At 46.7% G+C, this 284220-nt stretch overlaps 6 protein-coding genes and 1 long non-coding RNA gene across 20 annotated transcripts; 5 read left to right on the forward strand and 2 right to left on the reverse strand.

Moving 5' to 3' along the window:
* Positions 1-18708: 18708 nt before the first annotated feature.
* Positions 18709-27141, forward strand: TAC4 (tachykinin precursor 4). The gene is made up of 6 exons (XM_032617476.1): positions 18709-18810; positions 19094-19232; positions 22683-22772; positions 24849-24878; positions 25761-25820; positions 27050-27141. The coding sequence occupies exons 1-6, from the start codon at positions 18709-18711 to the stop codon at positions 27139-27141; spliced, it is 513 nt and encodes a 170-aa protein (XP_032473367.1).
* Positions 27142-28705: 1564 nt separating this feature from the next.
* KAT7 (lysine acetyltransferase 7) lies at positions 28706-62410 on the reverse strand. 3 transcript variants are annotated; one of them, XM_032616847.1, is made up of 15 exons: positions 62242-62405; positions 59428-59523; positions 57002-57178; positions 55545-55784; positions 50827-50909; positions 47567-47656; positions 46070-46168; positions 43287-43397; positions 41498-41689; positions 38974-39063; positions 38538-38678; positions 37345-37438; positions 35371-35517; positions 34204-34310; positions 28706-33576 (listed from the first exon to the last, which is right to left on the reverse strand). In XM_032616847.1, exons 4-15 carry the CDS (start codon positions 55654-55656, stop codon positions 33475-33477), a joined length of 1368 nt encoding a protein of 455 aa, XP_032472738.1. In that variant the 5' UTR covers positions 55657-55784; positions 57002-57178; positions 59428-59523; positions 62242-62405; the 3' UTR covers positions 28706-33474. The 3 variants fall into 3 exon arrangements, with proteins under 3 accessions (XP_032472738.1, XP_032472736.1, XP_032472737.1); XM_032616845.1 differs by having other exon boundaries at positions 28707-33576; positions 59428-59575; positions 62242-62409; XM_032616846.1 differs by lacking the exon at positions 47567-47656 and having other exon boundaries at positions 28707-33576; positions 59428-59575; positions 62242-62410.
* An 88-nt stretch (positions 62411-62498) lies between these two features.
* LOC116745802 lies at positions 62499-75154 on the forward strand. 2 transcript variants are annotated; one of them, XR_004347557.1, is made up of 3 exons: positions 62499-63620; positions 63795-63889; positions 64152-64197. It is a non-coding gene; the product is annotated as an uncharacterized LOC116745802 (long non-coding RNA). The 2 variants fall into 2 exon arrangements; XR_004347556.1 differs by lacking the exon at positions 64152-64197 and adding an exon at positions 75096-75154 and having other exon boundaries at positions 62509-63620.
* A 9864-nt stretch (positions 75155-85018) lies between these two features.
* Positions 85019-127441, forward strand: FAM117A (family with sequence similarity 117 member A). Of its 3 annotated transcripts, none has more exons than XM_032616575.1 (8): positions 85019-85260; positions 109626-109795; positions 118218-118313; positions 119580-119690; positions 120111-120245; positions 121647-121848; positions 123235-123385; positions 126207-127441. In XM_032616575.1, exons 1-8 carry the CDS (start codon positions 85065-85067, stop codon positions 126505-126507), a joined length of 1362 nt encoding a protein of 453 aa, XP_032472466.1. In that variant the 5' UTR covers positions 85019-85064; the 3' UTR covers positions 126508-127441. The 3 variants fall into 3 exon arrangements, with proteins under 3 accessions (XP_032472466.1, XP_032472467.1, XP_032472468.1); XM_032616577.1 differs by lacking the exon at positions 85019-85260 and adding an exon at positions 85381-85487; XM_032616576.1 differs by lacking the exon at positions 118218-118313 and having other exon boundaries at positions 85062-85260.
* Positions 127442-129606: 2165 nt separating this feature from the next.
* On the forward strand, positions 129607-142284 carry SLC35B1 (solute carrier family 35 member B1). 2 transcript variants are annotated; one of them, XM_032617066.1, is made up of 10 exons: positions 129607-130058; positions 130740-130843; positions 131428-131558; positions 131853-131883; positions 132475-132632; positions 134208-134334; positions 135047-135153; positions 135321-135474; positions 136181-137807; positions 139930-142284. In XM_032617066.1, exons 1-9 carry the CDS (start codon positions 129856-129858, stop codon positions 136231-136233), a joined length of 1068 nt encoding a protein of 355 aa, XP_032472957.1. In that variant the 5' UTR covers positions 129607-129855; the 3' UTR covers positions 136234-137807; positions 139930-142284. The 2 variants fall into 2 exon arrangements, with proteins under 2 accessions (XP_032472957.1, XP_032472956.1); XM_032617065.1 differs by lacking the exon at positions 136181-137807 and having other exon boundaries at positions 129765-130058.
* Positions 142285-152145: 9861 nt separating this feature from the next.
* SPOP (speckle type BTB/POZ protein) lies at positions 152146-219655 on the forward strand. 7 transcript variants are annotated; one of them, XM_032616733.1, is made up of 12 exons: positions 152160-152331; positions 189245-189293; positions 191334-191360; positions 199263-199405; positions 200034-200155; positions 202066-202217; positions 202341-202468; positions 209272-209449; positions 212292-212347; positions 212849-212971; positions 216996-217138; positions 218403-219655. In XM_032616733.1, exons 4-12 carry the CDS (start codon positions 199328-199330, stop codon positions 218545-218547), a joined length of 1125 nt encoding a protein of 374 aa, XP_032472624.1. In that variant the 5' UTR covers positions 152160-152331; positions 189245-189293; positions 191334-191360; positions 199263-199327; the 3' UTR covers positions 218548-219655. The 7 variants fall into 7 exon arrangements, with proteins under 7 accessions (XP_032472629.1, XP_032472626.1, XP_032472624.1 ...); XM_032616732.1 differs by lacking the exon at positions 191334-191360; XM_032616737.1 differs by lacking the exons at positions 189245-189293; positions 191334-191360 and adding an exon at positions 162790-162939 and having other exon boundaries at positions 152175-152331; positions 218403-219653.
* A 16185-nt stretch (positions 219656-235840) lies between these two features.
* Positions 235841-240394, reverse strand: NXPH3 (neurexophilin 3). 2 transcript variants are annotated; one of them, XM_032615028.1, is made up of 3 exons: positions 239973-240172; positions 238820-238993; positions 235870-237599 (listed from the first exon to the last, which is right to left on the reverse strand). In XM_032615028.1, the coding sequence occupies exons 1-3, from the start codon at positions 240024-240026 to the stop codon at positions 236895-236897; spliced, it is 933 nt and encodes a 310-aa protein (XP_032470919.1). In that variant the 5' UTR covers positions 240027-240172; the 3' UTR covers positions 235870-236894. The 2 variants fall into 2 exon arrangements, with proteins under 2 accessions (XP_032470920.1, XP_032470919.1); XM_032615029.1 differs by lacking the exon at positions 238820-238993 and having other exon boundaries at positions 235841-237599; positions 239973-240394.
* Between the last annotated feature and the right edge of the window lie 43826 nt (positions 240395-284220).

Consider the following 284220-nt stretch of genomic DNA (forward strand, 5'->3'; position numbering starts at 1 on the left):
CTTTCTTTCCTTTCATTTATTCAAAGAATTGCGTAGCTGTCTTTAGCCTTCGGTAAGTACTGTGGATCTTGTGGTTCTGGCCGGCTGGGAACTGTGTCCTTATTTTACTGTGTGGGCCCATCTCTCTGGGTATCCAGTGTGTCCCATCACTCCCATCAAACTGAGGGGCTCCCCGGGCCACGGCTGCTCCTCCGCCTTCAGGTGGGGGCTCCACAGAACCAGTGCTGCAACGTCTCCCTCCCCAGCCACCCCGGGGATCCATCCCCCCCTGCAGCAGAGGTGTGCTAGGACAAGTCCATCTGGGGAGAGCACACCCACCCCAGCCCGAATCTCCGGTTTCTAAAGGCAAAGAAGACCCTCCCTCACTCCTCCACGCTTCTCCCCCGCCAAGGACCTCAGTCTGGGGGCCCTGCCAAGTTGGCAGCTGGGGGAGAGGCTGAGACCCAGGCAGCAGGAGGAGAAGCTTCACAGGTGAGGGGCTGAGGCCCGGAGAGGCAGGGGCCGGTGAGGCTGCCAGGGCAGAGGCTGGAGCCAGCGCCCGGGCCTGGGAGCCGCCTCCCTGACCAATGGGACCCAGACACTGGCGCTGGACAATCACTTGTCATCGCACTCCCACCCGGGGCCTCAGGACGGTGAGGGGAGAAAGAGGCCAGGAGGCACTTCTCCAGTCCTCCTCTGACCCAGGCCTCAGAGACGGGGCCGCCACGTCCTGCGTCCCGACCCTGGCTCTGAGGACCCCTTCCTGCCGGCAAAGGGAGAAAAGAGTGTCCCCAGGGTGCCTCTGGAATTGGGGAGTGGTCCTGACACTTGATCCCCAAAGGGTGGCTGAGCAGGGAAGGGAGAAGGAAGCGGACAGGGAGGGAGGACGGAGGAGGGAGGGAGGAGGTGATGCTGCTGACGCTGATGAGGAGAAAGCCTGGGCGTCACGCCGCCCACACAGCCGCACACGCGTGCACACACGCGTGCACGCAGACCCGCACCTGTCTGTTCCCTCCTGATCTTGCTCACGTTTATATATAAACCTGTGTACATAGATCCTCCCACATCAGAGGCCCAAGTCAATTCACACACACACGTCACGCATACTCAGGACTCGCGCTGACACAACCCTCTCGCTCATTCACGTTTGAAATGACCTCACAGGACTGCAGGCACTCACGAGCCACAGCCTCTCACACCCCCGCTCCCAGGCACACAGCGTGTGCACGCACACGCACAGTCACTCGTGCTCGTGTACACACTCTCACACACGCACCCGGAATCACACACTCCCTCACAGCCCTGCACACACACACACACACACAGAGTCACGCATGCTTGGGCTGCCAATTCAGAGGGGGTGTCCCCGCAGCCTCTTGAGATCCTGATCACCTGAGCATCCCTGAGGCATGGCCTCTCCTGGGTCCTGTCCAGAAATGCCCCAAATCGGGGTCCCTGCTGAAGCCCCTTGACTCATGAGCTCACAGCCACCTGGTGGGCACCCATCTTTGCCTAGAACCTAGAACTGGCCAGAACTACCCAGGCCTGAGGGACATGAGGCCCCAGCCAGGGCCATGTGTCCTGCCTGGCCCCCACTGTCCAGAACCTGGACTCCCACAGGGCCCCGAGCCCCCAGTCCAGCCAGCTTGCCTCCCCCTGAGGAGGGGTCCTGGATCGGGCACGTGGCATCCCTGTGCCTCAGTGTCCTCATCTGTAGAAAGATGGGGTCACCTCATTCCACGCCCCTGTCAGGGGTCACGAGGCTTCCACGTGACCAGGAAAGGGCACTGTCAGCTGGAAAACAGGGAGTCCAACCTAGGGGTTAGTCACGTCTTTCTTAGTACCACCCCTCCTCATGGCATCCTTGCGAAACAGGCCCAGGGAGGCCCCGGGGCTAGTCCAGAACTGCAGCGTCAAGGGAGGGCTCTGTCAGCCCTGGGGGGTCTATCCACACCAAGACCACTCACTGCCCAAGCCTTGCCCCTCAAGGCCCGTCTCTCCAAGAGGACCTGGGTCTGTGGCACCAGGTGCCCTGGGGGTAACAGTGAGAGGAGTGTGAGCCTCTTCTCTGATGGGGATGAAGCCCTTACACCTGATGGGCAGATGCTGCTAGAGATACCTGGGCCCCGGCAGGGGTCGAGGTGCAGCCCAAGCCCCAGTGCCTTGGAGGGGAGGGGATCAGTAGGGTTCTTAATCCCCTTTCCCGTATTAGGCCATGGAGAGGCTCCTAGCAAGCCCCGCCCTCTCCCGGGAAAGAGAATGGCCATGGCACTGCCTGCCATAGGGCGGCAAAGGGGGCTCGCTGGGTGGGAGGTCAGCCTGGCCAGGAAAACCAGATGCGGGAAGGGCCTGAAAGAAGTCCAGGGAGGGGCAGGAGTCACGGGGGCTGTGCTGGGAGCTGAGGGCACGAACCAGGGAGGAGGCGGACAGCCTGGAGCTGGCCCAGCTCACAGCCCTGCGGGCTTGCACTGGGGCAGTCTCCACCAGGGAGGGGGTGGGGCCCGAGCCCCATGTTCTGGGTGGGAGGGGCACGGATAAGGACAACGTTCAGTGTGGCGAGGGGATGCAGATCCCACGAGAAATAAGGGAGAAAGAAAAGGAGATGGACGGAGACAGAGCTTGGTAGAGATGGAGAGAAGGTATGGCAATAAAGACCGAGAAGTCAAGTCTCCAGTCGGAGTGAGAGCACACAGGAGGAGACAGAGAAGGGGAGGCTGCGGGGCAGACAGCCTGCGTCCATGAGAACTGCAGCCTGGGGCCCAGACTAGAGCTGGTCCCTGATCTAGACAGAGGATCAGAGACACAGAGAGCCAGAGAACCAGGAAGAGAGGGAAAGAGAGAGATGGAGAAAGAGAGAGAAAGTAGAGAGATAGAGGCAAGACAGAGAGCCTGAGCCGGATCAACAGCAGGGAAGGGAGCGAGGGTGAGAGGCAGCGTGAGTCAGGCTCTAATTACGGGCGGGCAGAAGCAGAGGGCAGCCTGTTTGAAGTCTGTGGTGAGAAGCATCAAAGGGAGAGAAGGGGGAGGCCAGCAGGCGAGGGGAGACACAGGAGGGGCCACCCTCTGCCACGGCCCACCTGGACCTCCCAGGCTCCACCCTTCTCTGCCCCAGCTGCCAGCTCCCCTCCACCCAGCTTCCCGGGACTGGCCAGAGGTCTGGCCACCTGGTCACCGGCCTGGAGCTCAGGCTGCCACAAATCCCTGCTGCCTTCTCAGCATCGCCAGGGGCAGGGCAGGCTTCTGGCCTCAGGGACTGCCTGGCTTGGGGAGGGGCAGGCTTCCCTTCTAGTTCCTGCAGCTACCCCCTTTCCTGTCTCCCCAGAAATATGTCCTGGCATCTCCCAGCCCCCACTTTTGGGATCCTGAGGTGGGCTCCGAACTGCTCCAGCTTCAGCATCCCAGCACCAGTCCCCATGATTGGTCTTTCCTTGGATCCGGAGAGTTCCAGCTCTCAAGACTCCCAACTCCCAGCCAGGCCATTGTGACCTCTTTTGGCTGCAAGAGGATGTCCCAAGATGAATTCTTCTGGCCACCCCTTGTCTCAGGTCAGCAAATCAGCTGTGCTGCAACCACCATAGGTCACCTTCTGCAATGAATGTATTTTTCTGCCCTTCCTCTTCTGCCCTTTTCAGAGTTCTACAGCCCTCTAGGCCAGAAAGTCCTGCTGGTAGTCTCACCCAAATCCTTCATGCTGCCTCTTATTTCAAATAGAGGCCAGCAGGTCTCTGTACGAGAGCCCTAGAAACACTTAAAGGTCCTTGGCTATAGCCCATCTCCTTGGTCTCGAACCTTCTCATTCTCTGGGGGCCTCACCTACATCCCTCTGGTGTGTCCTTCCAACTGCTGCTCCTTGAACCCGTTCTAACCAGCTGGACCAGACTGCAGGGAGGGGGTGGGGGCTCAGACATGAGAGATGGCATGTGGCAGAGAAGTCAGGTCGACCTGAATAGGAATCCTGACTTTACGACCTCCTTGGTGGGTAATACCAGGCACATTCTTTAATCACACTGGGCCTCAGTTTCCTTAACTGTAAAATGGGAGAAATACTCCCTGCCTTGAAAGGATACTGTGAGAATTAAACATGATGATGTATGTAAAGTGCCTGGCATCCAGAAGCTTCTCAATGTGTGAGGCTCCTATAATTGTCATGGAAGCCAGGCCATCCAGAGTCCCCAAGGGAAGATTTTCCCCAAGAGGAGGGCAAAAGAGAATCCTCTTGAAGCCAAGAATAGGCCTGATACCTGGGAAGGGACAGAGAAATGATTCCACAGCCCACTCCCCCATCCCCCACCAAGCATACCCCCTCCTGGCATTTAACCTCCATGTGTCTTGTTACAGCTTCCGTTTGCCTCCTCTCATTCGGGAAAGCAGGTCAGTGTCCACCTTCTGTAGTCAGGGCAGCACTGCCGCTATCAAGTTCATGTCAGCATCCCACCACCTGGCAGATGCCAGGCTAATCTCTGTGATCCTGGGCTCCTCCAGTGCTGACTAAGCGTCAGAGAAACCTGAAGGAACAGCCCTAGACCCTCAGGAAGTCCAGTCACTGTCCCTGACCCTAGAGAAGGAGTGGGCCCACCAGAGAGCTACAGGAGAATCACAGCACACTGACTGCACTCTGTAAGTGTCGAGAGGAGATGCCATCCTGCCCAGCACGGGAGGGAGAAAGATGATGACAGGCTGTGAGGAAAGCAGGAACTGGACTCCCAGGATGAGCCGTACCTATGCGTATGACTGACACGTTATATGCAAAGCTCAGACCCTCAGACTTCACAGGGGAGAGCCAAAATCCACCCCTGAGTGTGATATAAATCAGGTTGCAACCAACGAGCTTCTTCTAGATTTTTCTATAACATGGTTTCTCTCCATCAGTTCAGATGAATTGAGGGCTGACCAAAACCAAGATACTTGTGAAAAATTCATTCCCTGTGTATAGCCTGTCTTTCAAAGGCTCCTCCAAGCTCCCAAATCTCTACCACAAATCCGCTCACACACCTATCTACCCAATTTCCCATCTCTACCCTCCCATACATCCATCTATCCATCTGTCCATCCATCCATCTGTTTATCCATCCTTCCATGCATCCATCCATTCACTTACTCTTCCATCCATCTATCCGTCCAACATCCTCCACACACCTAATAATCCATCCGTTCAATCATTCACTCATATATCCATTTATCTAAATACCCACCCACCCACCCATCCTAACGCCACCCACTCACCCATCCACACATTCCACCTGCTCACTTATCCGTCCATCCATTCACCTGCCAGCTGACACATGCATCCCCCACCCAACTCACCTGTGCATTCACCCTCTTCTATATATTCATCCACCCCCTCAGCACTATATTTCCATCTTCATATGTTTATCATCTCTTATACGGAAGGCACGGAGCCAGACCCCTAACCTCCATGCCCTTTCCCAGTCATTGGGAAAGCCCAGCTTCCTTCTTGGCATGCTTGGCGGCTTCCCTTCAGTGAAAGGAATGGGGTTGGTGCCTCATTGCCTCCACTGAAGACCAAACAAAAGGAGACAGGAGGGAACTAAACCTCAGAATAATATTTTGGTAGAGCATCCATAAATACCTGCAAAAGCACAGGATGGATGCAAGGACTGTGCATGCCATGGGGCCCTGATTGCTTCAGGGTGGGGTGTGACTCAAGGCGGGGCCAGGTCATCTCACCCAGCTCCCACTGGCCTATCTCCATTCCATAGTTTCCTGAAACAGCAGACTCTTCGAGGGTGGCAGGGACAGGGTACTGAGGAGGCAGAGGCCCAGCCGTGGGGATTAGGAGGGGTCCAAAGGGTCTCCCTTGACACTTACAGAGCAAGACCCTGGGCTCCGTCCTGGCTCTGTTGCTCACCAGTTGTGTGATTTTGAGTAAATCCTTTAACTTCTCAGAGCCTTGATCTAAACACCTCTGAAATAGGAAACATAGTAATACCTGCCCCACCTGTTGAGAAAATCCACGGGAGTAAACGTGAAAGAACTTTGAAAATCACTTCTGGTTTTCCACAATACAAGGAAATGGCTAGACTTAAAGCCTCAATGTCAGCAGGCACGACTAACAGACTAGTCAGTCTCCCGATGGAGAAGCCACAGAAACACGAGACCCAATGGCATTCCCAAGTCTCCTGCATCGAGCTCCTTTGACCCCACACAGAAACAGCTTTGCCTCGCTAGGGTGGGCCAAGCCCTCACCAGAGGGGCGCCCACTGCCTTCTCTCTCTTGCTTTCAGTGCTCACTGGCCGGATCATGCCTTCCCCCAGGAATGCAAGGGGAAGGAATGGGAGGTCGGAGCTGCAGTCAACTGTGGGGGAGGGGTGCAAGGGCCAGGAATGAGAGGTTCAAAGACAGAGGGGTGCCGACACACATGTAGGCCTGCCGAGCACGTGCTGAGTGACAGAGAAGTAGAAACCCAGGGGAGACATGGCCCCGCCAGCAGTGTGTGTACCTCAGGACCCATTTCTCATGGGGGCACCAAGGTGTGGGGGCAGGGGACACACACACACACACACACACACACACACACACACACACACAGACACACACACCCTCTGGGGCTGGAGAGGCTGCGGTGAGGGCACCGCCCCTGGGCTCAGAGGCGTCGGTGCCAGCCGGGTGGGCTGGCATGAGGTGGGGAGAGCGCGGCGCGGGCAGCTAATCCCCCCAGCGTCTCCCAGACGCCCACAGAGACCAGGGTGAGCTCTTTGTCTGAATGAAGAGACGACAGAGGGGCGGCGGGCAGGCGGGCAGGCTCCTCTCTCTCTCCCCTGCCTCACGCCCGGGGGCAGGTAGAAGCCTGCCGTCTGTGGGGATGGTCGGAGGGAGTGGGGGTGAGAGGATTAGGAGAGAGACAGGCGCTTACGACTTGTAGGGTTCCCTCCCTCAAGCCCAGAGGGCCTGTGGCTTTGGGGTAGGAGTCCCCAGCAGGGCAGAGGGGCATGACCCTCAGTGGGAGCAGGACTCTGCAGTGGGAAGCTGGTGGGTGACTGACTGGTAGCCCCGCTGCACATTCACACACCCAGTCACACCCAGAAAAACAATACACACACACACACACACACACACAGAGCCTGAGTCCTAAACTCTGCATCCACACATGCGTTTACTCCCAGGCTTACACACGGAGACCAACATCCAGGGGGATAATTACACAGCCCCACAGGATCAGAGCTGGACAGTTTCAAACAGCCCTAGTCCCTCATCTACCACCATACTCCTAGGCTGCCCCACAGAAACGTCATGACGGGGTCACATGCCGTCCTAGTCACCTACAGTGGAGCAATGCCATAGCCACCGGTGGGTCATCTCATACCCGTGTGCCACCAGAGCCCAGCCATGCAGTCACCCACACCACACGGGTCCCAGCCCACCGGCCCCAGCACACAGTGAGTGCCCACCACCCCGAAACCCGTGGCAATGAGGCGAACACCTGTGTGTCTTCCGCACGCCCAGCATCACTCGGCACCAGGAGGCTGCCTCTCTGTGCGCCTCTCTTTCCCTCCTGCACAGTATCCCTGCCCCCTCCTCACCTTCTCTAAACACTGACGCCCAAACATGTCAGTCTCCTTAGAAAGAATGGAAAGGCCACCACCTTCCTGTCCCTGGAACTCTGCCCCCTGCCCACCTCCCTGATTAAGAACAGGCCCCCAGACTCCCAAGCCCAGCTAAGCCCTGTGCCACAGACACTCTAGGCCTCAGCTGGGCCTGGGCTCACCGGGGCAGGCAGCAGGTCTTCTCCCAGGCCTGCCCTCCAATGCCTGTAGGAGCCTTTAAACCTACAGACACATCCTGAGCGTGGCATTCAGAACTGAGTGGTCCTGACTGGCGTTAACACTCCCCCGACCCCAGCCCTAAAGATGGACACGGCCACATTTGCCCCTTCTCCCCCCTGACCCCACTCCCTGCCCGAAGCCTGTCTGCCCTGCAGCCCAGGAGCCCAGCATTGGCAAGCTGAGTCCGGCTGTGGCCAGTGCCTCCAACGATGAAAGACCTCTGGCTCCTCCAGAAACCAGGGCTAAATATACCCCTTGCCAGCTTTCTTGTGCCTAACTGGAACCAGCTGGGCAAGACCCACCCTTCCGCCTGCAGGACAGGCCATCGGCCATCAGACCAGGGACAGGCAGATTGACGGGCTGCTGCCCGGAGCTGCGCCGGATAGAGTGTTGGGATCCAAGGAGTGGAGCCTGGAAGTAGATGAAGAACAAAGCCCTGTCTCTCAGCATCCCGCCCCCAAACCACCATCGGAAAACATCAGGGTGCTCCCCGAGCCTGGCACACGAAAAATGGGTTCCTTCCAGGCCTCAGCTTTTCTATTTGTAAAATAGCACGGACCCCGTAGTGTCGTTGTACACAGTAAATGAATTAATACAGGTAAGGTGCTGGGTCGGCACCTGGCACAGTAGGCACTTAATAAATGGTTATAAACACTCTGGGCACCCCTCTGGGACAACACACCGTCCTGGAGGTGCTCTGGCCGCACCTTCTTGGACACACACAGATGCAGGCCCAGGGCTAACTGCCTCAAATCAGCAGCGCTACAGGGAGGGGGCAGAGGGATGGGCCCAGGGGGGCAGATCAGTGAGGGGCCCAGGGAGGGGTCAGATGAGCCAAGGACACGCCCCCACCGGGCCCTGCCCCGGGCCTGGCCACGTCCCCGTTCCCCTCCCCCTGCCAGGACTCCGCCCCGGGCTGTGGTCTGTGCCGTGGCTGCAGCTCCCACGCTGAGGCCCAGTTTAGCGGCTCCAGCCCTCGGCCCCAGGACAGCCCACTCTCCGGCCCAGTCCAGAGGCCTGAAATAGGAAGGAAGAGGGGGCTAAAAATAGCCCTAATTACAGAGGGGCCCAAGGGGGTGGGGGGCGGCGGCTCCTCTCTGGCTCCTGGGCACTGCCACAGCCGGCCCAGGATCCTGCTCCGGCCCTGGGGAAGGGACCCCACCCTGGGCCTCCTGTCCCAGCCCACAGCAGGCCTCCCAGTGGGACAGGTGGTGAGGGGGGGGCGGGGGGGATGGGCCAGTCGGGGAGTTTAGCCCAAGTTAGGGCCAACGTGGGCCCTTCCCCTGACTCCAGGGCTGTGACAGACCACCCGCTCTGCTCCCCATACATGAGGATCACTCAGCAGCTGCCATGGAGGGCATTGCCCTCACTCAGCCTACCTTTCCCTAGTCCTGGCCCCTGCCTCTTCCAGGAAGCCTCCCTTGAATACCTTCACCTGGCTCTGGCTCTATACCAGTAGGGGCTCCCAGAAAGCTACAGCTCTGTGTCCCCCTTTCAATAGGCTTCTGGGGCAGGGTTGTGTTTCCCACTATCCTGGGGGCTCCCCAGAAGGCAGAGAGGGGCTGCCTCTTCTACATTTCAGCCTTATTAGAAAAGACAGAGCATGAATATACATAGAGAGACCAAAAGGAAGAGGAGAACCTGGTTAGTGTAAAGATGCCTCAACTCTGAGAAGACCCAGAGGCTAAGATAATAGCAGGCACTTCCCTGGGTAAGGATCATTCTGTGTCAGGTTTGAAAGAAACAAACCAAGAGACACCAAAGGGACAGTAACGGGCCTTAGCATTGGAGAAAGTGCTCAAGGGCCTCACCTGCTCTGGGGACTCTCGCACCATCCATTTCCACCCACTCCAAGAGCCCCAAGTTTGGGGAACCTGCAAAGCTGGGGTTCAAGTTCCCTCCCACTACACATTTGATGTCCCACCCTGGGTGACTGACTTCATTCCTTTGGGTTTCACTCGCCTCATGTGCACAGCCCACACTACGCAGGACCTCACGGGTTTGAGGTAGGAATGCTGTGATGTGTGCGAACAGCCTTCCCGAGGTAGACGTTACCCTGAGGGGCATTAGAGCCTCTCCAGCTCCGGACCCCCACCCTGGCCCTGCCCATATTTTGCTGCATCTGTTTTCCTCCATGTTTAAAGTCCCAGGAAGGCGCTGGGCAGGGTGTGGATGTTGTGAAGGGTTAAGGGTGTTTAATCGCCCTGGGCTGGGGGCAGGGGGGAGCGGGTACGCTCATCTAGGATGGGACACGTGGTGCACTGGTGCCATCTGGTGGCTACAAGTAGCAATGCTAGTTACTGGGTTGAGAGAAGAGAGGGAGGAGGGACAGGAGGGCAGAAAAGTGGGTGTAAAAGGAAAGGAGGGACACAGAGACAGGCATCAGGGAGAGAGAGGGGAGGAGGGACTGAGATGGAAGGAGAGAAGATGGGGCCAGGGGCCCACAGCAAGAGGGGCGATGCCAAGGACTGTGCCTCTCAGATGTTGCCGCAGGCTCCGGCAGCCCAAGAAGATTTGCAGTCTCTCAGAGGCTCCCAGGGGCCACAGGGCCCCAGCTCCAACCCCAGCACCCGAGTCTGATCCATGAGACCTGAAAGTCAGGAGGCTGAGAAACAGCAGGTCAAACGAGTTGTTCCTCCACAGGGACCCCCAGTTCTAAGGCCCAGCCTCATGAGCCTTCAGCTGTTGGCCCCCAGACACCAGGGATGGGGTGAAAGGTCCCTTGCTCCGTGGCCAACTTGGTCCCTGGAAAAGGTTGGCCACAGCTCTCCCAAGGACGCATGTGAAAGCAAACACGCTTCTGTACATGTGGCCCACTGCAAGAGCCCAGCACACATCCTCCAGGCCCCGTGGACACCCATGACACGCACCTGTGTTATGCAGATGGCTTGGCCCTGGTGGGGTGCTTGTGGGCCCCCACCTCACCCTCTTCCTCGCTTCCTCTCAGGGCTGGGAGGCAGAGGGCAAACTTGTTTACCACTTCTGCTCCGGGCAGTGGTGATGAGCTCAGACTGGCTCAATGCCCTCCAAGCGCAGGGCCAGGCCTGAGTCATGGGGGTCAGATGACTGCGGAGGCTAAACGGGTCCAATCCTGCAGCCCCCAGGAGCTGCTGGAAGCCCCACCCTACCCCCGACGGTGGGCTGCCCTTCCAAAGCAATCAGGCACTCCCAGGCAAACAGGATGGGTGGATACTGAGGTTCAGGCCCCAACCGGCCCCTCCCCTGACCAGAGGACAACAGGGCAGATGGCCCCTTCCATCTCTGCCCAGCCAGGCCCAATCCTCTGAGCACCCATCCAGGAACAGTGCCTGCCCTCTGGGGCATCCTGGTTCAGGCCAACGCCCTCCCGGAAGGCCAAGCAACTCCCAAACACATCTCAGAAATAAATGGAATGTTGCAGAAATGGTCGTGCTGGAGAATATGTTACTTCTTCCTGGACCTCAGTCTGCTCCACTGTGAAATGAGAGGAGAGGGATCAATGTCGCCCAGGGGCATTTCCCAACTGACCTCAGCCTTGGCCTGCAGTACCTGTTCCTGGGCCTCCAGCTAATGACAGAGCCCTCAGCAATGTCCCCCAACAGACCTGCAGGCCTTGGGATTACCTGCCCGTAGGAGGGACCCACAGCCTGACCTCCCTGGACAGCAGAGTAACCAAGGTCCGCTCCAGGTACTTGGCACTCACCTTCATGATGTATTTTTGTCTTGTAAAATCCGTTCTAGTACTGTGGGATATTTGAGTTCCATTGAAAATAAATTCCTAATGGTTTTAAATACCTCCCTATTGTTTGGAGTTCCACCAAAACTACAATTTCCATGGAATCCCTCCCAAAGGTCCCAGCTCACAGGAGGTGCGCTCCACTATTGACCCAGAACATTTCCCCAGGGGCGCACATGGCCTTTCTCTGCTGCCTGGGTTTGGATGTGTTTGGCCTCATCTCCCCAAGGACCACTGGTCTCCTTGGTCAAGACTGGAGCCCTTCACTCTCGGCACCCCTCACCTTCCAGCTCCCCACCCTACACCACACAGGTGTGGCACAGACTTGGACACACAGGCAGGTTCCATCCAGTTCACGTCTCTCGACTCACTGGGTAGCCCTAGAAAGGCCAGCGCCCCACTGTGGGCATCGCTACAGTGCCCATCTGTACAAAGAACGAATTGGAAAAGATGACCCCTGAGGCCTCTGAACCCTGAACTCTAGGGTTTATAACTCACCAATAAAGGCCTCTGTTTTTATTGCAAACTGAATGAGACCTGGGAAAAGAATAAGTTTGAGGGTTCCCTCCCCCTGCCCCCCAGCCCCAAGTTGGCGCTGACTCTTTCCCATTGCTCCTTTGGCACTGCCCACTTCCTCCCGGTGACCCTCTGTCTTCACTGATCTCCACACTCCACCCACTGCCACCCTGCCCCTGGCGGCCTCCTGCTTCAAGCCCTGACAGTGCCCCGGCCCTCCCCCATCCGCTCCTCTGATCTCCAACCCTGACAGCCCCTAGCCCCAGCTTGGCATGGTATCTTTCAGTCTGCTGTCTGCCAAGCCTGGGCATCGCCCGCTCTCCATGCCTGGGCACCAGGATTTGGCTTTTGCCTCCCCAAACCTTCAGGCCTCAACACTATCCTCGCCCCCCCACCCCCTGGGCACCAGAGACTTGCTGGCTCCTGCCAAAGTCAGCATGGTCATCCCCCTGCCTCGGGGCCAACCTACACCTCCAGCAGCACTGCCTGGCCTGGTCACTGTCACCCCTTTGGGTCCTCAAACAAATCTCTCCCAGGGTGATGACTCCACTTACTCTTGGGTAAGAGACGAGGACAGCTTCACTGTATCATCAGCAGCAACATCAAAGGCTCCTCACGTGTCCCGGAGGCGGCAGGGCTGGGACCACAGTGGGAAGTCCCCAGGTGGCCCACTGGCTGTTGGGCTTCAGGGCCCTCTTGGCAGGACTCTTAACAGGAAAACCAAAAGCAGACCCTGAGCCTATGGGCCCAAAACGCTGGTGGGAGCTCGCCTACCTCAGGCCAGGCCAGGCTCTGCCCCCAACTCTTTCACTGCAGGACTTGCTCTGCATTTCATACTGTTGACCCTTCCCTCTTTCTTATAACCCCTCTCCCCATATTTTTCTATTTCTCTTCTAATCTTCCTTTTTCAAAATGTGTTAATTATATCAGGAACATAAAAACGTATACATAATACTACAGCAAACCTGAACGCTCATTACCTAGTTTTTTTGTTTGTTTGGCCGCGTGGCTTGTGGGATCTTAGTTCCCTGACCAGGGATTAAACCCGGCCCTCGGCAGTGAGAGTGCAGAGTCCTAACCACTGGACTGCCAGGGAATTCCCTCACTACCTAGTTTAAGGAGGAATCATTACAGAGAAAATTGAAGCCACCTGTGTTCTCTCCCCAACCTCCTCCCCATGTATATTTTCACTACATGTGTATATATCCATTTATAATATGGATATATGTTTTTCATGTTTTTCAATTCTACATAGATGGACTCATACTCTAGGAATCCTGCCGCAACTTGCTTTTATTAGCTCAACATTCTATGAGTTTTATCCACGTTGATAGACACACTCTAATTCATTCGTTTTCACTGCTGTGTAGTATTCCACTGCCACAATGGACTTATCCATTTTCCTGTTAACGGACATTTATATTATTTCTCATCTTGTTTTAGATTGTAAAGGTATATTCTTATCGTAAAATATTCAAATCATATAGGGTACTGAATAGATGATGGACACCTCCCTCTACTTCCTTGTCCATCTCAAAAGTTAGCATCACAACCACCTATGTGTATTCTGCCAGCCCTTTTTCTAGGCGTTAACATACACGTGTTTGAGGTGAGGAGGATTTGGGAGCCCACGAAGGGAAAAAAACAGAATCCCACATAACATCTTTGTTCTAAAACCTTCAGTGGCTCACCAGTGTCTGCCGGATAAAAGCCACACTCCCTAGCCTGGCATTCAAGGCCTCATCTCTTTGTTCTCCAGTCCCCAGGCAGCCTGTACAGAGTCTCACTGAACTCAGCAATCCTCTGAGAGCCCAGGTGTTCCAGACCACGGTCAGGGAGAGCAGGACAGGAGTCAATGCTGAGTCTCGTGCCCCGCCCCCACCAAGTTACCCCACCCGTGGGTACCATCTCCATCCATCTCTGAGTGGCCGGCTCTGGCGTCCTCCCTGACTTGAGAAACAAACTATTCTTCAGACAGTGGGGTCTGGAGGCACCACTTGGTGGACAAAGGACGGTGCATTATAACTATACTTTCAATTAGTCGTGTACTTTTCTGCCACACTCGCTAACCAAGATCCAGGAAGCAAAGGCTGATTGGAGTCACGAGCTTCACCTCTCCCACTAATGGGGTCAGACTATGGCGGCTTCTATTGAACAGAAGCTCTGGGAGACACAGGCACACAGGCGAGACTTCACCGCCACACATGAGGCAAGGGCCGGGCAGAACCCACATCCCCTTAACAAGGGGGTGCTCCACAGGCCTCCCTCAGCACCCAGGCCTGAAGCTGCTGAACCCTAACTTTAAGGTTGGGTTCACTGAACCTTGTCTGAGAGACCTGGCTGCAGGGAGCTCCTAGTCTGACGGGAGAGACCCAGTTCCTGTCCTTAGGAAACTCTTCACCTGATAACAAAATATCAGGGAATAACAAAAATGACTTTTCTTAATCTGGCTTTCCTGTAAAATAGGGATGAGTGTTATTAATTATATTATTAATAGCAATAATAATTGCTACCATTTACTAAGACCTACAATGTGCCTGAGGCCGCATGAAGTTCTTTTATGCATTATCTCATTTAAACGTCTCAACAACCTTTTTAAGAAAGTATATTATTATCCCTATCTCATGGTGAAAATCAGAAAGGTTAGGTGCCTGAGGTCACACACTGGTAAGTGGTGGGGTCAGAATTCGAACCCAGAGTCTTATCCTTAGACATTACACTTTGCTTCTACTCTTGACTTAAATCCTTCTTATGGACAAACAAGCCCCCACCATGCACGTTTGTCTTTCCTTATAGAATCTAACTGCAAAAAGGAGGTAGGTAGGTGGGGGCCAGGGCCCTGGGAAGAAAGGTGATGGAGAAGGAAGGGAGATGGCGTGAGAACATCCTAGGGCCATAGGCCTGGGCCAAGATGCACCTTTGGTGGGGGGAAAGGGGTCTGATGAAGAGGGCAAGGACAGGGACTGTTTGGAATCATCCTCAGGACTCTGAGAATTTCTGAAACTGGGCTACCTATATCTTCAGGCCCTCCCAGAGATACTTGGGATATTATTAAGAGGCTGGAAGTGCTGAAAGCAAGGCAGGCTTGGGCCAAATTGTCTGCCATACCTACACAACCTGTGGGCACAGAGGATTATGGCTCCATTTGCTCCATCTGCAATCCGTGTGTAGAGACCCACTTTTCCAACCCAAAGTGTTCTGTCTAGGACAAGTGTCTGAAGTGTACCCACACTGTAAATGTGGGTAAAGGGGGTCCAGGATTCTTCTTCTCTCCCCAGATACCCCCGTCATGGCACTTTCCACACTGCTAAAAGTGTTATAATGCTTGTCTGTTTCTTTCATCTGTGTTCTGGGGCAACTCCCGTGTTGTAAGGTCTCAGCAAATCCAGAATCAATGAATGAATGCATGAATGTAACCTCAAAGATTCGCAGTAGAATTAAGTCATTGCCACCGAAAGGGTCCTAGCACAGGGTGCAAAGACTATTGCCCCAGTTACACACTCCGAGCTACTTTTACCCACCACCCTGCCCCCTCCGTTGGAAGGACCGCACTGCCCACCCGAAGGAGGCTCACCTCCTCTGGGCGCCCAGCCTCCCCTTTACCTCCCGTCCTCTATCCAAGGGGCAGGCCGTGAGACCGGACCCAGCTCTTGCCCCTCCCGGGTCAGCCAACTCCGAGCTCTAGGAAGGGGCGCGCAGAGGCGGGGAGGGTGGGGTAGATGGGGCTTCAGAAGGAGCCTCCACAAGGGGGCGATGGACGGGCGCGGGGAAGACGGACGCAGGGTCCGTGCGGCGTCACCTGGGGCGGAGAAACCCAGAAGACCAGCGCCCCCGGCTCCCCTTCCCGCCCCGGCCCGCCCCGCCCTTCCCCGGCTCGCGTTTGCGTTCTCAGTCGTGGGGAAAGACTGATCAGGCTCCCGACTCTGCTACTTCACAGCTGGACGCCTCGTCCGAGGCACCCAGCCTCCCCGAGCCGGCCGGTAATGTGGGGCCAGTCATCCCACCTCCTTTGGACGCAGTCGGCGCTCAGGAAACGTCAGCTTCCCGCCCTCATCCCGCCCTCGGCTTGTGTTTCCCTTTTCCCCGCTCTCCTCCCTCCTGCACCCTTTCTCCTCTCGGCTCCGCAATCTTAGCCAAACCGCAGCCTTTAGCAATCGTGCGCGCCCACCCGGCGCCCGGGCAGCCTCGCCGCGGCCGCGACTCACCCTGCGGCCCGCCCGCCGCCCGCGCCCCAGCCCCGCGCGCCGTCCGCTCCCGCGGCCTTGTCACCGCTCGGCTGCTGCGTCCCGACCCCCCGCCGGGCCTCGAGGACCGGGCGAGGCAGGATCCGCCGGCCAGGGCCGAGCCCGGGTGGCCGAGGGCACAGGGCGGGGCGGCGGGCTCGGCAGCCTGGCCCGCGAGCGCCGGCCCGACCTCAGCCCAAGGGCAAAGCTGCAAATAGCCGCGGTTTCCAGCCCGTGCCCGGCCTCCCTCCGGGCCTTCCGGGCCTTTGGGATTTTCTCTCCCTTCTTCCCGCCGCCCTCTCCTCTGCCCCGTGGCCCCGCCCCCTCCCCGCTGTGCACCCCCCACACTTGTCCCGCGCAGCTGGGGCCAGGAGACCAGCGCTGAGGTCCAGGGTTCCAGAGGTCGAATAATCACAACACATAAGTTCGGGTTAATTGCGCACATACTATGTGCCAGGCACTCTGCTGAGCTCTTTAAGGGTGGGCATTTATGAAACCTTTACCACCACCAGATAAGGGGTGGCTCCAACTTCCAGATGGAGAAACTGAGGCTAATAGAGGGTCCTTGGCTCCTAGGGTCACCTGGTTTGGATCTGCAGAATGGGAAGGCATCACCCCTATCCAGAGGGCCATGCTCTTACTCTGCCTCCACCCATATGCTGCTTGCCCTTGTGGGAAGGTGGGAAGCAGCTGACTGGGGACCTGGGATGCTAGTCCGCCACAAATTCTCAGTGTAACCTAGAGCAAGCCCAACCTGCTGGCTTGTGAAACCCAGTGTCAGTTTCCACATCTGTAAAGTGAAGGGGCCCTTCATCCCTTGTTAACAAGGAAGAACTTGTTAACAACAGTGGAAAAACAAAGTGGATTGTGAGCTATTAAGTGCCCTGCCCTTGGGAAAGTTCAGCCAGGGGCTGTGTAGATTCAGACCCACAGACTAGAGTTGGCTGTGTCAAAAGGGCTGAGCTGGGGAACCTGCATTTTAGCAAATGCAGGGATTCTGAAACCATCAGGTCGGGATTCACCAAAGAGATTCCTGGAAGGGGGTGGACGTGGTGTGTATGAAGCTGTCCTCCCCCAAACCTCCACACTTGTCCTCATTCATCTCTGCCTTCACTGGCCTGGACTCAAGGGTAATTGCACGTTTCTTAAGGACCCACTGTGTGCTAAGCACACATATATAACAGCCCCGCTCTCAGAGCATTCGTGACATAATACGGCAGCCTAGCAGGGCTGTCCTCAGCCCAGCTGGCCCCTCTGGGAGAAATGGAGCCAGGCACCTTCTTGCAGGGGGTGAAGCCTCTTGCCAGGCTGTGTGGCGCAGTGAGCAGAGTGAGGGCAGGTTTCCACCTTCACTCCCCCCGTCGGCAGCCTCCTCTGTGCAGGACACAACCTGCACAGCCTCTGACCACAGCCTGTGCAGAGCTGCAAGAGATATGAGTAGGAGGTATTGGGAAAGCCTAGGAAAGGAGCCAACTAATTCTTGCTGGAGTCCGAAAAGAGAGAAACTCTACTGGGGGTGATCATTAAGCAGACCTTTAAGGATGAGTGGGAGTTCACCAGGTAGAAAAGGAAGTCTAGGCAGAGGCAACAGCTGAGGCCAAAGCATAGAAGCAGGGAAACTTGTCCTGTCTGGGAGCAGGTGGTGAAGCTGTCTGGGGGCAGGAAATGGGCAGACTAGGAAGGGGGGTGACGGCGCGGCCTTCTCCTGCCCCCACCTCTGTGCCAGCACAGAGCAAACTGAACACAGCTTATCTGCCAACCAGAGGTCTCCTTTCCTAGAGACTGTGAGATGCTGTAGGACAGGGACAGGGACAGTGTCTTATTCATCTTCTGTGGCCCAGTGCCTCACCCAAGTGTCAATAATAGTAATAGGAATGATAGTTAATGGGTATTAAATATTTACCATCATGTACTGTGCTAAGTGCTCCACATGCATTTTTCCATTTCATCCTCAACTTTGGAAATAAGTGCTATTAATAATCTCATTTTACTGATGAGGATTCCAAGGTTTAGAAAGGTTAAGTAACATGCCTAAGGTCACATAGCTATTTAGTGGGGGAGCTAGGAATGGAATTCAGGGCTCTCTGACCACAGGACCCTTGTTCTACACTAACAGATGGACAGATGGATGGAGCAGTGGGGAGACACTGGAAGGTTGCAAGCAGGGAGAGATAGGTCAGGTTAGGGCTTTGAAAAGATCCCAGCAGTGGGAAGATATCTTAGAGCTGACGACACTTGAGCAGGAGGTCATTTTTCTGGCAAATCCCAATTCCTGCCTGTGAGGAGCCTTATTTCTTTACGTATTGTCTTACCTCTTAGGGCAGGACATGTGCAACCATGTTCACATGAGGACTACTGATGGCGGGGAATGCCGAGGAAGGGGTGCAGTGGCTGGAAGGGGAGACTAGTGGTAGAATACTAAGTTCTGGGGAGAGGCCTGTCTTACAGGGTAAGGGAGAAGCCAGGCAGTTCCCCCTTCCCATTTCGAAGATGACGCTGCCTGCTCGGGGCTTCCAGTCGGGAAGCCGGAAGCACCAGGCCCCACGCACTGCTCCATTGTACACCTGCCTCCCGAGGGGAATGCAGCCGACGGTGAGGCGGTGTTGCAAGAGATCAACTGCTGGGGGGGCGGCAGTGGAGGAGACCTGGTCCCTTCTCTGGGCAGCTCGTGGTATCATTGGCTTTTCCAGCTGGTGGGGGCGGGGGGCAGTCACAGGAAATGGCCCCGGGGGTCAGATAAGCTGAAGGAAGAAGCCAGTAGCTGGGAGGACAGAACAGGTGGAGTTTCCCCCACCTGCCGAGAGGAGCCAGAGAGAGAGGACGGAGCCTGCTAGCGGCGGTCTGTGGACTGAGAGGGGCTCCCCGAGGGTCCCAGGACAGAGCAGTGCTCACCTTGCTGCTCTGCCTCATCCTGCCTCTCCTGACGGGGCTGTCTGCTTGCGCTGTGGCAGGTGACAAGGAATTAGCACTTGATGCTGAAGCTGGGTCCTGGGGGACCGTGACCCTGGAGGTAGGTACCTTTGGGGAGAAGCAGGGGATGATACATGGTGGAGGGGGCAGAAGATCCCCTTTATGGCTGCCAGGAGAGCAGGTTGTACACTGCAAGGCAGGGTGTCTGCCTCCCCTCCCTGGGCAGGGTCAAGGTCATGGCCCCTGGCCTGGCAGACCTCCAAAGAGTTGCATGCATATGGAAGCAACAGTGTGTGTGTGTGTGTGTGTGTGTGTGTGTGTGTGTGTGTGTGTGCGCGCGCGTGCATGCTCTCACACTTCATTTAACAAACACTTATTTAACATATACTATGTTCCTGGCGCTGTCCTAAATGCTTCATAAATATTAACCCCTGTAATCCTCATATCAGTCGGTGGGGAAGGTACCATTACTATCCCCGTTTCACAGATAAGGAAACTGAGGCACAGAAAGGTCAAGCAGTTTGTCCAAGGTTATGCAGCTTCAAAAGCACAACTGTACAGGGACTTCCCTGGTGGCGCAGTGGTTAAGAATCCGCCTGCCAATGCAGGGGACACAGGTTCGAACCCTGGTCCGGGAAGATCCCACATGCTTAGTGGAGCCACTAAGCCCATGCGCCGCAACTACTGAGTCTGCGTTCTAGAGCCCGTGAGCCACCTCCTGAGCCTGTGTGCCACAACTACTGAAGCCCATGCGCCTAGATCCCGTGCTCCACAACAAGATAAGCCACCGCAATGAGAAGCCCACGCACCGCAACGAAGTATAGCCCCCGCTCACCGCAACTAGAGAAAGCCACACCCAGCAACAAAGACCCAACGCAGCCAAAAATAAATAAGTAAATTATTATTTTTAAAAAGTCACAACTGTACACCTTGCCCAAGGTCTGATTCTGTGTATTTGTGCCTCAGAGGACATTGTCCAGCATTTCCTTTCAAGGGGGTCAACTTGGGGCGGGATCACTGTTTTGTCTCACATGCAGAAACTCTTATTTCCTGACAAGTACTGGTTTGACTGCCAGTCTCTCCTACTAAACTGACCTGAGTTCTGTCACTGGGAATAAATCTCAAAGTTAGAGACACAGCATCTGCGCCCCACCCTGTCTGGTCAGGGAGACAAAGATCCTGACCTTGGGGAGTTCCAATCAGACAGGGGAGCAAGGCCAGTGGATCAGAGACAAACTGGCCCGGTGCTCAGGGAAGGCCTCCAGGAGGGCAGATGGGACTGGGTGGGGCCTGGCTCCTCCAAGTCCTGGGATGGTGAACATACTGGGGCCACAGGACGAGCCATCGAATAACAGCCATTCCTGGTGGGTTTCCTTCATGGCAGGTTTCCTTCCTGGTTTGTCTGAATGTGGAAGTGTGTGCCATTGAGAAGACAGCAGGCTGGAGAGACCCAGGTTCAAGTCTCACCTTCTCCACTGACTCTGTGCGAACTGGGGAAGGTCACATCAGTTTCCTCACTTGTAAAATGGGGGCAGTGGGGAGAGGATGATCCCCAAGGTTTTTTTTTTTTCCAGCTTTGACATGGAGTCTGTGCCCAGGCCCAGGGAAGCTGTGTGATGGTGGCCTCTCTACATGGCCACATGGGAAACATCATCATCAACTTCAACTGGTACTGCTGGGCACCTGCAAACACCTCACCTGGTTCTGATGCTTCTTCTCTGCTCACTCTCATTTAACATCCCTCTGCTTCCCGAGACACAGGGCTTGGGATACAGGAACCATTAATCCAACCATTAATCCAAGGTGACGGGAGGAACGGTGCCTCTGTCAGGGATGATCCGACCGCCTCCCTAGCTCTCAGGTCTCCCCGCCTGCAGTTAGCCCTGGAGCTGGGGATTTGGGCTAAATGGATAAGGAGGGCTTCCAGTGAGGGCAAGAGTCCTTCCTGAGTGAAAGATGCCTCCTAAAGGCCCCCCAGAAACCCAGTGGGTGGGAGAAAGGTGAGTCTTATTTAATTCATAAAAAGCCATTCTCTCCAGCCTGCATCTGAAGACTGCCTTTTACCAAGGCAAAGTGCTTTCCATACGATTTTCAGAAATGGGTCCAAAGACACTTTTCCGGTTCCTGGCCAGGCTAGGCGACTCCAGGCCGAGACAGCGGCCCCAGCCATTGATGTCCTGGGGAGGAGACAGATTGGAAGTGACTGAATTCGTCCAAAGCTTAGAAAACAATTCACTCCTGATCCCAAAAGTTGGGACGAACTGTGAGAGGCGAAGGGGTCTCCACCGCACCCCAGCCAGGTCCCTGCTGGTCCCCGAAGCTCCAGTTCTGTCCCTGGGGAAACTGGGAATGGAAGAGCAAGTCCCTGACCCAACCCCAGCTGCCAGCCTCCTGGCAGGTGGCTTGTGTTACTCTAGGGCTCTGTTCACCTGTCTCAGCCTTCCTGGAAAAGGAGACCCCATCCTCTTCCCTATTCCCAGACTATCAGAGAAAGGACCTTTCATTCAGCATCCTGTATCCCACACATGCTGAGCTCCTGTGTGTACCAGGCACTGTGCCAGGTACTGGGGATATAGAGATGTGAAGACGGTCTAAAGAACGTCACCCACTGTCATTCTCTCCACTAGTAAGCATCTCTCCCTCTCAGCAGAACTAAGCAGGGCCTTCATCAGAGGCTGCAGTTAAGGCCAGAGAAGGAGAGGACTTCGGCCAAGGTCACAAAGGTTAACGGAGGAATGAGAACTTAAATCTATAGTCCTTAGTCCAGAACTTTCACCCCATCAGCTCAAGGATGAAAATGTCTTTGCCCAGGGGAGTGGCCTCCACCCCAAGCCACATGCCATTATCCTCACAGGGATGCCCAGGTTCTAGGGCAGGATAAATCCAGGACAAGGGTGGTAGTGCCGGGGGAAGAGAGGAAAACAGGAGTTAGAGAGGGGGTTGGAGGGGAAGCAGTCTCATCTCGCCAACTGGGTGCCCACCCCAAGTTCATCAGCTGCCCCCTCCTTGTCTATATTGGAGACATTTCCCAAGATGGAGCAGAACCTGTACTCTGGAGTCAGACTTCCTGAGTGGCTCTACTGGCTCTACCACTTCCTGTGTGACCTTGAACAAGTCACTTAACCTCCCAAAGTCTGTTTCCCTACCTGTAAAACAGGGATAAATCAGCCCCTACTTCATATGGTTGTTGCGAAGAGTAAATGAGATTATGACCGGAGTGTTTGAGCTTTAAGCCAGATGACATGGGTTTGAGTTCTGGCTTCATCTCACATCCTTGCTGGTAATTGCTCTGTGCTTCAGTGTTGCCATCTGTAAAATGGTGACAGTAATAGTACTTACTTCATGTGGTTTTGGTGAGGATTAAGTGAATTAATATATGCAAGTGCTTAGGAACATGGTAAAATGTTAGCTATTAATTATTATTATTATTTACAGTATTGTGTAAAATGTGCAAAGGAGCTCAGTGGCAGCACAGAGCCCGTGTTATTGAGATTGTTATTGCTCAGGCTGTCTCCTTGCCCCAACTCTAAGGAACTCTCTGCTTCTTCGGGAAGATGTTGTGCCCAGCATTCAGCTCCAGCTCTGGGAAGTGAAGAGGGGCAAAGTGAGCCAGTTCTTTGGACTGATGGGGAAGCAGGTGGGAGGTGAGTGACAGAAGTGGGCGGGTGCCCAGCGAGGAGGGCTTCTGGGTGGGTTCTGTTACACCAAGCAGAGACCCTAGCTTACAGCAGCTCTTACTCCAGTCCAGTAGGGGGCGCTCATGTGATGGGATGGGATAGAGTGTCCATGTCAATTATCATCCAAACCAGGATACTTCAGAGAGTGGTAATTATGCCAGGCAACAGGTGCAAACCAGGGCTGTCTCCAGCATCCGGGGAGTGCAGTCACCCTAAGGGTGGGGACAAATGCATTGCATCCTGCTGGCGCCCTTCCTTCAATACAATGGATGACTGGAGAGAGGTGGTGGTGCTCAAGATCAGCCTCTAGATGTGAGTAAAGGCATGGGCTAAGCTTTCTAGTTGATTCTCTTTGGCTCAAATAGAATTATTAAAATGAACCTATGTTCCCTGAGGGCACGCTTGACCCGTGATTCATGTCCTGGGGGGACAAGGAGAGAACAGTCTGAACAGAGAGCCGTTTTCTTTTTCTTATTGCCAATATTGTATATTTTTTAAAGTAGTGTTGGTGAGGATATGAAAGAACTGGCACTTTGGGCTTCCCTGGTGGCACAGTGGTTAAGAATCCACCTGCCAATGCAGGAGACACGGGTTCGAGTCCTGGCCCGGGAAGATCCCACATGCCACGGAGCAGCTAAGCCCGTGCACCACAACTACTGAGCCTGTGCTCTAGAGCCCGTGTGCCACAGCTACTGAAGCCCGTGCGCCTAGAACCCGTGCTCCGCAACGAAAAGCCACCGCAATGAGAAGCCCGCACACTGCAACGAAGAGTAGCCCCCGCTCGCCGCAAGTACAGAAAGCCTGCGCACAGCGACAAAGGCCCAATGCAGCCAAAACTAAATAAATAAATTTATATTTAAAAAAATATATATATATATAGGGCACATCCATACCCTTTATGGCCATTAAAATGGATGAGGCAGATCTGTGGAAAGATAAAGATCTCCAAGATACTGGTTAAGTGGAAAAAGCAAATTATATAACAATATGTAAGATAGGAGTTTACCTGTTTAAAAGAAACACTACATACTTACACAGATATATATATGAAAACATAGGGAGAGTTCCAGAAGGATAAATATCAAACTGTCTACAGTGTTTACGCCTAGGATAGGAAGTGGAGGTGAGGGAGAGAGTTAAGAGGGACTTTTACTACACTATCCTCTACATTACCATTTTATAGTGGGCATTTATTCAGAGACTGCTTTTTTATTCTTTTTTTTTGTTGTTGCGGGGGGCATGCCACATGGCATGGGATCGACCAGGGATCAAGCCCGTGCCCGCTGCAGTGGAAGCACAAGAGTCTTAACTACTGGACCACCAGGGAAGTCCCCAGAGACTGCTTTTGTAACTTAAAAAATGCGTATAAAAATAGAGAAAACCTTCCCAGTACCTCCACAAAAAAAAAAAAAAAAAAAAAAAAAAAATAGAGGAAATCAACTTGTGAGCAAACACTTTTGGCCTCAGTTTCCTCCTCTACAAAATGAGTTTTGGACTGGGCCGTTTCAGAGCTCTCTTCCAAATCCAGCTTCCCCATGAGGAAGCAGGGGAAGGGATTATATGAGAAATATTTACTGAGGAACTCCCTGGCAGTCCAGTGGTTAGGACTCCGTGCTTCCACTGCAGGGGGCACAGGTTCGATCCCTGGTCAGGGAACTAAGATCCCGCATGCTGCGTGGCATGGCCAAAAAAAAAAAAAAAAAATTATTGAACACTGTGCTCACATGTGATTAAATCTCACAATATCCCCTTTACCACCAGCAGGGAAGCTAAAGCTCAGATAGGCTAAATACCTTCCCAAGGATGCCCAGCTGGTGCCAGGAGCAATGACTCCAAAGTATGCGCACTTCCTACTACCCCACACTGCCTCCTACCCAGAGTGTACCTTGTGCGGCCCAGCCACACCAGGACAACAGGGGGTGACTGGAGTTCCATTGAAGACCCACCGAAGGTGCGGGATCCCAAAGAGCCATGAGCCCTTTCACCTCACTGGGCCCCCAGGGAAGCGGTGCAGCCCTCATTCCTTCTCTCTCTTTCCCCCAGGAATACCTCACATCCAGCCAGAGAGAAGAGGTAAGTGTTGTCCAGACCTTCCCCCAGCATGCTCCCTAGGGAGAACCGAGTTGTCCAGGGAGGTGGGAGAGCTGCTCTGGCCAGGGCGCACCAGGCTGGCATTGTGGAGGACTGGGGCAGCATGGTTTGGCCGCATGCTAGGCTCCCTGGTTGTTTCCTTAGAGAGGCGGTCTGTGCATACCTGGGGAGTAGCTGCAGGGATATGGAAAATACGGGGATGAACCTAGTTCTGCCAAAGGTCCAAAATTACCTTGGGTCTTACTAAAGCCTGGAGTTGGAGAAACTAATCAATCCAGAAGGACCTTAAAAGTGAAAAGCTGTCCTTTTGGTGAAAAGGGAAAAACAATATCAAAAGAAAACAAACCAACCTTTACCCACCACCCTTCAGTGCTCTCAGGAGCAAACCTAACGCCCTAGACTCACCACATCCTCCCGGGAGCCCTCACTGACAGGACTCCTAGCTCCTCTCTTTCCCTGCCTGCCTGCCTGCCTTACCCAGAGCTTGTCTCCATAGCCTGGGCACGGTGCCCTCCTTGGCACACTGCCTTGTACTGTTCTGCTGAGTCACATGGCTGGTGTCCCCAGAGCAGGAACTACCCCACAGGCAGGTAGAGGTCTGCCATCTCCTCTGTCCCCACAGTTTCTATTAGAGGTGCCCACAAGGTGTTTGTGGAAGGAAGGGGAGAAGGGAGGGAGAATGGAGGAGAAAGAGGAAGGAATCAGTGAATGCATCCGTGAATGAATGAACCTCAGCTCCTAGACTGATTGAGAAGAGACTCCATTCATGAGGCCGCAGCTCTGGCCCTGTCTTTCTTGGTTCCCAAGACAGCCTTCCTCTACTGCACTCTCTTTTTCTTCTCTATCTCCTCTCTTCACCACCAGGGTATCAGCGAGGACCAGTAGTCCAGGGCCACCTGGGCAGGGGAGGACCATCTACAGAAGGTAGAGGAGAGCTTCTACTGGATTGCAAGGGCATAATGAGAAAGTGACCAGACACATTTCTGCCAGTCTCCACAGTGGGGGCCAGGCAGCTGGCCAGACAGAAAGGTTCCCCACAAGCTATTAGGCAGAGGCCCCACGGAAGAGAGCAGTCGAGGTGCAGGGAGATCATGATCCCTTTGATGATCCAGGCCTGTAACAGCCGTAGCCCTGAAGCTGCACCCTCTCTACCCCCAACACACCCAGGCACCCCCCTCTCAGGGCCAGCTGAAGCTAGAGTAATGTGTGGTTTTTCAGACCCTGGAACATCCCCCATATTCCCTTACTAATCGTTGTTAGAAAGTCTTAAGGTATTTCCTATCTTCAACGATTATAAATAAAGGCAAATGGCCCTGGGAGGGGTAACACCCTAAGTAGTTATCAGCTAACGCCTTCTGGCAGGGGCCACAACCCCAAAGGGGTTCAAGGGGACGTTCAATAAATGAACACGCATCAAAGTAGATAAGTGAATCGAGCTGGGGAAGGATCCATAGCTCAAGCCAGTCAGCTCAAGAGGAAGGGCAGGGGGTGTCGCAGCTGATCAAAGACGCCAAGCTCAAGTCTGCTTTCCTAATCCTGTCCTCTCCCCCCAGAGCCGCAGACCTGTGGACTGCTCTCTAGCTTCCCTGATACCTGCTCCTTCCAACATAGGCTCTTGGGAATAAAGATGGGAAAGTCCTCTATATTCCCCCAAGAGTTTTTCCTAAGTGTCTGAGCCATTCCACTTGAAGGGCCATGGAAGTCAACCCAATGCCAATGTGGAAATGAATGTCCCTCCATGCAGAGTGTCGGCAGGAGCCTTAGAAATCATTTTTCAGGGATGGAAATAATTTGCCCAAAGTCACACACTGAACTGATAACAGAGCCAGGACTAAACACTGTGTGTCCTGCTCCCTAGGCCAGGGCACTTCCCGTGGCCCCAGGAGGGCCTTTGGAATTTTGAGTGGTGGATTACCACTCCCTTTCTTTAGAGGATTAGTGAGGGTTGGCTCCTCCATGCTCTGGAGGCGTTTATGGTTGAAAAATGGAAGCTGTGCCAGATGAACCTGTAATTTGCCTTAGATATCTGCAGCTGGAGAAACGCGAGTTAGGGACGTGGAGGGCCTTGGGTGGATGACTAGGGAAGGGCTCCGAGGGTGGAGGAGGCAGACCAGTCTCCCCTAACCGCCGGCTACGTGCAGCACTCTTCCCAGGCCGAGAGGATGAGGACCACTGGTCAGAGAGAGAGCCCCCGCCACGTGCTTCCCAGAGGACGAAAAACCCCTTTCTCCCTACCTGGACGTGACAGCCAACCAGCCAGCCTCCGTGTCTCCTGGGCTCATCGCCAGCATGTCCCTACCACCAGGCCCTCACTGAAATCACTGGGGCTCCTCCCAGGACTCTCGGTCTCAAGCAGCAGTCGTGCGTAAGTGCACTGCTGTCACCACTGTGAACTAGTGACCCTGCCCGCACCCCCCCTCACTTGGACCTCACTGCACAGCAGGATGAGTCTCCCCCACTCCCCTATCTCCTGTGCCCAGAACACAGCAGGAGCTCAATAAACCAATGAACAGTGGATGGCTTCTTCTCTGGTGCAGGGCAGAGGGCAGGGATGGCCTGGGCTCTGCACCCTGCCCAGGGGCCTGGCATGTCAGCATTTGGGAGACCTTTTTGCAGGGTTGTTAAGGGAAATACTGAACAGTTGTGCTCCCCACCCGAGGTGGGAAAACAGACTTGGGACACAGGTAAAGGTGACAAGCCCCTGCCTGAAAGCTGGCACCCCCTCCCTACCCACCATCATAACCTCAAGGGGCAGAAGTGGGTCCCAGGTCCTTCATCAGTTCTTGTGTATGAGGCGGCCCGTCAACTGACTGCTCTGCTTTGGGGACACAGGCATCTAGTCATGCTCCCAGCACTGGGAAGAGCTCTAGAGGAAGGAAACAGGTCCCACCTCAGGGAGCGGCCACCACCCCCCCTTCTGACGGGGAGACCATTGTCCTGCCCCAGTGGCTCATAGGCAGGCGGGACACAAAGGACCCTAGGATGCTTAGAAAGAGCTAGAATGAAATCCTAGGGGCCAAACCTAGGTGAACAAAGGACTGAGCTGGGAGTTGTGTGGGTTCGGCGGTAAAGGGCGATTCATTAATTCACTGGGCTACGTAACATTCAGCTTCTGTGTCCCTCTTTCCAAAAAGAAAATGGGTTAGGGGCTTGGGGGGGCGCCTGATTCTTTGGGGGTGGGGTCGTTAGGCTGTTTAAAAGGAGGGGAAGAAGGCATTGGTGGAGAGGCCAGGCCCTTCATCTGGGTGCCAGGGAAGGTTTTAGTGACAGCAGAGGCCCTGAGAGGCCAGACGGTGCCTGCACAACCAGTTAAGATTCTTCTGTTTGACCTGTAGTGAAAGTCTCCATCTCAAGACTGACTGTTCATCGTGAGGCGTCTCTCTTCCTCATTCTCACCCCTTACCCGTGCCCAGAGAGAAATGTGGGAGTAGGGGGCGGTGCAAGCCGCCTCCTGACTGTAGGCCTCCCAGGGTCCAGCACCCCCCGCCAAAAAAAGTCCAGCTCACACTCCAAAGGAAAATTAGCTCTTACTGGAAGGAGCGGCACACACATCCAGAGACGGGAGAAACTGTTGGTGGCCATCTCTGGAGGTGATCTACCGCACCTTTTTTGTGAGATAAGGGTATAGGTTCCTAAAAACTTTGGAACTGATTAAACATAAGGTGAGTGGTTTCCAGAAACAAATACGCAGTTGAGAAAGACCGACTTCTTGGAATGGACATGACTTATCAAGGATAAAGGTGTTTACATCTCACATAGAACATCTGGGAGGAGCAATGGAGCCAAAGTTGTGCAACAGCACAGGTTATTTTCTCCACTCTTGGGCACAAACAAACTCCCAAACCCCAGAATGGTAGCAGCGTGACCTGCATCTACACGTATTGCACAAGACGGAAGAGACAAACTGATATTCCAGCAAGGGGCATTTTTCGCCACTGGGCAGCCTTTTTTTTTTCTTCTTAGTGACATTCATTGGCATTTTGTTGAAGATACCACAAAGGATGTGGGCAATTAAACTGCCCCCATCAGCAGGAGACAGTCTGGAAGAGACAGTCATACAAATTTATAGCAGAAAGTGCTGGAGCAAACCCAGAGGAGGTCCAATTCTACAATTCCATGATATCAACGAATAGCAAAAAGTAGTTTCTAGAATTCCTAGCATACATCATATATATTTAGCAAGAGTTTTCACCTTATTCTCTGAACATGCAAAACCCTGTATAGCACTGTGTATGTACGCACACCTGTGAGGATCCGAACGTTGAGCCAGTGAGCCAGGCCTCCTCCCTGTCATCACTGTACCTCACTTAACGGGACCTGTCATCTTACACAAACTAGTCATGGGCTGGGAGTGAAGGCAGGTAGGTGGGGTTCCTGCCTTTTCACCGGAGCTTTCTCAAACCAGGGTTTCTTATTTACTAACCCCAGTTCAGAAATGGACTTCAAAGGCTCAATTTCCTGAACTGTAGACAAATGTGTGCATATTTGCATTTATGTACATTTTTTAAAAAAGACTCGATGCTTTGATTAGATTCTCAAAAGGTCAGAAGGAAAGTAAAAAGGGTGAGGATCACTGAGAGCCACACTGCTCGATCCTAGCACTTTTCATACAAACTACACTTCTTCAATGTTTGGCGTATCAATTGCTCTTCAGAGGAAAAGGCAGCCATGTTCACGACTAGTTACTAATAGACATTCAAAAAGCTGCTTTTCACTGGTTTCATATTCCAGAAGGAATGTGTGCTATAAGCAAGCTGTGGTACTTTTCTATACTGGCTTCCCATGAACTCCATTAGAGGCCATTCCTAACCCCAGCGAGGCAACCTGCCCAGAACCACAGGGACAAACCAAAGCTGAGGACATGTCAAAAGCATCATCTTCCCTATAGAGGGCACACCATATTCCTAAAAGTTACTTACTATGACTCACTGTTCCCCCTGTGAGAAATGGGAAAGCGGGCACAGAGGCATCAGATGACTCACAGTAGTGCTGTCAGAAGCACGGGATTTGGAATCAGAGGAGCGAGGCTCTCATTCTGTTTCTATAACCCAGCAGCAAGACCTCTGAGCCTCAAATTTTCTCATGTGGAAAAGGGCTACAATACTCACCTTACAGCGGTGGCGTTGTAAGGACTGAAGGAAACCATGTAAGTAAAGGGACAGACAGTGCTTGCTAAACAGTTTATTCCTAAATCGGAAGCAGAGCCAGAATGAAGCACATCTTTGTTTCCTGGCTTAGGTCTCTGGCCTCCAAATGCTGCCTATAGGAGCAACTAAAATCAATTCTTTCATCTTAAAGTTTTCACCAGTGTTGTCATCCTTCTGGCAGCGGAAGCCACTAGAAGCATGGGGGTCTACAGTTGAAGCAAGGAAATCTAACTAGAAGGGAGATGATAAATCATTAAGGAATCAAAAAAGCCAAGAAAGCAAATGATATAGGTTCTCAAGCTGGACAGACCAAAATATTTGTCTTTGACGCTTCCTGCGTCACCCTGTGCTCTAGGTTTCCTTCTGCAAAAGCGGTGTGAATTTCCATTGCGCTGAGCTAACGTGAGGGTCAAACAAGGCAGTGTGAAGGTACCCAGCAGAGTGCCGAGCAGACAGGAAGCAACCAGCTCGCGCTAGGGCTCTTCCTCCCTCCAGAAATAGAGTAGGTGCTTCCACTTAGAGAGTTTCAGGAGCTAGATCCAGGAATGACTCCAGACTTTTGCTCTTCTAATGAAGGGGCCTAAGCAGCTGAGCTTCTTTTGTGCAGGTAAAAAGGAGTCAGCGGGGACAGGCTGACTCAAAGCAGCCAAGGACCTGAACTGTCTGTTCCCATACCTGTAAGGATTTAAACCAGAGAAATCTTCCTTTGATTTCTAGGTGAGGAAAAGGGGGCGGCAATCAGTGCAGGCTTGGGACCGCACTGTGCACAAAACTTCAAGTGCCTTGACCTCTCAGCATCCACTCTCGTGGTCCATATTAACTACCTAAATTTTTTCAAAATGTGAGAGAGAGAATTTCCCTTTGATGTGAATACCTATAACAGGGAGATCTGGGCACACATCTTTCTAAGATGTGTAAGAAGGGTCTTTTTATAAGCTTGAGCTTCTCTCCATCCCATCTCCCACCCCCAGTCAAGTGACACACTGGACTCTAACCTTACCAAGGAGGACGCTTAGTTTGTCTGCCAGGAGAGGTTCTCACCATGCTGGCCACAGTGGGCAAAATCACCCCAGCAAATACAATTTCCACCCTCCTCCTCTCCACCATATAGCGAAGTGCCCGGCCACCCTTTTCCTGCTCTAGGTAAATGCTACAGGAAAATGCAGCTACTTTCAGAAATCATCTCAACCTGAGACAGACAATGATTAGAGGTGGCACTGCTCACTACTGGCAAATAAGCCTGGAGACAAGAAGGGACCCACCTTTTCCCACCTCCCACAGCTATCGATTGTACCCCACATATCCTAACTTCCTGCTGGGTTTTCTGTCCTTGAACTTAATGAACTTAATGGAAGAATGGATAATACAGATTACTTATTGCTATGCATGCCTATTATCTGGAACCAGAGTGTGGCAGGGAGAGTCACTATCAACTAAACAAGCTCAGAGTAAGCACTCCCTCCATAGATACCCTGCATCACAGAGGAAGAAACAACCTTCCCCAGCCACAAACCATGTCCCTCAACAGTCAGTTTACTGCTAGGAAAATAAATCCCAAGCGCATTACCTGTTAGCAGCAGGTCAGTGGCACCATTTTCTACTCAAATGAGATCTCCTAGGTGAAACAGACTTGAGCAGAGAACATGCTTTATTGAGGAGTAGATATAGAACAGCACATTCTACCACGTGTGGGGAAGGGTTAGCTTCTGTAAAAGGCCTTTACCCCTTAAGAAAAGCCCCAGTGAAGTTGCTTTTGGATGAATTTTAACAGTGACACTGACACTGGCAGGGAGCTGCCACTGAACATGCTTAAAATTAGCTCCCCCCCAACCCACAGTGAGTATAAGCCGCGTACAAAGACGACAAGAGAAAGGCACAAACGACCAGAGTTGGGATTGTGGTGAGGGCTCCACATGAAGACAGCGGTGTTGTAGAGACCAAGTTGGAAAGGGTGACATGTCATACATCAAAAGCTGCCCCAAGATAGCAGGTTATAATGGGCTAGAGAGAAATTAGAGGGAGCATCTCTTCCTTCACTTAAACAACACCAAAAATAGGAGACCAGAGAATGGGGGGATGGTGGTAAATCCCAAAAAGGAAATGGAGGAGGAGTTCTTGGAAGGGCATAAGCACTTCAGTCTTAGAGGGAGGGTGAGGCACTGTTGAAAAGGGAAGCAGACCTTGGCAGGGGTGGCCATTCTGCCTTGCTGAGTCATGGGCTGAGACACGGAAGTCATTTTCAATCACTTCTCCAAGGATGTTCAGACAAAAGCAGTGTAACTTATGTGGAAGTACAGGTACGCTATATCAGACTGGTACTGGTGAAAAGGTTTCTGCAGTATAATTAACCAGTTAACATGCAGCATGAAAGGGAGAACTGGAAAGTATTTTGGCACCTGCAAACATAAAGACGGGCAGGGAGTAAAGAGAAGAAAACATTTACCACTGGGCACTTTCTGGTGAGGCAAAAAGTAGTATTCCATTCCCTTCCACCAAGACGTTGCCCACTGCCCACAGGTAAACTCAAATCCAAATACAGAATCACCACTTCTCCATTCTTTTCTCCATCTCACTCAGATAATGTGCTGTAACCAAGACTAATCCCTGCGAGTCTTCAAAAGTATTTGGCTCGGGGCTTCCCTGGTGGCGCAGTGGTTGAGAGTCCGCCCGCCGATGCAGGGGACGCGGGTTCGTGCCCCGGTCCGGGAAGATCCCACATGTGGCGGAGCGCTAGGCCCGTGAGCCATGGCTGCTAAGCCTGCGCCTCTGGAGCTTGTGCTCCGCAACGGGAGAGGCCACAACAGTGAGAGGCCCGCGTACCGCAAAAAAAAAAAAAAAAAAAAGTATTTGGCTCTTGTCAGCCTGATACTGATCAAAAACAGGTCTTTCAGTAAAAATGGAGGAAAAAACTTAAAGTGAGATGAAATCCAAAGGGAAGGGACCCCTCCCAGCACACACACACACTCAGAAGTGTTACCTCTTCCCTGCCCCTCCAAGAACACAGGTAAGGAGTAACTGGGAATGTCCTGGTGGCAGTAACCGTAGTTGGTGGTCTGGTGACTGGGCGGCAAGAAGAAGCACTATTACAAAGTTTAGAAGACACGACACAACCTCATGGGGCCAGAGGAGAGAACCAGTGACTGGACAGGTACAGTACCAAAACAGAACACCTTGGGTCAGTGCTACGAGGGATCTGCACTCAAGTCTAATACAGATCCCATCCAGGCAACCTCACTGAGGCCGAAACAACAGTTCCTCAGAACCAGCGTCTGCAGTGTACACGAAGGTCGGAGCCAGGACAGTCCTGAGGGGGATGGCCTTCCCAAAGGATACCGTACTTGCCAATCACAAGAGCAACAGAAATGACAGACAGATCCCTAGGGTACGGATTCCTACTGCTGGGGTTCGCTGGCTCGGAGTAACCGGTCACTTTAAGTGCCCTTGGGAGGGGTCCATTTTAAACAGCTTGGATCCATGGTTTTATTGGAGTTGGATCTTTTGGCCTCTTTGGCTATCCACTCATCAATCAGGTCCTGAGAGAGAACAATGGGAAAAATTATTATATACGTTCAACTAAAACATGTTTGTAAGTGGATTCCAAAATGATTATTAGCAAAGAAGAAATGGCCAAAGATTTAATAATGTACTAAGGTGTGAGACAGGTATATAAAAAAAAATTATCTTTTGATTTACCTAGTGCTCTCCTACCTAATCCATTTCTTCTTACTATGCCTTCGGTAAGACCTGAAAATCATTATTCATATTCCATCAGTAAACATTATAAGTCAACTTAAAAAATTTTTAAATTGGCATGAGTTGAGATGGCATTTGTTAAAGGAATTTAAAACCACTTCCACAGGCCCTGGAGTTTATGAAGATTCTCCTCCACAGATGGGCACTCTTCATCCGATCTAAGAAAATCATCAAAGGATAGAAGTACGACTGTGCGACGTAAAGCTGCTTAACTGGAGCTGCTTACACGTCTGCCATCAAATCTGAGACAGGAACTTAAGATAAGCCTAACGGTGAGACCAAGTAAAGGATGCGTAGAGTCAGACTCCTTTAAGGCAAGGTTACCTGTAAGGTGTGAGGGCCCCACTTTGCTCTGCTAGGCCTCAAGGGACATTAAGCAATGAGCAAGAGGCTGAGAATAACTTTACCTGTCTCTTCAAAACTAGGTGTTTTCCTTTCCAATATTTGAGCATCTGAAGGGCTTGCAGAGTGCTGACAATGTCCACAGGATTCACAGCTGTCTCCTGGCTAATTTCTGAAACAGAAGAGCTACTGAGAACTTGGCCAAAATGTAGACACCACCCCCGCCCTGCCCCACCAAGGCCCCCTTTGCCTTGGAGGAAATCTAGATGCAGACTCCAAATGTTTGGAATCTTCACTACTTGACCCAAGCTGTTCAGAAGAAATTTACGAAGCATTCATTTGACCAGTTAAAATAACTACAGAAGATGGATATTACAGCAGGAAACCACTTGGCCCCTATAGAAATCAAGGTCAAAGACAGACCAAACTAAATTCTCCCATCCTCACAAATACTCAGGGATGTTAGAAGTTCCTGTGTGTGCCAAAAGACTTGAAGTTTTTCTTCTTTCTTGACTTTTGTGGAGAATTAAAGTGTCAGCAACCTGAGATTTGAGACGCAATAACGAATGTCTGAATAAAACCTATCTATAAAACACATCTTCAGACTTCCCTGGTGGGGCAGTGGTTAGGAATCATCCTGCCAAGGCAGGGGACACGGGTTCGAGCCCTGGTCCGGGAAGATCCCACATGCGGCAGAGCAACTAAGCCCGTGTGCCACAACTACTGAGCCTACACTCTGGGGCCCGCGAGCCACAACTACTGAAGCCCGTGCTGTGCTCCGCAACGGGAGAAGCCACTGCAATTAGAGGCCGCGCACCACAATGAAGAGTAAGCCCCCGCTCACCTCAACTAGAGGGAGCCTGTGTGCAGCAACGAAGACCCAACACAGCCAAAAATAAGTAAATAAATAAAGTTCAAAACTCAAAAAAAAAAAATTAAAAAAACAAAAAACCCCACCACATTTTCTCTGTAAGAAACCAAATCATATAACCAGTCCCAAGAAACCAAACCATATAATCAGTCCCAAGGGCCAAACACTCTGGAATCCTTAGGTACCTTTAGTGAGTGGTCCACATTAGTGGGCCTTCTGCTCTCATATTCAGATGAAATACGGAATGGGGTTATTTTCTTTGCAGGTTACAAAGCATGAACAGGGCCAAATAGAAAAGTCAGAATATTCAGTGGAACTAACATCTTGAGTAACAACCATTTTCTAAGAGTCAAAAACCAACCTTTGATAGAAATCTCTTTGCCTTGGAAATTATGCAGGTAACGAAGAAGCACTTCTTTCCAGTAACTGCGGTAGCTTATGAGCCCCAGATCTGAGAGTGGACGCTCTGGGGAGCCAACTTTTTCTTCCACTTTGGAAAGCAAATAACCTGCCAGGGAACAATACAGACACTGTATCTCATCCTAGTAAGAACAATGTACCAACAAGGAAAAAGATTTAAGGAGCAGAGTCTGCTTTGCAATATCAATTATAAAACAGGTGTTACCTATTCAAAGATACACAATCCCCTCAACCCTTAGTGGATTATGCCATTTCCTGATTCATCTCTTACCAGATGGCTTAAAAAAAAAAAAGGGGGGGGGGCTTCCCTGGTGGCGCAGTGGTTGAGAGTCCACCTGCCGATGCAGGGGACACGGGTTTGTGCCCCGGTCCGGGAAGATTCCACATGCCACGGAGCGGCTGGGCCCGTGAGCCATGGCCGCTGAGCCTGTGCGTCCAGAGCCTGTGCTCCGCAACGGGAGAGGCCACAACAGTGAGAGGACCACGTACCGCAAAAAAAAAAAAAGGATCACAAAGCTGTTTCTAAGAATTCTAATTTGACTAAAATATGTCATGTTACAGTGAATATCGAATAAACACGATTGAATCTCATTATTTACAGTAGTTATATTCTACAAAGTCACAGTGAACACTGAATTAGCGAATATTAAACCACTGCTCTTAGGGGAGATACAGGGTTAGGTTCCTGTAGGCTGCTGGTCACATTTTTATCAACCAATCAATACATAACCTCGTTTTATGTGCTTCTGTTTAAAAACACCTATTTAATACATATCATTGATTCATTAACAGTGAACTAACAGCCAACAGCACAATAATGTATGCGTGAATAAAACCTATCTATAAAACACACTTTCTCTGTAAGGCACATCACAGCCTTCCCAGACAGTACTTCAGCATTACACTTAGGGACCATTTAAAATCAGCAACAGTGAATTCCCTGGCAGTCCAGTAGTTGGGACCCCACGCTTTCACTGCCAAGGGCCCAGGTTCAATCCCTTGTCGGGGAACTAACATCCCATAAGCTGTGTGGCGCAGCCAAAAAAAAAAAGAAAAGAAAATCAATAACAAAAAGCACAAAAATATGGGGACTTCCCTGGTGGTCCAGCGGTTAAGACTCCACGTTCCCAATGCAGGGGGCCCAGGTTTGATTCCTGGTCAGGGAACTAGATTCCGCATGCATGCTGCAACTAAAGGTCCGCACGCCACAACGAAGATCTCGCACGAGGCAATGAAGATCCTGCACAACTAAGACCTGGCGCAGCCACATAAATAAAGATTTTTAAAAAGGCACAAAAATAGGAATGACATGGCACTAATAGACCATGAAAAGGACACTGGCTTAAACACAGAGAGCCGAAACAAGGCACCTTGTTTAACTTCATCTGGGAATGCATGGTGACTTTTTTTTTTTTTTGCTGCCATGGGCATGTTGGTTGATTTTGGGCTTATGAATAAATTTTAATGAGTAGGCAAATTCCCAAATACAGAATCCATGATTAATAAGACGACTGCCTCTAGACAAAAGCTTACAAAACTAAAATTCCTAACACCCAAAAAAAAAAAAAAAAAAAAAAAAAAAAAATCCTAACACCCAAGAACAAATTTGAAGCCTTATGCAGGTATGTGCTGTCGGTAAGTCTCAAACTGGGGTAATCCTAAAGAGCTTACTTTACTATCCTCTATATCTCCCACCGTTAGGTACCAACTCAGGGTCCTGTATTCATTTGAGTGTTCAATGTGTATCAGGCCAACTGACAATGTTCAGATTTCTTCCACTTACTCATTCACTTAATGCCAGTGTAATTCCACTACATGCCAGGAACTGTACAGACAGATCACAGGACAAAAAGACAAACAACAATATTCACATGGTCCCTGCTTGTGGAACTTACGACTTTCCTGTCTCACTTACTGAAATCAATGAGCATCTTGCCATAGCCCTGTCTCATGTACTGAGGCATGGTAAGGATACAGGACACATTGTAGTTGAGGAATGAATTCTTTTCCTAAAATCAAGAGCAAACAGATGAGTGGGTCATGAGAATTTGGAACCAAAGGTATCAGCAGTCCCACAGATACAAAACAAGGTTGCCTGCAAAATATATGCTAGCTAGTCCTGAGGGGTGGCTGTCAGGCTCACAGCTGGTACATCCACACCCTTTATGATGATCCCAGGGTTTCCCTAGCTCTAAGATTTCCAGTCTCATCTTAAGGGGGCTGACTCTGGGTTCCTTACAGGCACAGAGCAAGGCAAGGAGGTTTAGAACGCTGAGTCAGTCTAGAGCAGCCCTCTTTAAAAGCAGTATTTCAAAAGAGTGTTGCCTACTGGAGAAGGGAGGGAATCCAAACAGTAAGTCCCCATTCTGGAAGGGGGTCAAAACACAATTAAATCACATACTGCACGATTCCATTTATGTGAAATGTCCAGAACAGGCAAACTTATAGAGACAGTGGGGCTGGGAGGGAATGAGCGGAAATGAGGAGTGACTACTTATGGGTATGGGGTTTCGTACTGGGGTAACAAAAACTGCTTGTGGTGACTGCCAGGCGGTTGCACAGCTCCGTGACCATACCAGAAACCACTGCACCATACACTTTAAAGGAGTGAACTGTACGGTAGGGGAATTACATTTCAATAAAGTTGTTACATTAAAAAGTCATAAGCAAAATCTGGCCTTGAGTCTTTAAAGGCACAGTGGCGTTATCAACTGAAGGAGCCCAGCTAGAAAACCAGGCAAAAGGAACATATTCCTGGTTTGAAGCTAATAACACAGAGAAGAGCAAAGCCAGGACAGCTGGTTGACTTGACTACAAGATGTGGGCTTGTGGGTTAGTAGGCAGGGCCCTGGCCATTAATTAATGGGCAGCTTCAATCCACAAGTCCAGAAATGAATGAATCAGAAGCTTTTAATAAAGAATTGTACATTTTCATTAAATAATCTTTGATATGTGGATTTCTACCCCACCCCCCACCACCCTTTAAGAGAAGGGCTGTCATCATTGCCCAGGGAACTGCCTCTTTCCATCAGTGATCTGAGTCACCATATGCCAACATCAATCACCCTGCTCTGGTCATCAGCTTCTTAATCTCCAGATCCTGCTGACCTTGGAAAAATATCCAATCAGGTGACAACCAGTGTTGTCTGCTTCTGTCATAACATAGAACAGGAAGGGTTCCACATCATAATATAATGTCTTGTGGTCCAGAAAAAGCTTGGCCAACAGGCACAGGTTTTGGCAGTAGATCTGGAAGTAGAGAAACAACGTTTATGTGTGGGCCAGTGATTCTTATACTTATCAGATAAAGGCCTAAAATTTAAAGATCATACCATTATTGTTAATGAAGCAGAAATTGTGTATTTTGGCCAATAGAAGAGTTCTATCTTCTTTACAAGGTGAGATGGAGATAAAACAAATTTCTGAAACCTGTGAATGTACAACACTTTCACCCCTTTTTCTGATGTCAGCACATAAAACAAATTTCTGAAACCTGTGAATGTACAACACTTTCACCCTTTTTTCTGATGTCCGCACTTTTTACCTTGTTTTTCTTGCCATCCACTTCAAACACAGAGATTGAACCTTTGCGATATATCTCATCTCCGGGTGGGTGTTTCCACACACACTTAGCCTGCAAGAGAATGGAATTCACATCAGAGAAACAAACCTTCCCAGTAAGAATGCTGCTCAAAAGGGAAAAGAAATCACAGGTCAAATTTAGTTAGCTGAGATGGACAGGTGGACAAACCTGAGAACATACAGCAAAACAGATTTTCTTTTTAGTGAAACGAATAAAGGTTTCTAAAGTCACTGCAATATATTTATGGTATTTTTATAGCAGTTTGGAACAGGTTTTCTGGATTATATTCTGGCACTGTTCCAACCCAGGAGATTAAAATCATCTACCACGTAAAAGCAAGATAAATTTTAAAAAATACCCCTAGCTTCTTATAAAATGCCTTGTGCCAACAGGAAATTCTTAAGCAGCTTATTTCCAGCAGCTGAGAGTTGCTAGGTAAAGGTACTCTCACCTTTACCAGAAACTTCTCATTACCACCTAAACCATTATGGTCTTCTTTTTTTCAGATTAGAAAACAGACCCAGTGATAAAAACCATGCCCCCCTCTCCAAGTGTTCCATTTGTTGTACTGTAATGAAATAGGAGCATGTCCTTCTGTGGCTTAAAAAAAAAAAAAAAAAAAAGGCAAGGAAGCCTGGTTGAGCAGCAGAAAGCAGGGGGAGCGGAGGAGGGAGGAAGACAGGACAACGGACACTGACTTGGCCACAAGGGGGCACAAAGTACTACTTTCCTCACCTTCAATTGCTAATAGATTTAATGCAGCCGGGAAGCCACTGCTGTAAATGGGTGAATTTTTAAAAGGTTTTATGTAAAATACTTTTTAAAATATCATTTAAAAGGCATATTTATATGGAATATTTTTTTATTAAATTTTATTGTGACTCTTTCGGTCAACTCAAGAATCATGCTCCAATTTGTCACATGTAAGGCCACATATGCAGTAACTGGTCTTGTTTCAAGAAAGCTCCACCTGTAGTTTGTTCCTATCTCCACCTCTCTATTCATGTTGGCTTTTCCCAACAATAAGCAAATGAACAACAATTATCTGTTCAGAAACAGAAGCCAAACTGTTGGCCAAATGGCCAAAGAAAGCCCATTTCTGTGATTATGCCTAAAGCAATAGGAATCTTCAGAGGTGTGAATTAAAATAGGTTTTTATTTCATGAAATTCAATTTTTGTAACTCATATAACACAGTAGAGAACCTCAAATATTCAGAATGTTTACTTGATCCTCAGATTTATCTAGGCCCTTTGTTTTCTCCCCCTACTACTATTTCTTGCCTTTTAGCTACTTCATTGGTTAGTGCCACTAAATAAACAGAAACAAAAAGGGCATAAATAGTAAGCAGTTCATATCAGTAAAAATACCAGTCTTTCACATAGCAAACCCTAAATGAGGTTATCTCCATGGTCTTCAATCATGGAGTCTAGTCCTCACTCATCACCCACCTGCCCTCCCTCCCCCTCCCCCCTCCCCCCTCCCCACATCCTTCCCCACCCAGTCTAGTGGGAGCCTAGTGGGCTGGAGTCTAGAGGGCTTAATTAGCAGTGGCAGTTCTGGGCCACTACGTACTCCAGAGTTGGGAACACCAAAAAGCAGTTATCACCAAACTGGGGAGAAGAGTCTTATGACAGAAATCATAGGAAGTCTGGGTTATAGATTCTCAGCATGTGGAAATCCTGGGAAATAAAGACGGAAGGGGAAGGGAAAAGAGACACCCTAAAAGGCCTTAGAGCCACAATTATGTTGTGACTATGGAAATAAAAAAAAAGATAGGTTTCACCACCTGACAGACTAATCTCCACCCCTGACCCTTCCCCATCCCTGCTCCATGGCAGAAACTCCCTTTAAGACAAGCCTTTTCATTCCATAACTAAGGAAAGAAAAATGGCTTAAAACTGCAAAATACCTAGTGAGCACATTTGTCAACAATAAAATCAGATTCAAGTGTTTATTCCTATTTTCACAGGAATAAGACCGTTCAGAAACCAGAAAACACTAAGCAACTCAAGGGAGGGGCTGACCTAAGGACCCATTCCGTTAATTTCGTAATTTGTCTTTCTTAAGCAAGTGTTCATTTAACACACATTTATGGGGCATTAACTGCCCATGCTAGCTGCTAGGGATACAAAAGGTGAGTCACGTCCCATTTCTGTCTAATGAAGGTCTATCTGATGAAGTCCATTTATTTTCATCTAGTTGAGACATAGAAAAACTGTGGGCAGAGGTAATTCACATCCCAAGGGAGAAACAGACAAGAGCAGGCAGCAAGAAAAAAGACAGGGAGATGAGTATGACAGGATGTGGTTAAGGGCCACCCAGGCTTGCCACAGGCTGTATATCCCGACTCTGAAATGTGGCTTTCAATTTCCTGTGCCTTTGTCCCATTTCTGTGGACCACTTAGAGGTGCTTAGATAGATGTCTAAATCTAGAGATCCCACAGCTTATCACCACCATGGTCATGGACCCCCAAACAACTTACCATGTGTCGGCGGAGTATTGTTTGGCTCTTCATGTATTTTAAACAGAATTCACACATGTAAAGACGTCCCAGTCGTGCATATTCCTCAGGATAGGGAGAATGGTACCACGTATCAAGCTCATAGCGACCAAAAGCAATTGTTTTAATCATGTTGCTCCCCTCTGTGATTTGGCCTTGCAGCCTTAACTTCTCCTATTGTAGACAAGAAATTAAGTCAAAGGAGGATTAGAATTGATCATTTCTGTTGTTGTTAAGCTGTGTGCACGCCACCATGCTAGGCTATGAGAAAAAAAAAAATCAGATTTAGCTTCTATCTCACGAGAAACTTGCACTGAAGAGAACTACAGGAGCACAGATAACCAGAACTAGGAAGCTTACAGAAAATGTAACTATCTGCACTGCCCAGAGCACAGACCTCAATAGTGGCTTTTCTCTGCTCCCTGCCACACTCTGGGCCTCATCTCCTGAACAAGTCCTTGGTAAAATTTTATTTTTACCAGCCAGAACCAAACTGAATGATAAAAGGCAAATCTATCACAAATACTCCCTACACCTTTACGAAACATTCTACAACTAAAGATTCTCTAGAATGTGCTTTACATATCTGCAGCTTTTATAAAGCTGCGAGGATCTTCATGACATACAGCCATGGCAGCCATCCTCTCAACTTAGGTCCTTTAAAAAATATTTTTGAAAGAGGGATGATGCTTTAATTCTGGAACCTAAAGCTAGAAAGTATTTTTGGATGCCTGTGCCCACTCAGCGGCTATGAGTTTGCTACAGAAATAATTTTGAATAACCAGGTAAAGAGTTGTGAAAAGCTGACCTAGGAAATGCTCTGTTCCAGGGTAGGAGAGAGAAAACCAACAGCAGCAACCCAGCCTAGCCAAGGGCAGCTATCAAACCCTGCCTCCCACAAAACTTTCAACAAGTCTTTTCGAGAATTTTTAAATAAAGTATTCAATATAATTTTTTTAAAGAGGAAGATGAAATTCACTTTACAAGCTAAATTTCCTTGAAGACATTCAATTCATTAAATCCGAGGTAAACTCAATCACAATTCTTTTTTTTGGCAGCACCGTGCATCATGCGGGATCTTAGTTCCCAGACCAGGGATCAAACCCATGCCCCCTCCAGTGGAAGCACAGAGTCTTAACCACTGGACCACCATGCAAGACCCCTCAATCACAATTTTCTTAAAGCAAAACTGTTGAAAATTCTGCCTAGGGAATCAAAACTAAATGGTAACTATAAATAAAAATCAGAAGAGGAAACCATCTTAATACATGAAACTAGGCTGTGTCAAAGAATAATTTTCAAATATCTGACAACAACTGTGTCCATTATTCCTCTTCACCGTTCTCTTTATTCTTTTATAACTGTAATGAAGGGCTGAGGCAACCCTGCAAAGAGGAGTTCCTGTTTAGGTTAAGAGGACAACAGAGAGGGGTTATCTCCCAGTCTAGAGGTTCTCGGAATTGCAAATGACCCACCTGACACAAAGGGATACCTGTTGTTTTACCCAGCTAACCACCGCCACAAAACAGGTCCTTCCAGGAGTTGAGGTGGGGAGGAAAAACTTTAAGGGACGAGGGAAAGGAGGAGGGGTAATTAATTTTAAATATGAATGGGAAGGAAGTAAGTCTCAAATAAGGATGGCTGGGGGAAGGGGAAAGAGTCAACCAGCAAGGTATATTTAATCCCCATCAAACTGACTGCTAATCATTTTTCTTGGCAGTTCCAAGTGCCCCTCACAAGTGGTCCTCAGCTTGGAGGTTTTACTACTCACCAGATCCTCTGAAGCCCGGGCTTGTGCTCTTCGGAAAAGATCCAAGTCATACTCGCTAGTCAGGTTTTCCAAAAGAGGTTCCCGAGTGTTCCCATAGGTCTGCCTGTGTTCCTAGGAAAATAACCAGAGCGTGATACTCTCTGCTTCTAAGAACTTAATCTATTGCATTTCAATGGATGCCAACCAGGGGGCCAAGAACAACCATAAGCTATTTATTTAGTGCCTACTATTTGCTAGGCATTATACTAGGCACTAGGGATTGAGTACAAAATAAACTATCAGACAGGTTAATTCCAGAAGACACCCACTACCCACCCTAGTGAACCTGGAAAGGAAATGCTCTTATAATCTCTCCAAAAGTGAGTTTCATTCTTTGGAACTCTATGCTTCCATTTCTTTCTCTGAAAATGTACGTGACAATACAAAGAAATAAAATATAACAAACCCAAAGGCACTACTAGTTCCTAGAATCCTAAAATCTGGAAGGAACCTTGGTGGATACTCCCCATTTAAAAACAAAACCAAATAAAAACTAGAATCTCTATGCTTTCGAGTCTAAGATTTTAGACTGAATAAAATCTGCAGGTAGGAAGGGGCAGTTGAACTAAGCAGTCTTTTGTAAACTCTTTCACTTGAACTGCTGCGGCACCCACCACTGCACGATCCACCAAAGGTACCGTAATGCTCCTACTTTAGAACTCCAGCCCAAGTGCACTGGAAAAAAGGCTGGCCTCTGAGAAATGTTTTACTCAATATTAAGCAAGAACAAGGGACAGAAAAGACATAGAAAATTAGAATCATAGAAATAATCCAGTTTTAAATAAGTAACAAATCTTACCATGGCAGTCACTACACAAATTTCCTTTCACAAGAAAGAAATTCCACAGGGGAAACTTCGCTTTTAACCTTTGATTCTAGCCCTTCCCACTCCGTCCTAGACTCCACCTCCTACCCAGAGAACAGAAGATAATGGTTGTTAAGAGGAGCAGATGGCTCATCCCAGGAAGAACTCAGTAGACTTCGCTCATATATTATCATATGAAGAAACCACTCACCAGCATCTATTAAAATTTCTTCCGCTTAATCTAAAATTAAAATTTCTTCCGCTTAGTCTGGGCCCATCTGATGGATATCTTTTTTAATTTGGGCTGTTATCTAATACTTGGGTTTTAAGTATAAGTTATTTCTTCTAGTCTCATGAATTTTTTTTTAAAAAGCTTTAAAAAATCCTATCCAGCATTTTTACCAGGAAGGTTCAGTCCAAATAACCTAGCCCAAACTAGTGGAAAGCAAATGTAAGGTAAATTTCAGGAAGTTTTACTTCAGACACTCTCTCTACCTGTATGATTCTGGGAAAATTACCTCTCTAAATCTCAGTTTCCCATCTATAAAACAGGTGAAATACCATCCATCTTTGTAACAAAGGTTATGGGAGCAACATAACCACAGTGCCTACCTAGCACATAAGCACTCAATACATGGTATTAACGTATTATTACATCTCTACCCAACTTGTAGATAAAAACACTGAACAAGGCAGAGGGGAAGCATACAACTTCCCCCCCACAGCACATTTCTCGAGCCTTCCCCCTCTCTACAAACCCAGCACAGTCTGGAGCAGGTGTTTAGCTACAAACTCACCCCACAGCCTCCACACATCTCAAATTGGACCATCTCCATTTACTCGTAAGGGTATCATTTTTAAGACAGTGATGACTACCACACTGTCTTAAAAATGATACCCTTATGAGTAAATGGAGATGGTAGTAAATGGTAGTAAATTTGCTACAAAAGCAAATACATAGTTGGGCATATTTCTGTCTTAATGAAGCCATGCTAAGTATTCACAAACCATACTTTTAATAATCTATTCTAATGACTAAGTAAACAAAGAGTCCAACTCCATGAAAAAATAAAAATACACATCAGAAGAAGATGCCAAAACATTAACAGTGGTTTATATCTGGGAGGGTGATTTTTTTTTTAATTTTTCTTTTCTATTGTTGGTATTTTCAAAGTAAATGCTATGAAGATATTTATAATAAATCTTTACTTAAAAATTAATATTTTGTGCAAAAAAATTTTGGAAGAATTTTTAATAAAACGGGGAAATCAGCTTAAGATAAGTAAATGAAAACACAGAATTAAAAGCTGTACTTATAATATCCAAACTATGTAAATAAGGCGTTGTAAAAAGCTAGAAAGTTTTATCTCAAAATGCTAGCTTATTTTTAGGTAGTAGGATTAGTGTTTTATTTCTGAATACTTTCCTTAATTTTTCTATATTTTTTTCTATATTTCTTTCTTTATTTTTTATTACAAACGTGCACTACTTTTAAAACTAGAAAAATAAATTAAAACACTACAAAAAGACCTATTATACAATGTATCACCCAATGAATACCTTTTATCATGTAGGTATTTTATTCTTCCATTAAAGGAAATGCACTACTGCTTAGCTTGAATACTCTTCCTTACACAGACATCTCCAACATCATGGTATTTGTTCGAGTGGGTAAATTTAACCCTTTAAACCTAAAGTGAGGTTTACAAACTAAAGGATTCAATTTTTTTTCATCTAAATTCTAACAGTATTTTGTTTTTCGAGGACTCCCAGTTCCATTCTTATTGGGGAATTATATAGAGTGAACTCTGACTGCCAGAGTCCTGTTACTTACAGAGCATACCAAATGGCAAATGTGAAAAGCATAATCTTAGTAACCAAAAGGAATCAAATGTGATAGCAAGAGTCCATGGTAATTAAATATTTAACTTTTTCTCACCATATATTTCTCTTTCTGTTCTTTGCTCAGCCCAGAATTTCTTTTCTTCCTGAGTTCAGCAACCTTTTCCTTATATCGCAACTGCCTCTCTGTTGGTGCCTAAAAAGAAGGAGAAAATTGAGAAGTTAGCTAGAAAACTCATTATGTAATTAAGTTTCTAAATGAAAGTAACATACACCAAAGAAGGGGTGGGGGTGCGGGGGTGGGACGCCAGATGCATTACGGGCGCCCTGTGAATAATGCGGTAATTTTAAAACTCTAAATGGGGTTCCCTCATCACCTAGAACACTACCCTGTCAGTTAATACGAGCTCAGGAAATGTATAATACTTTAATATTGATCCAAACAGAATATAAACTAAGGATGGAAGCAACGGGAATAAAAGATCATTTCAATTCAATAGGCATTTACTGAATGCTTACAGTTTTCCAAGTACTGATACGAAAATGAATAAAAATTTAAAAACTGATTTAGAACCCAAGATAGACAATGAAGACAAGTGTAGAGTGCTTTTACCTGCCAAGCACTGGGAACAGGTACTTTACATGCATAATTTAGCTGACTACACTGCCAGGTAGGTATTATTCAAGGAAATAAAGTTTAGGGAGGTTAGCTGACCTGCCCAAGACCACACAGCTAGAGTAACAGAATCGCCGTATTCAAATCCAGATCTGTTTGGCTCCAAAGTCAAACTTCTCCCTCATCACCGTGCCTCCTCTGCTATCCACTTATAATCTAACCACAGAAACAGACATCCATATCATGAGCTATGTGTATATAATATGTGCCAAAGGCTAAACTTACAATCTGAGAACATTGCAAATAGGAATACATGAGGAAGAAATTCATTAATGGTAGAAGATTTGGGAAGAATTCCTACAACAGCTAAGAGTTGCACAAGGCCTTGAAGGAGAAACACAATCTATTCTTGGTATAAGTATAGAGTTCTAGGGAGAAAAACAGCAAGAGAAAGACCAAAGGCATTCAGGGGGAACAAGGAATTAAATGTAATCAATGGGCATGAATGTTCAGAGAGGCAGAAAGATTAGAGCGAAGCACCATCTTGGAATCCAACAGAAAAGAAAAGTAGAAGAAAACTGACATAAACAACAAGCGTCAAATGCTAAGGAAGTTACTGGTGACATTGGAAACATACCACCAGAGCAGAGGGGCCTGGAAGTAAATTATAATGGGTTAGAAAATGGATGCAAATAAGGAAATAGAGCAGCAAGTATAATCTTTCAAATAATCAAGATCACCTATTATTACTAATATTATTATTACCATTATTATTATTATTCTAGGTAGCACGATTCCTTCTTTTATGAGGTAGAAGTTTGGAAAAAGTACGATTCTAAGTTTATGACCGAAGACCAGTTATCCAGACACAGCATAGAAAACGAGGCATGGATATACCTAAAGACCATGACAGGGCAGAGGAGATCCAAGACTTGGCTCTCCAACTGTAAATGGCCAGAGCTTTAACAAGGCCCATACCTGGTGCCTGGTTGCATGCCTGTTGTTGTCATCTTGCCTGTGGGACAGCATCCTTTCTTCTATCTGCTTATCCCGGCTCTGTGCTCTCACCTGCAACCATCAACAACGTCAATCAATCCACCTGCCTCTAAGACTATGTTTACTTAAAGTGCAAGAATACAATAGTAACCCCTTGAGTTTACACTGTACTTTCACTTTCAAAGGATCTTCACATTTAGTATCACAATCTCTATAAGAAATAGATAAGGCAAGCTTCACATTCTGTTTTCTCAGCCATTATCTGAGAATCAGAGAAGTGAAATAATTACAGCTAGGTGGTGGTAAAGCTAAGATTTTAAGTAAGTCTGATGACTCTGAGCCTCTGTACTCATTCCATTGTGCAACAGTATGTGTGAGGAAGTGCAAGAACAGCGTAAAGAAGTACAAAGAAAAGGTTAGCTACTTGGGATCAAGTCTATAGAGAAACTTAACTCTGTAGTTATGACCTTAGACAAATCACATTAGCTCTCCAAGTCTCAAATTCATCTTCTGGGCAGTGAGGACTCATATCCAACTCCCTATTCTACATCAACACTAAAACTCAGCACGGTCAAAACAGAGTGACTGACACTCTCCCACAAATCTGCTCCACCCCAAATCTTCCCGGTAGCAATAAATAGCAACACTTTCTAAACAACTGATCAGGTCAAAAACTTGAACGCCACGCTTGATTGTTCTCTTTCTCTCCCACCTCACAATGAATTCATCAGCAACTCTATCAGGCTGCCCCCCTCCAAAACATATCCTGAGTCCAACGAATTCTGACCATCTCCACTGACAATGACACTAAACCAGGCCACCATCTACTGCCTAAGCCTCAGACACAGCCTATCTACCCTGTGTCAACTCTTGCCCCCTCCAGTCCACTCTCCACATACCAGCAAGCTGTGATTTTTAAACAGTGTTTATGATACTACACCACACCTCTGTTAAAGCCCTTCGAATGCCTCCCACGGCCGTCAGAACAAAAACATACTCCTTTTGCCAAGGCCTACAGGTCCTTCATGATATGGATCCTGCTTCTTCATTTCCCATCACATTCCAGCCACACTGGCCTACTTTCCACCCTTCAAATGCAACCGTTTATCCCTGGCTCACGGCCTTTGTGTTTGCCCATACTTCTCCTCAGGACCTAGACACAACTAACTGCCTCTTTGCCGTCACCCACGGCTCAGATAAAATGTCTTTCTCCACAGTCCAAGGAAAAGCACGGCCATACCCTGTCACCCCCAAAACAGTCACTCTGTTTAACCTTTTCATTTCTCACAACATTACCACTACACGAAACTCTTAATTGCTTACTAATTTTATATGTTGATTTTGCCTTCCCCCATGAAAATGTAAACTCATTGAATTCAGTCTTTTGACTGAATATAAAATGGTAATATCACTGATTGCAATCATTTACTGGAAAACTCAGAGTAATTCTGTACATGCAAGTACTTTAAAAACTCTGGGTTTTTAGTAAATGTGAGGAATTAGCCTAATCTTTCCATTTGGGATTCTAAATGTAATAAAAATATGTATCTCTCAGAAATTCTCCTGATCCTCACAAGCACATGGTCCAGTAGTAAAGATGGATTATGCTGAGCCTGATTCCCCTTGTGAAAAAGAGCACAAAAGAGGAAAGTACAGGAAATGCGTTCCTTTTTTCAGAATTTTCTTCCCCACACTGAAAATTTTCTTTTTCTTTTTCTTTTTTTTTTTTTGCAGTACGTGGGCCTCTCACTGTTGTGGCCTCTCCCATTGCGGAGCACAGGCTCCGGACGTGCAGGCTTAGCGGCTATGGCTCATGGGCCCAGCCACTCCAGGGCATGTGGGATCCTCCCGGACCGGGGCACAAACCCGTGTCCCCTGCATCGGCAGGCTGCGCCACCAGGGAAGCCCTCTTTTTCTTTTTTAAAAATAAATTGCTTAAGGCAACATGTTCATACTGCTATCAGGCAACAATTTAAAAAGTTATACCTTAAGAAGACTTTTATGTAAAACCATCCATAGTATCAGATCGTTATATTTAAAGACAAGTGGTAACGGACAACTCTCAAAAACCAGAGTTCACAGTTATTTTCAGAGAAAGAAGCACCTCATGACTTGTCAGCTTCTGATGCAGATGTTGGAAGAGCTGTTCCTGTTTTGATCTGGTCTCACGCTAATGGGAAGATAATGGGAAGACCTACCACTTCTACAGAGAGCAGAAGAAACTGCCTTGCTTATATTAGAGATCTGGGATGAGGGAAGGTAAGAGTAAGTATCCACAACCTCAAAATCCACGTGAGCACTGAAAGTATACTACTCTGCTGAAAGACTAAACACAACACAGAACGAAACTTTCCCTCCTGTGGTCTACTTGTAAATAAGAGAACATATTTCTGAATCAGGGAGAATTAATGTTAGCTGGGGAATCTCATTTTTCTCAGGAGGAAACTGGCCCAAACAGGCATAAACCTGTTATCCTGGCCTTCTTAGCAAAATAACAACTACAAAAATGACAATTAATACTTTGGTCTAACCAACTTGGGTAACCTGTCCAAATACTACCTGAGCAATGCATTTAATTAGTAACATTTTCAACTCCTGCTTGCCCATAATTAGTTTCTTGGTTCCTCCTTGGTAGCAACAACCCATAGAGAAACATACAAAATAGGATCTTAGGCTCTACTCCTAAATCCATTATTCCAAACCCCAAAGGTTATTTAGAACTATATTTTTCAAGAATGTAAGACAAGAATTAGCCAAGAGTAGGTGTGATTGAGAGTAACAAAAAGAAAAGTATTTCACAGAAACAGACAAAGAAAGAGGAAAAGAATTTTGAAAAACTTTTAAAAAGCAAAATGTCCTCATAGATTTATAAGAAGAGAAACTAATGCATAAATATTGAGATCACATATTTATGCAAATTATTCCTTAGTGGAAAAGGTCCCTAGCAATCTTTGAAGATAATTTTCAACAGAAAATATCAAAGCACTTGGAGGATGATGTCCCAAATATTCCATAGATAATCACATTGTTAATTTCTCTCAAAACACTCACTACGTAGAATAATTCATTTGTCTGTTTTTTTGTTTTAAACACAGTTGTTTTTTATAATGTTTCCTCCTCTAGAATGTAAGAACATGGACCTTGCCCATTTTGTTCACACTGTATCCCCGTTGTTTAGCCAAGTACCTGGCAAATGGTAAGCACTCAATAAGTATATGTTGAATAAATGACAATACAGTTACCTTGCATTCATCAGCTGAGAGATTATGATAGAGAGGGCATCCTGATATAGAGAAATGTCTCTCATGTTTTCCTGTAAGGTGTCCTGTTAAAGGAGGAAAAAACTTAATCTCAAGATGAAAGATTTAAGCTTGTAAAGTCATATTTTTCTCTACCTTTTTTTACGGTATCATTTTATCACGTACATGTCTGATTACAGATTAAATCCATCAAAGGTAAGTGCTGTTAGGGTCATAACTTGCACCCACAATAATTTTTTTTCTTCCACAGGTTGGATCTAGCAATCTTTGAACACACTTGCATATATTCAGTATAAATTATAGCTCCTTCTTTTCTGATAATTCTTTCTCAAATTCCAAAATGTCATTAAGCCCATAAACTTATTTAAAAGGCACAAAGTTGGGCTTCCCTGGTGGCGCAGTGGTTAAGAATCCGCCTGCCAATGCAGAGGACGCGGGTTCGAGCCCTGGTCCGGGAAGATCCCACATGCCGCAGAGCAATTGAGCCTGTGTGCCACAACTACAGAGTGTGTGCTCTACAACCCGCAAGCCACAACTACTGAAGCCCGTGCGCCTAGAGCCTGTGCTCCGCAACAAGAGAAGCCACTGCAATGAGAAGCTCGCATACCACAAGGAAGAGTAGCCCCTGCTCACCGCAACTAGAGAAAGCCTGCGCACAGCAACGAAGACCCAATGCAGCCAAAAATAAATAAAATAAACGAATTTAAATACGTAAATAAGAATAAAAAGCACAAAGTTACAAGCAAGAATATTTTCTTTTGGTGGAATTTAACTTTCCTATGCTAAACTGATCAAGTCATATGTATAGTAAGTACTTTCCTTTCTGTTATGCAATGTTATCCAACCTGAATTGAACTTTTTTTTTTTTTGGCTGTGTTGGGTCTTCGTTGCTGCGCGTGGGCTTTCTCTACTTGCGGTGAGCAGGAGCTACTCTTCATTGCGGTGCACGGGCTTCTCACTGCAGTGGCTTCTCTTGCTGTGGAAAATGGGCTCTAGGCACGTGGGCTTCAGTAGTTGTGGCATGTGGGCTCAGTAGCTGTGACTCTCAGGCTCTAGAGTGCAGGCTCAGTAGTTGTGGCACACAGGCTTAGATGCTCTGCAGCATGTGGGATACTCCTGGACCAGGGCTCGAACCTGTGTCCCCTGCATTGGCAGGTGGATTCTCAACCACTGTGCCATCAGGGAAGTCCTTTTTTTAAAATAAATTTATTTATTTATTTTTGGCTGCGTTGGGTCTTCATTGCTGCGCACAGGCTTTCTATAGTTGTGGCAAGTGAGGGCTACTCTTCGTTGCGGTGCACAGGCTTCTCATTGCGGGTGGCTTCTCTTGTTGTGGAGCACAGGCTCTAGGTGCGCGGGCTTCAACAGTTGCGGCACACAGGCTCAGTAGTTGTGACTCGCGGGCTCTAGAGCACAGGCTCAGTAGATGTGGCACATGGGCTTAGCTGCTCCGCAGCATGTGGGATCTTCCTGGACCAGGGCTTGAACCTGTGTCCCCTGCATTGGCAGGCGGATTCTTAAGCTCTTCGCCACCAGGGAAGCCCCTGAACTTCTTTCAAAAATCAAAAGAAACTTATGAAAAATGGAGAAGGAAGTGGCCTTTTCTATCATATAAGGAAACATACCTTGATAACTTTGGACCAGATTAAATATATTCATTCTTTTGGAGGGGTGGCTGGTTTTGTTTAAAGATTTAGCCTTCTTCTATAATCAAACTTTTATATTATTCATTCATTCATTTATTTATAAAATACATAATCAAACTTTTAATCAGGAAGTTTGCACAAGGCCCTCTTAAGAAGGGAAGATGAAGATATTAGGAAAAACAATACAGAAAGCTCATTTTATCTAAAGGGGTATCTCTTCATTTTTCTATTTCTCATGGGGTTTGTGAAAATACACAGAGAATTGATTATCTCACTTTTATATGTCCCTTCAATCAAAAGGTTCATCAAACACCTAAGATTGAGAGGGATGATGAGCCAAGGCTAATGAGATAAGAAGATAAGTTAGTTAAGCTAAATTGCAAATCTACAAAAACCTTTATCTTTCTTGGGGTAAAGGAGACATTTAAAAGGGATTTAAAAATTATACAAGATTTACAGAGTAAGCTTTAAAGGGTAAAAACAGGGAATTCCCTGGTTGCCCAGTGGTCGGGGCTCTGTGCTCTCACTGCCAAGGGCCTGGGTTTGATCCCTGGTCGGGGAACTAAGATCCCACAAGCCTTGCAGCGCAGCCAAAAAATAAATAAATAAAGGGTAAAAACAGTCCAAGTACTGGGGGAGAGGGGAATTAATATATGATATGCAGGAGGCCATTTCTCCAGGACTATATTATTTAAAACGTAATCTTAGAGATCCACACATTTATCTTAGACACAAAATACTACCCTCACTGATCAAACACTATGTACAAAATGTAAAGTATCACTGCTATGGCAAGCTTTTTAGATACTATGCATCTGTAACTTCTGAATAAATTATTCAAGTTTGTTTTATTTTATAATATGTAAACTACAACCAATATGTCTATATTAAAAGTTTAAAAATGATAGCTGTTCTATTGACCTAGCAATTCCACTGCTATGAATTTATCCAACAGATTTTCTAGAGACACCAAAATACATACATATAAGGCTATCAATTACAGTACTGTTCAAAATAGCTTTAAGAAAAAAAAAGTTAAAAAATGAGAAACAATATAAATGTCAATCAATACAGGGCAATTTAAATAATTTCTGAACTTTCAATATAATGGAATTCTCTATATCCTTTAAACAGATGGACCTCTGAGTGCCAATAAATATCTAAGATGTCAAACCATTGTATATTTTCCTTTTTCTAAATAACAAAAAAAGAAATACATGTACATATACACGTGTGCTATATATGTATAGAAACTTAGCAGCATTCATAAAAAACTACCAATAGTAGTTTTATATCTAGGGCATGGTTCTGGGGATATGAGTGAAGGAGAACTTTTACTTAGCACTCAAGACCTCCTGTAGGGTTTTAGTTTTTCAAAAGCACATCCTACTTTTATACCAAAATTACCAACAAAAAAATAATTAACGACACTTTTGCCTAAGATGAAGAGTGGAACAGGATCCAGAATAATATTGGAAGCTCCGGTTCATACTTTTCAATCTTCGCCAATACATTAAAACCAAAAGTCAAGTAAACTTTCCTGTGATGCAACAGATTTTTATTTACCCTCTGGTCCACCACATTAAGGGTGCTGAGTCCAGGACATAAATAACACAGAATTAGTCCCCCACTCTAACCTCATTCTGGTCTGTCTCCTCCTCCCCATTCTGGTCTATCTGCTCCAGGCATATTGGCCCCTAAAGTATTCCTCAAAGGGACTTCCCTGGAGGTCCAGTGGTTAAGACTCCGTGCTCCCAGTGCAGAGGGCACGGGTTGATCCCTAGGTCAGGGAACTAAGACCCTGCATGCTGCACGGCGCAGCACCCCCAACCCTCCCAAAAAAATACTCCTCAAAGTGGTTAAACATTCTCCTGACCCAGACCCTGTGCACTTGCTGTTCCCTCTACCATAATGCTTATCCCCCAGATACTCAAATGGTTCACTCTCTCACTTATCTCAGGTTTCTGCTCAAATATCAGCATATCAGAGTGGCTTTCCCAACTCACACACGCTTGTGTGTACGTGCGGTATCCTACCCTTCACAGCATACATCTCCAGTTGATGTATTACACATCTGTTTTGCCTTCCCCAGTTAGACTATAAGCTACATGAGGGTAGGGAATTTGACATGTTCACAACTCCACCCCCAGAATTTAAAACAGTCAATAAGTATTGAATGACTGATTACACATAGTACATAAAATAAAAGTAACAATCTAAGGATGCGTGGATAGCAACAAGCAGAGCTGAGGAAATTTCCTTCTCCTGCTGTGTGGCAACGAGATCCTCTTACCGTCTGAAAGCATATTAGCTATCTCTTGTACTAGTGTTTATATACTGTCTATTCTTAGTTTTTCATTATTTATCTCAAGGAAATTAATTTAGGCCTGAAACAACTACCTTGAGTAACAACTGGTATAGTGTTCAGGGGAACTTTTGCTTTACTTATGCATTTTAAAGGCTTGAAATTACCTAAGAAACTGCTGGTAAGATCAGGAAAAGATCCAAATAAATAAAATACTAGGGAAAATGTACTGGTGGTCTGCAAAGCAGCAACTTACTCTGTTCTACTTTTTTTCTGAACCTGGTGGCCACATCCAATGGCTAAATTTTTAAAATTTATTTATTTATTTTTGGCTGTGTTGGGTCTTTGTTGTGATGTGCGGGCTTCTCATTGCGATGGCTTCTCTTGTTGCGGAGCATGGGCTCTATGCATGCAGGCTTTGGCAGTTGCGGCTTGCGGGCTCTAGAGCGCAGGCTCAGTAGTTGTGGCGCACGGGCTTAGGTGCTCCGCGGCACATGGGATCTTACCGGACCAGGGCTGCAACCCATGTCCCCTGCAATGGCGGGAGGATTCTTAACCACTGCGCCACCAGGGAAGTCCCAGAGATGCTTTTATTCAAGCAGGCAATTCAGAGTTATTCTGAGGAGTGATCACTGAAGAGCCTAAGAAGCTAAGTCACAATGGAACACTAAACATTTCTGGGTGATCCTAATTCCAGAGGGAGAGAGAACCACATATCACAGGGTGTCATGAGGCTTGGGCACACTTACCTAGGGAGTTACAGCCTGGTGTAGGACACTTCATATTGAAATTGTAGCTTTCATGGAAGCGGCGGCGCTTGGGGCGATGAGAGAGATCACTGCCTGAGTCCTTCAAGGACATGTCCTTGGCAATGCTCTCATCGTGAGAAACGTTGGGGCTGGAGATGTCTATATCAGACTCAGAAGAAGGGGCATTTCCAGTTGGCGTTCGCGGTGGAGACTCATCGTGATCAGCTGTATTTTTAGTTTCTAAAGTAAAAGCAATTGGTAGAACTCATGAATGGGGTTTATTTTATTTAGAGGGTTATTATATTCAGAAGAGCTTATGGGCTTTCCAAGACCCTCTTTCTACGATTTAACCAGTAACTTTTAGCCACTTATCTGCCATAAAACTAAATAGAAAATGAAGCGAAACTAATAACATCATTCCTCTTTTGCAACTTTAAATCCTGACTAAAATTCCATTTGGAGTTTACCTAATGCATTTTACTTATCTGTGTTTCTCCCAAGCCCCAAATCATGGGTAATCAAAACTGGATGGGGATAAATCTTTAAAAAACATTACCACCCCACTCTCCTTCCAGGAGATACACAGGATGGAAGATAAATGAAAATGGTTCTTTCTGGATGACACTGAACAGACTTGGTGTGAGACTGTGAATGGACCTAACTCTAAATTAGGGGTTGCAAACCAAATGCCTACCGGGGCTGAGCAAGGCCAAATCGAGAGCTGACTGTCCCTCTCAAGGGGACAACTACTACTCAGTTCCAGCCAATTATTACTGTGGTGAATGGCCACCTAATGTTCCTAGAGCTTTCCATTTTTTAAAAGAAACTAGTAACTCAGGTTTTTACATGAAATCTTTGTTTTTACAAATACTGGCAACAAAACTTTTTTTGAAAAGTAAATACGGTTCCATCAAACCAGCTGACCAGACTTCCCTGGTGGTCTAGTGGTTAAGACTCTGCGCTTCCACTGCAGGGGCCGCCGGTTCCATCCCTGGTTGGGGAGGTTACACATGCCGTGGGGTGTTGGCAGGCTAAAAGCCTAAAGCCTTTCATCTAAGGCCTCTGATTTGGGCTGCTGAATCACAACCTCAATACCTTACCATTCCCCATTACTGATGGGTCACTCCTCTTCAGAAATTCAGAGATAAATGGACTGACAAGCATGGCTGTAAGAAAATGTGCTTTAAGCCTTCCGCGTCTGTGGGTAAGAGGTACCCAGTGCCTTTTGCCTACTGCAGGTCCAATCAAATATATTCCAGCTACTCTGGACCTCAAGAGCACTAGAGTACCAAACTTGACCTCAGCAAGACACAAAAAAGGAATCAGACACACCAGCATTCACCTAGCTGAATTTTGTATTGGGCATCTATCTATCTGCAGTGGCTCCAAGCCTCCCTTAAGAGGAAACTGACTAGACCCTCTCTGCAATGGGTCCAAATCATACCATACCCACTCACCTCTATCTGAAAAGTCAACCACTTGCTCAGTTTCTGAGCCGGATGAACGAGTCTGCCGAAGAGGGTATTTTTTCGGAGTCACTGGGGTAGGCTGCTGCTGACTACGGGTCACTCTCCTGGTAGAATAAGCAGGCTCCTCAGTGCCAAAAGACTGCAAATTTCGAACAGGACTGGAATCTGATCCCGATTTTTAAAAACAATAAAACAATTAAAGAAAAAAGAAGGAAATCTGTTTTATTTCCCAGTGGTATGACTTATTAGCACGTAGGCCCTCCTCTTCATATTTCACAAAATCCAACAAATCCTCAAAATATCCATTCTATTGAACTAAATACAAGCAAAATAGATCAGGTATAGAGATGCAATACAGCAAGGAATTAATAGTTTAGGCTCTGGAATCAAGACTGAACGTGATTCAATTCCACTTCACCATACTAACTAGCTGTGGCATCTCGGGCAAGTTAATCTCGCCAAGCCTGTTTCCTGATCTATAAAAAATGGGGCAAAACTAGTAGCATATTCCTCATACATTTTGTGTGAGAATAAGTGGAATAATTCATGTAAGGCACCTAACATGATCCCTAGGTAGCTAAATCTAGTGCTTTATAAATATTAGCTACGTCCTCTCTTTCTTCCTTTACTCTAACCCACCAGATAACAGATGCTCTACTACTAAAGGTATATCAATATACGAATATTTCCTTTCCTTAAGGATCTCTTTTTTTTCTTCCTGATTACCCTATCTGATACCCTAAAGCAAAATAATATTAGATTCGTAAAGGGCAAGGCAAGACTACAACTTTTAAAATTCTTTTGGATAGAGAAGTCTATTCTGAAGCACCCAGTAGCCTTTTCTCATCTCTACTCTGATGACACTCAAAAAAGGAATAAAAGAAATTCAGAGCTAAAGTTAAAGCATATTTTAATCAACAAAAAATCCTAACATGTGTATCTTACAGATTCTTCAAAGAAGAAAACTGAAATTCTCCAACTCTTGTGTAAAAGTTAGCACACAGCTAGGTTTTCAGTTTGCATACGTCCAGGGGGCTCCATTCACAATGTACTGATAGTCTACATTTTGCTTTAGAGAGGGTCATCTTACATGGACCACGCTGTGAACGGTGCCCCATGGAGTTGTGCGACTCAGTGGTCATAAAGTAGAACTAGAAAGAGACCCAGAGCTCATGTAATTCCTAGCTATTTTGAATATTTACAACTTTCAGGTGTCCAGGGCATGACCAATTATACTTTCTAAGAACACTTATGCCCATTCCTTTGCATATACTGTACTCTCTACCTATAATAACACTTTCCCATCTTTCAACTTGTAAATTCCTACTAGGTCCCGTAAGATTTCCATATCTGGGCTTCCACGGTACTCTATACAAACCTCTCTCAGAGCCCGTTCCACAATGCATTACCATACCAGTTTACATCCCGAACTAAACTGTGAGCTCCTTGAGGGCAGGAAGTATGATTTTTCTATCATGGTATTCCAGTACATAGCATAGTACCTGAATTATAGTAGCCATTTATCAATATTCCCATTATGCCAAAAGATAAAACTTAAAAGTTGAGAAATCAAGAGACAACATCTATACTTCAGCTCAAATATTAGATTCAAAAATAAAGTAAGGAACAGTTGCTGAGAATGTTCCCACTTTCTTGCTTGAAAGAAGAGATGTTTTTCTCTCATTTTGCAACATGCTTATACAAAGCACTAACCAAATCAACACTGTTTAAGCGCTCTAAGTATATTATATTTTCCCTCTTAACTTATTACCGCCTGTTGATCATCAGCTTTCTGTATTCATTACAACTTTCTTTCTTCCCCAGCGAACCCCAGAGCAGAGCCAAGAGGGTTTAGGGGTACCCTCCAAATCTAAGCCCAGATAGCTAATTGCACTAGAGAACCTTCCGACACCAAGATTCTCTGTTCTTTACTACCAAAGCAAAATTCTGGGTATTTACAGTTGATAGTTAGGTCAACTATTTATATTTATTACCTGTACCTGACCCTATTACAGAATTAAACGTGGCTTTAAAAGTATTGGGCCTCCTATAATAACAAGTTCAAGAGACTATTTTAAGTCCCTAGGCCTAAACCATTCTAACGAAAGTGAAAAGACAGCATTCTCATTTTACTGATAGGGAAACTGTAATCTATAAAAAATTAAATGACTCAGGACATACATGTGTCACACACCTATTAAACCAGACATAGTTCCTTTGGGTCTACAAATTGGACAGTACCCCCAACAGAACCATTTTTAAAAACCTGATACTTCGCAGTCATTTACTCTGCATTTTACCAGATTCTGTCATCAACATCAAGACATGGGACCAGTTTCCACAGTAACTAGCACCATAATGTGATGTCCAGTCAGCTGTGAGGTGTGGTCAGGAAGAAGGAAGCCGCCTTTTACCTTGGGAACTCTGGCTTAGTCGGGCTGAGGAGCGGGTGACTCGGGCAGATCGCCGGGATGTGCCATCACTCTCTGAACTGTCTGTGTGCTCGAGATCTGTAGAAAAATCGGAATCTTCGGTTCCATCTGAACTACTGCCTGCATTCCTCTGTAACACCATAGATCCAAACATTAGCACAGAAACATTTACTCTGTGGGTTTGAATTAACACTGGGAAAAAAACGAACTGTGATACTGAAAACACCAAGTTCAAACCTAAGAAAGGATTCCACAGACAACTTTCCTTTCTTTAGAGCATTTAAATGAAACAACCTACAAATAATGCACCCTTATTAAATAAACACAGAAAGAGAATTCTTACTGTATTATCGTTAATTCTGAAACAAGTCCATCTGGAGGTCAGTACCACAAACTGGAAAGTATTCTACTCAAAACAGATTGGTTGACATAACCATGTACTTACAGAAAGTCCAGGGTAATGAGAAAAATGTTAGTACTAGACCCCACTGAAATTCAGAGTAGCTTTTGTACAAAGTCTCCATGAACAGCTATTACATTTTTAAAAACTACACACTAATTCAAAATGTCATGGTCCACAACTCTGATCCCAAAAGAACTTAAGGAGAAAAAGAGTAACATTCTTCTTTCTTATCTACTTTTGAAGTTTCTCCACATGAATGGCAAAAGTGCTTTAAGAAAGGGGGGAAGGGAGCGGCTTGCACATGAAGACTCATAGGTATGCAAAAACAAAAGGTTTTTAAAAATCATCTTTTAGGGCTTCCCTGGTGGCGCAGTGGTTGAGAGTCTGCCTGCCGATGCAGGGGACACGGGTTCGTGCTCCGGTCCGGGAAGATCCCACATGCCGCGGAGCGGCTGGGCCCGTGAGCCATGGCCGCTGAGGCTGCACGTCTGGAGCCTGTGCTCCGCAACGGGAGAGGCCACAACAGTGAGAGGCCCGCGTACCGCAAAAAAAAAAAAAAAAAAAAAAAAAATCATCTTTTAAATTAATAATTATTTGTCAATTGTTAGCCTCCTGAGGCATGATTAACCATAAAGATAACTTTTATCAACTGAGCATTAACACTATACCTTTTACTAAACCAGAAAGAGAAATGTATTTGCTAAAAAGCAAAAGAACACCAAAGTTTCAAATTACAAGTCCCCAATTCTTTATTCAAAACCCTCAGGACCAGCTGTATTTAGAATTCATAACTTTTTAGAATTTTGGAAAGGGAATAATTTGCATATATGCTGCAAATAACACCCTTTCTGCAGCAAAATATGTAAACAATCACACTAAATGAGACACACGAAAACTCAGGACAGTTTAGGACAGGTTTTGTTACCAAATAAGTTACTAGAAAATTTACATTTTCAAGAGCTCTTTGTATTTGGGAATTGAAGAAAGGGGACTGTGGGCCTATTCCAAGGCACCAGTACTATTCCTGCATTTGGTAAGCCTTAACATAAATACCACCTGTCAATGTACGTCATTTTAGGAGACATTAAAAAGTGTAAATATTTGAAAGCTTCTGTGAAGAGAAACATTTCTTCAGAAGTGAACAATACCACCCAATTTTCCAAATATTTCAAGTCTAATCTGCCCAGATAATGAGTGGAGGCCCCAGATAGGGTCACAGAAAATTGATAGGATAAAAGGGGGAATCTTAAAGGTCATCTAGTCCAATTATCCAGATATTTGAATCCCTGATCATCTCTGACCATCCCTTCCTGGCTTGACTGTAGAACTCAGTTCTTCTCTCTGGCTTTCACCAATCTACTTCTCATCTTATTCCAGAACAGACTTAATTGCTCTCCCACTTCCCTGACACTAAGCTTTGTACATTACTGCCAAATAGAGAATTTACTAGATCCTTCTACAGTTATTTATATGTCTGTTTTCCCCATCAGACTCTGATTTCCTTAAGCCAGGGTTCACGTCTAATTAATTTCTGAATCCCCAGCAATCAGCATGTAGCAAGTAGTCAATAAGCATTTGTTGAACTGAATTAGATTTGTTCTATAGTCCTGGCTCTGCCATTGCCTAATTGAGTAGCTTGGGGCACTCCAATAAGCCTCTGTTTAGCTGAGAAAAGAAGGGATGGGAGTGTCCTTAGGTGATCTCATAAGTCCCATCTAATTCTACAAAATTTCTGATTTTACGAACTGCATTTTCTAGGCGCTGTCCAACTAAGGAAACAATAATAATTACAGCTTAGGAGCAACAGGCCAGAGTGGGCGCTGGTTCTCCACCACCCAGTCCTCCGCTTTGTTGTGTCCCCCGCGGGGAAAGGAAGGATGCTCCAAAACCCCGCCTCTCCTCCTATGAGCATCTCCAGACGGAAGAGAGGGGAATTCGTGTCACCCAATCGCGGCCCCGCTAAACCGCGCCCCCACAGGACAGACTGCCAAGCCCAGCCAATCAAGAGAAAAGGGATCGTTCTCTACCGCCAGTAGGAGAGCGGTGGGGCCGGGCCCAGACACCGCCCCCACACGCGGGGAGGTGACCGTTGAGCCCAAATAGGCGGTGTCACCAGCCAATCAATATGCTTCTAGACGTTTCAGCGACCAATTAACGAGAAGAACGCCTCCGAGCCAGGCAAGCAGAGGGCGGGAATAGTTGCAAGCATAGGCCGAGGCCAGGGTCGGGCCCACATTTTTCTGTTGGGTATGGACAGAAGAGAGGATTGCTGAGCTAGATTCCGGGGAGCGGGAAGTTGGAATCCAACCACTGTGAGGCGTGGCCAACTGCGTCACGTTGCTCAAAAGACTGTCCTTAGAAACCCGCCATCCCTCCTGTCCCGTTCCTCTCACCTTCCTTCGCGGCATTGCCGGCGGCTGCGGCCCGACGGTTCCGATTCGGGCAGCGGCGGCAGCAGCAGTAGGAACGGTGGCTCCGGCGGGCTCCGTGGCGGCCTCTGTAGCAGTCCCAATCCTGCGTACGATCCCAAGTGCCTCCTGCTTCACAGCGTCTACAGCCTTCTGCGCAGGCGCCGCGGGCTGAGGCGCTTTTTCCTCTATTTCCGGCTGGGGTTCGCGTCACCTGACGTTATGGGTCAGAGAGGATGCTGGGAGGTTCGTTCCTCCGGTGAGGCTACTGAGCGCCATTTTGGACTTGGTCAGGAAGTGACACCGATGGTGGAAACTGGGGTGAGCCGTGTTTAGTTAGGGGAATGGCACCCTTTGTAGGCGTGGGTAGCCATTCCTGTTTGGGGCAGAAGCCCGACAGTTGAAGTTAACGGTTCTCATCTTTACCTTGGGCAACATTTCCCTTCCCGGTCGTTTTAATTTCCGAAGTCGGAGAAGGAAAGCCCCAGAATCCATCAGGTTGCTGAGGTTTAACCCCTTCGTCGCCGAATTGGCTAAAGGACGTTTCCGTTTATGACATAAACTCAAAGTTGGGAAGGGCTATTTTGCAGAAGAAACTATATTTTAACAACCATCCTGTGTCTCAAAGTGGTGAGAATGGGGGCTTGTGAAAGGAACGAAAGGGTAGCGTCTATCATCGGGAAGTTTCTTGTCTGGTAGAGGAGACATTGTCCTTGCCCTTAGCGAACAGCAAGTAAGTTAATCCGTTCACTCGCGAAAGGAGACAGAACCATTCTCCAGAAGCTGTAACTCCAAAGAATTACCAATTTAGTTCTGTGGTGAGCACATTCTGTGTGGGTTTGAGAGCCTTGGGTGGCCCGCAGGGTGAGAGTGCGTGTGTTTTGTGTGCGCCATATCAGCCGGAGAAGCATTGAACCCGTTAGCCCAAGTGACCTCTCGAAATGCAGATGCTTGAGCCAGGAGTTGGGGGAAGGGGGAGGAGGAAGGAATATTTTTAGTAAAGCTGGAGCTCAGAAAGGCGTTGATTTTTAAATAATAGTGAGAGCGCCTTGAAAGGAGAAGTTTTGGAAGATGTAAGGCTAGAAGAGTCGTAAGAAAAGGCTGGGAAGTGGACAGCAGGCATTGAGGATTTAGCCTCGCTGGAAGAAAAGCCTTGAGAAGACCAAGGCTTGGCCCAGAGCTCATGGGTGGAATCCAGCCCAGCTCAGTCATTAAGTTAGCATCGTGGACCCCCGTTTCACCTGAGGCTAGCTAAGATGGAGATTTCCCCCTGGAGCTGAGCGAAGGAACAAAGCCGCAGAAGGTAAACAACTGATTAATGCGCTGAACAGAGGACTCTGAAGAATTGAAGTTCCAGACCCTTGGTTAGTACTCTCCTTGGAGATATCCTGGGCTGGTGTTAACACAGGAAGCTTTTAGTATTTAGTGTTTAGCTTTTAGTGTTTACTATAAATACCTTTGAATAATTTACTTAGGTTGAATTGTACATAAGAGCTTGTTTGGAAAGGGCTCATGTTTCTTCTTTTGTATCCCCTCAGGACTTAAGCATTTAATTTCACACTATTACTGTTATTTTGCACTTACTGGAGTGTTCCTGAGGTTACTCTTGGATGTTGTGGCTCCCCGACTATTGGTAAGGAGCTCTAATGTTAAGAGCATATCTCATTTCTTTTATACCATCCTTAATATTACCCAGAGCTGGGCTTCCCTGGTGGCACAGTGGTTAAGAACCCACCTGCCAATTCAGGGGACACAGGTTCGGGCCCTGTTCCGGGAGGATCCCGTATGCCGCGGAGCAACTAAGCCCGTGCGCAACTACTGAGCCTGTGCTCTAGAGCCCGCAAGCCACAAGTACTGAGCCCACACGCCATAACTACTGAAACCCATGCGCCTAGAGCCTGTGCTCCACAGCAAGGGAAGGCACCGCAATGAGAAGCCTGCACACCGCAGCGAAGAGTAGCCGCGTCTTCCTGCAACTAGAGAAAAGCCTGCGCGCAGCAACGAAGACCCAACGCATCCAAAAATAATAAATAAATAGTACCCAGACCATGCTCTATGTACAGTAAATTCTTGCTAGTCAATCAGAATATGTTTACTGTTTCACAGTCTCTGAATGTGTAGCACTCAAGGATGGTGAAGTATCCCTCCCTAGAAATTAGTGTTTTAGAATAAAATCCTGACTTAGCCATTCAAAATACAAACACCAGCATTACAGATGTTCAACATTAGTTAATCCCTTACACTGAATTTTCAAACACTGCAGGTAGCATTAAAAGAGTTTACAGTTTCCTTTAGACATGGTTCTTGTCCTGGGAACGTGTACCCTCTGGCAGAAAGATGAAAAAACTAACACCAAGAAGGTAGAAATGTGATCGTAAGAAAGGTGTGTACTAAAGATGAAAGTCAAACAGCTAGGTGTCTGTGTGTATATATATATATATATATATATACATATATATATATATATTTTTTTTTTTTTTTTGGCTGCATTGGGTCTTCGTTGCAGTGCGTGGGCTTCTCATTGTGGTGGCTTCTCGTTGCAGAGCACAGTCTCTAGGAGCATGGGCTTCAGTAGTTGCAGCACGTGGGCTCAGTAGTTCAGTAGTTGTGGCGCAGGGGCTCAGTTTCTCCCTGGCATGTGGGATCTTCCTGGACCAGGGATCAAACCTGTGTCCCCTGCATTGGCAGGCGGATTCTTAACCACTGCGCCACCAGGGAAGTCCCTTTTTTTTTTTAGCTAGGTATATTTAGAATGGGGAAGGGGAAATCCTAAAAGCTTTTTGCTCTCTTCCTTTCTTTTTTTGAACCAAACATAATCTTTACTTTGAGTTTTATTTTCATCATGATACAGTTATTGCTCAAAGCAGGAACTGATGTTCGTTTCAAAGCCTTTTACTAGTTGCCCCCTGCCCATACTCGTAGGCCAGACTTCACATGGGTAGCTCCACTGCTCTTTCTGCTTTTATGCTTTCACACAGGCTTTTCTTCCTGCCTTGATGCATCTCGCAACCTTCTTTAATATTTACTTTCTTCAGAAGGTCTTTCCTGATTTATTCTTCCTAAGGTATTAGGGCATAGTGATTTATGTTACTTTGCACTTACTGCTTTATGTGTACTTTTCCTTATACAGTTTGGTAGATGTTCTGTTTCCCTCTCTCCTTCCCTAAAAAGTAAGAGGAACATAACTCCTCTTTGTTTTACTCATCAGGTCTTCTAGCGTCCAGTACAGGGTTTGATGTCAGATCTGGATTTGAATTTTAGCTCTATCGCTTTCTGTCTGCATTGCTCTTGGACAAGTTATAAAATTTACCTGTGCTTGAGTTTTCTCATCTGTGAAGTGGAGATGCGCATAGCCGCTTCACAGGGTTGTTATAAGGATTAAAGGAAATGATGTTATAGAGAGCTTAGCACAGTTCCTGACAGAGTAAGTGCTCCTACTCTGGCAATAAATGGCTGTTGTTACTGATATTTATTATTCCAGTTACCCTAGTTATGGCAGTAACATCTTAATGTTTGTGAATATAGCTTTATATGGTCTCGATGATTACCCAGGCATTATATGTCAGGCATTGAGTCAAAGCAAGATGGATAAAACATCGTGTTTCCCCAGGCCAGTAAGCTTGTTGTTCCAAAACACTATAAGAGTATTAATGGAAAAATAGAAAGATGAGCAAGGTTCAGAAGTGCTGCAGAGGAGGAAGTGGACGGTTTTATCAGGAGAGTTTAGGAAAGGATGCATAGAGGAGGTGAAACGCGTAGAACTTCATAGGACGAATAAGTTTGCCAGCGGACAAGGAGAGTAAGGGCTTTCTATGCAGAGGGAACAGCATGTGCAAAAAGCACAGAGGTGTGGAGCAGTACGGTGTGTGGGTGACTAAGGGCCTGACTGGATTTGGAGTGGTTGACATAAGAAGAGGCATGAATGGTTTTGGGAACCAGTTCATGCAGAACCTTGAATGCCCTGCTGAGGAGCCTGGGCTGGAGGTGAGGGGGAATCTCTGAAGGACTTTAATCAGAGGAGTCCCACGATTAGGCTTGAACTTTAGAGATCTCTTTCTGAAAGCTGTGAGGGGGACTGATCAGAGTGGCAGGGAGACCAGTCAGAATGCTTCCATAATAATACCCTTACCCAGAGCTGAGGAGGAACCAAACAGGGCAGGGGTAGCGGGGGTAATCTTTTGTGTATGTTCTTATGAAGTTTCTTTCTCATACCTGTATCTTGTCTCCTCAGTTACATTTGAAGCTCCCTAAAAGATCCTTCAATTTCCTTTCAAATGCTCCCCTTGCCAGTAAAATGGTGGGTACCATATTTCAAATACAAAGTATAGTTGTCCATTGTCTGCTTCAAAGGCCTGGGAGTTCCTGGAGGTTGGGAGCCTTGCCTGGCTGGCCACATTGTCTCCAGCTTCTCCCTTGCTGGCATCTAAAAGGGCTCAGTAAATGGTGTGGCCACTGCCAGGTGTTGGCTCAGTTAGGAAAGACTTGCACAGAACCAGCCACCCTCTCACCTCTAAGCCTCTTTTTGACCAGGAGGGGTTAGGGATAGCAGTTTCCTCTGTGTGCAGATAACTGTCCTGTAAGGTGGGAGAGCATGCCTTGACCTTTTAAAGACAATGCTAGTGTAGCCAGGCCAATCTCGCAACTTCTGAGTAAAAGTATTGGCCTAGTCTCTGTCCCTCTGCAAGAATCTCAGAATTTGCTGATGTGACCATAATTCATATTAAAATCTTTTCATTCACAGCTGCCTTAAAAATAGAGTCAGCAGAAATAAATAAACAAATAAGTAAATACTTTTTTTTAATTGAAAAAAATAGAGTCAGTGAGGTCATTAGTGGTCCCTCCTTTCTTATTCTTGCTGGAGATGGCCTAAAACTTCTCTTACCTTCTTGGTCACTTGTTAATTTGGTTCTTGGATCACCTTATCCACCACCCACCCCAGCCCCACCCTGGGGGAAGGTATTGGACAGATCCCAGCAGGCTCAGTCACTGTTGCCCACCTCTGTAGCTGGGGTTATAAATAACGGCCAAAACTAAATAGTCAAATAACTGCATTTTGAAAATTGCTAAAAGTAAAAAAAAAAAAAAATCACTCTGATCCTGATTCAGTAGCAGTTCTTCTCCCACTCCTGCCCTTCATCTCCCCCTTTCTTCCACTTATCTACCTCCCTTTCCCCATCCAAGCTCCCTAGGGAAGCCAATCTGAGCACAAAGCCCTCATACAATGAAGACATCCTTTTCCTTATTTGACAGGGCCAGAGCCTCCAGGGCTGTAGTTATAGTTACGCAATGTTGTTATGGCAGCAGAGGCCTCAGGGCAACATATGTTCCTGGGTGGTAATTGGGTTTGCTTTAACAGACTGTCTCTCCCTGGGTTCTCCATGCCCAAATTCACTTATCAAGGAAACCAGGGAATTGCTGTTATGGCTGGGCCTTCTTTTTTTATTTTTAATTCTAGCAAAACCAAATTCTTTATTCCCCAGGATAGAATGTACTCAGTGATCATGGGTTGAGACTTTTTAGACTGCAGACATTTTCATTTATTCATTCAACTTATTGAACATCTGATAAGTGCTAGGCATTGGGTAGGAGCTGAGTGCACACTGTGAATAAACACACATGGTCTTTTCCTCCTCCAGCTGACGATTTAGGACAAGTGTGTATAGGAGGGGGCTGGGGGAGTATGACGTTCACCGGCACCAACCTCCTCCACCTCTTCAAAAGTTACTAACACAGTATAATAACACTAAATAAATGTCTGAAAAAATAAAAGACATCCTTAATCTCACTGGTGCCATAGAGCTATTTTTATTTTTTGCATATTGCCTTCCAATTTTTCTCCACATGTGTACATTTTATTACATGTACACGTTTTGTATAAATGCACTCATTGTTTACATGAAATTTCATATTTTTTACACATTCTCAATATTTCCCATGTTTCTCTGTAGTCCTCATAATTGTAATTGTAATTGCCGTGTGCCATTGCAATGTGGCTCTGTGACATAATGTGCCCTCACTCCCCTATTTGGGATTATTGAGCGTCTTTTAAGTCAAATAATGCTGCAGTGAGAGTCTGCATGCATCTGTAGCTCTCCTGTTTTTATTTCTGCCTCTTATACGTTGCTTTATTTCTTTCCCCAAAGACTTGCCCAAATTTAAAGTGTCACCATCATTGTGGGAGGATACCAATTTTAAGATGTTCCCAGAACTGAGTGTTACCACTTAATAAAATCTTGCAAGTTTAGTAAAAAAATGAAAACTGCACCTCAAATGTGCTTTTCATTTTATTTCTAGTTAGGATAGACTTCAGTCTTCCATGTGATTCTTTACTAGTCCTGTTTCCTCTTCCATGAAATCCTATGTATTACTCATTTCTCTACTGAGGTCTTGATGATTTTCTTTGAAGTTTGTGTGAAAGATGCTTTGTCTGAGCCATATTCAGTTATGGAATCAGTGTTACTAAGAAAGCAGAAGATTTGCTTCATAATGATTTCTCTAGTTGTTTCTCCTCACTCTTTCTCTCTGGCTTCCCTATTACCTCTAGTGGTAAACTCTTTGTCAAGTATGCATGCTATTAAGAAGGAGAATGATATTATGAACAGAATGTGTAGATGACATGGATGAAAGCAGTGGGGAGGCAGGTTATGTCTTACCTCAGCAAGAACTGAGGGGCCGCTTTAAAAGCTGTAGTCACTCTTGCCCACTATAGAAACTTTGAAGATGGTCGTGTTGACACTATTTTCCTGATGACCTAGGAGAAACTGAGTACTAGGAAAAAAATTCGCAAACCAGTCAACTTCAGGAGGATGAAAAATGACCCTGCCTTCTGCCGTTTGTAAACTGAGGGTCACTTCATTTGTTGGAAGATGCTTTCCCAGGAACTGGGGCCAGGAATGGTTCTCTCTGAGTCACTTACACATGCTCAGTCAATCTCCCTTGTGACTAATTGTACCCAAATGTGAATCAACTGCCAGGGTGAGGGATGCGAGCTACAACTAGGAAAATAATTTCTCTATTTAAGGTAAATCAGCACATAACATGGTCCAAACTCACAACCCTGCTCTTCTTAGTCCTGCTGTAACCAACTGCGATTACTGACCCAACCCAATCTCAGGAGTTAAGGATGATTTTCTTACTAGTCTGGAAATTACTTGAGGATGAGTGGGCATCTGGTCATTTTTTTTACCTGCCTAGCCTTGCCAGTAGATGTCACTACACCAGACCACATTCTCCAAAGATAGGCCTGGAAGGACAGAGAGGGCTTCAGAAAGGCCAAGTCCAACCATCATGACGCTATCCTCCCATGGCTTCCATTAATAACTCCAGACTATCAGGGATATGTATATACATGTTTCCAGACAGTACTAAGGCCTGAACTCAGAAGGCCAAGACCTCAGGTTCTGGGCAGAGTCAGAGTTCTTATCCAGAGGCCTTCTCCAGATTGGGTGGGGCACACAGCTGCTGTAGGAAGGGTGGCAGGGTGAGAAGACCATTTAAATGGGGGGGGGGTACACATGATAGACTTATCGAGGAAAAAGAGCCATAGGCTTGGGGCTGTTCCAAATGTCACTGTGGGGCTGATACCTCAGGCAAAGCACTCCACCCACCCTCCACCCCTGCCCCTCTGTCCATACTGACAGTGTCCATCCCTTGCCTGAGGGCTGCCAGGCTGGGGCCGGTTCATCAGCTTTGGGCCTCCCCAGGGCCAGCCAGACATAGCCACACCATGCCAGGAAACTGAGAAAGTTCCTAACAGTTCAGACTATCATTACTGTTCCCCTTCAAGACAAGTATAAGCAGCATTAATAATCTGGGAAAAAAAACTCTTCTGTAAAGACTTTGGTTCCATGATCTTCTGTAGGATAAAGACTGAAATTCTTACCTGGCTGCAATGACCGCATGATCTGCCCTTTGGTTAATTCTCCAGCCCATCCCACACAACCTCATTCTCTGGGCTTTAACCTCATTGGCCTTCCTGCGGTTCTCAGGAGTCCCCTGGTTCCTTCCACCTCAGGATCTTTGCACATACTCTTGACTCTGTCTGGAATGTTCTTTCCTCATTCTCTTCTTCACCTCTTTCCACTAATCCTTCAGCTCTAAGGTCAAATGTCATTTCCTCAGGAAACTATTTCCCGAAGCTTCCAGACTAGACCAAAGCCCTTATTTCTATACGGCTACAGCACCCGGCGTTTTTCTTCATAACGTTTGTCTCAGTTTATAATTATATATCTATTTATGTGACTGTTTGGATTCTTTGCTTCTGTCCTCCCAACACATACCCAGACTAGGTTTCATGAGAGCAGTGTCCATTTTACTTACCATTGCATTCTCAGCACCCAGCACAGTACATAATGCTTAAGAGGTACTCAGTAACTATTGGATGTATGAAACAATGGCAATAATAATGATAAATGAAGGAAGTTAGACAACATAGCATTACTCTCATACACACATTCATGTAGCATTTGTATATGAAATATCCTGTCTAATTCTGGTCACTCAACTCCTAAGAAGACGTATCAGAGTCCAAAGAAAGTTATCTAAATTGGTCAAGGGGAAAATGGAGGTTACCATATGAGGCAAAATTTTAAAGATTGTGGAAAGATGGAAGCTGAGACTATGATCCATGCACATGAAAATATAAAGGGGATAGATGCAGATTTATTTACCAAATCCGAAAAGTCAGCGCGAAGGAAAATCTTTCAAAAACTAGACTGTGGACTCCCCAGAGAAGAGACTGTGTGTTATCTCTATATTCCCAGCACCTAGCACGATGCCTGGCACATAGTAGGAGCTCAAGAAATGTATGTTGAACTATTTTGTTGTTGAAGCTTAAAAGAGGTAGACTTGGGTCTGGGGATAAAGTAGAATACAATTTTCACTTGGGAAATCCCAGAGGCAGAAAAGTATGAATAGGGTCAAGAAGGGTTCCTTTACATGTATGGACAATAGCTATACAATAGACTATTTCAGGGACATTAGGGCTATTCAGGCCCATCCCTTGACCTCTTGAGACCATCCTTATGAAGGGCAATTACCATACACTCTCACAAAATGCATCTTCTCTCCACCAACAGGGACAAAACTCTAAACTATAAAAAGCATTGATCTCACCCTGCCTCTCGCATTGTTATCTCCAGTGCCCTCCAGACTCTTGGGCACATGCCCTATTGGTTCCCTGGGCATATTCTACTCAGGTTTTCACCAAAGAAGGGAAAATCCCAGAAGGTGGTGCCCTTCAATCAGAAGTAAAAATGGCTGCATCTCTCAGGGCAACCAGAGCCTGGGGCTGGTATTCCTCAGCCCACAGCAGGGAGGCCAATAGCCCTGGTTCCAAGAATCCCTGCAACCAGCCTCCCTGGCATTTAGCCTTCAATCCCTGGCACTTACCCCCCACCCCCCACCCCGGCCCCTTAAGCAGGGACATTTCAAATAATTTTTCTTAGAGCCATGGAGGGTTCAAAAGAATTCTTGTACATTAAAAAAATAAATCCTCCAAAAACAACAATTGAGCTGCTCATCCTCACTTATTTCATCCCTCTCCCAGCAGTGTGTGGCTTAAAGTAAAGGTTGAGGATTTGGTTGTATGTTCATTTCCCAGCCAGCTCTGCTGGTCTCATCCTACCTGGTACCAGAGCGGTAAGGGCTGTATCATCTCTCAAAGATGGGCCCGAAGGCACAGGCATCAGGAAAATACTTAGACTCTTGTCAATGGTGTGCTGATGCAAAATGGAAACTAGTCCCAGGGGCTTCCCCTGTCTGACATTCCCCCCCACCCCCTTCCAGCAGCCTATAAATCACTAAGGATTAAATACTGTCTGGGGGACCCTTCTCTCCCACTCTTATTTCTGGGGCTCCCTGCCAGGCAGAAGGCTGCAAACTAAGCAGGGAGAAAAAAAGAGAACGGGCAGCAGGCAGGGGTGCCCATCATTTATCAACCAAATGCAGCGGTCAGTGGCTCTTTCCAGCAGCTCTCTGGCAGGCTGGGCAGGCAGTACAGCCAGTGTTTTGTGTCAAAATGGAGAGCACAGTCCGGCATTTCCTAACCCCTTATTTGGCTGTCCCACCCCGGACGTAGGGAGTCAAGGGGTGAGCCCCTTTCTTTTTTTTGGTTTTGGTGGGTTCAGAATTAAACCACACTTTTGGTCCTGGATAGAGTCTGACTTCCTTCCCACCCTTTTCTGCCAAGTCTTCCCTAGGGCCTCCTCTTGTAGCTCCTCTTTTGACCCCAAGAAGAGCTTTCTCACTTTACTTGGCACCTTACAGAAGTTTCTTAAGAGTCCAAGTTCCAGAGCTCTGGCAGTCTTTCTTAAAGGGCAGCACCACTGTTCTACCTCCTTTGATCGTCTCTGGTTTCTCCTAAATGGAAATCCCCCAGCTTCCCCATCTCTCTCCTTCCCCAAGGTAGGAAGCTTGGAGAAAGGAAGTGCATTTAGTCCGTGCTTTTTTCAAGCAGGAGTTCCAAAAAATGTTCAACTCCCTCACCAAGAACATTTGGAACCTGCCAGACTCACCTCCATAATTTCTGAGCACTGCTTCTCTGCACTATAAACAAAGTCAGAGTTTTAGAGAGTTTAGGGCTAGGGGAGGGGACAGGGAGGCAGGGAAGTGGGTTATAGGATCTGGTCTGTATTCCTAACTCTGACCTTCAACTTCTGGATAAGGGTGGACCTCTAGGTCTGCATCCCTCTGACCTAGTCCACTGAACCCCCCAGTAGTGGTTATACACAGTCTTTGAAAGCAGATGAACCTGTCTTCTCTAGCTAGATAACCTCCAATACATTTCCTAACCTTCCTGAGCCTCAGTTTTCTCACCTGTGAATTGGGGATAGTTACACCAACTGGATAGGATATAATAACTAAGACTGAGGGTTAAATGATATTATGTGTGCAAATTACTTAGCCTATAGGAAGCTCCCAGAAAGCAGAAGTATTCTTTTATGTTGTGTAGTTGGGGCATATGGTCTATAGCATCCTAATTATATGACCTTCTTTCCGGGGCCCTGATGTTAGTGTCTCCACAGGTGGCACAAGCTTCTTGGGCATTCTGAGGAATGCAGGCCCACCACAGATTCAGAGATCCCAGGAAGAATTTTGGGGGAAGAATTCAAAATTGGGTGTATATGGCCAAAAAATCAACAGGGTTGAGATCTAGACCCTGACTTGACATTCTGGGCAAACACCCAGTAGGTCAGAGAATTGGATGGAGCTTCTGGGTGGGACTTCCAAGGAAGGTGCCAACTTGTATGATACTATCAGAGTGGCATGGAAGAAGTAAGACCAAGCTGCTTCCTACCCCAGCAGAATACACGCTACTTTGTAGATTACCAGGCTTTGCCCAAGTTGAATAGAAGCAGGGGTCACAGAGGCCACTGGTGGAATGTACTGGAACATTCCAGGCCCTTCTGCTGCATAACAACGCAACTCCTCGAGGCTTTGAGCCATCAGGGTCTTCCAGGAAGAATTGGATACAAGGTCCTCACCCTCCACCATGCATAGCAAGAAATCACCTGCTCTGAAAGGAGCATTATTCTAAGTGCCTCCAACTTACTAAGTGGGAGGAGTGTTAATCCAGCCCTTTGGGACTTTTTCACTAGAGAGACTTGGCTGCCAAGGCCATTTTGTTGAGCCAGAACCTTCTTGTGGAATAGTTGTGCTGGGTACAGGATATCCACAGGAAAAGCCAGGACTGATCAATCAGGGCTGAAGAGTTGGATGGGATGTAGCCAGGCTTCATTTTTTTCAGTCAGAAACAGATTTACAATGAAGCTAATGAAACTTAAGAGTCAGATCCCCTCGCTTACACAGAACCCTTCCAAGTCCTTCTCCCTAATTCTATAATTATTTTACTATTTAACTTAAAGAGGAACCCCCAAATTATATAAGTATTAGACCTCACAGACCCTGGAGCCTTCCCTACTTTTAGTCTGCAGGGCTTTTATTTATTTTTTTTATAGTGTTGCTTTATTTATTATTTATATATTTGGCTGCTCTGGGTCTTAGTTGTGGCACGTGGGATCTTTTAGTTGTGGCATGCGGGATCTAGTTCCCTGACCAGGGATCGAACCTGGGCCCCGAGCATTGGGCGCATGGAGTCTTAACCACTGGACCACCAGGGAGGTTCCTGCAGGGCTTTTAGCTTCAGCCTTCAGGAGTGATCAGAAACATTAGTTTGAAAAACAACCAACATTGCCTCAACATCGCCGGACGCAGTGGCTTGCACTAGTAGCTGACAAGAAATAACAGAGCAAATGGGTCCCTTTGCTCAGAACTGGGGAGAAAGGACAAACATATATAAAATGACTGAAGAGGAATTATGAAGCTACCCATAAGGTAGCACAAAATAATGGGCTAAAAACCAAATACTTAAGTCCTGGGGGCATCATTAGTGCCTCACAGGGCCAGCTGAGTAATGCTAGAAGGCCCTGAGGTCTGACTGGAAGTTGAAGCTGGTGATGAAGATGGTGGAATTGCAGGGAGGGAGGGGGAATATCATATCCAAGTTTCAGAAGATAAAACTGAGGATGCATCTGTGGTGATATTTTACAGTTGTCTATTACAAAAGCCCTTTAGATAATATTCTTGGCTCTGAAAACAAATTCTGTGCCTATGCCCTAGGACTGAAGGAAATTAAACTAGAGACCAACTTTCACATCACTTGTCCCTTCTGTTATATTTATAATATATTTGAACTGGATTTCATGGTACTTGATTCCTGATTTGGCGCATGGTGTGAGGGGAAGGGAGAAGGATTAGGTGTGGAATTAGATGAAGAATGTTTAGGGTATTGTAGCTTATTTGCTCCAGGGGTCATTGAATTTTTTTTTTTTTTTTTTCAGTACGCGGGCCTCTCACTGTTGTGGCCTCTCCCGTTGAGGAACACAGGCTCCGGACGCGCAGGCTCAGCCGCCATGGCTCACGGGCCCAGCCGCTCCGCGGCATGTGGGATCTTCCCGGACCGGGGCACGAACCCCGTGTCCCCTGCATCGGCAGGCGGACTCTCAACCACTGCACCACCAGGGAAGCCCGGGTCATTGTATTTTTGAGGCTGACCTGGAGAAGGTAAATGGGGACAATAGCAAAGGAGAGAGATCTAAAGGGGGTGAAACGAATAGGCCTTTTGGTTTATATACAGTCTCCTGGGAATGTATGCAACCAACATCTCCTCTCCAGAAACTTTACTCTCTGTGGGGCCTGGGAGTGTGTAGGGGATGCAAACTCTTCCCACCGAAGTACTGCTCTAGAAACCAGATGGTCCCTCAAGGTACCCATAATCACATGACACAGCAGAACTAGTTTATTTTAATTCACTTTTTGTGACGCACCATCTGCATGCTGGTCACAGTGCTAGGTGTAGTAATTAGCCTGAGGACAGAGACACGCCTGTTCTCCTCAGGAAGCTTACATATTATATATAGTGCTAGGTGTAGTAATTAGCCTGAGGACAAAGACACACCTGTTCTCCTCAGGAAGCTTACATATTATAGTGCTAGGTGTAGTAATTAGCCTGAGGACAAAGACACACCTGTTCTCCTCAGGAAACTTACATATTATAGTGAGGAGGACATTTTTTAAAAATGAAGAATGCTAACCTGGGTATTTCATAGGTCAAAGAACCAAATCTTATGTCTTTCACAGTGAACTTTTATGGATATCATGGGGGTAGGTATATCTTTTTCATTAGATGTTCCCTTAAAAGATTAGCAGGGGGCTTCCCTGGTGGCGCAGTGGTTGAGAGTCCGCCTGCCGATGCAGGGGACACGGGTTCGTGCCCCGGTCCGGGAAGATCCCACATGCCGCGGAGCGGCTGGGCCCGTGAGCCATAGCCGCTGAGCCTGCGCGTCCGGAGCCTGTGCTCCGCAACGGGAGAGGCCACAACATTGAGAGGCCCGCGTAACGCAAAAAAAAAAAAAAAAAAAAAAAAAGATTAGCAGGGTCTGACATACATCATAAATCTCTCATCCATAAACATATCTAAATCCTTTTTTTAAACAGCTTGATTGAGGCATAAATTATATACCATAAAATTCACTTGTTATACATGTATAATTCTATGATTTTATTAAATTTATAGAGTTGTGCAACCATCACCACATTCCAGTTTTAGATCATTTCCATCACCCCAAAAAGTTCCATTGTGCCTGTTTGCAGGTCATCCCTGCTTCTGCTCCTAGCCCTAGGCAGCCACTGATCTGCTTTCTGTCTATAAATCTGCCTTTTCCGGATAGTTCATATAAATGGGATCATACGATATGTAGTCTTTTGCATCTGGCTTCTTTTACTTAGCATAATGGTTTTTTTTTTCTTTTTTTTTTTTTAAATTTGATTGGCTTTTTTTTTTTTTGCGGCATGCGGGCCTCTCACTGTTGTGGCTACTCCTGTTGCGGAGCACAGGCTCCGGACGCGCAGGCTCAGCGGCCATGGCTCACGGGCCTAGCCGCTCCGTGGCACGTGGGATCCTCCCGGACCGGGGCACGAACCCACGTCCCCTGCCTTGGCAGGTGGACTCTCAACCACTGCACCACCAGGGAAGCCCAGCATAATGTTTTTTAAGGTCCATCCACATTGTAGCGTGTATCAGTAGTTTATTCCTTTTTATTGCTGAATAGTGTGTCATATAAATTCTTTTGGAAGTTATTTATTTATGTTTTGAGGCAACACTGACCAGGATGCAGGAGCCCTGGTCTCCTGTCCTGCCTCTGATTTGCCAAGTGGCCTCTGGCAATTCATTCCCTTGTCTCGGCGCCCACTTCTCCATTTGTAAGATGAAGGGACTGGATCATATACAGTCTCTAATGTCTCTTCCAGTTCTTCCAAAAAGATCTACTTTGTATTTTTCACGGAGCGCCACTAGGTCCTGTATTCCAAAATTTTGATGTCTCTGATCCCACATTTACCCTTTACCTATTTTAAAACATCCAACAAATCCTTTATTGTTAAAGATGAGGAAGTTTCAGTTTTAAAAGGCTGCAGCTTAACAGGAAAATTTGATTCCCACCGAGAGGAAAAGAAGAGTTAAGGAGTGAACATCACCCAGTCTGAAAGAAGGAGAATGAACAAGTGAGATAACTAAGCAGAGGATAGAAAGTAGGGGGCTGCAACAAGGGACAAAGTGTGTCAGAGTACCGAAGGTCAAAATCCAGGCCACGGTTACCTCGGGAGTAATGGGGCAGGGATGCAGGGAGAGGGAGGCCACCAGAGTGGGAGAGAGGTTGAGGGCTAGGCCCCCCTCCCTACTCTGTTCCCATAACCTCATTCGTTCCCTCAATACTCCTTCCCATTCCCTCTCAGGCTGCTCTGCTCCTTTAGCTCTGACCCCATTTCCTCAGGATCTCATTCCCTGAGGAACTGGGCCTGACATTTCAGACAGAGGCTGAGGGAAGGAGGTAGGTCAGAAAGAGACACTGTGTGTCTGTGTCATTTTATTTTTCATTTTTATCACTTTGGAACCCAGGGGCCAAAGACGTAAGTACTCAGACATTTACCAGGAAGTTCAGAGATAGTCCCCCAGGTACCAAGGAATGTCAAGACTTCTCTAGTCCCTGCTGAACAAGTGCTACTGAGTATCAGATTCTGAAGGGTAAAAATGGTGATTTAGAATTTCCATTCTTGTTGGTTATTATGGCATAAATGCACAGGGTGAGGGTCAAGGTGCCCTGGAAGTAGGGCCGGACAGCGCCTTCGGAACTGGAAAGCTTCTCTTGGCTATGACAACCCCAGCCTTCTCTTAATTCAGTAGCCAGCAGGATAAGGCCTCCCTGTGGATCCTCTGATCTTCCAGAATTCTCCATAGCCTTTCATCCTTCGTAGTCCCTCAGACTTCTGCAGCTTTGAAGACCCCAGGCCTTATAGGGACTGTTTGGGGAGGGACTGTATCTCTGACTCACACTTGTAGGAAAAATAACTCCAATTCCTTGAGTCTTCATTTATTTGTGACATGTATGGACATCCCAAGATCAGGCTGGAATCAAGGGACTAAGCATTTGCTGTTGGAACCCTCTAAGGCAAGTAATTCTCCCATAGATGAAAAACAATTTATTGATATACTTGGTGTAGGTAATCCTCCACTTTTGATGTTTTTGAGTGCCTGCCTCTGACCTCCCTGAAAGCAGGACCCAGCTCATGTCTCAATCAGAACAGCATCTAGACCACTTCTGCTTACAGGCTTCAAGGCCTGCTGGGCTGTGAACTCCAGAATAGGAAGTATGTCTCCGAACATTATTGTCATTCCTTAGTGCCTAGCTCTATGTCTGGCACGTTGTGGCCATTTCAATAAATTTGTGACAAGTGAATTAATTCGTGACAATTATGTTGATAAAGATGATAGGGGGACAGTGACAAAGGTTTTCTTGCAAGCTAGAAGATGCTTTGTAAGGCAAGACATCTCCCCTTAGCAGCATGCAGCCTTCTCAAAGCCATGGCCTTTTTAATTGGAGGAAACAGACAGGGGTTAATCTTCAGATGAGGACTTTATCCTCCCATCATGCCCATGCCAGGAGAAGCTATCAGTGATAGAGAAGGGAATAAGAGACAGCTGGTTGGGCATGATACCTGGGTAAGGAGAGGACAGGGATCTCCTCTACATGCCTGCCTTTGCAATCCTCCAGCTAGGTCAACTTAGCGTCTTTTGCCAGCTTATCAAGAAGGACCACGACTCTCTGGATTCAGAAGATCCAATTCTTCAGCTGTGCCACCTCCACCAACTCTTCTTCCACTGTCCAGGCTCTCTACTCCTGGTACTTCGGCTTTAGAATAAAATTTAAACTCCATATCCTTGAGACTACCCACATTACCCTTCTCTCCAAGGGAAGAATGCCTCTATCCATAATATGCCATTTTATCTTTTTTTTAAAATTAATTAATTAATTAATATTTGGCTGCATTGGGTCTTCGTTGCTGCGCGTGGGCTTTTTCTATTTGCGGAGAGCAGGGGCTACTCTTTATTGCAGTGTGCGGGCTTTTCATTGCGGTGGCTTCTCTTGTGGAGCACGGGTTCTAGGCGCGTTGGCTTCAATAGTTGCGGCACACAGGCTCAGTAGTCGTGGCTCGTGGGCGCTAGAGCACAGGCTCAGTAGTTGTGGTGCACGGGCTTAGTTGCTCCGTGGCATGTGCGATCTTCCCGGACTGGGGCTTGAACCCATGTCCCCTGAGTTGGCAGGCGGACTCTGTTTTTTTTTTACTTACTTATTTATTATTTATTTATTTTTGGCTGAGTTGGGTCTTTGTTGCTGTGTGCGGGCTTTCTCTAGTTGTGGCGAGTGGGGGCTACTCTTTGTTGCAGTGAGTGGGCTTCTCACTGTAGTGGCTTCTCTTGTTGCGGAGCACGGGCTCTAGGCGTGCGGGCTTCAGTAGTTGTGGCTCAGGGGCTCAGTAGTTGTGGCACACAGGCTTAGTTGCTCCGCGGCATGTGGGATCTTCCTGGACCAGGGCTCGAACCCATGTCCCCTGCATTGGCAGGCAGATTCTTAACCACTGCACCACCAGGGAAGCCCTGCAGGCGGATTCTTAATCACTGTGCCACCAGGGAAGTCCCACCATTTTATCTTTAGAACAGCTCTGTGAGGTTGATGAAGCACAGTTGATTCTGGCATAGAGAAAGGAAGCCATTTGTCCAAAGTATTTCAAGATTCCTCACTCTAGGGCTTTTACCTCTAACACACACTGTATGGCCCAACCAATAAAAATCACACATCATCTTCTAAGACTGCCTGAGAATTTACATGTTGGGTCCTAAAATGCACAAAGTTGTCAGGTAAGAACAGATTTCAAGAGACTAGCTGGCTCACACTTTGGCTCTCAGGCAGGTTGGTGGTCTAGAAGTTGAGTGTTTGTTGGGAAAATACTTGAATCTGAAGTCAAAAGACCTAGGATGTTAGTCCTGGGTCTGCCTTTTACTAAGTGGAAAATCTTGGGTAAGTCATCTAGCCTCTGTGACTTAGCCTTCTGTAAAATAAGGACAATAATATCTGCATTTTCTACCTATTGTACATGTAATATTCTACCTATTCTTTGAATTTTATTTATTTTTTTATACAGCAGGTTCTTATTAGTCATCAATTTTATACACATCAGTGTATACATGTCAATCCCAATTGCCCAATTCATCACAGCACCACCTCCACACCCCCGCGGCTTTCCCCCCTTGGTGTCCATACGTTTGTTCTCTACATCTGTGTCTCAATTTCTGCCCTGCAAACCAGTTCATCTGTACCATTTTTCTAGGTTCCACATATATGCGTCAATATATGATATTTGTTTTTCTCTTTCTGAATTACTTCACTTTGTATGACAGTCTCTAGATCCATCCATGTCTCAACAAATGACCCAGTTTCATTCCTTTTTATGGCTGAGTAATATTCCATTGTATATATGTACCACATCTTCTTTATCCATTTGTCTGTTGATGGGCATTTAGGTTGCTTCCGTGACCTGGCTATTGTAAATAGTGCTGCAATGACCATTGGGGTGCATGTGTCTTTTTGAATTGTGGTTTTCTTTGGGTATATGCCCAGTAGTGGGATTGGTGGATCATATGGTAATTCTATTTTTAGTTTTTTTTTTTTTTTTTTTTTCATATTTTTAGTTTTTTAAGGAACCTCCATACTGTTCTCCATAGTGGCTGTATCAGTTTACATTCCCACCAACAGTGCAAGAGGGTTCCCTTTCTCCACACGCTCTCCAGCATTTGTTGTTTGTAGATTTTCTGATGAAGCCCATTCTAACTGGTGTGAGGTGATACCTCATTGTAGTTTTGATTTGCATTTCTCTAATAATTAGTGATGTTGAGCAGCTTTTCATGTGCTTCTTGGCCATCTGTATTCTTCTTTGGAGAAATGTCTATTTAGGTCTCCTGCCCATTTTTGGATTGGATTGTTTATTTTTTTAATATTGAGCTGCACGAGCTGTTTATATATTTTGGAGATTAATCCTGTGTCCGTTGATTCATTTGCAAATATTTTCTCCCATTCTGAGGGTTGTCTTTTCGTCTTGTTTATGGTTTCCTTTGCTGTGCAAAAGCTTTGAAGTTTCATTAGGTCCCATTTGTTTATTTTTGTTTTTATATCCATTACTCTAGGAGGTGGATCAAAAAAGATCTTGCTGTGACTTATGTCATAGAGTGTTCTTCCTATGTTTTCCTCTAAGAGTTTTATAGTGTCTGGTCTTACATTTAGGTCTCTAATCCATTTTGAGTTTATTTTTGTGTATGGTGTTAGGGAGTGTTCTAATTTCATTCTTTAACATGTAGCTGTCCAGTTTTCCCAGCACCACTTATTGAAGAGACTGTCTTTTCTCCATTGTATATCCTTGCCTCCTTTGTCATAGATTAGTTGACCATGGGTGCGTGGGTTTACCTCTGGTCTTTCTATCCTGTTCCATTGATCTATGTTTCTGTTTTTGTGCCAGTACCATATTGTCTCGATTACTGTAGCTTTGTAGTATAGTCTGAAGTCAGGGAGTCTGATTCCTCTAGCTCTGTTTTTTTCCCTCAAGACTGCTTTGGCTATTCAGGGTCTTTTGTGTCTCCATACAAATTTTAAGATTTTTTGTTCTAGTTCCGTAAAAAATGCCATTGTTAATTTGATAGGGATTGCATTGAATCTGTAGATTGCTTTGGGTAGTATAGTCATTTTCACAATATTGATTCTTCCACTCCAAGAACATGGTATATCTCTCCATCTGTTGGTATCATCTTTAATTTCTTTCATCAGTGTCTTATAGTTTTCTGCATACAGGTCTTTTGTCTCCCTAGGTAGGTTTATTCCTAGGTATTTTATTCTTTTTGTTGCAGTGGTAAATGGGAGTGTTTCCTTAATTTCTCTTTCAGATTTTTCATCATTAGTGTATAGGAATGCAAGAGATTTCTGTGCATTAATTTTGTATCCTGCAACTTTACCAAATTCATTGATTAGCTCTAGTAGTTTTCTAGTGGCATCTTTAGGATTCTCTATGTATAGTATCATGTCATCTGCAAACAGTGACAGTTTTACTTCTTCTTTTCCAATTTGTATTCCTTTTATTTCTTTTTCTTCTCTGACTGCCGTGGCTAGGACTTCCAAAAGTATGTTGAATAATAGCGGTGAGAGTGGACATCCTTGTCTTGTTCCTGATCTTAGAGGAAATGCTTTCAGTTTTTCACCATTGAGAATGATGTTTGCTGTGGGTTTGTCGTATATGGCCTTTATGATATTGAGGTAGTTTCCCTCTATGCCCACTTTCTGGAGAGTTTTTATCATAAATGGGTGTTGAATTTTGTCAAAAGCTTTCTCTGCATCTGTTGAGATGATCATATGGTTTTTCTTCTTCAGTTTGTTAATATGGGTTATCACATTGATTGATTTGCGTATATTGAAGAATATTTGAATCCCTGGGATAAATCCCACTTGATCAAGGTGTATGATCCTTTTAATGTGTTGTTGGATTCTGTTTGCTAGTATTTTGTTGAGGATTTTTGCATTTATATTCATCAGTGATATTGGTCTGTAATTTTCTTTTTTTGTAGTATCTTTGTCTGGTAATATTCTACCTATTACATGCCTATTGTGAAAATTAAATGAGATGATGTACGTGAAAGCTGTGAAGTACTAGATAAGAGTTAATTTTAACATCTCAGCCAAATTGCATCTTTGGAGACTCTTTATGTAAAATATACATAGTAATCCTTCTATGTTCATAAGAAAGTTTTAAAAGAATAGAGATTAGTATTTCATCTCTGGAGTCAGGCTGCCTGAGTAACCTTGGGCAGTAAGTAATCTTGCTTCAGTCTGAAGACTCAATGAAGAGGAGATAATACCCATCTCATAGGTATCATGATGAGAATCAAATGAGATAATGTATGCAGGATGCTTAATATATACCTGGCATGGAGAAAGGAACTCACTGAATGTTATCAGCTACTATTACTGATTTTATTAATGAAGATGTGAGGCAGGGTGGTGCAATAAGATCTGATAGAGATCTGAGATAGGAATCAAAAAGATTTACCTTTTGGGGCCTCAGTTTCTCTACTTGCACCATAATAAGAATCCATGGTTTTCTTTTTCCAGATTGTCATGGGGATTAAAAAAAAAAAAAAGTATATGAAGACTTTGCACTAATTGGAATTGAGGAATGTTATAAATTGCAAGATATTTTTTTAAAAACTGAGTTAAGTTTATAAAGACTGAATTTTCATCAGTTCATCAACTTTTGTTCATTCCTACCTGCCTTTGGTAAAGTTGTCCTCTTCATGGAAAAGGAGTACAGCATCTCCCTGTCAGTAAAAAAGATTTCAAATGTCAGACCTCGAAGTAAATTTTTCAAATCTTCAAGGATATACTCTTTGCAAAGAAAACCTTTCTTTAGGACGTTCCATTGCCTCAATTTGTTCTCTGTACATAGGCTGATTTTAATATTCATCCAGTTCATGAATTTCCACTTTGGGTATTTTCTGCTTTCAATATTTAATCCCAAGAATGACCTCTCCTTGCCTTGCAGCACGCTCCCAGATTACCTCCTTTTCTCTGATTAGTTAGTATGGCTTCAGGGAATACCTTCATTTTAACGTTAAGCCGGGCAAAAACAGAAATAGAAAGATAAATCTGTAGCAAGATCAAAATAGATATCATGGCTAAATATAAACCTGGAGGGAATTATCTAATTATTTGGATGGTCCCTTATCACAGACAATCCAGGGTGATGCCTTTCACTTTTTCCATATAAGAGAACAAAATGGTTAATGAATACCACGAGTAACAATTTTTTCTTTTGAAGAGTAATAATTTTAAACAGTAACTTAAACCTTCTTTTCTTCCCCAAATCTCGTCATGTATATTATAGTATATGATTTTCACAACTGCGTGCATTCTTTTTGGGGACCGTCCAGTCTCATTTTGACTTGTAGGTCAGAGAGCATTGAACTGGGAAGACCAGGACTTGCTTATGGGGTCACTGTGCAAATTTGGTCAACTTTCTCAGTCACTTTGTTCCTTCCACTCTGCTGAGCTAGAGTTGGAATGGACGACTCTGCTCCTTTTCACTCTCAATTTAATTTACAGGCTAGCAGCTGCTTTTTTTTTAGGTTGGACCAACACCAAGTAAGGACTTGGAAATGTGAAGAAAGACAAATGTGGTGTCACTTGAGGCACAGTAGCCATTAAGTTCACGGATATAATGCAAATCGCATGCAAATGTTATGAAAACTTGGCATTAATTTGTAGAAACTTACTTTGGAGCTTGCAAGCAGCGTTGAGATCCTATGAGGATTCAAAACTAATGTTTTTAGGTTAAACCAAAAGTAAGGCTTTTTGAAGTTATTGGTTTCTCCATACTTGCCGGGACTCAACTGCTGAAAGTTTGACACTCCTCCCTGCCCCCCATAATGATTTCACTACGGCTTGATTCCATTTTACACCCGGTCCCGCCCCCGCTTAGCCTGACGTCACTTGATATTGTATTTGCATACTACCTGGGACTGGGTGTAACGCTCCCCTTTTCTGCGTCTTCTCATTGGCGGCGCCGGAAAACCAGCCCTCTTCCGGACGGACCAATCAGCGGACCCTCGGACGTGGGACAGCAGGCAGGGGTGGGGTGGAGGTGGCGTCTTAGGTTGGATCGCTAGGCATATCGACCAATCGTCCTCTGGTGTGGGAAGATCAAGCCGAGGATTGGTTGGGAGGAGGGGTCTGGGGATCCGTAGGCCAATGAGGGCTCTGGGCTGAGGGGGGCTGGTCTCCACCTCCTAGGGCAGATAAGCAGCCGCAGCGGGGGTTGGGGGGCTGTGTGGGGCTCGCTGTGGGGCCGAGGCAGGCCGGCAGTCAGGCGGGCGGGCGATGGCGGGGGCCGCAGTGGGCGGCAGAGGCGGAGGTGCCTGGGGGCCGGGGCGCGGAGGGGCAGGGGGGCTCCGGCGGGGCTGCTCTCCCCCAGCCCCCGCCGGCTCCCCCCGGGCTGGGCTGCAGCCGCTCAGGGCCACCGTCCCCTTCCAGCTGCAGCAGCCGCACCAGCGCCGGGACGGGGGTGGCCGCGCAGGTGAGTCGGGCCTGGAGTGGGTGCGGGGGGGTGAGCGGAGCCGTTGGGGGAGGGGGGGCGCGTGACTGGGGGGAGGGGTATGGGGAGAAGGTGAGGGGAAGTGGATGGGGCGAAGGAAGAGCAAGGGGGTCGCGCAAAGTCTGCGAGGACGGAAGGAGCAAAAGCAAGGAGTCGTGAACGCGGAGTGCACCGCCGGGACAGAGTGTGCAAGGAGTCGGGGCCGAGAGGTGAGGGAAGGAACCTGGCAGATGGAGGCTGGCTTTGGGGGCGTAACCGAAAAGTGGGCAGAGGTGTCGTGTGGGGGTGAGTGGAAGATGCAGGGGTGGCAGCGAGATGTGAGGAAAGAATGAGTTGCGCGTGATGGGGGCGCCCTGTGCAGGGTTTGAGCTGGAGCGAGGAGCCGGTGGGCGCTGGATGTCTGCACGGGAAGGGGGAGGGGCATGGAGGAGAGCCCCGTGGAGCTATGTGTTAGTTCTCCAACTTGAGTTTGGCACCAGCATCCCGTTCTGCAGCTCTAGAGTTCCTTCTCCCACCACTTCACGTGGGCTTCCCTTTCTGCCACCTCCTGGAGCTGATTTCTTCTGAGCCGTTGGAATAACTTAGTTTAACGGCCTTTTTACTACCGGACAAACGCTCCGCTCCTATTCCCTACATTCCTCTTGGTGGCCCAGAAGTTGTATGTTCCAGATCACTGACCTGCTTAATATGGCTTCCAACCATTGCGTGTGTGTGTGTGTGTGTGTGTGTGTGTGTGTGTGTGTGTGTGTGTGTGTGTGTGTAGAACCTGAGTAGTTTGCCCCTGCCTTTCCCTCCTCCCCCCATCAAGGCTGTTTTGTCCTGGGCATGTCAGTCAACGTGGCAGTGGGGTGAGGGCTACATTCAAGTACATTGTGGCAAATACCCACACTTTCTGAACAGCACCAAAAAGATGTCTTAATAGCAGCTTAATAATGTGGTTGATATGGGGAAACTAGGGGAGAGCAAGCTTAATCTTGCTTTCACACTCAAAGTTGTAATGGATCCCCTGCAAATGCAGGCAGTTAGGAATGGGAAAAGGAACCTACTTGCATGAGGAGGTTGGCAAGAAGTTGAAAGTGAGACTTGCATTTGATTCACACCAAATGTGAAAAGATCACTGCACACTTCCAAAGCCTCAGGGTCTACCAAACGTACAAAAGTCGTGGTCCCTGCCATCTGATGGTTAATGACATTCTCTAAAGCAGAGTTTCTTGAGCTTTTTGTGATTACTAAACTTAGTTTCAGCACACCCCCTCCTGAAAGTATAGCTGCTACGGTGCCTTCCTAGGTAGGAATGGGATTAAGAGGGTCTCTGAAGTAGAAAATCCAAGTCTGTCTGGACTTCATTGTAAATGTTAGCATTGCATCTTGGAACGCAGAAACTTGGTCAAATCTGGTAGCAAGATGGTAACCAACTAGTAAAAGTATACCTAGAATCTGTAGAGCAGGGTAATGCCCAGATAAACTCATGCTTTTCATGAACTGCTGTAAAGCAAACCAGAAGACTACAAACCTGTTGGTTTTGTTTGTGCTTCCTTGGAGTCCAGGGAAGTTAGTAGAACAGCAAGCACCTGAACCTTAGTTGCTTTTAGTAGAAATCAACAGAAAGCCTGCCTGTGTATTAGTTGGAAATCTATTAGCAGTCATATTTTAACAGCAGTTATTTTGTGTCTACTATAGAACTAATATTTAAAGGACAAACACTGGTGGACGCTGTGGAAAGAAGAGCGTAACTTTGGATGACTGGGTTCTTCACATGGCCTGTTCCTTTTTTAGCGCCAGGGAACCCAAGATACTAGTAAAAACATAGGAAGCTAGAGCTCTGCACGATTTGTTGGGTGATTTAAGGCAGATTGGGTGATCTCTTGCTTATGGATTGGGCTGATGGATTGTTTCTCCACTTATTAGTATCCCAGAGGCCCTAATAAGGCACTTACCTGGTCTGTAGTGGGATTATCTATAGTTCTCAGTGAGGCAGGAGAGAGGAAAGACAGGAGGAGGAAAGAGTGGCCTGAGCCTGTGGAGTTCTTTGTGGCCAGACATTAAGGAAATGTTCCTGGCCTTTGGTTTGTTAACTTTTACCTTTATGTGTGCTCAGATTGTTTCCATTCCTCGGCCTTGAGAAGTAGCAGAAGTGGTTTCCTTTGGGCCCGTAGGATATATGTGATAGAAGTAAAAGCCTTGCAGTCATAAACCCTTAAGAGAATGGCTTTGCGTGCCAGAGTTACCTGGGTGTCGAATCCAGGTTCTACCTTTTACTAGCTGGGTGGCTTGGAGGAAGTTAAGTAACTTCTGTGCCTCAGTATCCTCATCTGTAAAGTGTGAATAATAATGTCTACATCATAAGAATCAAATGAGTCAGTAACTATAAAGTGCTTAGAACAGTGCCTGGCAAGCAGAAGGTACTCTGAAGTGTTTGCTGCTGCTTATATTGTTGTTATTCTCTCCACCCAGCCAAGGTGAGAGCACTGTTGGCCAGAGCCCATTGCCTTTTCAGGCTTCAAAGAGCAAACCCATATTGGTCTGAAACCAGTACTGCAGGTTTCAGAATTTCAGGGCCTCCCCTTGCACTTTTATTCGCTCATCTTTTAAAATGAGCTTTCTAAACAGGGCTCTGAAACCCAACTGTTTAAAAAAGCATGTGAGCTGAGACGGAGTTTTAGAAACAATTAAGTGTCGTCACTTTCTGTTTCCCATCTCAAAGTGACGTAGTGCTCAGGGCTGTGCAGTTATCTCTCCACCACACACCCTGTTGTGTTCTTGACTAGGTATATTAGATGTTGTTTAAAAAAAAAAAAAAGAGTTATGGTGTAAAGAGCAGGATTTACCTTCTGTGGCCATTTATCTGTAAGGGATGTCTTCATAAAGTGAGGAATGGCTTCATTTTTACAAGCCTGGGCGAGGGGTGTGGAAGGTAGAAGAGAGTGGAGAGAAAAATGAAGGTCAACTCTAAGATGCTAAGAGCTACTAGTGGGTAACAGAAACCCAGGATAAATTTCTTACTGCAGTTTCCCCTTTAATTAAATTCTCGTTTATGTCTTTAGTCACTTGGAGGCTGCTGACTTTTATATTCTTCCAGGACCACTGATGATGGACAAAACGGGGCTAGGAGGTGAATTGTTCTGGGTTCCAGTCTTACCTATTCTGTTTAGTGTCTCCATATCCACGTCCAGAAGCGAATGTTCAATACAGCTTTGCAAATTCTTCTCTAGTGGACCAGCCCCACTGGCCAGCTGGGTGCTGGGGGAGTCCAGTGCCTCCTCTGCCCACCAGACTCTTCTTAAACCGGGGTTTGGCATTATGGCCTGCAGACCAAATCCAAGCCTCTGTCTGTTTTCGTAAATACAGGTTTATTGGAACACGTGGAGCCCTGCTCCTTCATTTAGGTATCGACTGTGGCTGCTTTTGCACTGACAGAATTTGAGTAGCTGTGCACAATGACAGAGTTGAGTAGTTGCGATAGAGATGGAATAGCCCCCAAAACCTGAAATATTTACTACGTGACACTTTTCAGAAAAAAATTGGCCTACTCGTTGTCTTCAGCGATGTTCCTGACCAATATTCCTATTAAAAAGATGAGTTTCAAATGTGTGTTGTATACACCTCTGCAGAAAATCCTAAGGGGGTAAAGAAAACTAAGAAGCCTGTGTCCGCACTCATATTTTAGGGAAAAAGAAAGGGGGATCATCAGCTTCCAGTCAGTTCTCAATCTTTATAGAAGATCAGCACATGTGAATCCATGCTGCCCACCCCCACCCTTGTCAGGTGACATGTGTTCGGTAGATATAAACTAGTTTGGATTTACATAAAAGCTTAACTGTTAGGCAAATTTGCATCTCCTCCCCTCTTACCCTCCTTCCAAATCTAACAACCCACAACTGCAGTGAACATATTTCAAAATCAGTTGGAAATTACTTTAGGCTTATCTCCTGTTTTGGATTTTTCTCCTTGCCTTTTATTTTTCTGAACAGATCATTGAGAGCTGGTGGTAGTCATGGCTGCCCTCAGATACTGACTTCCTCACAGGGACATAGGAAGGGTTTATTTCAAATGTCCATTAGGTTCTCCAGGATGGTTGTCTCAATGAATGTAAGGCAGCATTGTTATTAAATGCTATTGGTAATTATTAAACTCCTTTCCTTGCAGTGCTCTTGTAAACTTAGTCCTTAGGGGATGGGTGTTTAGAGAGGTATGGCACCACATAAAGGAGGTTGCTTATTAGAAGCTCTGAGACGAAGCCCTCATCAAACCATGGTCCTTGGATTGAAACAGCCTGGAGATTAGAATAGAGTGTAACTTTTCTATGCCACGGAGCCATCTTGCTATAATGAAGCTTGGGCTGCAGTTAAAATCCTTTAAGAGCTACAATTGTGCTTTGAAAACCTGTGACTGAGGCAGCTTCTGTTTGGGAGGCGTGAAACATCAGGCACTTCCCAGCCTGACACTGCTAGCTTGCTTTTGACAGCTTTGCTAGCACTAGGCACATGGTCAGCAAAATGCACTGCTGAAATATCTGACTCTTAAATGTTATCACCAATGCTGGCATCGTGAAACTGGGGGCTAAGGTGCCTAACTACTTTATCTTTTTGGTGCCCAGAGGAGGGTGCGTCCATGTGTTCTCCAGTATTTTGGACAGTAAGGGATTATACATACGGAAGCTCTCCACTTAGGTCACATAGAGCGAGGGTTTTTTAAACCATTTGAGGTCAAATGGAGAAGGGCTGAGAGCAACAGTGGGGTGTGGCGGTAAGAGGGCATTGTTCTCTCTGGTTCCAGATATAGATTGTCCTCTAGAAAATTTGAGGCAGGATTGATTGCAAAATTTTCATAGTTGTGGTGGCAATATGAGCGTTGCCAAAGTGGTTGGTGGGCTTTAATAGCCAGAGAACACTTTACCTTCATTTTCTGCTAGTTTATAATGAATGGTGTGATGGGCACCAAGGCCACACTATTCCTTGGCTCTTTTTTTTTTTTTTAATCTATTTATTTTATTTGTTTTAGTTTTGGCTGTGTTGGGTCTTCGTTGCTGCGCGCAGGCATTTCTCTAGTTGTGGCGAGCTACTCTTCGTTGCAGTGTGTGGGCTTTTCATTGCGGTGGCTTCTCGTTGTGGAGCATGGGCTCAGTAGTTGTGGCTCACAAGCTCTAGAGCACAGGCTCAGTTGTTGTGGCGCACGGGCTTAGTTGCTCCGTGGCATGTGGATCTTCCCGGGCCAGGGCTCGAACCCATGTCCCCTGCATTGGCAGGTGGATTCTTAACCACTGCGCCACCAGGGAATCTTAATGGAGCATCATCCTCTGGATTCTTACGGCTCTCACGTAGAGCCTTGGTGCCAAAGGATTCAGACTTTAGGGTGTGACATATTCTGGGGGCAGGTCTGGTTTCTGAGTTCTTATTGACACTATCATATATATCAAATGCTATATGACAGTAGCTCAAATGCTCTACTAGACTTACCTGGGCTTACTCTTACTCCACAGGCAGCTTGGAGCCCTTTGAAAGGGCTGGAAGGGAAAACCTTGTGTTTCCTTCCCGTTTCAGAGTGAAGGTGGGTGACCACTAGCAAGTTAGTTTAGTGAGACTGGACTGTCTCTTCGTGAGTTAGTAAGTTTTATCCCCCTCTGAGATGGATAGAAGAGGGAGCAGGGAAGAGTGGAAGCAAAGCAAAGTTGAGTGGGGAATCTGGTCAACTTTCCACCTCTACCTGAGTTGAGTCTTCACAGAGGGCTCCATTATTTGTTTTGCTGGTTTATGAATTAACCAAACATTAGCCAAATCTAGTCACATTGTTGGGTCCAAAACAAATCCTGATCTCAGAGAGAAAAGTGTTTTTGGATTGTATTTGAAGCTGTAAATTATCTGTTTCCAGTTCCTCTCCAGTTGTGTGGAGCTTGTGAAGGGGCTCTTGTTCTTGGGAACAGCTGTCTGGTGGGAAGCTCTGCACAGCTGGCTGCTCTCACCCAGGATTCAAGCTCATGGTCCTCAGTGAACCTCCTCTTCCTGGCACTTTGTTTTCTCCTCCACGCTTTTCCTCAGGGTCGCTACAAAGCTGAATGCCCAGCTTGGAGTCATTTAAATGTTTATTCTTAGGCCCTGAGTATGCCTCAATCGAATTTTACTGTGTGGGAGCACCACAGCCAATCAAGGGTGGCTTCAACGAACTTAAAAGAATGCTATCAAAGTATTTCATAATAGAAAAACTTACAACTCCAGCCCCTGGGGAACCTGGAACTGAAGTCTGGACTGTGTGCAGACACTTAACCTGCCCTGCTCTTGAGCCCCAGACAGCTGACACCAGGGGTGGCGAGTGCCTTGGGCTCAGCTCTGCCTGCACGTTCTAAAAGGGGGGAGGTTGGGGGAGGCCTGGGAAGACTCCTCCGGGGGCTTTGGTCGACCTGAAGCGGCAGGCTTCAGGGGTGGGGGAGTTTTCTCAGAGCCCGCCTGAATGTGGCTTCTTAGAGTTGGGCAGTATTTGGCAGGCAGAGTGATAAGTTTGGGGTGCCTCTTCTCTGACCCTGTACTCCCTATCTTGCAAATGGTGGGTGGCTTTTCCGGGGGGAGCTTTGTTAATGAGTGTAGGTCTAGATTACCACCTGCTCTGCCGCTTGCATCCCTCATCATCTGATCCTAAATGAAAACATGCAGGAGAGCATGGAGGTCTAACCTCCTCAAGAGGCAAGGGTAGGATTAAACATACAACTCTAAAAGCAAATTACCAACCTGTGCACCAATGAATAAAAGATAAATTCAAGCTGGAGGAGGTATAGAGTGAAGGAATATTCAGTGTTAGTTAGGGTTAATTAGAGAATTACTGAGATGTCTCTAGTAGGCTTTTTTTTTAATTGGCCAGTATATTATTCTCCCTACCATTAAATTAAATTTTTACTCTCTCCCTTCCCTTTTGAAAGTGGCACTGGTGTGTCCTTGTTTGGTCAGCTGTGTACTTTAACTTTCTCAGATCTCTTTAGTCCCTTCTGCCCCATGCTGGAAATTGTGTGCCTGCCTTTTTAAAAGGTAGGCACCTCATGTTTCAAGTTCAAGTGCAATGGAACTCACCCTGCAGCTTGAACAGATTTGAGTGTTTTTGCAGAGGGAGGGCCAGGGCAGATGGGGATTGTTGTGCTCAATAAATGCTTGTTGGATGGAGTTGCTGGAAAGGCAGCAGGGGTGGGGAGAGTGAACCACACTTCCCCAGGCTCATTTGAAATGGTTTTTTCCACTTCTGGCCCCCACACTCTGTGCCCCCTTTATAATACCCCTCTTTAGCTACTTACAAGGCCCCCCCACCCTGCCCGAAGTGTTAGTGTTCTCTCTTCAAATCACTGGTCTCCCATTCATCCTGGTCATTGGGCTCGAAGCCCAGCTGGTGGCGAAGACGTGGCATTTCCATGGATGTCTTCGCTAGGCCTGTAGGTTCTGTTCGCCGCACACTTAAAGCCAGAGGGTGAACTTGGGCCGTTAGTTACCAGGTTGATCCATGGAAACAGCCAATGTTTAGGATTTTGTTGTGATTTTGTAAAAGAGCCAGAAGACCTGGCTTTAGGCTTATATGTGGATATGGGTGAGAGGCCAAGGAGACAGATGAATGCGGGATGTTCTTTCACTCCAGGTAGATTTGCACCAAATTCCTAGTAGTGCTATAATGTATAGCAAAGGAAAACAGGAAAACAAAATCTGAATTAGCAGCTTTTCTAGGCCAGGGTGCAGAATTGCCTATTGGCTTTAGGGTGGTTTTAGAGGTATGATCAGGCAGGAAGCCCCCCTTCCCAAGCCAGACACCATCCTTTATATGAAACACTGCTGATTCCTCTTCTCTTTTCCCCACCAAATGGGGGAAATGCTGGAAAGAGATGCTCACTGTCATTCCCCAAGCCCTGATACCTACACTGTCATCCATGGAGCCTGTGTTCCCCTGCCAACCACAGGCCTGGTGGCTTAGTCAAAATGGTTTTATAAACCTGCTCAGCTGTGGGTAACTTTGAACAGAATGAAAATGTGATTGCAAGGAAAGAAAGGCAGCTTCTCTTCCCTCCTCCCCCCTTCTCTTCCCAACCTGCCACACTGCCTTACCTTTAAGAGTTTTCTGTGCTCTATGTATGTTTGATCGCCCACACGGCTTTGAGAGAACTGCGGCTGATAACACATGCACTCCCTGCCCTACACCTGCAAGCTGGCTGAGAACCTGACGCCCAGCCCCTATTTGGGGATTGTCTTTGTAACTCATGCCCATCAGATATGACACACAAATTGGAGTTGAGGGTGGAGTGGATAGCATTTGGCATGACAGAGGGGATGCAACCAGAGAGCTTTCACAATATCATGTCGTCTGGATTTCGAAGTTGGGGAGAGGAGGCCCACGTGAGGCCATCCATGTGGTATGTGCACATCTTAATGCTGAAGGCAGCCCCTGGACTCTTTCTCATTAGAACCGTAATCCTGGGGAGTTTTGTGTTCACAGGAGAAGTCTAAAGCAGCTGCTTCTGTGGAAAGGAAGAGTCTGTGGATCCCAACCCTGGAAGGCCCCAAAATTCATCTGCATTTTTCAGGGAAGCTGAGAGTATGGATAGTGTTAGTTTTGACAACGCGCTCTGCATGTTTAGCTCTTTGTTGCTCGCAGTCGGTACCCTGGAACGTTTCTCATTCAGCCTTGCCACAGTCCTGCAGGTGCAGGTGGCATTTGCTTGTTTTTGCAGATAAGGAAACTGAGGCCCCGAGAGGAAGTGACTTGCCCAAGACCGTGTGACTAATAACGCCCTTTTGCTCCTGATCCAGGGCTCTTCCCACATACATGTGCAGAGTCTGTGGGGAATTGCCCCTCAGGCTGACATCCTCTGCGGCCTGCCCAGCACACACCGGCCTGTTTCCCTTCTGCTTATGCACCTGTATCCCAGGAGCAAAGCTTCATTTGTTCAACTGACCAGAAGAGAACTGGAGAGGAAAATGGGCTGCAGAGAAGTCTGTTTGTTCCTTCAGCACCCCATAAGTAACTATCCACTTGGTTCAGCTGATTGGAGGGTGATGGTTATTACATTATATGTGTGATGTGGTGACAGCTTTTAAGTGTTTCCAACTGGTTGTAGATATGCAATTTCCACGTGGAATGAGAAGCTAACCAGGGACAGCTAGGGCCCAGGAGGCAGGGTTTTCCTGCCTCGGTGGGGTCATGGTCATGGTTACTGAGCTCGGGGCCATGTCAGGGAGATACTCTTAAGATGGAGCTTACAGGAAAGGGTGTTTTTCTTCTGTGTGACTATGTGGAACCCCCCAAAAGCACTCAGGAGTAAATGTGGGTGGTGCATTTCTGTGGTGGGGGGGGGCTAGGTGCAGGTGGCATTGTGTCATAGGTGACACTTTAGTCCTCCATGTAGGGGACGGCTGGTCCAGACCTCCCCCACCCCTGCCATACTCTGCCTGGGCGTGTCTCCCTCTCCTAGCTTTAGGTTAACTGGGAGTGGAGTCGTTGTGATACGTGATAGTGCCTTTATGAGACAAGTGTGTGCCCACTAAGGGGACCAGAAGGGACTTGAACTCAGGAGAAAGTTCCAACTAGGGACGTGGTGTCATGGAGAAGTGCCTGACCTGCTTCATAGAGAGGGTTATGGGCAGCTTTTACCTCCTTATTTCTCTTACAAAACCAGATTTCGTGTAGAATTCTTGAATATTCTAATAACCATATGCTTATGTGGAACCTTCCTTTCCCAGTTATTTCCCAACTGCATAAGGTAAAGCCCCATTATAACAAATATTATAAAAATGATTCTACATAATAAAGCTATTTCCATGCTTCATCTAAATGCTTTTATTGTTGTTTTTTGTGGTTTTTCTCGTTCAGAGGAAAAGAGTGACCAACTACCTTATGTAACAAGTACTTTTCCTGGTCCCTATCCGTGTACTCGTTCATCTCTAAATCAGAACACTCGAGGGCTTGCTGTTTGCATTGGAGGCAGGGAGCGGGGAGCAGGGCTGTGGACCCATCACCAAGTAGCACGGCCCCCTTACTTTCTTTTCACCTCGAACCTCCCACCCTCCTGTCCCTCCTGATTGTTTACAGACAGACCACCACACAAACCCCAACAAAGGACAGTATGTGTATGTATCTGGATGTAAGCGTCTGTGTGTGTGTCTTGAGTGTGAATGTGTGGGTGCTGGGTGTGAATGTAGGGGAGAGCATGTGTATGAGTGTGTATGTGAGGAAAAGTGCATGTGAAAGAAAGCAAACGATAAAGCAAACGGGTCAAATGTTTAAGAATAGGCAAATCTGGGTAGAGGGCATATGGGTGTTCTGGGTACTGGTCTTATTCTTACATCTATATGTTTGAACTTATTTCCAAATAAAAAGTTTTAAAAAATGAATATATGCTAGACTAATTTGACTGTACCAGGAGTTCTTTAAAGTTTCTTCTATCATCCTTATAACATCTCTTATTCTCCCCATTTAACAGAAAGAACAACCGAAGCCCAGAGAAGTTAAGTGACTCGTCTTGAGTTCATGTAGCACACTGAGGCGGAGGCAGGATTTGGGCCCAGGTATTGACTGTTATAGTAGGAGACTGCAGCTTGTCCCTGCTGCTCGAGCTGGACAAGGTTGGCATCAGATTCTGAGAACCATTGGGCACCTGCGGCCGTGTATCTGAGCCCAGTCCGTGCCCCACATTGACCCGGCAGCGGGGTTAGCAGGGTTGCAGCAGGCTGCTGATCCACACTGAGCATGTTCAGGATGTCCAGGTACCTTCTAGGGAAACCTGCTTCCTCATTCTGAGAAAAACTCTCACTCTGCTCTTCACTCAACTCTCTTCATTTTCTTAAAATACATGAAATCGGAAGGCTCTCATGTGCCAGAGCCATAGAGTAGTACTACTTCGCATTTTTCTGGTAGAGATCCAAGGGGAAAAGGAGTTGAGTTTTGTCTAGGAAGCAGTGTCAGGTTATGGGCCAGGCCAGACAGCTTTTTTGCCTGTGTACCAGTCGGTCTGTTGTGCCCACCGCCTTGTGAATGTACAGGAGCCTGCGGAGTTACAACTTCATACACAAAGGGAGGGCTTCACTCTTTGTCAATGAAAACTTTCCACTAACCGCAGGGCCCCAGAAGGGGTGGATCTGGTAATCACCGCTAAGCAGAGTTAGAGGTTCAGACACTACTGTTTGTTCCCAGCCCCTATTCTCTCCCTCCAAACTGCATGCTCTGCATCTATCTGTGCTCCTTGAAGGCAATAGAATTATTCCTGACATTTTTGCTTACTGACATTTCCCACCAGCTTCCAGAATTGGGGTAAGTGAATGAGTCTGACTCTACTTCTTAACATAGAAAAAACAGTTTTTGGAGAATCTTTACTATGTGTCCTTTATCTAAAATGCCTCCCTGCAGCCGCCCTAGAATGTGAGACTGTGGTTAAGTTAGCATCAAAGGATTTTTTCATGGATTCCAGCCAGTTCTGTGAAATAGACCCATGAGCATTTACTATATTATTATACCAGTTTATACAGTTAGATTGTTTGTCCTTAGGCAGTTATCAAACTATAGAGGCTGTCTCCAGTATTCTCGTGGCTCTGTCCCACTCCAAAATCAGCGCCCGGTGGATGGCATCCGGAATCCGGACAGGTTGCAGGAGGATGAGAACTTACTGGGTTGTCTGCAGTGTAGAGGTCTGTGTTAGAGCTGCCGTGCAAATGGCCAGAGCTGTCTGTTTGGAGGGGACTGGGACCACTGCGCTTCCCCTTCCAGTTCTTAGAGGCATGGATGGGGTGTCTTGGTAATTAACACCCCAGACTGTTTCCCTGGATCATATTCTCCTCTTGCTTCAGGAGGATAAGCCTTTTCTTTACCTGACTTATAAAAGAAGGTGTCATTACTATTAAGCAGCTTTTGATTTAAGAGCAGATACAAAGCCCATTGTAAAAGGGGAAGATGGTATAACTCACCATCCAGTGGTATGTGTTGCCATGTCCTCCTTTGTGCCTGGAAGCACATGTGGAGAGGTGACCTGACAAGCATCCTTCTGTTTTGAAGTTATCATTGGTCTCAGGCAGACATTGAGGGTAGGAAAAATCTTCCCAAGGTCATACCTTTCAAGGCTCTTTCTAGAGGGACCATCTAATTTGTGTTTCAGACAAGGTTTACCCTGGAGGCACTATATAACCTTTGAGCCTCCCTTAGGAGATCTGAGCAACCAGCAAGACCAGGGCTTTAGAGCAGGGGCTGCCCTGGAATGTTGCCCAGCACACACGGGTTTTTCCACCAGGCCCAGCCTGGGAATTTGCCTGGGATTTGGGGTCAGGGTGGATCAGTTCCAGAATGCCAGGGGCCAGGTAGGGAATCACTAGGTGGGATGTAGTGGTCTCTCAGGTATTTCCTTTTTGAAACTGGGGATGCAGTAGAACTTAAGAGATGGACCTAACCAGAGAAGATTTTGCAAGTGGGACAAAATGATCCACGCAGGTTTTCAAAGCTTTGAGGGTTGTGCAGAGTTAACCCTAATAAGATTTTCGACCCTGAAGGCAAGGCAAGTTCTGTGACTGTACCTTCATGGCCCTGAGGGACGTAACTGTGTAACTGCTCCTTTAAGCCCCTCTCCCCACCCCCCAGCCCAGAGCAAAATGAACCAGAGCAGAGGTCCTGACAGACCTACTGAGGTGTAGCAAGTGAGCAAACCTGCCCTCTGAGCTCTGATGTCTACTCGGCAGTTACCACGTGACCAGCCCTTCTGCCTGTGGCGAGCCACAGGTAAATTGAGCACTATTTATACTCTCCTGCTTGGGTGAGGAAGTTTGAGAGATGGTCTGGGAGCGCACAACACAGCTGTCTGATCAGCCTAGGTAAGGCATATCTCCTTTTGACTTGGTGCCTTTTTTTCCCCCTTAACTAATTTTGCCCCGGATAACAGCATGGGCTCTGGGGCTTTCAATTTAGCTGAATCGGTCAGTAGCCATCTCTTATTTACCCTTTAATAGCTGGAGAATTCTAGAACTAGAGGAGGCTCAAACTCTCTAGGTACGACCTTCTGCCTTCTGGTGGGTGAATATTGAGACCTCTGGGGGCATGTAATGATCTCTCCCTGGAGCTGTTCAGGGGCAGACTCTACAATCTCCCTCATTCATTCTGATGAGCAGGAAGTTCTTCCTTTTATCTAGCTGGAATCTCTCCTATTCTAATTAAGTCTCTTCTGCCCTTCCTTTTTACACTCATGCAGAAGAAGACATAAATTCTAATTCACTTCATCTTCCTCTTGGGATCTAGCTACCTTCGCTTTAGCTATTTTTACCCATCTTCCCTGGGATCTCATTGGTTTCTACGTTCCTGTAATGAATGAGCAAATGGATGCCCAGGGTAACTTGGTGGGGCATATCTGAGGTTATATCCAACTCCAACTGTGTTTCTGGATCATAGGAACTCTTTAATTCTGTGCACAATCTGGGTCTTTCTCCTGGGAGGACATACCACTTTTTTTTTTTTCTTTTAATATTTTTGGCTGCATTGGGCCTTAGTTGCCGCGTGCAGCCTTTCTCTAGTTGTGCCGAGTGGGGGCTACTCTTCATTGCAGTGCGCGGGCATCTCATTGCAATGACTTATGTTGCTGCAGAGCCTGGGCTCTAGGCACGCAGGCTTCAGTAGTTGTGGCACATGGGCTCAGTAGTTGTGGCTCACGGGCTCTAGAGCACAGGCTCAGTAGTTGTGGCGCACAGGCTTAGTTGCTCTGCAGTTTGTGGGATCTTCCTGGACCGGGGCACGAACCCGTGTCCCCTGCATCGGCAGGCGGACTCTCAACCACTGCGCCACCAGGGAAGCCCTCTTTGTGGCTTTTTTGTTTTTATTTTTGATCCAGGGTCCAGTCAAGGTTCTCGTTTGGTTATGTCTTTAAAAAAATCTGTTTAAAATTCCCCTCCCATCCCTGTCTTTTTGTTTTCAGGTTTTTTGATTACTGACTTATTGAAAGTGTGGACAGCCTCCTAGCTGTCCCACATTCTGGAGTTTTGTGACTGTTCCCTTTCAATGGCACTTGACTTGTTCCTCCATCTCCTGTATTTCCTGCAAGTGGGAAGTTAAGTCTGGGGCCCAATTCGATTCAGGTAAAACATCTTGGGCATGAACATTTCGTGGGTGAAGCTGTGTACTTCATAATACATCGCTTCAGGAGGTACACAGTGTCAGAATGTCCATCACTAGTAATGCTAAGTTTGATCATTTGAGGTGGTGACAACCAGATTTCCCTTTGTAAAAGTACATTATTCTCTTATATGTGGTACATTATGTAAGTGCTCTGCTCCCCACAGTGTTTCTCCCAGTTGTTTTGGCATCCATTGCTGACTCCTCCTGACTGAGCTGTTACTTTGGGAGCTGCATAAAACCAGTTCTAAACTAACACTGAAGGACATGAGTATTGATGTGAGTTCTAAAGAGGAGTAAAAAAATTTTCTTTGGGCTTTTAGAATCATTGGCGGGAAGGCAACAAAATGAGGCCATCAAATTCTGTCAAACTCTAGGTATTCACACATATGTTGCTGTCTGGCAGTTTGCGTGAGGTCAGGGAGAAGGCAGGCTGGATGAAGCTAAAAATAAGTCATGGTTTGTTCACAAAGCAGAAATTATTTTGACTATTTGAACATGATCTATAATTCTATTCTTATTTCCTTTTTTTCTTTCACTCGATTTCCACTGTCCTCACTAGAAAAGGGATCCCTCCTTTTTAACTGTCTTCCTCCACTTGCCCTACATGCCCAGTGGGTTGAACAGTGTCCCCGAGCCCCAGGTCTGATTGTGCTGATTCCCAGTAGGGAAAATAATAGAACTCTTCCAGTCCGTGGGGAAGCTCGTGAACCAAGGCAGCCAGACAGTCATGACAGTTGAGTCTGACAATGAAACACAAGGGGGGAAATGCTCTTTGAAAGTCTTCTGTGGGGGAAGAAAGGCCTGTGTCTCAAGTTGCTCTGTGGCGTTGGAGAAATCAGTTCACCTGTCTACACGAGGGTGTTCCTGGGCTCCCACCCAGAGAATCCCTGAGAGTGTGTGGGGCGCACACATTCAGAACAAAAATCAGAGTAGGGTTTCAATCACAGTTGTCCTGTCACAGGATTTACTGTAGATGAACCTCCCCAATCTCTGGTTCTTCCTTCACCTCTTTTATCTTTAAAGAACTAAGCGGACATCATGATTTCTCCTCTAGTTGATAAGAATCAGATTGCCGTCTGAAGTGAAGATACTGAAGGGTTTATGCCTGTCCTCTGAGTTTATAGCCACCCAGAAATTCATCCCTCCCAAATAGCCAGGTGGTGAGGATTGCTGTTAGATGGAGAAGGCTAGGCCATGGCTATTTATGCTATTCTTAACAAAGGCCGAATAGATCCCAAAGGAAAGCATGCTCCAATCAGTAACTGCTAGTGTTTTGTCCTGTTTTAAGAATGTTGAAATCCTTCAGAACTCCTCTTCATAGAATTCAGGTAAAAGGTGAAAAGTTCACACCACTTCCTTTCTTTCTAACTGCAGCTTCTTGAGAATTGAACAAATGTCTAAGTAACTGCTGTCTACTCTTCATACGCGAGCACGCACACACACACGTACGCTTTGGGATCAACCTTTCCCTCCTTGCTGATAAGAAGAGTTAGGGTATTCCTCATTTTTTCCCCATAGTGACACCTCCAAATGGGTTTCTCCTGACCCTTCTCTCCAGCTGCCCATGGATGTGGTCTGCATCCTGGGGAGTCAGACACACAGCAAGAAAAGGTTTCACCTGAGCTACACACTTAAATATGGAGACAGTATTAAATACAGAGTTAATATTAAATATGGAGTTAGTATTAAATATGGAGTTAGTATTAAGGTCCTGGCTGAGAAGTTTTTCATGTGTATACAAATATCACTCTTTTTTTTTTCTCTTTAGGTAAGCCTTCTTGGTAAGGGAAATGTGCTGTTACTCCTTTTTTCTTCCTTCTTTTTAATCTCACTTCTTTAGTTTCTTCTCCCTGTTATGATTGAAATGAGCTATTGCTTGGGTTTGAAAGAAGTGTTTAAAGCCCCAGGTTTAATTTTCCCAGCTGGGATGGATGGGGTCTCCTTGGGCTTTCCAAGGAGGGCTTCTAACTCTTGTACAGTCATATTGAGGATTTCGGTTTGACCACAGCTTCCCTCCAAAACCCACATGTCCCTGAGTTAAGCAGTTAAGCGGCGCAGGACCGCAAGCAGCTCAGAAGACTGCCTGCACTGTTTAATCCCAGCACACATACTGAAATGGAAAAGTAATCCCTGTGAAGCTGTGAGGAGGAGCTTCCCCTACTTACTGCAAATCTGGTATTGGGGAATATTTAGAAATTCTGCATCCCTGTTTTACTTTGCTCCCCTCCAGGTTATCATTCCCCCCGCCTCCCCGACCCCCAACAGAAGTGCTGCATCACAGCTAGGAGACGGGACAGGACAGGGCCTGCTCCCTCAGTGTCTAACCGTCTGCCCTGCCTCAGCCTCCTGGGTGGCCCTTTCCCTGCCTGCTTCTCCTGAAGTGAAGATCAGTGGCTGAAAAAAGCATATTGTTAGAAAAACGTGTAATAAGATCTCATTTTATTAAAAGTACATATGCACACATAGGTGCACAGGGAGAGATCAGGAAGGATGTGCAGAATGGTGATTTCTGAGTGGCGGCATGCATCGTTTTTATTTTTCAGTTTTTGCTAATCTGCATTTTTAAAATTTCCTTTAAATTCCTCCTATCTATGTACAGCTTCTGTTATAATGAGAGTTATTTTAAAGAGGGAAGGCAAGAAGACTAGTGCTAATAATGGCTCAAAGCCCAGTGACATGAGAAAGTGACTGATAACTTGTTTGCTGAGCCTGCCAGTTGCTGAGTTTTTGCCACCTGTGAAATCTCATTGGCTGTCTCTCTTCTTCCTTCTGTAGTCCTTCTTGGGTATTTTGGGGTCACTCAGCCTCAAGCTAATGGAGGATGGGTGGAGAGTAGCCTTGTCTGGTTTCCCAGGTTTCTCTCTCCTGCATTGCCCCAAAGATAGTAAAGTAAGTGAAGTAGCCCCCCCTAGATTCCCAGCCAGGACCCTCTGGTCAGCGGCTGGTCTCTCCTTGTAAGCTGCTAAGCCTCCACCCCACAGTCTATCTCTGACCAAGTTGAGAAGGGCAGCCACAGATGCCTCACTTCCTGTGTCGTCTGCTGCCTTCCTCCTTTCCCTGACCCCTCCTAAGAGCTGTCGCCCTCCTCCTTTGGGTTCCCGCAGTGGGGGTTTGCTGGTGTGGTCAGGCCTGAGCTGATTTCCAGCCAGGAATATGAGGGAACAGCAGAGACCAAATGGTGGTCCTTCTGAAGAGTCAGTGGCTGGAGGAACCCCCGGAGGTTCAGCTGGCAGCCTGGCCCTTGGGGCTCGTATTGGCCTGCCCCACTTCAGCTTGGTCAGCAGCTTCTTGTCCTGCTCCTCCCGTGTCTGCAGTGCCTATCACAGGGCTGGTTTGTGGTGGGCACCCAGAACCTGCTACTGAAGGAATCAGTCAGTCTACTGTGGTGTGCCAGGCCCCTCGTCAGCTGTTTGTGTGTTTCTGCCCTATTCACTGTCCCCCAAGGTGCAGCAGACACTTGACCACTGGTCCACTCCACTCAGAGCCCGCTCTCCCCAAAGCCATACAAATGTAGCAGTTGGGAGACAGGGCCAAGTGGCTCCGGAAGATAGCACCTAAGGCTTCTTATCTCTGGTGTGTGCTGTTTTGTTTTGTGTTTTCCACTTGCCGTTGCCCAAGAACCAAAGCATCCTCCACTGCTCAGCTGTATGGTGAAATGGCCTGGCCCTGTGCCAGGGAGCTTCGCCAGGTGGTTGGGCTGTGGAGGCTGCTGCATGCGATGGGCCGATAATACCCCACAGCGCTGTAAACAGGACACCCCACCCTCCCGCAGCCACCCAGCCAGGGCCCCGCAACTTGCTGCTTTGTCTTGGCCTGTCATGATAGGAGCGTCTCTTCTCAGACAGGGCAGCCAATTGTCCTGTTTCCCAAATCTGAGAGGGGTACTTTCCAGAAATGAAACCAGTTCATCTTCCAACCACAAGCAACCGTTGTGACTTCTCAACACTTCTCCTTTAACCATAATCACACAATTGCAGGGCAGAACCCCATCCCCAGATCTTTCCGGTGGGTGCACCCATAAGGGAGGGATAAGCCCAGGAGCCCCTATTTCAACTGCACTCACTTGTGAGATTTCTTAGAGGATGTTCCCGACTGAGGGAGGTCTCGGTGCTGACAGCGCTGCTGATGCCCACGCCTCCCAGCGGCTCTCTTTCGCCTGCATCATTCACTCTGGGTGCTGTCCTGGCTGGGTTAGACCAACACTAGGAAAGGAAAGGGCTCTGACACTGAAGCTGTGGGCCTTCCCAGGGGACACTGGTGGCTGGAACTCACCCTGCATGTCTCCTCTTCCTTCCCCACCCACACACCTTCAGTCCTAAAAGATTGTGGTGTGGGGAGGGGCTGACTGACAGTAATTGGTTTGACATGATCGATCTAATGAAGACTTTAAAGCCTTTTTGCATCTCATCTTTCGTTGTTTACAGCGTCCCTGAGAGGTAACTGAGGCTGGGACTGTGCTCCTGCCTGCCCGATGGGAGAGCAGGCCTGGTGAGGGGGGAGGGCATGAGGTGTGGGCTGCAGTCACACCACAGTGAGGGCAGAGCTGCAGTCAGAACCAGATCCCTCACACCTGAGCCCTTCCCAGATATTCGGGGGCCACACTGCTCCAGCCTGTGGCCCCTTCGAGAATGGCACAGAACATGTCAATGTCTGGCTTTGGCTTCAGTTTGTGTTGCGTTTGGAGGGAACCTGACACCTTGGTTTCTCCCTTAATCAGTTCTGGTGCCCAAATTAGCAGGCCCAAACCATTTGGGGTGGCGTTTTTAAAATAAGTGGTAGATTAGTTTTCCTGTCAAAATCTCATCTTTTTAAAGTGCCCCCCTCCCTTAGTTTCTGGGCGTGAAGGAAACATGGCACTTTCATCACCTCAAAGGGTCTAAGAACGTGGGGGTTTTGGAGGGGAGCTGGGGCTTTGCTGAGTGCTTTGAGACAGAAGGGAATTCTGTCACCTTGCGGCTGGTCAGGAGCTGGGCCAGCACCCTGTGCTAGGATGTAGTCACTGTAGAAATAAGTCTGAGGCCCAGCGGTCTCATTTAAGGCAAAGAAACTGAGGTGAGTCCTCCAGTTTGTCTTAGATGCAGCGACATCCTTGCAGGCCTAGCAGAGAGGAGGGGGCTGGGTCAGAGGCAGCTGGTTCTGGATTGGGGTACTTGATTTCTCCCCATTCGCCCTTGTTCCCCTTTTTCTTTTTTTTGTATTCGTGTTTTTGTTTTGTTTTGTTTTTGTATACGGAGGAGCAAGTCAGAACCGACGAAGCGCTCAGAGTCTTTATGAATAACTTAGGTCAGATTTGGATGTAGAGTTGATCAAAATGGGTGGTTGGATTCTTATACCAAATTCCAGGATCCTGGGTCCTCCCCAACCCCGGGGGTGCTGGGGAGTAAAATGTCATCTCTGATTACTGCCCTTGAAATTGGACTCCTCCTGTAACTGGCCAATGAGGTGGGCTGTGAAGGGTATCAATGGGAAGATGTAAAATGGGCATATGGTTTACTAGAATCCTTCCCACTAGGCTTCAAAGGCTTCTCCAAAACACCAACCAACCAACACCCCAAACAAAAAATTGCTATGTGGTCTCCTTCCTTACTCCCTTCCCTGAAGGAGCTGCTAGGCATTTCTTCCTTCAGGTATGTAGGCAGGTGTCCTGCACCCTTGGAGGTGCTCCTGATGCAAAAGGGCCAAGAGCCCTGTGGACTGATGTAGGAGGAAGGAGGCTTGGATTTGGATGTAGGACTGCCTCCTGACTTTCTGGGTGACCAAGTCCAATCTGAGACTGGACTTCTCTGTGCCTTGGTCTCCTTATCAGTCTTTCTGGAGCCCCTTTAGGAGAACAAAAGACTGTACACGCACAAGTACTTTGTGAGGAGGGGGCAAAACTTGACAGTATTATACAAACTTGAAAGTATTATACATACTTAGGGTGCAAGGCACACAAACTCAGAAGAGCATACTTAGGGCCTCAGGATGGAAAGATTTCTAAAGGAGGTTTTTGCAGCAATTTCTGCTGAGAGGCTGAGAGAGGTGGCCCCAAGAAATCTTTCTCCCCAGTGCTTTTTTCTCAGCCCTGGAGTCCCAGCCCTCTTTCTTCCGACAGCAGTGAAGGAGCTGTTAGAATCATGGTGTTCTGGCCTCTCTGCCAGTCTCTGGCTCATCTGCTTCCCACCTGCCTCATTGCTTCTCTGTCATGTAATCGTGTAAACTTGCCTTCAAGGGCCCCCGCCTCAACAGTGGGCTCTTAGAGACAGTTTGGGAGAACCACAGGACAGCATTTTGGTGTCTGGCCAGGCTGCCGGCATGGGTCAGGATCTCCCAGAAGTATCCAGATTGCCACCTTTTGATCTTAAGCCCAGGATAGAAAAACAAGTGGTTGAAATGCCGGTGTAGGGGATGCAGCTGGGGCTTGAACCCAGCGTGCCTGTCACTAACTTTCTGGGTGACAGGTGCAGGGAGGGGAAGAAAGAGGTTGGGCCTCCCTGAGCCTCAGAGAGAGGAAAGGGGGCAAGCAGCTCAGGGGGATTTACTCACAGGGAGCAGGGTGAGCATGGATGTGCAAGGCACACAAACTTAGAATCCAGGTGTAATTAGAGCAGGCTCTCCCTGATAGTAACAGGTTTTTGATTTTATAAGAATACTTAGGCATCTGCCAATCTCCAACCCTATGCTGTAGATGCTGTGTGGGGTTCAAAGATAAATTAGACAGCCCTTGGCCACAGGTTGTTTATTAGCTGGGATTTACAAATACTTGTAATCCAATAGAGGCTGGGAAGTACTAGAAGAGTACAAAGTACTGGGGAAAATCAGAAAATCCTGAGACATTCCTTCCAGGGGACTCAGGAAGCTCCGTGGAGGTGGAGATGTTTAGGCTGGCCCTGATGGATGGATCACATTTCAGCCCTGAGCACATGTGCAAAACCTCAGAGGAGGGCAGGCCCAAGACATGGGTGGGAAATGGTGCATAGTATAGTTTGTCCAGGACATAGAGATCTTGAAGAGGAGTGACGTGTAAAGGAAAGGTAAGTGGGACCAGAACACGAGGCCTATGAGTACTGTCTTTGAAAGAAAGCCTTTGAAGAGTTTAAAGAGTGTTAAGGTCATTTAAAAGGGTGTGTTGTAGGTCAGTATATATTGATTTGGAAAGGTGTTTATGATATAAGGTAAAAACTCATTGCAAAATAATATGTACAGTATAATCCCATTTTTCATTTTAAAGCATACACACGCACGCACACACATACATGCACGTACATAGAAGGCAAGGCCCCCAAGGATATATATCTCATAGTATTATCCGTGATTATCTCTGGGTGTTGAGATTTGCAGTTTTTTCTGTTTGTTTGCATATTTCTTGAATTTTCCACAATTCACAGTACTTTTTTTTGGCCGCAACACATGGCTTGCAGGATCTTAGTTCCCTGACCAGGGATCAAAACTGGGCCCACGATAGTGAAAGTGAGGAGTCCTAACCACTGGACTGTCAGGGAATTCCCCACACTACTTTTTTTTTTTTTTTTTTGCGGTACGCGGGCCTCTCACTGTTGTGTCCTCTCCCGTTGCGGAGCACAGCCTCCGGACACGCAGGCTCAGCGGCCATGGCTCAGGGGCCCAGCCGCTCCGCGGCATGCGGGATCCTCCTGGACCGGGGCACGAACCTGCATACCCTGCATCGGCAGGCGGACTCTCAACCACTGCGCCACCAGGGAAACCACCCCCCCACTACTTTTATAAGTCATTTTTAATTTGTTTTTTAAAATTAATTTATTTTTTAAAATTTATTTATTTTTTTAAATAAATTTATTTATTTTTATTTATTTATTGGCTGTGTTGGGTCTTCATTGTGCATGGGCTTTGTTGTGGCGAGCAGGGGCCACTCTTCGTTGCAGTGCACAGGCTTCTCATTGCCGTGGCTTCTCGTTGCAGAGCACAGGCTCTAGGCGCGTGGGCTTCAGTAGTTGTGGTGCACGGGCTTAGTTGCTCTGCGGCATGTGGGATCTTCCCGGAGCAGGGATCGAACCCGTGTCCCCTGCGTTGGCAGGAGGATTCTTTTTTTTTTTTTTTTTTTTTTTTTTTTGCGGTACGCGGGCCTCTCACTGCTGTGGCCTCTCCCGTTGCGGAACACAGGCTCCAGACACGCAGGCTCAGCGGCCATGGCTCACAGGCCCAGCCGCTCCGCGGTATGTGGGATCTTCCGGGACTGGGGCACGAACCCGCGTCCCCTGTATCGGCAGGCGGACTCTCAAACACTGCGCCACCAGGGAAGCCCGGCAGGAGGATTCTTAACCACTGCACCACCAGGGAAGTCCCTTTAGTTTGTTTTAAATGAGCACATTACTATATGATGGCTGAGGAAAATGACCTAGAAATATGTAAGGAATTAGATAAAACCTGAGACTAAAAGTTATCTATGCAATAACATTTATGATATTCAAATTGGGGTGGGGGAAACCTCTCAAACGTCCAATAATATGGGAGGGGCTAAGCAAACCACTGTATATCAACTTGGTGGAATATTATGTAGTCTTTAAAAACGACAGATATGTAGATTGTTGATACTTGGAAATGGGTAGAACAAAGCAGAATATCAAGTAATACATTTCGTATTGATTATACTATGTCAAAATGTGTGTAAATATTTAAATGGATTTGGAGAAGGTAGATAGTATTATTAGTGTTTCTCTCCTTTTTTTATTGTGGTAAAACACACATAACATAAAATTTACCATTTAACCATTATAAGTTTATGATTCTGTGACATTAAGTACATTTACAATGTTGTGTAACCATCACCACTGTCCATTTCCAGAATATTTTCATCACCCCAAGCAGAAACTCTGTGCCCATTAAATAATAATGCCCCATTCCCTTCTCCCCCTAAGCCCCTGGTAACCTCTGTTCTACTTTCTGTCCCTATGAATTTGCCTATTCTAGGTACCTCATATAAGTGGAATCATACAATATTTGTCCTTTTGTGTCGGTTTTATTTCATGTAGCATAATGTTTTGAAGTTTCTTCCATGGTATAACATGTTTCAGAACTTCATCCCTTTTTGAGACTCCATTGTATGTATAGAACACATTTTGTTGATCCATTCATCTGTCAGTGAACGCTTGGGCGGTTTCTACCTCTTGGCTATTGTGAATAGTGCTGCTATGAACATGGGTATACAGATATCTCTTTGAGACCCTCTTTTCAATTCTTTTGTATATATACCTAGAAGCGGAATTGCTGGATGGTATGGTAATTCTATATTTAACTTTTTGAGGAACCTGCCAACCTGTTAGTGTCTTTTTAATATAAAGCTCTTCAAGTTTATTTATATCTACAGTCCCCAGTTCTTTTGCTGTGCTTAATGCACACATGAATTATCAAGAGATTAGTACAGATGTGAAAGCATTTTGCTCTGCTTAAAGGAAAGAGCCTTACAGACCTTAAGATAGTAGTGTGTTTTGAATGTGGCTGCGGAAAACACGGTCAACCCAGATGACTGAAACTTACAGATGATTCCAGAATGCTTAGATTTTAGCAACAGTTTCAAATTTTACCTTCCCCCAGAAAGCTTTAATCAAGGTAAAAAGAAAAATAAGTGGATTTGTAACTGGTTTATTTTTGTTCTACTTAGCCAGAAGTCAAGAGACAGAGGAGAGAACCAAAAGACTTGGATATTCTCCTGGATCCTGGATAGTTGAAAGTAGTTATGTCGTTCTCTTTGTCTCAGTCACCTAAGTTCCCTGGAGCTAATGGTCTTGAAGGAAATAGGAAGAGTCCTTCAGTTAACTGGGTTGAATTTGTACATAGGAGCCTTGCAATCAGTGCTGGAAGAAGGCAGGAGATAAAAGGAAATAAAAGGCAGGATAAAAGATGGAGGCAAACTTGGTTTTTGTCCACTTCCAGTTACTTCTTTAATGATGGGAAACAGTCCTGCTCTCAGGAAACTCAGTGCGGAGACCTGGGAGTTCACAGTCTGTAGTCCATTAGGAACAGGAGAAAGAAGACATGTGTAAAGTAACCCCTCGTCCAGCGTGAAATGGTGTAAATTGTTTCCAGTGACAAAGACCAGCTGGATAAGTCAGGAGAGCTTTCATCACGCTGTATGTGCTTTTATGGGCTGCTTCAAATTCTGTAGGAGGGAGGTGAATATAAGTGAAGATGCAGCAGTCCGGTGAGGCTTCCTAAAAGAGGGAAGGTTGGTTACTGTGTCTGCTGCCTCCATGCTGACGTCCAGGTGTGTGGGCTGTGCTCTCTTCCAGCCAGTGTCCCGTGTTCCGTGGCCCCAGAAAAGCCAGTGTGTAGGCCTCAGCCACCCCAGGTCCGGCGTACGTTCTCCCTGGACACCATCCTCAGCTCCTACCTTCTGGGCCAGTGGCCACGAGATGCTGATGGGGCCTTCACCTGCTGTACCAATGACAAGGCCACCCAGGTAATGAAGCTCTCTGCTAATGGGATAAGGGATAAAGGTGGGGTGGTGGGCTGGCCGAGGAGGCCTTGGGTCGACTTACCAATACTCAGTCATTGATGTCACTTGTCCTGGGTTTTGGCTGTACATACGCACCATGTAGCTTTTCATCATCTCATGTTAACCAACTTGGTTCTCTTCATAAATTTACCTGAAAATGAGTTTGCATTCCACCTGACTGGTGGGAGAGAGAAGCAATCTGGGTTTATCAGTTTGGCTTTGAGTATTCATGTGTGGGTATACAAGAGTTGATTTTGGAATTTATCCTAGGTTTTAATAAATGAGATTTACGTTGCTAAAACAGACCAACATTCAACTGAGTATGCATTCCCCAGACAACTGGAAGAGGTGGCCCGAAAGTGTGTTGAGCCAGGATAGATCCCACTAGAGCAAGAGGAGTGGAAAGTTCTCAGATAATGGAGAGTTGATCCCTAATCAGCAGCCCTGCCTGGGATTTCGGTGGCCCCATTTGAGTCTGATGGAGCCCAGCTCCCCTCTTAGGGTTTTTCTCTTCATTAAGAATCCTAAACTTAGAAGGGATCTCTGTAATCATCCAGTCCATTGGTCAGCTTTTGAGTCAGGTAGTGTTAGCCTGAGCAAGAAGTCATCTCATATGTGAAATTTTACAAAGATATCTCTTCATCTGACTTAGGACTTCAACATTTTCAGCAGTTAAGTTTTTAAGAGTCAGATCTTCTCCCTTTTGATGCAGTTTAAGCCCATTCCTGTTCAACTTCAGAACAAATGAGTTGTTCTCAGGGAAGAGGAAACAGGGTGGGGAGAACACAGGCTCAGAGGAGAGGCAGCCCATGTCCTGGGGGATGCTGGGCCAGTCACTCTTCCTTTGCACGTCGCTGGAGTGTGCCTGCCCCGCCTGATTGGAGGTGGGGTGCCGGCCAAATGGGAAAGGGTTTTGTGCGCTCGCTTCCCTTGTCCTCCTCTGCGGAGCACATCTCGCAGTCCCTTTTATTTATTTTTTAAATGAGATCCATTTTCAAATGTTATTAGTGAATGTTTGAATGCCCAGTACTGTTCTTGGCATGTCAGAGTGGAGAACAAGGAAATGAGAATAAGATTTGACCTTGGTGCGTCTGGATGCCAGTTCCATGAAGGCCAGTGAACAGGGAGCCAAAGGATGAGATGGGGCCAAATGTCTGGCACAGTTTACAGGAGGGGAATTCTCATAGGAATATGCCACCTTGGACCAACAAGAGTTGCTGCAGTTAAAATTAATGGCACTCTTTTTTTTTTAATTAATTAATTTACTTATTTATTTATTTATTTTTGGCTGCGTTGGGTCTTCTTTGCTCCGTGTGTGCTTTCTCTAGTTGCGGCAAGCGGGGGCTACTCTTCATTGCAGTACATGGGCTTCTCATTGCGGTGGCTTCTCTTGTTGTGGAGCACAGGCTGTAGGTGTGCGGGTTTCAGTAGTTGTGGCACGTGGGCTCAGTAGTTGTGGCTCACAGGCTCTAGAGCACAGGCTCAGTAGTTGTGGCACACAGGTTTAGCTGCTCCGCGGCAGGTGGGATCTTCCCTGACCAGGACTCGAACCCGTGTCCCCTGCATTGGCAGGTGGATTCTTAACCACTGCGCCACCAGGGAAGTCCAATGGCATTCTTTAGATCTAGGAACAGACTGTGAAGGGAGAGTATGCTCCAGGTAGCACACCGACTTCCCGGAAGCCCCAGACACTGTTGTTCCCTGTGTCCCCTGAAAAGGGCAAGTAGGATAGGTTATACTTCCCCTTCACGTGCCTGGAGCACACACCCCTTTCTCTTTTGAGAGAGTGTTTAGTCCAAATAATGCGTCTAGTCATGGAGGGCTTCCTGGAGGAGCAGGACTTGAGGTTGCTTTGGTTGTGTAAGTTCATGATTACATCCCCCTTCGTCAGATGGCAGGCTTCCATGCAGCCCACCTACCTATCCCCGTATCCCCGTCACTGTCATTTCCTGCTACCAGCCTTCTAGGAAGCCTCCATCCCACTCCTCAGATGGCGTTCTCTTTGTCAACTCAAGGCAGGGTTGGCCTCAGATGTTCCCTGGCCGGATTTAGAGGCATGGGCTCTAGGCTGTGTGTTTTGCTCAGGCTCCAGCTGCAGGCCAGATCTTTTATATAACAAGTCCGGGCTTCTTGCCACAGCAAGACAGAGGCCAGCGATGCGCCTCCGCGGGTCTGGCAAGGCCGAGCTGTGCAGCTTTCCTCTTTCCCTGGGCTGGGCTCCAGCCCTCGAGGAACCCTTAGCAACCTGTCAATATTGTGGCTGCAGTCAGGAGGTGGGAGAATTCTGATCAACGTGGGCATCCAAACCCCAGTATGTGCTCTGCCCATCTTTCATTCCTGGCCTTCTGGGAATTTTCTGCTTCTAGGTTTTGGGCTCCATTCAAATTCTTGCTTGAGCACCCTGGTCTGGCACAAGCTGCCTTCTTCAACATCTCCCAAAGAAATTGGTGCTCCTTCCCTACTGAGCACGGCTACATCACCCAGAAGGGACTGGAGATGAGGGAGAGGTTTTATGGGGGAGACACAAGGGGGTGCAGAGAAGAGTGGAGGGAAGGTAGGAGGCAAGATCTACCAAAGTCCTTGAAAGCTGTTAAGTCACTAAAAATAGATGATGCCAGCACATTTCCTTAATTGCTTTGAGCTCGAGGGGGGCTGTTCCCACCCCTACCCCCACCTTCTGCGCTTTCTCTTCTAGCCACACCAGTGAAGTACCTCCACTGCACCTGGCAGGCCCTCACTTCTGCTGTCTTATCTGTGCCCCCGACCCAGCCCCACACACACCCCAGCCAGCCGCCAGAGTGTGTTTGGAGACCTCATCAGCCTGGCACTCCCAGGGGCAGGACTTGCAGTAAGGACAGTAGCCATAGTCATGGTGTAGGCTGAGCAGCTCGGCTCCCCTCTCTGAACCCCCTAGAGCAGGCAAGAGCCCTGCACGTTTCATATCAGAACACCTGCCATTTAGATAGCCCAGCACACTGCGTCCTCAAGGCTTCTCCCAAGGCAGAAGATGGGTTAAAAGCTCTTGGTTCTCGAATTGCAGCAGGCTGCCAACAGTCCCAGTATTCCCTCCCTGGGCTTAGCTGTGTTTTAAGCCCTTAGGCAGGCGCAAAGGATAGCACGGGTGGTTCCCAAGCAACTTGCAGTCTGACATGGAGAGCGGGCTTACCCAAATATTTGGGGCAAGTGAGGAAGAGAGGTGGATGGATCTTATTTGGGAAATTGGTTCTCCTAAGGAGGTGTGAATGTGGTCATCGGGGAAGGAGGGCTTTGGAGCTGCTACATGTTCTGAGCCAGGGTGGGTGATGGGAGCCGGATGACCAGGTCTCCCAGAGGTCAGCTTGGTGGGTGTAAGGAACAGCTTGGGTGCAGTGGGTGCTGGGTGCAGAGGGGCCAGTCAGCGAGGACTAGGAAGGCTCTTGTGTGGTGTCACCATCATCTGGAGGTTTCTTTGTGTCTCGGAGGACTTTGTCAGGATCGTCCAGGTAAATCTGAATCTGTTTTCCCCTCTCCTGACTGCCCTCCCCCAGGTCAGCTGGTCACTCAGAGCTGTGGGCTGGCCACTCCTGGCCCTGGGCCCGGGGCCGGGATGGGGGCTGGCAGCACATGCTGGTGGCTGCAGTTACCCCTCCCTTCTTGCGGGGGGTCTTCTCGCACTCTTCTGGAGGGAGGAAGTGGTCTCACCACAGCTGGAATGACTGTTGGAGCCAAGTTCCCCCGCTGGTGTTCTCATCCTGGAGACAGATGGGACCCTGGGTGCCTGCTCTGCCTGGCCCCCCATTCTGCTCATCCCCAGCCCCACTTCCTCTGCAGGCTCCAGGTGAGGTAGGGATGCCCTTATGAGAGACCTTTTTTCTTTAGGCCTGAGTTACCCTTTGGGGAAAAAAGTTAGCTTAAGTCCTTGACAAACTTCATGGAGTGTCCTGAAGGGCAGAGGCAGAGGTGGCATGCTTTGTTTGGGAAGACTTCCCTTTCTGTGACTTTCCCTACCTGTGTGCTGTCCTCCTCTTTTTCCCAATCCAGTGCCTCAGCATTTGGTGGTGACACACGATTCAGTCTGCTTATGATGGGCCTTTCTTTGCGGGTGTGAGGGCCTGGGCACAGTGCCTATTTCCCAAACCGGTGAGCAGGACCAGTTGTTCAGTATATGGTTTGACATCAGCATAGAATATTTGAAAATGGGTCCATGATGGAAAATCTGAGGGTTGCACAGTCACCGTAGGGCCGCAGATGGTGGCCTTGGCCACCTGCTGCTAGAGTTCTCGGCGCTGGCCGGCAGACCACCCTCAGAGCCTTTCCTGCCTCTTTTTCTGGCCAGAGTCCCAAGAGGCTGATTCCCTGCTGAATTTCAGTTCAGCAAGTAGTTACTGAGCATATATGTTAGGCCAGGCACCACGCTGCTCTACACATCCACATAGGTACACTGGGTTATGTTCCCAGGGCCCAGCCAAGGTCACTGGAAACAGCAAGGACCAGGACTCTTCCTGTCTCAGAATCTGGGTAGAGGCTTAGTTGAGTGGGGGGCAGAGAAAGGGGTTCCACTTTGGAGGGTTTGGGCTCCATCTCACCCCTGCCTTCTTGTTATAAAGCTGTCCTCGCCCTCACTCAGTTATCCCACATGTTGCTCTGGGACTTCAGAATCCCAGGCAAAGCTTCTGTGGTCTAACCCACATCCAGTTTTGCATAATCCGAGCATCATCTGCAGAGTTGGCTGACGCCACCATGGCCAGTAAGTAGCCCTGCTTCTCCCTTAGCTGCTCCCCCTGGGTAAATCTGTTCCAGTGTGTGAGTCCCTTTGACAAACATGACTGGCCTGCTGAGCTCAAGCTTTATCCTGCTTCCAGAGGACTGTCTGGAACAACTGCTTACGGTGCTGTCACACAGCCTGGCTTGACCCCCATTGTGCCATGAAGGGTCACTCTTTGAAGGGTAACCTTCCTTAGCTGTGACTCTTCTGTGCTCCAAGGAGACCTTGGCCCAGATGTCTGTGGTGAGACCCAGGAGGGAAGGGCCTGTCCACCCAGGGGCACTGGAAATAAGGGGTGGGCATGGTCCCTGTCTTGATGCTCCTAGGTCACCTTGGAGGGGCCAAAGCCCATACCTGTGCATGTGCCTGCCTGAAGAATACTCAAGGCCAGCATGTAAACAGCTTCAAACACAGGATAACCTACTGTATTAGGTTCCTGAGGCTGATGTAACAAATTACCTCAAACTTAGTGGCTTAAAACAATGGAAAGTTATTCTCTCATAATTCTGGAGGCCAGAAGTCTGAATTCATTCCGCTAGGCCAAGATCAAGGTGTTGGCAGGGCTATACTCTCTCTGGAGGCTCTCTGAGAGACCCATTCCTTGCATCTTCCAGCTTCTGGTGGTTGCCAGCATTCCTTGGCTTGTGGCCACGTCACTCCAGTCTCTGCCTCCATGGTCGCATTGCCTTACCTTCTTCTGTGAGTGTCTAATCTCCCTCTGTCTCTCTCTCATAAGGACACTTTTAACGGCATTAGGGCCCACCAGGATAATCTTTGCATCTCAAGATCCTTCACTTAATCACATCTGCAAAAACTTTACCATGTAAGGTAACATTTACAGGTTCCAGAGACTAGGGCCTGATTTCTTTGGGGGGCCATTTTCAACCTGTCACACCTACAGACCTCGTCTCCTACTACTCTGCCCCTCACCCACTCTGCCCCAGCCACACTGGCCTCCTTATCATTCCCAAACCCACCAGACTGGCTCCTGCTTGGGGGCCTTGGCACTTGCTATTTCCTCCATCTGGGTCACTCTCACCTCTGATATCTGCATGTCTCACTCCTCATCTCCTTTATGTTTTCAGCAGATGTTCCCTTTTCACTGAGGACTTCCCTGACATTTAAAATCATGTTCCCCAGCCCAGCATTCCTATTCCCTTTCTTTGCTGTATTTCTCTCTTAGTACTTATCACTGTTTAAACTGTGCCTCCAGCTAGAATGTAAACTCAAAGGGGATGAGGATTTTTGTCATTTTGTGCCTTGCTATGCCCCTGGCAGCTGAAACAGCACCTGACACACAGTTTGCATTCAGTAACTCTTTGTTGAGTACATGAGTGATGTGTACCCTGAACCCATCTGATCAGAGAAGATGCAGAGTGAGGCAGCAGGCCTCATGAGGTGGACAGCTAGGAAGGGCTCCCTGATGGGAACGCTGGGAAGAGCTGGTACGGCGGGCCGTCTTAGGTGGTTAGACCAGGCTTAGAGGTCAAGGGATAAGGAAAGAAGAAGGAGATGGAGCTACATTTGCCTGTGGGACAGAGAGCCCACGGATGGAGGGTAAGATGGTGATGTCTATGGCCAGGGGTGGGTGTTGAGGCAAAGCGATGGCCTTAGTAGCACAGTTTACAGAGTAGGCAATAGTTGCTGGGAGATGCTGCCGAGCAGATTGAGGTGAGATGGACTGAGAGAGGAGATGATCCCAGCTGCCATGAGTTTTCACATGCATTCCAGCCTCCAGCGATAGCCTACACTTCTCCTTCCACCCCCTCACGTATCTCAGAAGAAAGAGGCAGTTGAAGAGTTTGCAAGAGATATTAGTAGAACCAGTGGCAACCTGAATGTGGCTGCTTTTACCTCCTTCTCACCACCCACCTGTGAGTTCAGTATCTTCCCGGAGGAAGAGAAACAGGCATCAACACCTTAGCCTTTGTCACCCTTCCTCTGTAGTCTCTGCCACCTTTCCAGGGACAACAAGCTTGTGTGGAACTCAGCTTTGATGAGCAGACCTACTTATCTATAGGTTTGGCTTGGAGCCCTGGGAGGGGAGGAGTGTTCGTGCATCTGCTCCATTCAGGGGGCTGTGGGCTTCTCCTCTCTTTTCAGTATCTGCAGCAGCCTTTTCTGAGGCTCTGTCTGCCAACACCCTGATAGGCATTTGGAAGTAGACCAGCTGCTTGGTTTCTACTGTCAGAGCCAGCTCCACCTTGAGGCTTTGGGGTATAGGCCTGAGGATATGCTCTCTGCCCTTTTTCTAAAGAAGGAATAGTGGGGCCGCATCTCTGGAGGGTCTCCCTTACGGTGCTGGCCTCAGGGAAGGGAGTCTAGCAGTTGTCTCACCCTGACTGTGTCGCACGGCCGGGTAAAGGCCCTGATTGGTGGGCAGCTGGGAGAAGGAAGAGGCAGGAAGGCTCGGCACCCCTGTGGACCCTCTCCTCTGCAGCTGTTGTGCAGGGCAGCCTACTCCCACAGCCCCGCTCAGACTGCCATCACCGAGCTCTTCTTAACAGCTGTTGGGTGGTGAGTTGTTGGGCTTTTTCCCTCTTATCCTCCCCCTTTTCTGTTTGTAACAACCTCTCGGGGGAGGTCAGCGGATCTGTTGGAGGAGACAGTTCCCAGGCCCTCATGGTTTTGGCAGCTTGTGCAAAGAAGTTAGAGAGGAACTGGTTCCACCAGAGCCTTCCCCCTTGGGCCCCTCCCTTGGAATGGAAGTAGGGATGCTGGTGTGGGGGGGGGAGGGACTGTGTCCTCCTCTGCCTCGTGCTTAGAGCCAACCACTTCCTCCCTCTGTTAGGGGCTCAGGAAGTGGGTCTACAACTCCCCCTGCCTCCATCATGGGTCCTCTGTCTTCTGTGCAGTGGGGGAGGGAGGATGGCGGACTGAGAGTCAAGTTCTCACAGGGGCAGAGCAGGGCCCAGGAGAAGGAGCTGTGATAAAGCCAAGAGGAGTCAGGAGTCAGGGCTGAGTTCAGAATTCTGGCTCCCTCCTTTGCGAAAATCTCCCCTCCCTATGTATTCAGGAGGACTTTGGGGACCCTAACCCTCTGTGGACCGGGAAAAATCACAGAACAAGCTTGAGGTACTGCACTTCACAGAAGTCTTCTGCTTTGGTTCAGGATAGAGCATGGGGCATCTCTGTTGAGCTTTTTCCTGTCTTACCAATTAATGATTCCTTAATGGAGTCCCATCTGGTAACTTGTCTTCATTAGGCTCCCAGGAATCTGGGCCCGTGCTGGGCACATAGATGGGGAGGGAATCGAGGATGCCAGTGTTGCCCTGAGCCTCCAAAATGTGCTCTTTTGGAACTGGTTGGGAGAGGGAGGGACAATTCTGGTCCTCACTGCTGGGGAGAAGCACTTGGAGTAGTTGGGGCTATAATCCAAGTGTAAAAGTCATAAGAGAGTAAAGAGCAGGTTGGCCTTATTGGCTCATCAGGGAAGGTTTCCTGGAGGATGTGGACTGGGAAAGAGGCAGTGCAGGTGGAGAAGCCTGAAAGAATAAAAGGGGCTGGCAGGGTCCAGGAGGTTGATGAGCAGATGAGAGAAGACTTCAAAGAGCCAGCACCTCTGTCTGGGAAATGGTGTGTCTGTCTCCCCAGAGCCAGCCTGAGAAGCTGCTCTGTCTCGCTGGGTTTCTCTCCCTGCAGACCCCCCTGTCCTGGCAAGAGCTTGAAGGTGAGCGGGCCAGCTCGTGTACACACAAGCGCTCAGCGTCCTGGGGCAGCACAGACCACCGAAAAGAGGTAACTGCCCCCTTTGACTCCCTGGCCCGGGAAGCTGCCTCTCTTCTACCCCCAGCACCATGGACACATCCGCTCCAAAGTGGACCCACATTTCCAGTCTCACCTGCCTCGACGTAGCCTTTTCCTAATGAGATGGCGCCTTCATAGCTGCCTCCCAGCCTCCTGGTGGCCTGGCTTCATGAGCCCAGACCCTCCTGCAGGCAGGGGCTTGGCCCTCCAGCAGCCTAGCTCAGGGTGGGGGTGGCCATTGTTCTCACTTCACTTTGAGGTTGGATCCAGATAAGCGTTTCAGAGACTGGAGAAAGAGTGAGTTTCTGGGAGTTGGAAGCCCCCAACCTCATTTATTACTTAACTACTCATCCAGCCTTATTTTTAAAAGAAGAGATAAATAATGATGTGTCCTCAAACACTTCTTCCTGGCCCTCCCTCCCTCTCATGAGGGCCACAGGGGTTGAGGGTGAGAAGAGAAAGCCATAGACTGGATTCCAGGGCTCCCAACCCAGCTCCGCCTGGCATGCTGTGGGGAGCCCCCAGGAGGGCCAACTCACCCGGCGTCACCCTTTACGGGGCAGTAGCTTCTGCCCTCTTGGTTGTAAGAACAGAGAGAGAATATGAAGTATTTAAGGCTAGTGGGAAATACAAAGTATTTACAATTTGTAATTATCAGAGTATTTACACTAAGGACCAGTAGGTCCAGAATTACAAATGCGACAGGGACAATATTTAAAATTGTTGATGATACTCCATAATTGTTACAGGATGTGAAGTTGGGACAGAAGCTGATATTCCTTCTGGAGAGGCTGCTCCTTGCTCAGTGCAGTCTACTTTAAAATGGGGGGAAATCCTTCCATCCTTCTTGGTCCCAGGGCCTTTGAGATAGCTGTGAATGTATTTTGAGGAGTGAATTCAAAAACATCATTTTCCATTTCTATTAATAGAGTAGTATTCCATGCCTTTGGAATCTGCGAAAGACAAAAATGGTTTCAGTGTTGTATATTTTTAATTTTTCGGAACGCGAGCCATCTGTGGAATACATGGTAATTCAAAAAATCCAATGATCTGGTTACTATGGTGTCCAGCTTGCCTGATGAGCCTATCATCACAGTTTTGAACACCACCGAGGTATTTTGAGATGGAAGATTAACTTCCATCTTCCTTTTACGTATTTTCATGGGCTTCTGGCAATAGCCACGCCTGGGAGGGAGGACCCAGTGCACTTCTGCTTTGCTTCACCTGCCTGTCCTCTCCCCCTCTCCCTGCCGCCAGATTACCAAGTTGAAGCAACAGCTGCAGAGGACAAAGCTTAGCCGCAGTGGGAAAGAGAAGGAGCGGGGCTCCCCCCTCCAAGGGGACCATGCTGTGCGGGGAGCACTGAGGGTACGTCTCTTCCCCAGCCTTCACCCCTCTGTCATCCTCTGTGGTGGGCCCCGTGGGGTGGGCGGGTCCCGTGAGCCCTCCTGCACTGCAGGGCCTGTGGCCACGTGGGTGCCGGGTGAAGTTTTGGTGCAACTTTGGAAAGGGTTTCTTGCTGTGCTGCATGTCTCTGTCCTCCATCCCCACCCCCCGCACAATTGAGGCCGTGATGCAGACTCTAAAAGCACACTCTGGACCCCTCAAAGCTCTGCCTTCTGGAGAAAACCCCACTGAATGGACCTATTGCAATTGGTAACTGTCCCTGAATTCTCCTCTACTCACTTGGTTCTGCTGTGTAGGCATGACTGTTACCCCCTGGTCAGAACTGATAACTGCACGGGGCTTGGTGGGGTTCAGTGATGGCTTCATTTACCTCCTCCTCAGGCGTCCCCTCCCAGCTTCCCCTCAGGGTCCGCTGTCCTGCGACTGAGCCCCTGCCTGCACCGGAGCCTGGAAGGGCTCAACCAAGAGCTGGAGGAGGTGTTTGTGAAAGAGCAGGGTGAGGAGGAGCTGCTGCGGGTGAGTGGGGGCCGCACCCGGATGCACAGATAGGCAGCGTCTTGCTGAGTCTGGACACAGGGAGTTGGGACTCGTGCTGTCTGGGGGCTCACAGGCTGTGCACGTGTCAACAGAGAAACATGCCCAAACCACCCCATGGGAGGAACACAAATTGAGTTTATTAGACTCAGATGGACTTGACCACAAGAACAGCAGAGCCGGGTGGGTGAAGTTGGGGAAGACGTTGGGGCATTGAATGGAAAGAGAAGGAGCCAGGGGTCAGCAGGGAGGAAGGCACCTGGCTGGGAGGAAGGGACTAGGCATCACTCTCAGCCAAAGCACCAGCTCAGTGTTCCTGGCATACTCGTCACTGTCACTGTCAGCGTCACCCAGCTGTGCCTCAGTTCAAGGGGCCCCAGTACTAGAGTCATGCTTCCCTTCCCTCCATCTCTACCTGGTGACATGCATTCATCCTTCATGCCCAGTTGCCTTTGTGCAGCCTTCTCCCCCGCTCCACTCCCAGGCAGAATTATTTGCTCCCTTTTCTGCAGTCTCAGGCACTTTTTTTTTTTTTTTTTTTTTTTTTGCTGTACGCGGGCCGCTCACTCTTGTGGCCTCTCTCGTTGCGGAGCACAGGCTCCAGACACGCAGGCTCAGCGGCCATGGCTCACGGGCCCAGCCACTCCACGGCATATGGGATCTTCCCAGACTGGGGCACGAACCCGTGTCGCCTGCATCGGCAGGCGGACTCTCAACCACTGCGCCACCAGGGAAGCCCTCAGGCACATTTTTATACTGACACAGGACAAATGCGGAATGCCAGTTGGGCAATATTAATATAATTCTAATGGACACACTCCTCAGTTTATGATTTACTTGCTGGTTGATTTTTCATGTGCATATATGTAGGATTTTACACGTGCACACAGACTGGTGATCTGTGGACACAAGTACCATTGAATGTTAAAAAAAATGAGGGGGGTGTATTTAATACATGGAAGTAATCTGCACATTTGTCCTGCAACGGCCTATAGCTGTTACAGTGTCCTGGTGGTTTGCCCCCTCTTGTGCCTCCATGTGTTATTCACCTTTGTGTTCCCAGAGCCTGACACACAGGAGGCCCCTGCCCTCGTGAGGCTTACAGCCTTATGGGGGCAACACCTTGATGAAACCATAAAATAAATATGTAGTCATAAAGTTCTGTCTGTGAGGGGAAAGAATGAAGCACTCTGGGAGAAGCAGGAGGAGGTGTCTCTTAGATTGGGGGCTGTTGGGAAAGTCAGTGACATGAGGAAATGGTGTCCTGCTGTCACTGTGTGTTGTGAGTCGAGGACAAGGACAATGGCAAGGGGATGACCCTAAGGGTTACCGCAGCCCTGCCAGCCTGCAGAGACAGGCCTGACCCCCACTCTTCCTCGGCAGATCCTTGAAATCCCTGATGGGCACCGTGCCCCAGCTCCCCCCCAGAGCGGCAGCTGTGATCATCCCCTCCTCCTCCTGGAGCCTGGAAACCTTGCCAGCTCTCCCTCCATGCCCCTGTCATCCCCCCAGCCTTCTGGCCAGACTAGCCGTGAGGAACACCAGGGTGCAGCCGAGGAGCTGACGTCCATCCCCAGTGACAAAGGTGAGCTGGGGAGGCCCAGGCTGCGGGGCCCACATGGGGTATGGGGTCATCTCATGCCCTTTTCCAACTCTCATCAATTTCTGGCCACGCAGTTTTTACTTACTAACCAACTAGAATATCTTTGGGAGTCATCTATATTCCATACGTTATAGTGGTCCCTGATATAGATTCTAATTTATAATTTATATGAAGTTTCTGCACTTACAATTTTATTTAATCCTCACTGTAATCCAAAGAAGCAATCCCTCCCACCCCCGTCTTTTGGCTGAGGTTCAGATGCCGTTGTGGAGAGCCCATGAGCCCGTTCAGGTGTCCACTGGACCCGTTACCAGCAATACATCTCAAGGCGGGTGTGAACGCTGTAAATAAAAGAATGTGGTCTTTTGCCCAGGGTCACACAGTTTGACCCAAATCGAAACCCAAGCTTTCTGACTCCAAATCTCCACTTTCTATTCTGCCGTGGCTGCGTCACTGAGAGGACAAGATAAGAGTCCCTCCTCCCCGTCATAATGATCCTGACATTCTAAAGCACTGTTGCCTGCATCACCTAACTTGATCCTCACAGCGACCCCATGAGGTAGGCTGGCCAAAGGCATGACCTAACAATACCGAGGTAAACAGAGCATAGGAAATAAAGAATAAATGTGAGACAAATACAGATAAAGTCAATATTTGTAACCTCGGCAAAGTACATTTGCTGTGTGGAAAGTGAGAGGAATCTTATCCCACAAGTTGGGTTGAGTAAAGATTGCTTGTCTGAGTCAGTACAAGAGCTCTTCCTGGAAGAAGGGATAGATATTCAAGACCATGGAAGGGAAGAAGCTGTGGTATGTTGGCAGGCAGGGCGGTGCAGTCTTGGAAGAAGGCAGAGATAGAGATGTTAGGATTCTTTCAAGTCTGAGACTTGGAGTTCCAGTCGCAGTCTACCTCCGGGGAATATGGAATTGGTATTAGACCCAACTTTTCCCTCAGTTCAACTGTGATTTTTTATCCTGTATAACAAGGTCTGTATTTTTTTTTCCCCCTTACAATTCTGGTTTTCTTTTCTTTTTTTTTAAATTTTATTTTATTTATCATCATTATTTTATTGGGCCTCTTTTTATGGTATTTAATTTTTTTAATTGGAGTATAATTGCTTTACAATGTTGTGTTAGTTTCTGCTGTACAGCAAAGTGAATCAGCCACACATATACAAGGTTTGTATTCTTGTAAGGCTGCCTCAAAGATGTTTTAAGGTAGAGTGTAGACAAACAACCTGGATTAACATAACCACTGCCACCCACTGTACCATATCTCCCAGTCCCGCCCCTTTACACCAAGGTCTGAGTCTGGGAAAGCGGAGCCCTTCCTTTAGCACCATGGGACTCAGCCTTACTGTGTTTGCAGCTTCCCCTCCAGGCCACCCAGCCTTCCTTGAAGAGGGCAGCCCATCTCCAGTCCTTGCCTTTGCCTCCTCCCCTCGGCCCAATCACAGCTACGTCTTCAAACGGGAACCCCCTGAAGGCTGTGAGAGAGTGCGGGTGTTTGAAGAGGCCACGTGAGTACCTCAGCCGGTCGTGAGTTCCTCAGCCAGTCGGTGGGGGTCAGGATGTGCGAGGGAGGGACAGGGATGCAGGCTGAGCCCTGTGGCATCCCACCTGATAGGCCTCTCTTTAGTCTGACTCCCTATTGTCCTGGAGACATTGTCAGCTGTAGATGATCAGTATTGCAGTCTTTCCATGACCAAACTTGTTGACATTACCTCCTCTGAGCACCTAAGTCTTTGCTTATCATGATCTCCATAGAAACCTGCTCTCTGCCCACATGCCAGCCACAAGCGCAGCAGGAGCTGGAAAGGAAAGAGATCTGAAACCTAAATCCTTTGCTTCTTCTATTTTTTTCCATCCCCGGGGAAGGTGTGAGAATTTGCTAGACCATAATCAGAGAGAGAACATACTAGTAATTCTCTTCAGGCAGAGCTTAGAAGCGCCTCATGCCCACTGGTGTGGCAGGGGGAGCCTAAAAAGCTTTCTGATTGCTTCTGAGTCAAATCTTCACCCTGCAGCTGCAGTGGTTCAAGTGTCATGAACTCACAGACAGAAATTTCCAGTCCTTGCAAGTAAGGACTATGGAATATTCCCAAACCAGACTGGACAATTCAGAAGTCATTCTTAAGTTGATTTCTTCAGTACAGTTCCCTCCCGTTAGCAGAGAGAATCAAGAGCCAGAACTTTCCAAATGTCCCACGGTCCCCCTTAGCAGGAGCTAAGAAGAGAGGTCACCATATTCCCACTGCCACTGTAATATTCATCGGGGCCGATTCACATTGGAAGCTGTGGATTCGATGGCAGTGGGGAAGTTTAGTTATGGTGTGTGAGTGGAGATTTAGCTAGGGCAGGGTGTGGGGCCTTGATGGCTCCATCTGTATCTCAGATAAGGGAGAGGACAACCCATGGTAGTAGCAGGAGGTACTTATATAACCCAGAGTGGGAATTATGGAGAAAACCAGGGGCACTGAGGGTTTGCTCCCATCATCACTGTTGCCTGGCATCTCCCCAAGAACCCTCGATCCTCTGGGGTCGTGTGTGGGGAAGAGGCCAGGTCTCGTAGCTTAAGCAGACTCTGGGCTCTTGTACCCTTCCCCAGTCCACAGTGTAGTTGAGTAATTACAACCTGGAATTGCTTGTGGCAGTTAGGCTGTTGCTCGTCTTTATTCTTTTGTAGGCTCATAAGGACAGAAGAGGTTTAAAGTCATCTCATCCAGCTTCCTGCCCCTATGTTAACCCTTTGAGAGAGGTGGCGATCCATCAGTTACTTTCTTAGATGTCCGGGGATAGAAATTCTCAGCTCATTGGTGTCTCTTTATTGTATGAACTTTCCTACTGGGAAGTTCTTATGTTTAGTGGTTCCTCTGCCACATTTTCCTCTTCCTGGCTGCCCATCGTGTAAGGTTCCCAGGGAGGGAATCAAGCCATTCAGGGTCACGCTGGTTGCCCTCACGTCCTTCGAGTGTTACTTGGTCTCCCCTGGGTCACCCTCCTCGTGCATGTATGCACACGCTGAGAGCATTCCCTCTCCTGCCCACCCCCCATCTCTTCCTAAAGTGGGATTCTTTTAAGCCCTTCTCAGTCAGGGGGCACCTTGCTGCTGCGGAGTCCTCTGGGACCCCAGGCTTCCAAACACACCCTGCACACAGGCCTTCGCGTCCCTCTACCTCTCCTCCCATCGCTCACGCTGGGCCAACATCCGTCCTCCTCTGCGTGCCTCGCTCTTCTTCCTGGGTTTGGAATGATTAGAATCCTACAATTAAAATAGTAGTCAGTTTGTCAAGCTGTACACTAAGTGCATTCTTCTGTATGTATACATTACACTTCAAGGAAAAATTAGGCGATGGGAAGCATTGGTGCAGAGCTTGACTGTCTTCCCACACTTTTGTCTCCTTGCCCAGAATCCTCATAACCAGCAGCTTCTCAGGGCTCTTCACCCTTGAAGCGTGGCCGGACATTCTTCTTCCTTTTTTATCATAAGGATTCCTTACTCTAGAACTGTCTGGCCTGACCTCTTTTAATCCTTTCATTTCCCCTACATGATCAGAAGGGTAGGAATTACTTTCCACGTTAGAGGTGGGGCAGGTTAGGCCAGGAGCACATGGTGAATTAGAACCCAGATCTCCTGAGAAGGTCTAGCTGCTGTCCTTTCCTCCCAGCAAGGGTTTTGAAAATCACACCTTTCAAATCTGCTCAAGAATTAGATTCTTGAGGTGAGTAGATTTCAATGGGTGATACTTTTCCCCGCAGGGGACATCTGGCAATGGTTGTCACAATTTGGAGTGGGGTGCTGCTGGCGTGTGGTGGGTAGGGGCCAGGGATGCTGTTAAACATCCTGTGATGCACACGATAGCCCCACAGCCAAGCATCACCCAGGCCCAAATGCCAGTAGTGCTGAGGACGAGAAACCCTGCTCTAGGCTATAAGAAGTCCAAGTCACTCTGCTTGGATCTCTGCTTTCAGGCAAGTGGTCTGCCCCTAAAACACTGTTCAGTGATGAAATCGCTCAACTTAAAAGATCTCTCGGTCTCCTCTTCTAGAATCACACTGTCAGGAAGTTCTCCTTTCCGTCTAGCTTTAATCCCTCCTGTTTTTAGCTAAAGTAGATTTCCTGTTGTTTAGCCATATTGCTAAAACATGGAGAGCTGAGGGGCCTACTGAGCGCTGGTTGTTGCTCAGCAGCCTGTCGTGTTTTTGGTCAAGTCACCAACATGTTTGAACAGAGCCCTAGCTCCCTCGCTCCCCTGACGCTGGGACACCTCTCGCCCCTTCTCACCGGCTGTTCGTGTGCATGCACACATGTATGTCTGTGTTTCTCTCTCCATCCTCCAGGTCCCCAGGTCCTGACCTGGCCTTCCTGACTTCCTGTCCTGACAAGAACAAAGTCCATTTCAACCCAACCGGCTCGGCTTTCTGCCCCGTCAGCTTGATGAAGCCCCTCTTCCCCAGCATGGGCTTCATCTTCCGTAACTGCCCCTCAAGCCCGGGGTCCCCCCTTCCCCCGGCCAGCCCCAGGCCACCGCCTCGGAAGGATCCAGAGGCCCCCAAGGCCTCCTCGCTGCCATTCGAGCCTTGGCAGCGCCCCCCACCGTCAGAAGAGCCCGTGCTTTTCCAGAGCTCCCTGGTGGTCTGAGGGCCCCACCCCCACTTCACCATGGAGACCAGTGCCTTGGTGGCAGGCCCCTCCCGAGCTCCCCTGAGACGGGGGATGAAGGAGCCCTTCCCTCCTGGCCTTTGAGCACTTTCATTCATTGTGTCAAAGCCCTGGGTCCTCTTCCCGATGGACCCCTGCCCCTTCGAATGTGAGGGGACCTGCCTCCTCCACTAGCAGCTGGGCAGCTCACGAGTCACACCCGTGTTCTTGTCACCTCTCTCACTTGGTGGAAAACACACCCAGAAGGTCTTGGGTCCCCCACCCCTGGGTGTGAGTCCGAAGGACTGTGTATGGGGCCCTTGTCTTTATCATGGAGCAAGCTGGCCATGATTAAAGGAGAGCGGACACCACAGATTTCCTTACCTCTCCCCAGACGCAGACGAGGAGACCCGAATAGATTCCCGATCCTCTCAGTCCCATCCCCCTACCTCCCTCTCATTGGAGGAGCTGACCAAAGCAGCCCGAAAGGGCCATAACACTTGACCAATCCAGCTGCTGGCAGAGGGGGAAGCAAGCGTTTTCCTAAGTGGCATTTTCATCTCGCTTTCACCCTAAGATTGTCTTAAGCAGCAGCCCAGCCTGCCCAGCCCCAGGTGGGTAGTAGGGGAGAGGGAGAGCTGGCATTCCTCCGGGTGGCAAGTGGTGACTCTCCACCCTCCACCTGCCCCAGGACTGGGTTGGATTAGAAAAATGCCTATTTTTCTTGTATCGATGTAGAAACTCTATTTTCTCCCAAAGACACTATTTTTGCAGCTGTTTGAAGTTTGTATATTTTCCATACTGCAGAGCTTACACAAAATCGAAGAAGAATGTTAATGTTCAAGTTTTATTATCCTGTGTTTAGAAGTTGTTTTTTTGTTTGTTTTTTGCAGATCTTGGTGTTAATAGACCAAATAAATAAGTATTCCCAGCAGCTTGAGGTTCTGTTAAATATTTTTGGGGGGAGGGAGCGGGATGGAGATTGAGGGTATCATATTAATCACTTCATCCTTGTCTTTAAGAGGAGCCTTTACTTAATACATAATGTTGGGGGGATGGATCCAGAGTCTGTGTCCTCAGGACAGCAGGCTTGCATTCTCTACTTGGACATAGAAACAGTAGGGCCAGGGAGAGTCTGTCCAGAATGAAGAGTGTGGTGGAGGTGGGGTGAAGGAGTCAGTGGGGAAGTCATCCTTTCTTGGGTGAGTCTGGAAAAACACCCTAAGGGAGAGTGGATTTTAGCAGGGACATAAGGGTGACCAAGGGGAGACAGTTTGACATTGTGGGTGCTCCTTGCATCAGCAAGGAAAACAAGATGAGGGAATGGCATTCAGATCGAATCTCTGGGCACAGTTTTAGGGAACCTTTAGCTCCTTGTGAGTATTCTTTGCACATCAGTGAGTACCCACAACACAGAGGGCGGAAGAAACTGTTCCTCAGCTTTATACTTGCCCCCCCCCCCAGTAAGCGCTCTTAGGCTTTCGGGGAAAATGAGAATAACCATCCGAACATTCGGATAGTGCTTTGCAATTTACAAAGCATTTTCACAAAAGACACACTATCCCCACTGTGTGGGTTAAAAGTCGACTACCCCAAAGGCAGTCATAATAACTACAGTTATATCTATCTATCTCATAAAACCTCAAAACAAACTCTTAAGCCAGGCTATCCCAACTACCATGTATTGGCTAGGTAAGCATCGGATACACTGTAAAATGCTTTACATAAAATGTCATTGAAATATCACAAACCATTGATGTGATAAATCCCACTGTACTAATGAGGGAAAGACAAAAAAAAAAATTGATAAACCTTGCCGCCAAAACACAGGTACAAAGCGGGGAAGCTAGGACTGGGAACCAGATCTTTTGAATCCAATGCCTGTGCTTCTAACCACAGTACTCTACCGCTTGGTACATTTCCATTAATTTCTGATGAGGAAACTTGACTCAGAGGTCAAGTGAATTGTTTGAAGTCCCAGCTGGTAAAGAGGCAGAGCTGGGACTGGAACCCCAGCTCCGTGCCCTGGAATCGTCGGCTAATATAGTAAAGTAAACCACTGGGCAAGAGAACAAATGTGTCGGGGTCCCCCTCCCCAACTTATATAAAGGACACGGGGGGTTGCAGACAGACCCTATCTTCTACTTCTTACCCCTCCCCTGAAAGATGTTTGGCCTACCCCCAAAGTCTTAGTGAGTCAGGCCCGGAGGGATGGGTGTGGTGCTGCCCCGAGTTTCCTTCCTTTGCGTGAGGCTGTGCCAAAGGAGCAGGCTGCTAGAAGGGGAGAAGAAGTCTCTACCCAAAGAGCAACCCAGAGTCCAGTGATTACGGTGGGGCTTGAGGCCGGTAGTGGCAAGCCTTGGGGTCAGTCCGGCCCTAGTTCTTGGCGTCAGCACGTGGAGGTCCAACACTGGGATGAGGGAGGGGCTCCAACAAGGAGCTCATCAATGCAGGAGGGTTTGCTCCCTTGTTGGTGAGTTGTAAGACCCTGAAGAAAATCCACTTCGGCAAGCTTCCATTTCCACCTTGAGGATGTGAGGAAATAAGATTAGAGTTGAGAAAGAGTAATGACTAATAAATACCTCAAACTTGCACAGCACACTTTGCAGTTTATAAAACCGTTTCACAGCCTCAGCTCCTTTGATCCTCAGAACAGTCAAGAGGCGACAAGGTGGCTATTATTAGTAATAATATAGACTAGGAAAACTGTAGCTCGGAATTTAGGTGACATGCGTAGGTTACCCTGCCTTTAAGTGACAGAGCTGAAACAAAAGCTCTGCCGCCCTTGGGAGCCTAGCGATGTGCCCTAGGAGGAGGACGGCTCCCCAAAAGCCAGACCTTGAGCAACGAACGCTCTTCTTGTAGAGGGGTTAGAGTCAGGGACGCCGGGCAGCGGCTAGGGGGCGCTAAGGCTGCATTGCGATTTCCGGGCGTTAGGACCCAGCAGAAGCCTGACAGCCGACCGGGAAAAAGACTCTCGGATTTGCCGGGCCGGCGCACTCCTCCTTCCCGCCCACCTGTCTGCCTTTGGACAGCGCAGCCAATTGGTCACCTCCACATCCTTATACGTCATCATTCCACGTCCCCCTATCTCCTAGGCCATCCCGTCGAGCTCCAGGTCTCAGTTGTCCTCGGAGTTGCCTGGTCGGAAAGTCTCGAGGGTAAGGCGTCACCCTCGGGACAGCGGGCTCCCCTGGCCACCAGGGACGAGATCAAGGCCCCAGGGTGGGTGCCCTTTCCTTGGAAGCGGGTTCAGGGTTCTGAAGAGTTTTCCCTCGGCGGTCCTAAGCTGGCAGTTCTGGCGGTGGCTGCTGAGGCCCTGCTCAACGGCGGTCACATGCAGCTCCTATGAGGCCCCTGTCGCCGGTCGGCGATGTCCGGCTGGACTTGTCGCCGCCGCCGCTGCCGGCTGTGAGCGGGTCTCCGGTCGGGTCGTCCGGGCGTCTCATGGCCGCTAGCAGCTCCCTGGTGCCCGACCGGCTGCGCCTGCCGCTCTGCTTCCTCGGCGTCTTTGTCTGCTATTTCTACTATGGGATCCTGCAGGAAAAGATGTGAGCGGATCCCCCGGGTCGGAACGCAGACCTCCGCCCCCCTAACCAGTCCGCCTTGTCTCCCCAGCCTGTGGTCAGGTTCGCGGTCCTCCCGCCCCTGGCCCCACTGTTCCCTTTTGCACCCCCACGCCGCCCCGCCCTCCCGGCATCCTGACCGCCTTTGCCGCTGAAACCTCCCTAGGTTTCTAAAACGCGAAAGTTGGTCTCTGGATTCTCGGGAGCTGGTTATTTTTCTTCCCTTGGTTGCTCTTTTTTCCTGTTGGTTCTAAGGAGCTAGGTTTCACAGGCTTAGGTTTCCATGACCTGTGCCGGCCCCTTTTGGGAACTCCCAGATGCTTGCAGGTAGGGGATTCCTTTGCCCTCGGCCCTTCTGCTATAGCCCAAATCCCTTCTTCTGCCCGGGATACCTCGTTTCACCAACTAATTTTTCACGTTTCCTCTTGCTCCATCCTGTACGGATATTTTTTTCCTTCGGCTACAGGATCAGCAGCCTGGAATGTCTAGTTTTTAGATCCCATAAAATCAGCTTCTGATGTCAATGAGCCCGGTGACCTTACCAGACTCTCCCTACGTCTAGAGAGGCTAGAAAACTTCAAAAGTGTTCAGTGGCTCTGGATTAGTAGATGGCACTGAGCGAAGTATACTAATTCCTCCCCTCTTTCTCATGCATTTCATTCTTAGAACAAGAGGAAAGTATGGGGAGGGAGCCAAGCAGGAGACGTTCACTTTTGCCTTAACTTTGGTCTTCATCCAATGCGTGATCAATGCCGTGTTTGCCAAGATCTGTGAGTACTTAGACAGTAATCTGTTGTGTGTCCCCTCCCCTTTGTATCCTAGGCATTAGGTCTAAGTCTCAGCACCCTCAGCCCCTTTAGTGCTTGCAACAGCCTCTCTGTTCGATTGAGAAAACTAGTGGCTTTGGAAAAGGGTGAAACCCCATTTCCTTAGATTAAATCAACTTGTCAGTCAGAAATGTGCAGGGAATGGGTCTTCTGTGTTCCAGATCCCCATGAGAATACTTAAAGCTTTTTCCTTTGTCCTTTTGATTTTCCTTTATGTGTCAGCTTCAAGCATGTTTTGAGCATTCTCTCTTTGTTCCCTGGGGGCTAGCAGCAGGGATAACTAGTTCCTTGAACTGAATGGACACCCTAACCCCACCCCTGCCCTCCATGAGGTCTTGTGTTAGGGTTAGGTGGGATTGGAGAGTTGGAGAATCTTCGGGGATTTCCCAGTCTAAGAGGACAGAAATAGTTTGTGCTTCTCATCTTATTTGACAGGCAAATTCCTTTCATGTGGCTTTGACTTTTGCTCAGTGGTCCATCCTAGGCCCACCAGCTTTCTCTTGTATGTTTCTTTTGTCTTCTCCCAGGGATCCAGTTTTTTGACACTGCCAGGGTGGATCGTACTCGGAGCTGGCTCTACGCTGCCTGTTCTGTCTCCTATCTGGGTGCCATGGTCTCCAGCAACTCGGCACTACAGTTTGTCAGCTACCCAACTCAGGTGAAGCCTTCGGGTGGGATGAGGGTTGGCTCAGAAGTTGCTTGAAAAGAGGATGAAAGATGCTTCCCTCTGGCCTGTGACTTAAATAAAAAGAGAGTGTGTTTGGGAAGTTAAGAGTGTGAAGAACCATAGATCAGAGGTTTAGTGGTGGTGGGCTGGCCGTGGTAGGGCTGCTTTCCGAGGCTGCAGTCTCTGGTGCAGGCCCCACACTTAACTCATCTTATTGTAGCACCTAGTGCAGTACCTGGCACACCAAAGACGCTCAGAAATTATTTTTGCTGAATTTAATTTCAGGTCCTTGGTAAATCGTGCAAGCCCATCCCAGGTAAGCAGAAGAAGATGGTCGCCATCTTCCTTCCTCACTCTTCCTGCAGTGAGCTTGATCCTCCTCTGCTAGAGCTCTATGCCTCTGGGCTTTGTCGTCTCACCAAAGCTATCTCTCGGGTTCCCTCCATCTCTTCCCCCTGCCCATCCTTTATCACTTCCTGTGGTGTTGGGTGTTCATTAGCTGGTAATCCTCACTGAGAGCCAGTGGCTGACCTAACCTGCTTCACATAGTCAATCATTTTGGTGTCCCACGTGTTTACGTTGTCCTTAGACACCCTAAATCCCATCTGATCATCAGTTTCCTTTTCCTCAACCTGTCACTCTTCCCTGCTGCCCCTCCCCTGCCCTGTTCCTTCCTAGAGCTTTCACCTTTGTTCTCTACCTCTTCCCTTCCTTATACTCTTTGCTCAACCTTGTTGCTCAGTCTTCTCTGTCTAGGTGCCAGCGTTGCACCCTCCTTTTGTCCTCTGTCGGCTTTCCTTCTCGGACATTCTTTTTTTCCCGTGAGTCTTTGGCTCCTAGAAGGAGAGTGTTGGGCTCATCAATGCCTATGGGTGCCTGAATTTTCCACTCTGTTTCTTCCCTGTAGTCATGCTCCTTGGAGTGACCCTTTTGAAGAAGAAGTATCCAATGGCCAAGTACCTGTGTGTGTTGCTAATTGTGGCTGGAGTGGCCCTTTTCATGTACAAACCCAAGAAAGTAGTCGGGATAGAAGAACACACAGTTGGCTATGGAGAGCTGCTCCTGGTATGCAATCCTGTTGGGAAAGGAAGCCTTTTCCAGTAATCTTAACAAAGGAGTATCCCCACCTGTGCAGGCAGAAGGCCAGTTATATGTTTTGAGGGAGGTTGTGATGTTTCTTGCCCCACATTTCTGGTCTTTGTCTCTGGCTGCAAAGCCCTTGGCTCTGCTAAGGCCATAGTGGGGAGCCTAAAATATTTCACTATGGGTCAGCTCTCCTTCTGGGGAAGGGATGACTCTGAGGCCTGTGTCTAAATGCTGGTGTGAGGTTCCAGAGACCTGAGAACAAAGAGGAAAGGAGTAGTGTGTCTCTCACTGTGGCTTTCCAAGGAACGTGGAAGCCAGGGTTAAAAATAATACTATAGGGGGGCTTCCCTGGTGGCGCAGTGGTTGAGAGTCCGCCTGCCGATGCAGGGGACACGGGTTCGTGCCCCGGTCCGGGAAGATCCCACATGCCGCGGAGCGGCTGGGCCCGTGAGCCACAGCCACTGAGCCTGCACGTCCGGAGCCTGTGCTCCGCAACGGGAGAGGCCACAACAGTGAGAGGCCCGCGGACCACAAAAAAAAAAAAAAAAAAAAAATAATAATACTATAGGGCTTCCCTGGTGGCGCAGTGGTTGAGAATCTGCCTGCCAATGCAGGAGACACGGGTTCGAGCCCTGGTCTGGGAAGATCCCACATACTGCGGAGCAACTAAGCCCGTCACAAACTACTGAGGCTGCGCTCTAGAGTCTGTGAGCCACAACTACTGAAGCCCGTACGCCTAGAGCCCGTGCTCCACAACAAGAGAAGCCACCGCAATGAGAAGCCCGCACACTGCAACAAAGAGCAGTGCCTGCTCACCGCAACTAGAGAAAGCCCGTGTGCAGCAACAAAGACCCAATGCAGCCATAAATAAATAAATAAATAAATTAATTAATTAAAAAAATACTATAGTAGCTATTACTTTACTAGGTGTTAGGCACTGTTCCAAGTGTTCTACATGTAAACTAGTTAATTTTTACAACAATAACCTCATAACTTAGATAGCATTATCTCCATTTTACAGGTGAAGAAACTGAGGCAAAGAAAAGTTAAATCACTTGCCCGTGGTCACGTGGCTGTTAATTGGCAGAGTTAGTGACTTACATTGCCCCGGATTCTAATCCAGGCAGTGTGACCACAGAATCCAGTCTCTGGAGCCCTATACTCCAAGTCAGGAGGCTAACATGCTGGGACTAGAGTTCCTCTCTCCAGCTTTAGTGGAAGAATGAGTGTGGCTCACCATGAGCCGTTCTAGGCCCCCGCACGCCAGACTTCACGGCATTGTGTTGGGAAGCGGTAGGCTTCCTGCCGTGCTCCGATCACATTACATCCATGTGGCTCAGATCGCCTGTCGTTCTGAGTGCCTGAGGGGAGGAGGGAGCTCACGTGGTCTCTCCCATCCTCCCCCTGTGGGCAAATGGCAGCATTTTGGTCTGAGGACTCTGTCTTAAGGCAGCGGCTTTTCTGAGGGGTCTCAGAAAGGTGAGAGTTCTGTGTCCTGCGTCAGGGAGGGTCCCGGTGGCCTTCTCGCTGCAGGCTGTACTCTTTCTTTCCCAGCTCTTGTCTCTCACCCTGGATGGACTGACCGGCGTTTCCCAGGACCACATGCGGGCTCACTACCAAACAGGCTCCAACGACATGATGTTGAACATCAACCTCTGGTCGACGTTGCTGCTGGGAGCTGGTAAGGAGCAGTTCTGCTATTCTTTCTACGTATCAGCAGAGGGCAGACTGCCCTCATCCATATAATCTCTAGCTCTGGTGCCAGTTGCCAACTTTGCCCATCAGTTCTCAGATGCCTTTATGTGCAAGCCCCTGAGAAGCCTTGGAGAAACCTTCACCAGTTGGCTCTGCTTGCTACTTGTTACTGGCACAATCGGGTAGACCTGTGCCAGGTATCATGGGAGGACACACAGTAGTAAAATGCTGGGGTGCCCTGGGAACTCGCCCTCTTCTGAGGGAGATGAGACATTGGTATGTGGTGAATATTTGCTTTTAAATCAGTGCCTCCTAACTTTTTTCAAATCTGGGCGCACACAGGGAGTATTTTTCATACAACACACTAGGGTTAACAGAGGAGGCTACTGATGGCTGGAATCGACCAGTGCTTGGGGCTGCCTTGAGCTAGGGATGTGTGGATCGGTATCTTCACAGCATCTGAGGTTTGCTGCTTTCAATCACTTTGGCAGGAGTAACTCATTAACTTCCAAGTATTTCCCAGAAGAGTCTTTAGTTAGTTTCTCTTATCAGAAAAATAGGAGATGCCTGATGGGACAATACAAACTCACTCCATATGTTTTTCCATGCCCTCCTTCAGAGTGCTTTAGCAGGCCTCTGCAGGGGTGTGAATATGGGCACACAAGATGCACCGTTCATCTTTTGACGTTTCTTCCTAGGAATCCTGTTCACTGGGGAGCTCTGGGAGTTCTTGAGCTTTGCCGAAAGATACCCTACCATCATCTATAACATCCTGCTCTTTGCCCTGACTAGTGCCCTGGGCCAGGTGAGTGCCTTGATGGAGGATGGCTTGGCTTCCCCAAAAGAGACTGGCCAGGCTACGAGAAGAGGGGTGGCAAGATTAGCCGTGATGTCCTGTTACAGACTTTAGACCTCTTGGCAGATAGATAGCCAAGAGCCAGCCTGACCTAGTCTTTCCCTGTCTTCCTCTAGAGCTTCATCTTCATGACAGTGGTGTATTTTGGTCCCCTGACCTGCTCCATCATCACCACAACTCGAAAGTTCTTCACTATTTTGGCCTCTGTGATCCTCTTTGCCAACCCCATCAGCCCCATGCAGTGGGTGGGCACTGTGCTTGTGTTCTTGGGTAAGTTCCGTCCAGAGCGGGCAGCTCTGGACCACACAAAGGGACAGTGACAGAGCGTTATTCTTTTTCCTTAATATTTATTTGTATATTTGTGAAATTTGTTAGGTTACTTTAGAGAAAATTTTTTAAAAGAGAAAAGGAAGCCTTACCTCTACTCTAGCTTTCCTAAGGAACATTTCATTTGAGTGATTTCTTTCCAGTAATTCTGCTTTCCCCAGGTACTGAGCAGGGTAAAATTATTATACTTATTCCCTACTCATTTATGCTGCTGTGGGTAAGCTGAGAGACCTAGCTTAGAAGTTTGATGCTTAAATTTCTTTCAGTCTTGCTGTATTATTATTTTTTGGCCGCACCACACGCAATGTGCGGGATCTTAGTTCCCCAAGCCGGGATCGAACCCGCGCCCCCTGCGGTGGAAGCGTGGAGTCTTAACCTCTGCACCGCCAGGGAAGTCCCTGCTATATTTCAAATATCCACGTAATTACCAGTGTCTTGGTGATTTTTTTTTTCATTTGATACCAATCTCTTTTCTCTGAGGAGCTTTTATAAAACCAATGTTTGAAAACTAGTTTTATTTAAAGCTCCAATTTTGGAGAACCAAGGCTCACCCCCACCCCCCCACCCCCAAATCATTTGTAGGCTTCATTTCTCCCCATAACCGCCACCCCCCCCCCCCCCCCCCCCCCCGTGTTCTCTCTCTATATAGGTCTTGGTCTCGATGCCAAGTTTGGGAAAGGAGCCAAGAAGACATCCCACTAAGAAGAGAGAGACTACCTCCACTCCAAGAATATTTTAAGTTATTTTCTCGAACAGTGACATCTTTTGGGAAAATGGACACAATAGAGATAAAGGACTAGGTCTCAGTCTGGCTATTTTGTTATCTTTTTTTTAAGGAAGCAAAATCACATACTCTAAAAACAGCATTTGGATTTTAACAAGACAGAGTGGCTGTTTCTGTTTTTGATGGCCAGGAGCACAGCCTCGCACAAGTAAAGAAAGAAAGAGAGAGGAAAGAGGCAGAGCTTGGTGCTCATGGCCCAGGCTGCTCCCTCGTGGGTGTGGTTAACCTGGCTGGGTGGCCAGTTCCCCCAAGAGCTGCTGTGCTTGTGGCTTCTGTTCCCACAGGCCAAGGTCTAAATATCAGGACAGGTAACTGTCAGAGCCAGAGGATGTAAAAATCACTTTCTCTCTTAAAGCTCTGGTGGGCAAATATTTCTTAAAAAACTACAGATATATTCTCCCCTTGAGAAACTTCTCTCAAGGTTGAGATAAAATGAGCCCAGAGCCTCAGAGTCTGCTGTGCGTTCACATTGCCCCAGTGCCTCCCCTTCAGCCAAAGCTCAACCAAGCCCAGAGCGGAGACCCAGCGTGTATGTCGTGAACAGCTTTGGAAGGTCTGATTCCCTTTCTCCACCTCCGCGTCTGTTCTTGGTCCTCTCGGTCCCCTCCTGGGAAGGCTGGATTAATCCTTCCTATTCCCCTGCCCCCTTCAGCTGCTAAAACACTGCAGTCCTCCACCATCCTGGCTGTGCCCTGGTGTCCCCATGCCAGCTCCTGCCTGTTGAAAGGGATGCTGGTGGAAGGCACGGTGGCTGAGTCCTGGCACAGAGCCGCCGTTGTCGAATTTTCTGTGTGGCAGTGGGAGGGGAAGGCGGAGCATGGAGCAGAGCCACCTGCCCAGTGCTGCCTTCAGAGTTGGAAGTCGAAATCCTCCGTGGACCAAACTTTACACATGAAAGTGCATTTCCACCAGCTGCAACTTTCGCTCCATCTGTTCAGCAGCCCCAGCCCCTTGGCTCTCCAGATGGGAGCCCAGCCTCCTTCCTGCGCGGCTGCCTTCCCACCCCCCGCCCAGCCTTTCAAGACCTGCCTCACTTGTACTCGTCTCACTCTCCAGGGGCCCGAGTTCACTGCAGCTCTGCCCCCAAAGGCCCCCTCTCATCTTGAACTCCTCCTTGAGAGAAGAGGTTTTAAATACAACTGGCTGAACTTCCTTCTTTTCTCCACCCCTTTGTTTTCTCTGTTTCTCATCCTGAAAGTTGCACCAATTAGCTCCTTCCCTACTGGACTGAGAGTTCCAAACTGTCTTCTGTGGATCGGTTAGGTGGTGAGACCGCATTACCAGGGCCAGGGGCCTATAAGCAGTCCTCACCTGGGCCTGTTGTTTTAACCAGAGACATGTTCCCAGCTATCGGGCCAGTCCCCTCCACCTCTACCCCCTGCCATCCCCAACCAGGGGTCTCAGGCGTGCCTCATACCAGTCACCAAGAGCAAGAAGGATTTCCAACAGCTCAGCCTGGCTCTCACCTGATACTGGAGCAAGCCTGTCCTAGGTGAGCCAGGAGTCCAGGTCTGGTATATTCATTCAGTCCTGTGTCTATTCATCTAACCCTTCCTTCGGTGTGACATGTCCTGTGAACATGCTGTGAGTTCAAAGTTGAGTAGGACCAGTACTTACCCTCTAGGGTGTTCACAGTCTAATAGGGAGACGGGTAGAAAAATCATTGCATCTCAGAAATGCAGAGCTAACAACGAAGGAAGGTGTCTGGGCAGGGTGAGGCTTGAGCTGGAGAGAGCATGTAAAGATGAAAGGAAGTGGAAAGGCAGCTTTGGCTCTACCGCCAAGTGGGAAATGGGGTTTTAAACTGCCTGGCTTCTCCCTGTGCTCCTGCTTCAACTCAGTTCAAGTGAGAGCCCGGGAGCAGGTGAGTGGCTCTACAGGGAGGCGTCATTTCAGCTCAATTGCAAGATATTTTAAAATGTTGTGTGAGCTGCCAGCTCGTTCGGGGTGGCGTACTCACCTACAGGATCACAGGAACTGAGAGTGCCAAGTCAGACTCGGCGTTGGTAACACTCTGCTAGGTTATAATGGTACCGATAAACGTGAAATACCAGGCAAGTTCAAACAGAAGTACTGTTGATCACTAACCCCGGGCAGCCTGATGTCTCAGGTTTCTAAGCATCCTAGGACTTCCATCTGCAGTTAATTCTCAGCTATGTGTATCAGGGAGGGCGCCAGGACACACATTTCCCCAAGCACTGTGTTTTTCTTTTGGGGTGTACTGTACTTAATGTCTATTTTGGTCAAACTATCTGGCTTACTTCCTAGGGTGTTTGTGCTCAGGTTCATGGTAGAGTGGTTTTTCCATTTCCTGTACACCTCTTAGCCTAGGGCAAGGGGAGCGATGCGCAAATGTGATTTGGGGTAAAACCATAGGGAAAGCTATTTTGCAATTAATCATTACAAGGAAGAAAAATTATATGTTGTTGTTCAAGGGACTTAAAGGGACAGGAATTAAACACTCACTGTGTATAATCTCTGAAGTGAGCTCTTTAGGATCGGGTGGTGTGTCTTCTCACAGCCCTGTAACACCCCTGTGAAGAGGACTGAGCAGGAACCTGCACCTTTTATAAATGGAAGAACAAGTTAGGGGAGGGGGCAACTTGCAGCAGGCCCCTGGATGTGTCCCAGAGAGATTAACTAGAACTCAAGGTTCCCCGAGTTCTAGTTGCATCTTGGACCTATGCCCTTGGAGGGGGAGAAGCCAACCTCCTCAGGAGGCCCATTGCCTCTGCCGTCTGGTCCCACTTGTCGGTGGAACAGTTTGCACACTTTCTGAGTGGTGCCGGTCACTCTCCCCAGATGTCCTGGCAGAGAAAGTGTCCTGGGTCTCTGCGGGATCATTCAGCCCTTCCCACTGAAAACACACCAGCTGTCTTTAGGAACAGCAATCTCATATTTATTGAGCTCCTTCTTTCCCAAAGCTCTTTTAGTTCATGGCATTTTATCCTTACAACACTCCTGGGGAGAGCTTAGGCCAAAAACAAGTCTCCCCGTATTCGGAACAGGGAGCCCAAAGTCCACCAAAGTGCATCGGCCGAAGGTCACACGACTCCGTGGCAGGGCAGGGCCCAGAGTGAGCCTCCACTTGGCACATGTCAGGCACTGGTTTCCGGCTGTTCGGATTTCCTGATCCAGCAGAATTTTCAAATAATTTGGGGGGCTGATATAAGTATGCAGGCTTTTTATATTTTCAAGTAAGGACTTAAAAAAATAATCTAATATCACTATGGCTTACAAAAGGACACTTTAAGTCCACAAATTTTAGGAAAGACTATCCACCTCGGCATAAAGAATCCTTCTTCCAAAGAAATGATAGTTGGAAATCATACCACTATGTAGGTAATAAGAAAAATTGATTAATTGCAGAAAATGTTCAGCATAAAATGTCATCCTATGGTAATACATTGTAGGCATACCACTATGATTGCTGGCTTGAAACACCTTGGTCCATTTGGGGCTTGTATTCCATGATTCAGTCTACTGAAGCTGAATGTCACATAAGCATATGCTGACAAAGATGGAAGCAGCAGGCGATGAGGTTTTACATCATTTAGAACATTCTGAGAGAGTCTAAACCAACATCTGCCTGACCTTCTGCCTTCCCTCTGCAGGGTCAAGAGGAGAGCAGGCTCTAAGGGCCGCGGGAGGGAGACAAGACGCGGCACCTCCGCTCCAAGGTCTGCTCCCAGGATGTTCAGGCCGAGGCTTTTCATCACCCAGCTCAGAGCACCCAGAATTTATCCTGGAAGAACTTCCGCCTACTGCTGAAAGCTAATTTCTGACAGTCCTCAGGCTGGGAACCAGGGTGCGCTACCTGCCGTGGCAAGAAGGCTGGAAAGGAGAACAAAGAGGGTCTTGGAACGGGGAGCGATTTCATCCCGTGCCTTCCACTCGGTTGAGGCTCAAGTCTACAAGGGCTGGTGGGTTTTCTGTCCAAATATGCCCGACTCCTTGTTATTTCTGGGAGGGGTGGAAGAGGGAAGAGGTTCAAGGCATTCTCCAAGGGGCGGGGGACAGGATATTTCTTCCTGCCCACTTCTGTGTCTTGTCATGTTGTGTGGGTGGCCAGAGCTAGCAGAGGCATCACGTTTTAGCTTAGGGGCTGACTAGACACCGTTTCCTCCTACTCAGGACCCCGGAACTGCCACGTTCAGACCATAGCCCCAGAGGGAACGTCACTCTTACACGAAGGCTGGGAACTCCCTGAAATTTTAATGTACAAATGTGTGTGTAACACAGGTGCTCACACATATGTCAAGCTAGTAGGTTGGTTTTGCTGTAAAAAGGGTCCGCAGCTCTCTTTAGATTCTCTTAGGGGTCCACTGTAATCATGGGCTCATTTAATGAAAACTGATTTCCCAAATAGAGTTATTGTGTAACTGGGCAACACTATAAAATATGAGAAAGTATCATCTCCAGCTCTGTTTAGATGGAGGAGTGAGATTGAGTTTGCAGAGAAACCCAAGGAGGGTAACGCATCCGATTTCATTTCTAGTTTTCTCCTGGCCCCTCCAACACACTTTATCTAAGGTTGTCAGGTTCAGCAAATAAAGATACAAGATGCCCAGCTAAATCTGAGTTTCAGATAAACAGCACATACTTGTTGAGTATAAGTATGTCCCATGCAATATTTGAGACAGATTTATACCAAACAATTGTGTCTTATCTGAAATTCAGATTTATCTGGCAACAGTCTGTGGCATTAGTCATTGTCACCCGTTCCCATGGGCCCCTCTTCATCTAGGAAAGGAGGGTGCTCTCAGATGCATCACCGCTTGCAATTCCGTGCCCGGGGCTTCCAGGTACTTTTGTTCGGGGCCAAAACATTTTGTAGTTTCCCTCTTGGCCGGGGGGAGATGCAAGCCCAGACCTAGTCAGCAGGGGGCACCATTTTCTTAAAATAGGTCCCCAGTGGCATTTCAAGGGCCTCAGAAAGGGGAATATTGAGTTGAAGTTTCTATTTGCTGCTTCCGTCTTCCCTCTGTAGCTTCCCATTTGTCCCCACCCCACCACCCTGCCAGAGTCCTCCGTGTGAAACAAGACTCTGATCCTGTCACTTCACTCCTTAAATCACTTCCAAGATTCCGTGGTTACCTTCCTAATACACTCTAAAAAGCCCTTCCGGGTCCCACGGGAGTCTTTTCCCGGCTTCAACTCCTGCTGTTTCCACCGTACCTCATCCCACCCTCCTCACACTTCCGGAACCCCACCCCCACCTCCATTCGCCACCAACTATTTGCCCCTTCCCACTCTACTATTCACTGTCACGCCTTTGCACCCACAGTTCCCTCTGCTTGGAATTCCCTTTTCCACCTGACGCTTCTAGCGGCTCCTTTCATTCAACACATTTCACAAGTGTGCATTGAGATCAGCCCTGTACCAGGCACTCTGCTGTGGGCTGGAGATGCTGGGAGGAGGGAACCGACTGGAGGCTTTCCCTTATGCATCTGACGATGGGGGCAGGGGAGAAACAGTATACAAGTCGTCAGATCAACAAAGTCCTTGGACTTAGTTCAAGGGGTAACTGGTCTGACTCCCTCGAGCAGAGCTGATGGTTCCCTCCTTTGGGTCTCCTGATGGCTTTTCATTCTAAGGTCCCACGTTCTAACACGTGCACGATGGTGGCAGTGAACGCGGATGAACGAAACGAACCAGTTTAACTCAACAGGGAAGTGGGTGAGGTGGGGGGTGGGTATGTGACCTATGACACTGAGAGCACATCCCAGCTAAAGGGGACAGTGGTGTTTTACCTCCTCCAGATTATTGCCAGATGTGTTATTTCAAAAACAGATGGAAATATTGATTTTTATGTGAACTCTGACAGTTTTTTAAATTCCTTGCCAGCTAAGCTAAACGTGTCTACAAGTCAGATTTGGCCCATGGCCACCGGTTTGCCACCTCTCATGTTGCAACACTGTATCACTGCCTCGTGTCTGATTAGTACTTACATGTATTTTCTCCCCCAAGACTGTGTCCGTGTGTCTTTAGCCCCTAACAGTGACTGGCACAGGGTAGGTGCCAGTCGGACGTCAATAAGTGTTTGTGGAAGGGTGGAAAGAAGGGAGGGAGAAGGAGGCAAACTGGGAGCCACAGTTTGTTGATGGAAGTTCTTATTCCCACCGCTTTGGGCCTGGGACGGATGGAACAAGAAAGCCTGAAACAATTCATTGCTGAGTGTACGTTCCCACGTCAGCAGGTGTGACAGCTGGAAAATGTGTCTAAGACCCATCGGCTCCCTTCTCAGTGAGCTCCCAAGCCATCCCACCTCATTCTCGGCGGATGAGGGGGTGGAGAAGAATGCAGGGCTCCCGGTGGACGCCTGGCTTCCTTCCAGGACCCGTAGTCGCTGGCACAGAGATCAGAAAGAGCTTATAGAGGCTTTTGGCACCAACTGATACATCCTCAGGGGAAGGTGCCTGGCAGCTGCTGCCACCCACTCACTGCCTACCCGCTAGAGTGCCCGCTGCATAGCAAGCAGTTGTGGGGGTCAAAGTAAAATGCTCCCTCTTCTCACTTGTCCAAAGTGAGACCATCAAAATGACCCTTCACCCTGCATTGGGGGGGGGGGGGATCAAAACTCCCAAGTTGAAGAGAAGGGTGGGGATGGCTTAGACTCCGCATCGCAGCCCCCAGAGACAGAGCGGGGGCTTGGCCCCTGGAGCAGTCTGGTGATCCTGCTAACGGTATGCTGTCCTTTTCATCAAGAGAGGGTTCTGCCTTGTGCCCACACAAGGGAGCATTCTTGCTGCCCCAATGAATAAGGACATATCTTCAGAAAATAGATATCTGAGGCTCAGAACATATATTTTGTCAGATTTACAGGAGAATGTGATTTTCTGAAGCAGAGAGGGTGGAGGGTGGAGGGGCAGCCTGAAGTGCATTGGAGTCACACCTTAAGCGGGATTATGGAAATTTCTGTCCCGTGATTCTCTCTCTGGTGAGAGGTATCTTGAAAGCCAAAGATGCATCGTCCAGCCTCCAGTGTGCCTCTTGCTCGCTACCGGCGCTTGGCCAGCCAGAAGTTTTGAAGCAAGACTTTCCAGGAAGCGATCTCTCCCACAGGCAGTGCTGACTCAGCCCAGACTCCAAGCTCTCAGGCTGGTCCCTGGCCCAGAGTAGCCAGCAGGGGCAGAGACGCACAGGGGGCTGTGATCCTGGGCTGTGTGGGTGCTGCTGGGAAGAGGAGATCGGGGTGCAAGACAGTGGGGCATGGACCCTGAATTGTTTAGGCTTTTGCTAAGGGAAAGGGGAGGAGACTCAAATAGTGGCTCGAGTCCTCCGAGTTCCAGCATCCTTTGTCAAAAACTATCTTTCCTAAATTTCCAGAGGCAGGGATCGTGGCCAATTTAGTACCTTGAATCTGGGAGTGAGAACATTCCTTGCCTCATTTCGAGTCTGCCGTGGGGGTGTGTGACTGACCATCTCTCTGGGGCCTCCACCTGACTCTCCAACATCCCCTTTCCCCGAAGGACCCCACTTGGATTAAAGGGACATGTGTGCCCCCTCCCTCCTCTCCACTTTACAAATTACCTATGGTTCCTCCCATCTCTGCTGCTCCCTGTTTCCCTCCTGCAGCCTTCCTCCTTCAGTCCTTCATGCCATTTTCCTCTCTCCATACTCCTCCCTTCTCTCTCTCTCTCAATCTCCCCCAGTTCTGACAGCGAATCCTTTCCCTGGCACAGGCCCTCGACTTGCTTGCCAGCTCTGCTGGGTTACTCTTCTCATTTCTGTAGCTTCTGTCCAATTATCTCTCTGGCCAAGCTCATCGGGAGCCCTCTCCTCTGGCCACACGCCTCCTTCCTTCCTGCTGCTAGCAATGCTATCACCCACGATTCATTCCCATTTGGGAATGGGGGTAGAAAGCTGGTTTGAATAAACCGGGAGGTGTCTGGCAATCTATTCTGTGTTCTTCTCTGAAGGCCCCAGCAGAGTTAAGCAAACCTTAAGGAAGAGGACACCATTTCCTAGACCACTAAGGGCTGCAGGATCTAGTTCTAACGAATGGGGGATCACAAGCTTTTTAGAGTCAGCCAGTCTTGAAAAACAAGGGCCCAGTGACCGGGAGGACTGGAAGTCTTGCCACGGGAAACAAAGCTGTGACTCAAAGGCATCACGTAGATGCTTTCTTGGTCATCCACGTTCCCGAGTTTAATGTCGTTGGCTTGGGAATTAACTTTGAGACTTTTCCAACACAGATAAAAATAGAGCTCATAAATGCCATCACTGGTACTTTCCGATAAGGTGACCTTTTAAGGGAAGACTGGGCTGCCGGTGGATGCAGTGAGTCAAGGAGCCTCTCAAGCAGATTGTTCACGGTTCTCACAGGCTGCCGACCAGCCTGTGGCCAAACAGAGGATGCAGGAAGAGGAAGCTCCTGGAGGCTTCTGTGCCTGAAATGACAGGATCCAAGTTCCTGAAAGGAATGTTTCTTTCACTAGTTAATTCATTTATTCGTCACACAAGCATTTATCTGAATACCTAGTACATGCTAGGAATGCTTCCCTGTGCTGAAAACATAATAGAGAGAGAGAGAAAAAAAAAAAAAAAGGGAAATCCCTACCCCAAAAGAGCTTGCCGTCTAGTGAGGGACAGAGAGGGAATCAGGCAACCGCGATACAGGGGTTGTAGTGAGAGGAGAAATATGGGAAGACCTAGCTCAGGGCTAGGGGACATGCACAGCTTCCTGGAGGAACAGACGGATAAATTGAAGCTGGAGAATCAGCAGAGAATTAACCAGGGGAAGGTGAGGGTAGGGGCAGGGAAATCTGTGGAGAAGACTGTTCTGGGAAGAGATAACAGCATGTGCAAAAAGAGAGAACTTGGTTTACTCAGGGAATTGAAAGTAGTTCTCTGTGTGACAGGAAACCTTACTGCTAGGTGCAGTGGGAAGCCTAAGAGACCTCCTGGAGTCTAAGGCATAGGTCACTGGTAAAGAGCCTTTCACCTCTATTAAGGAGTATGGTTTTTATATTGAGGGCAGTGAAGGGTGGAATGCAAAGAAGTGACTCGATCAGACTGACTTTTTAGAAATCTCACTCAGGCTGCCGAGCAGTCATGAACTGGAAGGGTGAAGACCAGAGGTTGGGAGCCCAGGGAGGAGGCTGCTGCAATCCCAGAAAGGACTGGGGAGGTGTGGGTGAAGACAGAAGGAAGTAGGCAGAACTGGGAGATAACTAAAGGCTGGAATTGTCGGAACTTGGTGTTGAATTAGAAGTGGGATTGAGGAGTCAAGGACACTTTCCTGTTCCCAGGCTTGAGCTACTTGGTGAGGCAAGAGAGCACCGGAGGAGAATCAGGTTTTACATCTGCTGAATCTTAGGTGCCTATGGACCATCCAACTGAAGATATCAGGTTGATAGTTGGATATGTAAGCGGAGCTCAAGAGAAAGACCTGGCTCAAGATCGATTTGGAATATTCTTTAGCAGATGGATGGCAGTGGAGCGGTGAGAATAAAGGAGCCATCTCGAGGCAAGAGAGGACAGTGTGAAGAGGAGAGGAACTGCACACAATCCACGGAAAGCTGATATTCAAAGGATGGCCAAAGGAAGAGCCTGTCAAGGAGACCGAGAAGGAGTAGCCAGAGAGGTAGAAGGAAAAACCAGAAGTAATGGTCGTCTGCTGTTGGCCCCCTGCATTCATCTCCTCCTTCTGCCAAGAGGACCCTGAATTTCCTTTGGGGAATTCGCTCCCCCCCTGTTCTCAGTCCTGCGGTTTGGTTCATAGGGGAGACACGCTGGCTGGCTATTCCTAACCCTCCTGACCCACTCCCCACAGCCCTCCCACTTACTCTGTGTACTCCAGCCACACTAATTTTCCTTGAGTTTCTCAAAAACTCCATGTTCTCTCTGGCCTTAGGATCTTTATCTGCCTGGCCTGCTTTCCTTCCTCGTTCCCCTTCTCCACGCTCTTTGCCTACTAACCTTCCTTTCATGCTTCCAACCTTCTTTGACATTCCAGACAAGTCTAGGGTTTTCTGTGGTACATTCATTCATTCAGTATGTACTAAGCACCTTCTGTCCATGTGTCAGCACCGTGCTGAATGCTGGGACATTATGGAGAGCAAAAGAAACAAACAGGCTGGAGCCAACAATTGATTAGGAGAGATTGATAATAAACAAGTAAATACACAAGACAATTACAAATTATTGTTAGTGTTTTAAAGGAAGTAAACAGAGTACCAAGATACCAAGAAGGTCCTTATTCTAGATAAGGCAAGTGGTCAGAGAAGGTTCTCTGGGGCTGTAAAAATTAAACTGAGACCTGAAAGAAGAGGCAGAACCAGCCAATGTGAAGAGTTTAGGGGAAAATTGTTCAAGGTAGGGGGAATAGTAACCACAAATGCTCACGGAGGAAAGAGCTTGATGGGCTCTAGGAATTGATAGATGGCCAGAAGAAGATGAAATGAAGATGGGGAAGAAAAGAGCAACGGGGGACATAGTTGAATATGAGACTCTTAAAAGCAGTGGTACAAAGTTTAGGTTTTATTCTCGGTACAATGGGAAGCTATTCAAAGTTTTTAAGCAGGGGTGAAGCGTGATCTGACTTAAGTTTTAATTAGATTGCCCTGGTTGCTGAGTGAAGAATAGATTGAGGGACAGCAAAGAATTAGGAAGACCAGTTAGGACCCTCTTGCTGTGGTTCAGGCCAAGGAGGATGTTGGCTAGAACTTGAATGGGACTGGGGAGATGCAGAGAAGTGGATGGATTCAAGGGATACTTTGAAACTAGAATTTATGGGAATTCCTGATGGATTAGAGGTAAGGTATTAGGGGAGATGGTGCCCAATTTCTGGCCTGAATGAGTGGATAGAGAACCAGACTGGCTTGGCTTGGACTACCCCAGCTCCCTTTGCTGCTCCCCCTTCCTTGGAACCCCTGTGGCAAATCTTCAGAAGCCCAGAGCTTGAGAGGCAAACATTGTTCAGAAACCACTGGGCTGGAGAATCAGTATGGTCCCTTCCGGTTTTGAAATTTTTAAATTCTAAACTGAAAACTTTGTGAATAGGGACACTATTTCTATTTCTTTTGATTTCTCCTGTAGTTACCTCCGTAGAGCTCTGTACCTGGGGAGCATTCAGTAAGTGCTACCTGACTGTTCATTTGGGCACAGGCCTTCCATAATAGAATTTTAGATTAAATTCCCTTTTAAAAATAGGATTCTAATGTAGAATAAACTTTCAGTTGAAATCAATTCACCTTGATAAAGTAGAGCCATGGCAAGGATAATCTAAAATTGTAAAATCCGAAGTAATTTCTATTTGAGTGGAGGCAGAGAAAAAAAAATGTTTTTCCTAAACAACTTATCTACATTTAGGTAAATGTTATTTTAGGGCGAATACCAACAGGTAGTGGATCAAGCCCATTCAGAATAGGGCCAAGAAACCACGGAACATAATTCATAACAGTGAATATAATCCATTTTTGGGTAATATATTCTCTCTTGAAAGCAAATATTGACCCTCTAAAACTTATTTTGAAACAATGACTTCAGGTAATTCTTAGAACCATTTTAAAGATGAACAAGATGGAGATGGAGCTGTGTGGCCAGTCCAGGACAAAAATCAAAGACAAGGTGGACTCAGACTTGCCATTTCCCCTCTTCTCTTTCCCACTGCTTCTCGTCTCCTTGATACTCCACTCTTCAGATATGATCTTTCCCAACCATCTGAAAAACTCAGAACTTCAATATCTATAAGCACATTGATCAAATCGTCAGATAAGCACACCATTCCAAGCCTTTTATAAAAGAGGGAAGTAAAGTAACAGAATGTCTTTTATATGCCAAGCACTTTTGAACAAACATGTCATTTGACGCTGCTTATTACCCTATGATGAATGCCCTGTTTCAAGGATGAGGTGGGAGGGTTGGTGGTCCAGCATCTGACCCCCTTCCTGTTTGGGATGAGTACCCTGCTGCGGACAGCGTCAGCGAGAAGGAGTGCTGAACGTTACACCGTGGACACCGTGGCAAGCGAGACCTTTCTTCGTCTCCCTCCTCACCACCCCTCCCCCCTCCCCCCTCCCCCATGGTGGTCAGGGCCCAGGACGTGGTCTAGGATTAGTCAACAGGGTGCTGCTGCCTGGGCTTTGGGTTTGCAGCCTGAGGCACACAGACGGAAGGAAGGTTAAACGTCCTTTTGCAATGGCAGCAGCCGGAGCCATGTGTCTGCTGGTGGCACTTTGTGGCAGTGCCCAGCAGTTGGACCTCCTGGCCAGAAGGTCCTACTAAAGAAGGTTGCTGTTCTTCCTCCACTAGCCCTTGGTTTCTGCCGAATTTCCAAGACTGATTCTTCAGCTCCTGACAATTCTGGGAGCCAGAGATATTTCTTCAGTAAATTTCAGTTGGGGCTGATATAGCCAGCGTTGGGGCAGTTCTTACAACCAGAAACCTGACTGATCTGTGAGGAAACAGACCCTGAGGTCAAGGAGCTTGTTCAGGGACCCTGGCTAGCAAGTGTCAGTGTTCTGGCCGAGAAGCCCGTGCTGCTTTCTTTGATTCCATGCTTCCTGAAGAATTCTAAAGAACGGCACAAAGGAAAGGAGCGAGGATGGCACACCAATTAGAGTGAGGCTTGAAGACCAGCAGGCATGTGAACACTTACCCCCAAATCCACATTCAGTAATACATCCGTAAATAAGTGGGGTCTATTCTATTCTGTGTAGAGGGACTGGGCTATGTTCATATATTATTTCAGTTAATCCTCACAACATTATGATATGGTGAGCATTATTTTCTCCATTGTTCATATGGAAAAACAGGCTCAGAGAAGCTCGTCCTAGTTTATATACAGAAAGCGATAGTGCTGGGTTTGAACTTGAGTCTCTGAGGCGGCTGGAGCTCATTCATTAAGCCACACCTGCTTCACTATGAAATTTAATCAATCAATAAATGTTTCATCGCTGCCAATTTTCTACTAACCCCGTCACAGCCCTAGCACAACCTCATCAGTGTGCTCTTGCTGGTATGCTTCCTTGAGTGTGGTCTTACATCTGTATCCCAGGGGGTGTCACCTGTCACTTTAGACAGGACCATGCCTGTCTTCCTTCCTGAATTTCCACCTCCTATCCAGGCACTCATCTTCTATTCATTCCTGCCTGCCTCTACCTCCCCTACACCTTCAAGGGAAACCATACCTTTGCTTACTGGACTGTAAAATGGAGCTGAAGATCCTCATTGGCAGAATAAATACCAGACGTCTAGGGGTCTTTGGGACAGATTCCTTGCCCAGACCTGGCTCGTGATGGCCAAAGAACACTTTGTCATTTGTGTTTTGGATTAAGAAAACAAGTTCTGTGTGTTTCCTACCATCACAAAGAGCGGTGAATTGAATTGGTGCCATTGTAAGGTTGATTGTTGTTGCACAGATAAAAGCCTCATTAAGTCCCTCGTGAGGGGAGAGAAGAGGGGGTTCCTTGCTTGTTGTGGTTACAACAATGAAACAGTAAATGGAGGAAATAATGAAATAACTGCACTTCCTCCCCCCCCCTCCAAACCTCATCAAGAGGCTGGGTGAGTTTTTAATTAGTGCTGCGTTTTCAATAAATCCGTATCTGTACGTGGTACTGATTCTTTCCTGGATAAGGAAAGATAATAATGAGAATCCTATTTTTCAGCCCCACACTAAAGGGATGCCTAGTGTATTTAATCATGCTGTAGAAATCCTGGCAGCTTTCTCTGAGCCCAGCTTCTGCTCTAATTACATTTCTAGATTTTAGTAAATTGAAAGGGAAAATGTAGGAACAAAATAATTAAAACTGAAGAGGAAGTGCATATTAAAAAGGAGAAGCTGTTTAAAATTCTTCCACACGGTGCTTCCAAGGACATCTACAGTCGTTTAATCAGATCCACACCAAATCAAAGTCCTTTGTACAGAGGCTGGTGGGATCACATCTCAGGTGGGTGGTATGGTCCCCACAGTAGAATGGGAGCCTCATCACACCAGGCTACAGATGGAGATAGGACTCATATGTCCTTCTAGCTCTCTGGAGATTCAGGGCCAGCCTGGACAAGCTGCTGGCGCGGACTCACCAGCTCTGAGGAGTCACTTCCCAGGTCCCAGGCAGAATCTGACTAAACTGTAATGATTAGCCCCAGTTGTAAGGTAGCTAAAGCATGTTGTCCGTGCTTCCAGTTTCCTCCTTCTGCACCCCTTCCCACCTCCACGCTCCTCCCTCCAAGCAGTACCCCTTTTCTTTCTTCCCTGCCATCCTGTGAGATCTGAAGTCAAAAGAACAGGAACTGAACAGTTTCAGTGACACCAGGAATCAGTTACTTGTAACTGGTTACTGGGTTGCCTGGGGGGCACTCTGATTCTTCCCAAGGACCAAAAACCTCGCTGGCTTCAGCTAACAGAATGCAATGTTTGCTGCTGATGATGAGTGAAATCTAATTGGAAAGTTTCACGCACCAGCCTAATAGGTGACGAAAGTGCTTCTTGTTTTCAGTGGGGCAGGCACCGTAACCACATCACTGTTGAATTTAGGATCTCCATTTCTTGATCATTTTGGCTGAAATATGGGTTGAGCAAGCTTAAGGAGTTTAGAGTGTTTCGTCTGTCATTCCTAGGACATTTTAAGCTGTGGAATTGTAGGGTGTGCTTGCGTATTTGAAAGCGGAAGGCAGCCTGGCACTGTCACAGCCTCCCCTGTGGCTTTGCTCATGGGCTCCCAGCTTTCCCTGCTGAACAGACTCACCAGCCACCCAGAGCCAGGATGCACGTGGCAGGAGACAGTCCCACAGAAGCAGAGCTTCCGGTAGCTATCCCCAAGGCAGGGCCCACACTTTGTCACCCCACGACCCATAGATTCATCTGGTTGCTCCTTTGGATACGATGCCCTCTCGTGCATTTGTGTGCGTGTCTACGTAATGGTATAATCTCAGTATGGAAAAGAGACAACGCCTGTTCCAGATTTTTTGGCTTGATTCAGTAAGAATAATTTTTTTTAAGTTGAAGCTAAAGGAAAGAATTGTAACAATAACAAATATCCCATCACTGACATTATGACTCTAACATAATAACGTGGAGATGACTTTTTTCTCCCAGGGCCAAGATGCTCTGAGACTTCCTGGTTTTTTTTTGCCGGCACTGCACTGCATGCGGGATCTTAGTTCTCCGACCGCGGATTGAACCCATGCCCCTTGCAGTGGAAGCGTGGAGTCTTAACCACTGGACCACCAGGGAAACCCCTGAGACTTTTTTCTTTTACTCAACTCAGGAATCAGCCATAGCCCTTGGGGAGCTAGGATGTGAGACCAGCTGGGGACCCAGGTGTCCAAGACAATAAATTGTCACTTAATCAGCTTCCTTTCAGTTAAGCCACCTATATGCCTGCCTTCCCTCAAAAGAACGGTCCTTCTCCTTTCTGTTTCCAAATGCTCAGTTTTATGTTACTTAAAAGAGTCTCTAACAGCATCATAAAGTCTAAAAAATATTTTACTGATAGTTGGTTAGAAAAAAATGAGGTAAAGTTGTTAGTAATCCACACCCTGCTTGCAAGTATAAGTTGCTGTTGTTAAATGCCTTTATTGTTACGGCCACCCCACTCCCACTCTTGGTGTGCCTCTATTTCGTCCTCGCACCTCCGCGAAGCCTGCCGCGCCCTACACGCGACCCCCTCCGAGTTCCCGCCTCTTTCTTCTCAGGCCCCTCCTTCCCCTCAAATCCTCGGGGCCTGGTGAGAACCGGGACGCATGCGCACTAGGGAAGGTAGGCGGAGTCTTGAAGCAGAGGGAGGAGGGGCATGAGAACCCAGAGAGGGGAGGGGAGGGGAGGGGAGTAGAGGGGGCGGAGGCCGTGAGGGGTGGGGCCCGGCGGGTACGCGCTCGCTGCGTCGACGTGCTGACGCCATGACGCCCCGGCTGGTGTGTTTCGGTGTGTGTGTGTATGTGTGAGTGTGCGCGCTCCGAGTGTGTGTGTATTTGTGTATCGGCGGTTCCGCAGGTCCCGGATGTTGCGGACAGTATGAGGCGAGTGCAGGGGGACGGGGACCAGCAGCTGTCGCCGCCGCTCTCAGGTGAGTGGGGGGAGGAGAGTCGAGGAAGAGGGTTGTCCTGTCGGAGTGGGGGCGGGGCGTCTCCCTTAAGGGGTGACTGACCCCCCCCACACACTCCCGCCCCCACCCCCCCGCCTCACATAACTCTTCTCTGCCCCGTTTCCCACATGCCGGGTTACGTGGCCCGCGAATGCCAGAGCCTAATCAACCGTAAACGCGCCCCCGCCTTCGGCCCCCCCCATAATTTTCCCAGCCCCATCCCCCTTGCCAAATAGTGAGCTGTCGCCTGCGGCGAGATGGGTGACTGCGCATGCGCGAGTGTGAACGAGCCAGGGGTGCTTGTTCGCTGCCCTCGGGGCGCATGCGCATCGCTGTGTTGCAGGGACCTGCGGGATAAAGAGACCCTTGACCACGCGCCTGCCTTCTTCCCGGGCAGTGGGCTAGACTTGGTGCCAGATAGTGAGCCTGTTGCTTTTATCCAAAAGGGAGAATTTAAATTATTTAAGGGAGTTTATGGCAAAGCACAGTTCGCATCTTGTGTTGTCCTAGAGACTCCCAGGCTACAAACGCCTCCCAGAGCCAACATGCCCCACGCTGACCCTTCTTTTGAAACTGTCACTGCAGCTTCTAGTTCTAGCATTATTTTTCTTTCCTCGGATACTCCCATCGTCATGTTGTATCTTTAATGCAAACTTCCCCTAAATTTAGGAGTAGGTGCCCCAACCCATTCAATTATTCTGGCAGGGGATTTTGGTAGCCTTTCTAAGGAGGACTAGGGTCATAAAAAAGAAAGTAAGGGGAGTTTTCGTTTAGTAAAGTTATTTATTATTCTCACAGAACTAGATAAAGAGCGAAGGGTATAGGGCTTAGAGTAGTAATTGTAAATCAAGACGTCAGGGTTCTCTCATCTCCAGCCCTCCTACTTTGTGTGACCTATTTGCCTCTTTTTTGGTAAAAGATCTTCCTTAGTGCTTTCGTTTTAGCTGTACATTATTGATGCTCTGAACAGCACATGAAAACAAAAGCAATCTGAAACTACTGGTGGGCAATAAATTACCCAGTGGACGTTTTAATTTTAAGTAACAAGAGTGGTGTTTCTTTTACATTTGCAAATAACAAAGAGCAAATTTTTAAAAATTAACTTTAAGGTACAGTAATATTTCAGTGATCTAGAACCAGGGTTTTCAGTTGGCAGATTACACGTGGTCCCTTAATTTACTCCTTCCTGTGTTGCCACTGCTTTGGATACTTGCTGCTTCTTACCTCTGCCATCAGAACAGAGTGAGGAGTTAATAAACTGTTACAAGCAAAAGATGTGCTGAATAGCATTGAAATGAATAACTAAATTGTTGGGGGTGTGTGTGTGCACATTTTCTGTGTTTTTCAGTTGTCGTTGCCAGCCTTGTCTCCTATCTGGATAACTTAGGAATGGGACATATTAGTGAGCCTTATTTTCTCTTCTCTTTCCTTTGTGTTCTTTCTTTGGTATTCGCCTCTCAAGGCTTTTTTTTTTTTGCTGCCATTCTTAACTCTAAGACCTTATGTTCTTGGGCCTTAAAGTATATATATATATTTTTCACTTCCCCATTTAACTCTGGCCTTCTCATGGTTCAGCTGTCTTTTGTGCTGTTTTCTGTTGCCATGGTTATAGCTGGAGCCAAGAGAGGACACAGAGGAAGCACAGGAATTTGGGGGGCCATATATTTTCTTGTGTCCTGTGAAAGAGCTGGAGACTCATCGTTTTTTTCCTTGTGTGAAGACTGAGGAGTGTAAGTTATTGTGACAGCTTCACACTTAGGCTGGGGGTGGCTGGTGTCCATTTGGTACTTTGGGACTTCTCCTTTTAGAGCTCTTCACAGTGGTTAGTTTGGTGCTTGGAGATGTTTAATGTTGCCTATGTCCAGACTTCCATCAGGTAGTCTGGTAAAATCTTGTAGTAAAGCTATGGAGGTAATAAATGTCCATTTCTCTTCTCAGTAGGCTTCCGTCCTGTAGGATGCTTTGTTTTTATCTGATTGAATTTACTGAAGTCTCATGTAAAATTTTCATGGTATGAAGACATGAAATGCTTTTAGGTTAAGATAATATTAATTAAATAATTCGAACTGGTGCAGAGCCATGTTTAAAAACATAACTCTTTAAATGGGTAACACATGTACATACATATGAAATAAAACTCAAACGCTACACAGAGAGAGGGAAGAATCTTTCTTCTCCTGTCCTCCTTTCATCGTTCTAGTTACCTCCCTCAAAGGAAACTGTTGTAACCTGTATTTTGTTTACCTTTCGAGAGGTAATGCTTTTATAAGCATATACAACTATGTATTCGTTGGTATTTTGTTTTTATTTGTTGTTTATACAAATAAGATACTATACCCACTGTTCTGCACTTTGCTTTTTTTTACTTAGTATATCTTGGCTGTCATTTCATATAGTACATAGAGTACCTCTCCCGTTTTGAAAGATCGCAGATATTCCACTGTGTAGATGTACCGTCATTCAGCCAGCTCTTATTGGATACTTAGGTTGTTTTCAGTGCTACAGTTAACTCCTTGTATGTACTTTTTATGTACATGGGTGTCTGTTGGATAAATTCCTAGTGGAAGGATATATGCGTTTTTAATGTTGTTAGATATCGCTAAATTGCTTTCCATGGAGGTTGTATTTATATTCCTGCCAGCAGTGTATGAGTCTGCCTCTTTTCTCACCAACACTGTATTATCAAATTTTAAAAATCTTTGTGCAGGGGACTTCGCTGGTGGCCCAGTGGCTGAGAATCCACGCTTCCACTGCAGGGGGCATGGGTTTGATCCCTGGTCAGGGAGCTAAGATCCTACATGCCGCGCGGCGCTGCCAAAAAAAGAAAAAAAAAAAGTGTGCACTCTTTTGTCTAAGTTTTTAAAGTTCATTATGTAGCTTGTTAAGATTCATTACACCCAGGAGTTGTGGATAAATACTGTCACTGTTTTGCAGATGGGGGTGGTGGTGATAGACATTGTTGGACTGAAGAATAATGTCATGAGAATAAAGTTGTATGCCTGGGTAACACGGGAAATCCATTAACAACGCTAGGAAGACATGTAGAACCTATATTCTAATTTCTCCCTTTAACTCTTGCTGCTAGTTTCTCTATGTGAAATTCTGTAAGCCCATAAGTGATGTTTGATGATCTCTTTTTGATAGCAGTGACTCAAAATTGTTTATACGAGCGAACTGCCATTCTGTTGAGGAGTTGAAAAGCTAACCCAGTTAGTTAAGGTGCTTTTCTGAGTGCCTGCACAGAATACTGCTACTGGTACTTTTATTTTTTTAATTTTTATTTTATTTACTTTTTTTTTAATGGGATAGTTGTTTTACAATGTTGTGTTAGTTTCTACTGTACAGCGAAGTGGAGTTCCCTGTGCTATACAGCAGGTTCTCATTAGTTATCTATTTTATACATATTAGCGTATATATGTCAATCCTGATCTCCCAGTTCGTCCCACCATCCCCCCACTTGGTGTCCAGACGTTTATTCTCTACATCTGTGTCTCTGTTTCTGCCTTGAAAACCGGTTCGCTACTGGTACTTTAAAAAAGTCTGCTAGGGGCTTCCCTGGTGGCGCAGTGGTTGAGAGTCCGCCTGCCGATGCGGGGGATGCGGGTTCGTGCCCCGGTCCGGGAGAATCCTACATGCCGCGGAGCGGCTGGGCCCGTGAGCCATGGCCGCTGAGCCTGCACGTCCGGAGCCTGTGCTCCGCAACGGGAGAGGCCACAACAGTGAAAGGCCCGCATACCGCAAAAAAAAAAAAAAAAAAAGTCTGCTAATTGCAGAATTTGTGCTTCGTTATGAGCTGTGAGAAAATAGAAAAGAATTAAAAGATGTCTGTGCTGGAAGGAGCTTACAGTTTTATTGGAAAACCAAATCTGAATATATCAAATTATAAGAGAACAATTAGAAAACAGAACAGGAACAGAAATATACTGTGCTACATGCTGAGAGGACTTTGTAAAGAAGTGATTAAGATTTAGAGGCGAGGTCATTTGGAAGGCCTTCCGGGAGGAAGTACATTTTGAGCTCCCCCCCCAACAACTGCTTAAGTGAAAAATTTTAAACATACAGAAAAATTGAAAGAACACTACCGTTATCACCTTTATACCAGTTATCCCCTAGATTCAACAATTTTTCATGTTTTCTATATTTGCTTTATCTATGTATGTGTCTTTACATATAATATATAAATCTTTATATTGTAGATATCATGACACCTTAATACTTTACTGCTTTACTTTAGATGCATCTTTTTAAAATAAAGACATTGTTTTAGTTAATTGTTCTTACATTGTCACAGCTGAGGCAATTAACAATACTTTTCCTAATACCATCTAATATCCAGTTCATGTTCAGATTTTCCCAATTGTCTCCAATGCAGCACTTGTTAGCTATTGGTATTTTTTTCTCCAAACATGTCTCTTTAGTCTCTCTTTTTTTTTTTTTTTGCGGTATGTGGGCCTCTCACTGTTGTGACCTCTCCTGTTGCGGAGCACAGGCTCCGGACGCGCAGGCTCAGCAGCCATGGCTCACAGGCCCAGCCGCTCCGCGGCATGTGGGATCTTCCCGGACCGGGGCACGAACCCGTGTCCCCTGCATCGGCAGGCGGACTCTCAACCATTGTGCCACCAGGGAAGCCATAGTCTCTCTTTTTTTTTAAAAGTCTTTATTGAATTTGTCACAATATTGCTTCTGTTTTTTTTTATAAATTTATTTATTAATTTGTTTTTATTTTTGGCTGTGTTGGGTCTTTGTTGCTGCTCATGGGCTTTCTCTAGTTGAGGCAAGCAGGGGGCACTCTTTGTTGCGGTGTGTGGGCTTCTCACTGTTGTGGCTTCCCTTGTTGCAGGGCACGGGCTCTAGAGTGCAGGCTCAGTAGTTGTGGCACACGGGCTGAGTTGCTCTGTGGCATGTGGGATCTTCCTGGACCAGGGCTCGAACCTGTGTCCCCTGCATTGGCAGGCGGATTCTTAACCACTGCGCCACTAGGGAAGCCCCCTTCTGGTTTTTTGTTTTGTTTTGTTTTTTTGGTCACGAGACATGTGGGATCTTAGCTCCCCGACCAGGGATCGAACCCGCACCCCCTGCATTGTAAGGTGAAGTCTTAACCACTGGACCGCCAGGGAAGTCCCCTCTTAAGTCTCTTTCTCAATCTAGAACCCTTTATTTAGGAGCCATGCAGTATTGCCTTTTTGAAGAGGCCAGGCCATCTGTCTTATATAACATCACTTCTGGAATTTTATGAGTGTTTCCTCACAGTTTCATTTAATTTGTTCCTTTATCTCTGTATTTCCTACAAACTGGCAGTGAAGTCTTGGTTAGATTCAGGTTAAACATTTTTGGTAATAATACTTCATAGGTGATGGCTATGTACCTCGTATCACATCACAGTAAGAGAAACATCATGTCATAATGTCTGACTGTTAATGGTGATGAACTTGTTTGTTCAAGATCATAAATACCAGCTCTCTCCACTGTAAAGACTCTTTTCCCCTTTGTAATTAGCAAGTAATCTGTAGAGTGGTGACACTTTGGCGTGATAGTGTTTTACTTCTCCAGCAACCTTTCACCTGATGATGATCCTTGCCTGAATCAGTTATTTCTTTGGTTATTACGAAATGGTAATTTTCGAATTCTGCCATTCCTTTGCCTTCCATCTTCTGTAAAGATTTCCATCATCAGTTAGGAATAAATCATAATTTCTTCCCAAAAGTTCAGGTAAATTCTTAATTTTCCCTTTAGCAATTTTCTGAGTAAGGAGTTGGTATACCTTTAATGATAGCAAATGAATTGTTTCTTTTTCTTGCTCTCTTGGTTTTAGTATCATTATAAACGCGTGGATTTTAATTTAGTCTATGTTTTACCAATAATTATAGCCGTTTTTTGATACTCAAAATGTCCCATATTTGACCTGTGGGAACCCTTAAGCTTGGTGTATGAATGCTTCTAGTAAAAGAAGTCCCTGGATCATTTTGTATTTTTCTTGTCTCAAATGTCCCCTCACTTCACCTCTGTACATTTATATATACATTAATTACGTTTTCTTCCCTTTCAATAAATTATGTTGTTCATCTCCCTAGGGAGTTTCTGGCACCAAATTCTAAAAACTAAAGGTGCCTTTCTTTTAACACAATGCACCTAGTGTTTGACTCACTTCTGTGCCACTGGCATTGCTGGATTCTGAATCTGAGGCCTCACAGATTTCTTATCTTGAATAGTCTGTGTGAAAGACAGGTAGTATCTCTGAAGAGGGCATTGCTTTCCACCTGGACATCGTTAATATAAGTTTAGCTATAGAGGAGACTGGGGAGTTTCTTCTCTCATGAGCAACCTTGCTTTTTTTCGGAGGTTGAAAGGTACACAGGATGAAATTTAGAAACTGATAATTTGTATGTAGTATCTTGGGGATATGGGGTTTTGATTGTTATAAATCTTTGTGTGTATATGTATATATGTACAAGTATGTGTTTGTCTTTCCTCCCTTTTCCTCAATTACACACATTTCTCCAACACAGTTGGACTGTTATGTAAGATTATGCTGTAATAGCATGTTTTTTTCATTATCACTAGATTTCATCATAAAAAAGAGACAAATTTTTCTTAATTAGAGAAAATTTTCAGATAGGCTGTGAACTCTGATCTCTAGCTGTCTTAACACAGGTTGTGGAACAGTGCTGGATCCTGTGGATTTTTATCATGTACTATGGACTCAGAAATGTTGATGCATCCACAGTGTTTTCTGAAAATCCATCACACTAATGAAGGATAATATAAATGAAAGATACAGTGGAACTACATTCTAAAACTGTTTTAGGGGCTAAACTAATTCCTGCCTTAGCAGAAAATGATTTATAAGATTCTTACCGTTTAGTGGTATTTTGAGTAACTTACTGATTTCAAGTTACTCAGAGCCTGACAATAACAGTATTCTGATATTTATCTGAAATTCATTTTTCTTTTTACCATCTTGTCATATTTACTTTCAGATTTTATAAGGTTATTCTTAACCTAGTTTCATAACAGTACTGCCTCCATATTAAATTCTGGTTGTGTATTCAGGGAAGCACACCTGTTTCTTGTGTTTGTTTTCAGTCATGGTGAATCACTCTGAAAGGCTATGCTGATACATTTGCTCCTAAGATCCAGTAGCTTCTTTCACTTTTGTTTTTGACAAGCTCCCATTATAGGAAAAAAGATTCTGAAGTTTAGCCTCTTTAGGGAACACTTGGGCCTTCATGCTTACAACTGTGGTCATGTTTTAATAGAATTGGCAGGAGTTGTTTAGTTGCTCTGTGTGGCAGAGTTGGTCATGCTGCTTTGGGAGAGCTGGATGCAGACCGCAGAATGGGAATTTTACATTCAGACAGTAACTGTTGCTTGACCGTGAAGACCTTTATTCTTTTTTTTTTTTAACACTTAAAAAAATTTTAATTTTATTTATTTATTTATTTATTTTTGGCTGCATTGGGTCTTCGTTGCTGCGTGCGGGCTTTCTCTAGTTGCGGCAAGCGGGGGCTACTCTTCGTTGCAGCACACAGGCTTCTCATTGCAGTGTCTTCTCTTGCTGCAGAGCACGGGCTATAGGTGTGCAGGCTTCAGTAGTTGTGGCACGTGGGCTCAGCACTTGTGGCTCGTGGGCTCTAGAGTGCAGGCTTAGTAGTTGTGGCGCACGGGCTTAGCTGCTCTGTGGCATGTGGGATCTTCCAAGACCAGGGCTCGAACCTGTGTTCCCCGCGTTGGCAGGCGGATTCTTAACCACTGCGCCACCAGAGAAGTCCCAACAACTCTTTTTAAAAAGTTTTTATATTTTTTGGCCACGCTGTGCGGCATGCCGAATCTTAGTTCCCTGACCAGGGATCAAACCCACACCCCCTGCAGTGGAAGCACAGAGAGTTAACCACTGGACCACCAGGGAAGTCCCAGAGACCTTTATTCTTTTTTTTTTTTTTGCGGTCCTTGGGCCTCTCACTGTTGTGGCCTCTCCCGTTGCAGAGCACAGGCTCCGGATGTGCAGGCTCAGCGGCCATGGCTCATGGGCCCAGCCGCTCTGCGGCATGTGGGATCTTCCCGGACCAGGGCACAAACCTGTGTCCCCTGCATTGGCAGGCGGACTCTCAACCACTGCGCCACCAGGGAAGCCACAGAGACCTTTATTCTTGACTGTTGCTTTCTAAGAAGCTGTTGGCATAAATCTTCAGGCTGTGGCACCAGCTACATCAAAGGAGGGCTTGCAGTAGTTCTCTGAAGACCTCTAATTCCTACTATCAATCTGACTATTTGTTTGTAAGAAAAAAAGATGTATATGTAATCATTCATCTCCTTAATTTGAGATTTACATAATCCTTTTCTTGGTATTTAGAAACAGGTACTACTTTCTGTTTCTATGATTTTGACTACTTTTAGATACTTCATATGAGCGGAATCATGCAGTATTTGTCCTTTTGTATCTGGCTTATTTCACTTAGCATGATGTCTATGAGGTTCATCCATACTTTAGCATGTGTCAGAATTTCCTTCCTTTCCAGGGCTGAATAATACTTCTTTGTATGTATGTAATTACATTTTGTTTATCCATTCATCCACCAATGGACACTTGGGTTGCTTCCACTTTTTGCTGTTGTGAATAATGCTGCTCTGAACATAGGCGGGCAAATATCTCTTTGAGACCCTGATTTCAATTCTTTTGGGTATATACCCAGAAGTGGAATTGCTGAATTATATGTTAGTTCTATTTTTACTTTTTTTAAGGAAGCTCCATACAGTTTAATGTAGTGGCTGCACCATCTTACATTCTTACCAGTAGTGCACAAGGGTTCCAGTTTCTCTGCATCCTTGGCAACACTTGTTATTTTCTGCTTTTTAAAAAAATAATAGCCATCCATAATGGGTATATTTTAATTTGTTTTTTAACTTTATCTTTTTTTTTTTTTTTTTTTTTTTTGCGGTACGCGGGCCTCTCACTGCTGTGGCCTCTCCCGTCGCAGAGCACAGGCTCCGGACGCGCAGGCTCAGTGGCCATGGCTCACGGGCCCAGCCACTCCGCGGCATGTGGGATCTTCCCGGACCGGGGCACGAACCCGTGTCCCCTGCATCGGCAGGCGGACACTCAACCACTGTGCCACCAGGGAAGCCCTAACTTTATCTTTTATTGAAACTAAATTTAAACTTTAAAGTAGGATTTTTTTTTTCCTTTATAGTGTGTGTTTCTTGTGAGGTAATAGTTACATCCTGTATTTTCTTCTACAAGTTTTAAAGTTATGCTTTTCACATTTAGGTTTCTAATCCACCTGGAATTTATTTTGATGCTTGGTGTTAAGTAGGGATCTAATTATTTTCATAAGGATAACCCAAAGTAGGGATTTAATTTTCTTTCCATAGGATAACCTGATATGCCACCATCATTTATTGAATAGTCATATTTGCCCCCTACAACTTTAAATACCACCTACATGTTTCCAAATATATGAGGATTTGTGTCTGTGTTCTCTATATTCTGTACCATTGGTCTGTTTACATATCTTGTGCTGGTACTACACTGCCTTAATTATCATTGCTTTATAATAGTTGTTCATATCTGGTAGGGCAGGTCTCATTACCTTGTTCTTTTTCTGTTCATCAACCTCTCTGAAAAACCCTGTCAGATTGGTGTATTGCAGTGAAGCCATTTGCTGTCTAAATTGTATTGACATGATATATAATGGCCTTCTCCAAAAGAGAGAAAAAAAATCAAGCCTCCCTTATCTGCAGCTGGTCACTAAGTTTGTCTCTTATTCTGAATGAGCCGATAATTTCCATTCAATTTTTAGTTTTGTTGGAGTGATAATTTTTTTTTTTATATGGGAATATGGTCTTCAGATGGAGGAGAATCTTGTTATAATTTGTTGTCTCATACAAGGACACCAGGTGAAACACTTCTGGTAACGGCATTGAGGTTCTGTGGTGTTAAGGCTTTCTTGATCATAAGGAAAAGAAGCCTATTTAAAATAGCTCATATAAAAGATTTATCAGAAGGAAATAGCTGTCGTCGAATCCAAGGGAAAGGTGAACAGCAAGGCTTCAGAAAGGGCTGGCACCAAGACAGTTCCAAGTGCAATACTTCAGCAGTTAGAGTTAATGGAGTCTAGTGTTCCACCATAAACAGACTTCAGCATCCATGAAGCTTAATTCAGATTCCTGAGCAATATCTGATTTGGTCAGTCAAAGGCTTGATTTCCACTGGGCCAGATATCTGCCCCAGGTTGAGGGTACAAAAAACAATTTGGGGTTGGAATCAGAGGCAAATTCTCTTAAGCAGTGGTTCTCAAAACTTTTTGGTCTCAGAACTCTTTACACTTTTTTTTTTAATATATATTTGTTTTATTTATTTATTATATTTTATGTTTGGCTGCGTCAGGTGTTATTTGCAGCACACGGGATCTTCACTGTGGCATCTTTTGTTGCGGCACGCAGGCTTCTCTCTAGTTGTGGCGAGCAGGCTTTCCCTAGTTGAGGTGTGCGGGCTTAGTTGCCCCGCAGCATGTGGAATCTTAGTTCCCTGACCAGGGATCGAACCTGTGTCCCCTGCATTGGAAGGCGGATTCCTTACCACTAGACCACCAGGTAAGTCCCTCTTTACACTCTTAAAAATTATTGAGATTTTCTTTATGTGGTTTATATCTAGTGATAGTTACTAAATTAGAAATTAAAACAAAAAACATTAAAAAAAATTAATTACTTAAAAAGCTATCATATTAACACAAATAATATATTTTTATGAAAAATAACTTAAAAAAATTAGAAGAGTGACATTTTTAGATTTTTGCAAATCTCTTAAATATCCAGCTTAATAGAAAACAGCTAGAATCTCATATCTGCTTCTGTATTCAATCTGATGTGATAAATTGTTTTGATTGAAATACATGAAGAAAATATGGCCTTAAAGGACTTGTAGTTGGAAAAGGGAGGAGTATTTTCAGACAATTGTGCATATTATTCTCTGATACTATACCAAAACTTGATAATTGGTAGTTTCTTCACAAGTTAGGCTGCAGTGTGGAATCTGAAACCATATCGATGTTACTGTTACATTAAAATTCATTTACATGAATTTTATAATATCATGATACATGATTTTATAATATCATGCATTGGTTGTTTAGGAAATGTTGGTTCATTGAGTTAAGCAGATCTTCCAAATGACACATTTCATAATATAATACCAAAAAACCCACATTAGCTAATATCACTGTCCTTCTTATCAGAAAAATTTGTAAGTATTGGGCGTCTATTAAGCAGCTACGGTATTTCCAAAATTTTAATTTTTGATTGAAAGCTTGGACTTTATCACTGGCAACAAATACCATCAATTGTTTTCCTTGAAGGGACAGAATCACTTCATTTTCAAGAAAATGCCTGCTAAATATTCATGTCTGAATAACGACAGTTTGCCCTTTGTTCCAAGTAAAAGTAGTGTTCCATGAAGAAAGCAGTTAGTTTAGCTCACTAATCAGAGTCACAATTGCTTTTCCTGGGGACGACCAATGTACTAGCCCGTAGAAGTGCTTTTTGCATACTTCCCATTTCATCACGCAGAATATTTAAAAGACCTGTACAAGGGCTCAGATTTAATAAAATTAATAATTTTTATTGCTTCATCAAGAACATTTTTAAGTGAAATTGACTTTTTAAAAAGATCACTAGTCCGTGATGGTAAAAGACACACATAACTCTAGTACAGTTTGATGCCGTTACCTTGATTTAAGCTAAGGCATCCACAGTTATACCCATTATTGATTTTGTATCACCAGTGCAAATGCCAACACAATGAAAAAGGCAGTAGTTTCTTAGTATTATGAAAACAGTTTCAACTTAACAGACTCAATGAAAGGGGCTTTTCAGGGATCTCTGAACTACACTTCGGGAACCCCAGTGGGTAGGGAAACAAAAGTCTATTATTTGAGGTACAACAAGTGTTTCATGGTAGAGTTTTACTGGATTGCTGGTAGTGTTACTTAACATCATTTAACATGATGTAGAAATGAATGGGATACTTAAAAGATCATAAAAAGTTTCAGATTTCTTGTTGAACAGAAATATTTTCCTAGTAATTATCGTTTTCAAACAGCAGAATTTAAGGTATTCAGATTTTTAGCCAGATAGTCTTTCAAATATGTCATAATCTTAGGGTAACCCATTTTAATATAGCATATGGAATTTATGTCATCATAGTAGCACGTGCAGCTTAACATTTTTTTCAAGCAGTTGAGTACATTAAAAAAATCTGAGCTCCAAAAATTACATTTGGGAAGATCTTGCCTTTTCAGAAAAGCATGGAAGGGAAGGTTAAGGCTAGGAATCTGCTATTTCAGCTTTAAGTCTTTTTGGTCATTAAAGAGTCTTGTGAAAGAGAACACCCCCTCCCCCCAAATTTAAATATGTTTTATGACAGAGAAGGGGGACTAGTGGTGTTAACTGACTTCATTTCCACAAATATCTATTGAGTAATTATAAGCAAAAGAGTTTGTAAAAGGTCGGGGAGGGTATGTTCCGAAATGAGTGGGGAATTAAACCAGTATTATGTGTTTTGGTGTTTAGAAGAGGAAGAGGGACTTCCCTGGCACTCCAGTGGTTAAGACTCCTCACTTCCACTGCAGAGGGCACCGGTTCGATCCCTGGTCGGGGAATTAAGATCTCACAAGCCCCATGGCGTGGCCAAAAACAATAAAAGAAGAGGAAGAGACCATTCAATTGGGAAAGTTAGGGTGGGAGGACTATCTTTGTGAAGGTTACATTTGAGCTGGGTTTTGAAGGGTAGGTATTTTAAAGGCTGGAATTTTGATAGGCAGGAATAAGAAGGGAATTCAGGCAGAAGGAATGTCATGAGTAAAAATGTGGAGGTGGGGAAATGCAGTGTTAGTGTAGGGTGCGTACTGGAAATAATGAGCAGTGTAGTGTAGCTGAAGCAAAAGACACATGGGAAAATGGGAGCAAGACAGGAAAGTAAATTGGCCCAGAACGTGGGAGGTCTTCTACCAAGGCCAGGCAGTTAGGGTTTAATGTGGTGAGTGATGGAGAGACTTTGAAAGTTTTTGATTGAAACAATAACATGATCAGACTGTGCTTTCAGAAAATGTATTTGACCTCAATCATTTATTAATTCATTCATCTAAAATTTTTTAAATTGCTCTGTGCCACTTAAGCATGAGGAATGCTGTATATAGTGGTGAACCAAACAGAAAATCCCTATTCTCATGGAATTTACATTCTAGGAAAGGAACTTCAACAAATAAACAAAATATAATTACAAATTACTGTAAATGTTACGAAGGAAAGGAATAAATTACTATGGGGGATAATGGGGAAATTAAATTTAATCGAGGAATCTGGGCAGGCCTTGCTGAGGAGTTAAATCTTTAATAGAGTACCTACCTTGTGCCAGATGATGTTACTAGCTGCTGGGGATATAGTTAAGGAACAAAACAGACAAAAATCCCTGCTCTCATGAAGTGCATATTCAGGCAGTAAACAAGATAAATAAAATATATGTTATGTTAGAATGTGGTAAGTCCCAAGGAGAAAAATAAAGCCAGAGAAAGAGATGCTGAGCGTTGAGGTGGAGGTGGGTATTGCAATCTTCGATAGAATGGCCAGGGAATGTCTCACTAAATCACTACAATAGTAATATTTGAGTAAATATCTGTAGAAGTAGAAGGTGAAGGAGTAAACCAGAAACTCCAGGCAGAGGGAGTAGCAAGGGCAAAAGCCAGGAGGAATGTATGTGCCTGGCATGTTCAAGGCACCAGCAAGGAGGTCAGGATGGGTAGAGTTAGGTGAACAAGGGAGAAAGGAGTAGAAATAAGCTTGGAGTGGTTCGTAGGAGTCCAGGACCTGTAGAGCAGAGGGTGAGCCCTTAGCTGCGTGCCAGAATCACCCAGGGAGCTTTTAAAGCTCCTGAAGCCTGGGCTGCACCTCATACAACCTAAATAAGTATCTTTGCAGGTGGAACTCAGTGGCAGAGGTAATGGAGAGAAGTAGATTATTTGAGAAGTATGTCAAAGAAAATCTGTTTAATTTTAGAGTGAATGTGGGGGTTTAGGGAGAAGAAAGTGTCAAGGATGACTCCCAGATTTCGGGCTCAAGTAATTGGCTGGGTAGAGGTGCCACTTACTGAGATGGGAGTGGGAAATAGGAATGGGAAGAGTAGGTGTGGGATTTGGAGGGAAGATCAGAAGTCAGGAGTTCAGTTTTAGACATGTTAACATTTGACATGTGAATGAGGCTGAGTATAAATACATTAAGTAGGCAGAAATGTGAGTGGAGCTTGAAGTAAAGTCAGAACTTGAGGTAATAAATTTGTATATAACCTGCTTGTTGATGGTCTTAAAAGTATCTAAATGACATCATATAGGATATATTTGATGGGGAAGGAACTGAAGGTCTGGAAAGTTTAGCCTATCCCAGTAATTTGAATAAGAATTTGTGCTAGTGTGAACTAGGATGGGGGTATTGGGACTAGAAAAGAAAGAGTAGGTTGGAGGTTTGGGGACCTGTGGAGCCTGTATGTAGTGGGGATGGACAGTAGACAAGGAGTGAAAGATAGCTTTAAGATGTCAGTCAAGCCTGGGTAATGGTCGGTCTGTTAACAGATATAAAATAGTCAGGAGGAACTGGTTTGGGAAAAAAGGTAGTGTTTGGCTTTGCATATATTGACATTTAAGAGAGGCTGCTTAGCAGGCAGGCAGTTTAATCTATTGCACTGGGTTTTGGAAGAGCAGGTGAGCTTTGAAACATAAATCTAAGTTTTATTTACATAAGATTGGTTCACCATGGGAGTGGAAACATTTTTGAAAACACAACATCCAAAGTCTTTATCATGACCTGCTTGCTGGGCCCTCTGTGATATCATCCCTTCCAGTTTCTTCTGCAGTTTTCCTTTGTGCACCATGTTCAAGCTGCACTGGCTTTCTTTCTGTTCTTCCAATATGCCCAGCTAGGTCCTCCTTCAGGGCTTTTGTGCTTGTTTTCTCGTCTTGAGTGTTCCCTTCCTCTTGGTAGATGGAATAGAAATTCAGAGAGAAAAATTCGGAAGTTAGCATCCGGGAAGTAGAAAAAATTCCAAGAGATCCTTGCTAAGGTATGAGAACGTCAGTGAGCATCTGAAGTGGAATGGCTATGGGAGCCATTGGAGTTGAAATCCTGTCAACAAAAAGACACAGAGTACCATCTTGGTCTTCATGTACTCCAGTATTCACATCTGTTGATTAGAGATGCTAACTCAGTGGACTTCCCCTCTGCCTTGTTGGTCTGATGATGGGGTGTTGGTGGTGGTCGTCGTCACTGACCTTTGGAATATAATTGACTTGATGATGACTTGACTCATTGCTGTCCTGTCACCACTTATGGAGATGTCTGTCCTCTGAATAGGTGAAAACTTCCTTCAATGAAAATTATTGGTAATTATTTCAGAAACTTCTGGCATGAAGAAACAACATGAAAACAGCAGGGAAGTTGATTACATGTTGACTTTGATACATGGTTAAGGATTACTCTTCATGAGCTAGTGTGTCACTTCTTAAGTGGTAAATAGTTGTATGTTATTTCAGATCTACACTATATTTTTTTCAGAGTGAAAAGATTTGCTTTTTTCTGATTATTAAATCATGGAGAAATAGAAGAAAATAGAAACAACTTTAAAATTTTCATGTCATTACTAATACTCTTTTAAAGTAACTACATAGAAATATGTTGTATGGATGCATCATATTTTATTTGGTCCGTTCCCTCCTAATGAACTTCCTTTTTCTCCAGTTTTTGCTTATAAATTATGCTGTGATGAATCTTTATACACTGATCAGATTGATTCCTTAGGATGGATTCCTAAAGTGGACAGAATTGCTGTGTTGAAGATTATGCAATGTTCCATATTTTCCTAATTATTCTTTTAATATCTTTGTAGTTGAAAAGATATTTAAACAGCATTAAAGGACATTTTAAAAAATTAATTAACTATATATTTTTTGGCTGCGTTGGGTCTTCGCTGCTGCACGTGGGCTTTCTCTAGTTGCAGCGAGTGGGGGCTACTCTTCGTTGTGGTGCGCGGGCTTCTCATTGCAGTGGCTTCTCTTGTTGTGGAGCACGGGCTCTAGGTTCAGGGGCTTCAGTAGTTGTGGCTCATGGGCTCTGGAGTACAGGCTCAGTAGCTGTGGCACATAGGCTTAGTTCTCCAAGGCATGTGGGATCTTCCTGGACCAGGGCTCAAACCTGTGTCCCCTGAATTGGCAGGTAGATTCTTAACCACTGCACCACCAGGGAAGTCCCCAAAGGACATTTTAATAAAGGAAAAAAATCGATTTTATCCTTTTACCAGCTGTTTTCCTCTTCTCATCTAAGTTGTTCTGTTTTGATTTTTAAATACCTATTCCATGTTCTCACTACACCTACAAAAAAGAGAATTTGGGGGTAGGGAAAAACACATACAAAGAACAGTTACAATTCTGGGCATCTTATATTATCAGATAAGGGATCCTAAGTAACATTTGTTAACTGCTAAGAAGTGACAATAAATATGATGGGAATTCAGAGTGAACTGAGGTGATTAGGAAATGCTTCAAGGCAAGGTGGAACCTGACCTGGATCCAGAAGAGTAGTATTCAGATATGAGGTAGGAGAATGTTCCTGGCCTTCAGAATGGTATGAACAAATTTGAGGAAGGTGTGTATCAACTGACAAATAGGCTAGAGTATGCAGCTAGACTAATTGGAAAGGAGGGTTCATGTTGTGGTGTAGTGGAGAGGCTTCTATTGGAGTTAAGTTATATTCCAGAGGACTGATTTTATTTTTGGTACATCTGAAGTTGTACAGTAGGGAACTTTAAGATAAAGCAGATATGTGGCCCAATTTAAGCAAACTGAATAGTCAATTTTTTGCAAGAAATATAGGTTATTTATTTATATAAGTGAATTATTTAAATAATGAACTTCCCGTAGATCTTAAAAGTTCTTATCACATACACACACACACACACACATTTTTTTTTGGTAACTGTGTAATGATGGATATTAGCTAAACGTATTGTGGTAATCATTTCACAATATATATGTATATCAAATCATTATGTCATACACCTAAAACTAACACAATGTTATATGTCAGTTATATCTCAAAAAAAAAGAACTTCCCAATACTTAAATATTCATTTTATTATATAGTTTGACAGCATGGTGCAACTTTTGTGGATCTCAGTTTCTTCTGTAAAATCGAAGGGTTTAGACAGGGTGGTTGCTAAAGTCTTCTGGCACTTGAGATTATTACATAGACTTTCAAGAATACCTTGATTTTATGAAGTAAATTGGCCTGCAGTTAGGCTGATACCCACTTCCAGCTCCTTAGGCACAATAATGCGCCCCCATGTCTGTGGGAGCAAAAATCCTCAGTTGGATGACCTCTCATGGCTTACCAGGTCTAGACTGATTCCCTTTTGTAAACTCATTTGTTCTCACCTTTTACTTCTTTATAACATTTAGAGACTTTCATTTGAAAGAATTTTGTGGCCTAAGATTGAGCCTCAAATGGATGCTGTGAGGTTGATCATATCCAGGTGCAATTTTGGATATAAATCTATAGGAAAAATTACATTCTAAAGTAGAATGTTAAGGATTTCTTTTTTTACTGTCTGTTTTGAATTATTTACACCACTTTTCACCTCCTTTAGTGTGGATAATTGAGAACTGACTAGTACTTTTTAAACCTCAGACTTTCTCTTTAAAGTACATAATCGTGTTAAAGCTAATTTGTGGTATACTTCAGGTATCTCCCTCCTAGCATCACATTCTTTTCACTGAAGCATATTTGACCAGTGTTGCCTTTTAGAGGGAACCAAGGTCATAAGCTGACTGACTAGCTCTTCGGACAAGCCTTCTCAGGATGCTGTTAACTTTTTTGGGCCTTTAGGATTTAGGATCCATTCCTCAGTTTTTCAAGTAAACTTGTTTCTTCGGTGCACCAGAGTTGACTGGTCTCAGAGAAAAGTGGCTAGCCAAACTCACATTGGGCTGACAGATAAACCAGAATGACGTTTTATTAAGGTACATGGTGAGGGTTTTATTAAGGTACATTGAGGGGCAGTCTTTTCCATGACCTAGAAAATGTGTCTGCTCAGTCCCTTCCCCTCCTAGTGTCAGAGTATTATTAAAAAAACTAGGCGCTGTGGTTGAGAATCTGCCTGCCAGTGCAGGGGACACAGGTTCGAGCCCTGGTCTCGGAAGATCCCACATGCTGCGGAGCAGCTAAGCCTGTGCACCACAACTACTGAGCCTGCACTCTAGAGCCTGTGAGCCACAACTACTGAGCCCAAGTGCCACAACTACTGAAGCCCACGCTCCTAGAGCCCGTGCTCTGCAACAAGAGAAGCCACCGCAATGAGAAGCCTGCACACTGCAACAAAGAGTGGCCCCTGCTCACCACAACTCAGAAGGCCCGTGTGCAGCAATGAAGACCCAAAGCAGCCAGAAAGAAAGAAAGAAAGAAAGGAAAGAAAGAACAATAGCTGATGTTTCCCGAGCACTTATCATGTGTTTGGCTCTGCTCTAAGCATTTTACTTGTATTTAACTCATTTAATCTTCACAGTAACTTTATGATGGAGGTATTCTTACCTGTGTTTTACAGGTGAGGAGTCTGAGGTACAGGGAGTTTTTTTGAGTGTTAATAACTTGCCTGAAAGCATATATTTTGTTCTGTATTCTGATTTTGGTGGTTGTTACATGTGAATTCTGTCAAAAATTTTGTACACAAAAAGGTAAATTATACTGTATATAAAAATGCTAAATACATAAATAAATGCATCCAGAGTTCTGTGGATACTTTTGTATCCTTTTAACGGGATCTGTTTAGAACTTTTTATAATGCCAGAGTCTCATATTAACAAATTTTTCTAAACTTTCCCACCAGTTCTTTGACCAACCTGACAAATAAGAAAATGGGTGGATTTAAATTTATCCATCCTCCCCCTACTTTGGTTATCTACTACTTGAAGACAGAGAGGCAAAAAAGGATCTGAAGAGTCTACAGATTATACTGACCCAGTCTTTTTTTCCACCAATAAATTATGAATGATTTTTCACCATAGATATCTACAGTATTTTTTAAAATAATTGTAAACAATTTCTTTTTGAATGTTTTCATCTCCTTCAAGTATGGTAGGGATTGAAATGAAGGTTATAATTTCATTCTAGAATAAAGAATGAGGATAACAGTATCTTAATGCCAAGAATAACAAAAATATTTTGAATTAGCTAAATTAACAACAGTTGGGAAAGTCAAAGTTGATAGACATGAGATATTTATAGGAGTGATTGGGTTAGTTATAAATTATGTGGCAGTCTTAAAGACACTGAACGTGTAATTTCAATTTTTGATAATTTGTTATGCAGCAGTGGAAAACTAAGACACCTCCCTTCCTCCGCTGGACTGTGCCTTGACTGCTGTGCCTTGTATGGAGCACGTGCTCATTAAAAACTCATACAGTGGGGGACAGAAGTAAACTACGGCTTACTTTTGGAAGTAATTTGTATTACATGATCTGACTGGATGAACTTTTCTGGCAAGTATGGGCAGTAACCAATAAATGTGCACTTTGGTTATCAGACTGTCTACCAGCCAATTATGACCAGTTACTTATGTCATAGTAGTTTGCCATTTAACACAGCAACCCTACTAATAGTGGCTTTAGTTTGTTCCTGACAGTGTGTGCAAACTCAGTGTTAAATTGAGTGTCTTTGGATTTGATTTTTGGTTTAGTTTCAGGTAGTCATTTTTCTGTCCTAATCCATTGCCACTTAATACCAATCTCAAGTCCAAGAAACAGATTCTTGTGTGTCTTGGAAACTGTAGATTGTATTGATGGGCGTAATTGTTTCATCTCAGTCTGAGGCCTGCCTCCTTTATTATGTGATTGTAATATTTGTTTTTTCTGTAGTTTATAATTTTTATTTGAAAACTGTTAACCTGAAATTTTTATCTTCTGGAGTTCATTCTGGTAGATGGGATGTTGAACTCCATTAGGTAGATTTGCTAGCACCTAGAAGACTTTAATTTTTTTCAGCTGCAACCAATCCTAAAGGGCCTACAGGTAAGGGTATTTTTTTGGTTGTTGTTAGTGGTGGAATTTGGGGACCTCCCATGTGATTTTCTGATAAGGTCATGGGCAGGACCCTTGCCAGGTAACCCTTATATTTGACTTCGTGTCCCATTTACTTCAACTGCCCCTCCCTTTCCTAGTTGATGCCTTGTTGGATTATCTGCTCTGAGCCCAGTGTCTGGAGTTGGGCCCCATTGATAATTTGTGCTGTAGTCAGAGCAAGGGTTGAAAGATGCTTCTGGCCCTTAGCATAGGACTTGCTGTGTTTGGTGAGTTTTATGTGTTAAGTGTATGTAAGGTCGGCTTTGATTTGAGTGCTTCGTGTTGATTCTTAAAACTGAGGCTTTTTTTTAGTGATCTCCTGATAATAGAAGAAACTGGGGGCAGTTTTCTTAAGAGATTTAGTGTTGTGTGTGGTTGGTTTACTTAGATGAGGAAAGGAAAGATTGTGTGTTGGGAGTAATCTCATAGTGGGTGTTCCTAAATTATGTTTAACCACTTTTCTTATAAAATTAGAGGGAGCTTCTGCTGAAAACATACTGCATTAGATATACCATTCATTCCCTGGTTCTAAAATTTTTTAAAAATTTATTTTCCGGGCTTCCCTGGTGGCGCAGTGGTTGAGAGTCCGCCTGCCGATGCAGGGGACACGGGTTCGTGCCCCGGTCCGGGAGGATTCCACATGTCACAGAGGCGGCTGGGCCCGTGAGCCATGGCCGCTGAGCCTGCGCGTTCCGGTGCCTGTCTCCGCAACGGGAGAGGCCACAACAGTGAGAGGCCCGCGTACCGCTAAAAAAAAATTTTTTTTTAATTTATTTTTCCACATTTCAGTGTAAGACCAAAGTTGTTGCTCCCTCCCCTCCATGTGATGGCATACTACACTGAAGATGTAGAAATACTTAAAATAATGAATTATAGAAAAGTAAAATGAGAACTTTTATATATGTTTACTTTGTTTTTAGAAACTCATGTGCTCCTCCTGGAGTTGCCTGATGTTTATATGGTCCTTTGCAAATACTTCCTAGTAAACTAAGATGATATTTTCAACGTGGATGACATTCATTAATTTAATTAACAGTTACTTATTGAGTATCTACTCCATGCTAGACATTATACCAGTTATTTAATTAAAAAACACTTTAAAAATACCCAGGAGTTACTTCTGTGTGCTCTGTTAACACTTATCAACTCTGAGATCATGTACTGTTCCATTTAACTTGGGAATAAACAGCTGAATTAATAGGGATCCTCCGGCAGTGAAGAAGATAAGGAACTAAATTGATTTTTCAGTGTACCGATATCCATCTCTGGGTGAAGGTGGCCAGATTGTATGCGGAGGAATTTAGCCATGCATGCTATTAAATCCACATCCTGATCTAGGATAGAACTTGAGCTCCTTGGAATTAATAGAATCTGCAGTACAAGTTGCTCACTCTCACCTACTCTTTGTGCTTCCTTGTACTCAAAGGTGTGGGAGAATTGAGCATTCAGTCATGTGGATGGGAGTATATGTTGGTACAAACATTTTGTTGAGCACTTTGGCATTATCTATCAAAATAACAGTGCTTAGACTTGGGCTTGCTGCATTTATGTTCAGATACACCTATTTGCTACATTGTTTGCAGTAGCAAAAACCCAGAAACCACACATCAGGGTACAGTGGAATTCCTTGCAGCCTTTAGAAAGATCAAGGTATGTGTGTGCCTCCAAGGAGTATGAGTGTATGTGTGTGTGTGTGTGTGTGTGTGTGTCTGTGCTGGTACATGCCTTTTTTTGGTTTTGTGTGTTTTTTTGCTTGTTTCTGAGGCTACAAAAGAAAACAGTGGTTGTCTTTAGGCTTAGGAAAGAGGGACTTGGGTGTCTGGAAGGTAACTTTTACTTTTCAATTATAGCTTCCTATAACTTTTGAATTATTTATACTGAGTACATATTGCTTTTATTTTTTAAAAAGCATATGTGTAGAGAGGCAGATGTCATTTTAACAGTTTTTCCAAAGGGTCATAGAACTTTAGTTCTAGAAGGGAGCTTAGAGAGCCTTGGACAGTTGCCCTCAATTTAAATATAAGAAAACTTAGATTTAGCAAAGTATCTACAAAGCCTACACTAGAATTCAGGTCCCAAGGACAGCAAGAGCTTATGAATATATTGACTTGTTCTGTTCTAACAGTTTATTTAACTGATGTCCGTTTCTCATTGTGAAGAATTGATTTTGAAAGACCCAATAAAATGTTGACCTTTTTTTTTTTTTTTTTAAATGTTGACCTTTGTGAGACAGATCTTCATGTAACTACCTCTGGCAATAAAGGTAAAGTGGTAGTGTTAACTCTTACCTACATTTTGTAACTTTTGCTTAAAAGTGAGTTTATTTATGAGTTCTATAAGTTTTTAATATTTGAAATGAATTTGTGTCTAGAGTCCAAAGCTTCCCTTTTTATTTGAATACTAGCTATCTAGATTTTTTTTTTTTTTTTTTTTTTGCGGTACACGGGCCTCTCACTGTTGTGGCCTCTCCCGTTGCGGAGCACAGGCTCCGGACGCGCAGGCTCAGCGGCCGTGGCTCACGGGCCCAGCCGCTCCGCGGCATGTGGGATCTTCCCGGACCGGAGCACGAACCCGTGTCCCCTGCATCGGCAGGCGGACTCTCAACCGCTGCGCCACCAGGGAAGCCCTATCTAGATTTTTAAAACTGATTTTACTGAGCTTTTGTTCCATCTAGTTTCCAGGGATGAATAGATGGAGAAATAATTTTTGTGTCTTCTAAATGGCTTCCTATTTAAAGACCAAGTATACTGAAAAGGATGGTAGGGAAATTGTTTAAAGGAGGAAAATTTATATATTGAGGAGGAACCCTCAGTTCTTGAAAATATGAGTTCTTCTTTTAACTATAGTTGAGTCTTTTCCTGGCTCTTCAAGACCAGAAACATTTTCTTTTAATTCAAACCAAGCAAAGAAATTGGTAGTAGTGAGGCTGGTGATTTAACATGGGACTGGACATCCAAACTGTATTCAATGAATATTTTTTATGGTTGATTGACTTTAGGGCTTAAGCAATGGAAACACATTTATTATGCTCAGAGTAGTTGTTGGACTTAGGATAAAAATCTATTTTTGCTGTGACTCTACTAGTTGTATAGGTGGGAGAAACTTAGTCTTCCAAAATTTAAATAATCCATAAGCTCTCCCCAAAAGGGACTGCTATTTGATAGTAATTTGATTCAGCTAATTAGATGACTCGTTGCTTTGAAGGAAAGGGTTTTCAGGAAATAGAGTAAGAGAGTCTTTACATCTTGAGGATCAGAGTCAAATATGTGCAGCTTTAATCAGTTAAGGTTTGGTTGAATTGAAAGCAAGAAGAGGTTACAGAGGGCCAAGAACAAATGGAGTTGCAAATTTATCTTTGTAACCTCACATCCTTGGGGAGGAATCCAGTTTCTATAGCCACTTTAATTCTCTTGCGAATGTAGACTGAGCAGTAGAATTGGGTATCCTGACAGTTGACTTAATTTGAACAGTCGCATTAGGTAAGACTGGAAAACAATCTGTAAAACATTTTACTGGGTGTCCATTAAATCCTTTTGTATTTCTAGAATATTTTGCTAATTCCTTTATTCACCAGATGTTTATGAAGCACCTTCTGTGTGCCGGGCACAATACAGGATTATCTGGGTACAAGTCCCTTGCCCTCAAAGCGTATTCAGGCTCATAGCAGAGAACTCCCTTCACTTTACTCAGATCACTTCAGTCTTTTACTCCTGAAGAATTAAGTAGCATTAGCAAGTTTTCTTGGTTTTTTACTATCACCCAAAAGGCATTTGTTGCAATTTTTGTTATTATTTATATCTCCATCTCCAAAAATGCTTTTACGTCTACCTTTTATTTTTCTACTTGTAGCCATTTCCCATCTCAGAAAACAGATCTCAGCTCCCAGTCCCATTATGATCAGTTGTTTCCCTTAACTGATAGAAAATAAACTGTGTACTACAGAATAAGGCTTAGTGGTCAGCAAAACTAGTGATTTCTTTAAGGCAAGACAGAGTCTACAGGCTTGATATTATAATTTTTAAAAAGAGAAGCCTAAGTGGATACAATAAGAAAAGTTTCAAAGATCAAGGATGGCTTTGTTAAAAATTTTTACACCCAAAAGAAGAAAGAAAGTTTAATCAAGTGTCTGTTGGACCCAAACAAAAAAAGACCGGGGGCTGCTTCTGACCTTGAACTGGGCATTATCTCAGCAGAGCCCCCACTGTCTAGGTTCTGGTTTTCAGACTTGCAGGACCAGAATGTCAGTATTATAAGTGCACTCAGAAGATGATCAGGCTCTATAAACTGTAGACAGTGTAGAGGATTAATTCACACAAAACAAATCCATGGAAGAGTAGGGATGGGGCTGCTACTTTTGGCTGTGGTCACAGAAGGCCTTTCTTAATTTCTAATTAAAACAAAACAAAACATTTATTTATTTATTTTGGCTGTGCCGGGTCTTAGTTGCGGCACGAGTGATCTTCACTGCGGCATGAGGACTTCTTAGTTGCGGCATGCATGAGGGATCTAGTTCCCCGACCAGGGATCGAACCTGGGCCCTCTGCATTGGGAGCATGGAGTCTTATCCACTAGACCACCAGGGAAGTCTCCAGAAGGCCTTTTTTAAAAGAGATGAGTGTTGAGCTAAACATAAATAACAAGAAGCAAGTAATGTGAATAACTAGGAGAAGGGTCTTCCAGGCTGAGGGAAGATAGCACTAAGACCCTGAGGTGGAAACAGGCTTGGCTTATTTATAGAAAGGCGGCCAGTCAGTGTGTTTGGAGTGAGGGATAGGTGATAAATTTGGCATAATGGACCAGTTTTTATAGGACCCTATAGGGTCAGGTAAAGAGACTGAATTTTGTTCTAAGTGTAGTTAAATGGAAGAGGGATATGATCTGATTTACCTTTTTAAAGTTCATTGTGGCTGCTGTGTGGCAAATAGATTGTGCTACAGAGGAAGCTGGAAGATCAGTTAGACACCAGTTACCACTGGTTCAGATGAGAGAAAACTGCACAGAAATGGGTAAAATTTGAGATGGATAAATGTGGACTGTATTAGGAAGCCGGACAGCTGACAGGACTTGCTGATAGTTGGGATATGAGAAGATAGGGGTTTTGGCTTGAGCAACTGGGTAGAAGATGGTGCCATTTAGTATTTTAGTCATGTTAGACTTTTCAGATGAATATAATTAAGGAATGATAGAAATTGTGCTTTTAATTCTGTAAGCTTGTGGCAAAGGAGAGAGAGATCTCCTGGGGAAAAGACACTGGTTTTTTGTAAACTCAGACTAGAAAATACTCTGGCATGTTACAAAAGTAGACATTTTATTTTTAAAAATTAATGATGATTAGGTGCTACAATACGGAAAGTCCTTAAAAAAATGTGAGGACATATGATTTGTTCCCAGGGTCTAGTCTTGAAAGTAGGCATGAGCCTATCAACAGTTTGCCCAGGTGTCATTAATAATTGTGCTCAGAATTTGTTAGAACAAAAGAGCATAGTTTTCAACAGAGTTGCCACTTGAAAACGAAATCAGAATCGAAAGGTAGGGTATATATATACACACACACACATATATATATGTATCTTCTATCGGGTATTTTTCCAGTTCCTCCGTGTTGAATAATACCTCATCTAAGAATCACCTAGCCACAGGAATTAAAGTATTGGATTAGAAGTTGAAAGACTTCAGTCTTAACTCAGCCCCCTTAATAGCCATGTAACCATGGTAGATTGTAACCTCTGAGGTTCTGTTTCCTTATTTGTAAAATACTTGCCCTGCACACCTCACAGAGCTGTTAATAAATCCCAAATAAGATCATGAATGTCAAAGTACTTGGAAGATGGTGAAGCGTTGAATACTGCTTGTGAGGGAATGGTTATATAGCTTAAAGCATTTACCACAAAAGGACCTTAGAAGTCCCTTTAAAGAAGATAAGGAAGCTCTCGCTTTGGCAGCACGTGTGCTAAAATTTGAATGATACAGAGAAAATTAGCGTGGCCAAAAAATAAAAGAATAAAAAGACAAGGAAGATGGGGGTGGGAGTGCTCCAGTTGTATCTCTACTGTGAATCTTGAGATTATGGTTTCCATTAGGCTGTAGTACTCAGCTGTACTCTCAGTGGCCTTATAATTCTGAACCAAAGTGACTTGTGAAGCAGAGGACCCTAGATAAATTTAAATGTTATGAGGATGGTAAAATGTAAGTTTGGTTTTGCTCTCTTATTTGGTAGTTAGAACTTTATTCCTATCCGTAATGAAAATGAAAGGCAGCAAAATATGGTTAGTATTTTTTACTTTTATTTTCCCTTTATTTGCTCTTGGGCTATGGAGAGGCATTTTGTTTGATTTACTTGGAGTATCTTTTCCTTAAGAAGGGAAAAGTATAAACATGCCAGAGGCTTGCTAGCAGTTGAAAGCAACTGTTGGTTAGCCAGAGAAAAGAAGGAAAAAAAACAGGTTGGGAAATGGAAAAAGTGAAGCAAGAAGGAGGAAAAACAGATTTGAAAGGGGGGAAAAGCATTTAAATCATTTCCAAAAGTCTCAAGTTTTCTTTTTAAAAATCTGTCTTTGAGTTTAGGTACTATACTTTGAGGTGGTTGAAGGAGAGGTTGGTCTTAGAGGAGAGTGAGTAAAATTAGGGAAAGTGGGAGGACAGGTGTTCAGGTTAGAGGTAGATGATGGACAGGAAGGAGAAGGTGCTCTGTGGAAATATGGTTCCTTGTGAGGATTGACAGTCTCTGAGGATATACTGGGTTAGGATGAGTGTTATCCTTATTTAAAATGTACTTTCTTACTGAAGTATATAATGTCAGTCTCTCTACTCCCTCTGCTTAAGTAACCCCGGTGCTGTGTTCCCATCAACTGGGGAAAATATTTCACCAAGAGCTAAATTTTTTATTATTGGGAAGATCTGGACTGAATTCATTGGCTTTTTTGGTTTGATTCAGACTACTCTGATGTCAACTTTTTAAAGCTTTTCTAATCTGCTTTTCCCTCTAAATTCATTGTTTTGGGGGACTTCCCTGGTGGTCCAGTGGTTGAGAGTCTGCTTTCCAGTGCAGGGGACCAGGGGTTCGATCTCTGATCAGGGAACTAAGGTCCCACATACCCAGGGGCAACTAAGCCGTGCGTATGCTCTGGAGCCTGTGCGCACGCTCTGGAGCCTGTGCGCCGCAACTAGAGAGAAGCCCGTGTGCCACAACAAAAGATCCCGCACCACAACGAAGACCCCGCATGCTGCAACTAAGACCCCACGCAGCCAAATAAATAAATAAATATTTAAAAAAAAAAGAAAAAGAAAGCCGAAGAAAAAGTTGAGAGACTGTGAGACCTTCAGCTGAAGTCCTCTTCATTCACTTTCTCAGTTCTTTTTCCCACCTCACTCCCCAGAGACAATCTATGACCATAAATGTAGTGTGCATCCTGTGCAGAGTGTGTGTGTGAATGTATAAATAAATTCTATTGCAGTCATTTTTTCATTTATTCTTGTTTTTCAAGATCTATCCATCTAAATGCATGTAGGTCTAGGTCCCTCATTTCAGCTGTTTAATTTTAAAATTTCTCTGTATGAATATTTCACAGTTTTCCCAAACCCCTTTGATGGATATTTAAATTGTTTCCTTTTTTTTTTTTTTTTTTTTTTGCCATTGCAGACAGAACTTCAGTAAACAACCACCTCATGTGGTGTTTTCCTCCTCCTCCTTCTTCCTTGTTACTGCTTGGGTGGTTTGATTTTTGTCCTAAATATCTTATTTGAATTCTCCCATTTGGTTTACCACTTTGGTATTCACAATCATCATTTGAAGGAGAGGAAGGGATGAGGAAAACCTTCTCTAACTTGAAATGTCAGTTTTCTTTTACTAAGGCCAGAGGCTCTGAAATGTTCTTTTCCTGTGGATTCTTTATGGACTCTGATAAATTTGGCAACCTTTGCATTTAACATTTTATATTTTTATTGTCTCATATCCAATAGCTGATTTTCATAAACATCAGTAACTACTCACGTTTTCCCTTTCTCCGTTATATGTTTTCTTTCATTACTTTTTAACTCCTAGAATACTTCCCACTCATTAAATATAGGACTAGTATTTAGTTGGTTGATCGCCAACCTAGTTCATTCAATTCTTGTCTTACAAATTCATCATGAACCAAATGTAGCTGATACTTATGAAAGAGTTTCTTGGAGCATTCTTAGACAAATTAGACATTTTAAAAATGTAAGCCTTTGGGCTTCCCTGGTGGCGCAGTGGTTGAGAGTCCGCCTGCCGATGCAGGGGCCACGGGTTCGTGCCCTGGTCCGGGAGGATCCCACATGCCGCGGAGCGGCTGGGCCCATGAGCCATGGCCGCTGAGCCTGCGCGTCTGGAGCCTGTGGTCCGCAACGGGAGGCCACAACAGTGAGAGGCCCGCGTACCGCAAAAAAAAAAAAAAAAAAAAAAGTAAGCCTTTACCTTAGATTAGAATTATTACAGATAAATTTTGTTCAGGGACCATATGTTTCAATGACCAATGGTTTTCTTTTCTTTTTATTTTGGCTGTGTTGGGTCTTCGTTGCTGGACACGGGCTTTCTCTAGTTGTGATAAGCAGGGGCTACTCTTCATTGTGGTGCATGGGCTTCTCACTGTGGTGGCTTCTCTTGTTGTGGAGCACGGGTTTTAGGCATGCGGGCTTCAGTAGTTGTGGCTCGTGGGCTCTAGAGCGCAGCCTCAGTAGTTTGCGCATGGGCTTAGTTGCAGCACCACATGTGGGATCTTCTGGACCAGGGCTGGAACCCGTGTCCCCTGCTTTGACAGGTGGATTCTTAACCACTGCGCCACAAGGGAAGTCCCAGTTTTCATTTATATATTTTTTCTGGAGTCTTTAATCCACTATACTTTAGTCATTATTGTGAGGTTGGGTGTATTTTTAAAATTTATTTACTTATTTATTGGCTGCGTTGGGTCTTCGTTGCTGTGCACGGGCTTTCTCTAGATGCGGCGAGCGGGGGCTGCTCTTCATTGCGGTGCACGGACTTCTCATTGCTGTGGCTTTTCTTGTTGTGGAGGACAGGCTTCAGTAGTTGTGGCACTCAGGGTCAGTAGTTGTGGCTCACGGGCTCTACAGCACGGGCTCAGTAGTTGTGGCACACGGGCTTAGTTGCTCCACAGCATATGGGATCTTCCCGGGCCAGGTATCGAACCCATGTTCCCTGCACAGGCAGGCGGATTCTTAACCACTGAGCCACCAGGGAAGTCCCAGGGTGTATTTTTAATTTTTATGTTCTAGGGTTTTTTTTTTTTTTTTTTTTCCCACTTTAAAGGTGGATCCTGTTCAGAGCTTTGAGCACTTGGAATGTTAAAGTGTTACAAATGAAAACCGTTACTCTTCTCTAATAATACACTCCGCCAGCTGAAGTGTTTGAGTAGGACTTCCTTTCTTGAATATATCAACTATCTTTAAGAATTTATGTGCTGAGTATTTTTAAAAGTAATTGATAAGACCTTAAAATGGAAATCTTAGTAATAAATATAACTGTAGAATATCAGGTGCCTGTGTATTTTCTTTCAGATTTGTTTATGTCCTAGGATATGGTTCACGTCACGAGTTATTGTGGTTGGAAAGTAACCTTCGGATCTAGGCTTATTCTGCCTTTATTTTAGGTGAAGTGTTCCACCAAAAGTATAAGCTCTATCTGTATACTCAGAAGTATGTGTAATCACTCAGTAGGCAGTGAATTAATTGTTCAGTGACTTTTCTTCCTTATGTTGTAATCACTAAGTTTGAGTGGAGTTCTTTACCTGCTCTTTATCCTGTCAATCCCATGTTTTATGCTGCAGAGAAATGTTCCTATTTTAAATCTTTCTTTAGAATAAAAGTATGTTCTTATGTGGAATACTAACACCATGGGGTTTTGTTTTCCCTTCCACTCTGGAAACTCTGCTATAAAAAGTTTTAGTTCCTAAGTCAAAAATAATTTTTTCTTTTAACTGTAGTCGCCGTCTTGGGATATTTCATCTGGATACATAACAGAAGACTTTACTGTTTCTGTGGGCATCAAAATATAATATAAAGAACCTTCTTCTTGAAATTATATTTTGTTTGCATAATTCTTTATTTAACACACCTTTTTTCCTGACTTTAAAGAAAATATGCTCATTAAAAAAAAAACTTTAATGAAAAGTATAAATAAAGGAAGCAATCACTCAGTCTTCGTTGCTACATCTTGTTGAGTAATTCCCTTAGTGGTTATGGCAGTGCACACCCGCACCAGCAGTACAGGAGAGCTCTTGTCTTTTGTCTCTCTGGGCTCTCCCAGCATTGCCGTCATTAAAACATACACTGCACATTTGTTTTAGGGGAAAATACAGTTTAGTTTGTATCAGCTTTTTGTAAGTCTTACCTGTGACTCAGTACCAATAAGAGCACAAATCTGAAACTTGTTAGTAAAACAAACTTTGTTAATAAATTTGACTTACAGAGAAGGGAAGCCTTCTTTTTTTCAAATGTATAAAGTTATTGTCTAATCTTTCAAGGCTAGAAATCCAAAAGAAGAGGAGATTAATTCAGTCATTTATTAAATAAGTATTTGTTTCTGATCTTCCACTTGCCAGACACTGTCTGGGTACAGCAACAAAACAGACAAGAGTCTGCCTTCTTACATCTCAGGTAAAGTGTGGTAAATGACTTTGTGTGCTATAGAAAAAAATGAAGCAATGCAGGAGAAATAGGATTATGGCTGGGGGGGAGGGGATGACATGCTTAAGGGTGTCAGGGAAGGCCTCACAGAGATGGTGGTTATTAGGGAAAGCCCCAGCAATGGGGAGGGAGTGTGCCAAGAGAATATCTATGGGAAGAGTTATCCAGGTAGAAGAAAGGGCAAATGCAAAGCCCTACGGCAGGAATGAGTCTATTCTGTCTGAGGAACAGCGGCAGAGAAGGCCAGTGTGGCTGGAACACAGTGAACTCCGGAGAAAATAATTGGAGATGAGGCCAGAGAGGTAATGAGGTCCAGATTGTGCAGGGCCTTTTCAGTTATTGTAAGGACTTTGGCTTTTACTCAGAGTTGAGATGGAAATCATTGGAGGTTCCATCAGAGGACATGATTAGACTAAAAAGGTAATACCAAAAAATACTTGTGTCCTGGCTTTGCTTTTTCAAAAGCTTTTGTTTGTATCTTATAATAATTTGGATATTAACTAATGGCTCCTGGTGAGTAGTCATACATAGATTTAAACATTTGTGTCAGTACCGAAAATTTCGCAGGAATGCAGATCTTAGGTATTGCATTTAAATTCAGAGAAAGAATGTATAATAGGAAAGCCTGTCTATAGATATTCATTCCTGGGTGGCCCTGCTTTTATTACTGAGTTCTCATCCTGAACTGTCTTTGAAAAAAAAACATCAAGGGTATATTCTGTGCAATACACTATATTCACCCTCAGACATTGGAGGAGATACATACACACACGCACATATACTCTATTGGGTAATTTTATTGCATATTTAATGCATTTTAGATTATGATTTTATTTTAATGCATTTTTATTTTGAAATATAACCCATAGAAAAATACACAAAACATAACTGTATAGTTTAAAGTTTAATTATAAAAAGCAAGTACTGGCTTCCCTGGTGGCGCAGTGGTTGAGGGTCCACCTGCTGATGCAGGGGACACGGGTTCGTGCCCCGGTCCGGGAAGATCCCACATGCCGCAGAGCGGCTGGGCCCGTGAGCCATGGCTGCTGAGCCTGCGCGTCCGGAGCCTGTGCTCCGCAACGGGAGAGGCCACAGCAGTGAGAGGCCCGCGTACCGCAAAAGAAAAAAAAAAGAAAAAAAAGCAAGTACTTACATAACCACCAATTAGACCTAGAAATATACCATTGCCAGCACCCAGAAGAAGCTTGCTGTGTTGTGTATTACTTCTAGATCATAACCCATACCCAGGTGTCACTAATCTGACATTTGTGATAGTAGTTTCCTTTCCTTTGTGATTTTACCACCTAGGATTCATTGCAAACCAATATAACTTAGTTTTGTCTGTTTTTGAACTTTATATACATTAAATGGAATAATACTATATGTGTTCTTTTATGTCTTCTTTCAGAGTCTAACTGTATGTTTGTGAAGTTCATCCATGTTGTTACGTAGAACCGTAATTTCATTGCCATGTAGAACCCTGTCATGAATATACCCCAATTTGTGTATCCATTCTACTGTTGATGTTTTGGCTGTTAGGAACACTGCTGCTGTGCGTGTTCTTATTTATGTCCGCTGATGGACATGTGCAGGACTTTCTCTGGGCCGTATTTGGGGGTAGAATTGTTTAGGTTTTAACAAACTGAACAATGGATCTTTAATTTTTTTTAACATTTTTAAAAATTTTATTTATTTATTTTTGGCTGCATTGGGTCTTCATTCTTGCGCTCAGGCTTTCTCTAGTTGCGGCAAGTGGGTTTCTCATTGTGGTGGCTTCTCGTTGCACAGCACAGGCCCTAGGGCGTGCGGGCTTCAGTAGCTGTGGCATGCGGGCTCAGTAGTTGTGGCACACGGGCTTAGTTGCTCCGCAGCATGTGGGATCTTCCTGGACCAGGGATCAAACCTCTGTCCCCTGCATTGGCAGGCAGATACTTAATCACTGTACCACCAGGGAAGTCCCAATCTTTAGTTTTATTAGATAAGAAAAAACTGTTTTTCAACGTGGTTGTACTAATATGTCTTCCTACCAACAGTGTGAAAGTGTTCCTGTTCCTCCCAGTCCTTATCAGTATTGTCAGACTCTAAATTTTGCCAATCCACTAGGCCTAAAAGTGTTCATTCTAGCAAATTAACTGAGAAGCCAAAACCTTAAACACAGTTGGTGTGCAGTAAATAATCTGTTAAATGAATTCGGCCTGACTCTTGCTACTCTAAATCTTCTGATCGTGACTTGTCCTGTTTTAGAGTCAATAGTTTAGTACAGTTTTTGGTGAGGGCTCATTCCATTACTGACAGTAACTAGACTTGGTTAACCAAAGTAAGAGGAGCTTATTTGTACCAGGGTACCAGTTAAAGATAGCATTTACATTTTCAGGAAAAGATTCTGTTTTTGTTTTTGAAATGAAAGCAGCAAAGAGGAGATAGTAAATTTTTTTTATCGGTTTATTAACAGTACATTGTTAATTCTTTTATTTCCTTGGCTGTGCCTTGTGGCATGTGGGATCTTAGTTCCCCAACCAGGGATCAACCCATGCCCCCAGCACTGGGAGCGTGGTGTCTTAACCACTAGCCACCAGGGAGGTCCCAAGATGCTGTTTTTTAAGAATCACCCACAGTGTATGCAGTACTTCATTTTCCCACAAAAAGGAAGATAGCACCAGAATTTCCTGCCCAGGTTATACTCCTAGAACCCTTGCAACCACTCTTATCCCTGTTTCTGTTTTGAGTGACTTTGTAGGCTATGCTAGATTATTTAGGGGGGGGGGGTTGTTTAGCTAAGATGCCTCACCAGTCTTCAACAGCCACCTCAGTGTGGCAGCTGTTCATTAAAACCATAGGATATATGGCTTTGTTTCAACGTTATCTTGCTTCAGTGTAATTGACCCAGAGCCCTTTTTTTTTCTTTAACATCTTTATTGGAGTATAATTACTTTACAATGTTGTGTTAATTTCTGTATAACAAAGTGAATCAGCTGTATGTATACATACATCCCCATATCCCCTCCCTCTTGAGCCTTCCTCCCACCCTCCCTATCCCACCCCTCTAGGTGGTCACAGAGCACCAAGCTGATCTCCCTGTGCTATGCAGCTGCTTCCCACTAGCTATCTGTTTTACAGTTGGTAGTGTATATACGTCAGTGCTACTCTCTCACTTCATCCCAGCTTACCCTTCCCCCTCCCCGTGTCCTCAAGTCCATTCTCTACGTCCGTGTCTTGATTCCTGTCCTGCCCCTAGGTTCTTCAGAACCATTTTTTTTTTAAGATTCCGTATATATGTGTTAGCATATGGTATTTGTTTTTCTCATTCTGACTTCACTCTGTATGACAGACTCTAGGTCCATCCACCTCAGTACAAATAACTTAATTTCGTTTCTTTTTATGGCTCAGTAATATTCCATTGTATATATGTGCCACATCTTCTTTACCCATTCATCTGCTGATGGACACTTAGGTTGCTTCCATGTCCTGGCTATTGTAAATAGTGCTGCAGTGAACATTGTGGTACATGTCTCTTTTTGAATTATGGTTTTCTCAGGGTATGCCAAGGAGTGGGATTGCTGGGTCATATGGCAGTTCTATTTTTAGTTTTTTAAGGAACCACCATACTGTTCTCCAAAGTGGCTGTATCAATTTACATTCCCACCAACAGTGCAGGAGGGTTCCCTTTTCTCCACACCCTCTCCAGCATTTACTGTTTGTAGATTTTTTGACGATAGCCATTCTGACCGGTGTGAGGTGATACCTCATTGTAGTTTTCATTTGCATTTCTCTAACGATTAGTGATGTTGAGCATCCTTTCATGTGTTTGTTGGCAATCTGTATATCTTCTTTGGAGAAATGTCTGTTTAGGTCTTCTGCTCATTTTTGGATTGGGTTGTTTGTTTTTTTGATACTGAGCTGCATGAGCTGCTTGTATATTTTGGACATTAATCCTTTGTCAGTTGCTTCATTTGCAAATATTTTCTCCCATTCTGAGGGTTGTCTTTTCGTCTTGTTTATGGTTTCCTTTGCTGTGCAAAAGCTTTTAAGTTTCATTGGGTCCTTTTTGTTTATTTTTGTTTTTATTTCCATTTCTCTAGTAGGTGGGTCAAAAAGGATCTTGCTGTGATTTATGTCATAGAGTGTTCTGCCTATGTTTTCCTCTAAGAGTTTGATAGTGTCTGGTCTTACATTTAGGTCTTTAATCCATTTTGAGTTTATTTTTGTGTATGGTGTTAGGAAGTGTTCTAATTTGATTCTTTTACATGTAGCTGTCCAGTTTTCCCAGCACCACTTATTGAAGAGGATGTCTTTTCTCCATTGTACATTCTTGCCTCCTTTATCAAAGACAAGGTGACCATATGTGTGTGGGTTTATCTCTGGGCTTTCTGTCCTGTTCCACTGATCTATATTTCTGTTTTTGTGCCAGTACCATATTGTCTTGATTACTGTAGCTTTGTAGTATAGTCTGAAGTCCAGGAGCCTGATTCCTCCAGCTCCGTTTTTCTTTCTCAGGATTGCTTTGGCTATTCGGGGTCTTTTGTTTTTCCATACAAATTGTGAAATTTTTTGTTCTGGTTCTGTGAAAAATGCCATTGGTAGTTTGATAGGGATTGAATTGAATCTGTAGGTTGCTTTAGGTAGTAGTATAGTCATTTTCACAATGTTGATTCTTCCAATCCAAGAACATGGAATATCTCTCCCATCTGTTTGTGTCATCTTTAATTTCTTTGTTTAGTGTCTTACAGTTTTCTGCATACAGGTCGTTTGTCTCCCTAGGTAGGTTTATTTCTAGGTAATTTATTCTTTTTGTTGCAGTGGTAAATGGGAGTGTTTCCTTAATTTCTCTTTCAGATTTTTGGTCGTTAGTGTATAGGAATGCAAGAGATTTCTGTGCATTAATTTTGTATCCTGCTACTTTACCAAATTCATTGATTAGCTCTAGTAGTTTTCTAGTTTTCTGGCAGTATCTTTAGGATTCTCTGTGTATAGTATCATGTCATCTGCAAACAGTGACAGTTCTAATTTTTCTTTTCTGATTTGGATTTCTTTTATTTCTTTTTCTTCTCTGATTGCCGTGGCTAAAACTTCCAAAACTATGTTGAATAATAGTGGTGAGAGTGGGCAACCTTGTCTTGTTCCTGATCCTAGAGGAAATGGTTTCAGTTTTTCACCATTGAGAATGATGTTGGCTGTGGGTTTGTCATATACAGCTTTTATTATGTTGAGGTAGGTTCCCTCTTTGCCTACTTTCTGGAGAGTTTTTATCATAAATTGGTGTTGAATTTTGTCGAAAGCTTTTTCTGCATCTGTTGAGATGATCATATGGTTTTTCTCCTTCAGTCTGTTAATATGGTTTATCACGTTGATTGATTTGCATATAGTGAAGAATCCTTGCATTCCTGGGATAAACCCCACTTGATCATGGTGTATGATCCTTTTAATGTGCTGTTGGATTCTGTTTGCTAGGCTTTTGTTGAGGATTTTTTCATCTGTGTTCATCAGTGATATTGGCCTGTAGTTTTCTTTTTTGTGTGACATCTCTGTCTGGTTTTGGTATCAGGGTGATGTGATGGTGGCCTCGTAGAATGAGTTTGGGAGTGTTTTTCCCTCTGCTATATTTTGGAAGAGCTTAAGAAGGATAGGTGTTAGCTCTTCTCTAAATGTTTGATAGAATTTGCCTGTGAAGCCATCTGGTCAACCCAGAGCACTTTTTATAAAGGGTTTTTTTACGTAGAAACTTGATAGTAATTCTTTTAGCATTTTGTGAAGTAGCTGGCAAAAATGGTCACTCCCCTCTTGTAAATGTTGACACAGGGCAAGCCACTTATTTCATTTTTGCTGTACTCATAGGCCAGTTCATTAGAGGAATTAGCTTGAATTTTTCTGACTTTAATTTCTAAGTATAATCTTTTTGAGAGATGACTAGAAAATAGAGCTCTCAGAACTAGTGATGAGATATAAGAATGGTAATTTTGACTAGTAAATCCTAGCTAATGTATCACCTGCTTTTGTAAGATTTTCCCTTTTCAGAATAGCCTAAGTAAGTAAAGACTTGCATGAGATTCAGAATCTTGTTAAGTCTGATTCATCATCTCTATTTCCAGCAAAGATTTCCTGTTAGACAAGACAAATTAGAGTCTTCCTACTGACTTGGTGAGTTTTTACATAGTTTAATTTTAAATATAGTTTAAGATCATGAGGACAGAAGTGGAATGAAATGCATAGAAATATTTATCATGACTTTAAAAAATGCACATCTTGTAGTGCAATCTACTGTTTCATTTCAGTGCAGATAGTATGTATAGTTGGAAGTCATATAAGGTGAGCATGTAAGTTTTTTTAAAAAATAATGAGCATTACAATCAGTGTTAAAGAAACATTTTTCATAAATGGTTTCAAAAGAGGTTTTATTCTAAATATTCTTTCCTGGAGTAAACAATAGTTATTTATTCAGATCTTCTTTGGTGACTAGTACATACAGGATAAGGCTTTACACTAATGATGGAGAAGAGAAAAGATGTTTGGATTTAAATTTTTTTATAATACATGATATGGAGACTTTAGAGTAAGATTATTTTTCTCCTGAGAAAAGATCTTCAGGGAAATTTGAATTCCAGCTTATAAAAGGAGATACCTTAAAGCAATTCATGGGCTCCCTTTTACTCTACATATAAAAGGAGTTTGATTCTGAGCAGGTTGCCTTTGTGTATGAACCTTAGAGCTCATCTCTCTATGGGTAACTTAGACAACTGTTTCTACCATTCTGGCTACCATCTTAAAAGTTTTGCTTTGTGGCATGAGATTCTTGCCTCAAATGCTTATGTATGTTTTTACACAGTTTTATTGGGTAAAATAGGTGTTATTGCATTTTAATCTTTTAAATTCTGACAAAAATCATTGGGAGCCAGGAAATTGTGTTAAGATGGACATTCTGTCTAACTTTCCCCTGTTTTGTCTGCCTGTGTGGTTTTACTTTTTCCTTGCGTCATGAATTTTGGAATGAACACTTTGAACTGAGAACTTCCTGCTCATCCTTTGTCCCATTTAATTTAGTTAGAACCTTAACATTAACATAGAAATTGGCTTATTTTTTAATAACTTTGGAAGAAGGGAGAATTTATTTTTTGCAGGTGGTTTCTAGGTAAGGAACATGGGTCCATGTAAACAATCATCAGATTTCTTTACTTAAGACCATACTTAAAGGAGAAGAGTAAAGCATACATATATCTCAATCTCTCTTTCATAGGTAGGGAGAGGTCTGAGTGTCACTCATAAAGGTAAGAGTCTCCAGAGAACACCGAATTCTGTACTGCTAGATAGTATGTAGTAGTAAATGCTGAAGAGGATCGGTTGCCCTTGTAGTAGACCAAATCCTCTGGAGCAGATGGGTCTTTTCAGCTTCTAAGTTAATGAAGTTATTCCAAATTATATACCTTAAGACCAGTTTAGAATTTATTCTTTGGTATGCATTCCTTGAGCCCTTTCTGTAGCCAGACTGTGTTAGCAAGAAATATTTTTAAATGGCTTGACTGAAACATCGATGGCCAAAGAGAACTGCTTGTTGAATTTGGCTTCTATAAAGGCCAGAGGATCCTGTGGGGTTATGCAAACTCTGCCTATTTGTTTCATGAAATGACTCTTCTGTTTCTGAATTCCTTGCAAATTAGACATGCTTAAATTGTGTTAAGGCCAAGGCATTCATCTGTTTACTATTTGATTTTATAAGGTTCTTCATAATTGTAGTTGAGGGGAGAGAGAAGGTGAAAAACTGTCTCTCAAATCTCAAAACAGCTTGGGAATATAATTATGTAATAAAGAGAGTCTTCTTAGCCATAAGGTTTTTTCCCTCTTCTTCCTCTTCCTTCTTCTTTTTTAAAATTCTGTTCCAGCTCTTGTTTTAGAATAAATTTTCTCAACCTAGAGGAGAAGTCTTTGATAACATGTGGGATGTGTTAAAATCTTCATCTTTCCTAAGTTTGCTCTTTGTGGCCCCAGAGATTTTTGCCCAAGCCATTCAGTGGAATCAACACATTATTATAATTTGTGAAAAGAGAGGAGTTGCTGATTGCCTCTGCCTATCTAATTTCATTTCTAAAGGTGTTTTCCTTTGGAACTGAGATCCACTTTGAAGTGAAATAGCCCCTTTATAGTCAGGTTTGTTTGCTGATCTGGATTCATGTCATTCTATTTCAGACATCTCCCAGATGATGGATTTTGAAGGTAATGTGTGGAGAAGCTTAATCCTATGAACCCTATCTGCCTTTTTTTTTTTTTTTTTTTTTTTTAAAAGCAGTTGGAGGAGGGTTTTTTTTGTTTCCCTAGCAGGGGGTTAGTAATTAACAGCAGCACATCACCTGATGGAAAGAACCCAGACCTTGTGAAACCTGTGCCTGTTGCAGCCATCATGGTTTATGCTGCAGGACCCTGCATCCAAGTGGAGACGGGAATTTTTTCCTTCTATGTTGTTATGTAGATGTAGTCATTTGTGCCTAAATTAAAAAGCAAAACAAAAACTCAATAAGTCTTTTTAAGGTCTAAGGAGACGCAATCCTACAAGTCAGTTGAATGGCACCTACCTCTTTCCAGGACAGACCTCTGCATTTGGAGCAGAGCATGCTGTCCCTGGACGTATTTTTGGGGTAGGGAATCGTGCTAATCAACAACTCTTACATAATGGATAGTTTTTAGGGGGAGGGAATGATTCCGTAGCCCTTAACTTAAATTGGCAATAAATTTTTCTGCTCTTCGATTTTTTTTTTCCTAACTGGAAAAGTTGCATCCATATTGAGAATTATGCCATATTTTAACCTTTGAGCCGGTCGCTGAGGTCTCCTTGGGGACAAGGACACTTTGTAGTTATTTATAACCTATAGAGAAGGGCAGTAAGGCTGTGAACAGCCAGCACATGATGAGGTTTGGGAGTCAGTGGGAGCAGTCTGTTGTTTACTCCTCTGCTTTCCACGACTTGAAATTCTTTCATGTATCTTCTTGTTCCTCTTCATTTTGACTTTGGATGAACTTTACTAGCTGGGGTATTTCTATAAAACTCTTATCTTGTAACACTTAGATTGAGGAGAAGGAGGAAAAATAGCCTTTTTATGTACAAAAGCATGTCTAATCCTCACAGTCATTTCAGAGTCTATGCTTGCCTAAGAGATCTGTAAACTGGGAAAACCTTAAAGGTACTGACATGCATATGTAATACTATACTTGTTTCTGAGTTTTCCTTATATACAATAGTTTCTTCTAAGTTTCCCTTATACACAACAGTTGCAAGAACAGTTGAACTCTTAGTTAAATATTTGGCTATGGTAGAAAATAAGTTCTGCATCTTAGCCTGGTATAGAAAAAACTTAATGTGTCTATACATGGTCTTAAAGGTATGTCTCCCTGTCTCTCTTTATATCTGTACACATGTGTACACGTGTATATATTTAATGTTAATTATTGTTTCTCTACATGTCAGTTTTAAGGGAATCAAACCCCGTGTCAGATACGAAAATTATAGATCAAATCTAAATAAATGCTAAGAATCTGCCTCATTTTTATCAGTATATTGGAATTTTACTGTATAGAATTTAACTGGAAATAACTGAGAGGTCCTCAGTTTCTGACAGCTGCTGTAATGGTTCTTTCAGGATCGACTTATCCTGGAAGATGTGCTTATATTGCTATTGTCTTATGGGTTCAAGAACTTCCCATTTAGCCCTGCACACTTCTCTTTCTCCCAACTTTTCTTGGATTTTTTTTTAATCAAAGAAGAATGTAGTTTTGGAATGTATTAACTTAGTTCTTCAAAATAGGAGATCAACTGATAGTTTTCTTTTTAAAATATTTTCTTGTTTTAAGAGTATGCTTGGATTCCTATAGCTGTTACTCATTCAGCAACTCCCAAACTTTAATCTTTTAACTAGAGCTCATTAAGGAAAAATATAATCCCAAAAGACAGTAGTCTAGTTAGTCAACAGCAATTTCATTGAACAAATATTTATTGAGTGCCTGTCATGATACCATTTTAGGCACTCATTGTGCTTAACTTCTAGTGGGAGAGACCGTAGACAAGTGAAAATATGAAAACAAGGTAATTTCAGATAGTGGTATTAAAAAAGAAATTTGAATAGGGTAATGTAATGAAAGAGGCTAGAAGTGGGGACTGCTTCAGATCTGGTGGTCAGGGATGACCTCTCTGAGGATATTACATTTGGTAGGACAGCTCAATGACAAGAAGGAGCCAGCTGTGAAAAGATCTGAGGGAAGAAAGAGCTTTCCAGGCTGAGGAAAGAGCCTGATGTGTTTACCAAGTAGAATTAAAGGCCTGAGTGACTAAAGCATGGTGATTGAGAAGGGTAAGTGTTAGATGAGGTCAGGGAGGTACACTGAAGCTTTGGCAGTCATGACAAAAGGTAGATTTTATTTGGATAGGAGTGGAAGTCACTGAAGAATTCCTGTCTTGTTTCTCATAAGGGTCTGACTTATAAGCCATCTCATAACCAAGAAGAATTAATTGTGAAGTCTGCTAATTCCTTTTAAAATATTTTTATTCATTATTTGAAAAGGTAATATATTCACATGGTTCAAAATTCAATAAGTACAAATGGGAACAGTGGAAATTCTCCTTCCCACCCAAGTACCCAGTTTCCTTCCTTGGAAGTAACCAGTGTCCCTAGAGTCTTGTGTAGCTTTACAGACAGAGATATCTTACACACACACATACATACATACATACATACATAAATATTTCTGCCTCTTTAGGTAGAAAGAGCTTCCCCATTCCTTTTTTAAACAGCTTTATTATTACATTGTCTGTATCATAATTTATTTAATCAATCCCTTATTGATGGACTTTCAGGTTATTTCCATGTTTTTGTGATTACACATAGTGCCACATTGAAAAACCTTTTATATTTATCATATTAAATATATTAGTAGGATAAATTTCTAGACATGGAATTGTTGGATCAAAGGGTATATGCATTTCTTATTCATTCTGACACGCGTTTCCCTTCATGAAGTTTATAACAATTTATACTCTAATCAGAAATGTTCTCCTTATCCTGGGCAAGTGTTATCAAACATTTTAATTTTTGCCAATTCACTGGGTGAATTAATGTGTGGTTTAATTTGCATTTATGTTTTCACATATTTAAGAACCATTGATACTTTACATGTCTGTAAACCATTGGCTGTTCTTTGCGCATTTTTCTGTTAGGCTATTGACTTTTTTCTTCTTGATCTTTAGATTCACTCAATTCTAACTCCCTCTGTTAAAGAATTTTTAAAAAATACAATGTTACATGTCAGTTATATCTCAATTTTAAAAAAGCAGTCATCTTTAACTTGTAAATTTTAGGAAACATGAACCTGACATGAGACATGAGACATGATAAACCCTCATCTTTCCTTTGCTGATTGAAGTCTCTTTTGATTGTCCTTGGTTTCATTTTAAGAAGTGTCTCTAAATTAAAATAAACAGAAAAGAAAAAGTGCATTTAGTGTTTTGTTAGAGTAGATTGATCTGCAAAAAGTTTACCCATAACAAATATTCAGAAGTCATTCAAACCTTGCAAGAGAGGAAGTCAGTATGACCTGTAATAATCTGTCCTTGGGGTAATGAGAAAGAAGTTATTACCTCCTGGGCTGTATATGATTGAGGACACTTGTAACAGAAGAAATACAGACATTCCTTTGAGGTCCCAAAAGTTTCTCAAAAATGAATATACCCAACTCTTTCTATAGTTTTGGGGTTTTTGTTTTTTGTTTTTTGTTGTTTTTTTTTTTGTCAAGTCTTTTTGGCATCTTCTGTTTTGGAAAATGCAAACGTCTCTCAAGTTTAAAATAGTTACAACATTGGGATTTTTCCTTACTTGGAAACTGTACCAGGCTTTAAACCAAGAGAAAAAATAGTTACAGGCTTTAAAAAGTCCCTAACAAACCATTCTTTGGCAAGAAACCATGTTCCCAGCCATCTAGTTTGTGCATGTTTGTGTATTATATTAAACAACATGAAATTGTCAGGATTTAATAGAGTGAACAGGAAAATAAATGGTGGTATATAACAGATATGTTCAGCCTCTGAGTTGTCAGCATACTGGGAAGTTTGCTAAGCCTGGGAAAATAAATTTCTCATTAGAGAACTTGGGCAGTCTTGTTTTAACTTGTTTGAAGCCAGGAACGGTATATTTTGGTGCTAGTTGTCTCCTACAAAGGTTCTCAAACCATGACCCTCAAATAGACCTCCTGTTTTCTAAAATTGTTTTTCTGCTGGGCATCTGCAGCAGTTGGCATGAAGTGCTGAAGAGTTCACGTACTGGGAGGCTACTTTGCTTATGAACACTTTGCCCATGGTGCCTGCTGTGAGTGAAATTAATTAGGTTTGTGCTGTCCTAGTCGATTTCCCTCCCAGCAGATTGTGTGGTTAGACCTCCTCAGAGTCTAAAGCCGATTCTCCAGTTCTACTGACTGCTGGGTTGGACACTTTTAAAAATTGGAAGAAAGGTTGGTGATATTTTAAAAGAAACCAAAGACTTCTCTACAGAATAAGTGAGAAGCAAAAAAGATAGATAAAAATGGCCAAGACCAAGGTTGTATTTTTTTCCTGGTTGTGATAATGGACCATGGTTCAGTAGCAACAGTTAAGCCATTAAAATAAACTGGTTTTTAAACTTGTCTTTTTCTTAGGCTTAGAGAATTCTTAACTTGTTAATTGTTAGATAAATTTGAAGTATTTTTTTAAACTTCAAAAATAAACTCAAATTAGTATTTTATGATCTATCAATATAGAGCTGAGCCTGCACCTCACACCTACAGAGCCAAGTTTTATGCTCTTAACTAACATGTAAAATTCACATCTTCATTCCAACCCACTCAAAAGATAGTTTTAATTGGGAATTTTGAAAATTCATTCTGGCTCCTACTGGCAGTAATGGTAACTGGGATTTGTAAAACCGCCTAAGGTGCATTTACTCACTACTAGATAAATTAAACAGTTTTGTGAGAATATGTTTTCCATCAAATGCAAGTCTACCTTGATCACAGGTCTCTTTTCTTGATATTATCATGAATCCTGGATTGCACAAACCAGGGAGGCCCAAATTCCATTGCATTGCTTAGTTTTAAGTGAAATAGCACATCATGTATGTAAGACTTAACTTCATGTGTGATTACATGGGATGTTTTAACTATAAACACGTGTAGGATAGTGTTAAAACCAATGGGGACTCTGGTAATACTGATGGTATTACTCTGTGAGGGTGCAACTGTATCTTATTACTCCTCCTCCATGTTTATTAAGTGGCCAGTGAATGTGAGTTGGGTGATTTTTTTTTTGATATTCATTTATACCTCTTTCTACGAAGGATTTGAGGCAGTTCCCAGAAATACTTAATATATCAAGCAGTAAAATAAATCAGTTCAGGGAATTATAGCAAAGTGAATAACAATGTTAAGAAAATAATAAAGCTGTTCGGACTTCCCTGGTGGTGCAGTAGTTAAGAATCTGCCTGCCAATGCAGGGGACACGGGTTCGATCCCTGGTCCGGGAAGATCCCACATGCCTCAGAGCAACTTAGCCCATGTGCCATAACTGCTGAGCCTGTGCTCCAAAGCCCACAAGCCACAGCTACTGAAGCCCGCATGCCACAACTACTGAAGCCCGCCCAACTAGAGCCTGTGCTCTGCAACAAGAGAAACCACCGCAGTGAGAAGCCCACGTGCAGCAACGAAGAGTAGCCCCCACTCGCCACAACTAGAGAAAGCCTGCACGCAGCAACAGAGACCCAATGCAGCCAAAAAATAATAAAATAAAATAATAATAAAGCTATAGTAGAGGGATCATATGAGCCTGTATAGAGTATAGCATGTAGAATGAGCATATGAGCCTGTAGTTTCAAGAGATGGGTCAGATTTGTCTCAGGGCTTCCTAGTAGCCAAGCAAAGAGAGCAGCATTATCAGATATAGTTTCATATTGTCTGTCCATAGCTGAAAACAGACCAGGTGTTCAGGAAAGAAATTTCTCCCTTGTATATTGTAAACCAGACAATGTATGATATGGTGGAGTAAGTACATCCTTACACTGTTGCCACAATTAATAAAATATATTTTATTGTATTTAAGTTTTTTTTTTGATGTGGATCGTTTTTAAAGTCTTTATTGAATTTGTTACAGTATTGTTTCTGTTTTATGTTTTGATTTTTTTGGCCGAGAGGCATGTGGTTGGTATCTTAGCTCCCTGACCAGGGATCAAACCCACACCCTCTGCATTGGAAGGTGAAATCTTAACCACTGGACCACCAGGGAAGTCCCAATAAAATATATTTTAAAGATAAAGCAGAACAGTACAAAGGGTAGTATATACTAAAATAGCTCTCATCCCAAACTAAAAGACATTTGTCATATTTGCCTCAGGTCATCCTAATTTTTAAAAAAACATGAAAGATCAACTTGAAATGTCTTACATTCTTTTCCCAGCTTCATTCTTCATCCTTGCTCTCCCATCATGAATCTGATACATAGCTTGTCAATGATTTTTTTCACTTCTCCTCTATGCATATATCTGTAAATAATATATAAATCTTAAATTTGCATAAATAGTGTACTGCACGTGACATTCCAAAACTTGCTTTTTTTCATTAGTGTCGTGTTAGATCTCACTCATCTCCATGGTGCTGTAGATGTAGTTCATTACTTTTAAATCCTGAAGTAGTTTTTCATTGTATGGAAATAACCCAATTTAGTTATCTGTTTCCCTCCTAATGGATTTTTAGTTTGTTTGTCTACAGACAAACTGCCACATTGAACGACCTTGTCCATGTCTTCTTGTGCCCGTGTGCAGTTTTTCTAGGACAGTGGTTCTCAAAGTATTCCAGGGCATATCAGGGTCACCTGGGAACTTGTTAGAAATGGAAATTCTTGGGCCCAACCTCTGAATCAAAAACTCTGGGGGGCAGGGCCCAGCAATCTGTTTAGCAAGTGATCCTGATGCACCTAAAGTTTGCGAACCACTACTTTAGCACATATAGAGTTAAAAGTAGAATTACTAAGTCTTAACGTATAAGTAGGTTAAACATTACTAGATATGGCAAATTCCTACCCCAGATATACTTAATAATTTACAGTCTCACCAGCAGTGTGTGAGAGTTCCTATAGCCCCATACTGTGGAACAGAGAAGGCAAGAAGAATCTGGAAAATCAGATACCAGTGAAGTGTAAGTGGAGAGAGATCTCTAATGATACAGAGAAAGGAAAACATCTAAGAAAGGGATAAATGTTGCCCTTACAGAGAGCGGCTAGCAATAGGTTGATAAATAGAAGACTATTCATTTTTTAAAAATTTGTTTTTGGCTGTTTTGGGTCTTCGTTGCTGCACATGGGCTCTCTCTAGTTGTGGTGAGCGGGGGCTACTCTTCATTGCTGCACGTGGGCTTCTCACTGCGGTGGCTTCTCTTGTTGCAGAGCACGGGCTCTAGGTGCGTGGGCTTCAGTAGTTGTGGCTTGCGGGCTCTAGAGCGCAGGCTCAGTAGTTGTGGTGCACGGGCTTAGTTGCTCTGAGGCACGGGCTTAGTTGCTCTGAGGCATGTGGGATCTTCCCGGACCAGGGCTCGAACCCGTGTCCGCTGCATTGGCAGGCGGATTCTTAACCACTGCGCCACCAGGGAAGCCCAGAAGACTATTTATTCTTAATAATAAGTTTGCACTGAAGTGTAGGAGAAGATGAGACGGTATTTGGAAAGGTAACAAAGTAATTTTCCTTTAGGAGTGAAGTATTTGTACCCTCAAGGGAAGGAGCCCACATACAGTGGTAAAGCTGTATGTGGTGTTCACCATGCTAGGTAGCCTTTTCCTGGATGTACTTTAAGTACCCTTTGAGTAAACTCATTTGGTAAGATAATATTAAATAGTATTGTGCAGAAGATCAAAATAGGGTGATGTCATTGTGATGAGACTGCTTTAGGTTAGGTGATCTTCTCTGAGGTTAACATTGAATGCTAAGAAGCCATTTGAATGATAAGGGTAGAGCATTCCAGGCAGGAGACAAAGTTTCCAGTCTCTGGAAGGTCAAATGGAAATAGTAGGATAGTATACCATTAATCTAATAAAATTCTCTTGCTTCTTGAATCATCCAGGGTGAAGAGGAACAGAAGTCTTTGTCCCCTGACTTTGGAAATCTTGTTTAACCTTCAAACTGGCGATGTCAAGGGTTCCAAGTCCTCCACCTCCGGCAGAAATGTCGAGTGGCCCAGTAGCTGAGAGCTGGTGTTACACACAGGTAGGTGCTTCTTGGGAGGATTTTGGGGGACAAAAGGAATCAGATTTCTTTTCTATGTTGGCTTTCCTGCTTTCTCTGGATCATACCTGCCAAATAGTTAGATAAAGTACTTGTTAGCTTTCCATGCCTTGGTTTTCATGGGGAATCTGAATGCCCTAGGCGTTCACGGGAGCTTGAAAGAGGGGAATCTTTGAACCTGGATCTGCTGCCTACATCCACCTTGATGGAAGTGTATTCCTCTGTTGGGCACTTTAGGGGGAAACCAGGTTTGAGATTGCGACCCCAGGCAGTGGTATCAACATCTAAATCATCAAACAACTGCTCTGAGCAGAGGTTCATTTTAGGTGTGGTTTAATCACCTGCTTTCCCAACCTTGTCCCATGTTTTTCTCACTTTCCGTCTAGTGTTTCTCAGAAGCTGAGAAAAGTTATGAAAGCAGTTGGTCACCGTGAGATTTCTTAAAATGTAGATGAGAGACAGAAAAGGCTGAGCCTCCATGCTGGCCAAACAGTGCTGTCTTCCTATGGGATTATGCAGAGGGAGGGAGGGGGAAAATTATCTGATCTCCAGCCTTGTTTTACAGGTTGCCCACTATCTGTTTAATTGCTTCCTGGTTTTCTATCAACAGATCAAAGTAGTGAAATTCTCCTACATGTGGACCATCAATAACTTTAGCTTTTGCCGGGAGGAAATGGGTGAAGTCATTAAAAGTTCAACCTTTTCATCAGGAGCCAATGATAAACTGAAATGGTGAGGAAGACTACATTTAGCTATAAAAATTTTTCTATAAGTTGCCTGTTTTGCTTGGCTTCACAGGATACTGACTAGAGTGGAAGATCCTTGATGGCAGGGACTTTGTTTTGTTCTTAACGTATTCCCTGGTGTCTGATACATAACAGATGCTCACTGTATATTTGTTGAATTAATTCAATGAGTATATCAGGGGATCAGCAAACTCAAATGGCTGTAGGGTAATGTAAATGAGTAAAGAGAGCCAGTGTTGTAAATAATGTCCATACGTTGTACGAGTGTTGACTACTTGGCAAACTAGTGAACGTCCTTCTAAAAGACGTGGTGGCTACTCAGCTCCAGCTGACTAGAGGCATGTGTGAATAAGGGCTGACCAGCGCTATTTTCTGATTTTTCAAGAAAAGCAAGAGATCTAGATTTTAATGTAATGTCTCTTGACTTTTAGATTGCCTGTTTTTAAACAATAAAGGAGATTTATTTACTTATGTACCTGGAATGCCCATGGTGTAGGATGTCTTTGAAGGTAGTTTGATCCAGCAGCCAGCCCAATGGTTAGATTAAGGACCCCATCGCTCTCTGCTCTGCCCTGCTCTCCACACTGTTTGACATTTCAAGCTTAGCTTCCCTTGTGGTTGAAGGGTGACTGGCAGTAGCAATGAGCATCACCCGCTACCATCCCACAAGTTCTTTGAAATTCCTCTGAACTGTGTGGCCAAGAATGCACCGATCGGTTTAGATCTAGGTTCCCTCAGTTGATCCCTGTGGCAAGGGGAATAGGATCTGGAAGTGGGGGTCAGTCCTATCCAAACCATGTGTTTTCTTGAGGAGGGGCAGGCAGTTATGGATACAACCATATGCTCTCTACAAAGACCAGAACGCATATCTGTGAACCACCATTTTTGACCTCTGATATCCCACTGAAAAGTTTTAACAACTCTCCTTTTGTTGAGTACTTTCTGGCCATGTACATAAGCAGTGTACTACTAGGTGCTGAGAGAAGACTTATTCTTAGGCATTGTATTTAAATCCGCATCTTTAGCACAATTGTGTAGTGATGTATGTGGCATATGCACTTCCTGGAGAAGCACTGAATTGGGCCACCTGTTTGAAAGAGGTGCTATAACACTGGCAAGGCCTAAGGATACATATGGCCTGTGTATTATATGTGGTAGAAGCCGTGTTTGAACCACATGCAGTTCAGCTAATGACATTTACAACTTAACTGAGTTGAACCTATTCTGTCTGAATTTTGTTTTGATCCATTGGTAACATATTGGCATCTCTAACTCTGTTTAGAAGTCTGGCTTAGAACTCTACCCTGTGTAATGGGAGTTTACTTTTGTCTGTGCTTCCTCCATATTGCCTCCTTTATTTTAATCTTAGAATATTATTGCCAGATTGATAAAATATCTATAAAAGATTATTTACTACTAACATATTTCTCTAGAATTCTTCTTCTCTCCCAAGGTGATATTGAAAGGCTCACTGACTTTTTTTTCCTGGAATTTTTTCACTGCAATCCCAGCAAAATAAGGGGCTGCTTTTCCTGAGTTTGAGGATTAGAATAGATTGAGTCTAGGCTGAATTTTAAAATACTTTAGGGGGAAAAAGACCGATTTGGGAGATTATGAGGAAAGAGGAAGAGATGCAGGGGATGTGTTGTCAGATCCTAGGATGCCCCTTTATTGTTTACTTTTTAAAAGGTGCCTCAGGTTGCTCTAGAAAAGTGATTTCCAAGTAGTCATTGGCTGAATCAGAATCTCCTCTATGGGGCCTGGGGTTTTTTTTTGTTGGTCTGTTTTGTTTTTTTAACATCTCCCTCTCGATTTGGATGTTCTAGTTCCCTCCTGTCCTTTAATGAGCCTACAAGCATGGATGCTTTCGACATTTTTTTTTTCTGTTTTGGGTAGGTGTTTGCGGGTAAACCCAAAAGGGCTAGATGAAGAGAGCAAAGATTACCTGTCACTTTACCTGTTACTGGTCAGCTGTCCAAAGAGTGAAGTTCGAGCAAAATTCAAATTCTCCATCCTGAATGCCAAGGGAGAAGAAACCAAAGCTATGGGTAAATGTTATCTTTGTTCGACTCTTTATTTTCACATCTGGCAACTTTATATATTGACAAATTGTGGATTTGATACGGTTTTTTGAGTAATCCTAAATATAACTTTTTTTTTTTTCACTCCAGAGAGTCAACGGGCATATAGGTTTGTGCAAGGCAAAGACTGGGGATTCAAAAAATTCATCCGTAGAGATTTTCTCTTGGATGAGGCCAATGGCCTTCTCCCTGATGACAAGCTTACCCTCTTCTGTGAGGTGAGTCCTTTTGCCCCGCTGTGAGAGTAGCAATTCCCAGACCTGATGGGTATCAGTAGACGTAATTGTATTGTATCAAGGATGGTGAGTGAGAAAAATCCCCAAGTGGAGTGGTGCTGCACAAATGCAATTTGTGTGACTGACGGAAAAGCTGTGCCGTGATTTCAAGGTTGTCGGGCATCTCAGCTCTCCACCTGTTACTTTCTTAAAAGCAAAGGTTGTGCCCTATCTTGGTATGTGTGATTTTTTAGCTGCTTGCGTCAGAATTCTGGCTTTTTCCTTGTGGATTTTTTCAGAAAGCATTTGGAAGGACTGTTAACTTCAAGCTGAGGAGAATGACCAGCAACTAGATATGTAAATGTATTTGTTCCTTGAGCTTTCTGGCTCCTCCTTGAGTATGAAGTCCACATGTGTTTGATAGAGCACTTTCCTTTTCTGCTTTTCGAACTAAATGACTCTTACCGGTTGTTGAGTGTCTCCAGTTTGTCTTGCTGGTAATTGTGAAATAGGAAGGTGAGAACCATTTTTTCTAGAGTGAAGGTTAAAAAGGTTAAAGCTCTCTAACTCATAGTTAGCTAAGAGAGTTATCTGTAGTCAGTTAGGAGAGTCCTTTTCTCCCCAACGACCTAAAGAGCCTTTTTCAGGTTTATAGGAGAAGCCTTGAAGTAAAATTCCCAAACTGAGAGTGAGTTGAAAAATGGTTTCTTTAGTGAGTATATACAAATTGGTCATTTCATGCTGTTACCAATACATATATAAATACTCATAAGCTCACAGTGTAAGAAATGAATAAAACCTCCAGTCAGCTGGGATGTTGGCATTCCCTGTACATCGTATGGTCAAGGAGCTGCTTCCTGAGCAACACCACTTTATGAAAATGACCACTGGGGCATGGGGAAGGTGCAGGCAAGTTCCCCAGCTAGCAGTGTGCTCTGTCAAATAATAGACATATCACCGCCTGCACAGTGGGAAAGGTGTCCCTTAGGAACCTTGCCCCTTTGTAGACGAGGCCTGGCCAGCAGTAGCCAGCTTCTTTTCCAAGTCACAGCTCATTGAATATTTCCACGGAATAGTTGCTGGTGGTTAGGAAATTTGGGAGCTATAGTTTATTAAAATATCACACTGAATACATAAAATATAGTTTGCATAATAGCTACCTTTTCTCCTTTTTAATTGCTAAGTAAAAGAAGGAAATACTAGAGTGATGGCGTCTGTAAAAATACATAAAATTTTGCAGTTGTTTTTTGTCTGATGGACTTGGAATTTGAATTCTACATAAATCCAAGTAGTTATAGATCATACTCAGTTGCCCAGGTGGAGAAATGAGAACAGTTAGGTGGCTTTATGTGATGTTGGATGTTACATAAACAAACCATCAATTTAATATTCAGCCACCTTAGAGATCCTATATTTCAGAAAAAAATTAGAAGAGTGGAAAACTCTAATTTCTGTTGGAAATGAAAGCCAATTTTTGAACTGCTCTCTGAAGGAAGAGAAATCGCCTCTAAATAATGCATCTGGTGCTTTAGGCAACACCAAAACCTTTACTGTAGCATTTTCAAGTCCACAGTGGGTCCAGCCTTTTCTTGCATGCTTCCCCTCTATACCATCACCAGATCCATTCCATCTGCTCCAGCCCTTGTATTGACATTCTTGACTTGGAAACCAGTTGGCCTGCCCTCACTTGGCAATCTCTCATCCTGTAGTTAAGTCCGAGGTGCACTCTCTCTTTGCTTCCCCATATGAAATTCTCTTAGGAGAAATCCTGTGGTTAAGTTTAGAAATGCCTTACTGACTTAGAAGGGAAGTGAGATGACACTTTGGAAACGAGGAGATGTTGAACAGGGAAACGTCTGTTGGGTTCTGCTGATGCCATCGGTTTCTTACCATCGGACCAGGTGTGCCATCTGTTCCTCTCACACTTCTCCATTGGCCACAGGTGCTGAGTGTTGCTTCTCGTTCTTGGGCTTGTGCCTAGTGAGACTCGTTTCTGTTCCAAGGCTCTCTGTGGACTTAGTAGCATTCAGCATTGCAAGACAGTTGCGTGGGGGTGTGTTTTGAATGTGTGGGTTTTAAAAATGTCTGCAGCTCATCTAAGTTCTTAGTGCATTTTAGAGCTGGATCATCCTTTGGTACAAATTCTATCCTTCTGACCTGTGCCACCTCTATCAATAGAATATTTATAAACAAATTTATTTTGTTCCTATTTATATTTTATTTATTATTGGTTTAGTTAGTATTTTCTTATAATTTAGAGGCCTTTATATAAGAAGTTGATGTCCACATACAAATTTAGGTTATGAGTACTCCACCGTTCCATTCCTTACTCAGTCTTTGGCCCAGGCACTTCTGTCCTGTCCTGATGTAAGTAATAAGTACAGTTGTTTTGTGGATATTTTTGGTCTGTTCCCAGAGGCCACAAGAGAGAATCCGAAGGTGAAAGACTGAGAATCACACATTTGTGTGTTTGGGCTGTATTTCAGTGGCAAAACCATTAATGAAACTCTGAAAAATGCCGACTGAGTAGTCTTGTTTGTAATGCGCTGTACTGGGTTCACTTTTGATCCTCAGTGATCTTCCTGTCTGACTTTTAGGAAGTGTGGCAGTTCTTCCAAGATGATGTCGCTTAGTTAACGCATTCCCTTAATTGTCTCTTATCACAATCCTTTGAGCTAGGTTCGTTCTTTTCTCTTCATTTCATGTTACTGGGGAGAGAAGCAGTGCCTAAGGAGGTCAGGTAAGTTTACTAGCATTGTACAGCAAATTAGTGTCAGGGCTGTGTCAGCTCTCCATTTTCCATCTCTAGTCTGCTGTGCTACACTAAGTGAAGCTGGATGCCATTTACCCAAGGAAACGGGCTCTACCAAGTTTTTTTTTGGTAATGAAAGAGAGAATCATGAAAGCTTTACACTTTTAATTTTCTCTGTAACAATTTGGACCACAGAAAATCTACTTGAAATGTTTCAGCTTCTATTGATCTTCTTTCCACTTATTTGTATTGAAAACAAGTAGCTGTTAGCAATAAATATACATGTATTCCACCGTCAGTGTATATATGCCTCTGACAGGTAGAAGATTCCAGTGCCTTTGTAATGTTGCAATTAAAGTTGAAATATTAAATACCATATGAAATATGAAGTACCAAATATGAAATATCTCAATACTGGTTAACTCTTCTTTTTTTTTTTTGTGGTACGCGGGCCTCTCACTGTTGTGGCATCTCCCGTTGTGGAGCACAGGCTCAGCGGCCATGGCTCACGGGCCCAGCCGCTCCGCGGCATGTGGGATCCTCCCGGACCGGGGCACGAACCCGTGTCCCCTGCATCGGCAGGCGGACTCTCAACCACTGCGCCACCAGGGAAGCCCCTAGTTAACTCTTAAAACATCTCTTTCCTTATCAAACACAGAATATCCGTTCAAAGCCTGGGAATATGTATTTTTGCCAAATTTTAAATATGTGGGTCTACTAATTTTTCTTTTTATCATCTTTTAAATGGATTATTTGGATGTACTAGTTGAACTTATGAAAATGCTAATAATATTTGATCTTGACCTACAAAACTGGTGATTAAATATGTATTATCATTATAGGTTATAAAACATGCTAATGTAGTAAACCTACCACCCAACCCAGCAACATCACCAATAACTGAGAACTGACCTATATATGCTTCTCCCCTGTCCCTTAGACCTGTTGTCTCCCTACTCAGATGATGATAATAAACAGCACTTTTGAATTGTTTATCATCCCTTGTTCTTTATTTGCATGCCTGAACGATATATTGTTTAGGTTCGCTTGTTTTTGAGCTTTATGAAAATAGTGTCAGGGTGTATGTAGTCATCTAGGACTTGCTGCTTTCATATTATGTTTCTAAAATTTATTTATATTGTGAATGTACCTATAATTCTTGATTTTTAGTGCTGTACAGTAGTTTGTTGTATATTCACACGACAGTTGATTGGTTTGTTTATTCATTCTCTTGCTGATGGACATTTATTTATTTATTTTTAATACTTATTTAGTTGGCTGCTTTGGGTCTTAGTTGCGGTGCGTGGGCTTCTCTAGTTGTGGCACGTGTGGCTTCTCTAGTTGTGGCGCACGGGCTCAGTAGTTGCAACACATAGGCTCTCTAGTTGTAGCGTGTGGGCTCCAGAGCATGCTGGGTCAGTAGTTGCGGCGCGCGGGCTTAGTTGCCCTGTGGCATGCGGGATCTTAGCTGCCTGACCAGGGATCGAACCCACGTCCCTTGCATTGGAAGGCGGATTCTTAACCACTGGACCACCAGGGAAGTCCCCTGATGGACATTTAGTTTGTTGCTAGTCTTTTGATTAGAAATAGTGCTGCTGCTATAAACAACCTATATGCTGTCTGTTTATTTTTTCTTGATTGTTTTAATTATACAGAAATTAATAATATATTTCTAGTGGTTTTACCTTGACATTCTATGCTTAGACAAAGTAAACAAGAAATGGCACAATCTTTTATGAAATTTTATGTCTTTTATGAAATTTTCTTTTTTAAGAAAAGGAATTGACTTTAAAAGTGAGGCCCTTTTACAACTTGAAATTTAGAGGGTTATAGAGCCTTCCTGAGACATTTTCATGCAGTCATTTCTAAGACATAAATGTCACAGTCACGTCATCTTCACAGCTGCAATTTTGAATGAGTCTCCGTAGTCAACTTTATAGGCATTAAAAAAAAATCTTTAGTTTTTCTCAAAATGGTATCATTTTAGCATCATCATTTGCAGAGGAAAACAATCCCTTTCTAAGTTAAAAGTTTGGGCTCTGAAGACTCATTTGTGTATGCCATTTAAAATTTATTTTTAATTAAGCGTATTTAATGTTGGTAAGAGGTGCCAGACATTCAGAGCTCTGGAGACTCCAGGCATCCATATATCTGCAGAACAAGTCTGGCTCAGACAGTAAAGGTACATTCTCCTTCCTGCTGTGTTCCTGTCTGTGTCTGAAGAGAGGAATTGCCCCAGTGAGAGGAGTCACAGTCTTTGGGCCGCACTCAGTACCAAGTGCACGTGCAACCAGCACAGAGTCCACTGGTCACCACAGTTTGAAAATCAGCTTGGCTCTTGCCAGTTCATTTTACCCAGTCTAGTAGATTGCCATCAAGTGTTAATGACTTTGGGCTCCTGTCAGCCTGGTTTAATTCAAGCTTAGGAACCCAGTGCCAAAAGCGTTCTCCATTCCCTTCGTTGGCCATCCCAAGCGATTCCTGCCTTTCCCTATGAGGAAGCTGGATTTAATTGGTCTTTTCCTTGGTGTTTTGTTTGTTTTTAAATCAGCAGTATTTTGAAGCTAAAACTGGAAGTAGGCTACTTCTACTTTCGGTGTTGATATTATATCAAAGAAGTACGGGTGTTAATATGAGAAAGTTGCTGAACCAAATTAGAGATCTTACATGGGACGATCTCTGTTGGGGTGGTTTGTGTTGGGCCCTGGGCTATTAAAATAATGTTATACTCTGGCTACTGATGCTAAGCACATTCATAGTTCATTAGCTTGGTTGTTTCATTGCTCAAGACCGTAACAGCTATAGCTTTAAACAAACAAATAAACTTTGTGACCTGATAGTAAATATCTCACTCCTACACAGAAGGGACTACAGGTCACTTGGATGGGGCATTAACTTTGCCTCTGGGTTTATGACTGCATTTAAGGAAGGGCTGACTTGCCTCTTGAAGGTTAAAAGAAATTTGGGTCATTTAGGATGCTCCTCAGCTGTCTTTCTCATCTAACTCAGGAATAGCAAGAGTGGGGAGCTGATTCTCAAGGTTTGTGAGTTCTGCTTTCATTTGAACATTTCTAACCTAATGTGATACAGGGGAGGAAGCATAGCCAGGGTTGTCAGGCAGAAGACTGATCCGTTCGGTCTCATCTTCAGTTTGGTAATTTACATTTATTTTATGATGTTATATGGTTTATGAATCCTTGTATTTTGTATCCTGGCAAACTTCTGTGAGCTTCGCTGATCCATCTAGAAGTTACCAGGGTTTTTCTCTAGACTGAACAGTTAATTCAGCTGGTCAAACCACGCTGCTGCTGAAGCCAAACGGCAAGTTGGATTCCTCTATTAAACCCGTTGTCGTCATTCTGTTCCAAAGCTCTAAGTGCATGCCCAGCTGGAGCCAGTCATCTTGTATGTCGTTGTCACCAATGACTAAGTAAGGGTATAAATGGTGTGGGATACCCACCCAGTTATCACTACGCAAGATCTTGCAGGCCCAGTCCTGTTCATTAAACTAACATTTGTGAGGAAATGCTAGTTATTTACCAGGCCCTATGGAAGCTGCATTTTATTTTTATGTTCCAGACCTAACTGAAAGAAGTGAAGTGCTTTTAGGCTTATTAGAGTCTTTTCTCTGGAGAGTTTAGTTTAAATGGTAGTTTCTATAGAGTTCCTTGTATTTAACCTTTTGCTTAAGGCAGAATAAGGTAAATACTTGAGGTTTAACATTTGTTTTTGTCAGTTTTTTCCCTCTGGGGGTCTCGCCCAGGTCTTCAGGGCAGGGAAGGAGGAGCTTATTAGAAGTTTGGAAGAGAAGGAGATTTGTGGGGCTCTCTCCTTATTGTCCTGAGATGGTGTAGAATAAGTATGATCATGAGAGTTTGGAAATTACTTGATCCAGAGGTTAAAGACTTCATTTGTGAAGGTGGTTTCAGGAGAATATGCCTAACGTCAGCTTCTAAATGTACTATAACAACAAGGTAAAAGTCATCTCTCCTCCTGCTGGGAAGAAAATTCCTGGTAACGAAAGCTTTGGACTGTGTTTTCTTATCTTTCACAGGTGAGTGTGGTGCAAGATTCTGTCAACATTTCTGGCCAGAACACCATGAATATGGTGAAGGTTCCTGAGTGCCGGTTGGCGGATGAGTTAGGAGGACTGTGGGAGAATTCCCGGTTCACAGACTGTTGTTTGTGTGTCGCTGGCCAGGAATTCCAGGCTCACAAAGCTATCTTAGCAGGTTGGTATTTATTCATGGGGAGCTTTAGTTGTGGTTAAACAAGGAAGAACAGTAGGCTGCGGAATCACCTTTTGAATAACTTCAACTTTTTGAACTAGTCCAAAAAAACTGCAGCTAAATATATTTTTATATTGTGGTGACATTAGTTGTCAAAACCAAAAAGGCTACTCTCCATAAAAATGCTACTTCTTTTTTTCTCTCTGTAGTGGACTTAGGCCATCATTTTCAAGGAATGGATGATGATGTGTATTGGATGCCTTTGCACCTGGAGGTTAGATGTCAAAACACTGGTTAAGAGCAGGTATCCACCCCTAGACAGGGACTTAGGATGTAATGAGGATTCTGGGCTCAGGACTAAACCACCACATAGCCGAATCCCCAGCCCTGGAGGTCTTAGCCCTCTCTTCCAAACAAACGTACTAGAAGAATGAGAATGTTGCCAGTGACGTGGAAGATCAGGTCTTGTTCTAGTCATAGGCCCTTGGTCTTTAAGACCAGAAAGACTGACACACAGCAGGAACTGTTAAGGCAGACTGATGGCCTTACCTCACAGGGAAGCATAGCTTTCAGCCACAAAATTATATTCAGGCCAAGAGATGTAAGAGGAAATCACACGAACCGTCAGGTAACAGGTTTCTTACCAAGACCATCAGCCCTGCCATTTTAAAGTACACACCTGGCAAAACCTCTGTCTGGCTCAGTCTGACCATCTTCCTGATCCCTCTCTCAACTAGGTGTCACTGAGACTTGCTAAAGGACGTCATTAACTCTTGTGTTCGCGCCTCTGTGCTCAGCTAGGCCCTCGGCACTGCCGAGACCTCTTTCTAAAGATGCGTAGTCAGCGCCTTTTCTTTTCCTCAACAACAGACACTTCACACCTTTACCACTCTCCTTTAATCTCCAGCTCCTAAAAGATGACCTTGCTACTTCTTCCAAGAGAAAATCAAGGCCCTTCTCCCTTGGCTCTTGCCTCTCACTTGCATTTTCTCTGCATTCTCAGTGGAGGAGGTGTTCTTCGTGTCCAAAGCAGACTACTTTCTACTGTTGTTCTGTTTCGTGCTGCCTTCTCAGAAGCCTTACTCTGCCGATTAGACCCGTGTTCTCCGGTATCGTTGCCATCTATTTCTCCTGTTGCCTGTTCACGCTCAGCCTGTAAACACGCTCAAGCTTCTCCCTCTAGTTAATTCTCTCTTTATTTTCCAGAGCTAAGTTTCTTGAGTTGACATATTCATTCCCTCTATTCTTTCCTCCCACTTATCCTCAGTTTGCCTCCATGCCACAAAAGCGGTTTTCCAAAGTTACATGACCTGCTAGTTCCTAAATTTGAGGGACTCTAGTTTATATATTATTTGACTCCTTTCTTCTGGTTTCTCTGGCTGGCTCTCTGGCTACTTCTAATGTGTGGCCTCCCTCTTCTTCACCCATCCCTTTAAACACTGTTATTCCCTAAGGGTCTGCCTTAGTTCTCTTTTCACTCTACTTTAGCCTCCCTAGATTATTTTATTTATTCTAATAACATCAGCTTCTCTCTATCCACTGATCCCTCTAGGCATATTGCTGCTTTGGACCCTTCCCTCTTTATTAAAAGCACCAGCCCTTTAGTCTTCAGCTTCTGTAATGTATTTATATAGTACCTTATAGTCTATAGCCTTTCAGAGATAAGAACAATGAGAACTGATATTCTTTTGGAATAGATTAAAATATTAAGGTTCAGAGGGTTACGTGATTTGCCCAAGATTATATGGTTAGAAAATGGCCAATCTAAAATTAGTCCTTTCTGACATAAATTAGGTCAAAGTTCCAGGTGCCTGTTAGCTGAAACTCCTTCTATATATTCCATCTGTCCCTCCTCTCTTAGGTAGAGATTGGTAGTCTCAACTTTCACCCAAACCCCTGATTTATTGGACCTGATAAAATTTGAGTTCTTAGCCGTTTTATTACTTTCATGTTGAAATTAAGTTTACTTCTTCTTCACGGTGTTCATTAGACTAGAATGGGCATGGCTTAGAACACTGTTTCTGAACCTTTTTTTCATTATTCCCAGCCCTAAGGAAAAAATTAAGACACTAAGTACTAAGGAGTAAGATCTTGTCTAGTTGGGTTAAGATCTGAAGGGCCACAAATGACTGTGATACCTAAGATTGCTGTCACCTCTTTGGGGCATTATCATCTCTGTCGATAATGCATGGCTTGGAGGAACAGACAGCCTGCCATAAATAAGCCTGCACTTCACCTAGCTAACGGATGCCACTGAGCCCTGTTCTTGACCTCCTTGCTGTGTGGTCCCTGGAAGCGGAGGAAGTAGGTATCATTGTTCCAGGCAGAAATGCAGGTATTAGGACACCCTGCTTAGACCATGAAGGACCTTCCATTTGAACCCCAAGATCTACTCAGAGGATATCATTGTCATCTAACATAGGTAATTTGAGTAATCTCCTTGAAATATGAATGGTTGGAATGAAGCCAATAAATTATTTTGAAAGAAGTGATTTCTTATTTTCCCTATGTATTATATAATAATTATTCACTTATTGTATAATATAAAAAGAAAGTAATTTTATAATTCTGGCATAATTTGATGTAAAAGACCATTTCTGTAGTAGTGGGACAGGAAGGAAAATGATCTCTTCTTCTGGAGTTCCCTGGCGGTCCAGTGGTTAGGACTCGGCGCTTTCACTGCCATTGGCCCAGGTTCAATCCCTGGTCAGGGAACTAAGATCCCACAAGCCACGTGGTGTGGCCAAAAAAGAAAAAAAGAAAATGATCTCTTCTTCATAACAGAAGAACCAAGAGATTTTGGTGTGATAACCATATCTGTCTCTGTTTTCCTTTCACTTTGTAGCTCGTTCTCCAGTTTTTAGTGCCATGTTTGAACATGAAATGGAGGAAAGCAAAAAGGTATGTAACAGGATAGAGATACGTCTTTTTAGCTAGGTGGCTAGAATCAGATCATTTCCCAATTTGGCAGCAGATTTATTTTCCTGGGTTTTTTTTTTTGTCTTATTATGTTATTCAAATGGAGTAGAGTTCCCCGAACAGACAATTTCTGAGAGCAGAGAGAGGTAGTCTGTAAGCATTCTAGGTAAAGCAGAAACACTATTCCAGGCAGGTCATCCAAATAGTCTTGGGTGAGGGTATTAGACATGTGTTTCTACTGAGGAAAAGAAAGGTGAAAAATCAAAGGTATAGTTGTCTTGCTATTGTATTTGAGAAAACAAAGGTGGTACATATGTTGGGAGAAAAGGCTATTACAATCAAATAAGGCAAAGAGAACTTTTCCATTCGTGTTAGATTTAAAATGGTATGAGCTCCTCTCTTCATCAGAGCTTAAAATCATGAAAATTGTTTAGGGATTTTGTTCTGTTGGAATGTTTCTCATTTTTAGTTTCTTTGGCATAGAATCGGGTTGAAATCAATGATGTGGAGCCTGAAGTTTTTAAGGAAATGATGTGCTTCATTTACACGGGGAAGGCTCCGAACCTCGACAAAATGGCCGATGATTTGCTGGCAGCTGCTGACAAGGTGAGATGAGAACAGGAAAATAACAACAAGACTAGGAGTTTTGGTGACCTCTTGAGTTTCATGACTGGGCTTTTATGTTGCTTTGTGGGCAGGATGAACATATATCTTAGTTTCGTTTTTTTTTAAATATTTATTTATTTATTTGGTTACACCAGTCTTAGTTGCAGTAGGCGGGCTCCTTAGTTGCAGCATGTGGGCTTCTTAGTTGCGGCAGGCAGGCTCCTTAGTTGCAGCATGCGAGCTCTTAGTTGCGGCATGCGAACTCATAGTTGCAGCATGCATGTGGGATCTAGTTCCCTGACCGGGGATTGAACCCAGGCCCCCTGCATTGGGAGCGCAAAGTCTTATCCACTGGGCCACGAGGGAAGTCCCACATATATCTTAGTTTGGCCAGAACAGTCTTGGTTTACACTTGTGTTCCAACATAGTTACTGATAGCACCCTTTTTAGTTTCAAAAGTATCCTGCTTTGAAGGGCAAATTATATGGTCATCCTAATTATGGAAAAGAAGGATGAGTTGATGTTTACCTCTCTTCTCTTGCCGATCTCAAATTTAATCACAGTGATTTTAAAGATTCAGATAATATTAACATTTGGATTTATAATTTACAAAAATATTCTTGAGTTCATTAACTTTTATTTAAACTTTGTCAGTAAGAGAATAACTTTTACCTAGTATCCTGCTTATTAGCATTTTCAGCTTTTACCTTAGAAGTTATTGAAATATACCACATTCAGAATTGTAAGATGACGAATAGATCTTTGGGAAAAAAGAGAGACTACTACAATAAATGTATGCTTTGATTGTAAGACACATTTTAATTTGAGAAATGTTAAAGTGTGAAAATAAAAATGTAGATCTTAGGCTTAAGGAAATATGGTTATTACCTAAAACAACAGGCTGGTGATTCCCAAAATAGGGTTGAGGGGAAAAGCTTAATGAAACACCAAGTCAAATTGGGTTTTTTTGTGTTGCTCTTTTATAGCAGGGCCTTTCTCAGAACCTTTAGTATGTCAGTGTGTACTGTTAGTTTTCTAAAAGAGAATATAATAGACAAATTTCTCCAATTTAGTTAACCCTGGAGTTACTTTTCTCAAGGATCACCTCTGGGGATTAGTGTTCCCGAAAACACACTTTGGGAAACTGACTTTCATTGTGTAGATAGACCAGAGAGAGCAGTGACCTGTTCCTCCAAGGCCCTGTGGTCTGAGGAAACGTGACTGAGGGGTGGGGGTGGGGGTGTGTGTAAAAGGATTGCTATTTATCCTGTGGAAGCTTCTCTTACATTGGGGGGCAGTTGAGGCAAGGGTGTTAAAGGGCTTAAACCCGGCCAGCAGTAGACCCCATGAGAAAGATGGTTCTCTGCTGGAGGTGCCTCCTTTTCCTGCCATGATGCTGCAGCGCCCACCCGAGGGGCACAGCTGGCTCTGGCCTGAGAGCACTAGAGCCTTCTCAGGATTCACTCTCGGGAGTAATCTCCATCCTTCTCCCTTAGCACCCCGGAGGAGAGTGTTTGTGTTTACAGTGGAGGTTTTAGCTTTATTGATCATCTTTTTGGAGTGTTTGTAGAGGATGAGGCATGTAAACCCAATCAGTGCTACCAGTGAAAAGGATTGAATAATAGCTGCATCTTTCTTATCACCTTTCAAGACTTTATTAAGTACGATTAAGCAATGTGAACATCCTATACCCTGCCAGTCTAGCTCAGTTCTGACCAGAGGAAACTTGCCTCCAGTGGAAACAGAAAGAAAATATTCGCTGTGAGTTCTGGGGAAGTAGGATACACAGCCCAAATGGCTGCTTTTTATAAACATGAGTTTATAATGATTCTGCCTCATCTGCCCTCTGATTTTTCTTTTTTCTTCTTTTTTTTTTGGCCTCACCACGCGGCTTGTGGGATTTTAGTTCCCCAAGCAGGGATCGAACCCAGGCCCTCGGCAGTGAGAGCACAGAGTCCTGACCACTGGACTGCCAGGGAATTCCCCTTCCTCTGACTTTCAATGAAGCAGTCACTTGTGCTTATACATACCAGGCATTTATCCCCCTCATTGTCTAGCTCCCATAAGGATGAGTAGCATCACAAGGTCCAATTTTTAGACAGAAATACCAAAACTCAGAGTGGTACATTCTCAGAGCCAGGGTTAGACATCTGTGTCCCTGGGTTTTCATTCCTGCTCCTCAGCCAGAGAGCCTACTGGGAACCTACTGTAAGTAGAGAGAGCAGGGGGTCAGCCTGAACTGACACTCTGAGGTTGGTGCTTTTCAGTACAATGCGTTAGTTAAAGCAGTTGAATCACAGCGGTGCTCTAAATTTATGAATGAGAAGTAACCGAAGGGTGCGTTTTTCAAATTCCATTCAGACTTTCCCATTAGACAGTCCTTGCTCTAAGCTTATTTGAAAACATTTTTACCTTTACACCTCCTTGTGAGCTTCAGGAAAACAGAATAAGAAAATTTTCATGGAAGGATCTAAACATCTAGAATTTACCCAAGAGGCTAAAACAGCTTCTGCTAAGTTTTTCCAGTCTCCTGGGGACATGCGTAATTAGACCAAAAACAAAACAAAACACATAGCCCAGGCCTAGGAGACAAATTTCAATCTCCCGGGTAAGTACTGCCATTAGGCAGGTTTTTCAGAAGCATAATTAAGAAAAAAACCTTTGTCCCCAAGGGACGAAAATGGCTACTTTTGTCTAATTATGCAGTAGGGATCAGAGCTATTCACAGTAAAAGTCCTTTGAAAAGAATTTTATTGAGAAAGGGTAAGACGAGTATTCTGTGCAGAGTATTCTGTGCAGCACCGTGTGAAGAGTGAGCATTTACTTAACCCTTTCCAGTCTTTTAAAACAAAAGCGGCAGCCTCATTTCTTTCTTGTGTAGTGTCATTCCTGTTTTCCATGGAAACTGTTTTCTAGTTACTCAAATGTAAGAAATTAAAGCTGCACCCAAAACCAATAAAACTCTCTTTTTGCTGCAGGAGATCACAGTGCCAGCAGATATGCCTCCTCACCCAGAATTCATAACAATAAAATTGTCTTGGTTTGATCGTCATGATTCAGCCTGAAGGAGTATTGTGTCATTCAGCTCTCAGGCCCTCAAGATGGGACCTGTATGGGGACTGTGGATACCCCCAGAGCAAACCATTCTCCTATGAACTGATTAATGACATTTTATTTTGTGCCTTCCTTTATCCCTTCTTCCCCCTTTTCCCTGAAATTCCTTAGTAAGTTCATAATATATTTGAGAGCAAGTAGTACAGTTGCATCAAAACAAATCAGGTAGATCAGATGTGCCCAATATTAACCTAGGCCTTCATTTCCAAAACATTTACTTATACCCTTTACTTGGAAAATACGAAGTTTTTAGGCTGAAACTGGATCCAGGGTCTCTGTTGCTTTGTTCTTCTACCCTAAGAATCTTAACCTCAACCCCAATAAGATAGGACTCCATTTATCCTCTTCTGTTGAAAAGGAGGCCTTTAGTTGACACTCATTCAGGAATAACTAGTGGTAGAGATGCTGCTGAATGTCACCACAGGGCTCCTTTTCACAGCCTGATGGGACAGCTGGAATATCCTGCTGGGCTGGTGACGACGCTTAAGTAGAAAGGACTGTGCTGCACCCTAGTCTGGCTCTAAATAAAAGGATTGCAGACATTTAAATGTAATGTCCCTGTTGACTTGAAGCAGAGAAATACCTCATTGTAAGGGTAGGTGGTGATGGTTTAAGAGACACTTTAATGGTAGTCGGGGTAGGGGAAAACTTGAAGATATGGATCTATTCCATAATTGCCATTTTTCTAATAGACTTTAGAACTTGAATGGCAGCTATGCAAGTTATCTTGGCTGTTCATTCCGGCCTTCGGAGTATGGTTTCGTTTTATAATTGCAGTAGCAGCATCTTCGTGGTCTGCAGTTCTGTTAAGGTATCCAGTCACGTGATGGTACAGCTGAAGAAAACAACTTCAGCAGCAGTCAGTCCAGAGCATTCCTGCTCTGACGACAGCCACGCTTGTGTTTTACAGTATGCCTTGGAGCGTTTAAAGGTCATGTGTGAGGATGCCCTCTGCAGTAACCTCTCCGTGGAGAACGCCGCAGAAATTCTCATCCTGGCTGACCTCCACAGCGCAGATCAGTTGAAAACTCAGGCAGTGGATTTCATCAACTAGTGAGTTGTCATCTTCAAAGTTCTTTCAGGGTAGTGGGGTTAGTTAACGAATGAGAAAGGAAGACTTTGAATTGGTGAATGAAACAGGTGAGTAGCTTCATTAAGCTTTTTAGTAGTAAGTAGAGAGTGTCCATCTTTTCCTTCAGCTTGACAGTGTGAAAAATGGTTTTGCTTTCATCAGTCTAATCTGATTGGTGAGTGAAGCGTATTACTACCTTGCAGGATCAGAATTGATGAAAATGACAACCTGCTGGTCTGAAAAAGCTGTGTCCCCTAGAGCGATAGTATCTTTACTTCACGCTCACCGGCTTAAAAAAAAGACATGCAGATCTCTGGGAGAGCAGAAGTGGATCTTTATGAGTTAGTAAGAGTGTCCAGTGGTCGACTGCAGAATGGGGGAAAAGAGAAGGCATGATCAGGAGACGAGGTCGTAAAATAACTGTTTTGAGAAAGAAGCGTAAATTCCAGTAGATCTGTTCCTTCATCCTAAATGGCCATATTACTTTCTGAAATAATTCTCAGTGGGACATGTTATACTCCTTTGCCTGATGGGGAGCAAAAGTTGGAAAAAACCCCAGGAAGAGAGGCAGGCCTACTAATAAAGCCCTCAAAACAGCAGTTCTGGGGGGTGAGAGGTCTAAGAGGTCGCAGGGTAGGTGAGTAAACATTACTTAACGCAGAAAATGCCCTGAAAACAGGAAATGATGTCCTCTAAGTCTGTAAGATTGTTCCGAAGCAAAGTGTTCCTTGTCCTGAGTGCTCACTCCGTGCTGGACACTTGGTTGGTGCTTTTTAGATGTTAACCGTTCGGTGAAGTGTGAGTATTAGCCCCTCTTTTTCGATTATCAAATAGGCCCCAGGCTATGACCTGCTTTGTGGTTATGGGACTAGTAAATGGCAAAGCCAGATGGAAGCTCAGAGCTGTCTGACCCAGAGAAGTCTTGCTCTTTGTCTTTATCAGCATCACCAATGAATATGAAGAGCATTGATGATGTAGAGAAGAGCCTGAGGAACATTTCATCTTTTGTAATTGAGAACATAGTGTCTCAGAGTCCTAGTTTTCAGAGTTACAACAGTCGTAACCTGGTCACCTGTCTGCACATTTTCTAACAAGCAAATTCTCATGCATGTTAAGGGTTCTGTCTGAGTACGTCTTGCATTGACACCCATAACAGCAAACCCTGGGAAATTCGGCTGTCTGGGTGGCTGTTTAATTCATCCTTCATTCACCCCTCTGGTAACCCATCTCTCACATTTCTCCTAGTCATGCTTCGGATGTCTTGGAGACCTCCGGGTGGAAGTCAATGGTGGTGTCACATCCCCACTTGGTGGCTGAGGCGTACCGCTCTCTGGCTTCAGCACAGTGCCCGTTTCTGGGACCCCCGCGCAAGCGCCTGAAGCAGTCCTAAGATCCTGCCTGTTGTAAGACTCCGTTTATTTTCCAGAAGCAGCAGCCACTGTTGCTGCCACAAACCACCAGGTAGACAGCGCAATCTGTGGAGCTTTTACTCCGTTGTGGGGGGAAAAGACTGCATCGTGGCCCCAGACTTTTAAAACAGCACTAAGTAAACTTGGGGGAAACGGGTGGGGGGAGGGAAGGGCCCGGGACTCGGGGCTGTTCAACCTAATGAAAATCCTGTTGCTGCGTCACTGTGTTCTCTTTGGCCTGGCCGAGTTTGATACTGTGGGGATTCAGTTTAGGCGCTAGCCCTGAGGACATCCCAGCGGTGGTACTTTGGAGAAACCTGTCTGCATCTGACTGAGCAGAACAGATCGTCAGGTGCCTGGAGCAAAAAGAAAATTTAAAAAGGACATTTAGTTTTAAGAGAAGGGAAAAGGAAAGAAGAAAGGATTTTTGCAGAATTTCTCAAAAATCAATTTTTGGATTCCAGTAGTATTTATGTTGAGAGAAGTTTTAGTACATCCAGCTGTGCTAAAACTTGGGTATTTGTGAGAACTCACCACGCACCATGCAAATATCAGAAGAGCTCTCTTGTTGTTAGCACTTACTGTTTGCAAGAACACAATACTTCCCGTTACCCTTTTATGAAAAACAACAAGCAGAGGTGAAAGGGGAAGGAGACGATTTGATCTAGAAGATGAGTATTCTGATGTGGTAGCTTTTGGGAAAAAATCTTTATTGGTGTTGAAAACTGGAAAAAGTAATTCATCCAGAATTCATACTGTCTTGACAAAAACTATGGTTCTCTGTTTTTAGATATTGTGGAAAATGTTTTTTGGCATTTTTCTCTGATTTTATTTCTTCTCCCCGTTCCTTTTTCTAAAAAACAAACACACACAAGACAAAAACAGAGCAAAAAGACGAGAAAAGGAAATTTTATTATTAATGCTGTGTGGGAAAACTCCCAGCCCAGATTGTTCAGCTGTTCGTACCTGACTTGCCACCTGCATAGGAGCCAGTCCTGTTCCTTCCAATTCGCCCCTCTTCCTACAGGGGAGAACTTCCAAATGTTAATTTTTTTCTTTTTGAAAATATAAATAATGACTATTTTGTACTGTGTGGTATCTCTGGTCTTTTGTTTCACTCACCTGGCTTGTCTTCGGGGTCTGAGTTCCTTAAGGGATTTTGAAGGCCTAGTTTGATTCTTTAGCTTGCAGAGATTATGCTCCAAATGTCTAAGCAGTAGGAATTTATTGCGTCTCCCTAATCTCAAGTTCCCTTTGTGAGCTACCAGCATCCGCCAGTCCCTTGTCCTTCTTATCTCACAGTCCACGTCCTCCTGAGGGGTCAGGCTTCTTCTGCCAAGGCGAGTAACGGAAGTGGGCTTTCCTGCACCCTACATGTTTCAAGACCGAATTCCCAATCTCCCTTCTCCTTAAGTAAATACAAAAATATCAAGGGGACATGAATGTGGAGGCTTAATAAAGGGAAATTCTTATCTCTGACTGGTTCTGTCACTGACTGGATGTGTTTGCAGAAAAGTTAATGTCCAAATTCCCAGGGAGCTCGCAGGAATGCTCTGGGGCTCCTCCTCTGCCTTTCCCGCAGCAGTGCTGGACAGGGCAGTGGGATACACTGGAGAACCATTGGCCATTGCGCCAAGGTGTGTATGGTTTGACCTATTGTCAGTATAATCAAAGGCAGGATTTGCTTATTGGAAACCACTCCTTTGCGCTTCTCGGTTTCCTCCTAAGTGTCACCTGTGTGAGCAAGTGTCCAGTTCTCCATGTCCTGGCTGCTGTCCTGTGCCTCCGGAGTCCTCACTTTCCAGATCAGCACGTGGATCTGGGGACCAGGGCGCACCCAGGGTCTCCTGTACGCACACTGTCTCTCAGGTAACTGCACTGGCTCAGCACTGCTCCCGTTTCAGCAAACCTTCCTGTACAGTATCTCATTTGAACTTCCCAACAACTCGATGGGTTGGGTGGGATAAATGAGATAGATAGCATCTTCCCATTTTATAGGTGAGAGAAATTGAAACCCTGAGGGACATGCCTAAGGTTACACAACTTGAGTGAGAGTTCTTCTAATGTGATACCCTGAAAAGATTATGTAAGCAACTGGAGGAAGTTCCATTTCTGAAATGTTTAGGTACGCAATCTGAGGTAAAGCTTTCTTTCTGTGGGGATGGCAAGAGCAGAAGCTCTGGAAAGGCGCCTCAGCTGGCCTGTGTGTCAGAGGATCCAGGAGGACAAACCGGGCTTCAGATTTGCCCTTCCTCATTCACAGAAAGCTGTGGATTGGGGGCTGGTAGGTTCAGGGAACATGTCCTCAGGAGGGTAGCAGTTCTGGCACCAAGCTTCTGGCAAGATGAAAGTCTCTTCTGGGATTTCCCAAAATTTACGGGATTTCCACTGTGGGCTTTACTGTTGGGTACAAAGCAGTTAGGATTTCGGGTACAGGTGAAGCTGTTTGATGCCTCTCCTGTCATTATTCTTTCTGGACATGTTTGTTTCTGTTTAAATGATAGAGTTGAAGCCATCTGGTTATGACAACATCAGAGCCCCAGCATACTGTTCATAAACCTCCCACTGCCACCACCCCCTCCCTGAGCTCCCCCACATCTGAAATTTAATTCAAGTTAGCTCCACAGTCTGGGGCATGTGCTGTCACTGCAGAGATGTCCGTGCCAGTGGAACAGTTGGAGATTTCAATTCCACAAGGATATGGCTTATTTATCAAAACAATATTTCAGGCAAGTAGTTTCACAGAACCTTTGGAGTTGCAGTTTCAGGTCCAAATACTGTATCTGGCATCATTCCCCAACTTCCCTCCTTCCTTATTGTCAGCCCCCCTCTATCTGGCCATTCACGGAAAATTTTTCTTGTTTCTTATGTAGAGATTAAAGCTGTGTTATTAGGCATTTCAAACACCTTTATGAGGTTTAACAATTCAGGTAAGAGATGCCTCTTTTCCTTATCGCTGGTAAGTCTGCTGGGCTTTTAGGCCTTTAAGAGGTTCCTCTTTTTTTTTTTTTTTTTTTTTTTTTTTAAATTCTAGCCAGAGACATCAAGATTCTTTCTTAGGCCAAAAGATCTCTAGCTTGACCACCACTCTGCGTATTCATTTATAATTCTGGCTTAAACCTATTGTAGGTTCTCCATACTGCGTGAGCCTGTGCAGATGAAAGGAAACAGCCTGTATGTTTATGAGCAAAACAACAGACGGGGGAGGGGGAGTTGAGCTGTACTTTGAAACTGACTGTTGCTTTGTTCTGGCTCTTCAACTCCTATAAAAGAACAGCAACTAAATCCCCCCAACATGACTATATTGGATCCTTTGGTTTATCTTTGTCAAAGACAAATTCTTGGCTGGAGCCCAACCTTATTTCCCACAGCTAATTATCTTTTTAATCAGCCCGGGCCTGTGTGTTTCCTTTATCTCATGACTGTTCCCTGAACCCTGCCCTATATCATTTAGATTCATTTCTAATGGCTCGCTGACTAATCCAGCATTCAGGTGAGTACGGTCGGACTGCTCTTTATGTATGTGTATGCACAAGGTAGATGTGTCTCCCCCCTTTTAATTTCAGAAGTGACCTTGCCACGTTGGGGACTTTGACCCAATAGGTGGACACCTCCTGGAGACAGTAAGCAAGGAAGCAAATGTAGGATGATCAGTATTTGGGATAATGAGCTGGGAGAACCAGAAGCTTTGACCTCCAGATGAGAGCGGAAACTTGAGTGTTGTCGACTGATGGGATCTTTATGTGGCTAAGCTATTATAATGCAAGATATCATTCCCCCTCTGTAAATCCTGTAATGCTGGAGTAGAAAGTGGCATCTGGAACACTCTTTGGTTCTGATTCCTGCAGCTCTAGGAAAAGAGAATTTTAGACTTGAGGGAATTCAGTACAAGCAACAGAAATGACTAAGGAGTTGAAGGGGATCAACCTCAGGGGGAAAACGTTATGAAGATAAAATACGCATTACTCCAGTATGGGAATGTTGCACCAGGACCTGTAGCTTACAGATCTCACGGGGAGTTCTGTACGCTTGCCGGCTTGTGTTGTGCAGCTCCCGTTCATCCCAAGGTGATAGAACCATAACATCCTCGAGGTCACTCAACCTGGCTCTGAGCCAAGAAGCAGCAGAAGGCAAAGGGATAGCTTTGGGCCTGAGGCCCCCAGACCAGAAAGAAGGTGGAAATCTCAGAACTTGCCTACGTGGGCACCCCTGCTCATAACGCTCAGTTGAAATGGGGTGAGCTTTAGCCCCCTCAAGACCCTGAAAGGTGAGCTTTTGACAAACTTCAGGGGAAAAAAGGGGCCCCCACATAATTCATCTTCTTTTCATGTCTGAGAAAACACATCCAGAGAAGCGAGATGACTGCTCAAGGTCACAGAGATGAAAACTCAGGCCACTGACAGCAAACAGTGCCTGAGCACCTAGAAAGTGGCAGACACTGTGCTAGGCTAGGTTCGAGGAGAGGGGTAGGATTTTCCCTCCACTGATCCGGTCTAATGGAGGAGACGGGAGTGGCCTACAGAAACAAAGCCGGGAGGTCATAGCACCGAGGACTGAAAAGCTATCGAATTTAGCAGGAAGGAGGTCAGCGGTTACCTTAGAGCAGTTTCTGTCAAGTGGTGGAGGCAGAAGCCAAGACTGATGAGAAGGTAAGCAAACATGGCTTGAGGATAAGCCACTCTTTCCAGAAGTTTGGCAGGGAGAGAGGAAGGGAATCTCTCCCACCCACTCTTAAGAACTTAACGTCTCCATTTAGTCAACACAGTTATGTTTGTTTAGAAGTGATGGTATACAGGTTGTTCCATAAAATTACAGACACTTCAGCGACTGATGTTTGTAATAAAAGTCATGTCTGTAGAATAATTATAGCTTCAAATTGAGAAAACAATCACCGTCAACCCTTACACAGTTTTGAGAATGATTTCCTCAAGACAGACACACGTTTCTATACTTCTTTAACCCGTCCATCCTCCAGGTAAAAGTTGGCTTCACATTTATCATAGACCCTTAAAATGTTTTTCTGGGCAGTGGTTTTGTTCAGTGGCGCGCTACTTAAAGGTATAACATTTAGTTCCCCAAAATGTCAGCCCTGATTGGTAGCATTTGCTAGTTTCCATGGTGTAAGTACCCCCACTATGGCCATTTCAAACCCTGAGGTGGCATTACCAGGTGCAGAGTTGGAAGGGGTGTGCAGCTCCCCATTGTCGAGTACTGCCACCATACAGATGGGGTAAACGAGTAGAACCTCAAGCCATAGGCAATGGTAAAGTGTAAGATACTTAGGAAGAGATGAATTTTGAGTATTTATTACTTTTGCTGTTAGTTGTACATTGATACGATTTAATTTTTAATTGGCCATTTAACAACCATCTCTCAAATTTTCTGAAAATTTTAACGAATGGCTCTATAGAGCCAGTGTGAACTGGTTCCAGCACACCACTGGTGTGCTTTCAAATTTGCCCTCCAACATCTGTGCTTTGTTATTTCCTGTTATCCTACGGCACTTTAAAATGCACTTACTAGTTTAATGGTAAAATGAAGTACTGCCTTTTTGGTAATTTATAGATAGATTGACATTGATACATGAACCAATAGTCATATTACACATTTTAATCTCTCTGGGTAAGTAAACATTTTTATGCTATCTCTTACAGGTATTGGAAGTGTTTATTTTTATTGAAACACTAATGAAAAGTAGGCACATCCCCTGATACATCCAATGTAATCTTCAATCATAACAGGGAAGTGGTCTCCACAGTGTATCATTCATGTCTCCATTACCTCTATTCATGTCTCCATTACCTCTGAACAACAGTTAAAGAGGGAAAAAAGAGGGCATTTGAGCATGGTCAGCATACCAATGGGTGATCCCCAAGGTCTTCTATACCCACTGAAGTTTAAGAACCTTGCATTGGTTTTGCCTTCTTTTTTTAAAAATAAATTTATTAATTTGTTTTTATTTTTGGCTGTATTGGGTCTTTGTTGCTGCTCATGGGCTTTCTCTAGTTGAGGCAGGCGGGGGCTACTCTTCGTTGCGGTGCGTGGGCTTCTCATTGTCTTGGCTTCTCTTGTTGCAGAGCACAGGCTCTAGAGCGCAGGCTCCGTTGCTTCGCGGCATGTGGGATCTTCCCGGGCCAGGGCTCGAACCCATGTCCCCTGCATTGACAGGCAGATTCTTAACCACTGCGCCACCAGGGAAGCCCTGGTTTGGCCTTGTAAGAATGAATTTTTAGAGCCCTTTCTGTTTTCTTTGCTAAACATTTATTTATACCATATATGATGTGCCAGGGACTGTGCTCGTTTCTAGGGATAAACAGTGAGTAAAACTAAGTGCTCCCTGCCCTCATTGGACCTGACAAGTCTAATGGGGAAGAGTGTCCTTAATAATCTCACAGAGACGTGACGTCAAGCCATGGTGAGTGCTCTGAAAGAAATGTGTAAGGCACCATGAGAGCCTGGAGTGGGGAGTTAATCTCATCCGGGGCATCCAGAAAGGCTTCCCTAAGAAAAGCAGCTTTTGAAATGAGAGCTGCAGGATGAAGAGCTGTCAGCTTGGTAAAGTTGGAGAGTCACATTCCACACAGAAGAAGTCGTCTGCATGAAGCGCAGACTCAGGAGGGAGCATGTAGTGCCTGTGTTCTAGGAGCCCAGAGAAGGCTGGGCGGCTGGAGTGTGGAGAAGTGTGAGAGCAAGTTAGAAGCCAGACCTGGCAGGACCCTCATAGGTCACATTTAGAATCTGGGTACTTACACTAAGAACAGTGGGGAAATCGTGGAGGCTTTATTAAGCAGGAGGGGGTGACAAGATTTTTATTCTAATAGATCTTTGGCTTGAGCGTAGAAAAGTGGATGTTGAGAGTGGGGATGGAGGAAGGCAAGAGATAGCCGAACTTGAACTACGGAGGTGGCAGAGCTGGAGAAGAGATACATTTGAGAGAGGTTTAGGGGGCAAATTTGTTAGAACTTGCTGATTGGATAGAGTAAGGACGAAGAGGTGGGTAGGATGGATTCACCAACATAGAGACCAGTGGGAAGCTAAACTGGGAAATTAGATCATTAAATTCATTTTACTTGTTGCTTATGAGATGCCTTGAGAATTCCAAATGGAGGTATCACATGGGCTATTGAATTTTTTTTAATTTTTTTTAATTTTTGCGGTACGTGGGCCTCTCACTGCTGTGGCCTCTCCTGTTGTGGAGCACAGGCTCCGGACGTGCAAGCTCAGCGGCCGTGGCTCACGGGCCCAGCCGCTCCGCGGCATGCGGGATCCTCCCAGACAGGGGCACGAACCCGTGTCCCCTGCATCGGCAGGCGGACTCCCAACCACTGCACCACCAGGGAAGCCCTGGGCTATTGAATTTTTGAGCCTTGGGTTCAGAGGAGAGATCAAGACTGGAGAGATGGTTCTGGGATATACTGGTTTCGAGGTGTAATTGTGAAGCCCTTGGTGTGTTGGATCATCAAGGAGTATAGAGTGAAGAGAGAAGGGGGCCCGGGAACCTTAAGGAACCTAAAGGTTCCTAAACCTTAAGGAATGCTTATATTTTAGGGCCAGTAAAAAAAAGATAAGCCACAAAGAAGGAAAAGAGTTGGCTAGAGGTAGACAGGAAGGAAACATATGTCAGAGAACAAATACAAAACTGTTAAAAGTGTCAAATGCAGTAGAATAAGAGAAACGATAAAATCACCCATTGGAGGTAGCAACATGGAAGTCATTATTGAGCTTAGCTGGGGCCATTTCAGTGAAGGGACCCAATCGGGGTGAGGTGAGGAGTGGGTGGGTCATGAGGAATGAAAAGTTCGGGCAAAACTGGAAGAAGGTAATGAGTAGAGGGAGGAGTTCCATTTGTTTCCTATAGTATGGAAGAGACATGAGCACATTTAAAGCTGGCGAGAGGGATCCAGTAGAGAGGAAGCAGTTAAAAGCTTTCAGGTCCAGTAGAGAAAGGACCATCTGTGCTGGGAGGTTCTCAGTGATCTGGGAGGAGAAGCGGGTGGGTGGGCATAGGTAGGAAGAGGAGGGACACCCTCTCTGGGTATGAGGAGAGTCCTATAGAACGTGGGTTTGTCTCATAGTAGGAAGTTGAGCAAGCTTGCATCTGGTGACGTGTACGTTTTTGAGTGTTAAGTAGGAAATAAGATCAATGGCTGAGAACCCTGGGATAGCGTCGGGGCTGGGAGGTGTGATGAGCCTAGTGGCTGGGGAAAGGTTGGTGAGAGTGCAGGCAGCGCTGGAGGTCTAGCCAAGGTTGGTGTTCAGAGAGCACAGCGTCTGGAGTCAAGGAGCCCGGCTCTGATCTCCTGCCACCACTCACGATCCTGGCCAAAGCACCTGCACGTATAAGCCTTAGTTTTTCTTCTGTAAAATGGGTATTTCACAGAGTTCCCGTGGAAATTAATGAGTAGTACATATCAAGTCCTTAACATGGTGACTACCGTTCATGAGCTCCAGAAAGGTTAACTGCCGCTGATGCTACTGTTATTGCCGTGTACTTCTTGTTGGTCCTACCCTAAGCCATATGCAGCCTTTAGAGTCCATGGCCTTTTAGGATTTCTTGGAATGGAAGGTAAATCTGCGACGAGACCCTGAAATGGGCACCTTTGGGAGTGTGGGGATCTTCTGAGCCAGAATTACCTGTGGGGAGAAGGAGAGCCATCCCCTGGCCAGCCCTGTGTCCTGCGAGCTCTGAGGTTCTCACCTGCTGTAACGCGTGGGGGAGTCTCAGGAAGAGTCAGTCTGCCCCAGACCTTTCAGACACCTGGAAGAGCTCTTTATTTATGATCATCACCGTCATCTTTGTTATAATCTCCGAAAGCTAGGAGTGCTTGACATTAGGCATTCCAGAGAGGAAGGTAAGAGGCAGGGCAGAAGCACTTCGGCTTGGAGGTGTGAAAATAGGGACTGGGGAGAGGATGGAAGTAACTTGAGGACCCTGGAGCCCAGTTTCTTGGGCAGCTGCTGCCTCCTGAGGGGCCAGGGGGAGAGGGATGATGCACACCTGCTAATTCAAGGCCGTCTTTCCTACATGGTTTTCCTTCTTTGGCTTCTTTTCTTTTTTCTTTCCTTTTCCTCTCCCTGTCCTCCGTCCCTCCTCCTGGAGCATGGAAGCTTCCGTGATTTCCTAGACATTTCTCTCCCCCGTCTCCAGTACTGCTCACTAGAGTGACGTCTTGAGCCTGATCCTGCAGCATTAAAAAAAAAATAATAAGAACCTGCCTACAACGAGCCCTCCAGTGCTGATCTCCGCTGAGATGTGACAGATGGCAGCGCCTGACCGCCTGAGCAGCGGCAGGCCCCTCCTATCCCAGGCCCGGGAGCTGCCGAGGCTGGCAAAGGGGGCATTTATATACCTTCCCACACTCTAGTATCCTCCACCTTCCCGCAGCTTCCCCAAACAGCATCCTCCTCATTTATAAAGTGCAGGTGTCGGGGGTTTAGCTGCCCCTTGACCTGTGTCTTCCCTTCTCCTCCTCTCTGTCCCTGTGAAAGACTCCCACGATAGAGAGCGCTCAGAGTCCCTCTGCGAGTCGCAGATTTACTGCCAGGCCCTGTGCCTACCCCATGCCCTTGGCCCTTCTCAAAGTGTAGAAGAAACGGGTCACGTAAGGCCCAGTCCTCAGGGAGTCACCCTCGGGGCTACAGTCCAAGATGGGCCTGTTTCACACACCCAGTTCCCAGGAGTACCATCAAAGGACCACAGGCCATCCAGGCTGATGAGAAATTGATCCGTTGGGTGGAGGTGATAAAGGCAGGTGAGGTGAGGGTGGGGCAAAGTAAGGCAGGAGGGGCCCCTGCAGGCTGCCTCAGCCGCCTCGGGCGTACACTTGGCTGACTGCTGTGGGTCTTTAACTCTGCTTCTAAATAAAGACCCTTTGGCCACCTGCATTCCCCGAGCCTGGTGTCCTGTTTACCAGTCGAGGTCCCCAGGGGGAGTACCCAGGGGCTTCTGGAGTGCAGAAGTGGGGGATTCCTGGCCCAAGGATCAGTAGAAATACAACCAAGAGCTCCATTTCTCAACCGGAATCAAAAGAAAAGTAGATTCCTTTGTATGAGTCTTTTGTAGACTTCTGACCTTCCCTATGGGTATTTTTTCCTGCGCATTCCTGCCCATGGCCACACTTCTCCCTCCCTCACACCCAGGCTTGGCCAGGAACAGAGAGGGCTGTAGGCTGGGACTGTACTCAGGGCAGCTGTGCCAAACACAGTTCAATTGCTTTACCCATTCCAGCTCACAACAGCCCTCTGACAGGTAAAGATCACCCCCCCATTTTACAGATGGGGAAATTGAGGCACAAAGATGTTCAATAACTTGCTGAAAGTCTACAATTAGGAAGTGGCAGAGCAAGGACTTGAATCCATGCAACGTGGCTCCAGAATCTCTGCTCTCAACTGCTGCTCTCCACAGCCTCCCCCAGGAAGAAAGAGAAACCAGCCCTCTGCCCCTGCCCGTGAGCCCCAGCCAGACGGCAATAGCCCTACACGGACCCGGAGCCACCGCTGCCAGAGCTGTTCCTGCAGGAACCATGTGAGCAGGTGGGGGAAGGACTGCCATCCAGGCCCAGAGGGCTGAGGGGACCAGAACAAGGTCACACGGCAACCAGTACTCAAACCCAACTCTCTCCAAACGCACCCTAGCTGGGGAATGGCCTTGCTCTGAACCCAAGGAGGGGGAGCCCAGTCTCCCTGGGGCGGTGCAGGCCATCCTACCCCAGGTGGGGCCACCCCTCAAGTCATGAAGGGGATCGGATCAAGGAAGCCTGGGGTCAGGAAAAAGCAGGTACCGGGTTAGGAGCCAGAAGACCCTGGCTTTTCCTGTGACGCTCAGTGCCCCTCACTGTGCCCCCGGAGCTAAGCCATGTCTCAGAAGACTGTTGTAGAGAAGACGACACACAATATCGGGACAGCTGGGAGGAGGGGTGTGCCCTCCTCCTCTGCTGTCCTCACCCTTCCTGCCCACCCTCTCCTCCAGCCAGGAGGACCTGGGCTGCTGGAGTCCCTGTTGTCACCTCCCCTCCCGAGGTGGCCGGGTGAAGGCCGTGATCATGTCTCAGCACACCGTCCAGTGAGGCCCATCAGGGATGACTCCCCGGGGAGAGTGTGGTGTGCAGGCCACCTTTGAGCAGATACGCCTCAAAGTAAGGCCCTCCTGTCCCTGGGGAGCCTCCAGGCCAGCTGGACAGGACACACAGCCCCTGCCCTCACAAGTCTTCTATCTGATGGGGAATGACAGCTCCTACGTCCAGTCCTGCTGTGACAGTCCCCGAGTTGGCAGTTACATAGCACTCCAGACTCAACCTGAGTCAGAGGTAGGAGCAGCCTCTTTCAAGAGGGCCGTGGATGCTGGGGGATAACAGAGGAAGCAAGGTGGAGTGGGGAGTTGAGGCTGGATGCAGGAAGAGAGGCAGGGGGTGGGAAGGCGGGAGCCAACAGGCCTGGGCACCGCGGAACACGTTCAACTGCAGTGCTCCCGGCTTCAGCTTCGGAAGGAGAAATTTGGGGGTGTGGAGCGGTGGGGCCTCACGGCTCCTACCTTTCCCCCTTGAGTTTCTTCTTCTTCTTGGGGTTTCTTGCTTCAATTCTAGCCACTGACATCATACTGACCGCAGTAGAACATGCCCTTTAAGGCTATGGCTCAGGTGCGAACTGAACCTCTTCCCCCAATGATCTGGCCCCGTGGAGACCAGCTGGAGCTTTCAGAGGCTTTATTAAACATTTGTTAAATGAATAGGTACTAAGGGAGAACTGAAGGGTATTAACGTATTATGTCCACAAGGCTTAAAAACAGCCCAGCTCGTGGAGTCTAGGCTTCTGAGTCTGCCCCGCCAAGGCTTGGCAGGCTCTGGCCTGGCCTGGGCTACTGCTTCTGCCTTCACAGGGAGAAGCCAGTTGAGGGCCAGCACCACGTTGGGGGAAGGGAGCTCCTTACTAGACCCCAAGAAACCACACGGTTCCTCTGCAGCCCACCTAAGTCACCCCCTTTCATCTCCCTCCCCAGATGGATAACACCTTGAGTTCACAGGGGCATTGCTTTTCCTTGGTGGAGACAGAGGTACCCCTGTTTCTTAAGCCAGGCCAATTAGCAGGAATCAGAGCTGTACCTGCTCCTACCCAGACTGTCCCGGGCAGGGCCAGCGTCTTGAGGGACTCAGACCTGAGCTTATACAGTCTGTGCTGGTCTCAGTGTAAGCACAGAACCGACACTGACAGCTTCAGGTTCAAGTGGCTGGTACTCTGCTCCCAAGGGCCTCACTCCCCGCTTGGCAGTCAGCCAACCAAGCCAGAAGCACGGGCCACACAGGCTGCTCTGTACGGTTTGTGCCCACCCTGGTGGGAGAAACGCTCTACAACCCCAGGTTCCCAGAGTGATGGAAGGGCAGCCCCTACTCTGCCCTGTCAACGATCCCCCTCCCGTTACAGGCCCCCTTCTGCACTGGACTTCCAAAGCTGTGTTGCTGCGGGTAATTAAAGGGTTTTAATTAAATTAGGATCCCATCTGGCTGGGATCAGTCAGGCCCTGAACAACGATTTTGTGTCACCAACATCAGAATGCGGATGGGGACTCAGATGTGTGGGGGCTGAATTTGGGGACTGGAGGCCTTTCAGACGGGGCTAGAGAATGCTTCTCAGCTTCTTGGGAGCCCCCTGCAGTGCAGCAGCAACTCGCAAATGGCGGCTGTGCGCCTCAGTGCTGGAGAGGGGGCAGAGAACCAGAGCTTTTCCAAGTGCCTTCTTGCCCGTGAGTCGATAAAATCTCTCTGAAGTGCGGCAAGATATGTGAGCATTTTCTCATTTCTACAGATGAGGAAACTGAGGTCCACAGAAGTGAAGTGCTCAACCACATCCACTAAATCAAGTGGAGCTAGACTAAACTGCTAGAAATGGAGACTCAATAAGATAGAAATTTGATAGAAGTAAGATAGAAATTTGATTTTTCTCTCACATAAAAGTCTGAAGGTAGGAGCCTAGGACTGGTATGATATTTCTATTCCACAAAACTTTCAGGGACCAGGACTTCTTCCAGCTCATTTCCACTTCTAGGGTATGGCTCTTATCCCTCGTGGTTTAAGATGGCAGGTAGAGCTCCAGCAATCACATACATATTCCAGGCAGCAGGACAGAGGATAGAACAAAGAAGATGGGGCAAAGGGTGTATATCAACTTCTTAAGATTTCTGGAAGTTGCCAAATAACTGGCTTACTGGCTAGATCTTAGTCACGTGGCCACATCTAGGCACAAGGGAGGCAAAGAAATGAAGTATTTTTTTCAGACAGCCAAGTGCCCAACTAAAAATGGAGAATTCCATTACTGCGGAGATAGGGAAAATGGATATTAGTGGTCTCTGTCACACTTATTATGGGAACCCAGGTCGCCCACCTCCAGCCTGGGGCCTTTTTACCTCTCCACACCAGGAGCAAGGCTGAAGTTAACACAAACCCCCATCTCCAGAAGCAAAGAAGAAGAGTAACATTTGTCGAGCAACTCATTTAGTTTTCCCACCAATGCTCCAAGGTAGGTAGTAGATCCCTAGTTTTTCACATAAGGAGGCTCTGGAAGATTATGTCATTTGTCCAGGGCACCCGACTAATAAATTACAGACTCAGAATTGGGATCCAGATATATCTTTCTGCAACTCTCATGTTGTCAGTTCATTGGTTCAGGAGGTGCTAGCTTGTCCCTTGGGACCATCTAGCCAGGCGGCCCTGAGATGATGAACTGGGAGGCTTTGAACTAGGCACCTTAGCTTGGGTGGTTTTCAGGTCAGCCTTTGAGCTTGGCAGGCCAACAGGAAACAGGGGCTCCTGTGGAACCAGAACCCAGCGCCCAGCTGCTGAGTGCCGTGTCTCAGCGCCCAGCTGCTGAGTGCTGTGTCTCCTCTGGCATTTGTGCCTTGGTGATGGCAGCAGCTACCACTCCAGGACTTTGGTATAATTGGCAGGTGCTGTCCCCAACCAATCTTGCCTCCGCCTAGCAGGGCTGGTGGTGCCTCTCCCCGCCCGTCACCCCAGCCCCTGGTTCTCCTGGCAGTACCAGAGGACTCAGAACCTTCGGAAATAACATTTCTCTCTCCTACTCCCAGCCATGACATTGGATCACTTCCCAGCACAGAGCAACTGGTTCATTGTGTCTCCCACGACCCCCTACACATACCCACTCAATAATCCAGCACCCTGGTCACTCCACGACCTTCAGCTGCCTCCACCCCCATACACGCCCTTCCCCCAGCTTCCCTACCCACCTACCACCTCGTGCATCTCTGAGCAGTGGGCCTCGCCACACAAGTCTGCCACATGCAAGGTCACCCGCATTCCTGCCAAGGATGGGAAAGTGGGTGACTCAGTTCCTGCTTGCTCATCCCTGGGAAGTGGGTAAGGAGGGAGGGAGGAGGGACCCATGCACCCATTTGCTTTTGCCTTAAACTTCAAGAGGAAGACTCAGCATTGCTGCCAGCTCACCTACCATGTATTCCCTCTCCTTAGCTTCACAGACCGCTGGGAATATTCACTCCATTAGAGATGGGGATGCTGAAGCCCAGGTGGGAATCCTTGCCCAGACGTGCGCAGGGCTGAGGGCAGAGACCACCTCCAGGTGTTCCGGTGCTTAGAAAAGAATAAGCACTTTCCCCACTGCATCCAAATTGCAGTTCTTGCCCTCAGAGAGACTCCAGCCTGATGAGGGAGGCACAGATCCTAGCTTCAGAGGCTCTTCGATCTGACGTGGCAGGTACAGACCCTGGCCCCAGGGGCTCCCCAGTCTGGTGGGGAGATACAGGTCATGTCCCCAAAGAGCCGCCGGTCTGGTAGGCTTGTCCCAGAGGCTCCACTCGAACAGAGGAGCCAAGGCCCCTGCCCTGGGGCGGCTCCCCAGCCAAGTTGAGCAGTTGGGGGAACAGGGCCACGGGGCCAGCAGGCCAGCCACTGAAGGGCAGTGGGAGAGGGCAAGGGTTGGGGGTGAGGATAGGAACCTAGAGCTTCTTCCTGGGACAGGAGACAGGTTTGTTCCTGAGGAATCTGCTCTCCTGTGTTTTGTTTTTGTTTTTGTTTTTGCGGTACGCGGGCCTCTCACTGTTGCGGCCTCTCCCGTTGCGGAGCACAGGCTCTGGACGCGCAGGCTCAGTGGCCATGGCTCATGGGCCCAGCCACTCCGCGGCATGTGGGATCTTCCTGGACCGGGGCACGAACCCGTGCCCCCTGTATCGGCAGGCGGACTCTCAACCACTGCGCCACCAGGGAAGCCCTCTCCTGTGTTTTGAATGTTAAGAGTGGGAGGTCCAAGCAATTGATGGGGACTGGAGGTCTATCTGCCCAGGAGATGCCCTAGACATTGCTCACCAAGGGGGAAGAGGTTGGCGCCTTCATAGCCAGATGCTTAGATGCTTCCCTCTGTGGGGACCAGGGGGGACAGGAAGTATCTGGTGATGGCAAGACTAGTAGGGCACAAAGTCTATTCCAACAGAATTACGATTCGGGAGGAAATCTGTTAGCAAGGTCCTAAATGAGACGAGCCGCCCGGGGTTACTGGGGAAGGCGGAAAAGGAGGGAGAGGCTGCAGAGTGCACGCGGGCAAAATGAAGTTACTGAAATGAACCCCCCCGCCCCGTGCAGGCAGAACTGTGTGCCAGGCAGGCCAGCCCTCCAGCTGTCGGCAGCATCTGGCTCTCTGCAGGAGGAGAGGAGCCGGGGGGGGGGGGGGGGTGGTGGTGGGCCAGAGGGCCCCCCGCCCTGCTGACAGTTCAGCCAGGGGGACAGAGCAGGGGCCCAGCGCAGCCACAGGACTGTGGGAGGTGCTCGTGGTCCGTCTCCAGTGTGTGTCCACAGGTGGGACAACGCACCAGAGCCCAGCAAGCCCAAGCCCCCCATGGCAGGCAGGGCCCGAGCCCTGTCCCTAGGGTGGGGAGGGAGAGGGTGGCGCGAAGGAGCTGGGGAGTCTCAAACCTCCGCTCAGGAGAGACGCCCCGCAAGCAAGGTGCAAGCAAGGTGTGGTGGCTGGGCGGGGAAGAGGCTGGGATAGGAGTGTGGGCTCAAGTCACTCACCCTTTCTGGGTCACTTCCTATGAGGGGGATGACAGCAAGGTGGCTTCTGAGACCCCACCCAGCTCTGCTCTGCGGTGTGAGGGCGATAGTCCGTGCTGAGTGCTGCTGGGCAGGGGAGACAGGCTGCGGGTGGCCAGAGCACCCTACCCTCACACTAGGACTCTCCTCACTCTGGCTACCTGGCCAAAAGGGACCCAGGGGGCCTGCACGCCGCCCTCCCAAGAGAGCAGATCTCGAATGGCCTCCAGAGACGGCACTGTGATCTTGGTAGCGGGGGCCCAGCCTTCCCCACATGGAGCTCGAATGGAGTTAGCCCAGCTAACTCCCAGATGAGGTGGCCCGGGCAGCCATCCATTCTGAGGCCCTCCTATGGGCTGGGGCAGGGGGATGGCTGCTTTCAAGCCCCTTCTGTCCCTACCCCACCCTGGCCTGTTTCTCCCCGAGCATGTCATCAGACTGAACACCCAATACCCCTGATCCTCTGAAGGGACCCTTCCCAGGAGACTTCTGCAGGAGGAGCCGCTGGAAATCACAAGGAGAAGCATCAGAGGTGTCTCCTCGTCCCAGGAAGCCAGGGCCAGAAGGGAACTCAGAGGACATCTGAGAGGCCCTCCAAGTGTGGTCCCTGGGCTGGGACCATCAGTGTCTACCTGGGCACTCATTACTCGTTAGAAAGGCAAATTCTTAGGCCCCACTCCAGACCTACTGAATTAGAAACTCTGGGGTAGAACCCAGAAATCTGGGTTTTAACAACCCTCTTGGTGATTCAGAAGCCCACTCACATTTGAGAACCTCTGGGTTCTCAAATGGCAAGCTCCTCATTTTATAGAAAAAAAATGAAAACAGAACCAGAGAGGACAATGGACTTGCCCAAGGCCACAGAGCAAAATACTGACAAGAGTGTTGGGACCCCAGTGGGCCCATCAGACGGATATCCAGGAAGGTGACAGGGAACACCTTATGTGGCCCATCCCACCTACTACCTCTTCCTCCCCAGCTACTTCGCAGATGCCACCCTCACCCCCTACCAGCCCCGGTACAACACCGGCCCAGCTTTCGTGGCTGGAAAGGGGGTGGAGAGGGAAGCCCTGGAGCTTCAGCTCCAGTAGCTGTTGGAGCCCTGCAGCTCTGGACTCCAGAAAATGTCCTGTTGCCATCTGAGAAACTCTGGCCGGACCACGGGGTATCTGTGGCCCTCCCCACCCCCGCTCCCATACCCCTCCCCAATAACTCAGAGTCCAGTGCCCAGGAAAGCTTTATTCCTTGATCTGAGAACTAGAGTCTGCACACAGAAGTCAACAAACTGATGATTTCACAAAACCTCCCCCCTCCCCACCCCCACAGACAGACACTACGGGACAGGCCCAGCATACCCGCCGCGGTGTGGCCTCACCCTGCCCCGGGCTGCAGATGGTCCCATGGGCCACAGGGGAGGCAGCATCTCCGTCCTGGCAAGACCTGGGCTGATGGGCAAGGCTGGCTATGGAAGGCTCGCTCACTGGATAAGGTCGTTCCCCGAGGAGCCAGCAAGGAGTGGGATGCAGGATGAGCACGTAGCTCACGGGTGGGCTTCCACGTGTGGTCTCGGTGCTGCGAGAATTACGCTCGCCCCGTGTCTCAGCTTAAGGACGAGGGTCCCCTTCAGCACAAGGGTGGGGGTGGGGAGCAATGGCAAGAGAAGGAATTTTGGGAAGGAAGGGGTGGCCTGGCCGGGGGCAGATGGTCTCTTTGTCAAGACATCGAAGACGCCACAGGTCACCACTTCAGCCTCAGTCCAGGATGAGGGCTCGGGTCGGCCCACTGGGTGGGGCTGGAGAGTTCCGGTGCTGGCTCCCAGGAAGCCCCAGCTCCGCCATCCTTCAGTGCCCGCGTGCTGTCCTCACCGATGAAATAGCCCTCTCCTTGCTGTGTTCTTTCGCAGGATGGCAGGGAGGGAGCCAAGGTCTTGGGCTCCCCTCAATGACTTTATTGGTCTGCTTGCTCCAGGGGCCTCCTGGACCCAACATCTCTCTATTGCTCAGTGGGGAAGCCCTGGGAGTCCGCCCAGAGAACCCACTCCTCGGCCAGCGCTCCTGTGTCCTGGTTGCTCCACAGCCTCAGGTTGGGGCCAGCACCTGCGACCCCTTCCCCGCCACCTGAGGCTTGGCCCTGGCGCCACTCGGCCTCTCCTCCTCTCCACCCCCGCGCTCCCCGCCTGAGGCCCCTTCGTCTCCCTGCCCAGTATCCAGACAGATGGCTTCCTGTGTGGGCAGGCCTGTCCTTCCAGTCCTGGCCTGGCCTCTGTGGCCTGCCCAGGGTCACCCGGAGGGGTAGTAGGGAGTATCGCTGTGGTAGTTGTAATCCGGGCACACCTTCTGGACTAGCCTGTAGTCTGTGCTGTAGAAGGCGATGTAGACGCAGACGACTTTGAAGGGCTGGGAGCAGCTCCAGGTGGCTGAGCTCTGAGCGTGGTCTCGGGAGCAGGTCTTGGCTGGGTCGTGGGTGCAGAGCGAGATCCGGCGGCCCCGTTCCACCTTCTCCCACTCCATCCGGCAGTTGAAGATTTTGGAGGCCTTGGCTTCAATGAAGATCTGCTGCTCCTGGTGGAACTCTACAGCTTTACTGGGGGGCACGAGGCTGATGGAGATGTTGCCCTGGCCCGTGGCATTGTGTCGGAAGTGGACGCTGAAGGTCCCATTGCCGTGGTCCACGATCTTCCCCGTGACGAGCAGGTTCAGGGCTACCGTCTTGATGTTGGAGTAGAAGTCACCCCAGCCAAAGATTTTCTTCACTCTGGCCGAGGGTGGGGGGCTGTGGTTCGGGCGACTGGGGGGCTGCCCGAGGACCCCCCATGCCTCCCCAGGCGGAGCCAGCAGCCCTAGGAGAGTAGAGTTGGCCATGGGGCGGGACTTAGGTGACATGTGGCCCCGCTTTCGAGGCACCCGGGGCCGGGGCTGGCTCTCAGGGTCGTCACGCTCAGGGTCCTCTGAGCCAGGGGGACCATCATCCTGGCCACAGATGACCTGTGGAGGGAGTTGGGAGGAGAATGAGCACCTGGGTCCCCAGAAGACCCAGGAATTCTGGTTCACTGCCTCCCACCACCGGCATCATCTCTCTGCCCTCCCTTCCACTCTGACTTGGGGCTGAGGGGGCCCTGCACATTGCCCACCTACTCTGGGGGTTGGGTATGCACTCTGGCCTGTGTCGTGGTTCCCTCCCATGTTCTGACACTCAGGTCACCCCTAGCTCCTCTCCCCACTGTCCTGCCTCTGGTCACTGTTCAAAGTCTTGGAAGGATGGTAGAGAATTCTCTCCAGTAGACCACGGCATCAGAGGTACATGGCCCCAGCTCCTAGGGAGCCCCGAGTCTAATGCGGGAGGCCCAGCTCCCGATGTTGGGAGAGCCCTCAACTGATGGAAGAAGCTGTGATGACAGAGCACCCCTTTCTTATAGGAGAGGTAGAGTCCCCCACTCTGTGAAATTCCCAGGCTGATGGGGGAGGTACAGTCTCTGCCCTCAAAAAGCCCCAAGTCAGATAGGAGAGCTCCATCTCTATGCTGAGAGAGCCCCTAGTTTGACAGGGGAGGTACAGCCCTTGCCTTTGGGGACTTTCTAGTCTGTTGGATGAGACACCACCCCTATCCTGGAATAGTTTCTTCCTTCAGAGGCAAAGAGAACCAACAGATGATGGAAAAGAAAACAGAACCCAGCGAAATTCTCTCTCAAGTACAAATGCAGTTTAGGTTTTGGCAGGAGGATTTGAGGGAGACCTGGGGTGAGTTCCATACCCAGGAGGGCCAAACTCTCCTCCGGGGACCACTGGTGATAACTTGCCAGGACATTACTTATACTAGGAGGTAGGAGTTCTTATTATTCCCACTTCACAGATGGGGACACCAGACTCACAGGTTACATCACTGCAAGGCTGAGTCACACAGAGTCAGACCTCCCAAGCCACTGCACTCCTGGGCTCACAGACCAGATGGGTCCTTCTACTGGGATTTTATCCAAGCCCCGTCCCCACCCGGGATCTCCTGTAAACTCTGCGGAGGCCTGGCTGGCCTCTGCTGCCTCAACTCTATTGACAGGCAACATCTGGGGAGGCTTCCTGAAGGAGCTGTGGGGAAGGCCAGCAGGACAGCCTGACAAGCTCAAACACAGGAGGGCATCAGGGAGTGAAGCAGGTTTCCTGAGGACAGCTGCCTGGTGTGGGTTTGCTCAGCTTTTGAAGAGAGTACTCACCTTATGTATCTCGTTATGAGCACCGGGGCACCAGCTCACAGCTGGGCAGCATCTGGATTTGCTGGTGACCCTGGGATGAGGGTGTGGGATGCCTGAGGTCTGGAGGGCTCCAAAGGGGTTTGTGGTCTCTTTTCTGGCCCTGGCCATGCCTGGGGTTGTGTGCGGTGGCCCTGCCTGCCAGGACCCAAGGGTGGGGCAGAGGGACAGTAGGAGGGGAAGCTCTGGGGGCTGGGCTCAAGGAGGCAGACCTGTGTGTACTCGGCCGCCAGGGGTCACAGCTGAATGGCTGGAGGATGGGGAGAAGGGCCCCGGGTGGGGATGTGATAAAGGAGGGCTTCTTCCACACAGTGGCAAAGGTAATTATTGTTTTGAGGAGAAGGGCAGACCCAGGTGTGGGGCTTGGTGGGTGGCGGTTGGCCACCCGACCCAATTGGTGGGTCGGAGGGGAGCTGAGCCCTGGGCTGGGGTCTGGGGTTGATTCCGCGCGTCCTGGGCCGCCGGGAAGGAGCGAGCGAGCGCTCGGGGAGCGGGCTCTGGGCGCTCCGCTCAGCTGCCGCGAGAGCCCGGGGCGGGAGCCGCCTGCCCAGGTCCTGTGGGGCTCCGGCTGCGCGCAGCCGGGAGAGAAGAGGAAAACAACAGGCGGGGAGGGAGGGAGCGGGAGGGAAGGCGGCAGCGAGGGACGCGGGGGCCGCCCCGCGCCTGTACTGGCTCGTACGCTGATGGACCCAGAGCGCGGGGCCCGCTGGGGCCCTCCGGGGCCCCTAGGTCAGGGAAGAGCCCACAGCTCTGATGACTCTGGCAGGTCATCAGCTCCACAGCCATCCCCCAACACCCTTCCGCACGGCCCGGGGCCCGGGAAGGGGTCGAGTAACCCTTGGCGACGGCTGCGGGCATTTTCCCTCGTGCCCGTCGCACCTCCCGCCACCAGAGGCCGAGTGGGTGGGCCAGCCCAGCACCCTCTCCCCGCCCCTATTAACCCTTACTGTCCAGTCTCTGGCCTCGGCCCCGCCCTCTCCCCCAGCCTCCAGGCTTCCGCTCCATCCCCGGGATGCTGAGGGGAAGGGAGAAAGTTTTCGGGCTTGGAAGCTTCCCGCGCTCTCCCCCAATCCTCCCGGCCCCCGCCCCTCCGCGCCGCTCCCCGCGGACCACTCACCAGATAGAGGCTGCCCTGCACTAGGAACACGAAGCAGCAGCGAGTCAGTTGCATCTTCCTCCTTTGCTGTCGTGCCCCTTTCTCTCGTCTTTCCCCCCTCAGGGTACCAGGCCCTTCCTCACCCCTGCTCTTTCAGGCGCGCCGTCCCATGCTCCAGTCCCAGGCCACTCGCGGCCCTTCGCTCTGCCAGCCGCCCAGGACCGACCCCGCCCCCTTCGGTCCAGCTGTGCAGCCGCCGCCCCCCTCCCCTGGTCCAGCTGCGCGCGGCACGGCCCCCTCTCGAGGTCCCAGATGAGTGCCCCGAGCGCCTCGAAGGGCCCCAGCTGCGCGGTGGCTCCGCCGCTCCAGATATGCCCCCTCGGTTCCAGCGGCGCCGCTCTCGCCCAGATGTGTTGGGGACCCGCGCGCGCGCTCGTCCCTGTGCTAATTTCCCAGACCAGACGGCCCCTCCCGCCCCGTCGCGGCGCGCCCCCTGGCGGACGCCCCTGGCCGCGCCGAGACCCGCCGCCGCTACCCGCGCAGCGCCCCGCCAGACTGGAGCGCTTGGGGCGCCCAGGCGGCTCCCGCTTCCTCGTCCCTCCCACCGGCTGCGGCGGCGGCGGCGGCGGCGGCGGCGGCAGGTACTGTGAGCCCAGCCGGTACCTCCAGAGTTAACTCCTCCCCTGCCGGCCAGCAACCCAGGGACCTAGGACGCGAGGGGCAGGATGTGGGGGCGGAGTAACTGGGCGAGGAAGGGAGAGGGTGGTGGCCTCGGGAATAGGGACACTACTTTTTCCACCCCTCTGGCAGGGCGCCTGTCCCCGGTCGCGAGCACTGGGGATCCGCTGCCCTGCCCTGAATCCCAAGAGACCTGGAATTTGGAAAGGTCATTTTTCCCGAACTCATTACGAGAGCCAGAAAAGAACGTCTTCCTTACTGTAGCCTATTCCCACAGCCCAAAGTCCACTTCTCTCCGCAAGAGTTGCGTTTGTGCTGAGGGAAGTTCTTCTAGGTGTCTAGCCTGTACTCCTTTTGTTCAGGAGTCAGTTCCTTTCCTCTTCTACGTTACTCAGAGGGGCAGGGATAACCCTCCCCGCCTCCCCCCAATACCTCTCAGTCCAGTCGCTGTAACAGGAAACTTTTGGCTGGAGCGCTGGGCTGAAAAGGCCACTAGGGTCCAGACTGGATTCTGGGGCTGGGGTCAGGGGTAAGCCTCCTGAGAAGCTGGGGAGCCAGGTGGGCAAGGCCTCCCTGGAGGCTGTACCTCCATTCTTCACTACTGCCCTCCCTGTCATCCAGGGAGCCCCAGGCTGGGATGTGGGTCTTCTATGCCAGCAGGGTCTCTATCTCACGTCTCTGCAAACTTCCCAGGCGAGGAGGAAGAAAATGACCCTCATCCAAGATTCCCAAAGGTGGGGCCCATCCCCTATCCCCCCCGCATCTCTGGGTTTTCTTCCTGGAATTGCAGGGCCCCTTTAGTCCTTAGAAAAATCAAAGGTCGGATTCTAGCACCCAGCACCCCTCAGAGGCTGTGAGGGTGAGGAGGTACCCCAGCATTTGGAGCAGCCCCAGCCTGGGCTGGGCCCATGGGGCAGGATGGGTGGGCACTCCGCTCTGGCCCTCGAGGACCAGCTTGGTCTCTGGCTGCAGCCCCCAGCACACACCCAGCCTCCTCCCCCACCATCTGCCAGGCGGGTGCGCAGGGAATGCAGATGGATGTTAATATCAGCCTGGGCCAAGTGCGATGAGGGAGACAGATTCTGCAGAGCGCAGACAACATCACAGAGCCCCCTGCATTCCCCAGGCACCCTGGGCAGTATGGGACGCAGCAGCCCTTCCCTGGTGGTGGCGGTGGGGGTGTGTGCATGTCTAGTCAAAGACCCCCCTCCCCCACCCAAAGCCTGGGGAGGGGGGAACAGATAAATCCTTGTCTGGCCTCTGAGCCTCTGGTCCTGCTGGGAGGAAGAAGCTGTCGGCCTGAACGTGAGCAGCTGGTTCGGGCCCTCAGCTAGGCAGGTGTGTAGCTGGGCCCACTCCTTGTCCATCTCCAGGAGGTCCTATCCCCAGGAGAGCAGTGTGACCCAGCAGAAAGAGCACAGGTCTTCAGGCCAGACAGCCCTGGATTCTACTCCAAGCCTGGCTGTGTGACCTTGGGCAAGTTGCTTTGGTTCTCTGATGCCAGTTTCTTGATCTGTTGTTGCAAGAACTAAATGAGACCGAATGTGCAAACAAAGCACAGGCGCAATGGCTGGCAGGCAGTCATGGCGTTCGATAAAGGGAAGCTCTTGCTTTTCTACTACCCACACATTTGCTCTGGCTGCGCCTCCTTCCAGGCTGGCCCTCACTGCCCTATTGGCTCTTCCTGGCTGTCACTTCCTTCAAGTTTCCCCTCTGCATTCATCCATCATCCATTGGCCAAGCCTGTCCTCAGTGCCAGGCACCAGGCCAGGGGTTGGGACACAGAGACGAATTGGACACCATCCCTGCCCTCAAGGATCTCACTGCGTAGCGTGGAACCGAGACATGAAAATCAATGATTATAACTCAGTGTGGTGAGTAGAATAACAGATCCCTCTACCAGGCAGTATGGATACACTAAGGACCATGCGGGGTGGCGTGGGGTGAGGGGGTGGCGGGGGCGGTGGGGGGATCGGAGAGGGATGGCTTCCTGGAGGAGGTGATGCCGAAGGACTGACTGAATGGTCAAAGGTCTGGAGGCTAGAACAAGAAGCAGTTTGTTGTTACTGGAGCTCAGTGGGGAGGGGAGGAAGCTGGAGCAGCAAGCTGGGACCAGCTGATGGAAGGTCCTTCCTGCAGGTCAAGGGGGTTAGGACCTTGAAAATCGTTTGAAGGGTTTTAAGGGGGCTGGTGACTGTAGTCAGATTTGCAGTTTAGAAAGCTTTTGGAAAATTCACTGGAAAGAGGAAAGACTTGAAGAAAGGAACCAGTTAGGGGATAAATGCAATGGTCTGGGGTGAGAGAGAGGGGTAGACTGAAAACATCTTTAGGAGGGAGGCAAATCAGGATTGAGTTGTTGCTGAAATGAGGAAGGAAGGGAGACAAGAGAGTCAAGTATGATACCCAAGTTTCTGGCTTGGGCAATAGGCAGGTTGCTCGCTGAGGTGGGCACTACATGCGAGAGGATGTGTTGGGGGGTAGAAGGTGGCTTCTGGGGAAGTGGGGAGGTCAGTATCAGTTATGTCAAATCTGGGTGCTGTTGGCCAAACAAGGGCCAACAGTCTAGCCGGGGGTACCGGAGGTGTGGATGTGAAAGAGGAACAAGGGGCTTGGATGGAGGACCCCTGGGCACCCTGGCATTTAAGGGGTGGGCAGAGGAAGAGCAGCCCGCAAAGGATCCCAGACAGGAGCCGGCAGCCAGGGGCAAGGAGGGCGTGTGGGCTGATCCTGGAAGCAGCAGAAGTACTGGGGCTCTCATACTCGAGAGTACCAAGCAGAGGTTATCGTACACGTGCAGATGCTAGGGTCCCACCCCAGGGTCAGCAGATGGGAGCTCAGAACCAGGCATTTTTGCCCCCTTCCCAGGTAATGCCGATGGAGGTGGTCTCTGGACTTCACTTTGATAAACTGGTGTATGGGGAGTGTCAGGATAGGGGGAACAAGCAGCAGCTCAGAGGAGCAGAGCAGCCTGGCAAGGCAGAGACAAAAAGGTGACCACAGGGTTTGGCCGAGATTCCTCCGGCAGCTGTACCCAACCTTGGTCCTTCCACCTGCTCCCAGGGTGGGGAGACAGATGGCAGATTCAGTGAACTCCGTGCGCAGCTGTGCTGGAGGTAACCCCAGGTGTGTCTGCCATTCAGGCTCACCTCTCCTCTTACCCCCAGTGCCCTCCCACCACACCTTGCACACAGCAGATGCCCAACGAAAGGGGAAGAACTCAACCCGCTAGTACCGCCCCGCGGCCCCCAGCCTCCTTGGCACCCACTTGCACCCTGGATGTGGGTTGGCTGGGCATTTGCTTAGCACCTCTGATGCTTTCGCCTGCCTCAGTCTCACCTTTGGAAGAATCCTGTCAACATGCCTCCCCTCCTCCCTACCACCCCAGTGCTGCAGGAAAGAAAACAACAGAGGGGTGCCCGGTCAGCGCTTATTGAATAAATAGGAAATGGGGCTCCTGATGGTTTGAAAGGCAGAGAATGGATGCCCTTGAGCCACTTGGAGCAGAGAGGTGCGGGGGAGAGGGGGGAGTAGTTCATTATTGCTAACAATCTCTCATGTTTACCTGGAAAATTGCAATTTTTAAGTGTTATGATAGAATGCTACATAGAGGGAACCAGGGGAGCCCAGGGGGAAACCCTAATTCTAATGAGGGGGCCAAGGACGAATCCCAGAGAAATTGGTCTTGTGATATGTGGATCAGCTCAGGTGGGAGGGGAAGGAAAGAACCTTCCAGGCAGAGGAAGCAGCTCATGCAAAGGCCAGAGATGAAAGAAAGGCTGGGAATGGGGTTCTGATGAGGACAAGATGAAAGACTCGTTTGTTCCACAAATAGTTATCGGGTGTCTACTTTTATGTCGGGTCCTGGGCTGGGCGTGAGGGTACAGCTGTGATTGAGAGATGGCAGTCCTTATTCGCGTGGAGAATTTGGGCTCTGGGAGAGACAGAGATTAAATAGCTAAGCATACAAAAACACAAGCTCTGAGATGCTGGAAGGTGGTATGAAGGACGAAGATCACCAAGTTCTGAGTAAGAGAGAAACCAAGTAGGGGGCCCACTTTACCTGGAAGCGGTCAGGGAAAGCTCTGTGAGATGTGACGTTTCAGCTGGGACCAGAAGGGCGAGAAGGCGTCGCCAGCCATTGAGCTGGGGAGGGGGCTTCCAGGCAGAGGGAACAGCGCATGCTAAGTAAGACTCAGAGACTAGGGAGAGTTTGGTGCTTTAGAGGAGCCATAGGCAGTAAGGATTGTGAAGGAGCAGGGAGTGAGACAGAGCCAGAGAGATGCGCCGGGGCTGGATGGCTCAGGGCTCTATGGGTCTAGCGAAAGGTTTGTGGCTTCATCCTGTGATTAAGGTGTTTGTTTTGTATTACAGGTTTTTAATTTACAAGTTTTAAACAAGGGGCAGACTTGCACTTTAGAACGATCACTAGAAAGATCATTCTGATGGCAGAGGATTTAAGAGAGTGGGTGACACTGGAAGCTGGGGGGTGATGATGTCCTGGGTTAGGGCAGAACCCCTTGGGATGGGAAGGAGGGGATGGCCTTGAAAGACATTTAAGGAGTGGAATGGAGAGGAGTTAGGCTCTAGGACTGGGGTTGAGGGGTCAAAGATGCCCCCAGCTTTCTGGCCCAGGGGACACAGGACAGAGGGCAGGTTTGTGGGAGGAGGCAGAGCCCCACCCTGGACAGGTGACGTCAGGTGCTTCAGGTGCAGCGAAGAGCTGGGTGCAGAGTGGAGTTCCCACTGAAGGGACCAGACAGGGAGGCGTGTGAGCCTCGAGAGTTATCAGAGGTGAGAGTGGGAGGAACTCGCAAAGGACAGAGCACAGCGAGGGTGCAGAATGGGGCTGCTGGGGCCAGTCATGTAGGGAAGAGTGATAGAAGAGAGGGGGGATGGGGCAGGGGAGGGACAGGGGAGCCAGGAAGCAGGTGGGAACGCCCTGGCCTCAGAAGCCTGAGGGAAGCTGCTCACATCCCACACTGTACCTGCCTCCTGCCTCCGGCTTCGAGGGGTCATTTTGTCTACGCCCCTGCCTCTCACAGGTCTCTCCAGACAGGAGGGCCCTCCTTCTGGCTCAAAAGGCTCCCACGTGTGCTCTTGTCTTCCTTGGGCCTCAGCTGCCCTGTCTGTAAAGGGGAATCACACTGCCCCTCTCCTGGGGTGAGGACTTGGTGAGGGTGAGAACGTCTGGCTCTCTACTGGGCACATGTACACTTTGCTCCTTTATCTGCATCGAGCTGGTGGAAAGTGCTTTGTAAACAGTGAAGCACTTGAACAAAAGGAGTCTGGCCATGCCCCTTCCAGCCACTCGTCAGTAACTTCGGAGGTGGGAAGCAAGGGGGAGAAACAGGGCCTGAATCGCACCGCTAGACTGCAGGGCACCTGGCAGGGGCCCCGCACCTGGCACCAGGTCATCTGTTCTCCACCTGTCGGCTGGACACAGGTCGCCGTGGTCAAAGCCAACTCCCCGGGGGATGATAGGGAGACCGCGCTGGCGTGTCGTGTCGGACGTGAGTGGGGTCAGCGCGCCGCCTGGTGGGCACTTGGGACGCTGCCTGCGGGCGCTTTGCGCCGCGAGGAAGGCGAGGATTCACCTGTCCGCCGCGCTGCCCCCTCTCGCTCGCCAGTGCCCGGTGCCCAGGCGTTTGATGACAACGCCTTAAGACAATGAAGGGCCTGTGCTGCTCAGAGACGTCGTTGCGCGATCGAGCTCTGGAGCCAGATCCCCTGGGTCCCAATCCTGCATTTGCCACTGTGTCTTGGGCAAATGACTACACCTCACTGTGCCCGGTTTCTTCATAGGGATAATAACAGTATAAATTTGTTGGGAACAGCGTCTGGCATATAGTTAGTGCTCAATAAACGCCGCCTCTTCTTATATACGCATTCAGTTATTCAGTCAACCACAGGCTTTCACGTCGCTGTCAGACCAGGAGGCAGCTCTGGAGCGAAAATAGCCTCGACTGAGGCGGGGAGGGGGGTCGTGCCCCCTCGGGCACGCGAAGGGAGCCTCGAGTTCTTTATTTGTGAAAGGGTCAGTACAACATCTGTAGTGAGAAATTCCCGCTTCCTTTTCACGGAAGGGGTTCAGGGTGGACGTAGAGGCCACGCTCGCCTGCACCCTGGCCCTCGGGTTCGCCTCCATTCCGGCCCGAATTCAGGGGCGCGCGCCCCTCTGGACCCCCAACGGACACTGGGTCCAGAGCGCCCCGTGGCAGCCTCCTCCGGAGGTCGAGGCGTCCACCCCGCAGGGTCCCTTCCCCTCCCCCCCATAGGGCTGGCGGGGCGCATCACCCCCTCGCCCTCCGACGGTCGCCCGGGCGTCCAGACGGCCTGCCTGCGCCTTCCATTTCCAGGCCGATGGTGACGCCTGGCGGCGGAAGGAAGGACAACCGGAACCTCCACTCAAGAAACTCCTATCTAAACTCTTGGGCACCGCTGGGTGGGGGCGGGGCGTGGGGGGTGGGGGAGATGAGGAGACAGTGTCAGGGGGATCCAGGAGGTTGAAGGGCTTCCCAGAGCAGCACTGACCTGAGCTTCTGTTGCGGAGATGCCATCAAGACCTTCCGATTCCAAATCTGATCAAAGATGGGGCAGGGGGAGTCGAAGGGCACTGAGGAGGGGGGCAGGGTTGGGGTGGTAGCCAGATGAGACCCCAGAGAGTTCGGGAGGAAGACTTCCCTAGTATTCTCCCTCCACCCCATTTGGGGTCATCACTGTTCCCCTTCGGTGCCATAGCCCTTCCCACATTTCAATATAGGGCAGAACATGGGGGGAATGAGCCTGGGAGTGGCCACAGGCTGAAAGGGACCTCAGTCAGGCCACTCCTGGAAAGGTCAGCGCAGCCATGAAGAGGCAGCAGGAAGGACGCCACTGGGGGTGCTTTTCTGACCCCTGTTCTGCCCTGGACCACCACGGCTGCCCACACCTGCCTCACGCAGACTCAGCACTGGCTTGCCCTGCAGCCTTTCAGGCTTGGGGGTCGGGGACTGACCTCAGCCCAAAGGCATAACCTACTCACTCCTGAACGCCAGGCCCAAAGTCAGCCAACTCCGGACATGGGATTCCACAGACTCTGCCAACTCCAAGTATACAAAATCATAGTCTTCACATCCCGAGCCACAGTCCTGTGGTGTCCTGTGTTCCTCCCTCCTTGAAGGGCACCACCATCCACCTCATTAGAATCTTGGTGCCAGCCTTGCCCCCTGCCTCTCTTCCCAACGTCCAGTTGCATCTCCTCCAACCCACTGGAGGCTTCAGGACTCCATCATTGCTCACTGGGACCACAGCAGCCCGGAATGGTCTCTCCCAGTCATTCCTTACCTACCCCACGCCAAAGGGAGATTAATTTCCAAGATGCAAATTAGATGATCTCCTTTTCCTATTTCAAATCCTTGGAAGGCTTCCCGCAGCCCCAAACTAGACAACACATATTGAGAACATTCATGAAATGGCACCAAAATCCTCTCATTTAATCACACAACCTACTGAGGTAGCTTCTATTATTACCGCATTTTACAGATGAGAAAACTGAGGCTTCAGGCGATAAGCTGGCTTCCCCGAGGATCCGTAGCTAATACTCTTCAGAGCTGAGATTTGGACCCAGGCGGCCTGGCTTGAAGAACCCATGCTTTTACTCACCACACCAGTGTGTCCTAAAGTGAAGTATTTGTTGTGTTGGCTGGGAGATTCCTTTAAAAAAAAAATAGTACGGATGAACAATTTTAATTTTCATAGAAATATGTTTCCTTTCAAGGCTTTTGTTCTATTTTCTTTTATTTATAGCAAGGGATACTGGTTTCCCATTTATGGAGGTGATACAAAGTGACCCTTTAAAATTAATTTATTTTAAGGAAAAAGAGTAGCTAACTGAAAGCAAAGTACTAAGTACGTGACAGCCTGGGCGGAATGTGGAGCTGGGAAATGAGCATCGGTGCACCCGCTGCGACACTGTGCTTCTCGGGAGAGATGGCAGGCTCTGCAGTACACTTGCATGTGCTCTGGCCCCACTTGTTACGGACCAGGGTTCTTGACGTCATTAATCAATAGAAATTGACCAGAGGCCAAACAAGAAATTCAGGCAAGGCTTTATTGGGGCCCCTGCTGCAGCAGGGGGGAGTGAGAGCAAGGAACAGATTCCCCTGCTCACTCGCTCCGAAGGGAGGGCAAGCTGGTTCCAGGGGTCATGCCTGAGGCGGCGCTTAGGGAGTTTGCTTACCCCTTCGGTGGTGTTGTGTGCAGGGGGCGTGCCCAGTACCCTGCTTCTGCTCTCCGTTCTTCAGAAGTGGCAATTGGGATTTTTGGTCTTTTTGTATCTTTTTGTCCATAATTTGCCCCAACTGTACATGCACGCAGGTATTTTTAGTCCCTTGTAGTTTCTTTGTATTTTGTCCAGGTGCAAGCATTGCAGCAAAGGGTCCCAGATTCCAGGTCCCAGCCTGTCTCACGCTTCACTCTCCAGACTGCCCCTTGCTTTCTCTTCTCTACCGACACTCCTTTCCTGGGACCTCTGAACCACTTGCAGCTCCCCAAACACACCAGGCTTTGCCTTGCCTCGGTGCCTTTGTACACACAGTTCTTGCCACCTGGCGGCCCCTTCCTCCGTGGCTGTCTGGTGAACACCTGCTCTCCATTGGACCATTCACCAACCTCAGGCATCACTCCCTTCTTGAAGCTTTTCTGAATGGAATTGACACCTCTCCCACCATTGTTCCCCCAGAGTCACCTGTCCTCACTTTGTTCTCCCTTCTCTCCCCAGGCTGTGAATTCCTAGAAGACAGGGACAGTCTTCTTTGGTCCAATGCCTGACACTCAGGAGGAGCTCAATAAATGTGTATGCAATTTGAATGAATGAACTCCATGGGAAGTCAGGTGGGGATAAGGCAGATTCCAGCTGGGAGGAATGGGGCGGCGGATTACAGCCTTTAAGGAGAAGGTGGGTATGGGCTCTTGAGCTGGATGTCGATGGCAGCATGGAGAACTGGGGAATTCAGTCTTCCAGACGCAGATGTAAGGATCTGTATGGGAACTTATTTATTAAAGGGGAATGTCAATTTAGGGGGAAAGTCGATTTATTTAATAAATGATGCTGCCATATCGGTGACCCATCGGGAAGAAAATAAAGCCAAATCCTTCCCTCTGACCTGACAACACCTACAAAATAGATCCCTGATGGATTAAAGTTTTAGAGTGAAAAATAAAAGCTAAAAATATTACGAGAAAAATTAGAAGAATAATTCTTTAACCTTGCGGGAACAGGAAACCCAGAAGCCATAAAAAAGAGAGAGGGGCTTCCCTGGTGGTCCATTAGTTAAGAAGCCTCCTTCCACTGCAGGGGATGCGGGTTCGATCCCTGGTCGGGGAACTAAGATCCTACATGTCACGGGGCAACTAAGCCTGTGTGCCACAACTATTGAGCCCGTGTGCTCTAGATCCCACATGCCACAACTAGAGAAGCCCGCGTGCCACAATGAAGATCCTGCATGCCACAACTAAGACCCAATGCAGCCTAATTAATTAATTAATTTTAAAAGAAAAGACTTTCTCTTTAAAAAAAAAAGAAAGAGAGAAAGTTTTTTTCTTCTTGGTTACAGAAGAAAGTATTTCAGAGGGACATAAGTTTCCACAAACAAAATAGAAAGGTCAACAACAGACTGAAAAAAAATACCTTTGCAACATGTGTAATAGACAAACGGTTAATATCCTTACTATGAAAAAAATTTTATAAACCAATAAGAAAAAGGCAAAAAGTAAAAGAGTGGGCAGAAGTATAAACAAGCAGTTGACAGAAAATGTATATGGAAAGTCAGTCAGCCTCAGAAGGTGTCAGGGAAATTTAAAACAACAATGAGATATGTATTGTTAAAACTTATTTTATTGATGTATAGTTGATTTTCAATGTTAATTTCTGCTGTACAGCAAAGTGATTCAGCTATACATATATATATTCTTTTTCATGTTCTTTTCCATTATGGTTTATCACAGGATATTGACTATAGTTCCCTGTGCTATACAATAGGACCTTGTTGTTTATCCATTCTATATACAATAGTTTGCATTTGCTAATCCCCAACTCCCAATCCATCCCTCCTCCAACCCCTTGGCAACCACGAGTCTGTGCTCTATGTCTGATTTTGTTTCTGTTTTGTAGATAAGTTCATTTGTGTCATATTTTAGATTCCACATAGAAGTGATATCATATGGTATTTGTCTTTCTCTTTCTGACTTACTTCACTTAGTATGATAATCTCTAGGTCCATCCATGTTGCTTCAAATGGCATTATTTCATTCTCTTTTATGGCTGAGTAGTATTCCATCGTATATATGTACCACATTTTCTTTACGCATTTGTCTGTCGATGGACATTTAGGTTGTTTCCATGTCTTGGCTATTGTGAATAGTGCTGCTATGAACATAGGGGTGCTTGTGTCTTTTTGAATTATAGCTTTGTCTGGATATATGCCCAGGAGTGGGATTGCTGGATCATATGGCAACTCTATTTATAGTTTTTTGAGGAACCTCCATGCTGTTTTCTATCGTGGCTGCACCAATTTACATTCCCACCAACAAAGTAGGAGGTTCCCTTTTCTCCACACCCTCTCCAGCATTTGTTATTTGTAGATTTTTTAATGATGACCATTCTGATCGGTGTGAGGTGGTACCTCATTGTAGCTTTGATTTGCATTTCTCTAATAATCAGTGACGTTGAGTATCTTTTCATGTGACTGTTGTCCATCTGTACGTCTTCTTTGGAGAAATATCTATTTACGTCTCTGCCCATTTTTCGATTGGGTTGTTTATGTTTTTTTGTTGTTGTTGAGTTGTATGAGCTGTTTGTATATTTTGGAAATTAAGCCCTTGTCAGTTGCATGAGATATGTATTTTTTAAACTAGTAGACTTTATTTTTCAGAACAGTTTTAGACTTACAGAAAAAATTGAGCAGATAGTCAGAGAGTTCCCATAGGCACCCCTCCCCTCACCCCATACACGGTTTCCCCTAATATTAACAATTTATATTAGCATGGTACATCTGTTACAATTAAAGAAACGATACTGGTATATTATTATTAACTAAAGTCCATACTATATTCAGATTTTCCTAGTTTTTACATTCTTCTGTCTCAGGAGCCCATCCAGGATACCTCATTACATTTAATCTCTTTAAGCTCCTCTTGGCTGTGCCCTTTCCTCAGACTGTGCTTATTTTTGATGACTTGACAGTTTGAGGAGTATTGGTCATGATTTTGTAGAATGGCCCTCTGCTGGAATTTGTCTGATCTTTTTCTCATAGACGGGGGCTATGCATTTTGGGGAGGCTGACCACAGAGGTAAAGCGCCCTTCTTGTCACATCATATCAAGGGTACATATGTAATAGGGAAGAACAAACCTGACTCCATATTGGATCTGTTTCTTTTACTTTAACCTTTGTATTATATTGTTTTTGCTGCAAGTTAATCAGTGAAAGCATGTCGCCTAGAGCTTAAAGTATACATAAAGGCTCATCTCTGGGAAGCCTGCCTCCATGCCTGAGCGTTAGCTCACAGGAAGCATCCTGACCAGGTCCACCTGTGAGTGGCTGCAGGAAAGAAGAAATTAACACATCCCCTCCAGAGTCTGGCCGGAACCAGGAAATATTTGCAGCAACTTATCACCTTTTTAACTTCACCTCCTCACCTCCCCCTCTTAGTTCTATAAAAGAAGCTGCATCCAAACCCAGCCAAGAGGGCTCTTTGGGACACTAGTCCACCATCTTCTCCGTCTGCTGGCTTTCCAAATAAAGTTGCTATTCCCTGCCCTGAACAACTCATCGTCTTATTGGCCTGTTGTGTGGCAAACAGGAGGAGCCAATTTGGACTCGGTAACAGACACTGTCAACGGGACTTATGACAGTTGCCGACCTTGATTGCCAGGCTTTTCCCCTGTAAAATTATGCCTTTAGAAGGAAGTCGTTATGTGCTGCCCCCAGTTAAGGAGTGGGGGATTATACGTTCCTCTTTTAGGATGAAGTATCTACATCATTTACTTGGAATTCTTCTGCACCGGAGATGTCTCTCTTCTATCCCCATTTATTCATTTATTCAATCATGTATTTAAATCAGTATGGACTCATGGATATTTATTTTATACTTTGGGTTATAATCCAATACTACTTTATTAATTTTGTTGCTTAAATTGCTGTGATGTATTTTTTACCCTTTGCATTGGGAAAATTAAAAGATTGATTTAACCACCAGGGCTGTGGCAGCTGAGGGGTGCTGGCTGCCCAGAGTGTGTGTGACCTGCTGACCCTTTGGAACTGGAGTTGCATTTTCTGACTGAAGCGCTGGAAGGAAAAAGAACATGAGCAGAGCAATGTATGTAGTCTGAGCCCATTTTTATATAAAAAAGAAGGAATATCTAAAAGTAGAAATCTCTCTCTCTGTCTCCCTCTGTCTCATGGCAGCCATACTGGCCCACCCTCAATCCATTCTCCCAAGGGGTCCTTGTGCAACCCCTTCCTATGCTCAGTGGCTTTTTGGTGCCCTTAGAATAACATTCGAACAGTGGCCTACAGTGCCCTCTATTGGGCCTCAACTCAAATGTCCCTCCTCTTGCAATTCCACCCAAAGCGGCCGGGTCCCTGACTCAGAACCCATCAATCCCAGCCCATCACCCCACCATTTTCCCCCCAGAGAACTCATCACTGCCTGAAATATTCTTATTTACTCTCTATTGCCTCTCCTCCCGCTTCTAGAATGCAAGCCCCTTGAGGGCAGTGGGCATCGTGGCTGTTGTCTTATTTTCCTCAGTAGCCCGGGCTTAGCACAGGGCCCGATGCACAGCAGGTTTCACGTCTTCCTACCTATTGAGTGAACAGCCTTAGAGCAATAAGGAAAGACAGCACTCCTTCAACCACGTTAGTGATCTCAGGGGTGTGGGGCTGGAAAGGGAGAGAGGAGATTATCGACTTTTTCTTTAGATACCTCTGGTTTGTTTAGCTGTTACAAAGAACATGTAGTACTGTGGTTTGTAATTAAAAAGAAAATCCAATAAAGTTAATTTAAAGAAAGAAAAGAAAAGAAAGAAATTGAAGTTTTCATTTCCTGGGGAAAAAAATAAGAAAAAAGCCGAAGGCTTTACGTGGGAAATCGTTGGTTGTTGGGGAGCACAGGTAGTGTCCTGAGTCTGGGGGACGGGGGTGCTGAAGAAGGTTGGAGGGTATGGGGTCTGAGGAGGGGGCTGGTGGCGAGACAGGGAGGTTCTAGAATTGTTATAGGAGGGGTCTGGGTAGAAGGGGTGGGGGCAGAGGCGGGGCTGGGAGACCTGTCTGGGGTTGCCCGGAAGTAGGTCGATTCCGGGTGGTTGGTGGGGAGCATGAAGGTGGGGGTGGCTGGGAAATCCCAGGCCATCCCGTGGCACCAGCACTGGGACTTAGCCAGCCCCATAATCCAGTCTCTGGTGCCAGCCCATTTTGGGGTCAATCATCTCCCCTCTCTTGGCTTCAGTTTTCCCAGCGACAAAATAGGGATTGACGCAGGAGTCGCCAAGGTTCTCCCAGCTCGGATGACCACTTCAATGGGCGCTGACTCCTGGGGCCCTTTAGGGAACTTGTGTTTGGGCCATAGTCCTGCGGGCATCCGCTTTCCCCCAACCATTGTAGAACTCTGGACAGGCGGCCTCCGCCTCTGGCCAACAGAGGGCGCTGCGGCACCGCAGTACTTGGTTGGGCTCAGTGCGTCCCTGAGCCGATTGCTGAAGCTGAGGTCCTCCTGGGTGTGCCCCGCAGTCCGCTGCCTCCCCATCCCTCAGATTCTTCCCTCCACAGCCCTGGTCACGACCGTGTCCACAGGTCTCGGGTGTCCGGTTCTCTGAGCCTGGGCCGAAGTGGGCAGGCTGGATTTGGAGCCTGAAGGGGTTCAAGAAATCATTCCTTCCATGCCCCTGCGTCTAATCTGCTCCCCTGCTCTCTCCCTGCAGCCCTCCCCAAGCCCAGAGCTGGCTGCGCTCCAGCCTAGATTTTCCCTCCTGGGATTCTGGCCATCTGGGCCATGCTCTCTGGAGCTACTGGGCACACGGATAGGACGCGAGGTCCTCAGCAGAACATCCAAGGACTCCAGCTGCCTGTTGGCCAAACCCCCAGCAGGCCCAGGAAAAGGGGCTCCCACTGATTCCGGGAGCCGGGCTGTGTGATCTGGAGGAATTCAGCTGCCGCGCACACTGGGGAACTCCATGTTTCCCTTCCTCCCTGGACCTCTGCTGCCCCCAGGGTTCTCCCCAGCAGGACTGGGGGGGCCCCATGAGGGTGTTGCACCAGAGTATTTGGTGCGCGGTGGTGTGAGTGAGGCTTGGCCTGCTGCATGGAAACACATTCCAGGTCAAGCTTTCCAGCACAAGTGTCCGGCACTCATGGTATCACATGTGGGGTAGAGAGTGTCTCTCCATCCAGGTGCTCTGGGCTGGGATGCTGAATGTGGGGTGGGGCTGAATGACCAGCATCCTGGGCCAGTGTGGACAAAGGCTTCGCCCCGGGCCATCACCCTGTCTCACCCTCCCCAGGTGGAATCCTGTTCTCAGTGTGGTACCTACGAACCTCAGTCAGCTGTGGGGATTGGGCCAATGGGCAGCTCCTATTCAGGGTGCCCCACACTGTCATCAGTTGCTGAGTCCAGATGGAACACAGGCCTATGTGCTGTAGGGACACAGTAAGGGACGTGGGCATGTGCAAATAAACTGTATCAGGAAGTCGTGGGCTGGACATTTGATCTGTCTGCCCAGAACTGTCACATCCTGATCGGTGGTTAAGACTCTGCTAAATCCAGATTCAAACCTAGATTCTGATACTTGCTCACCGTGTGACCTTGGCAAGGAAGCTCCTAAATGTTATGTAAAGTGGGATAACAATATCTCCAGCGACACAGGATTTCTGTAAGAATTAAATGATAAGGTATGTGATAATAACTATAATAGTAAACACTGAGTAGTGCCAGCAAACTCTTCTAAGCATATTACATGAGTTAATTCATTTAATCCTCACAAATGAGGTCTATCCCATTATTATCCCCATTTTGTAGATAGAGATATAACCCTCGCTGTGAAGGAACTTCTAGTCCAGTGGGGAGACAGAGAAGTGAGCAAAAATCCTTTGAGCAAAAATAATCTTTACTGTTCAATGAAATGAGAATTTAAGGGCATAAATGTTCAAGCTGTAATTGGCTTCTCATAATCCCCAACAGTGAGCCCATTTTACAGACAAGGAAACTGAGGCCCCGAGAGGCTGCAACAATCACCCAACGGTGCACAGCAGAAGGGATGGAAGCAGCATTGTCTGATTCTTGTGCCTATTCTCTTCCCCTGAAAATGAACACAAAATATAATTTAAGTCCAAATGCTCACCATGTAATTGCAATTTTCAGAAAAGTCTGTCCCCTCCGTACAAATGAAAGGTTGCAGCCTCCAAGCCCCAACCATGTCTCTCCACCCCACTGCTGTGCCTTTGGATGTTCAGAGTGAGGGAAGAGATTACTTCTGCCTGGTAAGATTAGAGAAGGATTCACCTAGGAGGTGACATTCGAGGTGGGACTTGAAGGATGTATAGGAGTGTGCTGGGTGGACAGAGAAAGAGGCCCATCCAGGAAGAGGGCACAGCACAGCACAAAAAAAAGATGTGAGTGTTTATGGTGGAGGAAGGCAGGGAGGTGTTCTTGGTGGGGAGCAGGGAGAAAAAGGTCAGAGGCAGGGCCACCCAAGGAAGCTGTGTTTGGGGACCAATAAGGGGAGGAGGCCTGGGGTGAGAGCAACAGAAATGATGCAGAAAATGCAGGATGGAGCCATATTTCAGGGAAGACAAAACTCTCAAGGACTGCTACTCTGACTGTGCTACTCTTACCACCAGGGACCCACTGGTGGTAAAACCACTGAAAACAGCCACCTGACCCGTGCTGTCTCCTCCCAGCCAATCACACGGGAGCGCCCTTGCTAGTCCTGCCCACTTGGGGGTCTGGGAGGGATCTATTGCTCAGGGCACTTCACTGGCAGCTTCTGTGTGCAGTCCCCCAACTCCTACGTGAAGCTGAGTTGTGTTTGCTTGTGCACTGGGGCTGTGGGAGCATGTGTGTAGACAAATGTGTGTGAGTTTTGAGTGTGTGTGAGGACAGAAGCACGGGCATCTGTGCAGTTGCATGTGTGAGCGTATACTCAGCGCATATTCCACAGGGCAAGGGGGAGGGTGCACAGGGATAAGAAACAGGACTCTGCACTTTTTTTTTTTTTTTTTTTTTTTTTTTTTGCGGTACGCGGGCTTCTCACTGTTGTGGTCTCTCCCATTGCGGAGCACAGGCTCCGGACGCGCAGGCTCAGCGGCCATGGCTCACGGGCCCAGCCGCTCTGCGGCATGTGGGATCTTCCCGGACCGGGGCACGAACTCGTGTCCCCTGCACAGGCAGGCGGACTCTCAACCACTGCGCCACCAGGGAAGCCCAGGACTCTGCATTTTTGCATGTAGGTGGAGGCTGGTATACCCTTGTGCCTGTGTGCAAGAACAGGTGTGTGTAGGGAGGGGTCTGTGTGTGTGTGTGTCTGTCCTTTAGGAGGCACCTGGGTCAAGGGGAGACAGAGAGAAGCAAGCTCCTAGAAAAGGCTCAGCGTCCTGTGAGATCCGAATTCCAGGGTTGCTTAGAAATGGCCAACCAGGAGGCACATGCAAATCAGATGTACGTGATATGCAAATAAGAAGGCTTCTTCCTGGTATGGGCTGGGGCCCCAGGAATCTTCCCAGAACGCTGCGGGCAGAGGCAGTGGAAAGTGGGGCTCTGAGGGTGCTGGGAGCGGAGCTCCTTGTCACCTTCGTCTCTCCCAGCTCCTGGATTAAGACTCAGAACCCCACGAGACCCCATGGCCATGGGATGCTTCCAGGTGTCACCCTGCCTAATTTCCAGATGTGGGTGCAACAGGGAGAGAGAAGGGCGAGAGGAGCTGGGGGAGCCGGGTGGGAGCTCCCAGGCCCACCGAGGAGAATGGATGTCACAGTGACAGCTGGCCCGGCCTACATTCACTGGTCAGGTACAGTTGTTCAGGCGCCAAGGCGAGGGGTCAAGGGCAGACAGAAGGCCTGGCAGTGGGCAGGCAGGGTCCCTGGGGTTTTCCCTGGTGCTCAGCGCACAGACTGATGGAGCTGGGGAAGCCTCACACAGCCCTCTGCTGGCACCTCCCTGTGTGCAGGGGACTCGAGGTCCAGGGAGGGCGGGCAGATTACCCAGCCTGACCTCGTGGGGCAGACACCGGGCCCAGTCTCCCCACTTCCCCAGGGGGTCTGCATCCTGACTCACGCGCACGTGTTGCACGAGCAGTGCACACAGCTGCACCTCACACCCTTGCAGACCCTCCATGCAGCCTGTGCACACAGCACGCTCACCAGCACTGAGGACCACGCCCCCAGCACACCCATCTCCCAGGCCTGAACACAGGTACCAGGACATCTGCCCAAGGATGTGCACACAGTCCCCCACCCAGCCCTCTTCCCTTACACCCATGCACACGTCTGCAGACAGGCCGGGGGCAGGGGGATGCATGGGGGTTTCCTCACCCCCACCAGCTCCCCAACACACGGCACTCACTGCTGGGCATGCTGCCAGCCCTGCTTCCCTGATCCAGTTTCAGCTTCACACACAGTTGGGGGTCCAGCTGCCTCCAGAGGAGGGGGGGTTGGTGTTTGCCTAACTCCTAGGTCATTTCTCTAGGTGATAGGCCTCTCCCCTGAGGGAGCGGCTGACTCCTTTCCTCCACTGGGCTCCCGGAGGCAGAGGCTGTGTCTTCCCCCATCAGACAGACTGCCCGCCCCGCTCAGAGCCTGCAATGGGCTCCACACAATCCTAATGGCATGGGATGAGTGGACAGACGGCCTCGCCCCATGACTAAGCCAAAGGTCAAAGGTCAAACCTCATGAGTGCCAGGAGGGTATATCCAGCCTGACCAGGACGAAGTCCGGCCATCCCGGCGACAAGGGCAGGAGGTAGCCCCCGATGCCTCGGTCACAGGTCCCTCCTGCTGCCCAGCCAGATGGAGCCCTGGAAAGCAGTGACCCAGGGCCTGTGCAGGGGCTCCTGCCCTTCCTTCCAGGAAGTCTTCCTCAGTGTCAGCCCCAAATCCCTCATGCTCTACAGCATTTCCTCTCATTTGGCTTCCTGGGGTTCTCACATGAGGTCTCCTGACCTTACAGTTTTCTAAGGTGATTGTCCCTGTTGGAATAAAAAAAGACTGAGGGCCAGAGGGATGGCAAGGACCACCCCAGGCCCGTCATCTTGTGGGTAAACAGGCTGATAGAATGGAAGAGCTTTGCCCTAGGCCCACAGGAATTGAGGGCAGAGGCTGGGGGCTCTGTCTCCCAGCTCTTGTTCCTAGACCCTCCTTGTTCTAGCAAAATCTCTCCAGGGTCTTCTTCCAACCCTGGTCCTGCCCCCTCAAGCCCCTCCTGAGGATGAGTATGGACCTTCGGCTTCTGCCCAGCGCCCACCGGGCCCCTTTTAGCAGTCTCCCCTGACATGGGCAACTGAGTGAGCTTACAGCTGGGGGAGAGCAGGCAGGTAAGGTTGGAGCTGGGGGAGGGTGGTGAGCCCCAGCGGAGACCCTCTGTGGGGAACTGATCCTCCCCTGGCCCGGTCACACCCCAAGAGATACTTCTGAGATAGAGCGGGTGGTCCTGCCACCCTGGGAGCCGTGGGCTGGCTTTAGGAAATGGTGGGCGGCTGGCGAGTGTTTCAGAATGACATGACCCGCTCCCTCTGTTCCTGCCCCCTCAGGAGGGGTGGGGAGTGGGCAGGCGCCTGGCTGCCAGACCACAGCCCCAGGACCGGCAGGAAACAGACCCTCTCTTAGGGAGCCTCCAGCCTCATGGAGAAAACATTGTCCCGGCCTCAGGCATCTGGAGTGTGAAGGGGAGACACAGCCCCTGCCCTCAGGGAGCTCAGGTCTAAAGCAGACAGCCCGTCCCACTTTCCTTTAATAATTCAGAAACCACCACTCTCAGTGTGGTTTGTGTCATGTCTGTTTTTCCCCACCAGCTAAGATCTCCTCGAGGCCCTCACCTGGCTTGCTCGTGGCTGTCTCTCGCCCCCAGCTGATGTGCTGAGATGTGTCAGACTGAACAGGGCAGGAAGAGTCACAGTGCAGCTCAGGGAAACCCCGTGGTTCTCTACTCTGCAGGTCCCATCAGTCACCAGGAACTACTGGTTTTCCTCCATAAAACATAGGCTTGGCCCTTGCCTGGGCTCCCTGCCTCCCCTCAGGCCAGCCTTTCCAATTTCTTCTCCTCACCGCAGCCAGAACCCACATCTGAACTGTCACTTCTGGGCCCAAACCTCCCATGGCTCTCCATTGCCCTAGGAGACCATGCCCAGCTCTTTCTCTGGCATTCAGAGCCTTTCATACCTGGTCTCACAGGGCTTCCCTACCTCATCCCAGCCTTGAACGTTCTCTCCAATAGCCCCAAGCCTCTCTTCTCCCTCTGCTTGCCCCGGGGATGAAGGATGCCTGCTCTGTGCTCCTGTAACCTCACGTCTCTCTGAGCGTTTGTTAGCACTGCGAGGTCTGGGTCACGGGGCCTGGCGGCCACTCACCGTTAATTCTCCGTCTGCTCAGCAGGACACAGACTTAGGGAGATGGACAAGTGGGTGCTCCCTAGCACCCTGGCCCTCCCCACGCTGCCTCTTCTCCATCTGTCCAGACCCCCAGCCAGCCCGCTCCGAATGCCTTCTTATCACCCGTCACAGCCTGGGATGATCTCGTTTGCTGATTGCTGACATGTTCCATGTCTGCCCCTGCCACTAGCGTGGGAGTTCGAGACGGCTCGGGTCTGTCTCTGCCTGGAGCACACTGGCCCTGCTGTCGCCCGAGCAGTGGCTGGCAGTCCTGTCTGAGCGCTTACCGTAGGCCCCCATGGGTCTAGGCCCATTTCTTTGCACAAAATGTCTCTTTCTTCCTCTGAGCCCCAGGGAGGCAGCTCCGACATTCACTGCCATCTGACACACAGGTCAGCAGAGACCTCGGAATCTTGCCTGGGGACACGCTGTCAGTGGGTGGGGGACTGTGTCGGGAGCCCAGGCTTCACCCGCTGCATGTGCCTCGTCCAGAACAAGGTGACACCCTCAGGACACCGAGGCTCTGGGGCCTCCTCCAGACCCTGCCTCCGCCACTTCTGCTCCTGCCTTTCCTGGACACATTTCCTGTTTCTCTGCTTGGAGATCAAGGGGGAGCAGATGGCCAGCAGTGACCAGGTCAGAGAGTGGGAGCAAGGTCAGACAGCAGAAAGAACTTCCAGACCCTGGCTCCTTGGGGACAAGACCCGTGTCTTGTTTCTAGGAAAATGAATGAACCTGCCCCCAGGGAGCAGGGAAAGATTCCCCTTGTCCAGCCAGGAGAGTCTGCTGGGTTGGCTGAGGGGCGGGGACATCTGGCTGGAGGCAGGGGAATGGCAGAGATGAGTGTACTGGGGACTCCTTGGAGCCCTGCTGGGAGAGAAAGGGTTAAGCCCCCCCCTCCCCTCCGGCCAGCCTGCTTGCTCAGGCCTCTGACCGGGGTGTATGCTTTGGCTCAGGGAGCCAGCTCTGTTTGTCTGAGGTGTCCCCTTTTTGTCCTCCTTCCCAGGGCTATTGGCAGGCCTACTCTCCCACAGGCCGGCCAGCTGTGCAGCTGTCCGGAGCTGTGTCTGGGGCGATGGGGCGTGAGAACATCTGGGGCTGGGTGTGTTGAGCAGCGAGGCAGTGGGGCAGAGCCCCTGGGCCTGCTGTGGTCACACAGAGGGTCTCCCACCGCTTTGGGGGCACACCGCTGTGTCCCCCGGGGCAGGAGGGCCCACACGGGATTTTCCTTCTCAGAGTGTGAAGGCAGAGGGAGGGTGCTGGCTCTGGGCTAGGCGCACGGGAGGGGCACGTGCTGATGGCCTTTGCTATTAGAGAGGATGCGATCTGGGGACAGGAAGGCTGCTTTCAGGCTGAATCCGGGGGCACTCTCCTGTTTCCTCCTTTTCCGGCGGGGTGTGATATACCGGCCACCTTCACCGCCCCCAGGCCTCCTGGGACTCACCAGACTAGGTCGGAACCCAGATCTACGCTCATACAATACCCTCTTCTCTCCTCTGAGCTCATATTCCAGATGGAATTGATGATTTGGTTGATGTCTGTGTCCCTGACTCGTCTCTCAGATCCCTGAAATCCCCTCTCTGCTGATTCAGTATTGCGTTCACAGCGCCAAACTGTGAGCGTCTGGCTCGTGGTGGGGGCTCAGTTTAGAGAGGGGGACGGACCTCCCCGGCTGTGTCCACGGCAGGATAGCATGTCTTTCCCCGGCTCACAGAAGTTCACGTCCATGGCTCCCCAGCCTCCCCACCTGCCCCTACCCCCTCTACCCCCCACATGCCTCGTGCCCACTTGCAGCTCTTTGCTGACTGGAAGGCAAAAAAAGAAGAGTCCATACTGGCCCCTGCCCAGGCTCTCACTGCCACAGTCCAGAGATGGCAGAGCTCTGAGGAAGGAGGGTGGCCACGTTATAAAGACCCTCAGTGGGTGGCACGGGCAGAGGCAAGGCTAAGGGGACACCCCGTGAGTCAAACCCTTGCGTATAATCCCTTCCCCATGAGCATGGTCAGAACCTGTGACTTGCTTCTAGCCAATAGAATATGACAAACATGGAGGGGTTTTGCAGCTGTAGTTAGGTTCCAAATCTTTTGATTATGAGTTCTCAAAAGGGAGCTGATTCTGGGTGGGCCTGGCTTAATCGGATAAAAGCTCTTAAAAGGGAGAATGAAGCCTTCCCTGAGGTCAGAGAGATTCTCTTGTTGGTCTTTCTTGAAGAAGTAACCTGCCCAGTAGTGAGAGGGCCTGGGAGAGGGCCACCTGGCAAAGAACCGTGGGCAGCCTCGAGGAGCTGAGAGCAGCCTCCGGCTGGCAGCCAGCAAGAAAACTGGAACCTCAGTCCTGTAGCCTTAGGAGCTGAACTCTGCCAACAACATTGTGAGCTCGGAAGACACCGAACTCAGGAAGCAATGCAGCCTGACCGACCCCTTGACTGCAGCCCGTGAGACCCAAGTGGAGCACCCGGCTAAGCCGGACCCAGACTCTGACCCATGGAAACTGTGAGCTAATAAACGTGCATTGTTTTCCGTTGCCGAGTTGTGGCACTGCGTTCCTCAGCGACTAGCCCAGGTGGGCTCGGGGAGAATGCTGGGGGGAGGGTCATGGGCTATGAGAGAACCTGGAGGAGAGGGGGCTGAATTCACTTCACATTCCACCTGCCGCTGGTTTTACCCGGCCCAGTCCCCACCCATCTCCACCTCCAGACCTGGCCTGGCTGAATCGGGTGCTTGGTCCAATGAGTCTATGTGGAATCCAACTGGTCTCAGTGGGGGCCTTGGCGGGGAGGGGTGGGGGGTCGGTGTACACAGTTTGAGGGTCCTAGTGTCTCTGGGTCTCCTGGAACTCAGACCAAAGTTGGCATAAGGATAACTGTATCCCAAATACCCTCCCAACCCTAACAGCAACTGTAAGGCCCCAAATAACCACAGAGGCAGGTGAAACACAGATCCTCCCCCAATCACCCCTACCGAGCCCTGGCGCCCGCCTGTGGCCCAGACGCCCCGGAGCAGACAGCTGCTACTCCCTCGGCTCTGCTACTGTTGTTGGGACCAGGCAGAATTTGGGGGGAAGAGTTCCCAGCCTCCATGGTGGGTCGGCAGCTGGGGCTCCAGATGTGGGGGGAGCCCCAAGCCTAGGGATAGTGTTACACCCAAGTGGCTAGTCTGCTTTCCCAGGAGGGATGTCTGGGATTTGAGAATCTGGGAGGGGGCTACTTCTTACTCCCCCCTGCCCCCAGCTCTGCTCCTAGGCCCCCTCCTGGGTATGGGTAACTTGGAATCAGCTAAACACAGGGTTTAGCAAGTGGGCCTAGGTCCCCAACCAATAGGCGTGCAAACCACCACCCCCTTTGGGTCCTTCCTGCCCCTGAAGGGAACCTGAACCAGATGTCCCCAGACCTTTCCGGAAGCCTCCAGCCAGAGCAGCTGTGAGAGGAGGCTGAGCCCCTCTCCAAGCCCTTCCTTTTGTCCACAGTGAATGCACCAGGATTTGGTTTCTCCACTCACACCCCCTCCCTGCCCCCTGGCCCAGGGCTCCCATCCATCCTGTCTCAGTCTGGGCCTCTCCAGGATGCAAAGAAGCCATCTCAAGTTCCGTTGTTAGGGCGCCTGCCCTTTGATCTGTCCCCTGCTCCTGCCCCAGGGACCCTGAGGTGCCCCGGAGAAAGCTCCATCCAGGGACAGCACCCAGAGATAAGACCTGGGATGGGAGGGAGCCCAGGGCACAACAGACTTTAAAGGGATGCTGACAGCTGCCCCCTCCCAAGCGTACCTCTGCCTGCCTACCTGGGCTCCTTCCCTCCACGTTTGCCTGTGATCTCCCCAGACCTCGACGCCCCAGGCACTCTTGGGTGAAAGATGTCCGTGGCCTTTCAGAATGGAATCCCAGACCACCTGCTGCCAAAGAATCAGCTGGGACTCAGAGGCCCAGCCCAACTGAATCCAACCTCCATCTCCCATGGGGGGCAGGGGCTGGGCTTCTGAATGTTCAGCAAGTTGCCAGGTTGACACTACAGGCCACAACAGTTCTGACCCCCAGAATCTTCAGGGGAACAAGAAGGTATCTCCCATGAGACACCGCCTCTGCTCCCCTGCTCTTGGCACCACGTGGGGCACCGGGCGGGGAGCTCTGGGCTCCTGGGAGGCCTCCAAGGCTAAGCCTCTCACATAACAGGGGCTCCACTCAGCCTTCTGGAGGGAAGAGGCCCTTCTGGGCCCAGGAAAACCCAGTTGTTCCCACCTTTTCTGCTACTCCTGGGAGCTGCGAGCCTCCAGCAGGGTCCCTTGGCCTAGGCCCCTGCAAGCCCCTCTCTCTCCCCTCTTTATTTTTCTTGCCGGGCTCTCAGAGCAGGCCAAGTTGCAAGCAGTTCAGAGTTTGAGCTCCTGGGCCACACAGAGCCAGATTCAGCCGTGGCTTTACCATGCACCAGCTTGTGCCCCAGGGTGATTCACTGGGCCTCCCGGGGTCTCCTTTCCTCAGCTCCACCCTGGGTCCCACGCCTCTTCCATCTGCTCTTCTATAGCCATGTGACTTTCTCTCCCTTGCTCCCCTTTCTCTCTTCTGTTTCCTACTGGCATGATCCCCCAAACCCTGCCCTGCAGTCCCCCTCCATGCCCGGCACATTTCATTCTGCCTAACACGTCCTCGCCCTCCTGCACCCTGGCAGGGTCGTCTTAGACTCAGCAAGGAGGCATGTGTGGATAGGGAGATCATCAGAAGTCTTGATAAACGGCAAGATTTTTTTTTTTTTTGGTATGCCGCGCAGCATGTGGGATGGGATCGAACCCGTGCCCCCTGCAGTGGAAGCACGGAGTCTTAACCACTGGACCGCCAGGGAAGTCCCAGATAAATGGCAAGATTTAAAGATGGAGTAACAGGGATTGTGTTTGCCCACCTTCTCCAAACAACCCAAAACACCAGACAGAATACGTGAAACAATGTTGTCAAGGCGCTGGACATCAGGCGGTGAAGGCAGTAATCCCTGAGAGATAGGAAACCGTGAGCTGGGCCCTGAGTTTCCCCAGCTCCTGCCTGGGGAGGGTTTTCAGGCTGTGCACGGGGAGAGACTGAGGCAGAGCCTGAGGGGCTCCTGCAGAGGAGGAGTGGAGGTGAGTCCAGGGAGACCAAGGAGTCTAGAGTTAACAGGAAATGGTACCTGAGAGGAGAGACCTGCTGAGAGGTCACCCCCAGATCTGCAGAGGAGACCCCTCAGGTGTTCCGCAGAGAACCGATCAGCGCATGTGGGTGAGAAAACCACCCCTGGCCAGGAAAGACAATCCAAAAGGATTAGAGAGCAGTGTCCGTCAAGGAATGGTGCCTGTTCCCACCAGCCAGACTGGAAAAAGCCATAATTCATGCAGCATTGGGTAGACTACCAAGGAAGGTGTTACTTCAGTGATGGGGAGTGATTAGACTGAGTACCGCTCTGGAACAAAGTTGGAGAGCTAATGCTACCTGATTTCAAGACTTAATTATAAAGCTGTAGTAATCAAGACAATGTAGTATTGGCACAGAGATAGACAAATAGATCAATGGAACAGAATAGAGTCCAGAAATAACCCACACATATATGGACAACTGATTCTTAATAAAGGTACAGAGGCAATTCAGTGGAGAAAGTGTCGTCTTTGCAATACATGGTGCTGGAATGATTAGACAGTTCTATGCCAAAAAACCCCCAAGCCAAAAACCAAAAATCTTTGACTCATATGATACATCACATACAAAATAAACTCAAAATTTGTCATAGACCTGAATGTAAAACTTAAAATTATAAAACTTCTAGAAGAAAACAAAAGATTTTAATTATATTGATAAAATATTAATTATTAATATTAATAAAATATAATTCATTTTATAACCTTGAGTTAGGCAAACATTTCTGAGATATGACACCAAAACCAGGATTCATAAAAGAACAAGTTGATAAATTGGACTTCACCAAAATAAAATTCTTCTTTTCATGAGATACTGTTAAGAGAATGAAAAGACCAGCCACAGACTGGGAAAAATTATTGGCAAAACACATTTCTAAAAAAGGACTTGTATCCAAAATATATAAAGAATGCTTACAACTTGACAGTAAGAAAACAAGCCAACCAATTAAGAAATGTCAAATGATATGGATAGACACCTTCCCAAAGAAAATACATAGATGGCAAATAAGTATATGAAAACTCACTCAACATCATTTGTCATTAGGAAATTGCAAACTAAAACACAAATGGTATATCTATTAGAATGGCTAAAATTTTAAAAACTGACAGTACCAACTGCTGGCAAGGATATGGAACAACAGGAAATCTCATTCATCGCTGGTGGGATTGCAAAGTGGTACGGCCACTTTGGAAGACAGTATGGCAGTTTTATACAGAGCTAAATATATGATCCAGCAATCACCCTTCTATGTATTTACCCAGTTGATTTGAAAACTTTATGTCCATACAAAGACCTACATGAAAATGTTTTTAGCAACTTTATTTATAATTTCCCAAAACTGGAAGCCATCAAGATGTTTCGGTGAGTTAATGGATAAACAAACTGTGTACATCTATTCGGGGGAATATTATTTAGTGATGAAAGAAAAGTCATGGATGAATTTTAAATGCATATTTTTAAGTCAAAAAAGCCCATCAGAAAAGGCTACATACTGTATGATTCCAATTATATGATTCTGGAAAAGGCAAAACTATAGTGATAGTAAAAAGATCAATGTTTGCAAGGAGTTTGTGAGGAGGAAGGAAGGGTTGAATAGGTGAAGCACAGGGGATTTTGTTTTAGGATAGTGATACTGTAATTCTGGACACAGGACACTATGCATTTGTCAAAACCCGTATTACCTTACAGCACAAAGAGTGACCTGTAATGCATACACATTTACAAAATCATCTAGGAAGTTGAGAGCTCTCAGGAAATTGTTACTGAACCAAACTTGGGTCCACTCCCCCACGTGGAGCAAAATCAATTTACTGACACCAGGTTGTGGTGAAGGAGAATGCAGTGTTTATTGCAGGGTGCCAAGCAGAGTCCAGGAAGCTAGTGCTCAAAAGACCTGAACTCCCCAATAGCTTCCAGGGAAAGGTTTTAATTTTGTTATTTTTATTTTTAAAATATTTATTTATTTGTTTGTTTAGGTTGTACCGGGTCTTAGTTGTGGCGTGCGGGATCTTTAGTTGTGGCATGCAGACTTCTTAGTCGCGGCATACAGACTTCTCAGTTGCAGCATGCATGCCGGATCTAGTTCTCTGACCAGGGATCAAACCCAGGCCCCCTGCACTGGGAGCGTGGGGTCTTACCCACTGGACCACCAGGGAAGTCCCTCAGGGAAAGGTTTTTAAAGACAGGCTGAGGGAGGGGGTTGTGGGGTGTGTGATCAACTCTTGGGCATTTTTCTGATTGGCTGGTGGTGAGGTAATCAGGAGTCAACATCATCAACCTTCTAGTTCCTTCTAGTTCCAACCAGTCGGGGTCTATGGCTTGTGGGCAGTATACAGTTAACTTTTTCCACCTGGTTTCAGTACCTGCAAAACTGCTAAAGGATATGGCTCAGAATATTGTCTATAGCCCTTCAGGAGGAACTAAGAGTCCTTGATTTTGTTTAATGGCAAAACTATTATTATTTTGTCTTGCTTGACTGTTTTCCTTTCTTTCTGCATTTTCTCACATTTCTGATTAAACTTATTCTTTGGAACTTGGGGAAGGCCTAGGAGGCTAAACAAGAGGCAGGCAGAGGACATGGGAGGGGGTCTGTCCTGGGAAGGCCCCATAGGGTCCTGCTCAGTTACAAAAGAATGCAGAGTGTGACAAAATAATCTATTACAAATGTATGAAACAACCCACTAAAGGAGATGGGGAGAAAAAGTTCTGGGAAATATGGGAATGAGTTTCACGTGTAAGACTAAAGTCAGAAGAAACTGTACATTAGCACTGGTTCTAGTTGATAAAGTTATTTTCTGGAGGGGTACAGGTTCATAATTCTGATACTGGTATGTATGCATACTGGAATTGAGCAACTAAATAAATGGATAGTGATTGTAGGAGCCAGGTTTCTTACTGTGTAGTGGTATAGGTAAGCAAGGAGAGGAGGCTAGAATGACAGAACAATTTGTGGATTAGAGTTGGAGGCATTAGTATAAACTCATGTTTAGCTTAAATAGATACAGATGGTTATATATAGAAATATTTACAGATATATCTATATACATGGGTTAGTATACATATATTTCTTTGCTACGTCAACTGAGAGGGTCCAGAAGAAACCACACCCATTAGAAATGAGCACACTTAGACACAGACCTACTAGAGAACGGACTTGAGGATATGGGGAGGGGAAAGGGTAAGCTGGGACAAAGTGAGAGAGTGGCATGGACATATATATACTACCAAACGTAAAATAGATAGCTAGTGGGAAGCAGCCGCATAGCACAGGGAGATCAGCTCAGTGCTTTGTGACCACCTGGGGGTGGGGATAGGGAGGGTGGGAGGGAGGGAGACGCAAGAGGGAAGAGATATGGGAACGTATGTATATGTATAACTGACTCACTTGTTATAAAGCAGAAACTAACACACCATTGTAAAGCAATTATACTCCAATAAAGATGTTACCAAAAAAAGAAAAGAAACGAGCACACTTCATGTCCAGATCTTGGTTTCTAATACCATTCTCCAATAAAAGGAACTGGGGATTCTTAGAAAAAATGATTGCTTTTAGGACTTGGGCAGGAAATACACAAGATGAGCCTGAAGAATCTTGTAGTGCCAGAGGTAAGAAAATGCTCGAACAAAACAAAACAAATAAACAACCTCCCCCCGCACACAGTCATGAAGGTATGTCAAAGGAACACAGGACCTAACTGAAAGAGCTCCCAATGGCCAAAGCTGGAATAATTTGCACAAGAAAATCAGTGAAGTAGTATTGGATTATAACTCAATGTATAAAATATCAATAAATATCCATGAGTCCATACTGATATAAATAAATTATTGAGTAAGTAAATAAATGGGGGAGAATAGACAAATCTCTCATGCAGAAGAAGTCTAAATAACATATACCCTACTCTTGAGGTAGAGCATAGTTTCCCATCCCTTAAGTGTGAGCTCCTTCCAGAAAGTGCAGTATGAAAAGGGGGGGGGGGAAATGTATAATTTTACAGTAGAAACACATGACAAACATTACCTCAGCTAGGTGATCAAGGTTAACATCCCAGTGATAAGTAACACTAGTATTACGTACCCTTGATATAATGTGATAAAAATGGCACTCCCCCCACAAACCCATAACCCCAGTCTAATCATGAAAGAAACATGAGACAAATCCCAGTGGAGGGACATTCTACAGAATACTTGACCAGCACTCCTCAAACTCTCAAGGTTATTAATACAAGGCAAGTCTGAGAAGTTGTTACAGCCTAAGAAGCCTAAGGAGACTAATGTAGTGTCATGGATGGGATATTGAAACAGAAAAAGGACATTAAATAAAAAGTAAGGAAATCTGAATAAAGTATGGGCCTTAATATTAATGTAGCTGTATTGGTTTATTAATTGTAACAAATGTTACAAATATTAATGTACCAGGGAAAACTGGATGTGGGATATGTGGGAACTCTCTGAACTATTTTTCTGTAAATGTAACACTATTCTAAAATTAAAAGCTTATTTTTAAAAAATTATTTGTTTTATTTATGGCTGCATTAGATCTTCGTTGCAGTGTGCGGGCTTCTCATTGCTGTGGCTTCTCTTGTTGTAGAGCACAGGCTGTAGGCACGCGGGCTTCAGTAGTTGTGGCTCACGGGCTCTAGAAGGCAGACTTGGTAGTTGTGGTGCGCGGGCTTAGCTGCTCCGCGGCATGTGGGATCTTTCCAGACCAGCGATCGAACCTGTGTCCCCTGCATTGGCAGGCGGATTCTTAACCACTGCAAAAGTTTATTGTTTTTAAAGACAAGAAAATATTTCCAAAGCCTATATCTCATAAAGGACTTGAATCTAGAAATACATAAAGAACTCTCAAAACAGTAAGAAAACAAATAGCTAGTGGGAAGCAGCCGCACAGCACCAATAAAAAAGTGGGCGAAAGATTTGAAGAGGGCTTCCCTGGTGGCGCAGTGGTTGAGAGTCCGCCTGCCGATGCAGAGGACACGAGTTCGTGCCCCGGTCTGGGAGGATCCCACATGCCGCGGAGTGGCTGGGCCCCTAAGCCATGGCAGCTGAGCCTGTGCGCCCGGAGCCTGTGCTCTGCAACGGGAGAGGCCACAACAGTGAGAGACCCGCGTACAGCAAAAAAAAAAGATTTGAAGAGATTTTTTTTTTTAAGAAAGTTATATGGATGGCAAATAAGCACGTGAAAAGATGCTTAACTATATCAGTCATTAGGGAAATGCAAATTAAAACTACTATGAGATACCACAACTTACCTACTAATGGCTAAAATTTTAGAATTAGAAACTGATCATACTAAGTGTCAGCAAGGATATGGAGGAACTGGGACTCTCATACACGGTTAAGGGAATGTAAAATGGTACAATCACTTTGGAAAACTGACAGTTTCCTAAAAGTTAAGTATACACCTACCATATGATCCAGCCATTCCACTCTGACGTGTCTATCAAGAGAAAAGAGAATACAAAAAGATATACAGGGCTTCCCTGGTGGCGCATTGGTTAAGAATCTGCCTGCCAGTGCAGGGGACACAGGTTCGAGCCCTGGTCCGGGAAGATCCCACGTGCTGTGGAACAACTAAGCCCATGCTTCACAACAAGAGAAGCCACCGCAACGGGAAGCTTGTGCACAGCAATGAAGAGTAGCCCCTGCTCACCGCAACTAGAGAAAGCCGCACACAGCAATGAAGACCCAACGCAGCCTAAATAAATAAATAAAAGAATAAACTATTAATTAAATAAAAGAATAAACTATTAAAAAATTAATTAATTAATTAAAAAAAAGATATACAAAGACTTACACATGAAAGTTCACAGCAGTTTTACTTGTAATAGCCAAAATCTGGAGACAACACAAATGTTTCATTCAACAATTGAGTGGATTAAACAAACTAGTACAATGCAATATTATACTGCAATAAAAAGGAATAAACTACTGATACTGCCAACAACATGTATGAACCTCAAAATAATTATTCTGGGTGAAAGGAGCCAGACCAAAAAACAAGCAAGCAAAAAACCTGGCACATGCTAGATGATCCCATTTATATAAAACTCTAGAAAACAGAAACCAACCTATGGTAACAGAAAGCAGATCAGTAACTGCATTGGGGGTAAGGGGAAGGAGGGATTAAAAAGAGCAAAAGGAGGACTTCCCTGGTGGTGCAGTGGTTAGGAGTCCGCCTGCCAGAGCGAGCGATAAGGGTTCAAGCCCTGGTCCCGGAAGATCCCACATGTTGCGGGGCAGCTGGGCCCGTGAGCCACAGCTACTGAGTCCGTGGGCCACAACTGCTGAAGCCCGTGTGCCTAGAGCCTGTGCTCCGCAACAAGAGAAACCACCGCAATGAGAAGCCCGCGCACCGTAACGAAGAGTACCCCCTGCTCGCTGCAACTAGAGAAAGCCCACACACAGCAACGAAGACCCAACGCAGCCAAAAATAAATAAATAAATATATTTAGAAAAAGATATATATTAAAAAAAGAAAAAAAGAGCATAAGGAAACTTTTAGGGGTGATGGATATATTCTCTATCCTGATTATGGTGAGAGCTTCACAGTTGTATACGTATGTCAAAACTATCAAGTTGCATACTTTAAAATATGTGCAGTTTATTATATGTCAATTATACCTCAATAAAGAAAAATATTTAAAGAAAACCGAAAAAAAATTCTTCAGTTGAAATTTATAATGAAAATTATTTAAACACATAATTTAACTAAGCAATATATGCATATGGTTAAAAAATTAAACAGAAGAGATTAAAGAGAAAAACAATTCTCCCTGTCCCAATCTGAGGTCCTCCTCTCCGTTTTTTTGTTTGTTTGTTTGTTTGTTTTTTGCGATACGCGGGCCTCTCACTGTTGTGGCCGGGCCTCTCACTGTTGTGGCCTCTCCCGTTGCGGAGCACAGGCTCAGCGGCCATGGCTCACGGGTGCAGCCGCTCCGCCGCATGTGGGATCTTCCCGGACCGGGGCACGAACTCGTGTCCCCTGCATCGGCAGGCGGACTCTCAACCACTGCGCCACCAGGGAAGCCCCCTGCTCTCCATTTTAACCATTTTTATTTTTAGATATTCTGGTGATTGTCATCTTATCTCTAATTTTTATACTGTTATTTTAAAATATTTTATTTCTCTTCCTTGACTTATCAATGTTAGACATTATTAATTGATTGCCTTTTAGGATTGATGAGGATTTGGCTCTTAACCTCCCATTTCCTCTTCTCCTCCCAAATGTGGTTTCACTCCACTGTTCTCAGACCCTCCACTCCTCATCCCTGCAACACCAACATCACACATCAAGGCCTCTATCACTTGTTCAGACCACCAGAGATGAAATCTCTTGATTTCCCACTTTGGAAGTGAAGACACTTCCTCATGATTGGTCCCCACATCTCTTCTCTTCCTTACATCTCCCAGCCACTGTGAGCTACACTTGTGACATCGAGTTATTAACATTTACCTTCTAGGCTATAACCACAGACAAGCCTTCTGTGATTTGTCTAAAAGTTAATCCTTGTTTAAAAAAACAAAAACAAACAAACAAAACAACAGCATTTGACTATGTAAATATTGTTCACTGCAGAGCCCAGTGCTGTGCTGATACAACATGACTGTGACAGCCAACCCTCATCATTTTATGGGTAGGAGAACTGAAATCAGAGAGGTTCAGTGTCTTGTTGAAGGTCACATAGCTTGTGCGTGGTAGTGTTGGAACAAAACTTTTAGTCTCATGGAACCCGGCTTTTAAACCCTCAGTTACTCTTGAGAGAGGGAGACCTGAACTAAGGTAACTACCATTAGGTTTGCAGCTAAAAATTGGGGTGAGATGGAGTCAATGATAACCAAGATTCCAATCTGTGTGGGCAGAAGTGTCATCAATTGAGAACAGAGCACTAATAGACAATCTGAATAGACCTATATCTATTAAAGAAATTGAATCAATAATTAATAACCTTTCAAAATAGAAAGCACCAGGCCCGGATGTGTTCACTGGTGAATTTTACCAAACAATTAAGAAAGAAATTGTACCAATTTTCTAAAATCTCTTCGAGAAGATAAAAGCCGAGGGAATACTTTCTAATTCATTCTGTGAGACTAGCATTACCCAAATACGAAAACCAGACAAAGATATGACACGAAAATAAAACTGTACACCAATATCTCTCATAAATATAGACGTAAAAATTCTCAACAGAATATAAGCACATCGAATCCAACAATGTATAAGAAGAATTATACAACATGACCAAGTGGGATTTATCTCAGATATGCAAAGCTGGTTCAATATTTGAAAATCAATTAATGTAATTCACCACATCAACAGGCTAAAGAGGAAAAAATCACATGATCATATCACTAGGTATAGAAAAAGCTTTTGACAAAATTCAACATCCATTCATGATAAAAACTATTAGTAAACTAGGAATAGAGGAAAACTTCCTCATCTTAATAAAGAACATCTACAAAAAATCTATAGCTAACATCATACTTAATGATGAGAAACTCAAAGCTTTCCTGCTAAGATCAGGAACAAGGCAAGGATGTCCCTCTCACCATTGCTTTTCAATATTGTACTGGAATTCCTAGCTAATGCAGTAAAACAAGAGAAGAAAATAAAAGTTTGTTTTGTTTGTTACTGTTTTACATCAGTTTTAACGGGAATAAAAGAGGGAGTAAAAACAACATTATTTATTAGTGGTTTACATACCTGTCAGGAGGGCAAAAGTGATTGTAACCTGCATAAATAACACACTCAAGAACATTCCACGCTCCCTTGTCGTTAGAGCAGTGCAGGTTATAAAACAAAAATGTGACTATTTCCATTAAAGTTGGCATCAAAAATTAGTTTTGAGAAAGAAGACGAAACTTCTGGATGCCAGGAAGCAGAGTTTTTCAGAATCAAAAACAAAGAGAGCCCTAATTAAGGGCAAGGCCCCATCCCTCAGGGGTCACAGAATTGGTTTTTTTGCTTTTAACTAATTCATCATTTTCACATGTCAAAGGATTTTTCTTTGCCCAAAATTAAAATTAAAGAGACATCATAACACAAAAAAAGGCATTAAGAAGGAAGAACTCAAACTGTCTTTGTTCATAAATGTCATGATCATCTATACAGAAAATCTGAAATAATCGACAAAAAACACCTGGAACTAATAAATGATCATAGCAAGTTTGTAGGATACAAGGTTAATATACAAAAGGCAACCACTTTCCTACTGATAACAGCAACGAATAAGTGGAATTTGAAATTAAAAACACTTTATCATTTACATTAGCATCCCCTCAAATGAAATGTTTATATATAAATCTAACAAAATACATACAAGATCTATATGAGGAAAACTACAAAACTCTGATGAAAGATATCAAAGAAGAACTAAGTAAATAGGTATTCCATGTTCATGGATAGGAAGACTCAATTTTGTCAAGATCTCAATTCTTCCCAACGTTATCTATAGATTCATTGCAATCCTAATCAAAGTTCCAGTTAGATATTTTCTGGTTATCAACAAACTGATTCTGAAATTTATATGGAGAAGCAAAAGACCCAGAATAGCCAACTTAATATTGAAGAGAAAAACAATGTTGAAGGTGGAAGACTCGATTTCAAGACTTACCATAAAGCTACAGTAATTAAAACACTGTGGTATTGGGAAAAGATAGACAAATAGATCAAGGAACAGAATAGAGAGCCCAGAAACAGAGCCATATAAATACAGTCAACTGATCTTTGACAAAGGAGCAAAGGCAATACAATGGGGAAAAGATAGTCTTTTCCACAAATGGTGCTGGAACAACTGGACATCCACATGCAAAAAAAATGAATCTAGACAGACTTTATACTCTACAAAAAAAGTAACTCAAAATGGATCACAGACTTAAATGTAAAACACAAAACTAAAACTCCTAGAAGATAAATAGGAGAAAACCTAATTGACCTGGGGTATGGTGATGACTTTTCAGATACAATACCAAAGGCACAATCTTTTTTTTTTTTTTTTTTGTCTGCATCGGGTCTTACTTGCAGTATGCAGGATCTTTCGTTGCAGTGCACGGTCTTCTCTCTAGTTGTGGTGCATAGGTTTTTTTTTTTCCCTCTCTCTCTAGTTGTGGTGGGCGGGCTCCAGGGCATGTGGCTCTGTAGTTTGTGGCACACAGGCTCTCTACTTGAGGCGTGTGGGCTCAGTAGTTGTGGCGCATGGGCTTAGTTGCCCCGTGGCATGTGGGATCTTAGTTCCCCCAACCAGGGATCGAACCTGTGTCCCCTGCATTGGAAGGCAGATTCTTTACCACTGGACCACCGGGGAAGTCCCATCAAAGGCACAATCTTTGAAAGAAATCATGATAAGCTGGACTTCTTTAGAATTAAAAACTTCTGCTCTGTGAAAGACAATGTCAAGAGAATCAGAAGACAAGCCACTGACTAGGAGAAAATATTTGCAAAAGACATATCTGATAAAGGACTGTTACACAACATATACAAAGAATTCTTAAAATTCAACAATAAGAAAACAAACAACCTGATTAAAAATTAGACAAAAGGGCTTCCCTGGTGGTGCAGTGGTTAAGAATCTGCCTGCCAGTGCAGGGGACACGGGTTTGAGCCCTGGTCCAGGAAGATCCCACATGCTGTGGAGCAACTAAGCCTGTGTACCACAACTATTGAGCCTGTGCTCTAGAGCCTGCGAGCCACAACTACTGAGCCTGTGTGCCACAACTACTGAAGCCCGCACACATAGAGCCTGTGCTTCGCAACAAGAGAAGCCACCGCAATGAGAACCCCGCGCGCTGCAACAAAGAGTAGCCTCCGCTCACTGCAAGTAGAGAAAGCCAGCACGCAGCAACGAAGACCCAATGCAGCCAAAAATAAATAAATAAAATAAATTTATATATAAAAAAAGGACAAAAGACCTGAACAGACATCTCACCAAAGAAGATATACAGATGACAAGTAAGCATAGGAATAGATGTTCAGCATCATATGTCACTAGGGAATTGCAAATTAAAACAAAAAATGATATACCACTACACACCTATTAGAATGGCCAAAATCCAAAACACTGATACACCAAATGCTGGCGAGGATGTGGAGCAACAGGGACTTTCATTCATTGTTGGTGAATGAAAGTACAATCCAGCCAAAAATAAATAAATAAATAAAATTTTAAAAAGTGAACTCTAACGTAAATATGGACTTTGGTGACGATGAAATGTCAGTGTAGGTTCATCAATTATAACCAATTTACCACTGTGGTCTGGTATGTAGACAGTGGAGGAAGATGTGTGTTGGGGTGACGGTGGGTACATGGGAACTGTCGGGACTCTCTTGGTACTTTGCACTCACCTTTGCTGCAAACCTAAAACTGCTTTTTTTTTTTTTTTTTTTTAACGGTACACGGGCCTCTCACTGCAGTGGCCCCTCCCACCGCGGAACACAGGCTCCAGACGCAGGCTCAGCAGCCACGGCTCACAGGCCCAGCCACTCCGCGGCATGTGGGATCTTCCCGGACCGGGGCACGAACCCGCGTCCCCTGCATTGGCAGGCGGACTCTCAACCACTGCTCCACCAGGGAAGCCCTAAAACTGCTTTTTGAATTATATACATATATATATTAAAAAACAATACAGAGCTCTGAGGGAGGAACTTTTGTTATTGTTGCTTTGGTTTTGGAGGGGTGATGTAGATAAAGAACGAATTCTTGTTGCATTTTGAGCACGTTGAGCGGGAGGTATGCGTAGAACATGCAAAAGGCAGTGTTTACAGGCAAGCAGAAAGCTGAGGAAATCAGGAGACAGATGGTGCTGAGGTAACAGACTTGGGAGCCATTTAGAGTGGGGACGTGAGCCAGGAAGACAGCAGGGCTAGAGAGAATAAAAGGCCCAGAAGGGGACCCAGTGCTTTGGTCCTGGGGCAGTCATTGGGCAGCGGAGCAGGTGGAGAGGTAGCTGTGTACTGGCAGCTCAGGGGGCACAGCGTTTCGGGGGCAACCAGGCCCTTGGAGCACAGGGGCAGGGAGGCTGGGAGGGTGAAGCCTGGGAGCACCCACGGGGTCCCACAAGGAGGGAGGCCAGCTTGGGGCGGGACGGGGGTGGGGAGGTGGAGGTCAGCAGGGTTGGTTGAGGGTGGGAGGGAGGAGGGGGTGAACTTCTTTCTCCCAGCATCTGGAGTTAGACGGGGAAGGTGAGAGCACAGAGGCTTGAGAGGGTGGCAGGTCTCAGAGAAGGTGTTCTAGGATGCGGGAAGTGGGAGCGTGTTTATAGACTGAGGGGACAGACTCTGAGAGAACCCAGAGCACAGGTGGAGGAGTTAGGGGCTTCTTCGGGTTCGTTTCCATATATCGTAGAAAAAGTCTTACTCCAACTCTTAAAAGCGTTTTGGGGGTTAAATACCCATAATTCCACCTTTCAACTTGCTCAACGATTCAGTTTTAGTCTGATGTAAAGAAGTTTTTCCCGGCATTGAGAGAAGGGGGCTCCAAGGAGGTCCCGTCCCAAAACCTCTCTTCTCAGACAGTAGCCTAGGGGGCCGGGTGGGGGAAGACTGGGCGCTGAAGACTCCAGCAGCCGCAGGGGATTTAACATCGAATTCATCCCAAGTGAAAAACAGCATTGCCGGGACCGCCCCTTCTCCAGGCACCTCTGAACCCGCGCCTGGAGGGGGCGGGGAGGACCTTGTGCGTGGGGCCCCGCGCGTGGGAGAGGCCGGGCTCTAATTGAATCCAGGGGCCTCGAGACCCAGGCCAATGGCTTTTCCCGGCCTAATTAGAAGGATTTTTTGGTTTTTTTTTTTAACCCAGTTAACAAATCCATATGGTCTGCGATTCATTTCTCAGGATCTTTACCCTCCTGAAGTCGTAAATGTTGAGGGCGTTTTAGCACCCGAGGATTGGGAAAGGGGAGGGCCCACAGGCCTAGGTTTCCTGGCTGGAGCCTCCGGAGCCGGGTCCAGGAGGGGGCCCTCCAGCACCGGGGTCCTACCCTCCCCCAGCCGCTCAGCCACCCTGCTCCATGGGCCAGTCCTGGCAGGCGCCTCCGCCCCCACCCACGCCGGCCGCTGGGTCTCCCCAGGCCTTTCCTCCGGCCAAAAATTCCCGGCCCAGCCCTTCTTGCGAGCCCGTATCACACAAGTCGCCTTTCCCTCTGCCCACCCCACCTCTGCCCGGCAACGAGGCCCACTGCTCTTCCTCTCTCTGCCGACTCCAAGTGCGACCTGTTTCCGCCATCAGCTTGGGAACTGACTAGAGACCAGAATCATTCCTTTCCCATCACTCTGGGGGCTTCTTAACAGTTGTTGCCAGGAATTTTTGTCTGCTCCAAATTGCAGAAAACACCGAGGTTAGACCTAAGGCGGGCAGAAGGGAGAGTGTGGCCCTTTGCTATTTATATAGGGATGGCCCTGGGTGCCAGAAAGACTGGAACCTGGGAGCCAGACCCCGGAGTCGCCTTCCACAGGCCTCACTGTCTGGCTCACGGCCACCACAACCCCCCCCCCCCCCCCCGGCCCCCCAGCCAAGGGCCTCAGGTCTTCTCATCAGAGCCAAGGCAGGGAGGGAGGGAGACTAGGGGTTTGTTGAAAAAAACAGGAACGAGGAGGCCCTTCTGGCCAGTGGCCAGTGACCTTGCTCAGGGCCTCCAAAGCTAGGAGATGACTTTCGGAGACCTAGTGAGGCAGGAGATAGATGGGCTCCAGGTTAGACATTTACAAATGGCCTCCTTGTTTACATTTCGTGGGGCAGGAAAAAAGTGGGCCTCAGGCCAGACACTTACAAACTAGCCTCCTGTTTGCATTTCCTGAGACAGGAGATAGGTGGGCTCCAGGTAGGCATTTGCAATCAGCCTCCTGTTTACTCTCCAAAATGGAAGTAACAACAGAAACAGGGTAAACACCTAGGCTTTGTCTCCTGTGGACACCTTAAGATAACAGTCATGGTAGGAACAAAGAGGGGCTAAACCTTGTCTGAGTAAAGGATCAAGAGATCACCTACCACCCCCCCCCCCACCTTGGGGCAAGGGAGACACTACAAATGCGCAAAAAAAAGTCTCCTTAGGGGTCAAAAATCAGGGCACAGCAGGCCGTAATGAGTCTTGCTTTTCCCAGATGCCTTTGCTGCGAGATCCACCTTGGCTGACAGGTTTGTGTGTACCTGGGGTGGTGGGGTGGGTCCTGAGTCAAATTAGCAGGTGCGGGGGGGGGGGGGGGGGGGAGAACAAAACAAGACAATTGGCCAGAGGGAAGACAAAGACCCGGAAAACTGCCCCCTTATAAAGGATTTAAACTTCCCAAAGGCGCGACTCTCTCTTCGCCTGTGTGTCTTTCCCCACGTACTCTGCTTTTCCAATAAATGTTTTACTTTTTTCTTTACCTTCCACCTCCTAGTCAGAATTCATTTTTTTATTTTTTTTTTTTTGCGGTACGCGGGCCTCTCACTGTTGTGGCCTCTCCCGTTGCGGAGCACAGGCTCCGGACGCGCAGGCTCAGCGGCCATGGCTCACGGGCCCAGCCGCTCCGCGGCACGTGGGATCTTCCCGGACCGGGGCGCGAACCCGTGACCCCTGCATCGGCAGGCGGACTCTCAACCACTGCGCCACCACGGAAGCCCTGAATTCATTCTTGTCAACGCAGGCAAGGACTGGAGATTTAGGCCCTAGCCCTGGCCTCTGAGGTCTAGCTGTCAGGGCTCCTGGTCGGGGAACTAAGACCTTGCTTCCAGCTGCCGTTTGCTGCTGCATGCATCCGAAATCACTAGGAGTGCGTGGGTGGGGAGGAAGGAGCCTGCTTTCTGCCCCTGAATCCTCCAGAACTTGCTGGCTTCAGGAGTTTGTTTGTAGAGAATATCTTGCCCTTGAGAACCTGCCCCGCGAAGGGGACTCTGAGAAGAGTCCGGAATAATGGAGGCCCAAGGTCTCAGATGGGTTCGCATCTCTGCTGTGCATTCATGGTGTGACTCTATGAGTCACTATATGTCTTTGAGCCTCAGTTTCTTCATCTTTACAATGGGGTGATTGTACTAATAGTTGTTCACGAGGCACAGCGCTGGGTGAGGGGGTAAGCGTCAGTCCCTTGTTCTCAAGGAGCTTACAGCTCAGGTGAAACGAAGAAGGGACTTTAGTAAAACTCTGAAAGAGGTTGGAGTGGGGAAGGGAGGGGGAGAGCAGCCCAGAAGGCAGACAGGTGTCTCATGCATTCGTCTCCAGTCCTGTGTCAGCGGCAGCCAAGCTCAGCGATCGTCCCCGACTTTGCTCGCCCCAACCCTACAGCCTACACCTAGCCCCTGCCTGGAGGCCCAGGCTCTGTCTGTCTTGCAGATTGGCGTCTGTGGGTGGCTTCTCCCGCCTCCACATCGACAGCCGAGAATGGGGGAAGGTGTGAGATGCTGGCCTGGTTGGAGCCAGAGGGACAACCCGTGAATGCCTTTTGCCCAACCGTGTCAAGCTGGATTAAGACACAGGGCTGACTCCCGTTAACATGCTGCCTTCTCCATTTTCCCGCTCTCTTTATCATATCCGAGTACAGCTGGCTTCCAAGTTCCCTTGGAATGGCAATGCTCTGTCCTCGCTGGATGGTGTGATGGCCCCGTGTGGAAGTGGGTCCAAGTAGGTTGGAGGGAGACGGGCTGGACTTGCTCCACAGAGGAGGAACACAGTCAGCACTCCATAGGCTTTTGGGTACCTACTGTGCACAGGCGCTGGGGGGGGGTGGGGGGAAGCCCCCCATGGAGATGGGGAGGGTTGCAGAGATGAGTCAGCTTATAGGTTGATGAAAGGTAAAGCAAGGACCCAAAATGGAGTAGAGTCCATTCTCTGCAGTGCCAAGGAGATATCCTGCCTGCAATGCGAGAGGGAGATCCGGGAGGGATTCCAGGAGGAGCTGGGAAAGGGATGTGGCCACAGGCAGAGCTGGGAGAGGGCCCCCCAGGACGCAGACGCAGCAGTAAAAGCCCCAACTGGGAAGCGTAGGCTGGACTCAGGGGACACAAGTCATCCAGTCTGGCTGAAGGGTGGGAGATAAGCTGGAAGGGCAGGGAGGGTTCCTGTGGGGGCCTCTAATGCTGGGGCGGGGGCGGGGGATGACAATGATTCACATATCTGTGAGCCAGGGTTGTGCCAGGTCTAATCTCACATATATATGCTTTCAGTTTTACAGCAAACCTCCAAGGGAGCTGCTACTTATTCCCACTCTACAGCTGAGAAACAAAGGCTCAGTGAGAATGTGTGACTGCCTTGCCCAAGGTCCCAGTGCTCGTAAGTGGCCAAGCTGGGATTTGAACCCAGGACTGTGTGACTCTAAAGGTCACATTTGTGTCCCTTGGGTACTGGAGTCCAAACAACCAGCAGCAAAGGTGGGAAGAGTGTTCTGGCCTTGGAGCTTCATTTCAGGGACCCGGGGAGGGTTCCTGTGGGGTTACCCAGCAGGACCCAACAGAGCCCAGGGTAGGGAGGGGCAGGAGTGCTCAAAAGGGTGGACTTGTGCAAATCCCAGACTGAAACTCAAGCTCTGAGGACTCTCAGTGGCCGGTCAGAGAGGTGGGCAGTTGGGGATGGGCAGAGGGGCCCAGGCAGAGGTCCCCCAGGGTGGGCCTTGGGTTGCAGGGTGGTCAGGCTGATCTTCTGCCCCCTCCACCAAGCCTGGCCCGTGTGGCTCTGTGCCAGGCTCCCTGTGGTGCCAGCCTCCTGCAGCCTGGATGGGGGGCCGGGGGGAGAGGGGAGGGGGTGCTGGTTGCACATCAGTGTGAAGATACCACTCTAAACAGGGATCCCCTTTCTTCCCCTCATGGGCTGCAGCTGTGCCTGCCACTCTTTGCAGGAGGGGGCAGGGGATTCTGGAAGGGGGATGAGCCTCTGGAAGTACCTAAATGGGGTCGGAGCTCATCTTCAGCCCCCATTCCCCATCTGAATTCCAGTCCCCGCTCCAGGCTCCCTGCCTCCCCAGACCAGCCCCTTGCCCCCGCCCTTCGTCCTCACGTTACCCCCAGCACAACCACCTCCACCCTCATCCCGCTGGCAGCAGAGGCAGCCTGGTGCATTGCGGGGGCGGGGGCGGGGGGCGCCGAGGTGGGGGCAGGACAGGAGACAAGGGCGCTGGGGGCAGATGTGGCTCCCAGGTGGCCTATGCCACTTCCTCTCAGGTGGCCTTGGGCAAATCTCTGGGTTTCAGTTGTCTCATCTGTAAAGTGGGTCCAATAATACCTCTCTGGGAGGACTCATGAGCCCATCACGTGAAATTACAGCTGTGAAAGTGCTCTGTCAACTTTAAAATGCTGGACGAATGTCATCTGTTATCACTAAGCGTGGTCCCCAGAGGCCCTGGATAACAGGCAGCTGTGTTACTCAGTTCAGCCACCTCAGTGGCTCTGGTCAGCCCCTAGGCCCGAGGGTCCCGTAGGGGCTCCAGGGCCTCTCCTCCACCGCGAGGCCAGACGTGGGGCCCCGAGTCCAGAGGATCGGGTTCTGGCTCCCACCGACAAACCCCAGCCCACCCCACCTCCACCGTTATCCTGGCCGCAGGCTGGACTGTGGCTGCCCTTTGTCCTCAGTGGAAGCTCTTCATTGACAGAGGGCTGCCTGGTGTTCAGGGCATCAACTCCGTTTGGTCAGCCCGAGACAGCCTCGATGCCCAGCAGACTGCCCCCCTGCCAAGGGAGGCAGGAGCACACTCCCAGATAGGGGGCCAAGCCCCTGCCCCTGGCGCCTGTGCTCCCTCCCCTTCCCCTGGCTGGCCAGGCCCCACAATCTGGCCTAGACTGCAGCCTTCCCTCGCTGCCCCGCCCCTCACCTGAGTCACCACTCTGGGTTTGCCCTGGTCCAGGGTTTCTGGCAGCCTCCCTGGAGAGGCGTGAAGCAGGCCCCAGCCTGACATACCCCAGGAAGAGGTGGGGCCTGGTGCCCGGAGCTGCCGAGGTAGCTTCTGCGTGAACCTCATGTAACTCTGTCAGCTTCCTCAGCCCTGGAAGGGATGGAGTGAGGCTCTCACTCGCAGGGCCTCATGGCTGCTTATTAAAGTCTCAAAGAGGAGGCATTTCAACAGAGGATCTAGGTTGTGGTTCTCCTGGCAGAATCCAATCCCATGTAGAATTGTGAGACAATTTCCCTCTTCGTTTTAACTGAACTTTGAACTCCTTGAGAACCAGGCACTAATTCTTGCTAATTAATCCTGCATCAGTGGCGATGAGCTGGAGGTGAGGGGTCTGAAGAATGGGTGGGGGTAGAGGGCAAGATGATCGGGGCAACAAGAGGGGCGGGACCCTGAGGACCAAAGCTGACCCCTCTTCAGCTGGCCTGGACCCTCAAGGCCACAGAGAAGGGCTGAGCTGGTAGAACTAGGCTGCAGAGTCCAAGATGGGAGGGACGGCTCAAGGCAGCCTGGCTTTACACCTTAAAGCTCCATGACCATGGAGATCACGTCCTCACTCTCCCTCCCCCCAAGGAAGCCCCTCCTTGTCCCAGGGCAAGCCCTATCTCCCCCTCACAGCCAAGCTTCTAGGAGAGTTATACAGGGGCGTCTCTACTATCTCACCTGCCAGCCTCTCCTCCGACCACTGCCGTCCGTCTCCTGCACTCTCAAGATCCAATCCGTTGGCTCTCCCCAGCCTCTCCCTCCCAGGCCTCCCTGCAGCACGTGCATTGGGAATCACCGGCTGCTACTCCTAGAAACATGCCCCTTTCTTAGGCTCCCTTGATGTTGCAAGATCCAGGCCTTTCAACACACTGACTGGCCCCTCGAGATCATCTCTGCCTCCGCATTCTCCTTGGTCACCTAAGCAGGACTACCCCCAAGGGCTCTCTCTCCCAGGGACCTCACCTAGTGGATGGCAAATGTTTTTTAAGTATTCCACT

This window comes from Phocoena sinus, chromosome 20 (genome assembly GCF_008692025.1).
Source record: "Phocoena sinus isolate mPhoSin1 chromosome 20, mPhoSin1.pri, whole genome shotgun sequence".
Taxonomy (NCBI): domain Eukaryota; kingdom Metazoa; phylum Chordata; class Mammalia; order Artiodactyla; family Phocoenidae; genus Phocoena; species Phocoena sinus.

What these genes read in the sequence shown, in the direction of transcription:
- TAC4 (XM_032617476.1), top strand. Translation starts at nt 18,709, where the DNA reads ATGACGCTGCCTGCTCGGGGCTTCCAGTCGGGAAGCCGGAAGCACCAG. An exon ending in GATGGGGAAGCAGGTGGGAG is followed by an intron (nt 22,773 to 24,848) that starts GTGAGTGACAGA and finishes TCTTTCCCCCAG; the next exon opens with GAATACCTCACATCCAGCCA. An exon ending in CATCCAGCCAGAGAGAAGAG is followed by an intron (nt 24,879 to 25,760) that starts GTAAGTGTTGTC and finishes CTTCACCACCAG; the next exon opens with GGTATCAGCGAGGACCAGTA.
- KAT7 (XM_032616845.1), bottom strand. An exon ending in ACTAAGCCAGAGTTCCCAAG is followed by an intron (nt 57,179 to 59,427) that starts GTAAAAGGCGGC and finishes AATCGGGATCAG; the next exon opens with ATTCCAGTCCTGTTCGAAAT. An exon ending in CAATACTCCGCCGACACATG is followed by an intron (nt 39,064 to 41,497) that starts GTAAGTTGTTTG and finishes ATTCTCTTGCAG; the next exon opens with GCTAAGTGTGTGTGGAAACA.
- FAM117A (XM_032616575.1), top strand. Translation starts at nt 85,065, where the DNA reads ATGGCGGGGGCCGCAGTGGGCGGCAGAGGCGGAGGTGCCTGGGGGCCG. An exon ending in GGACGGGGGTGGCCGCGCAG is followed by an intron (nt 85,261 to 109,625) that starts GTGAGTCGGGCC and finishes GCTCTCTTCCAG; the next exon opens with CCAGTGTCCCGTGTTCCGTG. An exon ending in GCACAGACCACCGAAAAGAG is followed by an intron (nt 118,314 to 119,579) that starts GTAACTGCCCCC and finishes CCCTGCCGCCAG; the next exon opens with ATTACCAAGTTGAAGCAACA.
- SLC35B1 (XM_032617065.1), top strand. Translation starts at nt 129,856, where the DNA reads ATGAGGCCCCTGTCGCCGGTCGGCGATGTCCGGCTGGACTTGTCGCCG. An exon ending in TTGTCAGCTACCCAACTCAG is followed by an intron (nt 131,559 to 131,852) that starts GTGAAGCCTTCG and finishes ATTTAATTTCAG; the next exon opens with GTCCTTGGTAAATCGTGCAA. An exon ending in TGACTAGTGCCCTGGGCCAG is followed by an intron (nt 135,154 to 135,320) that starts GTGAGTGCCTTG and finishes GTCTTCCTCTAG; the next exon opens with AGCTTCATCTTCATGACAGT.
- SPOP (XM_032616735.1), top strand. Translation starts at nt 199,328, where the DNA reads ATGTCAAGGGTTCCAAGTCCTCCACCTCCGGCAGAAATGTCGAGTGGC. An exon ending in AGCTTACCCTCTTCTGTGAG is followed by an intron (nt 202,469 to 209,271) that starts GTGAGTCCTTTT and finishes TATCTTTCACAG; the next exon opens with GTGAGTGTGGTGCAAGATTC. An exon ending in GCAGTGGATTTCATCAACTA is followed by an intron (nt 217,139 to 218,402) that starts GTGAGTTGTCAT and finishes CATTTCTCCTAG; the next exon opens with TCATGCTTCGGATGTCTTGG.
- NXPH3 (XM_032615028.1), bottom strand. Translation starts at nt 240,026, where the DNA reads ATGCAACTGACTCGCTGCTGCTTCGTGTTCCTAGTGCAGGGCAGCCTC. An exon ending in TGCAGGGCAGCCTCTATCTG is followed by an intron (nt 238,994 to 239,972) that starts GTGAGTGGTCCG and finishes GGGTCCTGGCAG; the next exon opens with GCAGGGCCACCGCACACAAC. An exon ending in CTCATAACGAGATACATAAG is followed by an intron (nt 237,600 to 238,819) that starts GTGAGTACTCTC and finishes CTCCCTCCACAG; the next exon opens with GTCATCTGTGGCCAGGATGA.